At 38.6% G+C, this 249,638-nt stretch overlaps 23 protein-coding genes, 2 long non-coding RNA genes and 1 pseudogene across 48 annotated transcripts; 12 read left to right on the forward strand and 14 right to left on the reverse strand.

The window, feature by feature from the left end:
- The first annotated feature begins 4,676 nt into the window (after positions 1 to 4,676).
- Positions 4,677 to 13,681, forward strand: LOC135649894 (putative glucose-6-phosphate 1-epimerase). Its single transcript, XM_065168833.1, has 9 exons — positions 4,677 to 4,989; positions 8,908 to 8,982; positions 11,122 to 11,178; positions 11,263 to 11,423; positions 11,589 to 11,723; positions 11,946 to 12,048; positions 12,112 to 12,211; positions 12,345 to 12,574; positions 13,392 to 13,681. The coding sequence occupies exons 1-8, from the start codon at positions 4,897 to 4,899 to the stop codon at positions 12,554 to 12,556; spliced, it is 936 nt and encodes a 311-aa protein (XP_065024905.1). The 5' UTR covers positions 4,677 to 4,896; the 3' UTR covers positions 12,557 to 12,574; positions 13,392 to 13,681.
- A 1,228-nt stretch (positions 13,682 to 14,909) lies between these two features.
- Positions 14,910 to 18,440, forward strand: LOC103997880 (uncharacterized). Its single transcript, XM_009419211.3, has 4 exons — positions 14,910 to 15,076; positions 16,257 to 16,513; positions 17,408 to 17,859; positions 18,070 to 18,440. Exons 1-4 carry the CDS (start codon positions 14,955 to 14,957, stop codon positions 18,325 to 18,327), a joined length of 1,089 nt encoding a protein of 362 aa, XP_009417486.1. The 5' UTR covers positions 14,910 to 14,954; the 3' UTR covers positions 18,328 to 18,440.
- A 7,360-nt stretch (positions 18,441 to 25,800) lies between these two features.
- LOC135648733 (RING-H2 finger protein ATL43-like) lies at positions 25,801 to 27,248 on the reverse strand. Its single transcript, XM_065166647.1, has one exon. It carries the CDS (start codon positions 26,909 to 26,911, stop codon positions 26,072 to 26,074), a length of 840 nt encoding a protein of 279 aa, XP_065022719.1. The 5' UTR covers positions 26,912 to 27,248; the 3' UTR covers positions 25,801 to 26,071.
- Positions 27,249 to 30,306: 3,058 nt separating this feature from the next.
- On the forward strand, positions 30,307 to 31,539 carry LOC103997881 (probable xyloglucan endotransglucosylase/hydrolase protein 23). The gene is made up of 3 exons (XM_009419212.3): positions 30,307 to 30,632; positions 30,723 to 30,916; positions 31,011 to 31,539. The coding sequence occupies exons 1-3, from the start codon at positions 30,381 to 30,383 to the stop codon at positions 31,390 to 31,392; spliced, it is 828 nt and encodes a 275-aa protein (XP_009417487.2). The 5' UTR covers positions 30,307 to 30,380; the 3' UTR covers positions 31,393 to 31,539.
- A 5,551-nt stretch (positions 31,540 to 37,090) lies between these two features.
- Positions 37,091 to 38,440, reverse strand: LOC135650036 (AAA-ATPase At3g28580-like). Its single transcript, XM_065169103.1, has one exon. It carries the CDS (start codon positions 38,438 to 38,440, stop codon positions 37,091 to 37,093), a length of 1,350 nt encoding a protein of 449 aa, XP_065025175.1.
- Positions 38,441 to 39,652: 1,212 nt separating this feature from the next.
- LOC135650038 (AAA-ATPase At3g50940-like) lies at positions 39,653 to 41,041 on the reverse strand. The gene has a single exon (XM_065169107.1). It carries the CDS (start codon positions 41,039 to 41,041, stop codon positions 39,653 to 39,655), a length of 1,389 nt encoding a protein of 462 aa, XP_065025179.1.
- Positions 41,042 to 43,394: 2,353 nt separating this feature from the next.
- Positions 43,395 to 55,264, reverse strand: LOC135648283 (uncharacterized). The gene is made up of 2 exons (XR_010500885.1): positions 53,802 to 55,264; positions 43,395 to 47,692 (listed from the first exon to the last, which is right to left on the reverse strand). It is a non-coding gene; the product is annotated as an uncharacterized LOC135648283 (long non-coding RNA).
- A 649-nt stretch (positions 55,265 to 55,913) lies between these two features.
- Positions 55,914 to 57,039, forward strand: LOC103997884 (protein OXIDATIVE STRESS 3 LIKE 4). The gene is made up of 2 exons (XM_009419215.3): positions 55,914 to 56,438; positions 56,571 to 57,039. Exons 1-2 carry the CDS (start codon positions 56,149 to 56,151, stop codon positions 56,956 to 56,958), a joined length of 678 nt encoding a protein of 225 aa, XP_009417490.2. The 5' UTR covers positions 55,914 to 56,148; the 3' UTR covers positions 56,959 to 57,039.
- A 1,584-nt stretch (positions 57,040 to 58,623) lies between these two features.
- LOC135649382 (protein SMAX1-LIKE 4-like) lies at positions 58,624 to 62,218 on the reverse strand. The gene is made up of 2 exons (XM_065167669.1): positions 60,675 to 62,218; positions 58,624 to 60,449 (listed from the first exon to the last, which is right to left on the reverse strand). The coding sequence occupies exons 1-2, from the start codon at positions 61,910 to 61,912 to the stop codon at positions 58,700 to 58,702; spliced, it is 2,988 nt and encodes a 995-aa protein (XP_065023741.1). The 5' UTR covers positions 61,913 to 62,218; the 3' UTR covers positions 58,624 to 58,699.
- LOC135649383 (uncharacterized) lies at positions 60,053 to 63,170 on the forward strand. 2 transcript variants are annotated; one of them, XR_010501248.1, is made up of 3 exons: positions 60,053 to 60,137; positions 60,257 to 60,461; positions 60,602 to 60,734. It is a non-coding gene; the product is annotated as an uncharacterized LOC135649383 (long non-coding RNA). The 2 variants fall into 2 exon arrangements; XR_010501247.1 differs by lacking the exon at positions 60,053 to 60,137 and adding an exon at positions 62,682 to 63,170 and having other exon boundaries at positions 60,323 to 60,461; positions 60,602 to 60,775.
- A 4,863-nt stretch (positions 63,171 to 68,033) lies between these two features.
- LOC103997886 (GATA transcription factor 17) lies at positions 68,034 to 71,162 on the reverse strand. Its single transcript, XM_009419217.3, has 7 exons — positions 70,556 to 71,162; positions 70,377 to 70,463; positions 70,174 to 70,286; positions 69,563 to 69,691; positions 69,147 to 69,252; positions 68,448 to 68,519; positions 68,034 to 68,276 (listed from the first exon to the last, which is right to left on the reverse strand). The coding sequence occupies exons 1-7, from the start codon at positions 70,991 to 70,993 to the stop codon at positions 68,202 to 68,204; spliced, it is 1,020 nt and encodes a 339-aa protein (XP_009417492.2). The 5' UTR covers positions 70,994 to 71,162; the 3' UTR covers positions 68,034 to 68,201.
- A 579-nt stretch (positions 71,163 to 71,741) lies between these two features.
- LOC103998130 (B-box domain protein 30-like) lies at positions 71,742 to 72,161 on the reverse strand. The gene has a single exon (XM_009419525.3). It carries the CDS (start codon positions 72,159 to 72,161, stop codon positions 71,742 to 71,744), a length of 420 nt encoding a protein of 139 aa, XP_009417800.2.
- A 1,346-nt stretch (positions 72,162 to 73,507) lies between these two features.
- Positions 73,508 to 78,620, reverse strand: LOC135649826 (uncharacterized membrane protein At1g16860-like; annotated as a pseudogene).
- Positions 78,621 to 82,692: 4,072 nt separating this feature from the next.
- Positions 82,693 to 89,489, forward strand: LOC135648566 (uncharacterized). Its single transcript, XM_065166356.1, has 6 exons — positions 82,693 to 82,837; positions 84,577 to 84,696; positions 85,048 to 86,254; positions 87,069 to 87,108; positions 87,193 to 87,281; positions 88,853 to 89,489. Exons 3-6 carry the CDS (start codon positions 86,186 to 86,188, stop codon positions 88,982 to 88,984), a joined length of 330 nt encoding a protein of 109 aa, XP_065022428.1. The 5' UTR covers positions 82,693 to 82,837; positions 84,577 to 84,696; positions 85,048 to 86,185; the 3' UTR covers positions 88,985 to 89,489.
- A 319-nt stretch (positions 89,490 to 89,808) lies between these two features.
- LOC135583443 (subtilisin-like protease SBT2.5) lies at positions 89,809 to 98,387 on the forward strand. Of its 4 annotated transcripts, XM_065166354.1 has the most exons (13): positions 89,809 to 90,305; positions 90,552 to 90,642; positions 90,861 to 90,923; positions 91,058 to 91,272; positions 92,158 to 92,302; positions 92,414 to 92,808; positions 93,355 to 93,450; positions 93,532 to 93,604; positions 94,149 to 94,434; positions 95,243 to 95,568; positions 96,753 to 97,020; positions 97,167 to 97,448; positions 97,810 to 98,387. In XM_065166354.1, exons 4-13 carry the CDS (start codon positions 91,097 to 91,099, stop codon positions 98,214 to 98,216), a joined length of 2,454 nt encoding a protein of 817 aa, XP_065022426.1. In that variant the 5' UTR covers positions 89,809 to 90,305; positions 90,552 to 90,642; positions 90,861 to 90,923; positions 91,058 to 91,096; the 3' UTR covers positions 98,217 to 98,387. The 4 variants fall into 4 exon arrangements, with proteins under 4 accessions (XP_065022426.1, XP_065022424.1, XP_065022425.1 ...); XM_065166352.1 differs by lacking the exon at positions 90,861 to 90,923; XM_065166353.1 differs by lacking the exon at positions 90,552 to 90,642 and having other exon boundaries at positions 90,702 to 90,923.
- LOC103997890 (oxysterol-binding protein-related protein 4C) lies at positions 96,650 to 104,123 on the reverse strand. 2 transcript variants are annotated; one of them, XM_009419223.3, is made up of 8 exons: positions 103,971 to 104,123; positions 102,852 to 103,019; positions 101,279 to 101,524; positions 100,797 to 100,893; positions 100,251 to 100,545; positions 100,048 to 100,150; positions 98,995 to 99,280; positions 96,650 to 97,053 (listed from the first exon to the last, which is right to left on the reverse strand). In XM_009419223.3, the coding sequence occupies exons 1-7, from the start codon at positions 103,971 to 103,973 to the stop codon at positions 99,026 to 99,028; spliced, it is 1,167 nt and encodes a 388-aa protein (XP_009417498.2). In that variant the 5' UTR covers positions 103,974 to 104,123; the 3' UTR covers positions 96,650 to 97,053; positions 98,995 to 99,025. The 2 variants fall into 2 exon arrangements, with proteins under 2 accessions (XP_009417498.2, XP_009417500.2); XM_009419225.3 differs by lacking the exon at positions 103,971 to 104,123 and adding an exon at positions 103,098 to 103,940.
- Positions 104,124 to 106,343: 2,220 nt separating this feature from the next.
- Positions 106,344 to 116,940, reverse strand: LOC135648466 (uncharacterized). The gene is made up of 15 exons (XM_065166195.1): positions 116,667 to 116,940; positions 116,014 to 116,141; positions 115,861 to 115,932; positions 115,676 to 115,789; positions 112,420 to 112,488; positions 112,294 to 112,350; positions 109,810 to 109,863; positions 109,665 to 109,727; positions 109,514 to 109,576; positions 108,551 to 108,715; positions 108,272 to 108,427; positions 107,148 to 107,228; positions 107,000 to 107,061; positions 106,777 to 106,897; positions 106,344 to 106,619 (listed from the first exon to the last, which is right to left on the reverse strand). Exons 1-14 carry the CDS (start codon positions 116,830 to 116,832, stop codon positions 106,816 to 106,818), a joined length of 1,332 nt encoding a protein of 443 aa, XP_065022267.1. The 5' UTR covers positions 116,833 to 116,940; the 3' UTR covers positions 106,344 to 106,619; positions 106,777 to 106,815.
- A 3,609-nt stretch (positions 116,941 to 120,549) lies between these two features.
- LOC135648352 (UDP-sugar pyrophosphorylase-like) lies at positions 120,550 to 134,655 on the reverse strand. Its single transcript, XM_065165978.1, has 17 exons — positions 134,466 to 134,655; positions 133,003 to 133,107; positions 131,346 to 131,462; positions 130,198 to 130,338; positions 129,152 to 129,251; positions 128,201 to 128,328; positions 128,040 to 128,111; positions 127,874 to 127,938; positions 127,684 to 127,744; positions 127,463 to 127,580; positions 126,951 to 127,075; positions 125,338 to 125,414; positions 124,247 to 124,352; positions 123,041 to 123,100; positions 121,646 to 121,726; positions 121,144 to 121,383; positions 120,550 to 120,959 (listed from the first exon to the last, which is right to left on the reverse strand). The coding sequence occupies exons 1-17, from the start codon at positions 134,577 to 134,579 to the stop codon at positions 120,792 to 120,794; spliced, it is 1,878 nt and encodes a 625-aa protein (XP_065022050.1). The 5' UTR covers positions 134,580 to 134,655; the 3' UTR covers positions 120,550 to 120,791.
- Positions 134,656 to 139,407: 4,752 nt separating this feature from the next.
- Positions 139,408 to 151,884, forward strand: LOC135650037 (uncharacterized). 3 transcript variants are annotated; one of them, XM_065169104.1, is made up of 8 exons: positions 139,441 to 139,547; positions 144,185 to 144,268; positions 145,801 to 146,001; positions 147,800 to 148,177; positions 148,260 to 149,127; positions 149,385 to 149,792; positions 150,525 to 150,718; positions 151,335 to 151,884. In XM_065169104.1, the coding sequence occupies exons 5-8, from the start codon at positions 148,677 to 148,679 to the stop codon at positions 151,578 to 151,580; spliced, it is 1,299 nt and encodes a 432-aa protein (XP_065025176.1). In that variant the 5' UTR covers positions 139,441 to 139,547; positions 144,185 to 144,268; positions 145,801 to 146,001; positions 147,800 to 148,177; positions 148,260 to 148,676; the 3' UTR covers positions 151,581 to 151,884. The 3 variants fall into 3 exon arrangements, with proteins under 3 accessions (XP_065025177.1, XP_065025176.1, XP_065025178.1); XM_065169106.1 differs by having other exon boundaries at positions 145,801 to 145,937; XM_065169105.1 differs by lacking the exon at positions 144,185 to 144,268 and having other exon boundaries at positions 139,408 to 139,547.
- A 1,738-nt stretch (positions 151,885 to 153,622) lies between these two features.
- Positions 153,623 to 155,940, reverse strand: LOC135648668 (large ribosomal subunit protein P3-like). The gene is made up of 2 exons (XM_065166549.1): positions 155,669 to 155,940; positions 153,623 to 153,916 (listed from the first exon to the last, which is right to left on the reverse strand). The coding sequence occupies exons 1-2, from the start codon at positions 155,864 to 155,866 to the stop codon at positions 153,746 to 153,748; spliced, it is 369 nt and encodes a 122-aa protein (XP_065022621.1). The 5' UTR covers positions 155,867 to 155,940; the 3' UTR covers positions 153,623 to 153,745.
- A 3,228-nt stretch (positions 155,941 to 159,168) lies between these two features.
- Positions 159,169 to 160,361, forward strand: LOC135649404 (auxin-induced protein 6B-like). Its single transcript, XM_065167711.1, has one exon. The coding sequence runs from the start codon at positions 159,505 to 159,507 to the stop codon at positions 159,991 to 159,993; it is 489 nt and encodes a 162-aa protein (XP_065023783.1). The 5' UTR covers positions 159,169 to 159,504; the 3' UTR covers positions 159,994 to 160,361.
- Positions 160,362 to 162,999: 2,638 nt separating this feature from the next.
- Positions 163,000 to 174,318, forward strand: LOC135648342 (isoamylase SU1, chloroplastic-like). 4 transcript variants are annotated; one of them, XM_065165960.1, is made up of 18 exons: positions 163,000 to 163,519; positions 164,160 to 164,342; positions 164,511 to 164,603; positions 166,746 to 166,898; positions 168,062 to 168,153; positions 168,699 to 168,840; positions 168,916 to 169,023; positions 169,172 to 169,257; positions 170,067 to 170,138; positions 170,211 to 170,337; positions 170,594 to 170,680; positions 171,596 to 171,688; positions 172,422 to 172,580; positions 172,901 to 172,984; positions 173,450 to 173,530; positions 173,620 to 173,702; positions 173,802 to 173,919; positions 174,011 to 174,165. In XM_065165960.1, the coding sequence occupies exons 1-18, from the start codon at positions 163,151 to 163,153 to the stop codon at positions 174,026 to 174,028; spliced, it is 2,148 nt and encodes a 715-aa protein (XP_065022032.1). In that variant the 5' UTR covers positions 163,000 to 163,150; the 3' UTR covers positions 174,029 to 174,165. The 4 variants fall into 4 exon arrangements, with proteins under 4 accessions (XP_065022032.1, XP_065022030.1, XP_065022031.1 ...); XM_065165958.1 differs by having other exon boundaries at positions 163,001 to 163,519; positions 174,016 to 174,318; XM_065165961.1 differs by having other exon boundaries at positions 163,378 to 163,519; positions 164,165 to 164,342; positions 174,016 to 174,318.
- Positions 174,319 to 175,138: 820 nt separating this feature from the next.
- Positions 175,139 to 178,927, reverse strand: LOC103997898 (uncharacterized). 2 transcript variants are annotated; one of them, XM_065167514.1, is made up of 4 exons: positions 177,877 to 178,927; positions 175,959 to 176,087; positions 175,718 to 175,822; positions 175,139 to 175,569 (listed from the first exon to the last, which is right to left on the reverse strand). In XM_065167514.1, exons 1-3 carry the CDS (start codon positions 178,090 to 178,092, stop codon positions 175,739 to 175,741), a joined length of 429 nt encoding a protein of 142 aa, XP_065023586.1. In that variant the 5' UTR covers positions 178,093 to 178,927; the 3' UTR covers positions 175,139 to 175,569; positions 175,718 to 175,738. The 2 variants fall into 2 exon arrangements, with proteins under 2 accessions (XP_065023586.1, XP_065023585.1); XM_065167513.1 differs by having other exon boundaries at positions 175,139 to 175,822; positions 177,877 to 178,922.
- A 664-nt stretch (positions 178,928 to 179,591) lies between these two features.
- Positions 179,592 to 221,199, reverse strand: LOC135583461 (nuclear pore complex protein NUP160-like). 4 transcript variants are annotated; one of them, XM_065168845.1, is made up of 28 exons: positions 220,903 to 221,199; positions 216,334 to 216,466; positions 215,993 to 216,248; positions 215,752 to 215,812; positions 214,263 to 214,420; positions 210,754 to 210,839; positions 209,598 to 209,702; positions 208,586 to 208,683; positions 205,137 to 205,257; positions 203,352 to 203,534; positions 203,071 to 203,263; positions 202,417 to 202,982; positions 201,404 to 201,566; positions 190,711 to 190,982; positions 190,403 to 190,590; positions 185,191 to 185,261; positions 184,782 to 185,113; positions 183,192 to 183,260; positions 182,783 to 183,101; positions 182,559 to 182,690; positions 182,301 to 182,406; positions 182,148 to 182,219; positions 181,889 to 182,024; positions 180,938 to 181,045; positions 180,695 to 180,832; positions 180,388 to 180,561; positions 180,231 to 180,313; positions 179,592 to 180,050 (listed from the first exon to the last, which is right to left on the reverse strand). In XM_065168845.1, exons 1-27 carry the CDS (start codon positions 221,124 to 221,126, stop codon positions 180,245 to 180,247), a joined length of 4,533 nt encoding a protein of 1,510 aa, XP_065024917.1. In that variant the 5' UTR covers positions 221,127 to 221,199; the 3' UTR covers positions 179,592 to 180,050; positions 180,231 to 180,244. The 4 variants fall into 4 exon arrangements, 3 of the variants coding, with proteins under 3 accessions (XP_065024917.1, XP_065024918.1, XP_065024916.1); XM_065168846.1 differs by having other exon boundaries at positions 179,593 to 179,888; XM_065168844.1 differs by lacking the exon at positions 179,592 to 180,050 and having other exon boundaries at positions 180,061 to 180,313.
- A 1,665-nt stretch (positions 221,200 to 222,864) lies between these two features.
- On the forward strand, positions 222,865 to 230,253 carry LOC135648413 (methyl-CpG-binding domain-containing protein 2-like). 10 transcript variants are annotated; one of them, XM_065166093.1, is made up of 7 exons: positions 222,866 to 223,188; positions 225,299 to 225,410; positions 226,221 to 226,329; positions 226,397 to 226,966; positions 228,627 to 228,680; positions 228,844 to 229,013; positions 229,856 to 230,253. In XM_065166093.1, the coding sequence occupies exons 4-7, from the start codon at positions 226,413 to 226,415 to the stop codon at positions 230,059 to 230,061; spliced, it is 984 nt and encodes a 327-aa protein (XP_065022165.1). In that variant the 5' UTR covers positions 222,866 to 223,188; positions 225,299 to 225,410; positions 226,221 to 226,329; positions 226,397 to 226,412; the 3' UTR covers positions 230,062 to 230,253. The 10 variants fall into 10 exon arrangements, with proteins under 10 accessions (XP_065022161.1, XP_065022165.1, XP_065022168.1 ...); XM_065166096.1 differs by having other exon boundaries at positions 226,400 to 226,966; XM_065166098.1 differs by having other exon boundaries at positions 226,221 to 226,325; positions 226,400 to 226,966.
- Positions 230,254 to 238,966: 8,713 nt separating this feature from the next.
- On the forward strand, positions 238,967 to 249,162 carry LOC103997901 (auxin response factor 19). The gene is made up of 14 exons (XM_009419239.3): positions 238,967 to 239,362; positions 239,461 to 239,573; positions 241,227 to 241,325; positions 241,427 to 241,483; positions 242,014 to 242,169; positions 242,269 to 242,353; positions 242,544 to 242,634; positions 242,916 to 243,080; positions 243,224 to 243,346; positions 244,016 to 244,091; positions 244,232 to 244,364; positions 244,768 to 246,635; positions 246,805 to 246,995; positions 248,515 to 249,162. Exons 1-14 carry the CDS (start codon positions 239,317 to 239,319, stop codon positions 248,711 to 248,713), a joined length of 3,402 nt encoding a protein of 1,133 aa, XP_009417514.2. The 5' UTR covers positions 238,967 to 239,316; the 3' UTR covers positions 248,714 to 249,162.
- Positions 249,163 to 249,638: the final 476 nt, after the last annotated feature.

The raw sequence follows: 249,638 nt of genomic DNA on the forward strand, positions 1-249,638 counted from the left end.
CAGTTCCCGATGACAGAAGAGAAGGAAGAAGAACCAGCAGAGGAGGAGTCACCCGATTCCTCCACTTGGAGCTGCTTCCGAGCAGCAGCGCGTGTAAGCATTTCTTGGGTCCATCCAATGTGCTCGTTTCTTCTTCTTCTTCTTCTTCTTCGTCTTCGTCTTCTTCTTCTTTTTCGTCTCTGCAGTGCATCCTATGCTGAGTGTCAATTCAACTTCATCCACTGTGGTCTCCTCGTCGATGCTCGTTGCTCCCTTTGAACTGCACTCTTCGGCTGGCTGTTCGAGATCGAATCCCTTGACATGCGCTCTGCCTTCTGCGTTCGATCGAGCTGCACACCGCTGCAAATTATAGCTGGTGTTGGAGGTGGAAGAGGCACTGCTCCAGATTCTGCTCCCGGTTTCCGTGAACTCGTTGTTTCGCAGCTCAGCCATCCGCAGCTTCTGATCTTTGTACAGGCGATGGAGTTCGTACACCTGCAGGCATCCAATCTAAATGAGTACTCTTGAGATCGTTTGCAGTGAACAGGGAGTGCTTCTACCTGTTGCTTGAAGATTTCTTCATGCTTCAACATCGTATTCCTGACAGCATCTCTGCTGTCGCATTCAGCGAGTCTCTCCATCTACCACTTCACCAAGCACACATTGTTGCCTTCGGTGGTCTGTTGTCGGAGACTACGATGGAGTTCTGCCGCTGCAAGGTGGTGAAGAGGCTATTGATCTGATGCAGCTTTGTGCCCATTCCTGTGGAATCAAGAGCATATAGACAAAAAGGTTTGCAGTAAAGAGATGAACCTGAAAACATCAGTCCATTAGGCTGACATATAATAAAGTTCTTAGAACTTGTAATTCCATTACCATCGCCTTTTGGTGATGTTGGATAAACAACTGCATCAAGTCGATCGATCGATCGATCGAGAGAGAGACAGAGAGAGAGATTGCTATCCGGAGACCAATTTGACAGATTTATATATCTCATGAAGGAATCATGAGATCTTATAACAAGGAGTCATTGATGAGCCAAATCCTCTGTTCTTATCTTGTTTCTGGCTCATCATCTTTCCAAAATCTTGCCTTGGCATCTCCATGCTGATGTTTCAAGATTAAAGAAAAGATGATCCTGTTCTTGGAAATTAGGCTTACAACCTCCCTCCAGAGAGACTAAAAAGAGAAGATCATACAACAGAAGCTTATAAATAGCACACAGATGTGAGCAATCCAGGGAAAACCATTGAACTGTTCTCACGAGACCTGATGTGATTCAAAGGAAGGTAAAAAGAAAACGAAAGATGACGACGAGTGCATGTCAACTTTCCTCAGAGAATTCAAGAGAACTAAATTATGCAGAATGGCAAGAAGAACATTGGTGTCAAGACTCATCAAGCTGAAAGTGGAGGTGCAAACACAGGTCAGAGGATGGATGCCGAGCGATTTCCAGTGAAAAGTTAGTCATTCGTTGTGCATCCATACTGCCTTGTAAGATTTCAAGCATAAATGTAAGCGGAGAACACTTGGAAGACAGATTTCACCTGCAAGCTGCAATTCCACTACCCGATGAAGCCTTCAGCCATCTCTCCTATCACCTCCTCTACTCATTCCGATGACGATGCCATCACCGTGGCAGTTGCTTGCAAGATGGGAGCTCAGCAGGTTGTGGTGGACGGGGAAGAAGAGAGGAAGAAGGTGAAAAGCCTACTCTGCGACCGAGCACTGTTTTGTGTCATATCCACAAGGCAGGAGGATCTAAAGGAGTTGGCAATCAGAACAACATTATAAAATGATCCCAATCTCACTTGTCTACGCAAGCATGTGTAGGAAAGATTCAGAGATGCTAAGGTGGGCTTATCCTTCTCTCTCTCTGAACCAAATGCAATCATTTCATGTTCTTATTCCTGTCCTTTTAGAAGTCTTGAGATACCCATGTTTGCTCCCATTTCATTCACACAGCTAAGTCGCGTGATCATCCACTAAGATAGGTGCACTTCTTTAATCGATCCCAGCGATTGGATTCCTTTTGCTGGATTGACATGGAAGCCCTCCTGCACAGTAAAACTTGGCTTTTACCAAAGAAAGGCTTCAACTTTCGACACCGTTAAATGGATGCCAATAAAAGAGGTGTAGGAGAGCAAAGATGAAGAAGAAGAAGAAGAAGTGGAGCAACACTTCCTTCCACTTTCCTCCGAAAGCCGACAGAACACAACACATCTGTCATCCAAGTCTCTCGACTCTTAAAGAAACCCAAAGCCTCTCGTGTTCTCACGAGGCAGAATCTAAATGGGTGGTGGAGAGCTGGTGCTCTGACTCCAGAACAAAGAATCAAGCTGTGCATCTTAAGATATCTTACCCTGTCGTTGGTGGACTGTACGCTTCCTTTTATTCAGGAAGGAGACGATTCAAGCAGCAGATCTACCAACATATTTTACTGCAGAACGAAGCTAAATTGAATGATCCCTGATTCCTCCATGATCAGTGCATCTGTGGAACCAACAGAAGCTCTAACATGTTCCCCTGATGGGATAAGACAAGGCATGTGGGCATGATACAGCATCGCACTCTGGTACTTGGTCTGCATTGATATCAAATGCTTTGCTTTGTCCACTAGCAGTAGCAACATTTCACAGGGACTCAAGTGTTGAATCTGAGACTTCAATCAAGCACTGAGCTCATGGTCCCATATAGGGCATGCGCCAAAGGTGAATGATGATTCAAGAAGAGCATCCGAGCATCACACATTCTTTGTCCTCTCTGCCATTTCCTACGCCCTCCACATCTACATGGTTCTTATCAAGTCATTGGAAAGGACCTGTAAAGCAACAATAAATATGTAGTTCATAAGTGAAAGAAAAAGGAAGAAAAATTCTATAGTTGTATGTTTGGGATAAGTATGATCTGCTTTATATAAAGTAATGTGCATGACAATGCTTTTCCACAGTCAATTCCATCCATACAACGAATCCCATTCTATGTTAGGTAGATGGATAATGAGCTTTTTTTTTATAGAATGTTGAGGAGGAGAACAACACCTCAGCTCTAAAATTCAAAGATCAACAATCAAATATAAGATAAAAATAATCTTATTGATTTCTGTAAACAAAAATCAAATCCTTCAACTCGTGAGAATAATCAAATATAAGGAATAAAATTGTCTTTCGAGTCAATCCAAAAATTGTATTGCAAAAAATGTTTTTTTTTTTTCTCTCTGTATTTTCATTTTAGTAAGATCTTGAGATACAGAAGATCATCTCTCTTAAAAATCATTTTCGTACATGAATTTTTTGTCATTCAAATAATCTTGTTCCTCAGATGATTTTGTTGCTATTTGGGTTTCATAGATCTTTTCCCGAGAATCTGTCTTCTCAACCAAATCTTGTCCTTGTTGTTCAGCAGAGATTCTAATATGATCAGGTAAAGCTGTGAAAATGAGCACAGCAATGTTGAGCTCTTGATGAGCAATCTGATGTCTACTAACAGTACATCCCAATTGCAGTGGGACAGTTTGAAGCCAACAGCTGCTGGCATTGGCAACAAGCTGAGTACAGACTGCTAGGAAGCTTTTCCACAAGCCAATCCATGGTGATGTAATTGACTCACCACCCACCAACATTATCACACCAACTATTCCCTGTGTTCATGCAGCAAAAGCTGGGAGAGCTGCCTGATGATGTTCTCTGTCCATCCACATCCCACACATGGATGACAAGCAACAAAAGGACTCATCCTCATGTCATTGATGGAGAAGACAAGCAGTTTCCCTTCTTGTTCTCTTCGAAAAACTCCGAGATCTCTCTGTTTTCTTTGCTCCCATTGGCAGGAACACTGCATCCTAGAACTCCTACAGTTAAACATAGGCATGCCTTACGGATCAAACAAAATATTTGGATGAGGTAAAAGTCTTATCCACCCAAAGATTTATCCAAGAATCACTGTTCATCAATCCTCAATGTGGAGAGGCTATTGTCCAAGTTAGGTGCTTGTCATGATAGTGACTGGGAATACAGATAAAAGATGAGGGATGGCTATAGAAGCAATCGACCAAAGCACAAAATAGACCATATTATATTTCGAGGGGCTTTTCAAGGAAGACGATAATAAAGATGAAAAGGTTGAAGAGATAGAGATGGAGATATGAAAGGGTACTTGCACAGCTAAGATTGAAGACCTTTGTCCGACGGGCTGAGCCGCAATTGCTGGGTCAACGAGCTAAGCCGCAATGGATGATCCAACGGGCTAAGCTAATGAGCTGGGCCGCGCTGACTAGACCAATCTAGCTCGATTCGCTGTGCGCGCCCGATTCCGTGGGTCGCACCAGACCGGCCCTCTCGATTTGGACCACGACTACAGTAACAACCAGAGAGAACCCGACTCACTCCACGAAGAAATATAATAATTGCTCAAAATCAATTTATTTATTTATTTATTGCCCTTTCCACAAATTCCACACGCTTTGTACGTGGGTCCCGCTGGGCCCGGTAATCTGGTATGGGTTCCGGGGCCGTAGTATTCGAGGCAAAACCACCACATCGATCTCCCCGAGGCGCCCGTGTACATCACATGCGAGCCAGCGGCACCGCCCCCCAAGCGTGCCCCGAAGCACATGGGCGGTCGGCGTTAGTCCCGCATAACACTCATCGTGTGAGTCGTTTAAGATAAAGTTATCGGTGCCTCACCGTAACGGCCCCGCTGCAAGAAGAGGAGGCACATCTCACCTGACCCACGCTCTCTCTCCTGCCTATAAATTCTCAACCCGATCATTCCCCACCTCTCTTGCTGATACCGAAGAAGCCATCGCCAGTATCGCTTCCTCGAGGGTTTGGAGGAGGAGGACGATACAGGAAGGAAGCACGCGGGAGATCGATCGAAGGAGAAGGCGTTAGGGTTTCGGGTTATGGGATTTGGCCGATGTCGGGCGAGAAGCCACCGGTAGAGTTCTGCAAAGGCGTGAATGGCCTCGAGAAGGTCGTGCTCAGGGAGGTCCGCGGGAGCTCGGCCGAGGTCCGATTCATCTCCCTCTTCTTTTTTGGTAGTCGCTCTTTTTTTGGTTCGTGTTGCTGTTGAAATTTGCGAGACGAATTCGATTCGAGATCGTTTCCGGTGGGTTCTTTGTGCGCTGGTTGGATCCGATTCGATAGTGCTGGATCTGATGCCTTTTTTGCCGTTTGTGAACTTTTCTTTGGTCAATTGATTTGATTGGAATGATCTGGATCTCTAAGGACTTGGTCAATTCCTGCCGATCTCCGGAAACTAGTTTTGGATAACGCAGTTGCTTGAGAAGTCGGACACACTGCCCGTGTTTTATGTGCACGTAGACATTTACATGCAAGCTCCGTTGGTGATCCGGTGATACTAGTAATTTTGCGGGGTTTTGCAGCTGTCTTGTTTAGCGGATTAGATCATCCAATTTATAAATATTAACTAGAGGTGTAATTATATTGTAATGGTGGTGGTGATGCATTTCATGTTTGGTTCTTCTCTTCAGAAACACCTCGTGAAATCTTATTTCTCGAAAGCAATTTTTAGTTCTCTTGTAGACAATCTTGACATGATTCATCATCTATCTTTCCAAAGCGTTGCAAGAAGATTATATACAGAGATACTTTCTGATAATACTGTCTTCTTTTTCAAATTTGCTTGTCTTGGTAAGTTAGAAGGATAATGTTGCCTAAGGTGGTTTGTCATCTGGAAGCAGGCGAAAACTGTCCTCTCTATAAAATATAGTGCAGGAAGTCCATCTGGGATATGTCAGGAAACTAGATTTTGAGATTTGCTGAGTGAATTATGCACCACAGATAGGAGGCTTTTCCATGAGGATACAATTTACCTTAAATTCTTTTCTAGGAACTAATTGTAGTGCATGCACAGTTCTGAGAAATACTAGAAGGGGCCATATGATTTACAATTTTAGGCCATTGCGGTAGTCTGCTAGTAAAATATTTGTGGATCAAATTTGTCTGTGCCTATCACCCTCTCATGCAATTGTGATGTTCAGGTAACTTCTTTCTACACTGAGTGAAGTTGTTCTGATTTTGTCTGAATAGTTGTTTAATGAGATGTGGTACTTGCTGTTGGATGATGTTCATGAGACCTTAAAATTTCTTAGGCTGTTTATTTTTGCCAAAGTCTGCCACAAGCATCATTGGTTTTGCTACCGTTAAATCACCAACTCTCTTTATATTAATTGGTAACTGCAATTTTTTTTTGCATTTTTAGCTTTGGTGGATCTGCTCCTTGACCTCATAGAGGTATCTCAAGTATTTCTGGAACATGATGAATGCATTTCTATCTTTAGCTCTATAATCATCATCATTTTGATGTTGGAAGTGAAACTGGAGTTCTTCCATTTATATCTTCTCCCACGTCTGATGTTGGACTAAATTAGAGAATTAAAATCTTTCCTACTTAATGGCTTGACATCTTTGTCAAGGACAAATCTAATATAAAATCAAATCCTAATATGAGCAAGTGAGGCCTAGACTAGCGATGACTTCACGTTATGATGTGTCTTCTAGTTTTGTCCACTGATTATTGGATAGCCCATTTCTACTCGAGCTCCTTATGATGCTTTCTGCTACCATAAAAATTGTTATGCCCCAAGTATATCACAAATGTCAAAACTCAAGAAATAACAAAATCCAAACGACATCATCACACAATTAATATATAAATTATTACATTAATTTCAAACATATACTATTGAGATGTTCAATATTACTCAATAGTAGTTCTGTAAGCTAACAAAATATATATAATTCTAAATTGCAGAGGTACTTGAATTGAGCGCACTTGTGATGTTCCTGTGTTGTTGCCCTCTTATGCCTCTCAAAAAATTTTGCAACAACTCTTAGCATAATTGAAATGTTGTTGAGAGGTGGTGTTACAAAATTTTTCAGACACACGAGATATAAGCATACAATAGCGGGAGGAACAACATAATCTCATTCAGTGCTACGTTGTTACAAAATCTTTTAGAGACTTGGGAAATTAGTGTACAATAGTAGGAGGAACATCATCTCTGAGCAGGTAGTCCATGATTATATTTATTTTGTTAGCTTCCAAATTGCCAATCCATTGAATAATGTTGAACATTTGAATTAAATAAGTTCGAAGACAATGTAATAAATTTTATATTAATTGCATTGATGACACCATATGGGTGTTGTTATTCCCCGAGTTGTGGCATTTGTATAATACTTGGGGTGTAACAACCCAAAATGTCATTGTTTGAGTCATGAAAACAAAGAGTAAGAATGCTTATGTTGACCTTTCTCCAAACCCTGCATTAGTGAAAACCTTGTGCACTCGGCTAGCCTGTCTGAAATTGACCTACACTGCCTTTATAATTTTCAAGTACTCTTGGTACAAATTTTTTTTTGCCTGCTCATTTGTTTACAAGATAGAGATTGGTACAACGTTTCTAGCCTAATTACTTGTTGTGTAAGATAGAGACTAGAAAGCTAATCTTTGGTTCTTAGTGCATATTAATTTAAATAAATATTGTCTTTCATGTGATTATATGAAATCAAGTGGTACACCCAGGTCTGCTTACCAGGACAGGGGTGGACCAGTATGCATCCCCCTGTGCAATGGCCTATAGCATAGTTTGATTCCTTGCTTCAATTGACAGTAGTACAAAATCAATTTAGTAAGGTATATATCATGCACCTATTTCAGAGATATGTATACAAAAACAGAAATACAGGTTTTGCAGATTAGTGGTAAATTATAATGAACTGGTCTTTTTGGTACATGATCATGAAGTCTTCCTTGCTTGCGACCCTTGCTAATGTATCACTAGTTTCATAGGGATGCAACTTATGATGTCATGAGAACTTTATTTGAGGCAACCTCGTCTGTCCTTCCATCTTCCTTTTGATCATGTTTGGCCACTTGTCCTTTTTATTGTGAATAAGTTCTCTCCATCCATGCTATGTTCCTTTCTACTTTCGATAGAAATAGGCATAATTTACTACTACTAGTCCTGATCCCATGTTCTGCTAGTTAGACAATTTTTCATCATTGTTTTATGCATTGTTCTGAATCTGTTACATATTAGTGGGTTTCTGCAGTTTAATGACCTTCAGTTTTTTCCTCTCTTTGATAACTTGGTCGATCCAACACTAGCTGCTTGGCAGTCTTTGACGTCCTCACATTTGACTCATAAAAATAATGCTAATTTATTAGCAATGGGATTTCTTGAATGGGACAGTTGGACAAATAAATCATCAAACTCTATTCAGTTGATGTTGATTGCAGCAAGTCTATATTATTTATGTTTTGCCAGATATATTTTGTTCTACCACAGCTAGAGTTGCATTTTGATTTTTTTTTTTCCCAAAAAAGTCACACAAAACACTTTGTAATGACTTTATTTGTTGTGTTGTGCCAAATAAAGACAAGAAAAAGGGTGGAGAATAAGTCTCTGTGAGATTTTATTCTTCTAGTGTTTGTCCTGGTAAAGTTGGATGGTTGTTCCTCAATTTTCTCATTCACAACATGTAGGAGGAAGTGGCAAAAGGACTTGGAAGGTGTAGGTTGGCTAGTGCTGTTTATCCAGTCTTGATCCTTGATCCATGCATGACCATCATTTAATCCGTGTACTCATGGTGGTCATCTGTCATATGACCAAATTTCTCCATGCTTATTTCCTTGTCACGTGGCCATCCTATAGTCTTTGGAACTTGCTCCTCTCTACTTCTTCTACTTCTTCTTAGCAGACAACTGGAATAAGTTACTTGGGAAACATCTGGTTCACTAACATGCACCGGATGAGCCTTTTCACTAACAGTAGTGGTTGATACATTGTAACTTCCAAGGGAGGAATACGGTGGTTATTGTTTGCTTTACATAGCAAATTAATAGTGATATTAGTTTTTTATTATCGTTATGCAATTTACATCATCCTGTTTCTTGCAGGTGTATTTGTATGGTGGTCATGTGACTTCTTGGAAAAATGACCATGGGGAGGAGTTGCTCTTTCTCAGCACTAAGGTATCGGAACTATATTTTCAGTGTTTGATAGGAGTTTAGTCATAAAGTTGGTTAGACCTCTCAGTTGAGCAATGGTAAACTTATATATAAGCATATTTATGCCTAGAATATGGTTAAATAATTACCTTCCAACCTGTGAACTAGGAGCTGGAAAAATAACCTATTCTGCAAGCTTTCATTTGCTTATGGTGCTTTCACATGATGGACTAGTGTATCTAATGGGATTCCAGGTTGTTAAATAATAGAGCAATAAGGCTAGATCCTCGAACATCCATTTGCTTTTTATAATACTAAAGAAAAAAATAAAGAAAAGGATGCTAAGCAATAACAAAAGAACATACCAGCAATCTAGAGTATATTAATTTAGATCATTAAAAAATATTTCCTTATTTTTGATTTAACAAATGAGATGAGGTATATATCAAGTTTAAACCTCTTTTCTTGTAATGAATGCACCTTGCAGGATTGCCTCCAAATTTATAGGAATTCTCATTCAAAGGTCTTGCTTGGTCTTGTTGGATCAGACCAAACAAGATGTTATGCAAACTAGCACAACCTTAATCCATCCGCTTCATAGCAATCTTAATGGACCTTACTAGTTGTGTCACATTGTTCAACTCATGAAGTTAACTCTCATGTCCCAAAAGCTAACTGAATTTCATTTGACCATCCCAATACTAACCTGAATTCTTGGTTCTGCTTACATTGAAACAAATATTTAAATGCCACCAGAACAAGTTCATTTCTTGTGGCTTCTACATTTACAAGCACTTGGAAGTCATTGTCTTGGAAGCTACTGTTTGTCAATCTTCACTTTATGAAACTATAGTCCTATAAATTTTTACCACTTGCATCCAGCGAAACAGGCTCATGGAATTCGATTGCAGCAGCTAATCTGTTTGGTTACCAGGTGCTAGATTGAAGTGTCTCAATAAGTTTTACGCAGTTTGTGTAAATTTCACCTATTTTAGGAAGTAATTGTTTTCCTAACTTTAGTGTTGTACAATTGGGGCCATGTTGAAATTTATATGAACTTATTTTAAGCTCTTAGATAGTTAATAATTATCTCGGAACATGTTAAGTAGCCATCCTCTTGCTCACTTTTCTTTTTTGTTTTCGTTGATACCACAAAGAGGCTGTAGGCATTGGTTGTTTGTGATTGAAAAATGAGTCAAGGGTTTACTTACAATAATTGTTCTGATCTCAGTGCCCATTTGAGGCTGATCTAGCGTTTGCATCCATGACCTTTGTAACAAGGTATACATATGTAAAGTGAACTACTCAATTTACTTAGACCTAGGGATGTCGTTGAAGGATCTTAATTCTCTTTGGAAACAGGATCTTCAATTGTAGCTTGAATTACAAGTTTCTAAAATGATTTTCAGATATTTGGAAAAAAAGTTATTCATGGTTTTGTTCATTGCTTAAGGATTTTGCTCTGTTCAGAGCTCAATGATGGAAAAAGATTTGCGACATTATGGTTTGTTGTTCTGTTGATTGCTGGCTGCTCAGTCAACATCAGGTTTTGACAGAACTTGTCTTGAATCTGTAATATCCAGCATCATATTCTAATAAATCTGGGACCTTATTTCATACGTAAATTCTGTTTCAAGTCCATAACAACTAGCTCACTTTTTTCTGTTCTATATATTTGAAACTCATTTGGCAGTGTTTGATACTATGCCAGATCACTGTTTGATTGCAAAACATGGATGAAAATTCTGACTTTTTCTCATCATCCGTTATGTAAGTCATATGTCACTTATATAAGACTTGTGAATAGAACTTCGAGAACATCATGATAATCACTAAAGCATGATGGTAGGATCTATCTATTACAATTTCTAGATATGAGGATGATTATATTTAGTTAGTCTGGCTCGGGTTCCTTGTCTTCTTTTACTTGCTATAGCTAGTTGCTTGTTCACTGTCAATCTTTCTCATCTTGTTTCTACTTTCTACAATTAATGATTTGTGATCAAGGTGCATCAATTACTTTCGTAAATCCTTTTTTCTTAATTCAAAAGTGGTCACTGAGTTTTATTATCTACTTTATCATTTTAACATGTGTAACTGATGTGTTTTCATCTTCTTCATGATCACATGGGCTATCATATTTGTTTTTTGTTTTTCTTCTAGGCCATTTTCAAGCCTCCAAAAGCTATACGCGGAGGCATTCCGATATGCTTTCCTCAAGTATGACGTTCTTTTGACTATAGTTATTATATCTTTTTATTTTTGGATCTATTACATTTCTCACTCAATGTAATAAATATGCAGTTTGGGAGCCATGGAAATCTTGAACAGCATGGCTTTGCAAGGAATAGGCTTTGGAGTATCGATTCTGATCCTCCTCCTTTTCCTACAGTTAGCTCCAATAAAGCTTTCATTGATTTGATCTTTAAACCTAGTGAAGATGATCTTAAGTTATGGCCTCATAGGTAAAATAAGTATTGTCACCAATTATTTATTCTATTTGAGCTGTAATGATGTATAGCAAGGTCTTTTGTTTATTTATATTTTTATCATTGCAATAAATCTTTAGTAAACTTTTAAGCTTGGATGACTCCTGAAAACTTTGATGCTCATATCTTCTTTTTGTGCAGTTATGAATTCCGTTTAAGGATTACACTAGGGCCTGGAGGAGATCTAATGCTGACGTCACGCATTAGAAATACTGATGGAAAACCATTCTCCTTCACATTTGCCTACCACACTTATTTTTCTGTTTCTGATATCAGGTAATATAACTCACTGGTATCTGCTTAGCTTTAAATGTTCTTGTGCTATGCTGCTGATATTTTAGTGACATTTTCTCTGATATCGAGAACATCTGAAATGTCTTGTGAATTTTATTGGTTGATGAAATATATCATTTTTAAATAATGGAGGATGCAATTTTTTATAATTTTGTGCTGTTACCAAAAATTTTTTTGTGCTTCAACATCAAACGAATATTTCAGTGAAGTTCGAGTTGAAGGGCTGGAGACGCTTGATTACCTTGACAACCTAAAAGCCAAGGAACGTTTCACAGAACAAGGAGATGCAATTACTTTTGAGTCTGAAGTAAGTACATGAGATGATCATTTGTTGATTCATAACCTTGATGCTAAATTATCTTTATGACAGGTGGACAAGATCTATTTGGGGACACCGAGCAAAATAGCAATTCTAGATCATGAAAAAAAACGAACCTTTGTCTTGCGGAAAGATGGGCTTCCAGATGCAGGCAAGTTCACATTGTCCTTTGCTGTCTCTTTATTGTAGCTTTCTTTGATGGTGTTTTAATAAAAGAAGCTAACCTTTTGGATCCTAAGACCTGACTATTTTACTAACATACTATTGTTTTTTTTTTTGGTCAGTGGTATGGAATCCTTGGGAGAAGAAGGCCAAATCCATGGCGGATTTTGGCGATGATGAATACAAGCATATGCTATGTGTGGAGGCTGCAGCTATTGAGAAGCCCATCACTCTGAAACCTGGCGAGGAATGGAAGGGAAGGCTGGAGCTATCTACTGTTCCTTCCAGTTACCGCAGTGGGCAGCTGGATCCTCAAAGGGTGCTTCAAGGATGAAAACCATTATGCTTTATGGTAAGCTTTTCAATCTGTAGCTTTTATCATTTATCATGCACAAAGAGGTATAAGCATGGACACTGATGGTAGTGTATACAGGATCTGGGTAATTCAGTTTTGAGGTGCTAGGAGTACTATAGAGTATAGACGATCATCACTTAATGTGATAGGACCTTACTCATAGTTGTTTGATTGAATCTTAATTTGTTTTAAGGATTAGTGCAAAGATTGTAGACATTTGTGGCATCTATGGTTAGAACACAGAAGCTTACTACTGTAACTTGCAACTATAGTATATCATCTATTTGAGTTGATTCACAAAGATACCCCCTCGACTGAGCTCAATGGAAGTGAAATAGCCATGCATTCTACACCTAGTGGCTGGGAACTTATGGCTTGTTTTTGTTGACGTCTAGTGCTACTTTAGTTGTGCCACACAACTAATTATAGCATGGATTGTGTAAGAACAAGTTTTCATTTAATCTTGTTTGTCTGCTTTTTATGCGTTCTCCTATGGGTCATTTGTTATAACTGAGATATCAAACTCTCTTAATCAGACCTTGTTTATATCATTTATCAACAATAATTATGTTGAAATTATTGTTTTAAGTAATATTTTTTAGTTTTAGCTTGATAGCATCCCATATCTTGTAGGATATTCTTTCTCGTGAGGTTTATGTATTCCTGTAATTTTCGTATATTTGGTATGCTATTATAATCATTACCTTTGTAAAATGTTTTTATAACCTAGTTTGTCTTTGCTAGTTCTCCCTCATAATAAACAATAGATCTGGTCTACATGCTCGCTGACATGGTGCATCTTTGTAATTATCAGATTTGCAGGCACACTTCTTTGTTGGATGCTTGGCATCAAGTTAAAGCTCTGTCAAGCTCTGTCCTGTCCGTTGGCGGTAAGTTAAAATCTTTGTTCATCTCTTTTTTTTTTTGTTTTTTTTTTCCACCTGTCTTTTGTATGTAAGGTGGGCTCAAGCAGACCTGTGAAAGGGGAATGCTGGATATGTTTCAAAACATACAACGGGGATTGTAGAATGCTCAATAAGTCTGACTTGTGCTTTGCTTCTGTATACTGTCATAAAATCAAAATTTTTGAGTCTGTGATAAGAAGGCCTTTGGCACCCTCTGAGTTGCTGATTGATGCAGTTTCATCAATCTTGTTGGCTTAGAGTTTAGATATACTTGGCTATTATATATTTAGCAAGTGTCCGTATCTAACATGGATACAAATATTTCTTGATATGTTCAATAAAAGAGTTGTTGACACTAACCGAAATGTCACCAGGAAGTAGAGGAGGGATATATAATATGATAATATCAAATTTGGAAGTGGTTCATATGCAGTTTTCAAATCTAAAGCTCATTTGTTAATCAATCTCTACATCTTAACTTGGATCATGGGATTGATGGAATACAAATATTGAAGCATGCATCTTGCCCTCCTTTTCGCGACGGTGGAAACAATGGTCGACTAAAGACCAGGATAGCCGGTAACAGAGGAGGCTGTAGGTGGAAAAAAAGCCTAGATGAGGGAAAGCCCTCAAGTTAAAACTAGTTGTAATTAATCTTGTAATCGTGACACCTAAACTCTCCACCTAAGCTACATTCACCACTCTGAAATGTACATTAATCTTTTTACTCCTCATCAAAACACGGACATATTCAAAGTCGTTTTATTATAGTAATATCGTCGTGATGCCACAATCTAATGGAAGTCATGACGTGGACCAACATCTCCTTTTTCTTTCTTAGATGCCAAGCATCATCTCCCTACTTTATTGGTCAAGCCGTCAGGGGTTGGGTAGCAAATTTGAAGCTTCCGATTAATTCTCCATCCTCCATCTCTACATCCTCGTATCCCAACCCTCCGTTAATGCGACAAGTCAAGAAGTTCTAGATGATTGCGATGGGAGGACTGGGCACTTTCAAATGGGAGAATCTCGATTAATAATCAAATCCTTTCCGTTTGAAAATCCACCAACTTTCTTCTATTTATTCTTCGATTGCTCGAGTAAAATTCAAGACCCAAGGTTCGGAACACGCGGTGGGGCCTCCTGTCTTAGAAGCCGCCAAGGCATGACTCCGGCCGTCTGATTCGTGCAACGGCTTGCAGAACAAGGCACTTCTCCTCTCGTCCTCCCGAATCATCTCCATCGTAATACATCCTACGCGGTCATACTTTTAGACGATCAAGATCTGTTCCCGTCACAATCAACGGTGGATCAAGACGGTTTCATATATGTTTACATGCAAACAACCGCATATACTAATCCACTCTGTAGCGGGCGCCAACCCCTAACGGCAATGAATATATTCATATAAATAGAAGCGGGAGGCAGCGTTGAGGCTCCAACTCGACGACTCGGAAGGCAGGCAGCCAGCCATGGGAGGAGTCGCAGGCGATGGGAGCTCCAGGAGCAGGGTCGTTGTGGTCGGTGGAGGAGTCGCCGGGGCGTTCCTCGCGAAGCCTTTGCAGTTTGTCGCCGACGTTGTCGTCATCGACTCGTATGTTTCTCTCCCTCTTTGTCTTCTCTCCACCCTGCGCCTTCTTTTCCCTGGTTGTTCGGTTAGATTTCGTCTTGGCGACGAGCTATCCTACTTGTGGAGATCACTCTTTTTGATGGTGTATATATCCCACCTTATCTCCCTTTTTCTGGATTGGAACGATTTTGATGTAAATTTTACTGGGAAGGGGGGTTTTCGGTTGAGCGGTGTGCTCTTTGTGGGGTATAGATTCAACAAGTAGATGGTGTCCTAAAATCCTGCTTAGCGTTCAAGTGAATGTGGGATGACGCTATTGAAATTTGTATCCTCACAATTGCAAATGTTAGGGTTTTTATGTATTTCAGGGACATAACCGATGACTCTTTTGTTAGCGTGCTTGTAATTGTTCGTTCATCACCATAAAACAATACAAGAAATAAACACGACGATATTGGAATTTGATATGCATGCAAGTAAATTCTGTTTAGTACTTTAGGAAATTATTTCCTTACAATTGCAAATTTTAGGGTTCTTGGGTATTGTAGGGACTTGAGCAATGATTCCTTTGGTTGCACGCCTTTAGTTGTTTGATCATAATCGACTAACCAAATAGGACCAAAAAAATGTCTTGACCTTCTCATGTGAAATTTGCTAGGCATACAAGTGAATTTTCATTGATACTTATTTTAGGTGGCTTATGTAATGACTCCTATAGTTGAATGCCTGTAATTGTTTAATCATCATCGCCTAACCAAACAAGACCCCAAAAAAGGCCATGACATCCTCATGTTATGAAGAATCTTATGCATAAAAGATTTAGGTGACATTCTGATACAACAACATCAAAACTGTAAGTTTCAACTATTTGGGTCAGCTACATGGATCTTTTGTCGTAATTGAGATATGCAAAAATCTATATGTTTAGTTAAATTTAGAATACTTAAATTTCTATTTACAGTTTCTAACAAAGTCTTTTTAGGTCTTTTTCTATATCTCATCGTACCACTAATATTAATCATTTCATCTCTTCTAACCACCGCATTCATAGGTCTCTTCACGAATAAAAATGTTTCTTTTCAATCATCCAAAATATGTGTATCGATGCATCTCTCATATTTGGATGCTGCTTGTTCCAATCATCCAATAAATTCTCTAGCTGTTTGTGCTTTCCTTATATGTTTCCTTTGACCTATGATATCAGGAAGGAATATTTTGAGATGCCCTGGACAGAATTAAGATCAATGGTGGAGCCTTCATTTTCTGGCAGAACACTGATTAAACACACTGATTACCTTAGTAATGCAAGAATTATAACATCTTCAGCAGTCGGTATCACTGAAGACCAGGTGTTGACAGCAGATGGAGATTCAATTACTTTTGATTATCTTGTAATTGCCACTGGTCATGCATACTCAACTCCTAAAAGCAGAGATCGCCGGCTTGAACAGTTTGAACAAGGTAAGCATTCAGCATTCTTTCCTTGTCTGCAGTGTGAAGTTTCAGGACAAAATTGGAACTATCTTTATGTTTCAGTGTCATGTTTCTTCGTGCTGATAGATAACTGAAATTTTCCTTATCATGTTTTATCTGATTCAAACATTTGAAGTAGCTAAACATTGGCTTTACCAATATTTGGTCATCCTGAGTAAAAGCAATTAGCAAAGTTCTTTGTTAAAGCCAGAACAACCAGTTGATATTGCCATTTGATTATTTATTAGATACATATAGCTTAATAGATATATACTTATCATCTCAGCTTTATGTCTGTTTATTTACCTTAGATCTGCATCTTTAGCCAACAGGTTTGGTTATGGATACTGATGGAATCAATTATCTTGCACTGCTCATAGAGACATACACTATGCTTAATTGCTTCTGTTGACCTCGAAAGATCCACACTGGTAACATTTTGACACTTCAGTTGTACTTGCAAGATCTAAGTCCTGGGTAATTAGCACATGATCTGCAACTTTTAGATGTTCACAAATTTGTAGTTTCCTCTCTGGCTTCAGAAGTCATGTCAGAACGGATTATGTGTGTCAATTCGTTTCCATTTCAGTGTCTTCTTTGCATAAAAAGGCAGTTGAGTACAACATAGGTTTCAGGTTTTCAACTATTTTGATGATCATTTCCCTACTTGAGATCTGCACACACTGTTCTGTTTGAGTTAGAAAAACAATACATGTTAATTATCTGCGATACATTCTCTTGCAAAGAGTTAGAAGTATACATGTGTTTATCCTGGACTTCTTTCCTGTATCTAGATCCGATGAGATAATGACATATTTAGTATTATATAGCAATCGTGTCGTGTTGCACTCTATTGATGGCTACCTTTTGTTTTATATTCAGACAGCCAGAAGATAAAATCTTCCCAGTCTATTTTAATCGTTGGAGGGGGTCCAACTGGTGTTGAACTTGCTGGAGAGATTGCAGTTGACTATCCAGAGAAGAAGGTGACCATAGTCCACAAAGGGTCAAGGCTGCTGGAATTCCTAGGGCCCAAAGCTTCTAAAAAGGCATTGCATTGGCTGACATCGAAGAAAGTAGATGTGCTCTTAGGGCAGTCAGTTGACTTGAACTCCATTTCAGAAGCTGATGGAGCATACATGACTTCAGCCGGAGAAAAGATTGCAGCTGATTGCCATTTTGTCTGTATTGGCAAGCCACTGGGATCATCATGGCTTCAGAATTCTGTTCTCAAGGATTGCTTGAACGAGAAAGGCAGGTTGATGGTTGATGAGTGCTTCAGGGTCAGAGGTCGAAGCAACATCTTTGCCATTGGAGACATCACCGATGTTCCTGTAAGTCGTAGTCTTCTTAGAATGAACTCACTCTCAATTATATTGACAAGAAAGATGAATTAGTGAAGAAGAAATGCCTCAGTAGATGTAGATTATAATATTTCGATTTAGTTCCAGGCTAATTCAGTTAACGGATTATTTATCTCATCGAGACAGCGCATGATAAAAACCTTCTCTCTTTGGTAATGTATGTGTGGTTTTCATTTGCAGGAGATCAAAGAAGGATACATTGCTCAAAAACATTCTGCGGTGGTGTCGAAGAACTTGCAGCTGCTGATGAAGGGAGGGAAGGAGAGCAAGCTGGTGAAGTACAAGGCCGCTTCTGCCACGACCATTGTGTCTCTGGGTCGAAAAGAAGGCGTGGGGCAGTTCCCGTTCGGCACGGTGATCGGGTGCCTGCCGGGGCGGATCAAGTCCAAGGACCTGTTTGTGGAAAAGACTAGGAAGAATCTGGGTCTCGACTCCTGATGTGTTTGCGTTGCCTCCTTGTTGTGTTATGCATGTTTGTTGGGGTTTCTGCCGGTGTCAGAATTATTTATATATATAGATCATGTTGATGAGCTCATAAGAGCTGTTTAATAGTTTGGCTGTGGGCTTTCAGAACACATTTGCACCTGATATCCATTCCCGTCCTCCAGAGGGGCTTCATTCAATGAAGATGCAGCTCACATGCAAACAGGATGTAAATTTTAGTCTTGATGTGAAATCTGTTCTGAGATGTATCACGGTGTTGTCCTCCTTTTAGGATGAATCCAAAAGATCATCTTTCTCATCAGTGTAGTAAGAGATAGTGTTATCCTCCTTTTAGGGTGAATCTAAAAGACCATCTCTCTCACCATTGAAGTGAGAGATCATGAATACTATTTGTCCTCCTTTTAGGATGAATCCAAAAGATCATCTCTCTCAACAGTGTAGTAAGAGATCATGAATAGTGTTATCATCCTTTTAGGATGAATCCAAAAGACCATCTCTCTCACCAAATTTGATGCCCTCGCACGATCGAGATTGAACCAAACCGTATCGATTTTTGAGTCACGACATAAAAGGACTATAACACTCTGTGTATATAATGTAAAAAAAATTATTCAATATGAATAAGTTAGATTTTATTTTGTATGTAAGCGCTTGAATCAAATCTATGTTCAATGTCTTAACCTATCATAGGTTGAGTGTCAGGAAGACAATGAAACTTGATAGATGACCTTGTAAAATAGATGCTTGAGGATATTGCCCTATAGACATAGCTGGTGAGTTTGTTTATAACATACTAGTAACCATTGGTGATGAAAATTAACTAATGGAATAATTATGTGGAATGATCGATCATTATTAAACCATGAAGTCATACACTAAGTCAAATGTTATAATTATGAGGTAACGATTCACGATGATGAAGACTATCACTCATTGTGTAAGGGCAAGTAGACCTCCATGCCAATATCAAGTCATCATCCCCATATGATAGTGATCTAGCAAACGTGCCACGTTGACAAGATATTCAACTAATAACATGTCGTTGGGTTACCTATATGTTGAATCCCCTTATACATACTACTCATTGTATTTCAACGTAAACAGGTCCAAATATGATACCTTATTCAATGGGTTATTTAACTATGTCATTTGTTGCATATCTAGATTTATTAGTTTTGGATCATTCAAAAGATGCTTGATAGTCAACTTTGACTATGTCATATTGAGCAACTCTTTATGGTTAGATTAAATCATATTATTATCATTGAGTACTTTATGGCCAAATTCAATAATATTACTGTTCAACAATGCTTTGTGGTCAAACTTAACTAGGTTGAACTTGATCATGTTATCATCGGAGAATGCTTAGTAGCTAATTTGATCGCATAATTATCGAGCGATGCTTTGTGATCAAATTCGATGACATCATCATCATAGCCTACTTTATGGCTGAATTCGATCACCCTATTGTATTGTCGAAGAATGCTTCTTGATCGAATTCAATCCTCTCATTGTTGATAGCTACTTCATAGCTAAATTTAATTGTATCATTGTCAGAAGACACTATATAGCAAGATTAGATCGTATAATCATCAAGCGATACTCTACTAGATTTGATTACATCGTTGTTGAAGGATACTTCATGGTCGGGTTTGACACATCATCTAGTGATGTTTCATGCTTCAAAAATTATTTTGAGTGAACCCATATAGTTTTGGCCCTTTGGGATAAGATCCCTTATGATTTTGCCCTATAGAGATGGACCTCGAAAAACACCTCTAAGGATAGATAATTCTAATGTTTCTAAGTCCTTAATTTCCTGCTCTCAAGTGCTTATAGGAAAGTCAAGATCACTTGATCCCTACTTGAAATGCCATTTAATCGATCCTTATTTATCTTTATTGGTCCATGCGATGGTTTATAAGAAATTATTCAATTTAGATGGACCCCACAATCACCTCTAAATATTTTGATTTTCTACTGAAAGCATATTCTCATATGACTTTGATGCTCATTTTATTTCTCTTACTATTCAATCAATCAATCGATGTGACTATTTTCCTTGATATTCAACCGATATGAAACTAAACATTTTTATTCATTAAAAAAATCTTCATCATTATGTATGTTGATAGCTCTTTTATGTATTGGATTAATCCTTTTATAGTGATAAATTATCTTAAAACCAATTATGTCAACTGGTCACGAGCCTCTTCTCCGGTCGCAGGCGATCTAACACGAAGCACCTGCGTATCCACCGCCATCTGTTGTTACACCACTCACATCTAACTACGACAGCAAGGTGGACAAAACCCCACGTAGCCATATCCTTGGCCGTCCGATCTCGTTCCCTACGAGCGACGTATCACCGCCGTCCGAGACGCCCCGTCCGCCATCACGAGGACTCGAGAAGCTCCCGTAGTCCACCCAGCATACATGCGAGTCCCGTGACTCGAGTTACAATGACCGCGTCGCCACCCATGGCTCACGTGACACCGCATCTCTGCGCCCCACTCTCTATCTGGTGCTTCGCGGGCCGCCCACTTAACGGGAATGTCCGTGGCATCCGTCCGTAAATAAGGGTATATCCAAGAGTGCCATCGTCGATTTAGGTTTCGAGGCGGATCCCGCTCTCCCGCTTCCACAGCCACCGCACCGCCGTCCGCATGGCCGCGAAGCCCAGCCACCGTCTCAGCGTCCGCTCCTCCTCCGCCAACCGCCTCGCCACGCCGGTCTCCCCGCAGCTGGGCACCCGGCCCACCCCCGCGATCCCCGACGCACATCTGGAGGCGTCTAACTCCTCGTCGACAACGGCGGCAGCAGACGACAGGGCGCGAACCGCCTTGGACGCTGAGAACCGTCCGCTCTCCGTGATGATCATCTCCCTCCGCAGGAAAAGCATATCCGTCGGTCGGAGGTCTCTCCATCGGTCCACGCGCACGTCGGCGTCCGAAACCACGATGCGATGGCTGTGCCGCCGCTCGAATGCCTTGTTGATGTTGATAGGAAAAGAGGATAGAGATATCAAATAGAGGAAGAGTACGACAAGCTTCGATCTTCTATATTTCTCTCAAAAAATATTTTTATAATTTTAGAAACTCTATTACTCTCACGACGCATATGAGATTTATATAGTTTCCAAAAGATACATTATATTAATTATATTCAAGATGAATCATTCTCTTTCAAGAAACTCTTTCAAGAACCAATAACCAATTTGACTTATCCTTCTATAGATTTTTAATCTATTTTTTCTTCTTGATGTAATGATTCTCCCACTTGATGCAATGAACCTTTTTATGATACTTGAACAAGTTTAATTCTAACATTCTCCCCTCTTAAACTTGTTTCATCCAGCATGCCAAGTTTTCTTCGAAGTTGTTGAAATATTTTAGATTTAAGAGGTTTTGTGAGTATATCAGCCACTTGTTCACTTGTCTTGACATGATATATCTCCACTTCTTTATTTTTGATATGATCTCTTATGAAATGAAATCTTGTATCGATATGCTTCGAGCTTTTATGATAGACTGTATTCTTGGCTAAGGCAATAGCTGATTTGTTATCAACATAAATCTTGGTTGACTTTTCCTGTGACATATGAAGTTCTTGGAGTAATCTTCTTAGCCATATTGCATGACAAACACTAGAAAAAGCTGCTATATATTCTACTTCACAACTTGATAGAGCAACAATTCGTTGCTTTATTTAAGACCAAGTGAATGTAGCTTCACCAAAATAAAATACAAATCCAATTGTACTCTTCCGATCATCGTAGCTTCCGGCCCGATCACTGTCACTATATCCAATGAGCTCCAACTTTTTAGATGATGAATAGAACATTCCATACTCAATTGTTCCTTTGATATATCGCAAAATTCTTTTAGCAACATTTAAATGAAATGTCTTTGGAACTTCCATAAATTTATTTATTAAACCAACTCCAAATAGTATATCAAGTCGAGTGTATGTCAAATATCTTAAACATCCAACTAGACTTTTATAATATGTTGGATTAATGTATTTACCTTCACCTTCCTTGGTCAACTTGGTGCCATATTCAATAGGTGTATATGTAGGATGACAATCTTCCATAGAAAACTTCTTTAAAACCTCCTTTGCATAATTTTCTTGTGAGATAAAAATTCCTTCATTATCTTGTATAACTTCGATACCAAGAAAATAAGTCATTAAGCCCAAGTTGGTCATCTCAAACTCTTTTTTCATAGAATGCTTAAAATCTATAATTATGGAGCTACTATTGCCTGTAAATATTAAATCATCTACGTATAGGCATACAAACAAGATATCTCCATTAGAGTTAGATTTTGTATAGAGAGCATGTTCATGTGGACATTTAGAAAAACCATTTTGAATAAAATAAGTATCTATTCGAGAATTCCATGCTCGTGGGGCTTGTTTAAGCCTATAAAGAGCTCTCTTTAACTTATATACTTTGTCCTCTTGTTCTTGAATAATAAAACCAGGGGGTTGTTGAATATATACCTCTCTTCAAAAACTCCATTAAGAAATGCTGATTTGATATCCATTTATAAAATCTTCCATTTCATTTGAGCTGCTAGAGAGATAAGTAATCTTACTGTCTCCAATCGAGCAACTGGCACAAATACTTCTTCATAATCAATCCCATATTGTTGTTTATATCCCTTTGCAACCAATCTGGCCTTGTATTTCTCCACCTCTCCTTTTGCATTTCTTTTTGTTTTGAAGATCCACTTAACACCGATAGCTTGGTGGTCTTCTGGAAGTGTAGTAAGCTCCTATGTATTATTTTTGTTAATGGCATGAATCTCTTCATTCATAGCTTGTCGCCATTTTTCATCTCTATAAGCTTCTTCAAAGGTTAATGGATCATATCCTGCAAAAAGACAAAATAAAGAAAGTTCATCATTGTTAGTATCAATCCTTCGAGTCACATTATATAGGTCCTGAATCGGTCTTGTCCTTCTTATAATTGGACTTCTTGAATCATGTGACCTAGCTGATCTAGGTGATGATTCTGGCAAAGCCACTTCGGTGCTTGCTTGTATTGTATCATCTTCTTCTAAAGCTATAGCTTTCTTATGCTGCTCATCACTTTTCCAGTTTCAAATCTGTTGTTCATCAAATTCAACATCTTTTGACATCACAATTTTATTTGCGATAAGATTGTAGAGTTTGTAACCACTGGAATTCTCTAGATAACCTAGCAAAATGCATTTTTGACTTTTATCCTCCAATTTTGTTCTCTTCTCTTCTGGTATCTTGGCAAATGCAACACTTCCAAAAATCCTCAAATGATCAACTCTTGGTTTTTGCAAGGTCCATTATTCTTCTTGTGTAACATTACCAATTCGCTTTATCGGAAACCTGTTAAGCAAATAAACTGCACAAGCAACAGCATCACCCCAAAATTTTTTCGGAATTTTTCTTTCCTTTAACATACATCGGACCATATTAAGGATAGTTCTATTTTTTCTTTCTGAGACATCATTTTGTTGAGGTGTGTATGGCATGGTGAATTGATGTAGAATTCCATTATTTCTATAAAAACTTTCAAATTCATTTGATATATATTCACCACCCCTATCTGTTCTTAAACATTTAATCTTACAACAACTTTGTCTTTCAACCAAATTCTTAAATTCTTTGAATTTGTTTAAAACTTCTTTCTTTTCTTTTAACATATAAACCCAAGTTTTTCCACTATGATCATCAGTGAAGGTAAGAAAATACCTACTTCCTCCAAGTGATACTGGATTGATAGGGTCACAAACATCTGAGTGTACCGGATCAAGTCGATTTCATGCTCTTTTTGTCCTTCTCACTTTGAAAGACTTTCTTTCTTGCTTACCCATGACATATACTTCACACAATTTTGCTAGGCGATCAATTTTTGACATTCCTGTCACCATATTATACTTCTCTAGAAATTTCAAAGCCTCAAAATTTAAGTGAGCATATCTAAGATGCCAAAGTGTAGAGATATCCTCAATATCAGCTTTAAAACAATTTAATTGATCAAAAATACTTAAATGCAGAGGAAACATTCTATTCTGTGTCGTTTTCACATGTGATATCAGTGTTTTATTCTTATCACGAATTGAGAGAGCCATATCTTTCATCTCAATTTCATAACCTTTTTCAAGTAATTGTCCTAAGCTTAAAATATTATTTTTCATATCAGGAGCATAATAAACATCTGAAATGCATACTTCCTTGCCATTATTAAGTTCAAGAAGAATTTTACCTTTGCCTCTTACTAGTCTTTGAGACAAATCGTCAAATGTAATGTTCCCGGAATAACTTGTACCTATTTTTGAAAATAGCTCTTTGATGCCACACATGTGATTTGAAGCTCTTGTATCTAGATACCATGTCATAGATTGATCCTCTTTCAAATTATCATAACTCATTAATAAAACTCTTTTCTTCCTCAACAAAATTTGCCTTATCACCTTGATTGTTAGGATTATAATAACATTTATAAGAATAATGTCCATACCTTTTGCAAACATAACATTGTATTTCAGACCTTTTAGAGTTTCTGCCACGTCCACGGCCTCGGCCACGTCCTCGACCATAACCTCGGCCTCTTTGGCTAGAATTTTCTCCACCACCTTCAATGTTTGGAGATTCTTGATTGGTCTGATTTCTGCCTCCTCTTCCTCTTTGTCCTCGTCCTCTTCCTCTTTGAGAGTTTGATTCTCGTTTATTTTGAAGAGTAAGTTTCATTTGTAATGCTTGCTCTATAGTTTTGTCTTCTCCTCTTTTTGTAATCCTTTGTTCATGAACTTGAAGGGAACCCATAAGTTCTTCTAAAGATATTTTTTCCAAATCTTTAGATTCTTCGATCGCAACAGCAATAAAATCAAATTTCGGATCTAGAGATCTCAATATTTTTTCTATTACTCTCTGATCATTTACTTGTTCACCATTTCGTCTCATTTGATGAACAATAGAAATGATTTTTGAGAAGTAATCAGAAATGGTTTCAGAAGTACCTTGTTGTAATTTCTCAAACTCGGCTCGTAAAACTTGTAGACGAAGTTTCTTTACCTTATCAACACCACCGAATGCTCTTTGAAGCATTTCCCAAGCCTCCTTTGAAGTATTTGCTAGAGCGATGATCTCGAACATTGTATCATCAAGCCCTTAGTAGATTGTGAACAAAGCCTTTTTCTCATTCTTTCTTATTTCTTTGAGTTGTTTTCTTCCTTCTGCATTCATTGCTCCTTCTTCTTCTGGACTTGGTTCAACAAATCCATCTTCTACCAACTCCCATATATCTTGGGAGCCTAGAAGAACCTTCATTTGGATGCACCATATGTCATAATTTTCTTTTGTCAATCTGGGGATCTGGAGTTGGATGACACTTGAGGAAGAAGTCATAGCTTAACCTATGCTCTGATACCAAATGTTGATGTTGATAGGAAGAGAGGATAGAGATATCAAATAGAGGAAGAGTATGATAAGCTTCAATCTTCTATATTTCTCTCAAAAAATATTTTTACAATTTCAGAAACTCTATTAGACCTAACATATGGGATTTATATAGTTCCCAAAGATACATTATATTAATTGTATTCAAGATGAATCATTCTCTTTCAAGAAACTCTTTCAAGAACCAATAACCAATTTGATTTATTCTTCTATAGACTTTTAATCCATTTTTTCTTCTTGATGTAATGATTCTCCCACTTGATGCAATGAACCTTTTTATGACACTTAAACAAGTTTAATTCCAACATGCCTCGCTGTCCTTCGCCGCCTCCGCCCGGAGGAGCGCGTCCCTCCGAACCGTCGGGGCATGGGCGGCGGTGGCGCAGCCGGGGCAATCCACCGAGCGCCTCCGTCTCGGTTCGGCTGGGTGCATCACGATCTCGAGCGGCTCGCTCGTCCTCTCCCCGGCCCAGGAGTGCCGCCCGGAGATCCTGCGCCCGAATGGGTTCGGCACGGCCGTGGCGGTCGCATCACTGCGCCCCTTGACCTCGGCCTTCTCCCCGCCGCCGTGCGGCTCCGGTTCCTGTAGAGGAAAGAGGAGGACGTCCTCTGGGTCCACGCGGACGCGGCAGAGCGGGCAGGTGGAGTGGGCGTCGAGCCATGTGTCGACGCACTCGACGTGGAAGCTGTGGCGGCACTTGGGCAGCAAACGGAGCACCTCTGCGGGCTCGAACCGGCTCAAGCACACCGCGCACTCCAGGCCCTCCTTCTGCCCCTGCAGCGATCCGAACCGGAAGACTGGGAGCGACTCCACCACCGCGTGATCCACCCCGGAATGCCGCCTCTCAGATGCGGAGGTCAGGGGCCCCCCGGTGGCGCCGCGTCCCGTGCCATAGGAGGCGGTGCTATGCTTGCAATGCCGGGCGTAGAGGAGGAGGAGGAAGGTAAGGCAAAAGATGATAGTAAGGACTCCGACGATGATAGCGATGCCAGGACGGAGCGGGACAGCGAAGGAGGAAGGCCGGGCAGAGGGCAAGGGGCTAGGGGCGGCGCCGGCGTCATCACCCGCTGCCTCGAGGAGGAGACGAGGTTGTAGGTGGGAGACGAGTGCCAATTGGCGGTGGTGGAGCGTCATGATCTCCCTCGGCTTCGAGGGGAGGCGCGGACGGATGGAATTATATCTAGCAAGGCCGGTGACGGGACTGACTCCGTGGATGAGGAGAGAGCACGAGGAACAAAGGACGACAAAGGCATCAGCTACTCAATCTCATAACTGAGTGGGTCCCGTCTTGCTTTCGTATACCGATGGTGAGAGTATGGGACCGGCGCGTCGCCACTTGAAGCGCTCGCGGCAGGGCGGGCTGGTGTAGCACTGGGAAACCGGTGAGCGCACCGCTGATGTCGGGAATCTGCCATCTGGGAGGGGAGCAGGACTTGGCCCGTGTTTCGAGCACGGAAACGGCGTTGAAGGGTTCGGGTCTATGATGGGATAACTGCTTTTGTCCTTAGACCCGCGTCTCTCCGATCCGGTTCATACTTCGACCCGGTCCATTCATCAATCAGATTGGACAATTAAATCCAGTTTTGTGAAATGTGGATGGAAGTGAAGGAAAGAAAAATGAATCATGACTTGATCCGAGCTGAGGGTTCATTTCATTCATCTGTGCACAGGATGATGAACGGAAACAGTGGCAAGGAATCCCATACGTCCCGGGTGATTGCTGCCTCTGTCAACGCCACAGCATGCTACGTGCAAAAGTGCAAGGTGTTAAGATCAAGCCAAATCAAAGTAAGATGGGAAATCGACAGATCATTAGATCAACTCGGGTCGGTTCTGGAGTTGGCAGAGCATGGAGAGAGACAAAGTAAGAACCGACGGGGCCACCTTTTCCAATATGATAGAATTAATTAATCCCAGAAAGACAAGGCATAAACAATCTGAATACTGTAGATGTCATAAGTTCTCTTCAATCAGAGAGAGGGATACACAGCTTTCTAAGGACGGACTGAGGCTGATGATAAAGGAACAAAATTGTCACTGTATCGCGTGTCACCACGACGGCAATCCTGCGAAGGAAAATAATTATCAAGTCTCGGATGCGCCTCCCATGCGAGTAAGTAGGTCGTACGCGTGAGGCGTTATCCGTGGGTGCAGCGTTGTGCCGACGTAAATAGCGCATCATAGTTCCCGAAGCATTTAATTCGTACATGTACAAACATATACGTTTAGTTTTCAATCATCGAGTGAAGTGATGCGTCACGTCCGCGGTGAGACCAAACAGCAGAACTCTTTATTGTTGCAGTGTTTTGCATTTATACACCTTAACAAGTTGATTGATTGAAAGTACCAGGATAAGGTCGTACTGGCTGCAAGAGTTATTTCAACTACTAACTTTTGGACATCTCATGGCGGTGACTTGTCGTGTTCGGCTGCGCCTTACGTGACGGGAACACAGCATACATGGGTTTACATTTAAGTGTCCCATGATTCGGACTTGATGATGGTAAGGAAACAACTGTGGACAAGAATTCCGTAGGTGGTCCGCAGCTGATGTGGATGTTGGGCCACTCAAAGCCTAGCCCTCGCTTATGTCATGATTAGGGCTGGCCCACTCTCGACTAGTTCCCTGGGCTACGTGGGATCTCGAAGACCTGGATAAATTGTGTCATCCACACAGACACGTGGGAGTATACGCTGGTGGAGTATCTTGGATGTGGGAAGACGGAGCAGGAAATCGAAAAAACACCTAGGAAAAATAAGGTTTTGATCAATATATTATCAACAATTCTCCTAGTGGGGGATTAAGAGCTCACTGGATCCATTGCCCTCCATGGATCTTTTGGCTTAACTCTCTTTCAATACCGAAGCCCGCCCTTTGTTTCTTGAACTCCTAACGCTAGACTCCGGTACTCTCTTATTGTCCTTGTTGACTTACTGAATTGAATCTAGCATAATATGGATCTTATTAAACAAACTGTGGAACTCACTAATGCATAACCTCTCTCTGGCGTCGGCAAACTCACCATTTGAATTGCGAGTTAAGTCGCGTACGAGAGAAGGGCTACACGTAACAGTTGACTACTTTCTATATTAGGGGATAGCTATCAAGTGTTCCTGGGCACCTGAAAACTAAAATCCCGCATCTAGAGGTGCTTGGTGGATCAGTTAAAGGTGATATAGGTTCTAAAGAATTGGATCTTATACATAAAAATAAAAAACAAACAGTTTAAGGTCGATCTTTGTGAAGAAACCTATAATAACACAAGATGATCACCTTATCACGAAGCTCAAAATTAAACTTGAGTTCTATTTCTTTGGCAAAAAAATCATCATTTGGAAACTTTTTTTTTTTTATATACCTTATATATATTTTCCATTAATGCCTCAATAATTACTCTATATATACCTTCTTTTGCCAGTAGTGACTCATATATATAACTGTAATTATCTTCAATCATTTTCTTTTTTCCCTACCCTTGTTACATCTTCTTTCCTAGTTTATGCTTTCTTTATTGTTGTTTTTTCTTGTTCTCCCACTCTCTCTCATCCCTGTTCTTTTCATAATAATTCTGCTATCTCATCATCACATATCTTTCCTCTCGTTAATTCACAGTACATACTATTGTCCTTCAACGCAAAAAGGTTTAACTTTTATCTTATAATCATCAAGCTTCTCCAATTCATTCTATGAAGATGAGGAACTGTACAACAGTTTCTTTGTTATAATTTTTTTAACATATTTTAATATATACAATAATTTATACTTCTAAAATCCGACGGTTTGACTGACTTAGTTGCTTGATGGTTGACCAGATAACTTTTTTCGATAGGAAATGACAATTACGGTCATTGGATACGTGGCAACGTACTAACATTTCCTCTATATGGAGGCAATTCTTTTCTCGCGAGGGATCCGGGCTCGTCGCTTCCCAGTCACAGACAACGACACTACGACAACGCGTGCTTGTCAAAGTCCATCTCTGAGGACAATCTAAGAACAGCTGTAAAGCCCACCCACACCGTCACGTGGAGAGACCTTCCATTGGCTCACCCTGTAACCCGCCACGAAGTTTTCCCCCACCCATCTAACCGTCAACCTTTCGCCTCACCCGGCCGTTTGTGATTATAGAAACGAACGAATGGGGGGGCCCGCATGCTTTCACGTCGAACGTGGACAGGCGGGCGACGTATTAATGGGGCATCGGTGTAATGCAAATAAAAAAAAAAGAGTTGCGTGAGGATCGCGTCGTACCTGGTGAGGCCACCTGGTCGGTGGCAATCAGTCGGAGGAGGAGCCGCCCGATTTGGTGCACTATCATCACAAGCTGGCCGACCAAACTCGAAAGGAAAGCCGGTCGGCGCCTTCCTCCGAGGCCGCTCCACCTCTGAAAACAACAGTATGATAGCCGCGTTCGCCACCCCGTGTCTCCAGCACAACGCCAACCCATAGATTGTTAATTAGAAGATAGAACCGCCCCCAAAAGCTTCTGCCATCTCCTCTCCTATATAACGCCCCCAACCCCATCCCATCTTCCTCACTCTCATCACATCTTCCATTACCGACCTCGTCTTCTCCTCCATATCTCCTCTGCCGTCACGCGCCATGGCATTAAGGTTTTTGTTGCTGGTTTGCTCCATGGTGGCCATTGCCTCGGCTGGCTTCCACCAGAACTTTGACATCACCTGGGGCGAGGGCCATGCCAAGTTCCTCGACAATGGCCAGCTCCTCACGCTCTCCCTCGACAAGGCCTCGGGCGCCGGCTTCCAGTCCAAGGATGAGTACCTCTTCGGCAAGATCGACATGCAGATCAAGCTCGTCCCCGGGAACTCCGCCGGCACTGTCACCGCCTACTACGTGAGTTCGCTGTGCATTTGATTCTCTCATCTCTTCGTGGCTGTAGTTGTGGGAAGCTGATGTCTTGAGCTATATGGTTCGTCCTTGCAGCTATCTTCCGAAGGACCGGCTCATGATGAGATCGACTTCGAGTTTCTGGGGAACCTCAGCGGAGACCCTTACACTCTGCACACCAATGTGTTCGCACAGGGGAAGGGGAACAGGGAGATGCAGTTCAAGCTCTGGTTTGATCCCACCAAGCAGTTCCACACCTACTCCATCCTCTGGAACCCAGGGCACATCATGTAAGTAGTCGAGTTGTATGCGCGTAAGTATGAACTTAACCACAAGCGGGGTAGAAATCGTAGCTTACCATGGTTTTGTCTGTGATGGTTTCAGCTTCATGGTCGATGGAACTCCTATCAGAGACTTCAAGAACCTGGAATCGAGGGGCGTTGCCTTCCCCAAGAACCAACCCATGAGGATCTACTCCAGCCTCTGGAACGCCGATGATTGGGCCACCAGAGGCGGGCTCGTCAAGACCGACTGGACGAAGGCACCCTTCGTTGCCTCTTACAGAAACTTCAACGCCGACGCATGTGTTCCGGCTTCCGGTAGGTCACGCTGCGACTCCGCCAATAGTGGCTGGTGGAACCAAGAGCTGGATTCCGCGAGCCATGCGAGGATGAGATGGGTGCAGAAGAACTACATGATCTACAACTACTGCAACGACGTCAAGCGGTTTCCTCAGGGCCTGCCTCCGGAGTGCTCCATAGCTTGAAGAGGATACCAGAAACACGACCAGATCCATTCTTTCGTTCATTTTGTCTGCATCCATCAGTTGTTTGTTAATAGTCAAGATACTCGATGTAAATTGATACCACTATGAGATTTAAGGTAAATTATAACACAAACGTTTTACTTTGTATCGATTTAGTTTTTGTTCCTATTTGCGTGAAAACAGTCATCATCAAGCAGCAAACAACACAGTGCAAGAACATAATTTGAAATCTAGCTAAGAGAAGATAATTACTCATGCAAATAGCTGAAGAATTTGGCATCTAACCATGCCTAAGCCTTAATTCTTAGGATGACGATTTGAAGCCTGGTTATCCTGTCCATAGGTTTTATTGATTGGTTTTGACATTATCATGCAACTGGTGAAACTTAAATATGATGCCTAAGAATAACCAAATTTTGAATTCTTTAGTAAATTAGTCCACAAATAGCTGCACCAAATCATCGCAGAATGCTATAGTTAGCGTAGAAAATCCTTTAAGTCGTCATTTCTTCTTCGTGCAGAGAAAGCAAGCTTGAGAGTGTCTCTAGTGTAACGCCCACTAAGAAATTGTGTATACAGCATACCTGAACTGGAGAAGATGTCTTGCACTGTCAATCAAAGTAAACTAAAGCCCACATGAAACCACTCGATGTCTGTGCTATGCTATATAGAAGAGTCGCTACCTGAAGAATCCCTCAGTAAAGCAGCAGGGAAATGCACCAACAAAAGTTGGCCCTAAAAGAGCTCCTTCTCCCAGACAGCGTTTCTATTGTTTCAAAAAGTTGTGGATTCAGGAAAACAGCAAGTGAAAGACATTGATGAACTTGATAGATAGAGTACATAATATACTCATAAAAAACCAGCAAAACTATAATATTAGTCCCGAGTACAAAGATAAAAGGGAACTCTAAACAATTGCCTATCCATCCTGTTTATTCACCAATCTAGTATATTAGAAATAAGAGACATTGCATTTATTTAAACACATATTCATCGAAGTTATGAAATAGTAAATATCTTTCACGCAAACTTCTGCAGTGGTTTTTTTACTACTCCGAAATGTGTAGATGAGTCAAACTTTTGATATTTATCCATGTAAGCATGCTCAACATTAGTTTTATTAAATTTAGGTAATCAATATAAACTCACCAATATTTGGTGACTAAGGAATTGCAAAGACAGCCGCCCATCCAGCTGATGAAATCCGCAAGATACAGCCATGTAAATTAATGATCTTGCTGTTTCTTCTCTGTCCTGTTATTCTGAAAAAAAGAAATCACTGGTTGCATGAAAGTGAAGCTTAGTAGAACATCTAAAAACATGTGATAACTAAAACATGATGATTATTAATCAGTTACCTAAAGCTAAGTGCATAGGGCAAAGGGATAACCGGATATAACTACCACAAAACGAAGAGTTTATGATACTTGTAATAATACATAAACTTAAAATCAAAGTTCACATAGGAAGTTTACAACCATGTAAAAAAAGAGAAATTACACAATTAAATCAATTCAGAGGCTATGATACACAAAAAATCCTTTCTGACTGTGTATGCATTAACCAAAAGGCAATAGGACAAATGCATTTGCCCTTAGTAACAAGTTGAGAAAATACTTTAGTGTACTTCTTTTAATAAACATGCTGCTAACTGGACCTAAAAGAAGACATCTCGTATATAACTCGTTTCTTCGATAACGCAAATCTCTATCACTTGATTACAAAGTTATAAGTTCTCTTAAAGTTACGGTAAAGTACAAGCTGAAGTCATGCCAACTTATGCTCACAAGCTTTCTGAAACACCAATTTATATCAATGCCCATGAATATTAATTGAACTTGGAAACATACATACATATTATCCCACTTATTCTTCTCTGTTGGCAATCAATTTACTAACCATCTGGCTCATTGTAAGAGAAGATTTGTTTGCCTTAGCAGAAGATTGATGCCCTCGGATAATTCTCATTATGACTAAATCATTGATTTAAAAGCATCAAAATTACATGAAAACTGAAAAAAAAAATAGAGAGGGTATGTTAGTTATAGATTTTTTGGTTGATAACTAAACATGACATGGGAAGCTAAAGTTTCTATAGGTGAAGAGAAGAACTAATATGATAAATTTTAGTTTTTTCCTTCACTAATGTAATGAGTTGTCTCCCGAAAGGACACTATTCCTGTCACCTGAAAAAATATGGATAACAATAAAGTTTATTTTGGAAGAAAGCATCTACAGCTTATAAAACTTGTTACCTTAATTATTGGAGCTATGTTAACTCTTTCCATGGCTATTATGGTCCTGAAGTTAAAGACAATATGAGCAGCATAAATCATACCACAAGATAGTTGCAACATTGCCATGGTGATTAAAAGTGAAATACTAGATGACAATTATAAATATTGTAAGGACCAAAATAGTTGCAATCCACACCAGAACATTCATGTGCAAATAAGCAGTTGATGAGACCAGTTAGAGTATCGGTTTTGATCTACACACTTTTGGTGGTCGGTTTGGGAAGAAAACTAATTCTGACTCCTTCCTAATATATATAATTTATCATGGGATTTACACGGTGAATAAGTACATACTGTTGTTTTCTGAATTATTGTAAAAGCTATGAGAAAGAACGGTTTCCTGATTCTGACTCAGATAAATTCATTGCCAGGGATTTTGAGAACCCTGAAAAGGTAGATCTCGATTCAGCATACATCAAATTAGACAGTCGCTTCCTCATTAGAGTGCTGAAATTGGTGTGTCCGCTACTAAAGGTACAGAAGATCATCTTCCGTCTCCAAGTACGCTTATGGGTTTTTTCTATCTATTGCATCATGAATCTTAAGTTAAAATGGAAAACCATTACATCTAATACCATATTCACCCTCTCACGCGAATCACAAACGGAGACCTCCTCCTAAGGCAGTGATCGGTGAGCATATACAATCGATTTGTGCTTCTTCACACTAATGATGCACTTCTAAGCCCACCCAACACTACAGTAGAACCCATCATCGTGTACATTGGTGGGATATGCCGACGAGCGACAGTGGCGGCAACAGAGACAAGGAAATCGGGATACTACAACAGTTACCCAACGACGATCTGATTGACCATCGCTAGATTCCAAGTATTCATCACGCATATTGCACAAGGAAATCGAGATCAAGAAACCTGAGGAAGGGGGGCCTCCATTCAGGCGGCGATGGGCGAGAAGGGCTGCTGCCATGAGCGAATCTTACCCTGGGGATGGAATTGGGTTCCAGCAGCGGAAGAGGGATCGGAAGCAGGGCATAAGTGGAATGAGGGAATCGGCGAAAAAGCTAGGGTTTGTGGGGTGGAGAGAAGACGAAGCGATGGAGGGAAACTCTCGGAGGACGCGTTCGAACTGATGACGGTGCGATGCGGTCAGTATGAATGGCGGGCCGAGAAGTCCGTTCACCGCCGGTGAGATTTAGCTTAGGATTCAGTATTGTAAACGTAACGCCGAGTTGCGCATTACGTTCACCGACAGTATAGTTACCACCGTTGGGAATAATATAGTTGTTGCCGAAAGCAGGTACACTCAGGAAGAGAAACAACGATTGCAGAACTCGAAAGCATCCTCTCCTGCAGTGGCTTTGTCCCTCCTTACACGAACAAGCTCAAGGGCTCTCTTTGCTCCTCCTCTGTCTCCTCTTCAACTCCCTGCTGGCCTCCCCCCACAAGCAAAACCCTATGCTTCTCAGCCTTATTCATAGCCCTTGTCGCCTGCAAGTTGGAATTTAATGTCCCCAGGCTTTTGTTGTGATGAAGAGAATGGAACGGGAATGGAATCGATACAATAACCCTTTTGTTGTCGGGTCCCTGTTGTTCTATTCGCCTCCTTCAATTCTCTGCACGCAAGCAAAAGAATTGAAGATCCATTAATGTGGTTTGGTGGAGTTACTGATCGAGGGATGTAAAGCTACGCATCATATATACAAGTGTAAGTCCGAGGAACGGCAGTAAATGCCTTCTTTGACTCCTCCTGGTTCCCCGTTCCTCCTCTCCGCTCCTGTCTCCCGGCCCTCATGCGGCATCCCTCTATCTGCCTCAGGTGTCTACCGCTGCAAGGGCTAAGCGCGATGAGGAAGATACGGGCTCAGGCTGCCTTGGTTACGTGCTTAATTCTAGTCGTCGCCGGCATCTGTTCGCACGGTTTCGCTGGTGAGGTCGAGGGGAAGCGCCGTCACGCAACGGAAGCCGAGAAGAGGCTGGAAAACGAGTCCGCTGTGGGTGTTGCTACCGTCGCCCTCCATCGGTGCAGATCGAAGAAGACTGAACTCTGTGGCTATCTAGTTCGAGCAAAGCAGAAGGTTGACGACGACAAGAGGGCTGTTCCTACTGGCCCAAATCCCTTACACAATAGATGAGGAGGAAGATGAGGGAGAAGAATAAGTACTCCTCTTCCGCTTGTTTTTCTTCCAAGTACAGAGAGGAAACAGTGATAGTTTCTTCTCTTTCTTTCGGTAGTTCATTGCATATGAGGGTTTAAAGCTCAAAAACCTTGTGCTTCATGATGTTTCAAGTGTTGTGATGAAGGTTTACTCTCATGAAGTTCTTGGAGATTATTAATGATGTTTGTCTAGGAAGACAGTCAGTGGACTCATAATGATGGCTGATACAATCCACTTTCACTAAAGAAGAAAATTAATGGTTAATACCACTTATGATCTATAGTTTCTCTCCTACCTTTGAACTTATTACGCATGTTGAAGCTAAAGATGGCTTCTGATTTAACATTAGGGGTTTGTGTTTGTCTTCTTCTTTCCCTCTCGTGAGAGGACTGCAATTTGCTTGAGGTGGAGGAAAAGCTGCTAACTTAAGAGAGAGAGAGAGAGAGAGAGAGGCTTTGGTATCCGTGCTAGGGGCGTGAGAAGGTGGAGGAGAAGCTGTTTATATGGGACGTGACTTGTAGAATTGTTGGCAGGGACGAGAAACGGGAGAGGAGCAAATGATTCCACCGTCATTGTGTGATTGACTTCGATGTTCATATATGGCAATATGATTATATAGTTCGCGGCGAGCCACGTCGTCTTCTTCTTCGAGTGGTTGCTTTGCGTTGCACTCCTCTGCAGGCGGGGAGGGTCATTCGCGACGGAAGCGGTGACTGGAATCGTGCGCGATTTCAGCCGCACTCTATGGTATGCAATATAATTAAACTAAAAAAATATTTAATTGTATTTTATATTTTTATAAAGAATAAACACTGAAGGAATTAATTTTTTATAATATTTTAAAAAATATATTATGGATTTATAAGTAAATACACACATAGTATACATTGAATGTGTAAAGTACGACAAGCGGAAAAGATATATACTTATGTATTACTACTTATACTCCATGCAATTTAGTATACAAAAAATAGTAGATATACATACTATATATTATTATAATAGAGTACCCGACAGGTGGCAACATCTATCCCGCTCGAACTCCAATCATAATCACTATTGAATGGGATTTTATTTGACCAATATAATTCAAGGAATTAAAGAAAAATCATAATCCTCAACTTATTTTTTGCTTGTCTTTTCTTCTCGTCGACAAGAAAAATACTTACAGGATGATATAAAGTAAGCACATTAAGAATAATATCACTATCGAAATATAGTTTGGGTAAAGGCAATCAAAGAATATTCTCTAGAAAGAACAAAAGTATGATGGTGATGAGAAATCATTCTCTACTCATCTGGCCATCATCGTCGGGAGAAACCGCCTCCTTTAGTGGCCGCCGCCGCCGCCGCAGCAACTCGTCCACCACCTTCTGCATCGCTGCATCAGCGCCCGTGCCATCTCCATCGCAACCCATGAACAGCTCGGCGATCTCTGCAGGTGTCATGTTGACCTCCTTCAGCAGTGCCTCCACGTCCGCCATCAGCTCGTGCTCCTCCCCCACCTCTAGATAGTTCCGTGCTAGCACTCGGAATGCTTCCGGCTGGCAATAGGATAGGTGGATTTGTCGGTCCATCCGGCCCGGTCGGAGCAGGGCAGGGTCGAGCCGCTCCGGGTGGTTGGTGGTGAAGATCATGAGCCGCTCTCCCACGGATGACGACCATAGGCCGTCCACGAAGTTCAGAACACCGGAGAGGCTTATCGCCTCTTTCGCAGTACTGAATTCTTTCTTCTCCTTCCGGTCGCTGAGGTCGAGGGCGCAATCGATGTCCTCGATGACAATGATAGACCTGGGGGTGGTGGATGCTAGGAGGCTACGGAGTTGGGAATTGGAGCTGACGGCAGTGAGCTCGAGGTCGAAGATGTCAAACTCGAGGAAGTTGGCAATGGCGGCCACAAGGCTAGTCTTGCCCGTCCCCGGCGGGCCATAGAGGAGGTAACCTCGCTTCCAAGATCGCCCGACACGAGCGTAGTAGTCTGCGCGACCGACGAAGCGGAGGAGGTCGCTGCGAATGTCATCACGGAGGGTCGGGTGGATGGCGAGGGTGTCCAAGTTGGAAGGGTGGGCGAAGGGCACGTAGGACCAGAGGTTGCAGTAGTTGGTTCCGAACTTGGCACTGTTAGTATAGAGGCGACGCTCGCGGGTCCTCAGGCGGATGGTCTTCACCTCCTTGAGGATATGGGGGATGTAGAAGGAGTCGACAACATGGCGATCCTGCTTAGGGAAAGATAGCTCGAGGAAGCATTCTTCATGTTCGCCGGAGCGTACGATTTTGGAGGTCCACTCGAGGGTGACGCCGCGGAATGTGTCATGGGTGGTGTGGCAGGTGGGGAGGAAGGCAGCGGGGTGGGAGGAGTCGCGACGCATGGAGAGGTGGAAGGTAGGGGCGTCGGCGATGCAGTGGTGACCGAGGTAGGTTTGGGCTGCACTGTAGAGCTCGTTGGACATGTCATCCTCGAACTTGTAGATGAGGATCGTGATGGTGTTCTGAGGCTTAGCTTGGATCAGGAGGCGATCGAGGAGGGAGTAGAGATAGCGGCGGAGCACATCAGGAAGGAAAGTGTCGATCGCCGTCCGTAGGAATAACACCGTTGCAAAGAGCGACGTCAGGGAACTCCAATCCCATGCCATCTCTCCGTGTCTATATTGTGTGCTTTATCGAGTGTCTATTTATCGTATCGACGTGACTATTAGAATTTGATTAGGACTGACCCAATAACGTTGCTATCCTGTCGAACATATCAATTGAAAGGAGGCCATTTTTATAGCATTCAATGCTTTCAATATATATATATATATATATATATATATATATATATATATATATATATATATATATATATATATATATATATATAATTTTGGACAGATATTATTTTTGTAATGATATTTTTGTCAATTGAAAAAGAGGCTCTGTTTTTATAATTGTATGAAAAGATGGAATGGCTATAAATATTATATTTCCTTGCAGAGAATTGTATTCTAATCTTAATGGGCTAAAAATTCCTTAGATCTTTGAAAATAGGGTTTGAGGTATCTTTGTGTAACGAAAGCTTATTGTAGTTTATTTACTGATATCTTTGCCTGTGGTAAAGAGTGACAACTCTTAAGGAATTTAATTCATACATGGGTGCAAATATATTTTTGCTAAAAAAAATTAGCTTCAATTGTAAAGGGAGGGTCTTGAATTTAATTCATGCATGGTAAACAAAAAAGATTTTTTTTTTCTTTTTTTCCTTTTACAACATCAGTTGCGAGCCCACGCATTTACGCGACGTATTGAAGATTAGATTCTCATATTTAATTTCTGTTTTTGTAAATCTAATTTATCATTCAAGATTAGATCGATACTTCATGACGTGAAGTCACTACTAAGATACGTCTCACATGCACTATATTAAAGATTGATTTTCAATTATGTTATACTGATAAGAACGTCAATATAAATAGTGATGATTATAACACTTCAAATTATTCTCGTATTTATGATCTTAATTAAACTTATAAGAGTTTGATATGTATATTATTAAATATTTAATTTTAAATATTTTCAACTTATGGTTTAAACTTAATTATCTCATTAGATTCAGTATACAAAATTTATTTTAACATCAACCAATATCCTTCTCTAGCATTCTAATTATTGTTTTTTATTGATTTAAAATGGGAACCATGTTGTTCTTTGTCTTTTTATTCTAACAATATATATATATATATATATATATATATATATTTATATATTTATATATTTATATATATATATAGCTTAGGATTTGAAAAAAGCAATTAAAATATCTTTACTAAATTAATGAAAAGAAAATATGGTATCAAAACGGTTCCCTTTCATAGATGACAGGATGATGAGAAACCTTTTCCTCTACTCTCATCTCCTGCACCCAAAGCAGAGGTATCGCCATCGTCAAAGGACGCCGCCTCCTGCAGTCGCTGCTGCCTCTGCCGCAACTCGCCCACCACCTTTTGCATTGCGGTGTCCGCGCCTGCGTCATCTCCGTCGCACCCCAGGAACACCTCGGCAATCTCCGCGGGTGTCATATTGACCTCCCCTAGCAGTGCTTCTGCCTCCGCCATCAGCTCGTGCTCCTCCACCTCCAGGTAGTTCCGTGCTAGCACTCGGAATGCTGCCGGGCAACAATAGGATAAGTGGATGTGTCGGTCCATCCGGCCCGGTCGGAGCAGGGCCGGGTCAAGCCGCTCAGGATGATTGGTGGTAAAGATCATGAGTCGCTCCCCTTCGGACGACGTCCATAGGCCATCCACGAAGTCTAGCACACAGGAGAGGTTTGTCGTCTCCTCCGCACCATCATATTGTGTCTCTTCCTTTCGGTCGCTGAGGTCGAGGGAGCAATCGATGTCCTCGACAACGATGACAGACCGGGGGGTGGTGGATTCTAGGAGACGACGGAGTTCGAAACTGGAGTCGACAGCAGTAAGCTCGATGTCGAAAACGTCAAACTCGAGGAAGTTGGCGATGGCGGCCACAAGGCTTGTCTTGCCCGTCCCTGGCGGGCCATAGAGGAGGTAGCTTCGCTTCCAAGGTCGCCCGACACGAGCGTAGTAGTCCTGGCGACCGACGAAGCCGAGGAGGTCGGCGCGGATGTCATCACGGAGGGTTGGGTCGATGGCGAGGGTGTCCAAGTTGGAAGGGTGGGCGAAGGGCATAGAGGACCAGAAGCCGCCATCATCGTTTTCGAGGGCATTAGTGTAGAGGCGGCGCTCGCGGGTCATGAGAAGGATGCTCTCCGACTCCTCGAGGATGTGGGGGATGTAGACGGAGCTAACAACATGGCGATGCTGTCGAGGGAAAGAAAGCTTCAGGTGGCGTTGTCTGTTCGAGGACTTCGTAGGGGAGCGTCCGATGTCGGAGCTCCATCGGAGGGGGATGCCGCGGAATGTGTCGTCGGTGATGTGGTAGTCAGGGAGAAAGGCGATGGGGCGTGAGGAGCTACTACCCATGAAGAGGCAAACGGCGGCGGCATCAGCGACACAGTGGTGGCCGAGGTAGATCTGGGCAGCATAGTAGAGATCGTCGACAGTGCTGCCGTCATACTTATGGATGATGATGGTGGTTTCAGGGTCGAGTCTCGTCAGGAGGCGACGGAAGAGGGAGCGGACGCAGCGGCGGAGCTCCTCAGGGAAGAAATCTCGGATCGCTGTCCTTAGGAATAACAGCGTCCCAAGCAGCGAACTTACGGAACTCCAATCCCATGCCATATCTCTGTACGTCCATCCGGTGACATTTATATTTTATAGATGAGACAAATTATAATTCGATTAGGACTTGCGGTGCATATTATTATCGATTAGGACACATCAGATTTTTTGATGCCTACCAATGTAATGTCTCGTGCGTAGTTGCATCATATGTAACTTTGCTCCAATATCATAATCATATGGTTCAAATATCTTTTGGCTTTCTTGTTTAGGACGAATGCATCGTATATGCAAAGGATAACATTTTAGGACACAAGTAAAATGAAGATAGGGTTTATCTTTTTTTTCTCAAAAAAATTAAATTTAAATGTCAATAGGGCTAAAAAGACCTCTTTTCCTAAACAAGAGGCATGAATTTAGTCACTTTAGTGATTGATTTGATCATGCCCATAGTGCTTGACTAGGGTAATCTTGGTTTAGTTTGGGATTAGTTTAGGTAATCTGTTTGAAAAAAATGTATTTTATATTATGATTATTAATACTTAGATTAACTTAGCGGTAAAGTCAGGTTTGATCCATTCGAATTGATGTAATGATGTGAAAGATATTAATATTAGACATAGGGTATGATCGGAGGAATCGATAGATTTAAATTAAAGAAAAAAATAGAGTCAAAATTAAGATGTGAAATTAATTGGTCAAAACTGAAAATGTTGCAAAACAAAAATATAGGATCCAAAAAAGAAAAAAAAAAATGGTGGAAACCCCTAAGAAGATTTTGGTTACAATTTTGATTTGGCTTGACTATACTTACAGCCGCAATAGAAAGCACTAAATTGTCTGACAAAGATGAATCATCTCATGCATTGGTAATCTGTGGTAGGAAGGTTAGCTAATGTTCTATCATCGATTGTGATGAACTAACTAAGAGCTGAGACGGAGAGCTTGCTTGGTATCCAAGATATGTATCAGTGAGATGAGAGCATCCACCATGTGTACAGCCTATGCCACATACATGCATTCCAGCTTTTAATCGATATATATGTGGTCAAACAATAACATCAACAAAATGGTTAGTCTCTCTGGGCAAGACTGTAATCTAGAACAGTATTCAAAAGTATCATATTTAAAACTGGAATGCATGTATGTGGCATAGGTTGTACACATGGTGGATGCTATCATATTTAAAACTTATTCATTGTCTTTGGTAGTAGTATCACGTGGATGGTAGATCACCTTGAACTGTTTATCGTGAATCATTCAGAACTTACGAAATTTATGAATTTGTATTATCGACGTAAACGTATAATACGACTTAGACAAAACCAACTAAGTCCGTGACAATATATGTTCATACAATCTTAAATGATTTTCTCTCATTTTATCCCATACCAAAACGATACTTAATTATTCACGAATAAATTTTTTTTTTTTCCTTCTGGCTAATGTATCATGTTCATATTATCAATTTTGTCTTCATCTTATCCTCCATAAATACGATATTTAGTTGATTATAAATAAAAAAATATATTTTTTCATCCTTTCTAATAAATTCACATATCCAACTCAACATAAATATATATATATATATATATATATTAATTTTTTATATATTTAGTGTATGTAGTGTCATCATTTATGTAGTGTCATTCTATTCTAACTCTGAATAATCATGTATGTAGTGTCATCATTTTAATCATTCTATTCTAACTCTGAATAATATCTTCATCTTAAATAATTAATCATATATATATATATATATATATATATATATATATATATATATATATATATATATATATATATATATATATATATATATATATATATATATATTGGTCTATCCAATTTGATCTAACCATGTGATCATCGTCCTCTCCAAGCCATTATATTAACACTCTATCACATACACTGGCTTGGGTCTCGTTTGCACCCACTCTGCCTCCTGGGGCTGATGCCTGCCATCGTTGATCGATCCCTGTGCAGTAATCATCTGGAGAAACATTGCGGAGTAGATATGGCAAACAGTGCAAGGAAACAACAGCAGCTTGTGGAATCATTGACCCATGTAAAGTAATCTTCAGAAGCAACACTACAGAGAATGAGGAACATATTTCAGATTCCTGGACATCTTCCCCCCTTCATTTGACACCAGAATAAGTTCCATCCACAACATTGAGGAATCTCTTCCTCCTTGTAGAACTCAATCTTCAACTTGTAGAACTCATGTCAACATGTTCGTACAATCATTAACGAGGTGAAAATCCCATGAGCAATAATTCATAGGTTTTAATTTCACGAAGGAGAGATTGCAAAGCCATGACACAGATCTTACAATCCTAATGACTCAACTCACAAAATTGTCACAACACAGACAATGATAGGCTATAAACCAATTGGAAACAAGAATCCATGAGAAGAACACTGTTTAGTATTTATGTATGCAGAAAGATGTGGAGGACAATTTCCTCTGTTACATGAATACATCAACCTATTCTAACCCATGCATGGAGAAGATGGGAAAAGAAGGCAAGAAATTACAGGAGGCCATGAAGAAGCAACAGATCAAACTACACGAATTCTCTTCTTGGGAGGGAGAGAAAGGAAGACCGAGGTAAGATCGCGAGGCACGGCGCAGAATTCCCTCGAGGGAGCCACCGGCGCTCTCCTTGCCGGCTTCGGCTTCTTCGGAGCCGGCGGGCACACGAGGAGGGGCTTAAGAACGTGCTCCTCCGACTTGGGCGTGACACAATCATCGTCGTCGGTGCTGGTGACCTCGGGGCGGCGGCGGCCTTCGGCCGGCTTGTCCCGGATCGGCGCTGTCTTGATGGGTGGAACCAGAGGCAATTCACCCATTACGACCACCTCGGCGCCCATGGGCACTGAAGACGAAGATGTTACAGAGACCGCGAGAGAGACAGACGGGTAGCTTGGGAAAGGGCGGAGGTGAAGAAGAAGAAGAAGAAGAAGAGGAACAAATTTGGAGGGAGAGGGAAGGCCGAAGAGTTATATAGTCACAGAAGAAGAAGGCGAAGGGGTAGAGAGGCATCCGATTGCGTGCGAATAAGAAACGCAAGGGCACATCCGTCATTCGACATGGGGAAGATGCATTCAAGTGCACTAATTGCAGCATTCAATTACACGAAGCGATTCGATATAGTAATGACGATTTAGAGCGGCCCTGAAGGATTTAATGGTGCCGAACAACCTAAAGGCCCTTCAATTTAAGCAAAACCACACGAGTGCCACTCCCCCCCGGTGGAACGTTTCAACGGCTCCGCGTTCCACATCGCCCGGCAGGCAAAAGCTGCTCCACCCACGTGGCGTTTGGTGGCTCGCTGGGGTTTGAGCTTCCTTGCGTCAGACTAACCGACACCCTTTTCTTTACCGAATCAAAAGGTTTGATGCCATGTTCATCACGTGGAAGCCATGTGATGACGAGAGTGGACCGATCCCGACCACCATGACGCTATCAAAGCATCCGATGCGATGATGAAATATGATAGACCGGTGGCATGTTCGTGGCCTAATTTGCGGAATGATGAGGTGGAACAAGTCAGGCAGTAGCTGGACCAACTCGTTCATCCAACCTTCCAAGCATGCCTCATTCTTGCTTGGGCATTCATGTAACTAAAAAGCTGTGCTACAATGGAGACATGGGGAAATCCACGGAAGCTCATCATCAAGTTTGGTAGAACCAGCCACGAACAGTTTGCCCGTGTACTTGCTAACCAGCAGTCTATATTGTTAGCTGTTAATTGGAATCTGAGAGAACTGAGGCATGGCTTGTGTGTTCGAGACAAAGAAAAAAAGATGGGCAAAGAGCTGGAGACAGCCAAAGCCATTTGAGTAAAAAGGAGGGGTCGATGCGAGCACAGGAATGATTGGAGCACGCTGCAAGTTCCTGAGAGCAGCCTTGTGGTGGTGTCGAGGGTTGTTCAAATCTGTGCTGGACAAGAAAGAGGCAAAGCAGATCTTTTGGAGTTTCTTTCACTTCATTGCCATGTGAAAAGCTCTCACCAAACGAAACCAACAACTCGAGGATATCTCACGGTATGAGAGGTGTGTTGAGGAAAGCAACTCAGGCCATGTCCACCCACCTCTCTCTCTCTCTCTCTCTCTCTCTCCGTGTCTCCACACCTAAGAGAAAAAGACCATCGAAATAACCATAAGGAAAAGTCTCTTTGTACTCTATTTCTCAGTTTTTGACCTCACCTCTCTTTCTCTCTACCCCCTCAAAAGAAAAGACCTCAGCATATTCTTTAATCCATCTCAGATTCTGTCCCACCTCTCTCTCTCTCTCTCTCTCTCAAGAAAAGACTACAGTAAATTATAAGAAAGAAGGTGGCTTCCTTTGTATTCTATATATGGGGACAGGTGAGAGGGTCTTCAGAGAGCAAACCAAAGGTGCAGAGTAGTGAATGAATCCTCCTTGCGTGTTCTGGCCGTCAACAGGCACATGGAATGGAGTAAAGAATGGAGAGTACCCACCACTCACAAGCAACTTCCTTCAGCTGCACACTTAACAATTGGAGTCACAGATCCCTATCCCCTATCCCTTTCCCAAGCCACTATGGACATTTATTCCCAGGTACTCTTTGTATATTATGTCTCAGCCTTCAAAGCTGTGACAGTGTACAGATTCAGGTTACCAATGGCAGATATAGTGTTGAGTTTTTGATAACTCAGCTTTCAACAAGAAGAGGTTGTTGATGATTCTGCTAACCAAGTACAGCTTCTATACCTAGAGTTTAACCTCTAGGGATCAGTTTAAGTGTGCATGCTGTTGTTTTGAGGTGTTTTTACACAGCAAACTTTATGGATTGTAACCACTTTTTCTAATCACCAAGTATAACACTTCAAGTAGCTCTAGTGTGTCTAAGCTCTAACCTATGTAGTAAGATGTGCAATTCTAGACCCTGAGGACAAATGCAATTCTCTAGTAGAACATATAGATTGAGGAATCTAGATAAGCCTATATGGAAGAGAGTTTTTTTATGTATATAGGAAACAAGAGAATTAAAGGATTCATGCAATCTACAGAGAAAAATAACAGGAGACATGTAAGATTTTCATATAACAAAATATATTACCACAGAGAGAGATAGTGGTGCATGAAGAACACTGAGGGTTTGAGAAGCAAGATGAAAAAGGAAACCATCTCTTTCAAACTAAATATCAAATGTAGTCACTAAGTAGGCAACTAAATACCAAGCAGATATAGATACATGAAAAAGATGATCAATTTGCTTATTAGCTTCTCAGTAAGGTGAGAAACATGGGTGTTATATTTGTAATGATTGTCCTTTTGGTTCTTAAAATAGATGAATTGATTTTCTGTTTGAATACTTAATGCTCGACATAAAAAATATGAAGAGTTATTATTGTTTGCAACACTTGCCTCTTATTCATAAAATTTAAGTATCTAACATTTTTTATTGAGAGGAATTGAAATTCTGCTGCTCGTTTATTTGAATTTGTATTGATTTCGTCAGGACAAGAACATAAGAACATGTGGGCCAAGTCATCCAAAAATACACAAAAGATGTTCCTTGATGATGAATCATAGCTCACACTTGTTATGAGATCTATCTTCAGTGTCGAAGCTTATATGCCAAAAGGTTTTAGGGTCCTTTTCATTAATGACAGAGCTCCTAGATGTTCTTACCTACTGAGTCACTCTGAAACATTAAAGCAACAAAGGTGCATGACACCAAGAAACTAGAGAAGTTTGATGGGCCTATGATGTGCAACATGTTTATTTGGAAGATTGGGTAATTTAGAAGGTTTTCAGATCCCAATGAGATCTAAATCTATTGCTTTGTCCTTAGGCTTTCTCATGTGCAAGTGCTAAAAGTAGTTCTGAATAAGAAATGATAAGGAGAGAATGCTACCCATGCACCCGATCCATATTGTAAGGAAATTCTCATGAGCATTGGATGCTTTCCAATGCTGCCATGGTGTTCATAGCTTGATGGGCATTTACAAACTCAGATCACTGATGTAGTTTCACTCTCAATACACTGATCTGAGACTGTTGGCCTCTTCCTTACTGACATTGAAATAATTCTTAGGCTAGCTATTCTCATCTAGTGAACATCAAAATGCTTTCTGCATAGCTGCATACGATGATTCTTTTCTGGACTAAGACAGTGTCCAGCAACTGAAGTTTCAGTCAGACAAAGAACTAATATCACTTCCAGTAGTAGGACTGTTTTTACCCTAACAGATAAGCTGTAGTTGATAAATGCCAAATAAGTTCTTAAAGTCATCAGCAAAACCTAAGTGTATAAAACAAGATCTACAATGCTTTGCTATTCAAATTATTAGTATGGTTTAAGCTGTTTGTATGTTCAACAAGATGAAGAACCAAACGAAGTAGTAATATTCCAGGATCTGATTGACTATTTTATTCTGGTCCAGATGCAATGGCATGTCATTAATTAGAGGAAAAAAACACACATTTAGGACTTGGGTGCTCATATGATTTTTATGGTGAAACGGTGAGTTGTCAAGCATTGTGTGCCAAGCATGTCAATTAATCATATTGACATGCAGGGGGACAAACATGCGTTGAGTAGGATTCCAATGTCTTTATTTCTCAAAGAAAATGGATCAGTGGTGCTAATATAACCTTCTTACCTCCTCCGATCCTCCCAATCAAGCATTGGATTCCAAATCCCTCCTCCATTTAAAGCATATAATCCATTCCTATCAAAGAACAAACAAGAACAGTTCTTTTAATTTTAAGCCTTGCACAAAAGTCCATAAATAACACAATTTTAAGAGTTTTTCAAGTCATGTAATTTGTAAATGACTAGATGCATGTATTCTAATTTAAGATGAAAAGGAAAATTGTTATCTTTTAATATATATGGCTATGCTCTTATGTAGGTCACAATCCAATTAAGCCATATTTCTAATAGGCTGAGTGGCTGGGGAAATCTAAACCCTACGAGGATTGGAATCTCCTCATAACATCTTAGCCCTTTAGGGATCTCATGCATCCCATTACAGTTATTCAGGCCCACTGTGTACCCATTAAACACAAACATATAATAGATTTCCAAAGGATAAAAATGAAGGGAAGTTTTTTTTTTCCAATATATATTTATATTTTCGCAGGTGACATTGACACCATACAAGTGATATTCTTAATTTGTTAATATGGGGTTAATAAGGAAAATCACACTTGAAAAAAGAGACAAATCAACAAAGTCATTGTGCCAGAGGAAGAAAATATGGACTTGCTCTTCTTAAACATCTAACCAAATATTTTTAATTCCATATACCCAGTGACATGTTTGACAATTGATAAAATATCAGGATTTCCAATTCTCAGATCTTATTCATTCCTTCATCCTATTCTCCTACCACAATTATACATGGACATGGATCCCAACTACCTGATTTAATAAGAGATGCACACTGCAAAAATATCCCATGAGAAATTGATGAATGAATGAATGAACGAAACACTAAGACTTGAGAGATTGTGCATTTCTTATAATAGAGAGAGAGTTTATGAAAACTAGCAATATTAGCAAGGAGCACTAGAATACATCTAGGTAAGTAAACAGGTTGGATTCAAACTAAATATAACTAACATTGGCAATCTACATGATCTAAATATGGATTTGAATCCTGTAATTTTCGATTTAAGTCCCACATTGGACCCAATAATCGATTTCTATATTATTACAGATAGAATTAAGATTCATAATCAAGTTTGATAATGTTTTTTTTTTTTCCAAGGGTAAGAGATGAAAGCGGGATTTAAGTCTAACACCTTACAATGATCTAAAAAAGTCCAATTAATGTAGTTAATCTAGCTAACACATTCAAAAAATATATCAGACGAGATTTCGGACCCTCATATGGCAATAAGTAGTATACCACTAAAACTATATATATTATGAGATTGTGAACCTCGATCTTTGATAGATGAGTTTGGTACACCATCATCAAAATAAACTAATGTTTAAGGTGCAAGTGTGATAATGTTAACTAAAAAGTATGATACAAATATGATAATAATTTTTAGTTATATTTTGAGGTGCTTGTGTCCAAGTCTATCGACCACACTTATCGTAGGTTAATGGTTCCCTATAACAAGCCAACCCGGTCCCAACTAGGGTTCACCTTACCAATTCGAGTCGATGTACCGGTTAGTCGATCGTATAGTACGTACCACCCCATACCGATGTACCATGTGTCGCCATAGCGGGGCTTATCAACGACATAGGAAAATGATAAAAATTAACTCCAAAAAATCCTAAAAGATAGAAAAGAAATTAGATTATAAGTTTTAAGTTAGAAATAAATATAAATTTAGTATAAATTTAGCAAAAATAATCTAATTTATGAAATAATAGTGGCATATATCTTTTCGGGCTTCGAGGAACAACTTTGTGGTATGTTCTAGACTATCCTTCCATTGATATTGAATTATCTGTAAAGAAATGATTTAAATTATTAGATTATGAGTTAAACAACTAAACTTTAAGATTCAAATTAATCAAGTAATCCATCAATGGATACACCTGTTTCTACTACCAAAAAAATGATGAGACTCAAATGGGCAATGGATCAAGATCCTCGATCCTACGTATTTATATCAATTTAATATGTTTATTGGACCCAATCCTAAAATTAATCCCATAATATAGTATACTAATACACCGTATATCATTAGTGCATCAATGTGGTGATGGTCGTAGTTTGATCATCATGAACTGCACGTGTCCGAGACGACTCTTGCGATAAGTACGATTGTAGCACGTATTGGTGCGGAGGTTGGAGAATGTTGGAACTACTTTCGCCACTAATATGCTACTTTATATCAAAAGATTGATCACTATACTACTAGGAGAAAAATGACCAACTATCACCATACTGCTATTGGTCGTAAGATTCTCCCTAATACAAAGATTACGAATACGATGAGCTTCGCTCTGTATCTATGTCGTGTAGGCTCTATTGCATTTGTTCTAAATCATGCACTATCTTCGTTTTCTCCTTCTATGTATAAACTTGACCAGTACCTCGTCGAGCTCAATAATCTAAATCTTGGGTGGCATGCTTAAAATACTACTTTTCGGTCCATACACCACCGTCAAACTATATAGACAAGACCATTGACTCCCCAATGTTGCCGCCATTGTCGATTGAGACATTATTGTCTACATCATTGTTATCTCTGGACCGAGTGGGTTGCTGAATGCGATTAAGAAGGTGTCTCATCGTCCGACTTGATTCTTTCCGACAATGCGATTGATGTTACTGTCTTCCCCTTTGCCTTTGTCTTTGCATGCTAGGCGAATAACTGTGACGGTCGGGTGTAGGACGTGGAAGATCTCCCACTTCCTCAAGCAAAGGATCCTCTTGGTTCTCTACTGCTTCGACTCACTCTAACATCGATTATAAATTTTCATTGTAGTATTGGAGGTCGATGAGATCAATTTCTGGTTCCTTGTCCAACTCGACACATCGCAACCTTAGCCGCTTGTTGTAGTAGACATATATCAGTTTCTTCAACCTTCTATACGATAGTCTGTTACGGATATTCGTATGAATCAATGTGAGTGTTGACTAATTACGTTCGCAAACACTTGTCGTTGTCTATGAAAGTACACGGACAATAACCTTCCTTAAATTTAGTGCGTCTCCTCCAAATTGTAACCACCACTCGACTGCAAAAAGATATAAATAGGATTTTATTAGCATAAAAAATAATTAATATCGAATATAATTTATAATCAACATGTGTGTAATTTTCTTTTACCGTGATCCATATTGTAATGATACGATACAACTATATCGTCAGATAATGAACCGATTGTTTCTTAGAATAATCGACCCTCCATAATAGCATCGATTACATCGATAGTGTTTGACAAGAGTCAATATATAAATTTCTTAATGTCGATAATAAATCTGATCACATTCTAAGACTATATCGAAATTGAATGACAGAATTTAGATAATACGCTTCAAGAAAAATAATTTCATTAGTAAGAATTTTTTTAATATTAAAATTTTATGAATTAAATTACATTGAATATGAATTTACTTGCATTATGGATGTCTTAGTTCATATGAACTTTGGTCCTACGATCGACGATCTGTAAATATTGTTCGATCTGAAAATCATTTGTGAATGTTTTCTTGACCTCATCTTTTGTTGTAATCAACATATGTCTAAAATAAGGCATTTGGTGACGCTTGTCCATATCGACCTTATGAAGAACAACATAAAGTGATTATACTCTTGTTATAATTTCATCCATGGCATCCCAAAATCTAAAAGAAAGAAAAGTCTTTTTTACTTTTTTTTTCTATCGTTTGATCTCGAATACCTAAAATCGGACCATTTCTTCGAGGTAATCATTGCCTTGAGACCTGCCTCTTATATTTATGCAATGAGCTGCACAGAGAATCCAAAACAATATTTTCCTTTTTTCCATCAATTGTAAACTAACCTTCTTTAAATTGGCTCTATTGTCGGTGACTATCTGGACAATGTATTGTGATCTAATCTCCTCTACTATGGTGTCCATTATGTTTTTAATGTAGTTTGCATTTTGAATCTTATTTGAAGCATTGACTGACTTATGAAAAACCACATGTCCATTGCAATACATAAAAAAATTCATGATACTTATTTTTGTTGATCTTGTCCAATTATCATATATCAATGTCTATATTATGTTTTTAATATAGTTTGCATTTTGAATCTTATCAGAAGCATTGACTAGCTTATGAAAAACCACCACATGTCTATTGCAATATATAAAAAAATTCATGATACTCATTTTTGTTGATCTTGTCCAACTGTCACATATTAATGTCACCCCATATTTATCCTACTATCTCTTGAAGGATTTAATCCAATAATTTATTTTTATTACCTTCTTATCTAAATACATGCTGTGGATCTCCTTCGGTGTTGTTGGTTGGATCTCCATACCAGCCTTTTGGATGAAGGAGACTCTACTTTGATAATATTGACTTTGGGTTATGTTTGTCAAAATCCTATAGAAGTTGAACCATTTAGCTATTGCCTTCTCAGTATCTCGCTTTTTTTTTTTTTGTATATACATCATCATTCAGTGTCTGCTTCGTTGTTTATAGAGAATAGGCCTACAGATCAATATCAATAATATATGGTATTGATCTCTTACCAAGTCCTCTAATAAAACAATGGATTCCACCTTATCTCATGCTACGAATTCGACTCAAGTGAGGAGGTTGCCTCATCCTGGTTGACCTATGGAATCCCTATGGCACAGATCTACTGCCACCACCATGCTTCCATTGTGAGTTAGGTCATCAATGCCTCATTATTTTTTCGTATATGTATTGATGTTTTAGTGATGAAATCATCATTAAATTCACTAATCATATCATTAACATAGCCAATTATTCCCTAATTATTTTTTTTATCATTATAAACATGTTAAATATTCTAATAAGCATTAAAGATATTTAATTGACCTAATATGAGTCAAATTTTAATTAAATAAATATTAAATACACTAATCACAACATTAATATAATTAATTAATCCTTGATTAATCCTCTTTCACCTTATAAATATATCAAACACCCTAATTTGTGTTAAAGATATTGAATTGATGCAATATGTATTAAATTTTAATTAAATCATCATTAAAATCATTAGTTATAACATTAAAAAATTTAATTAAAACCTAATTAAACCTATTATACCATTATAAACATGTAAATCGCCAATACAAAGATTTGATCCATTGAGTGTAAAAAATCAACATTAGACACATTAATCATAATATTGAAGATCTTAATTACTCCCTAATTAACATAATTATACTATCATAAAGACCTCAAACATCCTATTAGACATTGAGAATAGAATAGACTTAATCTCATAAATCATCAAAAAAGAAAATAATATATACCTTTGATTAGAGAATTCTTCCTCTAACTTAGGTATTAATCCTCCCTAACTAGTCTTCCAAGCTTGATCCGAATCATAAATCGTAGCTTTGTTAAGTTTTAAGAGAGTACAAATATGAGAAAAAGAGAAAGAAGGGAGTTAGAAAGAGATTAAGAGAGTAGGAGAGTTTGAAAGAGTGAAAGAGGGGAAGGAAAGATTTAAAAACCCTTTCGATATGACTGTTAGTATTGGTCAAACATGATATGTTAATTGGCCTTATAAATCGAGGTGTCATAATTTCGCCCGCTCAGGACTCGACGTACTCGTCAAACCCTAGGATGGTGCCTGTGAGGCATAACCTAGTGGTAGCTCCACATATTAAATGTCAAGTCAAAATACATAAGCTAAGATTAATAATAGTATGTCATCTGACTCTTATAAGTCAATCTTAATCTTATCAATTTTCGATGTGGGATTAATCGAGATATTACAAATGGATATCTCATATCAGGCCATACAGGTTCATTTAACATATACCACTCGGCATTTGATGGTTCGCATACCAATCTCCTGTCACACCAATATATATCGGGTGATATATAACAACACGACAAACCTTAATCGTAACTACTCATCAATTTCATTTCCATACACACGAATCTACCCAATCCCCCCTTGCAATAGTCCTATCCTGGTCAAAATCATTGTGTTAATCAAAGGAAAAAGTCTTAATTCCAGTGGATACTGATCCATCTAGAGATATCTACTCCCACCGTTTGTGTTTTCTTGATAAATTTAATCCAAGAACAGTATATGAGAGGGATGAGATTAATTAATGCCTCGTGATTCGGAAACTTAAATATTGGTATTTAAATAAGATAAGGCGAGGGATCAGAAACCTACCTTTTGACTAAGAGGTCCGGCTGCACGACTTGGTGGCAGAAGGCGCGCACGTATCTGGGCGATACCATCACGAGGGATGAGATGTAATCACTACCGTCTGATGGAAAAGTTGCGGTTCGATTTGCATTCCTAGTCCCGCTTCGCCCACCACTCTCCATTTCTTCCGGGCTTTGAGCTTTTGGTTCTTGGAAACTAAGTGCGATAATGGCCGTTGATCTGGTGAGGGCACGAAGATGGACGAGCAGATGGCGTTCCAGAGGGAGGCGGCGATGGCGGAGTTCCGCTCCTTGGAGCGACTCGTCTCGCCGCAGCTCGACTGCCGCGACATCACCGAGCTCACCGTCTCCAAGTTCAAGAAGATCACCCCCATGTTCCACCGCACCGGCCACGCCCGATTCCACCGCGGTCCAGACCCGGCCTCTACGTCGAGGCCGGCGCCGCAGCCCATGGGCCTCGCCCCGTCCAAGCCGCCTGCGCGGAGCCTGACCCTGGACTTCACAAAGCCGATCGCCTGAAGAGGGTGATACGATACGCGCGCCAGAAACAAGCTGGAAGATGATCTATATCCCATCCGATGGGTACTCGTGGCGCAAGTACGGGCGTAAGCCCATCAAGGGCTCCGCCTACCCAAGTTAAGCACCTCCCTCCTTCTCTTCCGCCGCCTCTTCCCTACCGTCTGACCCAGATCGTGCAGCTAAACCCCCTCTCTTCCTCCTCCATCACAGGCGGTACGCTAATGGCCGCCGCGGCACCACTGCGCCGCCCGTGCCCGCCGATGCCACCGTCGCGGCCGTCCGATGCACGAGATCACCACATCACGCCCGTCCGTTCTCTCCTCTCTCTTTGTGTGAGACGGCGCCGCGGAGAAACGGGGGTGGGGGCGTTACGACGGAACCGAAACCTGGGGCTACCATTCCCGCGCTGGATTTCACGAGCGGTTTCAAGTCCGCGGGCGTGATCTCTACGCAGCAATTCATGCTTGATGACGGATCCTCGTCGATCCGAAACCCGATACCATCTTTATCTCAATTATAATATCAATTTCTAAGCAGTCTCCGTGAAACCTATAAAATATTTCAACACCAATCTGTTCCCCCATGAGATGTCAACCTTCACACACACCTCTTGTGAAGCTATAGATGCCGCCTGACTACTGCTTTTAGATTCTTATCCGAGACTTCTTTGTCACGGTATGAATTTGGAGACATTCATTGTCAAGAATTTATTTTCTTATGCTTATCATCGATGCCTTATTTTTCCCAAAAAGAATTTATCATGTGCCGACTTCAGACTCGTTCATCACCTCTGACTCTGTATAGTTTCTGAGAAGCTGCTACATCTGAAAGCTATCTTGTCCTTCTTCTTCTTCTTCTGGGATTCTGATGTCCCCCACCTACCCGCGTGAACTTGTGCTCATCCACCGGTCTTCGCTTCTCCACCACCAATCTCTCTCCCTCTTCTTGGCAACGACTTATCTTGTACAGTGCTTGCAGGCCCTCAGGTGGGCCTTCCTCCACCGACTTCTCACGTAGTGTATGGCCATGACGAAGGAGACTCCGCATGCACCTCCTCCGCCTGCCGCCGCAGTCGAGACCGATCCCCTCAGCAGCGATCCATGATCCTCTTCCACACGGTTCCATGTTAGTGTTAATACTTCAGCTTGACAGACAATCTGTCTGCCAGCAGCTAGAAGTCTGGGACAACACGTTTTGTCAAGCAACGTGAACTGTTTCACTCTTCCTCGGTTGCAGAAATGTGTGCCTCGGTTGACAAATGGAGACCAGTAGGAAGGGATGATCAGTGATTGGATGCTGATCATGAAAGCGAAGAGTGGCAAATAGCGTAGTTGTCGAGCGTGATCATCTTTCTCTCGATTATTTCATGTTCTTTGACCATCGGAGTCACGTACGCGGACAGTATACATTCTCCCGTCTGCATCAGAGAGGGAGAAGAAGCCGACCGGTTCGTGTTCCCGTGGGGTTTCAGGTGGCATGCCCTATTTGTTGTGTGTGGTGTCGACGGTCGTGTCTTTTGTCGTGGACGCAGGCACGTTTTGCAGTCGTGTTTGAACGTGTCAAGCCCGGTCACCTTATCTTCCGCGTCCTTACTTCCATTTCTTTATATGCTCTCTCCTCTTCTCTCTGTCGCTTCTCTTTTCATCTCTTGGGGACACCAACCACCAAAGATTTAGCACAAGGAAACGCCCAGCTGAGTTGGGATCTTGGAGTAGCTTGCTTTCTGTCTGGCTCCCTCGCCGCCGATCCGGCGATTGATGACGACAGCGTCGCCGGGGCTCAACAGAAGGCTCTAGAGAGGAGGAGGAGGAGGAAAGAACAGGAAGGAGCGGATGTCTTCCCTCTTGCTGTCCAACGTGCTGCGGTACCACCGCGGCGAGCAGCAGGAGAAAGTGGAGGAGGAAGGAAAGGCGGTGGGGAAGAGTAATGGGTTCCGTTTGGGTAGCAGAGAAGAGGCGGAGGCGTCGTCGGACAGCTCCTCCATCGGCGCCGCCTCAACTTTGTCGTCGGACAGGAACGGCTCAGACCATGGCGGCGAGGAGGACGAGGAAGAGGTGGAGAGCAAGAGAAAAGATGGGGCTTTGGGGTCCTTGGATTCCTTGGAAGACTCACTTCCCATAAAGTATCCTTCTCTCTCTCTCTCTGTATCCATGATCGAGCTGTTCTTGCTCAGATTTAGGGATGTTTCGAGTTCGATCAGAGTGAAATATGATGTCTCTCAACATGATCTAAATCTTGCTCCGAATTACTGCAGGCGAGGGTTATCCAACTTCTTCTCGGGGAAGTCCAAATCCTTCGCGAGCTTGTCAGATGTGGTCAACGCGAGCACAAACGACATCGTGAAGCCCGAAAACCCCTTCAACAAGCGCAGGAGGGTCCTGATGATGAGCAAGATGAGGCGAGCCTCCTGCAGCTCCCTCGTCTGCCCACCATTGCCACCACTCTCGGCCCCAGCTCACACTGTAGCGGAAGCAGACGAGGAGGAAGAGGAGGAAGAAGACGAAGAAAAGGAGAAACACGGTGGAAGATCACCTCCCTCCATGGGTCCCTTTCCCCGCCATGGCAACAGCAGCAGCATGAGGAGGAACAAGGCTTTCAGGTCTCCGAGATCCTTCTCCCTCTCTGATCTCCAACATGTCTAACTGTATGTAGTAAATCAAACTCGAAGAAATGGTACATGTTATTAATGGAGATTAATATATTAAATAGCTTTACATGATTTATTTTTCCTCCCATCCGAAAATAAATATTAGCATCAAATCTTTGGGGATCTTATCGTGGCCTTCTGTATAAGGCAAGTGTGGTTAATTATTAGGCGGAGGATAAGATAAGGTCTAAGAGAGCACATGCCATGGACATGTCGTGGTGTTCTTATCCTCAACCCCAAACAATGCTTCGTCCTCCTATGTGGTCATGACAACGTGTTGGGTTTAGCATTTTGTAATGATATGATCAATTCTATACCAACTAAAATGACCAAATGGATTAATTAATCTTCCGAAGCATCTTGTAATTATTTATCATAAGGTGTTTCTTTATTAAGAATATTTTTCTATATTGTGTCTCTTTCTCTTCTTTCCTTTTCTCTTCATCTTTCTATTATTTTTTAAATAAATAAATAAAAATAAGAGTGAAGGTAATCAAATAAATAAATAAATAAATAAATAAGATTGGAGGAAAAGGAGAAGAAAAAAATAACCCAATAAAACCTAAATGATTATGGGTATATTTATTTATTTATTTATTTATGAAAATATTATTTCTTAGGTAAATCAACACAGAACCATTAAATCAACACAGAATCATAATGGAATTAGGTTAATAATTTGATGGTTTTGAACTGAATCAAAATCGAAGTCCTATGGTTTGATTCTTTGCTTTTACAAATTAAAACTAAAATTGATTGATTGGATTCCAAATCGATTAAAAATTAAAAAAATATAAGAAAGATTGAATCTTGATGGAATAATTTTATTTTTTTTTAACAATTGGAACTAATAATTCAAATGAAAAATCATTTGAAATCAATTCGGTTCTGATTCTAATTTGATAGGTCTAGTATTATCTAGTAAAAATTAATTATTAGAATTTTTTTTAGGTAAATGGTCATATATATATATATTCTAAGTGATTTTTTTAAAAAAATATTCATATTTTGGGTATTTCTCAATGGATTACTCCCTTTTACTTTTTTTCCAACTTTGTTCGAAATTTGAAAAATACTTAAATTTTTTTCATCAATTTTTTTTGCTTTTTTTTACTAGTTTTAAACTAATATAATATTTTTATTTGACTTATGTATAGTTTTTATAATATTTATGATAGTTTATTCAGATATTAAAAATATTATAAATACTACCAAAAAATATTATAAGTAATATTATGTCTCTTTGATTGTCATTACTCGTAAATCATTAGAATATTATATTTTTAAACATAGAATTAGTTTGGTTAAGGCTAGGAGTTCATTTGGATCATTTATAGAATTTCATATATATTTTATGGTATCTTTATTGTGATAGTCAAAACACTATTATAAACTAAATTTTAATTTTTATTCAGGTAATGTCATTTTTTTAATTATTATAAATACCTTGTAATGTTTTTATTGCGATAGCCAAACAACTCTAACATGCAAAAACAAAATAGAAATAGTTTGGGTATTTTTTTAAATTAAGAGTACTACTTGAAAAATTAAAATTAGGGTATCCATTGAGAAACATCAAAAATATAAATATTTTCTAAAAAAATAATATTATTATTATTATATATATATATATCATTAAGGTAAAATAAAAAAGAAAAGAAAAAAAAGCTACAAAGCGGCATGTTGGTCATTCCAATATACATACAATACACCGCGAGGGAGGACAAATGCGTGCTTCATTCTACAGCTATCGTCCCCGGCAGAACCGAGCCCATGAACCCAAACTCCACCACATTTCCCTCTTTACCCTCCACACTCAGTCTCACATTCCCGCCCTTTTCGACCGTCCTCAAGGAGGCTTGGAATACCTCCCTCACCCACCTCTCAAAGAAGCTCTCCGAGAAGGAACCAGCGGCCGCCATCAGCTCCTCCACCGCCGCCCCATCGATCGACAGCTGCCCCGTCCCCTCGTCGCCGCTCCTCGCCTCGTCGAATGCCCGGCGGAGCTTCGAAGCGATATTCTCCGACGCGAGGCTCGGCCTCTCCAGGGTGAACTGAGCAGTCATTAGGTCGATCAGCTGAGGTGGAAGAGGGGTCGGCATCCCACCGTCGGTCTCGCTGGTTAGGTCGCTCGGGACGTCTTCATCCTCCTTGCTGTCGCTGCAGCACCACCCCCTGTCTTCCTCCTCCTCCTCAGCAAGTAGGTTCAGGTCAATGCCGCGATCCCTTATTCGAGGTCTCTTTGATTCGTCCTGCAACTCGGTTTCGGGCTTCCTTTTGAGATCGCTCTTGGTCGAGCGTCCTTCGGCCCGCAACATCATCTTGATCACACCGTTGGATCCCCCGCCGATGTCTTTGCAGTCGGCCGAATGTGATGTGGTCATGACAAAGATTGAATCAGCCAAGCACACTTCTTCTCCGGATGAATTCTCAAAAGCTCCCGCCTTTAGGACATCTGCGAGAGATCTGAGGAACCCGGTATCTGCTTGATCGATGTCCTCAATGAGAACCACAAACTTGGAATCCTTCTCAAAGGCTTCTCCGAGGATCTCTCCACATGAGCTGGTTTGGCTCGCCCCTTTCCTCATGTTGACGTGTATTAGCTTGTGCGAGGATCCACCAAAATGCTCGAGCATCACTCGCGCCAGTCTCCTCTTGGAAATGCCATCACTACCGCATAACAGCAGGCGAAGGGCCTTGTTTTCGCATGTTCTGCATTCGCTCAGTGCTTCCACAATCGCAGGGATGATCTCGGATTGCCAAGGCATGTTGTCTTGCAACTTCTGGGTTAATTCTCGTCGGCCTGCCATTGCTTCTTCCTGCTCGTTCGATGTCGCCGAATCTGAGACTGCAGCACTGCACAGAGACAGAGTGATTCCAACATCCTGATTTCCTGGCTTTCTGAGAGAATTCAAGCTGACTGCAGAAGGCCTTGGCTTTGGTTCATCCTTTTGCTGCCAGCTTCGCATTCCATTTCTCAGATCGACGGAGTTGAAGGGGGAACCACCATCAAGTTCTGCAGTGGCCTCAGAGAAAGACAGAGAATATGGTTGCATCATGATCTTGCTCTGGTTGCTGCTAGACCACCATGGATACGATGAAGAGCAGGTGTTGTACTTGCCAGTGGAACTCTGACTGAAGAAGGGGGGATACAAATGGCTTTGACGTTGTCTAGTGTGATGGAGACTTTGGCACAGACTGTTCCATTTCCTTTTCAATTCCAGCAAGGCATTTCCTTTACAAATGACATTGATCTTGCTCTGGTGGTGCTTGTCTGGTCTCTGTCTTTGCAGCCAGGATGGCAATTGTACTGAGCCAAAGTTGGTGTCTTTGGCCTCTGACTTGAGAACCAAAGCTTCTTTCTCGAAATGGGCGGTGCATTCATCACAACACATGAGCTTCTCACCATCCTTGGAGCTAAAAACCTCTGAACCAAGAAGTTGAAGTGGATACTCCCTGACTTTAGTAGACCTTGAGTCTGGGCCACTGCAGAACAAGGTAAAAGAAATAGAACTAGATTAGAGCTAAATGATTTGAATACCATCTGATACTTGTACATTTTTTTCTCTGCATCATTGTATTTTTGCTTAATAATTAAGGCAATGTTGATGCTCAGACCACTGCACATTCTTTGTTAGGAAACAAGAGCTGGAGCACAGGAAAGCATCGTAGCATTGAGAAAGACATGAGGCTTTGTGTTGGTGGTCTCACCTGGGAGCTTGGAGGCTCAATGCAAGCCCACCTGATGGAACCACCACAGCTTGAAGGGCCCACTGCTTCTCAAGAGATGGCTGCCTCATCTGGCACCTCAGGTATGTGCTATAGCTTGCAGTAGCCAGCAACCACACCTTGTTGTTCACGGTCCCTCCGACATGGCTGATGCTGCTCCTGAACTCACAGAGCAACCTTCCCAGCTCTGCAACCATGTGCTCCACTGGCCTAAATCCACATCCATCCTTTGTTTCCTCATCAACTGCCCATCTCAAATTCCCTGCATAAATGATGACATTCCTACCTACTTCATCTGATGCCATGGAACTAATCTTTTTCCTGAGGTCAGAGATCTCCAGGTCGACATCACTCTTCTTCATGAGCCTGAGGTGAACGTAGGAGAGGTGAAGTTTTATGATTTCAGCAGACTTGAGCTCATCGGGGACATCTCCTCTCTCCACCTTCGCCATGAGCTCAGTTACAACCCCCTCTGTCATGGCAACCGAGTCCCCCACCACTACAGTGTTGGTCCTCCGCCCTTGTTTTCTCAGCATCACCTCCATTACCGCGCTCAAATCCTCCTTTTGGGAGGACTGAGCTGGAACCGGTGGGCTTTGCTGAGAAGACAGCTTATACAATGGGCTCTTCCAGAAGCTACTTCCATGGCCGATGATATCTTTGTGTGGCTCGAGCAAGAACGGAGTGGACTGGCCCAAAACGGAGCTCTCCTCCTCCAAGTTGTTCTTAACACAGGTACTGGAGAAGCCAGCTTCCCTCATCACCCTGCTCACACTCGGGTCGTCCAAGATGGAGATGATGAGTTGCTCCAGCTCCACCTTGATGGCCAAGAGAGGCTGCTGCTGTTGCTGTTGGAGCTCAACGCAGCCCCTCCTCTGGTGGGCCTGCGCTCTCTTGAGGGCTGCAATGAGAGCATTGGAGAGGCCGGAGGAGGGCGGGGGAGGAGCGGTGGGGAGCCTGTTGAGGGCCACATTGAGGCAGAGCTCAAGCGCTCTGCAGCGGAGGGGGTGGGAGGCGGGATGGTGCGGGTGGGACCTGAGGCAAGCTCTTCTGAGGAGACTGGAGGAGGCAGAAGAAGAGGAGCTCAGAAGCGTGGCAGCGACATGCAGAGGGGTGACCTGGGCATGGCCTCTCCGCCTGGCCAAGCCGAGGGAGTGCTTGAGGACCGAGGCCGCCTCCGCGGTGAGGGCCTGTTGCAGTGTGCAAGCTCCTGTTCGCATTACTTAGCTCCCCACACCAACCCCCCCACCGCCCCAATGTTTTCTTACCTCTTCCTTGCACTTCGAACACAGCCTGCCTTCCTCTACTTCTCGGTGCCCTTGTTTTTCTTCTCTCTCACCTAAACCAACCCCAGCGTTTCTCTCTCCGTGGTTCAGTGGAAGCTAGAACTGGAGATGCAATGCTTGCTCTCTCTTTCTCTTCTTCTCCTTCTACTACTACTACTACTTTGTGGATATTAGAGTTGAGTTGCTAGCAGAAGAAGGTAGGAGAACTAAGCGGAATGAGATTTATATAGCGAAACTCTCTCTCTCTCTCTCTCTCTCTCTCTCTCTCTCTCTCTCTCTCTCTCTGGCTTTTTGCTGTTGTGATTGTGGCACTGTTGCTTTTGGATTTCCCATTCAAGGATTGCTCGCTTTCACATTCTGTACCTTTTTTGGCCTAATCCCATTCGTTTGCTTTGGTAACGTTTGTGCCAACGCAAGGCAAATATACAGGAGGCAAACACCATGATTGCTTCATGCAACACCTCAATCCACATACATCATCTCTGTCCATCATCACTAATCCAAGACCACCAAAAGAACCTATTCATATATATTTTTTGCATCATCACCATGTCTATTTCATGTTTAATCAGTGTTAATGATGCATATGCCACACACTGGAAGCTTAATGATCACAACAATGGAAATAGTTTCACGTCTCACTAATAGTTTATCTGAACTTGCATACTGCTAAACCTAATCTAAGCTATCTTTTCCTTCACAGGCATATGCTTTCAGAAAGGCAGCAACAGGAGGACCCACCACCCTTCCCTCCTTTTAACGTATAAACTCTTTTGAGTGACAGACGAAGGAATGGAAATGAGAGAAAGCAGAGAAGAGGAGGAAGAAAATGAGAAGAAAGAATGGAAGATGTGATCAAAGCAGCAGAGCATACACAACTTTTATGCAAGCATCGTCTCACTTTTTCTTTTTATCTTTGGTGCAAGCTACAGTGTGATATCTCCTCGTCTCAAAAGAAAGGAAAAGGAAGAGATCCCCTTGCAGCAATCCTCATGAATCAGTGTTAATGGTCCTTGGATTCAAGTACCCAAAAAGCACGAGTTCATGTCTGCAACTCTTGCATGGCATCAGCACAAGCCCTTCCTGTGACCTCTAAAAAGTTCATGTGATCTCCAAAGAATAACAAGTGCTTCATGTTCCCTTCTTCTGCTGCTGCTGCTGTTTTAATCATGCATCAATTCCCCAAATCATATAAGCAGCATTTATCTTTTTCATATCAAAGAAAGACAAGGATTCTTATTTTTTGGTATATAGCAAAAAAACCTGATGAACTATGGAATTACAGACTGATTCTTTGGAAATATCAAATTGTTCTTCACATTGCCATTTTGGAGGTATCAAGAAAGCCACCTTGACAATGCTACTCCCTATCTGAAACCTATATAAACAATTCGATTTTAGGAAGATATGCTAACAATTAGTAGATTCTGGCTTCAACTCACATTTTGAGGCCACTAACACTAGAGAGAGAGAGAGAGAGTTATTAGGTCTGATCTCCAAATGTCAGCTGAAACTAGTCAATGAGAAGTACCATTTCTTTCTAAGTTCCACGACCAAGCATCTTTTCTTGTCGCCGGACATCTAATATGTTCTCTCGACAAGCTTCTTCCAAGATTAACCTCATGTACTTGAACCATAGACTCATGATATTAGCTAATACGTGACATGCTTCTTCTTATGTTCGCCACTGACTCCAATTCGAACTCCGTAATGATACAAGAACAAAAGCAGAAGTACACCTGGTCGACAGTTTATTGGTGACGACATGCAGTGATCTGCTATTCAAACAGTGAATGTACCACCTCGCCTCCCCTCATTGCCAAAGCTCTTCCTCGCTCTGCATGCAGGTGTGCCAAAAGCAGGCAGGGATAAGAACGTCGAGCCATGATGGGGATCAGCTGCCGGGGAAACAACTGGCGAGCATATATGTGTGTTTAGTGCAGCAGCATTCATTAGGTTTTCCGAGGCGAAGGAAAAGTCGACGATGGTACTGCGCAGGAGATGGACGCGCGTGAAGTGATTGCAATACGCGGATACGCTTTCGATCTGCGAACGCATTCTTTTCCTCCTTCTCATGGCGTTGCCTTTTTGACCAGTCTTTTTGAGCTCAGACCGCTTTGGTATCCGTGAAAGCGCCGTCCCCCATCCCTTCTTTTCCCTCTCCCTCTCGCGATAACACGCAGAGGAAGATACGTTGCTTCATTTTGGCAGGGTATGCATGTATATCTGCTAGCACTAAATGTAACATAGATGAGCAAGCCTCTATCTATCTTTTCTGTGAGATTACCATATTCGACAAGTTCCTCATTGATCATCTCATTCTGACATCTCAGGTGATCATGCAACACATCTCGACCTCATCATTTGCCTGAAACAACGGTGTGTGTTGCTTCATCTCAGGCCTTTCACAGTGCAAGTATTGTCTCAACAAATGGAAGTACTTCTTAAACTATGTCGGATGATATCATATCATTAGATGGAAGTGTGAGTGAATGTTTTCTTGGGTGTGCCATTTCTCCCATAAAGCCAGTTAGCAAATCAAGTGGGTGTGCCGACACACGAGAAAAAGGACTCCTTTGTGGCCTCAGGAGTCGAGCATTTACGTGAAAGGGTGAAACTTTGGGAAGCTGTAACTTTTCTCGCATGTTCGGAAAGGAATAGGATTAATCGAGGCGATGACAAAAGCAATCGAATGAAACTTACAAGCATCTGCAGGCTTTAAAAAGTGCACATCTCTACTGACATCATGGAACATAAAGCAAAGCATATATCCATCCATTCCCCAACCTTTTGAACCAGTGAAATCACACAGACTCACAACTAGTTTTTCCTTTTCTAAATGAGTTTCTGATCACTCTCTCTCTTCTTCTCTTTCTGATTCAAGAGGAACATGAATGTATTATTTTTAGCTTTTCTTATATGTTTTGCTCTACGTAATTCATGCACATAAACAAAGCACAAGATGGCATGCACAAAAACGTAAAGATTCCATGGTAAAGCATAAGCTCTCATATGATTGGTACCGTGCTGATCACTGACTCGAAATCTTTGCTGGGACAGCATGAGAAAGCAAGCTGTACCTCTAAGAGAGAGAGAGAGAGGAAGAGGATGGTACACATGGATAAAGTGGAGCAAGAGAGGGGTAGTGCATGGGTTATAGCATGCCTCCAAGAAAGAACGAGAAAGAGAAAGAGAAGGCCCCAAAGGAAACATTAAAATATTGCAGCTGCCTTTCTTTTCTGTCTCGCAGCATGAGGCAGACTTGCCCCTCTCTCCCCTCTTTCTCACACAAAACAGGAACCGCTCGTTACCCTTTCTTGGCTGAAACCACCATCGGTGAGAACGTAGTAATCGATTTAGTGATTGGTATTAATGGTCACTGTGATTCCTCGATGAAGAGTCTAAAACATGCCTGTTTCTTGATGATTAGTGGCCTATGTGTGTTTGGTGAGAGGTGCATGCAGCTTGGGAGCTCAAATGGTTGATGCTGCAGCACTCGAGCTGACATGGTGGTCCACAAGGTGCATGCTGCAGCATTTGCAGAACCTTGGAAGTGATCTTGAGCTGAAATGAGAGTGATCAGGTACCAAAAAGTGGAATCAGATGAGCCTGCCGACTGTGAGAGGACGGACCATCGGGCAATGTGACCTCCTTGTAAGGAAGAGAGATTGATGCAATTGATCTCCCATGATACTGTGTACATTCATGATAAAAGATGGCTGAACGCATGATCCAGTAAGCATTCAGAAGAAGACAGAAGAGAATTTAATCGTATGATATGAAAATTATGTGTCATGGAAGAGAGGGACATAAGTCAGGATAAAGCAGAGCGCAGTCATGTCCTCTCCCTCGGAGTCTCCGCAAAGTGGGGGAGAGACGAAGGGGAATGAGAGAAGGAATGTCTTGTAGCTCTGCTCCCTTGAGAAGCACAGAGGGCGGTGTCACTGCACAGGACAAGAGAGTCGGGGTGGAGAGCGATGGGGAAAAGAGATATGGGACTGAGGTGGATGCACACTGAGATGTGCTTGGAATGGAAACAAGCAGAATGTAGCTTGATTGATGAAAGGCTTGGGAGGGGACAAATCGGCTTAGGATACTAAGAAATGTGGCAAAATGCCAAGAGGATGAAACCTCTTGGATTCTTGGGAGGGCCATTGAAGGATTGCGCGTGCTGCTGCTGCTGATTTCTCTCTCTCTCTCTCTCTCTCTCTCTCTCTCTCTCTCTCTCTCTCTCTCGAGTTGGGGCACTCCTTTTGAAGCTCAATTTCATGGATTCTCTTTGTCAGCATGAAACCCATCACTCCTATCAAGGGTTTGTGTACTCATTACGGTCTTTGGGTCCGAGTCTAAGATCATGTTGTCATGCCTTTTATCTTTGTCTTCCTTTACTCTTTCTTTTTCTTCTTGCCTTTCTTGATCGGTTCACTGGCTTTGTTCCTTTGCGCGTGGGATTAATCCAGTGGATTAGGTTTCAGTAGATCTACAAGTCGGAGAAGATTAATGTACATATTTCTAGCTTTTCCTTCGAACGAATGACGCAAGGAACTATCCCCTGCTAGCCCCGGACATAGAGTATAGGCAAAATACATCATTATAATTGTCCTAACCTGATGCCATCTTTTAAAGGATGTGCCCGTTAGTCGTCACTATTAATGATATCCCAGATTGGGTAAGGAGCACCATAATTTATCATCGACTTCACGCTACTAACCATTCATATATAAAAGCCAAGCCCCCAAGCCAAACAAGAACAAGCGGGTTTTACGTACTCATGAGTTTTACTAAACCCTCTTTATTTTTTTATGCTACTAATTTAAGTATCAGAGGGATCAAGTCGGGACATCTCCTTCGACGTTGACCCTTATGTAGGATCTCGCCACCTTGTGCAATAATATTTTGATGCTAGATGAAGAGTAAAATTTCAATGGAAAGCTCTCGTTCTAGTGCCAATCTGATAAGTCAGATTTTGTCGCCATTAGTACGATGGGCTTACGAAGAATTATCCATTTTGAACAATGAACGTATCTACAAAATTTTATCTTTTCAAAGCTCATAAGGATAAGAGTGATCTGACGGACTTATGAGCTATTGTCTTATCAATGCCCCCTCCCGTAAGACTCAAGACGCCCTCCTCAAGCATGAAAAATATGCATGAAAATACATCCAAGACGCGCAGCTAAGCATATTAATTGCGCGCCTAAGGCACCCCTCATTCAGGACAACACAAAATGTCCGAGACACAGAAGCTACCGGAGCCTCGAGTGACCTCTCGACCAAGCCACGTTCTTAGTTTTGAACGGGAGGACGACGAAGTCGTGGGGAGGACAAATGATGGGAGAGAAAAGTTCGATTGGCGATCACCCAACCCAAGTAACAGTGGTAAAAAGAAAATATTTAGCTTATACCCTAAAATATTCTCTTAGATCCGACATTTTATGAAGCATCTGTTCATTGTGAATTCTTCTTCCCACTTCGGTCCTAAAACGTTGGGAGGGACTCGACAGGGCCCCTTCCACCCGGGGGTTTGGTCTTCTTTTAGATCGATCGTTGGGTGAGCAAACAAACACAGAAGCTATCATCTTCGAGACTCCGATGCTCCACACACATGGCTCATTCATGACCAAATCGGGCTAACAGAAACATCAACCGTCAATTATCGAGCAGCATTAAAACACTTGTTCACACATCTGACGTGAATGAGTAGTAGTTGGATGCAATAGTAGTAGTCAGAATAGTTTAATTTATCATCATGTTTTAAGCTGGTAACATGTTCCTTGGGAGACTTGAAACAGATTTCTAGCACAAGGAATCGAAACTTGTCAAGAGTTTCTAAATGCAGAATCAAAAAACAAAACCACTGTGTTGCTTCTGATCGTTTGCTTAATAAGAGCAATAATCTTAAATTTCAAGAGTAAAAGATCAACTGATAAACAACCACACTCATGCCCCTTATTATTAATTGGCAATCACTCTATCAAATTCATTCTATTTTCTTTTACAGAAACAAAAGCATTGCTTGTAAAAAGATTGGATGCAAGATTTAACAGAGGGCAGATGGTAGAAAGGGCTCATAACAATGTCAAATAGTCCTTGATCATCAACACAAGATAGACAACATGAGAAGATATAATACAGGCAAATATATGGTGGTTTCTAAGATCATAAATATAAAAGTACAGATTTCCCTCCTCAAAATTATCTTTCCTTCCAACCAGGATACCCCTCATGATGATGCTGTGTCGCGGTCATTGGCAGTATTAGGAGGCTGATGCTCAGCTACAGGTGCAGAGGCTCCATTCTGGGGAGAAACAAAAAGTAGTGATGAGAATCACTACTTCGTATGAGAAACACACGATGCATCTTGCGGAGCACTGTGACGGCATTTGAAGAGACATACAGAAACAGCTAAAGTCTATTTTGACTTTTTTTAATTTCTGAAAGGAAAGCGCCTTAGCAGAAAATGACCTACCACTTCATTTCCTTCTGAAGGCCCATTGTGTGTAAGCAAAGATGGATTTTTTGACAAGTCCCTCAATGTACCCTGCAGGACCCGTGAAGCCATAGAAGATAATTAAAATAAACAAGTTAATAGATGACAAGTGACAATTCTTTGGAGTTCCATATAGATGCTCCAGTATGTTATGCATACTTCCAGAGAACATAGAGGAAAACTCAAGGATTGTGTTCTAGCCTTCAAATTAACATGGATATCAGTATTTACATGAAAAAACATCAATCCAAAATGCACAACACACCATAGTATATAATTCATCTCTCACCATGTCATTCTCACGACAGCAGAGCCAAGGCTTACGAATGTGTTGTTTCGTTCAATGCACTAGCATGGTGTGGAACTAACTGGCAGGCATTAGCTGTACAGGTACAGTATGCCACAGTCGAGCACTCACAGCGCGTTCAACAGCGTAACATGAGCCTCAAGTGCCATGCCAGCAATTTCATGGCATGACATGTTAACACTTGAATGCTGGGAAAAAATATGCAACGTGGAAAATATCTTACATGCAAAGATAGCAAGTCTACAAGGAAACCAAAAAATAAAAGTTCCTAGACAAGAATCCAACTGTATAAAAGTCAACATATAAGTACTAAAAAACATATGAAGAAATACAACGTTCTGCAGCAAATTGATCTACATAAGGAATAATACCTTGTTTGCCCACATAAGTCCACAAGCATTACATAGAGTCCTTGGTCCTTCAGGTCCGCGGCGCATCATTGGAGTAGATTTCGAGCTGATGCCACAGTGATGGCAACTGAAAGTTTTCAAGGAAATGACATTATTGAAAGCCTAAGCATCAAAATAGTGTTATGTCTATGTTAGAACCTAAGACAAGAATTCATTGTTCAGGATCATTGCAAAAGGTATCCCAACATTCTGATATATGTTAAATAACAAATCTTTTCTTTTACAAATTATCTTCCAACATGCTGATGGATACATGAATATATTACGGAGCCTATAAATCGACGGCTAAACTCAAGAGTTGCAACTTGTCCTACCAAAAGATTTTTACTTATGAATTTCTAAACAGCCACCAAAAAAAAAAAGTTAGAGAAACATACACAGCTGCTGATGGTGGTCGACCTTCGATCGAACCCCACCGCTGGATTCCCTCACAATTAGTAACAGACGAAGTTGCATCCTCAGGCTTTGATTTTGATGATGTGAACTGACCTCTATTCCGCTGCATCCTGTAAATGTGTAGATCAATAGTCATGAATAAGGCATATGTTCCAAAGTACATGTAGCAAATACAATAGTCAAAAATCCAAAATCATGAAGTTAATGTTAAAAAAAACACAAAAGTTGTGCAGTATCTATAATGCACCGGGAACCACCATTCACAGCATACAACATCTAAGAAATGATATGAACTGCACCATGCTTCCACCTCTTATTCCAAGAACTTTGCAGCCACGAACCAAACACCAAACTTTGATGGTAAGACAGCACACGTTGCATCCTTATAGTTGTCATTTATTGGCAAGAACCTTTTAGATTTCCACATTACTAAAAGTCCGACAAGAGCTACTGATAATCTATAGAACTTTTGTTGCCGAAATCCTCATCTATAATCTCAAATACAACTCAGAGAGTACACCACCTGTTAAAGTATTGAGAAAACTAATGCAAAATGATTGCAGAAAAATTTGACAGGAAATTTATCTCTTACCTGAGAGCAACTTCTTTCCGAACAGCATACCGTATCTTCTTGTCAAAATTCCGCTCTTTCCGCTTCTCTCGAAACCTCATAAGTGAAGCAACTCTGTGAGGGAAATTCAAGCGCTGTAAAGCACCAAAAGATGAAGCTGCAAAGTTAAGCACCTCCCAAATCCATCCACTATCCCATTAAAGATCCTGTAGCCTAACAAGTACCTTATTCAGTGGATTGGAAGCTGACACAATCGAAGCTGGGTTAGTTGCAATTTCACGCCCTCCCAATAACAAAAGCACGGCTTGAACCTATAGGAAAACCAAGTCTATTACCATCCAAAGAGAAGAGCACCAGACGCTGTTATTTCACGAGTAAACAGAAATAGCACGCAAAATATAACCTTTTCAGGAGAGACGGAATCGAACACGTAGACCTCTCCTTGGAACGACAGGGTGAGCTGATTGCTGGTGACCGGAGGCACGACCACCGCGTGTGGATCCCCCAAACCTCCATGATCGGGTAGTGCGTCGCCCTCCATCCCCTCCCCTTCGACAGCACCGTCGAAATCTTCATCCACACCGTCGCCACCGCCATTATTGTCCCTGTCGTTCCCGTACGTCTGCATCGCCCTGGCGTCGGCCTCCGCGATCATATGGCCCTCGGCGACGCCTGGCTGCCGGCCGAAGCCAGCCGTCCTCAATTCGGCCGTCTGGCCGGGTTTCCCACTCATTCCTCTTTCCTCTCGCCGTAAGCCGGGATCAAAAACAAGATCACCGCGAAAAGTTCCATCATCTACATGATCTTTGGGATTGGTCGGTTCCACCGGGAGCAGTAACATGGAAAACGAACAGGCTCAGATCGGATTCCATCAAAGGCCATGCATGACTAACCGAATGGAAGAACACCTGATTTCTCGTTCAATCTGAGAGAGGGGAGGGGACAAAAACCCTAAGGATTTGGGGCACGGAGATGAGAACCAAGCGAGGATTACCTGATACGGGACGTACGAAAGGGTCCTCGACGGATTTCAATCAAATCAGGGCCGTAGAATATGAAACATACGGTCGTCGAAGATTACTTGCGGTCCGATATCCACCTAAAATGGGCTTAATGGGCCAACACTTCCGGCCCAACGTTCGCATGCTATTTACGTTATATAGGCATTTGATCGATTTCAGCAAGTTAAAGCAAGTTTATAAAAATTTTATTAAATAGAAAAATAATGATTCGATGCCTAATCATTTAGCTTTATTAAAAAACAATTTTATTTAAATCAAGAAAATTAATTAATAATAATAATAATTAAAAAAGGATAAAAATAACACTATATAACCTGCAACCAAAGACACGATAAGCTACAAGTAATTAAGCAGTACAGTCAAAATGAATAATTATCGTATATTTTTTTAAACAGGCCCAAAAAAACTAGTCGAAATAAAACCAACGCGACACGCTCCACACGTGCAATGGGATGCCATCTGCACATGGTCAGATCACGTTACGTCCTCAGGCGCGCCCCGCACGTGCACTGCCACCTCGACGCGACGACACTCCGGGGCGAACGAGCGAGCCGCACCTGCTGCAGGTTACCGACGCGACCTTCGCCTTCGCGCCCACCCCCGCCCCCCGCGGCCTTCGACCCTCGAGGTGGCGGCCCCTTCCATCTCCTCCTCCGGCCCCGCCTTGGAGTCGGCGGTGGAGACGCAGGACTCCAGCGGCGACGACGCGGAGGAGGACAGCTCGGGTGCGTCGGGGCCGCAGGAGCGGCAGATCGAACGGACCGAGGGGGACGAGGCGCCAGAGATGACCCGGTCGTCGTCCAGGGACTGGCAACAGGCGCAAACGATCCGGCGGAGGTGGCGAGCGACGAGGAAGTTGGCGCTGTGGACGCTGGCGTCGCATGCCCAGCACAGGGACGCCGCGTCCGCCTCGCAGTGGACGGCGGCGCCGCCGCCGCAGAGTTCGCATGCGGCTCCCGGCTTCGCCTCTACGGCCGTAGAAGCCATCGATCCCGTAAAGGCCGGCAGCATGGCTGTGACGTGAGAGAAGAGAAGGAAGAAGTCGCACAGCAGATGGAAGAGAACGAGATTCGTGCCATATTATATTGAGAGAGAGCGCGCAAACGGGGGCGAAGATTACGGAAGGAATCCGGACAGTTTGAAACGGAACGGTAACGGAAGAAGACGACGTTTATGTAGTTAAAAGTAACTACTGCCATGAAAAGGAACAGTCCAAAGTCTAATAATGAGAAAAGATCGAACCCAAATAGTTAGGTCACTAATATTATTTATAACCTTATGATGCTTTGTGATTGCTGTGACATTCGAATGATGATGATGATTATTATTATTTTAATTGTGATGCACAGTTGGTCATCATTTGCTTGGTGGGGTTTTGTATATGCAATTAGCAAAAGTGCATATTACATTGTTTTTATTGATTACCAAGTGCCATGTTTCTTATCTCTAACTTCAGCATGAGTTAAATGAGAGTAAGCATAGAATCAGGTTTTTCAAGCTTGGATGATACTATTCTTCATCTATTTCCAATATATGATGAGCATAGATTCTTACCAAAGCAACAAAGAACAAGCAATGACAATAGAGGCTCTCAAAGTCAAAAAGTAAACAAAGAATAGAAGAAAGATGCAGGATGGAACAAGACACACACACAGATGCTTCAAGCTGTGTAACTCAGTTTTCAGAGATGCAATGAAGAAAAGAGTTACAGAGATGAACACACAGCTGACATTAGATGGATACTGCAAGGAAGATTCCATGCACAAGTTACCTGCAAATTGGCATCACTTTATGTCATGAATAATAGACTTACTTGCATCAAAATCTTGAAAGACCACCCTTCACATATGATACTTCAATATATTTGGAGCTTATCCACAGGAATGATATGTCATTGCAGAACAATGGACAATTCAGATGCCAATCTCCTTACAGAGCATGATAACTCCATGTTTAGAATCAGAAACTGTATCTTGCTCAGTGAAACAATAGAATGAACAAAGCTGTGTTACTGCAGCCCATCCTAAGCATGTTGTCATTCCTCATCCACCAAACTTTATGAACTTAACACCTGCATCACTTGTAATTAACTGTACCAAGCATTTTAATCTGCCACTTGCTCAATATCTTCATCAAGATCTTTGAATATACAGATGTGACTGCTGTCCACAATTACCAGTTTGAAATAAGAATTAAATAGTTGGTGAGCTTAGGACATTTGGCATATCATTTAAACTACTGCCAATCAGTGAAATTTACACCAGGCCGAACCCAGCATATACCTCGCGACAATTTAGCCAATTAGGTTGAGCTAGCAAACGAAAGTCAAAAGATTTAGTGAAAAATTTAAATAAATCTTCATTATATGCCCACAATTGCCTCTTTCTCTAATACATCAAAAGTTCCAGTCTTGTTGTACTAATTAGGCCATCCTTAGAAAAGCTTCCAGGACTCATATACAAATAGAGAAGGAAAGGAAAGAGAAAACTGTACACCCAAATTATGGAGCACAATTCCGCCTCAAACCCATCCAATAAACAAATCTTGGATCCGGCATGCTCCTGATTCCCATCGGCGAAATTTCTGCATCTGTTAAACTGGTACGACATCAAGCTTCGAAGTGTCTTTGCACCATAACACAATCCAATCGAGCAATCCTGTTGGCCAATTACTGCATCTCTTAAACAGGTACGACATCAAGCTTTGAAGTGTCTTCACACCTTAACACAATCCCAGTAAGACTCACTGGGAGAAAGCAATTGGTCCATTGGCAACCTGTTGAAACTGGCTCAGATGGAGGAATGATCATAATTACATTCTCATTCCTTCGGACAACTCCCATCACACTTACAGTACTGCCTTCCTTGATATACCTACAAGTAAAGAGATGGCACAGTTTCTGAGTTGAATGGTTCCTAGCTCTGAATTACTCTTTGCCCATAATAAACAACCATCAGTACGATGATAGTTGTGTTACCTTCTTACAGGTAACATTTTTTTTGCTTAGCTATTAGGAAATCTGTGATTATGAAAATATACTAGGATCCCTAGCAAAAATCACAATCAGTGATACTTCAACTTCTGTTAACATGATTAAATTTAAAGATAAAGCTACCAACTAATATAGCCATGAAGAAAAGTTACCCTTCTTTCACACGCATAATACGATCGTCGCTTGAAAGGTTCCTCTGAGCCAACCACCCAAGGAATTCAGGAGATAGGTCTTTCTTGCTTGGGTTGACATTGAACACAATGGACTCATCAACATATGAGGTCACCTTTGCACCATAACCAGTCTTTACCAATGCTCTTAACCCAGATTGAAAATCTGAAATGTAGAAGTCAACCACATGCCTCTGCCAAAAGTTAAACATCAATTTTGAGAGAGTCCCAAGAATCAAGGCATCTGTCTGTCTCCATGAGAGCAGTATTATGGTTTTGTAGCAATATCTCAGCAGTTAAACAGATTTTTAGTTCAATAAAAGATTTTTACTTCAATAAATGTTTAAGGCTAATGGAGCATGTATTGACAGTAATGACACCTATATAAAAATTTCACTTACTAGATAAACCTTTCTATCAGAATAAATGCAAAGTAGATTGAAGAGTATGATAGTACTTTGTCGCTTACCTCCATTGATCTAAGACCCCATGTAAAACGGCGATGCTGTGGATTTGCAGGCTTAGATTTCCAACCCCTGTATTCATATAGACTTGTAGATGTGTACACACATCTGGGTATCTTCTCAAAAGATGATTCAAGGGGAACATTTCCACAGGTAACGATCTGCAAATTATGTGGAGAATAAGTCACACAAAGTATAAAGATCAACATCTGGTATCAACCAACAAAAATCAAAATGGAAAAATAAAATAAATTGCGCTAGTAACAATCATATATCCAGACACAAATAAAGGAGCCACATCTTTCGGTAGTAGATTATCAATCAAGAACATATGTAAATAAAATACGTATGGTAAAGGTAGATAAGTTAATGACTAAGGTGCCACACCCATAAGGCAGCTTCTCCAGATATTATTGCATACTGGTATTTTATTGGCTGGTCCATCCTGTAACAGTGGACATTCTATTCTATAGAGAGATATCATAAAAGAGAGCAAGAATATCTTTTAATTGGAGTCTGGAAACTAAAAACCATTAATAAGTATCAGGAACATAAAGCTTGAAGCCCATATTGCCACAAGTCATGTATAAAGTATTGTTGAACAAGCATGACAACCAACCTTTTTTGTAACCGATGCTACTTGTTATCTTCAATATAACAGTAAGTTTAACTTTCTTCTTACATATAGTAGACAGTGGTTTAGAGTTTAGATAATATAGTCTAAAAGACGACTCTGCCAAATAGCACATTGGGTAGAAGAGGGTATCATCAATGCAGTCTAATTCAAATCATTGTTAGTGAATGGCTAGTCTGTGCAAAATTTTCATTTTGACCTTTCCTATGCTTAAGCATAACCGCATTCCCATCTGTTATTTGTGAAACCAAACAAATTGGAAAGCCAAAACTTTCCACGAAAATGTCATTAGCTTAATCTACAAGAATTTTAAAAGCTTAGGCGGAGGAAAGTTTTTAACGCACAAAGTAAAATATTGATCCAATTCATCTAAGTTTATATTTTGAAAGGAAAATCTAATTTATTTAAGCCTGATAGCTACATAATTTGGTCTTTAACCAAAAGGGTAACATGATTTGGTCTTTCAACAAAGATACCTACCCCAGACACCTTAACATATTGACCATCTTTTGCAGTTCTTAGCTCAGCATCAGGATAATGTGCAATGAGCCGTATCATAGCTCTTCTTCCCCAGCAAGCATTCCAAATGAAAAGTGCAACTACAACACCAAAAAGAGTACAAAAATAATCAGAAGAATGACATTATGAACAGCTCCAAGAATAAATCCAACAGCAACAAATCTTAACACAAACAGAAAAATCACAGCCCACAATAATGGTTTGGAGATGTTACTCTTAGAAGAAGATTTGTCTTCCCGAATGATAGTAGTGACAGCCTGTTTGTGTACAGTCGAAGGGATATGTATCTTAGCTGAACCAGCGAAATCCAATGGGCCAGGCACTTTTCGGGGGGTTCCAGATGAATTTAGAGGACCCGAAGAAACAGGACCAGATGTTATAAGTCCTGTCGCACGGAGAGGAAGAGGACCAGAACTTTGGCCTGCCATCAAGTTAGCCCCTCCAGATTGCTGACCAGATGACTTCTTCATAGAATCATTTTGTTTGTTAAGAGGTCCTGAATTCGATTTTAGTCTATTTGAGCTTCCAGTCCCTGTAACTCCTGTCAATGAAACTGGACCAGATGAATGGTTTGACCGATTGCCTGAGTTGGGAACTATAGGTCCTGAAAAAGAAGCAGCACGTCCAAACGTTTCGGTCTTTGCAGGAGTGCTTGTTATAGGACCAGACTTTCTTGACCTAGATTTATCCGTTGGTATGTCAAACATCTTCCCCAGTTCTCCAGATTTCTTAACATCTCCACCAGTGTATGGCATGGCTACAGAGCTCATAGATGGAGGCTTCTTCTTTGGTTGCTCAGGGCGGCCTGACACGTACAGACCATTGCTGAGTTGATGTGATGGGAATCTAGATCCCATGGAGCTTTGCTTGTAGGTTCGTTAAATCTTGCTAGATCAGATGAAACCTAAACTGCTGTTGGTCTTTATTTGGAAATACTTGAGAGCAACTCCAGTTACAGGCATAATAACAGGAACACTTTTATATCCAACAAGCCCATAATGGTGGAGTTAGGTGCAACCATATGGACACTCCTCATAATGCTCCAATGTAATTCTGTTGAACAGCATCGGATGATAATAAGCCAAAAAGAAAAATAAGCAAAATTTTCTCATGAATTCTTGTTGTTGTGGATGTAATCTGCCTTCAAGTAGACAGATCATAAAGAGAGAACTAAAATGCAGTGCAGACTTTACAAGAAAGTAGTTGTCAAACAAATTTTCTTTCACTAAACCAATTAGCAAAACAGCCTGGAACAGAATCCAGATAACCATTTAAAGTTCCCAGTTGATATATTTATCTGCATAACAAATCATTGAAACCAATGATGTTATTCTTATTGCAGAAGGCAAACTTACCTCCCCCCGGAGAAGATTAGCCAAATGAATCTTCAAAGTAGGTACACAAATTTCTAAGGATCTCTTGAATTTAACATGTTGAACCAAGAACAATAAAATAAACTTGCAAATACCAAACCTTCAAGCAGTATCCAGCATAATTTTCACTATTGGTTACAGATGCATCTAATCATCAGTAATCAACAGGCATAATGATATTATAAAAGCCAGTTCAATCAATGGAAAAACCCCTATCAGCCTTGTTTCCAGCTTATATGGGTAATAACAAGAAGCTCAAAACCTATAAGATTGTATAATGAAATATCATATCTATGTTCAACATATACATCAGCCCACGAGATGGTGGTAAATAAGCATGAGTGGGTGTCTTATAGCATTACTATGCTTGTTCTAATTTGTCATCCAGTTGCCTGTTCATTCACTAAGAGACTCAAATTGGATCTCAAATGGCAAGACAACCCACACACACATTCTATTAGCCACTGTCCAGGTTTACCATAAAGCCAAGCATTTTCATCAGCATATATCCAGAAAAAAAGGATTTCCAGATCAAGCAAGAGACATCCAACCACACTCGACCATCAAATAACACCAAAATAACTGATCACGACTCGGAAAAAACTGGTTCATTTGAATTGTTAAGTAATTACTATCCCAAACACAAAGGTTACCGACTCTCCAAGAAGACAAAGATCTCACCTTTCTCAACATTTGGATCCCAATCCAAAAAGGCAAGAAATAACCACATCCCAGTTCCCCTTCCCAACGAGCCCAGTGCTAGGCATCTTAAAGGCACACGAAGATACCAAAAAACACAAACCAAACCGAAGAAAGGTGGGATTTTTCGCGTACCTCAGGGATCCAAAGGACAGAGTTCGTGGATTATGAGCCGCCGCCGACCAAAACCGAGCCCAAAGGTGTCCTCCAGCCGCTATTGATCACCCCAATCAACAGTGTACCCGAGAGAATGAGAGAGAGAGAGGTAAGAACGAGATCTTGCCTGTCACTGCTGCATCTCACCAACCACAATAAAAGAGAAGAGAGAGAGAGAGAGCGAGAGAGAGAGAGAGAAAGAGAAGGTGGTGAGACACACATCACACCTCCCTCAGGCCCATTTTGTAATGCCCTCCTTGCTCTAAAGTGACTGAAGCATCCCCAAGGTTGCCGTGATACTACAAATCCACCATGCGAGCAAGCTTGCAGTCATTCGCCTCCGATGTGGTCGACTGATCCACCCATCTGCTACATTTCGAAGAGATGGTGCTCTGCGAATCACTCGTTGATTGCTCTGGTTGTGGTGTCTCCTTCGTATTGGTTAGCTGATGATGTGAAGGATCAACCAATCCTTTGCCTACATTTTGCCTCTCAGAATCTTTCACATTGTTTATAATAAATAGTCTCTTTTAATTGTTAAGAATATGAATATTATATATTTCTATCTCATTTAAAATAAATTAAAATTAAAATTACCAAACGAGACTTTAAACTTACCGTCTAACCAATATTTTACATATAAAATTGGTTACATCAGACTTCAAATCATTAACCAATAATTTTAAAATTTTAATATAATATTTTAAAATGTTAAATTTATATTTATAAGTTGAGATTATTGGATTAATCTATAAAATCTAAATTTTTAAATATAAATTAATATTTTAATCATAATAATTTATTATATTTGATAAGAATATTTAGTTCCATATTGAATGAGGTTCATAATATTCGAATGGGTACAATCGTACAAACATGTTCAAAATAGATAATTCTTTACGAGCATTAAAAGTCAGAACAATGATGATCAAATATTTGACTTATCAATACCTAAATAATATTTATTATTATTTTTATTTTTATATATTTTAGAGATATCATAAATGATTTAGTATGCATCCCAAATGTTTTTATGTCTAAATAAATGATTAAAGAGTGATTGAACAATTAACTCGAAATTGAGCTGCCATTTCATATGTCAAAAAATATTAATGGCACAATCATTGTATTTATATTTACATCACGTTAGTCAAGATGATAAGGAAGACTTTTGAGGAAGGATCCAAAGAGGGAATCACATGTTATTAGCATCATTAGACTTGGAGAGATAGACATTGACTTTTCTTAGAAAGATTTGAGGGCAATTTTTGGGTGCATAAAACCTCTCGCAATCTGCCGACAGGAATCAAAGCCAATTAGCATTCCACACAAGGTGGTGTTATTTGCCATTTATTACTAGGGTTCTTCGAGAGCTTTTTTGTCATTTTGATTGCCCTAATCAAATAATTAAAAATTATTTATATTTTTTATTCAAGAGATATTATATTTTTTATTCAGAGATTTAAGTATTTAAAAAATAAAAAATATTAGATGAATTTTAATATTTCGTAACGAAATATATATACCTAACCATGATTAGGTTCGAACCAAAATCGAATCGGGCTGAATCAAAATTAAATTGGCATAGCTCGATAGTTCATTGATTCCTACGTTTACAAAATCAAAATCATTAATTTTGTAAAATTTATCTATTTTAAAAAAATTTAATTAAAAAAATAAAATTTTTTGATGAATCGAACCGAAGCGATAATTCTGGTTCGATTCCAAAATTAGTCGATGCCATTTTAGTTCTATTTTTTGATTTTGAAGAATCAAACCTATTAGTTCCGAAACCGTAATCAAGCCTATTGAAATAAATCATTTAGCATAAATTAATTATTAGGAGAAAAGTTAAATCTTTGTCACAATAGTGCTTTGATTGATTAAGCTCTATTGATATAGTTCTTGAAAGAGTTGTTCTTGTATATAGAAGTATTTTTTTTTTAGATTTTTAATAAGCAAGTTTAATAAATTAATGAGAGACAAATCAAAGAAGGAACTTGTGCTAATAATTTATTAGATTGGAGAACCCTGTGCTAATAATCTATGAACTAAGTTAGAATAAATAATTCATTTAGGTGAGATATGATTAGGCATCTTTGTTCACATCATTATACTAAAGGATGTTGATTGAGTCCAATCTACAACAACAAATTTGCATACAGTTTGCACTTGCTGGCACAGCCAATTAGTAAAAGGATGTTGGCTGATGTAATCTGGTCTAATTAGTAGGTTAATACTTGGTTGGGTGCTTATATGCTGCCTTGTTACTGATGCATTATTCAGTCATGTTGCTAGCTGCATCAACCCAACTTCTCATATGGCAACCAATTATAATTATGTTACCTTAGTTTATTTGTATCCTCATCTCCTAAGCCAAACAAAACTAAAAGAAAAAAAAAATTGAATCTAATTCATAAAGACTTATTATGCAAATTGGTATATGTCTTAATTTGGTTTTTGGAGAAGTTGTAGTTTGATGTTTCTATGGGTCCTTCAAGAACTTAAGCCATGCAAAATCACCTAATATCATATAAAAGCTCTAATGATTGTTTTTTGCAAGTATAGGATGAAAAAAGCTAGTGGGTATGACACAATGAAAGATTGAGGTAAATGGAGTATGTAATGATCAGAACACTAGATGAAAGACTGTAAAAGATGCAATAAGTAGATCAAAGAAAAATGATACTTGAATATATATTGCCTCATTGTTAAACAAAAAGAAAGATGAAAGGGCATATTATATCTGTTGTATGTCCTTTTACTTTGTAAGCTGAGATCATGATAATGAGTTGGGTGCCAACTAGAGGGTGACATGGTTCTTTCAACAGCAGTTGGTGAGCTGATGATTGATGCAAGGACAGCCATTTTAATCATCAGCAATCCATTTCTTTGAGCTATCAGCTGCATTGAATTCCCCATGATCCATCAATCTCATTTTTATATTTACTCATCCAGTACTAAGAATAAAAATTGTTGTGGAGAGCTGAAATAAGTTAGATGAACTGATGATAATCCTACTCAATCACCTCCTTTTTCTCTTTATTTTTGTGAAAGCTGTTGTTTTGCTGAGCTTGATGATAACACCTCATCAGTTGTTGCTATAGACAATGAAAGAAAAAAAAACATATATAGTCATTAGAATTCAGAGATTTGTCTTCAGAAATGGGATGGAAGAACTGATTTCCAGAGTGAAAAGTGCAGATAAATCTAGACAGGAACTGATTCCTTCTATCCTGCAGCTACTTCGTTTCTCTAGCCATTTGGATCAACCAACGACTGGAATGCATGAAGAATTCTTGTTGGTAAGAAAAGTTTAGAGTTATAAAATAGTTTATCTGATCATTTTCTAAATTATAATGAATTTGCTGAGGGTATTGCCACCAGCTTATTTATTGGGAATTCCTTTATCGATTGTTGAATCCAGAAGATGACTATGCTGAAATGATACTGAGAGCAAAGCCCAAGAAAGGCTGTGGAAGAGTGCAGGAAAGATTTGGACACCTGTGGCAGCTCAATTGTGGTCTCCTTCCTGATGGGCTGCGGGGCATGGAGTTGTCACCATTTCTCTCTCCACAGAAGTTTCCTAAGCCTCACTGATATAATTAGAATACCCCTCTTTTCCTTGTGCTCATTGCTTCACTCAAGACAGTGCTGCTTTGTTTTGTTATGGGAATACAAAAGGATGCTGAAATGCTGACCAAATTCTATGAAGTAGATATTGGTCTGAGAACTATATGTATTTTCTTCTCTAGAATTAATGTTTTCTTTGAACCGATTGCTTATATTTTGTATGCGCAGTTCAACGATATTACGATGTGTTAAGAAAAAATATTATTAACGTCGTCGGCACAATATGATTTTGATCCGTATGTGAAAAGTCATTTGAAGTAGAACGCGATTTCTTCTAATTTATTACCTGATATCGAGGTCAGGATAAATTCCCAAGTTAGATTCTTTAGTATCATGTTTTTTCTCTTTATTCTTAATATAGAATTAAGAATATATTTTTATACTGACATTGAGAAGAAGAAATATTCTATAAAACTTTCATAAGAAAAATAATTTATAATCAATTCGAACTATCATTTGGATTTTTAAAAATATTCATATGAATATTACACGGAAGAATCAGTTTATAACTGAACTACCCTAAGAGGATATTCCTCTTATATAGTATTACTACCTTATAGAATATTCGGTCTTATATAGTATTGACCTGATGAATGATGACTTAATCGAGACAGGGAACAGAGATCTTGTCCACTCTATTCGACGTGGCCAGTCCGAACTCGGGGAAACCACCGAGAATATCCTGTCCGCTGTCTCTGATCGGTCGCCGCATTCCTTTGGAGCTGGGTTAAAATGGATATTGGACGGTTGTGATTGGGCGGACAGCGCGGCATTTGAATCCAACGGTGGTAAACTTACGGAGAGGAAAAATCCATCGACCCTCCCTCCCAAGTATTTAAACCCGCACAAAAGGATCGCGTTCGGTTGGTCATTCTGAGGATTGTTGTGGCTTCTCCGCCTCTTCGACTTCCTCCTCCTCTTCCTCGTCCTCCCCCCTGAGGAAACCCGGAAGGAGCGTCTGCGCTCGAGATTGTGGTGGATACCTCCTCGACATTTCGTTGATAGTATTCCTCTGTGTTCTTGGTCACCATCTTCTTCTTTCGGATAGATTAGTATCTGCTACTTATTTAGAATTCTTCTGTCCTTAAATTTATCTTATACCCGTGCCGTATCATTTGATCTTGAACTCGTGATGCTGTTGGTCGTTGCTTGGGAGGGTTTCCTGCCCATTTTGTGGACGTTCTTGGTTCTATTTTTCCTTGTTCCGTGTGCAAATATGCTAGTTCTGGGTTCTCAGGGGCGTTGCGAATTTGGAATGATCTCGGTTAGGGTTTCCGGTGTCGTGGTGCTCTTTGCTTCCAAGAAAATGGCTTAGATTCGTGCATCTTGTTAAATAATTTGTACCCAGGAGATCTGTTTGCCTGGTTATCTTCCAGATCTTGTTGTAAAAGAATTTGTATTAGAGCCTTATTTGAGCGTTACTTAGGTTAGGAATAAGTCGTGAGAAAATTTAGGCAGAATTTTTCCTTGGATGCACTTTTCCCTTTTTTTTGTGTAAATATGCTACTTCTAGGATTAGGGGTGTTGCCAATTCAGAGCGGTTTTGGTTAGAGTTTCCATTATTAGGGTTTTATTTTCCATTAAAATGATGGTCTAGATAAGTGTCCTCGTTAGATTATATGGATTGAGAATTTATGTAGGGGTTAATTTCCCTGAGTGCTCACATCAATATATCATAGTCCTAGATGTATACTCAAGAGATCTTTTTATCTGATCCTTTTCCAGTTCTTGATGTAGGAAAATTTGTTTTAGGATCTTGTTGTCTTGTTTAGGTTAATATTGACCCATGACAAAATCTAGGCTGTTTTATTCTTTTAGTGTTTTTGGGATGTATCTTCATTCTTATCTTAGTTGATATGTCATAAATTCTCACTTCATGTAGGAAATGTAGCACAAGGAAGGTGATTCAGCCGCTAATGAAGACATCCCAAACTCATAAGAGCCAGAGTTTCGAAAATATATATAGACACCAAGTTCTTTTGTGACCTGAACTTTGATGACTTAATATATTATTCTGAAAATATGGCTGAATTAGGGTTTGTTATTGTTCAGATCTGCTCAAAGTGGGATGCCAATGTTAAGCTACAAAATGATGCTGAAAATTGACTGGAAAGTTTCAAGGGAAGTAAGAAAGGAAATAAAATATTAACCAAAAATCCTAATTTAGCTTCTGTTTCCAGTTAACAATTATAGTGATCTTAATTGTTTAGCATAAATGTTTGACAATCTAAAGTCCTTTACAAGGTTGATAACATGATAATTTAATTCACACACACACACACACACACACACAATATTCGTCGTGCCGACCTGTACTAGGTGGTACGTACCAGTCTGATAGGGTATTGGCACGCAAACTGCCCTATACCGGATGGTCAATAATAGGGGACCCCGTGTCGCACGAGATGAGGTTTGTACCAGTTAGAACGGTCAAAATCTGACCATTGCTGACCTGTATCGATTGGTAACTGTCAGATTTTGACTTATTTCAATTGATGGCTGGAATTTGTTGAATTGAAACTGTCCATTTGATTGTTTGAACCAGATCTAAGGGTTTTTAAACTCTTTCTACCCCCTCATTCTCTCCTTTCACTCTCTCTAACTCATCTACTCTCTCAATCTTTTTAAATGGTCTGGAATATACCATAAATCTACTCCTTAAAGTTCGAAAAATATATGTGTTACTATTCTTTCCTAATTAGATTAATTTTGCTAAAATTATATTAAAATTATATTTATTTTGAACTTTTTTTATTTTTCAGAAAATTTTGGAGATATTTTTGGTCATTTTTCCGTGCCGTTAGTATGCCTTATCGTATCAACACATGGGACGTTGGTACAGAGCAGCTACTATACAATACTGCCAGTCCATCGGTACATTGGTATGGATCGGTAAAACGAACCTTGTATATGTGTGTGTGTTGATGATTATTGGTGATTGGTTTATTGCTATCAAGTTACACTGACATCTTGCTTAAATTATCTAGAAACATCCAAAATCTCTATGGTGCTATAAATTTGTCCTTCTGCTGATCAAATGTTTCAGAATACTTCTTGCTTCTGGACTGTGCTTGGGGTTACCATTGTATTGCATATGACCAAAAAAAAAAAAAAAATGCAGCATAAAAAGTCTAATGCACCCAGTATGTAGTTATCATGAGAATAGGTGAAATGTTGATCCAGAGTCCTCATCACAATCTCGTTAAAACATTGTCATTGCATTTACTTTACAGGAGAAGCAACAAACATGGACTTGTATCTTTGGTCACATTTTACTGAATCTGGGAAGAAATTTTTGACATGTGAAGTATGCCTTTCAGCAAGCCCCAGAACCTGTACAGATATTGTAGACAAAGAAAGCAGATTAATTGGTTCCAGCATCCTAGAATTGTCTATCTGCTCCAATATATTAATTATTAAGTAGTGATATGTGCATGAGTTTTGTGCATAAAATGGACGGTTATGTATACAAATGAAGGAAGCTGCAGAAGAATGGTGTCACACTTCTGTCAAAAGAAAATGTAACAAAAAGTACTGAAGAAGGTGTTTTTTGCCATTCTAGTACAAGCTGCAAGAATATCCTTGTCATTGCAGAAAGATGATCCTCACAGAAATAATATGAACTTCACAGGTTTTGATAGAGATGTTGGCAATGAAAATATATTCTGTGAAATTCATAATCTGCAGGGTCACAGGACTCCCTCCATCCTACAGATGGATGTTACTGCAGAAGTATTACCCAATCCAGATTCTATTCCCAATAATATAGCTATTGGAGAAAACAAAGTACATGCTGAATCTTCTGTCAGATATTTTAAAAAATATGAATCAGATTACAACTCTGGCATAAATGACAGACTTTCAACATCAAAATCTAATAATAATGACAGTTCATATACCATAAAGAATGAAGTGGACAATGGCGAAAAGTTTTCATTGGATAATGTCATTGCAGACCATTGGGTTTCCATTCAGTAAAAGAGTTGTGTGTTTCTTTTCTTAAAAGTCATTGTCTACTTTGGGGAGCATGTGCTAGTGGTTCATGTGCTTCTCTTGAGGTTCTAGATGACCACAATACCAAGTCTTATCAGTGATGCAAGTTATGTGATCGGTTGGGTAAACCATCAAAGATGCTAATTTGTGACATCTGTGAAGAAGGATTTCATGCGTCTTGTTGCAGACCTAAAAAAAGAAAATTACCAGTATATGAGTGGTATTGTCAACCTTGTTCTACAAAGAAACCAAAACCCCTTATTGATCAGAAATCTGGAAGATCATGTAATTCAGTGGATGGTTTGCCTGGGAAGAAGATAATAGCATCATGGGGAGTTTTGGATTCTATAGGATATATGTTGCAAGAAAATCAGCCATATGCAACTGGGGTCCGAATTGGTAAAGATTTTCAGGCAGAAGTTCAGAGTGGTCTGGTCTAATATATGGGTACGTTCTTCTAATGCCTTTTTTTATTATGGAAAGTTGCCTTTGTTTGAGTGACTTCAGAGTGTCTAATAATTCTTGTGGTAATTAGTGGACTACTAGGATCTTTATTATGATCTGGTTTTGTTTTATTCTTAAAATCAAGAATTATTTGTGCTTACCATATACCATGCTTTACTCACCAACCATGTTGTGCCCTCTGTGCTCATATATAAAAGTGGGCTGATTTATGGGCACATGCCTAGTAGAGCATGACACAAATAGATGGAATGTATAGTAATGCACACTTGTATACATATTTTACATGAGAACTGGCGTGATTATCTGTGCTTAGACAGAACTTTGAAAATTTCTCAGTCTAATTTCTTAGAATCATGTCATGGTTGTGTTTCAGTCTATCATTTGAAATTTATGAATGAGTAGATGGCGAATCATAAAGAGGGTTATTTATGTTGGTGAAATATAGAGTTTGTAACATAAATAGTCCCACAAATATTTTATCCCTCATGAAACAGCTTTCTACAAGCACATCAATCAATGTTAGTAACTATATTGGTATAGTATACTCTTCAATGGTATTAGCAAAGATAAATACTGGTCTATACCAACCGGTATTTATAGAGTCAAGCATGAAGCGTGAACAGAGATATGGAGTGCCTTATGTAACTGTATGGAGCCTATAGGCACAGTGGCTACTAGAAATTTTGATTGATGTGCTGTAACCTTTCTTTCTCATTTGCTTTTTATCAACATATTTGTTTCTATTGTCTCTGTTAGGACATTCGAGATGGTTAATGCATTGTTGCATAATTAATAGGTCTCATGTTCGAGTCTACATGTGAGCATCTTGTATACTGGTAATGAAAATTTCTTCTAATTTTAGGAAAAAAAAACATATTTGTTTCTATTGTGTTCCTCATGTGTGCAGTGTTTGGCCACAGAGCTGACAGCAGGTCTCCTGAGTAGCTGTTTGTACAATGAACAGATGAAGATTCCTCCCAGCAGCTGCAGCTTCAGAGATTTCCTTCAGGTCTGTTGAGTTTGCCCATCAACTGTAAGTATTATGATTAGGCTATTGAGGTTAAAGTGACCTGCAGTAGACTAGTGTTGAGAGAATATGATCGTGATATATTAAGCAAGCATAGTAACAAGGACTAGGGTGTGCCATTTGTTCTTGTGCTTTCTGGCAGATAAAATTTCACTTCATTCAGAAAGTAGATAAACACTGTGATCATAGGCATTGTTCAATAGGTTCACATGCTGACCCTGCATTCCTGGACCTGTGCCTTTCTACAAACAATACATGCAAGCATTGTCTCAGTTTTACTTGTAGAAAACTAGGGAATGTGGGAGTCAGAGAGCATGGAGAAAAAATTGTCCAATATAGAAGTAGGTCCATGCTTATCAAATGGAAGGAGAAAATGAAGAACCTTTTTTCTTCAAATAATTATAGCATCTAAGTAGCTGTTTGCCAATGAGCAACATTATATTATTACGATTGCACCTTATTAATTTATAATATTCACTTAGCTGAGCTTAGTCACTGATAGCTATCCTTTATAATGAAGGTTTGCATAATGATGATGAATCGAGTTTGGACCGAACAAAAAGAGAACTTGGTCTAGATTTGTGTTTGTTGTTTTCTCAGTTTCATTAGTCCTTACAAGTGATATGCCGGATTCATCTTGTAGGACCTGCAGATCTTGCTCTGTAACAATTTGATAGGAAACATCAAAGGCACTTCAAAATTTGGGGCTTTAAGATGAGAATGATTATGTTGTAAAAATTATGAAGGATTAATGTGTGACAATGCTTTTATTGAAACAGAAGTGTCATTCATGAAGGCGCTACAAAAAGTGTTTGTTAGACCAATATGAATGGATTGTAACGGTGTTAAATAGGAAGGAACTCCCCCATGGTTCCTTCTCAATAATGTCATTTCAACTTGATTAAATCTTTTGTTGAGTGACGGATATGTCATATTTTCAGAGAGGGTAGTAGAAGTGCGCATTGATGAACCTCATATGCCAAGACTTTTAAATTTGGCTGGATCTGGAAAATAAATTGGCATCCTAATTTGTCTTTTTTTTTTTTGGTGCTCTGCAGAGAGCGAGGTATAGGATGCAATAGGCTTTTCGACTAATATATATACGTCAATGCATTTGCCTTCCATTTGTGGCATTGATGCAAATTTATCTGATATAGTTTATCTGATACAAATCAAATACATGAGTCTTCCCTTGCATCTGTAAGCATACAAATCAAACTTGGGATCTGCAAGCATACTGATTAGTTTATTTGATGGAGAAAGTGAGTACAATATACGAGTCTTCCCTTGTATGGGCTCCTACTTGGTGTCTTGGCACATTAGATCTCAATGGAGGGAGACAAATGCCATGTAGAATGAAAGGATAACAAGTGCATGTGATATTGAAGTGTTTTTTTAGTAGAACTGCAAACCCTAGTGACATAAGAAAAACAGCTTGTTTCTTCTTTTTAAAATAGATTTACCCTAGATTTGGACATCAACATAAGAAAGATTTTTTCCATAAGTCTGCTGCAATGCCCGATATAAACATTTCTTCATGTTGTCCTGTTCAGGTACATGACCGAGTTCAAGATTCCTGCGCTGATGGATGGCTAGCAACTCTTTGCAATCATCTTTTTGAGTATGTCGAGCACAGTGGCCTCTACACTAGTGATGGTGCAATAATGCCACGAGCAAACACGTGAAGTGCTCTCAGAATGGGATAAAGGAGACAAACCTCCGTGGGTCCGCTCCGTCACATGCGCTGCAAAGAAAGCCACGCTCCCCTGTGCTTCGTACATATCATCACCCCCATTCATTGACTCACTCCACCACCACTTGCTTGGCCAAAACCTGCTCACCGCCACCATCGCCAACCCTACGTCCCACAGGAACAAGTCCTGGTTGAATTACTTCACATTAAATTTCTACCCGTTGCCTGGCTCAGAGCTTCATGTGACATGATTCTCCCGGGTATGGCTTCTTGTTTACTTTCCTATTTAAGCCAGGATGCTCCGAGTTAAAAATATTATTATATGTCGGGAAAAAGAATGCCATTTTGCATAACAACAAAAGATAGTTTTAGTATAACTGAAAGCTTTTTCTTTTTCTTTTTCTTTTTCCCTTGAGGGAGATCAAGACATGAGACTTTGAGGGAAAAAAAATATAGTAATACTTACCCAGTTTATAATATCCATAAGAAATATATAATATCTTGGGTTTTTATTTGGATAATTACCCAGTTTATTTTTATTGAATGGCAGAACTATAAATGCATCCACCAAACCACAGACCGAGTGTCGTCCGTTGTAATTTTGAACTCTCCATCATCATCGCTCCATCACCAGCAAATAACTGCTAGCAACCGACAGGGGCGTACAGACAACTCGAAAAAAGAGATAGTAGTTTTCATACCGATTGTACGGTAGCGCTGCTTATTTACCGCATTTTAATTGTTGAAAATAGTGAAAGCCCAAAATTGGTTAACCCAAGAAGCGAATCACAAAGCAGGTGATGTTTGGGGGACCGGGAGTCAAGTCGGAACGATATTTATGATCAGGGTGGCAAGCATCTTGCCCTACTTCCGCAACTTTTCCTTGTCCGTTCCGCCAATCAGACACTCCCACCTCGCTTATTGTACATGGGACCCGCTGTCCACGGCACTCGCTCACTCTAGCGTACGCTCCGCCACGCGTCATGAAATGTCACACGGCATTTATACTGCCCTTTTCCTTCAGGCTTTGTCTTGTTGTGTAATATACTAATGTCTCTCTCGCACCCACAGTGGCAAAACGGTGAATAACAGTTCCCGAGACCCTCCCCCCGCCCCCTCCGCCATTAAAAGAGCTCCGACCTCCGTCATACTCAGCTCTTTCGACCCTTCGATACATGTAGAACCCTATTCCCCTTTCACACGCTCGATCCCTCTCACCTCAGCGGTCTGCGGCAGGTCCTGTTGGTTCTTGATCACCGCGTTGTGGAGGAGCTGCTCCGATCCAAGCTTCCTGGTGGAGCGGTGGGCGTCTGGTGAGTTCTGGAGCCCTGAATCGATGCTTGGTTTGCACAGAAGAGCAGGAGGCACTTTGTCTCCCGCTCTTCCCTATTGTCGTCACTTCTTTCAAGTGCGGATCATAAGAGTTTGCCTTTTGTTCGTGACTACTAAGCTATCAAGTGGAGTGTTCGTTGATTTCTAATGCTGCTTTCTCCATCACTAGGCATCTTTTGAAACAAAAAATAAAAGAATAATCGTAGCTTTTTGGTCTTTGCATGAAGTGCGGTATACAGTCTTTTGATTGGCTTCGACCCACGCCAGTGCAATGGCAGAATGGTTCAGTTCATGGTTGTTCTAGCCTTTCTTAGTGTGGTAAGATTTAATAGTTCTATGATCATGATTTATAATCAAAATAAATATGTTCTTGACAGCTATCATAGTATCAATTTGAAGAATCTATTTGATCCTTGATGCTGGGCCTTCTCTGTTTGGATTCCTTCATAGCCTTTTGGAATAGTAGATTCTTCAAATTGTTTCCTGGACTCGTAATGCTATGTCTTATTGAATACTTCTAATTGCCATGATGGAAGGGGGTTCATATGGAAGTGACATGAATAACTGTATTGCTTTAAGGATGGCTTCTACACTTTAATGTGAGACATGATATATTTCTTTCAATCATTTTAAAATTTCAAATCAGTAATAATTTTCCCCCTTTCTTCCGGGAAGACAAAATTTCCTTAACTACTGATGACTTTTCCCTCTTCCATGTGCTTCAAACTTGCAGGTTATTGTATAGCGTCAGTCAGTCGACAAATTAGCAAAGATGAAAGGGATAGAACTTGTGAGCATGCTTTTCTTTTCACTACCACTGCTAGCTTTGGGAAGTGGGGAGGTATATATCGTGACCGTGGAAGGAGAGCCTGTCGTGAGTTACAGTGGTGGTGTTGATGGATTCTCTGCAACAGCTATAGATTTAGTGGAAGAGATGGACATCACCAGGTGGGTATTAGCTTCCATCCTTTTGACTTATATGTTGCTTCTGGCGAAAATTCAAAATTAGTAGTGATTGTTTGTGTTGGTAAAGATGATTTAGATGGAACCGTTTCTTTCTGTTATTGTGTAGTCATAGAAATAACCCCTCCACTTGCAGAGGTAAGGTTGCACATTGATCATCGTCAGACCTTGCACAAGCAGGAACTTCATGCACTGGGCCATCTTTTTGTTCCCTTATTTTAGCATTGATCTTCACTTGGAATTACTGAATATTATTTTGGTTATAACATTCTAAGATAGTAAAGCATTTGTTTCCATTATAATGATGGTGTTTGAAGCTCGGTCCATCTTGGTCGAGAAAGGCAAATGCTAGTTCTACTTTTTGAACTAGATATCATCTTGCAGTATCAGGTCATGCTTTTTGCATGCTTTACTGACTTGCTTCTCATATTTTACTTTGGTTGTCTAGAAATTTCCGTTAAAGGGGTGTTTTTTGTAGGGTGTACAATACTTAGCATTTCGTCTTCAACAGTCACTTGAATCAAGAACAAATTCTTCGTTTGGCTCCATTTCCATATGTTCGAAATGTGTACTATGGTAATTTATCAAATCATATGTTTTCTTTATATAATGCCAGGTTTCCTATGTAGTTTATCGACACCTATGGAGCTACATAAATAATTAACTGATGTAGCATTTTTGTATTGGGAAGTGGTGACTGTGAAATATCATCGTCATAATAGAGAGAGAAAAGGGGAAACAAATGTCAGTTTCAAAATTAAGACCATGTGAAATCCTTGTTATTAGGATTGTGGTGCCTTTTCATATGCTAAAGACTGCATAGTCCTTACAAAGTTGTTAAGGTCTCTTATGCTATCTTCTTCCTAGCAGTGAGTCTGTTACATCTTATGCCCTTCACCTGGAGAAAAAGCATGATGCTCTTCTTGATTCACTCTTTGAAGTTGGGACCTATAAGAAGCTCTACAGCTATCGACATCTTGTTAATGGTTTTGCAGTTCACATCTCTCCTGAACAGGTAAGACACATCAGTAGATTGATTGGAATCTGTCACATGCAGAACTGTTGAATTAGTGTTCAATTTGTTCTCCATCACCTGTTATATTTATGTGATCAATTATTTCACCAGGCTGAAGCTCTCAGCAAGGCACCTGGGGTCAAATATGTGGAGAAAGACATGAAAATAAAGAAATTCACCACACACACCCCTCAATTTCTGGGTTTACCAACAGGTGTCTGGCCAACACGTGGTGGTTTTGACAGAGCAGGAGAAGACATTGTAATTGGTTTTGTGGACTCGGGAATTTATCCAAAGCATCCTAGCTTTTCGACACACAATACTGAGCCATATGGGCCTCTTCCTCGTTACAGAGGAAAGTGTGAAGTTGATCCAGAGACTCAGAGGGATTTTTGCAATGGGAAGATTATTGGAGCACAGCATTTTGCAAAAGCAGCAATTGCGGCTGGTGCATTTAATCCAGCAATTGATTTTCCATCACCTTTGGATGGTGATGGTCATGGAAGGTGTGTACCTTAATGGATTATTTTGTGCCCGAGTACCAATTCCTTGGCGAATCCTGGGAATTTTTGAGAAATGACATAATATCTAGAACATATCATGCCAAATCAATGGATCAGCTTACCTCTTCAAGATACTGGATGTGTCTTATTTGTACTTGCTCATCTGTAGGCCATGAAAGAGAGGACATTTAGTTAACCTAAATAACTAAATTTTGCTGACTGAAAATTAAATGTAAACATGTCCCGCCTGCTTGGTCTGATGTTGTGAATTATGAAATGAAGATCCTTATAAGTCTTGTAGGTTAGTTCTGCAAATCACAATTTCTCTTCGACATTTACTTGTTTGTCAGTGAAAATAACTATTTATAATGACTGCACTAGCAATATCCATGAAATGACATTTGTTCTCACAAGAGAGTATCCTGTTAATATTTTGGTTTATGCAATCTTAAAATCTGTTGTCTTTTGATCTTTCTTGGTCCTCCATGCTTCTGTATGCTTTTATTTCTGTATCATGGTAAATTCTGATGCCTTTTATGTTGCGGCTAGCCATACAGCAGCTATTGCTGCTGGAAACAATGGAATCCGTGTCAAAATGCATGGATATGAGTTTGGAAAGGCAAGTGGCATGGCACCGCGTGCCAGGTAAAGTGTTTTGACTCATGGTGTAAACTGTTTACCGCAAATTTCAGTTTTAGGATATCATGTGTGGTTATCTGTCCTCAGGATTGCTGTGTACAAGGTTCTCTATAGGCTCTTTGGGGGATATGTATCTGATGTTGTTGCTGCTATCGAGCAGGTATGCAAGAAAAACTGATTAATTTGAGCAGTTATGTCAGAATGAATGCGATTGGTGATGGTCAGAGTTCTACTCTGCTTTTGTTGGGAACATGATAATTTGGGTCATTATTGACCACCTATAGGATTGGCGATAGATAATTTTGGAAGGCCTGAGCTGTTTGCTAATACCTGGACATCAAATTCATGGTTGCTAATTGCTCTCATTTTTTGTTTGTCCACTTTATATTTATTCATTTTCTGTATAGTCCTTATGCCACTGCACAAAATTGTCCTTGAGAACATGTAGGCATCATAAACACAGACGGCATGTACCTTATGGATGTTCTTATTAGTGGAGCATCTTAGTTGAGGAACGTGAAAAGCATCAGGTTCTCATTGCTGAAGTCAGAGCCAGTTGATAAGCCACAGGAACTTTAATAGATTAGATCACTTAATGTAATTTATCTTCAAGTTATATAATCTTTTTCAACTTCGTGGAGTTCCGTTCTTGAATCTCTGAAATACCCTTTTATGTACTTAACCTGGTGAGTGTTTTCAAACAGGCTGTTCTTGATGGCGTTGATATTCTTAATCTTTCGGTGGGGCCAAACAGTCCACCGACAACAACCAAAGCCACATTTTTGAATCCTTTTGATGCTGCACTTCTTTCTGCTGTGAGAGCTGGAGTGTTTGTTGCTCAGGCTGCCGGAAATGGGGGTCCATTCCCTAAAACCTTGGTGTCTTTCAGTCCATGGATCACTACTGTAGCTGCTGCTATTGATGACCGTAGATACAAAAATAATTTGACCCTGGGAAACGGAAAAATTTTACCTGGGCTTGGATTGTCACGTAAGTTTAAGCTATTGATATATTCTCCTGCATCTTGTATGAGGAATCATTTACAGCCTAAAGCCTCAGTATCTTGCTTCATGGAGTTTTTACAAATTTGCAAGACAATCATAATTAGAGTTGTCTTTGATAAAACATATACACATTATGACAAGAAGAAATTTTAGAAAGGATCAGTCATGTTCTATTATGGACTTGACAATGAACAAATTTTCATTTCTGTGAGTTGGTTGTCTTTGATAACCTAGTACTTGGTGGACCCAAAGGAAGTGACAAGAACATTTTATGTAATCATTAAAACTTACAAGTGAAACTCTTCATATACTTATGCCTCTAACTGTGCTGCTCCCACCAATGCTTACCTTTAAATATAGAGGGGTTGCTTTGACCCGAACCCTGGTCTTCCAGGCTGTGAAGGAGCACAACTATAACATATCTTAGTAAATTTCTCTTCCAATTAACATCAAACAACAGTTACGTATTATTTTGACCTGTCATTTGAGCACTCAAACTCTAGTTATGCTCTATAGTTGACTCGGATTACACTGTGTAATATTTTCATGCATTTCTGGTGATGAGCAGCAGAGTAGCAGAAAGGAATCAGATATATTTTTTTGCTTCCTTGGTAATTTGGTTGTATGCTTCTTTTTTGTTTGATATATCAAACATCTGACATGTAATTGTTGCAAGTTTATTCAGTTCTGTAACTTAGGTCGTTTTGTTCTGTCATTATGTGGTTTGTAAGTTACAACATGATATTGAATTTTTCAAGTTTAACATTGATGTCATTTTCATTATCCACCTGCAGCTTCAACGCATGGGAACAAGTCATTCAATCTGGTTTCCGCTAATGATGTCATGCTAGATTTGTCTTTGTTGAAATACAACCCACTAGACTGCCAAAGGCCTGAACTGTTGAACAGGAACAAGGTGGAAGGAAATATTCTTCTATGTGGATATTCTTTCAATTTTGTTTCGGGAACTGCATCAATTAAAAAGGTGTCTGAGACAGCAAAAAGTCTTGGTGCAGCAGGCTTCATTGTTGCTGTCGAGAACACCTATCCGGGTGCCAAATTTGATCCTGTACCTGTTGATACTCCTGGGATCCTCATCACGGATGCCAGAAAAACGAAGGTACCAAATATCATACAACCATTATTCGATTCTTATGTGCCATGCACTTGAAGAAACATTCAGTTTCAGGATGACTTTAAATGTGAATTTATTTACATTGTTGATTTCAGATGAATGAAAACTAGATATTCCTATAACTAACTTGTATCAAAGTCCAATATAATACTTTAAATTGTGAATCTGCAGGAATTGAATTCTTCACCTAGCTCAAGCTTGAATACCAAGAAATTTTTAGAATCTTTAGAATTAAATTTTATCATGGTTGAAAATTAATTTCATGAATCTGTGGTGCAATAGCTTCCCTTAAGTTGGTGGAGCATATATTTCTAGATAAAGCTAAATAGCCAAAAGCCACATCTAAGAAGTATGGGTCAAAGTTCTCTTTGTATTCTTTCCAGGTGAGTACATTAACTTTTTGGGATGGAAATATCTCATCTGGATTTAATTTCGATGGACACGGTCAGATTGATGGACTTTGCAAACGACTTTTCTAACACAACTATCTTGTTTGAAGCATGGCTATTTTTAATGTGTTATAAACTGAAATGAAAATCCAATCAGTGCTTTGGGAAAGTGCCCATGACCTTTATGCATCTATCATTTTTGAGCTTTTGACCTTATATTCTTGGTAGAATCGTAAGCTTTGCTTCCTCTTTCAATGGTCTTGTACCAAATCAAATGATGCCCATTTTGGGCTCCAATCTATTCAGGAGCTTACATGTACAAACATTGATTGAATACATAGTCCTTTTTATATGTAGACATATATAAGCTATATTGTCATTGCTAAATATATTAATTGGATAAATTGTTTTATTATCACCGATGATTATGTGTCTTGCTGTTAAGGATGCAGTTTGACCTTTTTATAATTTTTGCTTGCTAATACATCTGGCAAGTTACTGACTTAGCTTTAAACCAAACCACCTTGTCAAGGGAAGTTTACATATTAACCAAAATATGATTACTTTAATTGCTTTTGATCCTGTAGATTTTTGTATAACCAAAAATCTATTCACCGACGGCTTTCGTAACCTTCAATTCTATGAAGTGATGTTACACATGCAATGATGCAAATGAGTAAGCAATGCATGTTCCTACCATTTATTGAATTTGCCAGAACCAGTATTTTACAACGATTTTCTGAATTTGGTTTGATGTTAATCTTATATTATCAATCTCAGGAACTTATTGACTACTACAACTGTTCGACCACAAGAGACTGGGCGGGTCGACCAATAAGTTTCGATGCGACAGCCAGCATAGCTGATGGTTTGGCACCCATACTGCATAAATCAGCTCCTCAGGTGGCATTATTCTCCTCCCGAGGACCAGACGTAAAAGATTTCAGCTTTCAGGATGCTGATGTACTTAAGCCAGATATACTAGCTCCAGGCAATCTTATTTGGGCTGCTTGGGCGCCAAATGGAACAGATGAGGCTAACTACATAGGTAAATGTGCTTGAGTTTTATCATGTTCCTTTGCTGTCACAAAAGAAAATGCAATTAGAGGCCCAGAATATGGTAATTGAAGTTCAAAATAAAAACGAGTTAAAGGATATTTTGTAGAATTGCAAAGACTAATACAATATATGCAGGAGAAGGCTTTGCTATGGTTTCCGGAACCAGTATGGCTGCTCCACACATCGCTGGGATTGCAGCCCTCATAAAGCAAAAGAATCCACATTGGAGCCCCGGTGCTATCAAGTCGGCTCTAATGACAACAGCAACTACTTTGGATCGAGGTGGCCGGCCTATTTTAGCACAGCAATATTCTGAAACAGAAATCATGACACTGGTGCAGGCTACACCATTCGATTATGGTAGCGGTGCTGTCAATCCAAAAGCTGCTCTGGATCCAGGACTCATCCTAGATACAAGTAAGTCTCTTTGTTGAGTAGGAAATGCCAATCTTCTAGGTTATTATTACTTACATCTTGGTGATTAAAAATTATTATATTTCTACAATTAATTGTTCAGATTTAGGGTTTTCCATGACATATAGTTTTACATTTACTATGAACTACTTGTTTCATATGGCAATTATATTTTTAGTTGGGCTTTTATATGAAAAGACCCTCTAAATAAATACTAGACCGTCAAGTCGGTCTTAAATTCTTTAACAGAATAAGACCTGTTTTTGCCACACAAGTTTTATTTCTTTTGATTGTATGATTCAAGACTTTTCATTTTTAGGCATCCATGGTGTTCTTCTTAATGTTGAATTATTCATTTTTGCAGCTTATGAAGACTACATCAGGTTCTTGTGTTCAGTACCAGATGTCGATCCTAATGAGGTACGTAACATCACTAGCTCGGCTTGCAACAGCACCACAGGCCTACCAGCCGATCTAAACAGCCCATCCATCACCATCTCCCATCTGGAAGGAACTCAAACAGTGAAGAGAACAGTGACCAATGTAGCCGATACCGAAACATACGTCATCACTACTAGAATGTCACCTGAGATCGCACTCGAAGCCAGTCCTCCGGCGATGACGGTGCTGTCCGGAGCATCTCGTGAGATAACTGTGTCTCTCACGGTCAGGTCAGTGACCGGCGGATACAGCTTCGGTGAGATTCTCATGAAAGGCGATAGGGGCCACAGGGTGAGGATCCCAGTGGTGGCCATGGGCTTTGATAGCTAGGAGATACAATGTCTTCATCTTGGCGCTTGATATTATTCTTTGTAGATTATATAATAAAAAGCTAAACATCATCTGTCAGTGTGATGAAGATGAAGCAATATAAATCTTATGGTATTTTGAAGTTTCTGCTACTTACCAAAGAGCAGGACCAATCGGTAATTTAACAGTCAATTATCAAAACATACAACTTGACATTAGTATAGTAGTTCATTATTGTTATTAGTTTATCCCATAAAATTGCATGGTACAAGTAACTCTCTCTAATTCAGCGAGCAAAGATTTAGATTCACTCACAATTTGTATCATGATTTGACACAGTTGGATGTGGAGGAGTTAAAAATTCATGCGGCATTTGATGATGGATAGGGAAACAATTATCCATCTCATTGAAACTTATTGATAACCGTAAGTAGCCAGATCTTGTGGGAAGGAGGTTCACAGAGGGGTTGACCGACACAATAGGACTAACAATGCTAAGGTTTTGGTTCATCTGTTTTTGCAAGTAGAAAAAATCTTCCATGTTGATGATGGAATTAACAAAGCTGAAAAGTTTTAAGAGGCATAGAAGATAGATATCGTCGTCCAGAATAGGCTACAACTAGTGATTGCTACATGCTTCTAACTTGCAACTTGTACTTTGTTAAGCATCCATATATTCGTAAAAAGAAATCCATAAGTGTTCCACCAATTAAAGACAATCAGAATATTAGAGCATCATAAATCAATAAATAAAATATCTTTTTATTTTAACGAATACAAAGGAAGAAGACTTAAATACCTGTTTATTTTCTTTTTTTCTTTTTTATTTGTCAGGGATGAACGATAATTGGAGCAGGTGGGACCGACTGCTCCAAGGGCGAGCAATCCCACTCATTTTCCTTGGTATGGGTGACCGTGAAATGCTTGGGGACCCAAAGTTCCCCACTAGATTTCCGTTCTCGTTGCAGCTTCCTCTGCTTCTCCTCTATGATCTGCTTTGCCGCTGAAGCTTTTCCCCATTCCTTATTCAAAATGGCTTGGCTTACTTCGCTCCACACCGTAGCTGATTCGGTAGGCCACATGTTCTGTCCAAAAACACATAAGACCCCAAATGTTGGCATGTTTTGAATACTAATTGTTTGTATGATTTTTACACGCAAATGTTACTCTGCAAGGAGTAATGAAAAAAGAATTTACATTTACCGGAGGATTAGAAACATCAAGTCAAAAAGTATATAGACGTCAACCAAACTCTCTCTCTCTCTCTCTCTCTCTCTCTCATTCCAATAGGAAGTGCATTCCTCAAATCTTCTGATGAATGCTGCCAAGTTTGCACAAGTAAATCTACACAAACAAGTTCTACATACATCCTCAGAGATAACTAGATGTTGCAAAGTTTTCATGATACTGCTTGCTTGGTTTGTGGGCCCATTGCATTATATGCTGGATGGTATTGGTATTTTCCTTCTCCTTGTTACAATTAGTGATATAGATGGCAGGTATGACTCCTTGTTACAATATCTCAAACTCCTTTTACTTTGTAAGAACACCTTGAAATAAGGATTTCGATAGGGGTTCTTCCATCGTTTTCAGGATTGAAAATGTTTGGCACCGATTTTGATACCTGCACAATTACTTTACTATGGTTTCTTTTTTTCTTTAGCTCAGAATATATCTTTTTACAACTATGGGTAAGATTTAGTTCAAGATTTTGGTGCCTGAATAGTTACTTTAGTTGTTGGCATTGTTGGTATCATAGTCTGATCCATGTTTCTTTTAGGCCCTCAAGAATAATAATACCCAGACCAGACTAGAATTTAAGACTTGAAAATACAGCGAGCTGATGGGGTACCTGTGGAGCCTGCAGAATAGGAGTCTTAAGTCCTGAGATGGCTTTCTTGGCATCATACAAGATTGTGACCTCCCCGCTGTGGACATCCTTCAGTTTGACAATTCTGCAGAATAAATGATCCACCATGCTTCATTGTACACAAACTTTTGAAGTTGAAACAAAGTGCTGATTGGATCTAGGAATGAACCAAATGACCAACGTACCTGTCCCACTGGCCGTCGATCTCGTAGATAGTTTTTAGTGTCTTTGAGTGAAATATCTTTCCCCTGATAGACTTAGAGCTGCCACCAAATCCGAGGAACGCATGGCTCTTGTAATAGCAGAGATCTGCCTCAAGACCAGAATCTTTACACCTGATGCTTACATCCCCAACCCAATCAGCACCAGTTGTTGGAAGTAATTTTATCAACAAGTTTGGTGAATCCATCTCGTAGTTCTCACCAAACTTCAAGAGCCTCAGGTGCCTCTTTCCTTTGATTACAGCTTCAACACTTGCACCTTCCAGATTCAAAGATACCAGAGCATGATATGAGTTGATGGTAGCATTGATGAAAATTAAGTCAAACATAACACTGGATTCACCTTAAGTTCTGGCATCACAGATTGTGATGAAGTGGACTTAAACACAACATGATTACAGGTGTGATGTCAAATATATTAGGTTGGATTGAATCAAATAGAAGTAATATATTATACTCTGTGTATGGCGAAGATAATAAATCTAGCAACGGGAAGTTTCTGAGATATACCATGGAACCTGGGAACTGGTTTGTGGCACCATATCAGTTCTACATTATCCTTTGCATCAGTTGCATGGAGGGCAGACACTGGGGGGTGATGTGAGACCTAACAAAACATAGATGCCATAAAGGTTAAGAAAGAAATATTTGTCTGATGTCTTACAGGAGCTTCGCAGTTGTTGTGTTCTTACAAGGCTAATGACAGAATAATAATTTGGAAGCATTAAAGACTAAAGTTTGTTTTCTGAAGTTCGAGTTGAAGACACTGAAACTATGATTTCAAACATGTTTGCCACTTCAGGTGATGGATTTTGCCCATAGTTGTTTTATCTAATTATCACTAAGTTAACACAGTAGATATAATCTGCTAACAAGACTTAAAAAAATGATTTCTCAATTTAAAGTGCACACAGGTTACTAACCATCCATAGAAACAAAAATGAGGTCTTGAACAAAGGAGGAGAATAACGTTTGCAATGTCAAGTCATCACCTGCTCGAGGAGCACGTTGAGGGATCCCCTGGAGACATGATGAGTTTCTCCTAGAATGGGATTGAAAGGAGCCTGTCCAAATAATGCGGGTCTTGTAGTTGATATGCTCCATGCCACTACCGAAGCAAACCTTTCAAGGCTGCTCTTTCCTTTGGCACATTTGTTTAAGTAGTCCTCACCGAAACAGTAAACTGCTTCCCCATAGCATTGAAGTTGTGATTTTGGCATGTTGAAGAGAGAAGGTAACTGAATGTCCAGAACAAAGCACAGTTTCCAATTTTAATATTGAAATACTTAAAAGACCAATAGTTTTGGTTTTACTAAGAATAAACATTTTGAGAGGTAAGATAAGTGCAACAGTTAGCTAATTGATGATCTCACGGATGAAAACAATCAAGTATTTCAGTTAAGAGTATATGAATGAGTCATTGGTAAAACATGTTATCGATCAATATCATGAAGCATATGATAATGGTATTCTGAACTTGCTCTTAGGCAATCCTATCAAGTTTTTATAGAAACAGTGAAGCTACTGAAACCAAAGCTATTGAAATCTCATACCAACTTCAGTTGTTGGTCGAACCAGCAGCATGGACCTCTATTGTCCAGTTGTTACACAAAAAATAATACAAAACTAATTGCAATCCTGTATTGACCTATATGGTCCAGTATTATTCAAATCACTTATTTAAATTAAACAAGAGTAGAAGAACACTCCTAGTAAAACGATCATGTCTGAAATAACTTACAGATGCAGAGAGGATATCATTTATCTTCTGCCCTCTTGCTGTCACCTAGTGCACCGATACAAAGAATCTTGATAAGGAACCTAATTCTCTCTTTATCATTTGAGATTAGTATAACATGAAGAATACAACCTATGACTAATATCTATGTCCAAGCATGTGACCCTCTTGATGTGAAAATTATCACCTCGTTGACTTCTGACAAATACAAGAATAGGTATTTCATCTCCTATGGGCCGCACAGTATGGAAATGATGCTTACACAGTTCAATCAAGTTTCACCTCGTACATAAATATCCACAACAGCCATTTCATTCTCGGGTTTTCCCCACATTTAAACATTAAGGTAAAACCCACTACCACCGTCACTATCAAGTGCAGCCAACTATTTCCCTTTCCTTGACCAAAGGCCACCCAGCAATTTCCTGACCATTGAGAGGAACATGAAATAAAGTGCAAATTCAGTCATCTAACCCAAAAACTATACTAGACAAATGACTCCTAACGACTAGGATAAGGTTCAGAAATGTTGCAAAGATAATCTTGCGCAATGCATGCACACCTAACATGCCTCTTCGCCAACAAACTACTAATAAAGCTAAGATGTGTTGGACTGGATATACGTCTAATTAATGCTTTCGTTATTACTCCAAGCACCGGCGATCATCTGACGACCTATCCAATTCTTGATTCGACACTCCATCGTTATTTAATTCTGGGACAATTTGAACCATGCAATCTTCAATTGCTTCTAATATTGTCGCATCATGAACATCAAGTGAGGTCAAAGCTACAATTAATATCGAGATTGCGCAGAGAGCACTCGCCTGGAATTGAGTGAGATCGGATCCTGGCCGTACGCTCCCGAAGAAACTCAACACCCGTCGAAGAAGGTTGGGGGGGCGGTGCTCCGCAGCCAGTCCTCCATCCAGCGACAGCGGCGGCGTCAGCACCGCCGTCGTCGCCCGTGGCCCCGCTGCCGCCTCGTCCTGGATCTGCACCACCAGTTTCACCGCATCAACAAAAACGGAAAAAATCCTTCTTTTACCCAACTTTTAGTACTCAATACTTACCCGTCAGGTGATTAGAGGGCAGAGAAGGGAACCTCTAAGAAGAATTGGACCAAAAATCCCTAACATACCCGTTTCGTGATTAGCGGGTACAGAAAGAGAGTAGTCTTAATCAGAATTACGCCATTAATGGCGATCCCGCGGGAGGAGGAGACGAACGGGTGACCTGCACGAACCCACGCGTCTCCTCCCGATAGAATATGTATGTGGAACGAAACGGACAAACACGAACGTAATATACTATGGCGACGTTTGGCGAGCAGCGGCGGAGATACGTATGTCGTGAGCATTAAGTAAAGGCTCCTTTCCGTCGATCACATGATAACTGCGTGCAAGCAGCAGAAGTCACATGTCTCGTCGTTATCCCCCCAAGGAATCGTCGACGGCAGACGATTCTCTCCCGACGCTGCAGAAGCAGACGAGTTAGGTCACGAACCGACGGTGTATGCCTCCACCACTGGGATCTAAACCGGGAGCAGAGTCGGCACCGAGGCTGGCGTCGGGCGTCGGGGCGAGGGATTCCCGCGCGCGTTCCGACGAGGGTAACCAAAGTGACGGAGAACAACCCAACGGCGGTTGGGAAAGTGGTTCGGAGCAAATGGGGGGAGGGGTACGTGTCATGATGATTATCCACAGACGTCAATGTCCTCCACATTCGCCTTTCCTTCGATTCCATCGCATCGATCGGCCACGCACGCACTCAAAATATCACCAAAAGAATGCCGAATAGAACAATAGTTATCCGTAAACTTCTAAACCAAGAATCTCCGACGATCGAAAGGGGGAAAGGCTTACTTAGGGATCGTATTGGTTCGAGCAAAGGAAGACGGAAGCAGAAGCGGATGGAGGAGGAGATTGAGAAAGGAAAAGAGATACCATCTCCTGAAGCAGGTGGAAGGCACCGATCGACGCTCCGATCAGGAAGCAGACCTTGGCGAGATTTGTGGGCAGACGAGAGGGGTCTCCGCTTTCAGCATCGCGAGGGTGAGGTTGAGTGTGTCTATATATATATATATATATATATATATATATATATATATATATATATATATATAGAAAGAGAGAGCGAGAGAGAGAGAGAGAGAGCGGTCACTTGGCCTTTGTGTTGTAGTGGAGGAGGCATCGGAATTGCCGGCAAAAAGAGGATTTAATCTCCTATGGAAATCCACAAACATTACGTATATTAATAGTATAATAATTATTATCTTAAGGGTGATTTGAGAAGTCTTAGATTTGGCTTTTTTTTTCCCCTTTTATTTATATAATTTATGCAAGAATCATTACCCTTTTTATATGCTCGAAATGTCTTAGGGTACAACAAAATGAAAAAAAAGGATAAAAAATTTCATATATATATATATATATATATATATATTATTTTTTTGTAATTCAAGTGATTTAGTATTTGATTGAATTAATTATGTTGTTACCATGTATGGGTTTATCGAATCAATAATAATATTTTATTCTAGTAACTAAAAATATGATAACTAAATTTTTTCTTATCCGCAATAAATGAATATAAAAATTGTAAACTTCTTTAGGATATATGGACATAAGTTTGGACTAAGTGGAAAAACAGTAATGAAATTAATAATTTCCATCAAATTCTTGTAGAAATTATTATATAAAATATTAAAACTCGTAATAAAATTAGTAATTAAGAATTATAGAAATTTAAACTAATTAAGGTCCTATCACAATACTCTTGAAAAGAGTTACAATGTTTTCGTTTATTAATTTAAAATATTAGTGAAAACATCAAAATGAAAGGCTTTTTCTGATAAATCAGTCTAATAATAATAATAATAATAATAATAATAATAATAATAATAATAATACTAATAATAATAGAAATATAGATGGTGTGAACAGTGCACCATGAGAAACCTGGACGGGCTCACGGGATCGACCACGGCCGGCTGCTGGTTTACGCATCCAAGAAACGAGGAAGAAGTCGTGCACGAGAGGTTTAGCAAACATTCAATGGACTTATGCCATCGTCGACATTGACATGGATGTCCAACTAAGATGGGATATACATATATCTAATTTGAAGTCCATCACATCTAAAACATTGATATAGTCGTAATCTAGGTGGTTCACATATTAAAAGATCGTGGGTGGGTCCCGCCCCTGAGAAGATTTTGATAGAACATCATCATTAGATTATGAATAAAAAAATAAAAATAAAACGTCGAATCGAACCACACCACAAACGATGATGATGTCTTGATCTGAAATTAAAAAAAAAAACCGGTGGCTAAAATTTTTCGACGACATATCGGAACACAAACATCACATTCAAATTGTTGGGTTGATAAGTTTGTGTGGGCAGTGAGCATAGCACGTACCGTCACACTAATTGATTGTGCTTACCAAATTGTTGGCATATCATTATCTGTAATGCGAAAGTAAAACACACATTAATGACATATCACAGCTATGATGATTATGAACCAAGACCCTTGTGATAACGGTGGCTTAAATTCGACCACATATCGCAACACAAGTATCAAATTTTACTAGCGACTAATTAATTAAATTGTTGGGTAATAATAATAATAATAATAATAAAGTGTGACTGGTGAGCCAAATAATTTACAGTATGTTACCTCTATAATTTGACCATGCATGTATCGCACCACATCTATCACGTTATACTGACCAGCTAATTAATAAGTGATACTGTCATTTGAGAGTGGTCATTAATTGTTGGCATACGATATCTATAATGCAAAAATGTAAAAAGTAAAACATGGATGACATGTCACACCTCTAATTTTTCCACAAAAAAATTGATGACATTTCTATCACAACAAAACCCACATTATTAATCATATTGCTGAATAGTTTCCATAATAGATAAAAATGAGAAGAATATTATTTAGGATGATATGAACATGTACTAAAATAATCCAAAATTATACGACACATATAAATAAATTTTTTGATATATTTAATTTAATTAATAATATATATATATATATTTTTTAAGAACCAGTCCTCATTATCACTGGCTTTCTTCTTGTTGCCATATCATACTGAAAATGGTAGTGGCTAAATAAAAATCCAAGACATACTACAGCTATTGAACTTTTCGATTGACATTGACATCATTTACATTCTCTTTTACTAAGTCTAAAAGAGGCACAGCAAATTCTCTATTTAGCTAAAAAGAACAATGAATAATGAACTTTGGAATACCAAGAAGCACGATAAGAATAGAAAAGGATCTTAAGTATGCTATAAAACAAAGCAGATGCTCATGGCTTGCGATTATATTGATCGAGAAAGAAGAATCAATACCAATCAATCATTAAAAGAAAAACAAAAAAAGAGAAAATGCAGGTCATTAAAACATCAGGTTCTGCAAAACGAGATGAACAACCTCAAACATTTGCAATAAAAAGACACTGTGCATGAGCCTGTTCAAATATTTCCACATTGCAATTCCTTTATCTAGGTATCCCGAGCATGATTTGATAAAAAGTACACAGCCAACTTCTAATGCACCAATAACATCTGCATATCAAACAACCATGATTTATTCAGAACAAGTTCAAATGCTGAAGCATGACTTCATAGAATGAACAATCATTTCTATTGACTACTATCTTTACGAACTAAGGTTATATGCATACAAGGAGGAATATAAAAGATTCATGTGAAAAGAAGTTACCCTTGGGCATAAGTGGCTACTTGGATGGTTTCCTGCAGTCTACTTGTCAGCATGCCTTCGCTTGGGCCTGCGATGTGCATTCTTCGTCTGGCCATTTTGTGTTGACTTTCTCATTTTCGACCTGCAAACAAAAATTAATATCTGATGAACCAAAAACATACCCAAGATGTAAAATGAAGGTAGCAGTTGACAGGAATTTGGATGCTAAAGAATCCAACTTTACCAAAGGATGCATGCTAGAAGTCTGTACACAAAGAAGATGGCCAAGGCCAAAGTAGCAGAAGCCTGCCGCCATACATTGTGATATTAGTTTATTTATAAAATTATAAAAAAAATTAAAATCTGCTGAAAACGCATGAGCTTCTTCGTACCATATACCACACCAACTCTTTGGTCACAAGAGGTTCAGTCAACTCATATTTCTTCAAGTGTTCCTTGATGCTGGCTTCAACCTGTGACGAATTAAAAATAAATCACTGAAAATATCACAAAACACTCGGCATCAACCATAATATTCCATGCCTTTATATGAACAGTTTAAAATCAATACATATAAAAAAAAATCAATACATATTATTAGAGGTTAGATTCTGGATATCAGTAGCAAAGATGGTTTCACTATGTGGTCGGCAGAATAATCCAAGTCTGAACCCAGAATCAGTAAAATTAGGTCAAAGATGTGCATGGACACAGAATAGATCAAACAGAATCAACAAGGTACTTCTCGGTGCAACACTCCCATGCTAGCCAACTATTAGATCCTAGAATACCAATGCTTTTGGTGGACTCATACATCTTGTTCAGCGGGAGCTGCCACAAATGGAATGAAGGTTGTAGAACGAAAATGGCTCCTAAAATGTTCATAGCCAAGAATATGATGATGCATTCCGTAGATAAGTTAATCTAGAATTGAAAGTAAGTCCTATACCTCATCTTAAAAAATAGTTGTGAAAACATTTCGATGCAACCAAGGAAAAAAGGGCCCACGGTTGAGTATACTATCATAAGAATAATCATTCTTGAAGTGCAAGAGAACATGGGAGGTATAGGCAGAAAATTTCGATATAATGACATCACGATGGTGACTAAAATTAACTATAAGACAGCCTAGCACTTGAGGCTCCTGCAACTTCAGATCTCGAGAGACACAAGGAGCAGGAGGGAGAAAAAGAATGAAATTGAAACATCAAGGATAAGCAAATTTTGATATAAACTCCAAGAACTTGGTATGTAAAACTCCTAACCAGTTGTTCTGATCAGTTTTCATCATTCCATTTGCAACAGTTTGCTCATTAATGGCTAATCAGTTTATATGGAAGTAAACAGTTAAATGTCGCAAGGAAATGCACTTTTAAATAAAATCTATTGTTAACTTCAAGAATTGTGCACCTGTGGCCATGCTAAATTCAATGACTCATAAAGAAATAAAAACCAAACTACACCAAAAATAGCTGATTGAATTAATTTATAAGAAAAGGTGAGCATGAACACTGACCTGACGGTGGTAAGCTGCCACTGATTTATGAAGCTTTCTGTAAACACGAACTACTCGTTTAGTGTAGGGCTTCAAAGTAATTCTCACTTTTTCAACATGAGGCTTGGTGACAGTAGCAACTTGGTTGATGTAAGGTTTTGAAAGTTTCTTGGCTTCCTAATGCCATAATATATGGAAAATTTGCAGGCATAAGTGCTAAATATAAAAAGAACAATGAAACATCATAGTCAAATTCATAAAGGACTTTAAAAATCACTGTTTAGAACTGCTTAAAAATACCTGCAAGTATGGATCTGCCACTTTTTGTACTTTTTCTACATGTGGTGCTATCGTATTCTTTGATGTCTCATAAACTTCCATGGTTTTTGTGGATACTTGTTGCACATAAGGCTTGGCACTTGTGACAAGAATTACCCATCTTTCTTTAACAGCAGGAACCCATCTCTTCATAGCAAAGAAAAGAATTATTGGAATTGAACCAAACTGTATTTCAAGAACTATCTTCTTTGAAGGGATTTTCAATTCAAACATGTATGCTGGATGAATGTCCATGAAGGAACTAGTGAACCAAAATTCTGCTTCCTATTTTACTCACATGAAATCATCATGCCATTAAACCACTTGGAAGAGTAAAATAAGTCAAATAATTCCAATATAGATAGGAGAATTTCATAGCCAGGAGCAAGGTTCTAAATACCAGGCATAATACCCAGCATGACATGTCATCTACTGGTCTGACAAGAGACCAACACATGGTGCTGTTCAGAACGGGGTGTATTGAACTATACACTTCCCGTTTTGTATGCACCTATTGTAATATATATATATATATATATATATATATATATATATATAATTTTTTTAAATATGGACTGACTGTATACAACTGTCAATAGCTACTGACAGTTGTCGAAGGCTGTGAACAGCACTCTCTCTTCCTTTTCCTCCTCTCTCTCCTCTGTTGCTGTCACCTCAGCATCTGCTCTCCTCCTCCCTCCTTTTCACATTCTTTCTTTGGTCTGGATGGTACCACCCCGTAATAAGTGTCAGTATATTGATTTATACCATTGTCATACTAGTCTTGATCAGTATCCAAATTGGACCAAGATTTTAAACCTTATCCAGGACTAGGAGTATTTAGTATTTACAATCATAAAACATGTACAATATTATGGTACTAAACAGATTAAGGTAGAAAGAATATAAAACCTCAACTATTTGAAATATTGATCAGTAACTTACAGTTTTAACAATTTCCAAGTGTGGTTCAAGCCATTTCTGTGCCTGTGCTGATTTATCTGATGCCTGCAACAAATTTGAGACTTAAAAGACTTAATTTAATATCAAAGAGTATTAAATTAATAAAAAATCATGATGCATTATGATAAACAACCTTTTGGAGGACAACATCCAAAGCAGGTTTGCCATGCTCCTTCCAATGGGTTTCTACAAGATTCTGAAGCATGGAATTACAACTATATCTAAGAGAAAATTCTCATGTATATACATATGTACAAACTATCATGTAAGGGACATACCTGACAATAACTTATATGAGTTGCAAACCAAGGAGGCAACCAAGCTCCATGGATCTGGCAAACAACAAAGAGAGATTGTGACTTCTGTCAACTATGCAATCAGAAACAAAAAGTGAATTATTATTACACGTGGGTAATCACAAACATGATTCGCCTTACCGGTCCATACCGGTATACTAATCAGTTGTCGGTACGGTACATACTGAGCTGTACCTAATGTACTGACACACAATACATGGGGGCATACCGATGTACCGCCTATATCAGTCCCCTATCAAACTGATATATATCGCTCATACTGAGCAGTATATACCGCCTATTCCGAGCGGTACATCACAGCATGATAAACCTTGATCACAAATAATATAAAGAAACCAATGTACATCAAACATTAAGCAGCTTAACAACAACAAAGTGCTAAAATCTCCCCAAAAGAGAGAAAAAAAAAAAACTGTAGTTTCCAGAATATTCGATTGTGCACAAAATTGATGTGACTGCCAATCAGAGCTTCAGAAAAGGTGGTGACCATGTATCAACAAATGGGGCATCCATCCGTGGGCCTCCTTTCCTCCTCCACTCCTCTTCTTCTCTGCCTCCTCTTCGATGCCCAATCTAAATTTCATAAGATAAAACAAGACAACCATATAGCTCAGAAATGGATAATCGTCTCTTTTTACACCATTGCTTCTCTTAATTTATGAGGAATTGATTCCATGAAGGTTTTTAACTATGGCAGTATACTACTGAAACTGGGTAATACTTACTAGTTTAAGTTTAGGCCAGAACACAGACCATATTGATTCATGCAGGCTACCACGTTCAATCTGTTTTGCTATAAACTACATTGTGAAACAGTCCTAAAGTTTTAAGTCATAACAAGCCTAAAACATAAGGACAATTAAGTGCACAAGGCTCCTACCAATGGAGAGTCCAGAAAGAATCAAGGTACACAGTCTTATCCTAGAAAGTGAAGAAGTTGTTTAAATGTCTCAAATTATGATCACTCAGATGTAAAGTAGCAACCTTAAAAATGGCACAGAGCTTGCCCTCTTTGAGTCATAAAGAGTCTATGCTGCTTCTTTTGTAGTTTGAAGCTACATGTGTGATGTCACAAGTGATGAAGGAAAAAGAGGAAGAGAAGAGGAAGTGAAGACTTGCATATAGGTTCCTTCCCTAGCTTCCTTTGTTTTTTTTGTTCTTTTTTTTTCCTTAGTTACCCCGTTTTTCCCTTTTTATTTTTTATTCCCAACTGATGTTGGTCAATAGAAGCATTAGGCATACTAGTACAATCAGAGCCCAGCAGAGGATCAATTAAGAGTGCCAATATCGAGATCCAAAGTCATGAACCTTAAAAAGATTTAGAAAAAGACTAGCAAAAAGTACAATGCCGCCACATCTGTGTGAATGCTTTTTGTGGCTTATCAAACCTAATTTAATTAGATAACAGGCTCAATTTGGTTCACAAATCCTCAGCAACTCATCCTTCTCAATCATTTCTCTTATTTCAAATCGATCCCAATTGTAAAATAAAAGTTACATTTAGAAATAAAACGAATGGTGTCAAGATTGTCATATTGGCATGAAATAATAAAGTCATTGATATCTTACAATTTGAGGGAAAAATCAACTCATCAAGATCCTTTCTCTCTCACGTTTTCACAAGTTAAAACAAAATAATGATGCTAACAAGTACACTTCAAACAAAATAATGAGCAAATCTTGTGATCTAAAACCATGTGAGAGAGAGGTGCAATGATAAACTGAACATTTTGTAACGAGGGTATTCGATTACCAAAGGATCAACGCATACATAGAAATTGATAACCTTCTGCACAACTCATACTGTGGTATGCTGGATTGCACATTCTCTGTGCCTGTATATACAAGCCAAAATTTGGCCTGGCTACATGAGTTGACCCACACCAACTGGCACGTAAACCTTAATGCATATGTATCAAATGCAAAGGAAACTAGGAGCAAATTGATCCCTGGTGAGACTAAAATCATAAATTCAGGTCATAGAACATATAGGATGACACCACAAAGGACATTCCTTTTCAGTCTACCAAAGTGAATAAAGTAGTTTTACTTGACAGGAATGAAAATTCCAGGGTACTCAACATTCCACTGTTCATTTCTTTATAAAATACACATGAAATGTGGTAACTATAGTTCCTTGTTTCTTTCTTGGTATGAAACTAAGAGTGAAATCTGATCTCCCTAGTTCTCTTTCATAGACATCTGCAGAATGAACACTTCCACTGAACTAAAAAAAAATCAGATACAAGATCACTTCAAAACTGTCGTCCAACGTCTCATTTGAGATTCTCAAAATCAGCTCAGAAAATCCAACAGGATAATTCAGTCAAAAGTTGTTAAGACTGAAACTGCAAAACCTACACATCTAAAAGCTACAAACTATCAAAAACTTAGAGAAGGAAAGAGTGCAAACAAGCTAATGGAATCATTAGTTTAAAACCTCACCTTTGTCAGCTCTTCCAACTTGGCTGTCGCTTCAAGTTGTACAATTGTTAGCTCTTCCTGAAAAGCATTTAGCAAATATATGAAGATCCATATGAAATAAATTATAATCAGGTAGATATGACAAACCTTTGCTACTTGAAGTGCCCGTTCAGTTTTCCTAATTAGGTGCTTTTGCTCATCATTTGTCTTCTCGATCTACACATATAAAGGGAAGAACTTATACTAGCAGCCAATATAAACTCTAGGATTTGAGAATATCAGGTCCATTAAAATTTTCAGACTAAGAAGTATGGAAGACACAATCACTTTCTGAGATAAACAAAAAGTGGTCTTTTTTATCAATTAAAATAAGAGTCTGTGTGTGTGACTTCCTCAGGTAGAAAGCCAAAAGAAAAAGCTTGGTACATCTCGATACTAGAGTAAAATGCTCAAAATTAAATTTCAAGTCAAAATCAGTTTTCTTTTCCTTATAAGCAGCTTTCCTCTATAGAATATACGGTCACATGTATAGGACCAAACTGCCAATGAAAGCCAAGAGAATCCAATATGTCAAACCAGTAACCACATTTTTTTTATTGCTCAGGCACAGGCTTTGTGTCGTGTTGCTAACCTTATCCCCATTCTGGCCTCTGGCTTTGCAGCAAAGATTCTAGTGACATACGGTAATATAAAGATAGGTGGGTTACTTGCGTCGCAAAAAAAAATCTGGTTCCAAAAGCACGGATACACAAAACAGGACACCTGGACATAATGCATAAAAGGCACAGTTATGCCTTGATACCACTAGGAAACAACTTGCATGTGCCATGGCAAGTATCACAATTGAAAAAATAAAGAGAAAAAAATGATGTTTCGAGTACTAGACATGGTGACAGATTGCATATTTAGTATGTTCTTCTTAGGTTAATTGGTTATCGGGTCAGCTCAACATTCTTAATGTTTGGCAAGTAACATGATATGGTTTCTTCAAAGCTGCCAAGCGAGTAAAATACTTTACTAACTCAAGGGTCCCAGGGAAACCCCACCAAACAAGTAAATGATGTGTACTGTTTGATCCTGATTAAGCAGTGGTAAAACATGTTATCAAAAACAGGATAAGACCATACAAGCAACAAGTTTCATAACATTTGTTAAGTAACAATAAGAATTTTATGCAAATCGAGGTCTTAAATTTCGAATTGTACCACCTGTACCAAGCGATACGTACCAGTCCGCCAGCTGACCGATATGCGGACCGCTCACTACCAGGTGGTATCAATTAGCGGAAAGAACGAAGAGCATGACGGCGAGGAAGACGAGGTTGCGGCGCTCGTTGGACGAAAAAGGCTTGACAAAGAAGAGGGTTGGACATGGCGGGACACGAAGAAGCGCTCCGTCGGGCGAAACACAATAGGTGGCAGGTCCTCGCTTCGTCGAGCGGAACACTGTAGGGGGCGGGTCCTCGCTCCATCGGGCGAAATGTAGTAGGGGGCGAGGGATCATAGCCGCTGTGGATGGGGAGGTCGCGGTCGACGACGAAGGAAGGGATCCTAGCCCAAGTAGGACTGCTGCTTCCTCTTCTCGCTCTCGTTGTTATCTTGGTCTTCTTCCTCACAGTCGCTGAGGGCGGCAGCGGTGGGAGAGCGAGAGATGAGCTCGCCCTAGGCCAAATCCCCACTGGATCCGGCTATCGTGGGAGCATTACGGAGTACCTCACGGGAGATGAGTTCGAGCTGGGGAAGGAGGCGACGTGTCGCATCCTCGCCCGCCTCGCCATCACCCCCTTTTCGTCTCTCGAGATGGAAAGGGGATATTTTTATAAACAATTTTTTTAGTAATTAGTACTCAGAAACATATAAAAATACATATGTTTATGAGTAAACATACGTATATAAACATATTTTTATATACATATGTATATAAACATATGTATATAAACATATTTTTATATACATATGTATATAAACATATGTATATAAAAATACATATACTGAGCGGTATGCTTCAGTACGCCATACACCAGTACGGTACAAAATTAAAAATCTTGATGCAAATCCTACAATAAATATTAGATCAACAAACAACCATTCACACAGTTAGCTTGGCAGTCTCAAAATAGAATATTATTATTCCTCATACATAATCTGTTACTAGTTTTATCCAATTCACAACCAACTCTCTCTGTCTCTTCACCTTTCAAATTCCACCACTCAGTTGTTGAATACTTTTCAATCTTCTTTTTTTCTTTTTTCCATTTTCATTCCTATGCCTAGTGTTACTAAAGCTATTTTATCTAACCAAATGACAATAAGCAGTATGTTCTTATATGTAATCAGATTCATCTGTTCTCCTGAAGTATGGCAAGTACTATCATTAGTCATGTCAAAGTTGACAACCATGTCATCTATGTTCTTTTCTTTGTGTGCTCCACGTTTCAAGATCTTTTTTGATAGATACTTTCCAATGTGGTAGGTAAAAGTATTTTCCTTTATGTGATATCTTATTCTCGTGCATATTTCCGAGCTTCCATTTGATATAATCTGCTAATCAGATTCCAGGAGCATACATTTGAATATTACTAGTTCTCTTTTCTCCAAGGGCAAACTTAAGAACCGTGATTCCAGAGCCAACTCTTTTAATCTCAATAACAAGTACCAAATCCCAAATCTTCCTCTACAATCAATTTTTACCACATTTTAGGATTTTCAATGATGTAAATAAAGTATATATATATATATATATATATATATACATATATATATATATACATATAAATATATATACATATATATATATATTATATATATATATATATATATATATATATAGTATTCTCCATTCTCTAGATTAATTCCCTATGCACAAATTTTGCATGAAAAAAATATTATGTTAATTCTCTCTTATTGTGTCTATCATCATCTCAGACGACCCTAATTGTCCACTCTGTAAGTGTTCCCTAGATTGTAGATTACCAAGCTAGCACATTAGCACATACCCTTGAACCAATTTTACTCCCAAAACATCTGATATACAGTGACCACCCACATTAATATGTTTTACGATGAGTTGTCAGCAGCTACACTTTAGAATGAGTTAAAAAGTGTTGGTGCATGAATATTTTCAAGTACATGAAATAGTAAAACAAAGAGTTTTTTGCAGTTGTAACACAATCTAAAATTTGTAATATATACGTATATAACAGCAACATATCTTCTCCAATATCGCTTAGGCATTACAAGTGTAGTGCTTGCTTCATGTCAAATTTTCAATTGCTAACAAATGACAACACTAATTAAAATATGCTGCATTAGATAAAAATTGTAACACAAACAGCGACATGTAGATATGTACCAAGCATATGACACAAGCATAAAGTAATAGCATGAAACTTTGAAATACTTACATTTTCTAGTTTCAAAATCAGTTCTTGCACTTTTTTCTCCGCTTCACTAGCTCGAGCCTCCAAAGCACCTCTGTTATTGCTCTGTGTTTCAAGCTCATTTCTGAGATTGTCAACCTGCCCAGGGTAGGTGTGTGTCACAAGTACAGCAGTTTAAAGTGTTATACATAACTAGTCTACTGTCATACCTGCTTCTCAAGTCCAGCAGCTCGAGTATATGCTTTCCCTAATAACTCTTCAGCATCAAGAGCACCCTTTTTCTGAAAAGGCAAAAGAAGAAAATACAACATGAAGATCCGGCAATCCATATGAGAGAACACTATCATCCATATAAAGTTAACCTGGAGCGATTCTATTTGACTATTCAATGTGGAAATTGTTGCTGACTTCTCTTGGATAATCTTCTCCAGATTTTTGATGCGGTCATCTCTATTATTTAGTTCACGGGTCCTATCGGAGATACCAATCTCTAAAGTAAAGATCACCAAAACAGAAAAAAAATCATTAGTGAGAAACTAATGTGGATAAATTGTATATTGCCATTATTGTACAAATAAAACATCATAGCATGCAATAACGAATACACACAAAAATTGCTCATCTCCAGTTCCTAGATTCAAAAGGTGGCGTTATCTCTAATATATGACACCAAAAAAAGGGTAAAATTCATGATTACTATATTTCCTCCATGAGGATCAAAATTGTGGCAGCGATCGTCATATCAAACTTAATTATCACTATGCTTCCACATATTATCTAGGAGAGAAAAATTAGTGTTTTGATGCAGCAGTCATCATATCAAACCTGATTATCACCATGCTACCACATATTATCTAGGAGAGAAAGTTCGTGTTTTGATTTATAATGATTAGCAACGTAGTCGAGAGAAAGCACAAAAGAAACGCCACCGGGATGCAAAGTTGAAACAAAGCGCGACCGAGAACCGGATCAACGGCCCTATACGGGAAAGAACCGAGATCCATTCCGGACTGACCTAAGTCCTGGATCTTTGATCTGAGCAGCTCCAATTCCCGCTTCAACGCGGAATCGGATGGCTCAGGTTCCGCGATCCCATCGCCGATCGCTGCTTCTTCCGCCCAAACTCCGGCGACAAGGAGGAAGAACACGATCGAAGCTATCACCAGCCTCGACGCCCCCATCAAGAGTTCCTTCTCTTCTCTTTCGCGACGTGGGTGAGGAAGAGAGCGGCGGGGAAGAGGAGGGAGGATGTACCGTGAGTCGGTTGGGTATTTATCAACGGTGAGCTCGTGAGGAAGGGAGATTATGATTGGAATGGAAGAGTTATTGGCTCAGATTAAATCAAATCACGTGCGTAGATCTTAAAAGGTTAACAACCCTAACCCACAACCCAAACCCATTCTTTTGTAATTGCTTTCTACGTTAAGACCTTTCATTTCATTGCAGGGAAAAGATTCAAAAATGACTATTAGAATTAATTGTTTTATAAATTATACCAAAAAAAAATTAGAATTTTTAAATAAAAAATATGCAGAGATTTTTCTCTTTTTTTCAGAGAAAAAAGAATATAAAAAGATTTTTATTTTTCATTAGAATCTGAGCCATCATGCTTTAATTTTTACAAAAACTATTTTGCAGACACCCTTTTGAATTTGTAAGATGAGATTTCATGCCCTCAATATGTTAATAACAATAATAAACCAAAATATTGCAACTAATTGAATCTATACAAGGAGGAAAGGACATAAATACCTTACAAAAGCAAAAGTAGAAGAGAGTTCATGAACACATCCTCTTTGTCATACAGCATTCTTCCTCCTGCCAAAACATACACTTCCTCTGGCACGAGCTGGCAGATCATAATTTATGATCGGTGGCGACAAGAACACGAGAACATCCCGATTCGAGTTCATGCATGAGCGCATCCCATTTGTTATGATCCATGTCCTAATATTGTCAGTCAAAGAGAGAGCTTTGTGCTTGCTGTAACAAAGACGATGATGCTTTCAGTGGTGGCCGAAGCATCATGGAGATTTGACCAGGGACTCCAACTTCATTTCTTCCTCCACATCAACATAGAACTGCTTAATATGTTTGCCGGTGTGCTCATCTTGCTTCAGAAGAATCCTGTATCTTGGATGGAAGAAGCTGGAATACTTTCTTGACCTGAAGAAAGTTTCAATTGTTTATTCCTAGCAAATTATCATTATCATTAGTTATGAACTGCAATAAAGAAGATAAAGCAACGTTAGTTGTAGCAGAAAAGGGCCCAACCTGAATCCTTGAAGGAAGACGTTTGAAGATGTCAAAAACCTGCAACCACAGATTATGATTGTTATCAATAAACTTAAGCATGCTTTGGCAATCAAAATCTACATCAAATAAATGGGAACATAAGTCCCCAACAGAGAGGGAGCATATGATGGATCCTTATGGCTGTCAATTAAGCATATGGCTTCAATCATATCTCTGTCATGGACATGTAACCATAGTTGTACGGTGAAATTTCATGTCAATTTTGGTCTATTGTGTGTGCAAGGAAAAATGGTATACATCCAAATCCAACTAAAGAGATTCGAAATGCACATAAGAACAGAAAGAAAGGACAATCACCACAAAAGGTTTGAAGACAGGTAATCAAATATCAAATACAACAGTTGCCATCAACAGAAAGAAAGAAAGAAGGCCCCTTGATCGGCAAACCAGTCAACAACCACCTCAGTAGACATGCAAACATCTTTGTCACAGAAAAGATTTTATAGTTCAAAATCCTAATATAAGAACAGAAGAAATAGCAACAAACACAATTTTATGTTAGGCCAAAAGAGAACCTGATCCAGCATCACATCTGCATGACCCAACCCAAACATCCTAAGGAAGCTAGGGAGGAGCAGTAACATGTCAAGAACTCACGGTGACATGGAAGCCATTTGAAAATTCTTGTTGATCCTCACAAACGCTAGTTGCTCCAGTAGCAGCATAAACCTTCACAACCAGATAGCATCCCAGTGCTCGCAACATCTTTTCAATTTTCTGTGCTCCTTTTCTAGTTGGAGAAAGAACCAAAACCTGACACTCATGGAAACTATACACAAGCCATTGTAAAATTCCAGAACATAAAGCTACAGTCATTCCAGGCCCTGCCTGTGCTTGCTGAATAACATCAAGTCCCTTACAGAAGGAAACAATTCCTCTTTGTTGAATTGCAGAAGGATTCTTAAAGCCACTGGTAGTAAACAAAGAAACATGACATATCAGTGTCCTAAGCTATGCACAGCACGAGATAATATTAGAAAAAGGCAAAATTAAAGAATCAAATATGCCTCTAAGAAGATCTTTATTGAAGTCCCATAGCTTCAAAACTCTCATGAACCTCATAATAAGAACTGAAGGTCTTGCCCATGTACCGCTAACCTATATCCCCATATCAAGTCAAACCAAGATATAACCATGACAAAACGAATAAAAAGAGATAAAAAAAACATATACTGAGCATATGCCGATTATCAAGTACATTACAGAAATACTTAAAGATGACAATTAAGAAGCAAGTAAAATACAGCTCATCTGGCTTCGCATCAAATTGATGAGCATCAAACTGTGTTCTATCAGCTGCCGTTCCCATGTCTGCAAACAAACGGCAAATGATAAACATATTTACTAAGAAGAGAATAAAATTGACAAACTCAAAAACAAATAAATAAGTGAAGAAGCTATACAACGGAAGAGGAGGAGTTTTGTTTCTTGGCCCTTGCGCTCATCAATCACAATCTAAATAAAGCCTCAAAAGCTAGGTATTAGTGCAAGGTTTCCAAAAAGATAAAAGTGAAGATTTGAAAGGAAAAGAAAATGCAACATCGACTAGGAAGGGACTGAAGGGTCTCAAAAAGACGAAAAAGGGCCATCAATCCCCTCTAATGATAGGCTAACAAGTTAGGGCTTTGTCCCAGGTAGTCAGGAAAGGCTTCATTACAAGATTTAACATCTACTCATGAGGACAAAAGTGAAGTCAAACAAGAAAGAATTGCATAAGAAAGATTAAAGCCAGCAAAATGTAGCATTCTTGCCATGAAGAGATTGACGAATAAGAGAATATACTGATTAGATGATGAAGGGATCTTTTATTTGGCAAGCGAAGGGCATAAGCAATCGAAACGCGGAACCAAACTCGTGATGTTTTCAACCAAAAGCAGTGCATCGAGATGGAGAATAGACAAGGACATGGGGACCTGACGACCGAAGACCAAAGCGGGAAGCGGGAGAGAGCATGGCACGCAACGACATGTTCTTCCCCTAGGAAATTGAACGCCCAAACAAACGGTGGAGTGGCGTTGTGATGCGACTCGATTAACGACTCATTCGCGACTGGTAGAACGCTTCAGGACTCGTGCTATCAATCGAGCCCCTAGTCGTGCCTGGCGGCCATTCTCATTTCACTTCCAACAGTGTCTTTTCGTATCCCTCGACGTCCACATGGCGCAGTGTCTTCCAGCCCGCCTTGTTAACTTGATATATATATATATATATATATATATATATATATATATATATATATATATATATATATATATATATATATATATATATATATATATATATATATGTGGATCTCACAAAGTTTTAATTTCCAAATATGAGATTAAAATATTAAATGAAATTTCAGTAAAAATGTTAGAGAAATTTGATCTTGTTACTCATTGAAAAAGTAGAGACATTTAAATCTGTTTACCACATATCTTCAATGCTGGCTGCCACCACAAGAACCAGTATTTTAATTAGTTTCCTTCAATAAAGGTTACTTGACAATCTTGCAGAACAATACAATTGCATGACAAGGCTTACATCCATCTGTTGCATAACAGGCGATTAGCCATTGATTCACCTCAAAGAAGCTTAGAAAAGGTAAAGAGATCAAGACTTAAGATTAGATATGGAGAACAACAAAGTCGAACATAATTGTCACTGATCAGTGGGTCACAGTATTAGATTTTCTGTAGTGAAAAGTTCACCTTTTGTACTTATTTCTCAAAAATAAAAAATGGAAAAGACGACACAGAATGTGCCGATTATTCCAGCTAACAAATGAATAAATATTTGTTACATAAATATTTGGTCATGCCTAGCAAAGTCAGAACCTTGTTCATGATTTGAAGCAGAAATTTCCTGGTTCAGTATAGTTCAGCTCTAGCTGCTCAATCTTCTGAATTCTAAAGCCTCTTATTCTAGTTTTCTCGGGGATGGAGGTATCTTTGTAATCAATGTGCTCAAGAACCCATCCTTTGTTTTGAACAGAACCAGTCACTTTCACCTGCAAGAAGCAAATGAGTCTTATCTTTCAATCAACCACAAATTTTAAATAAAGTTTCTCAAAACTGATTTTTTTTTTTTTACGATAAGGATCTCAATCGATATCCGGAGTGACAGACTATATCAAATGAAGACATGAAACCCATGATAAAAGAAAAGTTCTTCGATAAGACTAGCTAAAATACCTCTGCTTCGTCGATGGCATTTACAATGAGGGTTCCATCCAAGGACAGGGAATCAAGGAATACATTTTGGCCATTGATGACAAGGGTAGATATTTGTGATACAGAGCATCCCGCTTCAACTTTTCTTTTGACATCACTAAATGTTACTGCCCATTTTGGGCTCCATGTTATACGAGGCCACACCTCCACCTCTTGTCCATTGAAGACATCAGTGATAGGATCGGACATCTGGATTCCAGCCTGACAAATATAGTAATCACTTAGAAACATGGATCTGAGATCAAATGAATCAACAGGTCAATCCCTGTTTCAGAATTTAGGTCTTCTTAGCAAACCATTCCAATGTTTTACTGTATCTCACATTTAAACAAAAACTGAATTCTAAAAAAAAATCCTATGTACACTCTAGCTTCATGCAGCATTGTGTGGTACACTACCAAGTATCATAAACGTTCTCTTTTTGTAATTAGATATATTAAAATATTTAAGAAATAAATGTAACCTTTTTGAGAATGAGGCTGTTAGCCCTATAGATAGCCATCTCTCCACTGGTTGCACTGTGATATGGATTTCCCTTTGGCACCTACAAGGGAACGATAAATACTAATCATTGTGGAAAGTCTCAAATGCAAGATAAACAGAATGCACAACATTGAAATTAACAACAAAATACTAAAAGAGTATAATTTCGCTGCTAACAAGAGAGCAGACAAGGGCATCTGATATGTGGCTCTTAAGCAATCAGAAGCCGGAAGTCTTGCATTCCCTTCCGGAAAACATCCACAATATACATAAGTATCCATAGAGAAAATAGATAATCATCAATAACAAATGCATAAGGCAGTGGAGAATTACAGGCCCAGGGAAGGATCGATAACAGAGGAACCTGATCCCAAATAACCCATTACCAATCACATTTACAGGTAACTGATAAACCCTGAATCCAAGATTTTAAATCATGCTTGAAACCAAATTATAATCAACTCTACCAATTTTTACTCCATTGTTTCAATTTTCAAATATCATATACTGACTCCACCATACTTAGTATCAAGGTTCGTAATATCGTACCGTACCAGTATTTCGACCTGGGCTCGGTACCGGTACGGTATGGTGTACCGAGCGGTACACCCAGGTGCATCGAGCACTGTAATACTGCTACAGTGCTTTACTACAGTGTACTGGTGCACTGTATTTCTACTGTAACAGTGCACTGCAACAGTACACTGTACTGCTACAGTGTGGACCGGTACCGGACGGTACGATTCGATATGGCAGACCTTGCTTAGTATAGTGACACTTTAATATTATCATACAAACATCTTATTCTTAAAATTTCTTTTACCAGCATGCAGAGGCATACTCTCTAGCTCCATATTGATCGATATGCAGCAATGAGATTAGAATATGAATAGACATTATTAAAAATCTTGCTAAAAATTTTTTCTGAAAAGATCTCCTATAGAGAGAACTGAAAATTAGAAACTTAGATTTGTTTGGATTAGGGAAATCACAGGATATACTGCACTGAATAATAAGCTTATATGTTAACACTTTCCCTCTTCAATCACCCCCAAAGTCACACTATTACCATTTTTGCAGCCGACAGAACTTTTTATTGTCAATTTCTCCTTATTGTTTGGTGAATTTCTTGGAAAAAGAGTAACAATAAACAATGTGTTTACCAATTTTCATAATAACTTAAGAGATTCGAAATGTATCAAGTTAGTTGCTCCCCATGTGAGTTAAATAAAAACTCAATTTAAGTGATTCTTCATGTACTCTCTTAGTTTGATTAACCAAGCCATTCAGCAACACTGTGAAGAAGTATGAACAAACTAGTATTATTTGCAGTATCTGCAACCGAAAAAAAGAAAGCAATACAAAAATATTTTACCTTAGCAGCATCTTCAGGGTTATTCTTCACTGGGGAATAAGCAAACCATGTATCCATCACCTATGACATTAGAAGACCATTGCTACAATAAGTTATTTTCAGTAAGTTCAATGAACTCAGATTGTAAAAATTTTATCATTTTCATGTATCCGTCAGAAGCACAAGAACTAACATTTAGTATCCACTAAAAGTTTTAGTTCCAATGCTACTTAAACGAAAAGAAATAGCCAACTTGGGAACCAAAAAGAGATTGAATAATTATTCAAGCCTAAGCTACTACCTCAATTTTCAGAGATCTGTTTACAATATAAGGCAAACCAAAATATGTGTCTTTTCCAATCAATTATGCATACCTCCAATCAAAAGAGCTCCATAAAAGATTTCAAATCTGCCATATGGCAGTGTACTAGCAACAAGCTGAAACGATACCTGCTAACCAGCTACCAGCATAATCAACACTAACCCTATGCCAGCCTTACACCAGAGATACCTTCAGGAAAAGAACAGCACATATATCCAAAGGTATTTTTGGTCAACATTCAATCTTGGCCTTTTGTAATTAACACTGGGAAAATAGCAATCTATAAATAAGACCAATTGTGAGTGACCTTCAACATCACTTCATTAATTTTACTAAATTTTGAGTGATAACGAAGGCCATTATTTGGAAGGCTTAACACTACTTTAAATAAGGCCATTATAAATTTTGGTTAATTTATAGATTGCTAATCAGGTTAAATTAACATTACTTTAAAGTTTAAACTAGGCCATTCTCTTTTAATTTTCTTTGAAAGGCTTCTTCACTTCTTGAACTGAAGAAGCATCAGTAAAGGAAGTAATTCCTAATGATTCAGTATCAGAGCAAGTATGATGATATATGCACCAACAATTTCCACAATCAATCTTCAATAGGATCCAAGATGGTTCGGAATGTGGCTCCTAGATTCACAACCATCTTGCAAAAGATGAAAGCCATCCATTCTAAATGTAATTTTCATTTTTCAAAAAAGAAAGATGGAAACAAGGTGCAAACCATGTTTTATGAGCTCAAAGCAGAAATTGTGATAAATTCTAAGGAATTTAACAACAGTATCAAAAGATTGGAAGCAAAATATTATATCAATTCGGTGAACCCCAGCCTTCACCATATTTGGTTCATGAGTAAATGTTCAAAAATCTTCAAAATGTAAAGTAATATTCACTTACTGTGAAACCAACCCTTGCTGATGGAGATAAAGTTTTTGGATAATCTTGCATCATGCACTCCAATCTAGTTGAAGATTTAAAGGATGTCTTTGTGGAATCCTTGTATCTGAAAAACAAGCAAACTACAATTAATTATTAACATGTTTTATAAATGAAAAAAGAAATCCACTGAAAGACATGTCAGATGCATGCTGTACAGTCATTATGTCTTAGTTTAGCCATATTGGTATATTAATTAGGTTTTGATTTTTAATATATGGTGTCTTTTCATACCTTTCCATTATTTCTATTTTTTATTGGAGATAAATAAACATGTTTTGAAAATCCGAATAGTAACAATTTAGTTATCTCCCTATCTGTTAACATAGAGCATGACATCATGTAACTGGGTGACAAGTTTAGTCTATGTTCAGCAGGAAGAATTTCAAGGGTACCAAATTTTATACAAATGATGTGATTGTCAGTTGTTAGGATGACAGGCATTAGCAGTTCTCCTAAAAGAATCCCCTCTATGAAGTTGGCCAAGGAAGCTTATAGCCCAAATGAAGTATACAGCAGAATATGTCAGCCATGTTAAATATGTTTATACTGCTATAATTAGAAAATAGATTTATTAAATTAGGAAAGGTGATATCTATAAATATGATTCCGCTTGCCCAGAAATAAATGGTTTGTTATTCTACATTTAGCACACATTGACATGCCGAATCAACACAGTGCTCGGAAGGTGTATCACTAGCCACTAGGTGTCAGCACTCAGCAAACCACGTACTACCAAAAAGAGTTTCCTTGCTTTACATGTTCCTGCTAAGTTAGATTTTGTAAGTTTCAGCTTTGATGAAAAAACATGAGGTCCACAACAGAAAACTTCACATTTACAGTTAGACATGATAAGAAAGTAAGAATATCAATTTATAATCATCTTTTTCAAAAAGAAAACACAATATAGAAATGGCTAATAGATATCATATTCACCCTTAGAGGATTCTCCCATCAAGTGTAATGATGCATCAATGTTGCATTCTTTTCACTAATAGTATTCTTCACAAGATTATACCAATTTTTGGCAAAGAACAAGAAAAATTACTTACTTTGGATTAACAAATTCTGAAATAGCGCCTTGTGTTTTGCTAAGTTCCTCAAAATATGGCTCTAGTTCCAAAATCAGCTGCAGAAAAGATATCAAATAAATCCTACTATTTTCAATTTTGCATTTCAAAATAATAGCTGATTTTGATTGTTGACAAAGTGCATAGTAAGATAGCACAATGTTAAGGAATAAAATGGTGCAACCATAAGAGTAGGTATAATATGTTATTGCCATAGAAGAACTGAACGGTTAAAATGGATCAATTATTAATTATTTAATTCCTAAAACACATTGTTGCCAGAAGATGTGCTGCCTGGGTCCCTAGACTAGTGGACAGGCAATGAAATAGCCATGTGTGTTGTAAAATTATGTAGAATCTAACATCTCATGCATGGAAATATCAAATATGTTAATGCATGCAATATATACACTTTATATATCAGTTAGTTAAAGATAATATTGAATATTGATTGAATAATGACCCAAGACTTAACTGGGTCAATATCTGGACTGGCCTTAATAACTAAGCAGCAGCAAACTATAATGTCTTCTGAGTTTGTTTAACCATCAATGTTACTGCATCTCATATGAGTAATCTTATTGCTTCAAAATTCCTCCAAAATTACTTTACATGTGTATAATATTATTCGATCCAGTTGGACCTGGATGCTAATTGAACTTGAAGTGCAGAGTCAAATTGCAAAAAAAATTAACAAAAGATATTTATGTGGACTCAAAAATGAGATACAAATAAAATCAATATCTATCTGCAGTAAATTTTTCACCCATGAAATACCAATATACTTCTGACAGATATCTAATATCAGTACCAACTGAACGAAAAAACACAATCATCTGATATGAATACATGAGGAAAAATATACACAATCAAATAATTTCCTTGAATGAACTCATATCTCAACTATCATATAACTTTGGTGTTCAAGCAACCTATGCTTGTCACTTTCAGATCTATGGAATCTCACTTCTGGTCTGCATCAATCTACCAGCGTATGTTGAAAATAGTTGAGATAACTGCAACTAAAACTAGAGTCAGTATCTGGGTTTTGAAATTATAATATTGGCATAACCATATCAGATCACTGCCAACATTCATTTTAGGCAATTCTGGTTCTGAAGGGTTCAAGTGGCACAATTGAGTGTCGTTTGATGTAGCCCAAACTAATTATGATGTAATCCACTCTGTATTTTGGTTATAGAACAAGGATAAACTTGATTCCAGTGAGAGTTAATTTTTAAGTCATCAGGACTTAGAGTTCACAGAGATATAGAGGTCTCTTTTCAAGGAATTTTGTGAAAGTTACGTTGTATCCATAACTTTTCTTTATAAGGCCTAATTTAGTTAAGATTTAGGTAAACATATAGCTTGTAATTGAAGTTCTATCTAATAAACTTAATTAAAATATGCTTTTCTTCATGGACAGGAGGCCTAAAATATTTTGGTCACCATCTTCCTGCTACTTTTCCTCTCTGTTTCCCCAACCCAACAGCACTTATCTTCTACAATGCCAGTCATTACACCCTTTTTACCACCGTATGATTCCCCATCGCATCAGATAGCATTAAACATTTCATAAATGAATAGATGTGCACCTGATTTATGTTTCCAGGAAAGGGAGAAAATCCTGTATCACAATTCACATCTCCATCAGGATGTCCAGTTGCTCGAAGTAATGGGTCCAGCTGATTATATTCCACATTAATAACCATACTCCTCCCTAAAACAATATATTATTCAATTAGTAAGTATATAAGCTTTGGAGATTAGATAATAACAATATGACAACATACACATGAAATGGTGAAGTAAACTATCATAAACTTGAAACCGTTAAACTAAATGAAAGCACTATCAGCTTTACCAAGACTAAGCAAATACAAACAAAACTGAAAGTTCAATGTCAACATATGATCAGGAGCTCAGAAGCAATAACCATGGAAAAGAAATAGACACCAAAGTAACATACTATATAGCACAGTTCTAAAAATATTTAGGAAAAAACAAAAGACAATATAAGATAAATAATCTGTTTTTTTCTCAAACCAGCATGAGTAAGCTGGAGTAAGCTTTGTTTTTCCTCAGTGAACATAAGGGATTGAATTACCATCAGTGTGAGTAAGCTTTGTTATTCCTCCAATAGCTTCTTTTGCCTTCCTAGGAACAGCAAGAGAATTAACATGGTATCCCTTTGTAGCACTAACACCAAGAGAAGCTGGAATTGCCTAATCAGCAATAGCGAAGGGAACAGAAACCATCATTTTTTGAAATAGCAAGACATACAGTAAGTGAAATTCAAATTTGTGCAAGGAGTCCGCAGAAATCAACCTTAAAGAGTAATCCATTAGTATCTTGGAAGAACAGAACCCATTTTTTGCCTGCCGTCCTCCTGAGAAACAGAAAACATTTGTGTGGATGTTATGAGCATGAACAACTTCATCTTTGGTCCATAAGAGACTACCAGCAGAGTATGAGTAGAGAGAGATGCAATATTCATGTAACTGAGTGAATTACACACCATATTTCCAGAATACCACTAGAATAAAGTAGTGCATGCACATCGCCATGACCATGAGGCTTTGTCTGGTTAATCATCAAAAGTAGAGGTAATGAGGAAAAAAAACCAAGAACTAGATTTCATTCAATGAAAGAGTGAACTTCCGAGCGATGAATACAAAAATTACCTGTATTTTGTATTTGTCATTAGGATCAAATGCTAATCTTGCATCATTATCATCTAGGCATGCTACTTTTTCCTAAAATGAATGTAAATAGCACTGTCAACCATATAATCTAAGAAGCTTTGACAATATCCAATTAACCAAAAGAGCTGCTTGATAACCACCTGCTTCAGAAGTGTCACTTGTGTGGATTTCATTCCAAAGTAATTATTAGACTCCAGTAGATCTACTGTTGGTGAATGAGTGTCATCAGATGTCATTATCACCAGAGGAATCTCAGCTTTACATTGACCTACAAAAATTATCAGTACCAAGAGTAAGCTGCAGCATGCGTATAACAGTCCAGTTAGAGAATATGTGTGTGTGTGTGTGTGTGCAACGTTTACATACCAAAAGTTGTAATTACTCTCAAATTATGCAACCTTTATTGATATATTTAAAAAAATCCTATTAGTTAACTCAGTAAGAGTGACAAGTGAACACTTACAAAGATTTTAACAATGTCAAAATAGAATACTTCAAAAAAATCTTATCAAATAGAGAATAACAATCAGGTTATAAAGGATTGACTTCAGCACAAGCTCTAGTTAAAAAACATTACCATTTTGGTATTTTATCGCATCAAGGTTCCAAGGAATGAAAGATGAGAGTCAAAAGCCATATATTAGGAGATATTATTGTCTTACGATAAGCCAAGTTTCTATGTCAAAATTTTGGCAAACATGTCATGTATGTCGCCAATAGAAATAATCACTAGTTTGCTGTAAATGTTCCACAGCCATATAAGATACCTGAGGCCCAAGGGCCAATAGTGTCTGAGTAGAGTTACAAAAATAGATGCAAAAAGATAAATGAAAGCCAAAATATGAAAGAATGACCCTGTCCTGAATCATGCATGCAGAGCAGGTTCAGAAAATTCATAGTGAACAGACCACACATTCTAATATACTAAAGCAAAACCTCGATGAGACTCCTGATGGAACATATTTCAAATTTTAAACAATAATTTCCATCTTTTCTTAGAACACGAAAATGCACTTTGAATTCTAGGTCTTCTCGAACAAAATAATAATCTGCGGTGCTAATGTTTCCAAAGAACAAATACATGTGCAAACCTTGTGCTTGTCTAGAACTAGCCTCCTGCAATGCTAGAATGGATTCTATATAATGTTGAATGAAGCATCTGCCAGTAGTGGTTTCTACAGGTAGAGACAACTGCAATAGAAAATCAGGCACTCTTTAGAGATTTAAACTCGCAAAAATACAATCTTAGAAGCTCTCTTCAAAAGCAAAAATGCATACAGTATCAAGTATATTAAATCAAGGAAAACACTTACACTTTTTATAATAGCATATTAAGGAAACTGGCTAATGGCTAACCATAAATCAGATTTAGCTATTGCTGTAAAGGTCAACTTTGGGCCAACTACTAGAGAAGCTTAAATAGATATGAATGTGCAAACATTAAAACATGTCACCATAATGTGGTATAGCCCTACCTTTACTGTGACCTTGTTCTTGCCTTGATTAAAAAATCATTTTGAAAATGTCAAACAATAGCATAAAGAAGTAACTAACTAAATAGAAGTAGCCACAAATCACAAAATGGCTGATTACATGTTAATAAATTCATTATCATTCTTTCGTTCACATTAGATAATATTTCAAATTTGCCCATAGTCATCACAGTCTGAAAAGGTAGATCTCACTTGATATCTTATTCCATTTATCCTGATCTGTAACCAACAGAATTGAAAGAGCAATGAGCAAAGAATTCATATAATATGCTGGTAATGCTTGTGTGTTACACTCAATAAGTATAAATTGAATTTAGCAGCACATGTGGTCATAAAACATCTGCCAATTTTAAAATGCATCTGAGCTTGCAAATTACTGATAGGTGACAGGTGGCAGACCACCAATCACTTTATTGGCTGTGCAAGAAGAGAGACCTGTATAATTAATATAAGTATTTGGCTATGTCTACCACAAGGGAGTCCACACTCATAGATATTCATTATCATGTATTTATAAAATCATGTAGTCATGCTAATGTAGAAGATATATATTCATTAAATCTTATGACCAAATAATCAGCATTGCTAATCGGGTCATTTGAAGGCAATTAATAATCTGTTCATAAGAGGAGCATCATTCTTACTTTTATTCCCTTGTACCCAAGACGTTCCCCAAGCCCACCTGCAACAAGGACAAATGCAGCCTTTCTTGCTTCTCTAACGCCAACCTCTTCCAACATGATGAAGTTATCATCACCGAATTTTAGTACTTCCCCTGATGGAACCTACACAAACACTTCCCAAATCATTTGTCTTCCTCAAGTGAATCGGAATAAGTAGATTGATGTCTTCTAGTACTGTACCTTATAACCTTGTCATAGTAATGCTGAATAAAGTATACAGCTACTGGAAGTGCAGAAGTACTTTAACTAAGCAACAAATCTTTGGAACTTGCACAGAAATATGAAAGCATCTAATACAGTTCAAGGTGTCACATTATCTATATCTTGAAGTTTGAACATATTCAAATATCCAACTCCTTTATGGTAATTCCAATAAAACAATATCAAGCTAAAAAAAATAAGGCAAGCAGGATATTGAGAGATATTTATAAACAGGGGCAAACCAATGCACAAGGCTCCTACTAATATAGTCTGGAGAGGGTCAATGCATGATATACCTCGCCTGCAAGTAAAAAGGCCATTTCTATTACTCAAATCTTAGTTACCTAGGTCAGGAAAAAACTAATCATATCTTCATTCCAAGGTTCACAAACTAGAAGAGCATATGAAAAAGATATTTTGAAGTGATATTTCAGGGTATTAGAGAAATTACTTACTGAATGATGGGATAAAAACTAAAAATATAATTGTGTATGGGATGGTCTAAAATTTATAACGAATGGGAGATAAATGTATATGAAATACATAACAAAATCTCCATCCAACTTCCAAAATGCTGCAATTTTCCTTTGCTTATATTTATCTCTCAAATAATTTTATGTGCTATAATAAAGCCACCAAAAGCTTTTATGCTCTTAAAGTTGTTAATTTAAATTTTGACCTCAATTTGAGGAGGTACAGCATCCATGGATTGCCAGATCATTTCTGTTCTTGCATAACTTGGAAGAAGTAACAATAAAATGGAATGTTCAAGCTTTCATGGATCTTATCTATGAATGACTCGACTACACAATTATAATAATTGTGAGAAGACGGAAACGAGAAGCAACTGTGTGAAAAATGCATATATGATGAAAAAAAAAAAGAACAATAACACAAGGCTTACTCACCGTAGGAGTAAAGCCATCGTATGGATTTTTTCCAGCTTTAGAGTCGGCTAAGAGCCTCTTCGCATTTTGAATATATGACACCAAACCACCAGGATAGCTTGAATTAAGCCGGGCAACCTACAAAGAACACTAATTTCAACAAGATAAGCAGCATAGAATACAAATGAACTTTGCGTAAATGAGTTCTAATAGGAATAGTCTAAAGATTGGTTAATGACTGCCAGAGCTGCAGAACAAGCAAAGAATCAACACAATACATTGACTCCAACAGTTCACCTGGATATCTCCACCTTTAACAAATTGGAAGAGGAAGTGTTTGGATTATATGCAATTCAAATTGAAGTTGCTGTTTATAACTTTTGATATATTTTATTTTTCTATTTAAAACCACATGTACTATTCTGTTATTTTAACAATCAATAATTATTATTTATGAAATCTGTTTGATATCCAAAACAAGTATGCCAAAATTTAAAGGGGAAAGACCTTCAATTTTCAGGACTAATTTTCGCTACACAGGTTTTTGGCAGCTTAATTTAAGGAACATTTTCAATATGCAGCATTTTAAGCCACATAACATAAGGGCCACTATACTCAGTGAACCAGTAGGTTTATGGAGCCCAAATCCTGATATCAGTGTCAGAGGGAACACCGTGGACCACTCCATGTTGGCTGACACATTGAGTAAGGGGTTACCTCGTGCACCTCAAGGTGGGATTTTCTCAAAGATCCACATTAAAATCCAATAGATTAGCCTACCGAGGGAGATGATGATGCCTACATTATCTCAAAGCAAAGTGGATGATGGGTTGTTTCAGGCATTTTTAGGCTTATTGTGTCTAAATTACTAGGCATGAACCTATCAGAGTGAATTGTAGCATAGGGTGTCACTTTTTGTGATCATGTAAAGCATATTTCTCTTAAAATGGAAAGAGAGTCAACATCTTGCAGAATCAACCATGTCCCAAGCAAGTTAACAGTGGAGCAGTGACCCCACCCAAGATTTGTCCAGACAATCTAGGCAAAGTTCCACAGAAGACTGCTAAATTTGGGTTTTTTTAGGTTACTAGTAAAAGAATAATTATCAATTAAAAATTTGTCTGTTGATCAATCCTGGAAAATTAACAGAAGAATAACAATGCAAGTCTGCATTTATGTACTTTATTTCTGTGCAAGCATACCCTGCAGATGACCATGGTATGCATAAGTTCAAGCAACCCACAATTTTAACTTCAGATTGCTCTATGATTTACATGAAAGTATAATACTGAAAGAACATTTTAGACAACCTGATCAGAGGTACCATTTCACCATGGACCATCAAATATTTCTAAGAAATACAATCCTGATAATTTGTCATGAAGGGACCTATTTTCAACACACACATATCTTCTATTTTCAAGTCATTGAAATTTATATTTCTCTGTCTATAGACAACTCAAGTACAAACTAGGGACTATTGCATATTTTGAGTTGTTAAGACTAGAAATTGCTCTTTAAGCAATCAAAAACTTCAACAGATAATCGATAAAGGCATGATTATTCATGAACCACACTAACCATTTTATAAAAGAAAAGGCATTCATTAATCTTCCACATCAACTTCTGAAGAATAATGTATAAACAGAACAAATAAATACTATAATTGATAAATGACCTGATCAAAGAAACTTTTCTTCCTCCCATCATCAACACCTGGCTCCGGCCAATGATCAAAGAGGTGTTTTTGTCCCTCGTGCAACAACATCTTTGCAAGCTCAATCTAGTAAACAGTGGCAAAACAGCAGTGAACATAAGTCAGAATTCTGCAAGTTATTAGGGATATTACTATATACATGATGATCATGGCTACAGTATCAAACAAATTTTGAGATTTTTGGCAGAATTTTCCTACAATGCTATGTGTGAAATATGCTAATTGTTTTGATACATTAATTGGAGCCACTTAACAGTTGGAGGACAAATGGTCATCTTCTCTCATGGATAAATGATGATATCTTAAAATAAAAAGGGGCACGATTAAATAGATAACTTTAACTTGGATCAAATGTCTTACCAAGTCAAAAGTTAAAATCCAGAGTGATATGATACATACTACCTGAACATTGTGCAGCAAACTCAATAAAAAGCCAACTAAATTTTTAGGAAGCTTTGGTCTGGCAGAACATGTCCGCTTTTCTAAATGTAAATCATCTCCTTGGTTGTTGCAGCTCAAATAACCCATGGCATTAAGGAACTAAATCAAAATATTTTTTTAAGACAAAATTCTGAGAAATAAAAAGCAGGGCAAGGGCAACAGAAAAGGCAAGCATAGAGAATAAAGCTTCCAGCTCCTGGTACCTGACTTATCAAACACTGTAAAATGCTGTTCTTGAGCCCAAAACGAAAATTCAAAAACTATTCTCGAGTCGCACAAGAGACAGTCCAAAACCCTCCGCCATGGTAATAAACTTGAGCGATAGTTACATGTCTCCAGAAAGATAATATAAAAGCCCAATAGAATAAAATAAAGGAAAATGCTAATAATAAAATAATATTAGCATCCTCACAACCCAATCACATACTTTACAGGATTTATGTTTAAGTCGGAGCAGGTAAAATATGCGACTGACAGTTGAAGTACGAGGAAACTAGTAGGTGCATGCAATATCGGGTCTTAGCAAAGGAAACCCCAAGATATGAGAAGCAACTGCGGAGCAATAAAGCCTTGAAAGGAGAAAGCTCTCTTTCCACGAACATATGTGGATCGCTCGGGATAAGGACAGAATTAGTAGCTTTAAAAAGACGATCTCCGTCATTATCGTTAACAGTCAAAATCAATTGTGCATCCGATGAAACGACTCACACAACGACCATGCAGAAAACATATAAGCCGAGACAGAGAAATCGATCAACCAAAGACCAAAACTGACTTCTTCCAAGTAATTCCTAGTCTACTCCACGGAGAAGATAGATCACAATAAAGAGCCCTAAATCCATTCATTTCGATTCTCGAAAACCAAACTCCACATCCGGATCAGAACAATCTTGCCCTATAATAGAAGATGACAACAAAGCAAATTAAAATATAATTTCTTAGTCTCTACACGGAATCGGATGCAATTTTGAAGAGACGGAGACCTCCTCTGACGAGAGAACGCCGAGGTTCTTCCGCAGATTAGGGGCCACCGAGGCCCACCCGTCGCCGTCGCCGACGCGCACCCCCGCGAGCTTCTCGGCGACGGAGGAGGCCATCACGAACCCGAGAGCGAAGGCGAACGTGAGACGTCAGGAGACCCGAGCGAAGACGAGACGACCGAGAGAGTTAAGACCCCGCCAGGGCACATCACGGGATTTATCGTGTGCCCCAGCACGGATCCTGTCCAATTCCTCTCGAGGACCGTCCGATCCTATCGACTAATGGACGATCGAGATGGAGAATACTGCAGATGCACAGTGGAGATGCGGAATTGGAAGGAGAACAGGATTAGCAACAGTTTGCAGAGGATCCTCATCCTAGGTAAAGACGAAATATTTGGAATCTCTCTCGACAACCACCGCATATTTCAGAAGGAGTAATCTAAAAAGAAGCTTCTTCTTTTAACAAATTATAGAACATATTCCCATGTTATGAACTTTAGTGGGATACCAATGTATAATACCTTTATATCAGATTTATGCTTCCTCCACTGTCAAGTGGGTTCCACATCACATCATATAAATTTCTGTGACATTGGAGATCATTAAAAGAAAGATAATATTTGGGTGGAGAGTTGAGAATTAAGAAACAAAGAAGACTTTAATCAAAGAGTAGTCATCAAACAATATTCAAGGAACATTTTTTAGGATATTTTATATGTTCTATCATCAAAGAGTTGGTATTTAATTAATATAATTTTAAGTTGTTTAAATATTGATGTTGACTATGATTACTGAGTTTAAAATGGGTTATTGAATCTACCAAAACATAGTGTTATATAATAAACCTCATGATTCAACCTCACTTCCCACAGAGATATGTGGGCTCCACACATGGGCTTCTCATGGAGCAACTTGTGTGAGTGGGTCACATTATTCAAAAGAAAATGATTTTTTTAATGGACTTGGAATTTCGAGACTAGGAGGAATCCAATTAAGATATGAGATCTATGGGCTCATTCGGAAAATGAACTTACCTATGGGCTATACAAGTTAGGTTTGCAAGGGGGTCAACTATTCGTTTAGGAGTTCTCAGATCAAGAATAGGAATAGATATGATGAGGATAATTTTAGCTCATGAAATCTATGGGTTCATTGGCAAACTTGCATGGTTTTATAATTTATTATGATGATGATGAGGATACTTCAAGCAAGGGTTTTAATTTCATAATTTATAATAAAAAGGTCAAAATTGATCGTCGATTTGACTTGATAAAATTGATTTGGTTTAAACACCGAAAGTAAATGAGAGTGTTTGGATGAATATTTTTTTTAAAATATATAAATATTAATATTATATGTCGCTTATCTTACTTTAGTTCATGGTAGAAGATGGTTGTGTCATGTTTTTACTTATTACAAAAGACTAGACTGTATTGGTGATTTATTTGATAAAACTGATAATTAAATTAATTTACATTCTTAAGTGTTTAAACCTCATAAATATTGATTTAATTAGTTTCAAATCAAAGCATACTTCAAAATGTCACTTTATATAGTATTTATTATTCTTATAATAGTTTATTTAACGAGAGAATGTATAGATGTTAAGCTATTTTGTTGAATCTCAAATTTTAACGATGAAATTAATTGATGAGTTTATGATCTAATTTATGTTTTGAGTGATGTAGGACTAACCTCGATCAAGGAAAGACAAATCGATTGATGTAGAAAGAATCATACGTTGGGCCAGAATAAAATATGTCAGAAGATTAGATATCGAACAGGTGGAATAGTCGACGTGCTAGAAGGACTTCGTGCCATGAGTTCGATCATTGGGCCGAAGGATTGGACATTACGCCAAGGAGATCGAAAGTTGTGGGAGTCAATATGCGATTAGGCAATACATCGAATGAGAGAACGATGCCTCGAAGAATAAGACGAAGCATCGGATGAACCAATGAGATGTCGAATAACATAAGATTCACGTTTGTAATCAATTGTGTCTAGATCGAGTTAGTTTAGGTCTAATTGAGTCGGTATTAGGGCGAAACAATGCCAACTCAATTATGGGTCAATCAAGCCTGAGTTATGACTGTTTTAGGCCAAGTGGAAGGCCCATTCGGTCACCCACAAAGGGTCAGGCTGTGGCACTACCCAGATACAGTCTCCCAAGTTATGTTAGGTAGTGGTACCGCCTAGTGTCAGACTGACAAGCAATGGTACCGTCAATTTTTAGTCTAACAGACGGTGGTATCGTCCAATAATGGTAATGATACTGTCAGAACATAGGAAACTCGAGATGAGATATTTTTTAGCTTCATTTTTTAAGTCATTTGAGGTCTATAAATACCCCAGCTATTCCAACATAGATAATTATTCTTGAGAAAGAAATGTTATAGTTTCTCTTGAAGTATAGGATCACTTCTTCTTAGTATTTAGAAGTTCTTCTAAAAGGATAAGTCAGGTCTAAAAAATATATGTTGTAAATAATCTCTCTTGAACGTATCAAAAGAGAAAGAGTTATAAGGGTAATTGATCTTCGTCCATTGAAAGAAGATCGATAGTGGAAACCGGTGGCCTCGAGTGAAGAGGGATCGGGAGTGGATGTAGGTCATGACGACCGAACCACTATAAAACTCAATTTGTATTTATTTTATGTTTTTCATTCATATTGCAAACTGATTTACTTATTCACTACGCTTACGAACGCTTTTAAGTTAAACTCTTTTTCGATATTAGTTTTCATCGAACGAGAATTTTTAAACTGACATGATTTTACGAAAGCACTCGTTCACCCCCTCCTCTTAGTGTCGATTTTGGTCCTAATATTATTAGTTTTAGCTATGAACATAAAATTACATTATAAAGGGAACGTGTAGATAATTATACCAAATAAATAATAATAATTTTAAACAAATTATCATCTAGTATAAATGTTGGTATTTTTCTTTAGCATGACTTTTATAACAAAGATTATTTTCCAAAAAAAAAAAAACACTACCTTTTTCCTTTATCTTCACTTAAAGCTTTCTTTCTCACTTAAAGCCTCTTTTGGTCATCTTCTTTTTCCCTATCACACACCTTACAAAAGGACTATGCAAGGGAGGCCTCAAGTGCAAATAAATAAATACATATGGGGTAAATAAATGAGAAAATTTCTTTAACAGTGACAAAACACAAAAAAAAAGGATCAAAATCCTTAGGTGCCCCGAAGAGGTCATGTAAGTGTCACTTTTCTGATGTTCTCCTGTGAGGATGTGTGCCATTTATTGCCATGACCGATGCAACATCATATCACATACCTATCATCTTAAGTACAATTATATTAGTAATGCATGGACTTTGAATTAAAATTTCACTTGGGCTTGCAAACTTGTCAATTGGCCTACTAAATTAAAATTGATATTTCAAGCAAGCCAGATGTGTCAATAATTTTCAACTACATCAAGCTTGTTAAAATAAACTTTTATGCCACCTTATAAAGCCTTATCTGTTCATCTAAGTAGAAGTTGGATGAGGGAATCGAAATTTGACTCAAGACAAGTATATTGTAATAAAATCATTGTGACTTTTGTTTTTAGATTTAACAATTGTTAGTTGACATAATTGAGACAGATCAATAGTATTTTTCTTTATTTTTAAGTTTGTCATTTTAAGTTGACATATTTTGGGAGAGACTATTAGTGAGATCAATCGACCAATTAATTATGTTACCATCAAAACTCGTGATTAATTTTTATCAATAAAATTAATAGTAAATCAAAGATCAACATTTACATCGATAATTCTTTCGACGCTCGACAACTGTATCGTCATCAACATAGATGCAGAGCAACGAAAGGATCACTCAACTGTATCGACATCAACATAGATACAGAGCAATAAAAGAACCACTCAGTAACTATGTCGATGTCGATGCAAATATAAAACGATCCTCAACTTCGTTGTTGTTATCCTCATCTACAATACTCATTCGTGACCTTTAACGATGTGATCGTTCAGCATCATTAATTAAAATATTAAAATTATTTTTATTTTTTAATTTTATATTTTTATTAATAAAATTAATATTATTATGATAAATAAATTTAGATATTTCATTTTACCAATTATATAGGAATGCTTAATATGTCGTTAGCCATAGGTTGGGCGGAGGTTAACACGTCAGCTGCCGAAGGCAGATAACTTGCCGAGACACGACATCCGAACCGACGTTTCTAACGAATCCAGAGAAGAGCCGAGGAGACGAGCGAAAAGGCAACGTTTTCTTGTCCCCGTCGTCGCGGTGACAGCTTCATCTATGGAACCTCTCTTCTTGCCCTCCCTCTGTTCCCCATGTAACACCTTCCCGACGATCTCGTTTCCGGCCCCACAACCTTCTTCTTGGCCGGTCGGAGCTCCTCGGAACTAATTATTCCTTTCACATCAAATCCGTGTCGTTGCGTGTGAATTCGTTGAGGCATGAGAGGTGCGAAGTTTCCATCTTCGCTTCGTCTTATCGGATTGTGATGACACTGGATCGTTGGGTCGTTGAGTGGGTGTTTTTCTTTTTTGTTGGATGCTCTTGATTTGTTTAGACGGGCAATGGAGACTTGATAGGTTTTGATTTAGCGCGACGGAAGAATCGGATGCTTTTAATAGGTTTTTTGTGTCATTCTCCACTACGTGAAATTGGGGTTCTGTCAATCCGTCGGTCTTTTGCAGTTTGTCTGGAAGCTTTTGCATACATCATGATCAAGTGCATATATTTAGTTCTCCTTGTTGTTGTTGTTTGGGTTTGTCCGAGGGCCTAGTTTATGCCGGACTTCGGGTTGGGGGTGCAGTAGGGCGGTGGTTGGGGCTTTGTTGAAGCCTTATGATGGAAGGTGGTCATGCATTTGGAAAGCTTCCCGATCATCTCCTTATAGAAATTTTTGTCCGCGTACCTTTCTGTGAGTGGTCTCAGATCTCATGTGTCAACAAACACTGTGCTGAGATGTTTCGAGGGGAGAGTTTGTGGCAAACTGCTATCATCAGGACCTGGCCTTTTGCTGTTCAAAGGGCACGATGGCCTGGACCCATTCCTCGTGGTTTTGGTATAAGGTGAGTTTTCTGAAGAAACTTATGAAGTTCTAATTACGAATATATTTTCGATTTCTGATGATGAATTCTACATCTGCTTTCACGGGGCATGATGTCCGCAAGACTCCTTTCTACTGGATTTGCATAAATACCTTCGTATGAGAAGTATTAAGTAGAGAGAAATCCCCGTCGAGGAGGTATTCGGTCACTCCTCGATTTATCATTTCGTGGCCTTTCTACAGGGATTTGCCACTGAGGCCTCTGCTCCTTTCTTGTCTTTTTTGGTTTAGCCTTTCTCTTCCCAGCAATTACAGGGACTCGGCCACTATATGGCAGTTCGCCTCCTGTAGAAGTTTTAAAAATGTGGCTGGAGACTAAGTAATGACTTCGTAAAAGAACTGTAAGGGCTGGACCCTGCCGATGTACGCGTTGACAAGGACAGATGGTGTTGGATCAGCAACTAAGCGGATCACATAATCTTCTTGTATAATTCTCCAAGGATTCCTTCTCCTCTTGTCTAATGGCCAGGAGGGAGGTGGTGGGCTTCTTTGGGAGTCGGTAGCTGATAAAGTTTAGCTCGAACTCTTTAACCAACTGCCCAAAGGAGAAAATTGATTCTAGGGGTTGGGAAATTTTGACACATGAGTGAATCGGTAGTTCCAAAAAATGTCATTTGGGATGTGTTATGAAGTGTTAAATTTTCCTTCGTACATCTCGAGTGACGAGAGTCGGAAACCTTAGGGAATCGGCTCCTCGTTGATACTTTTTGTGAAAGGAGACAGTGGATATGACTCCACTTTTAGTTGCTTTCTTTGTTTTATCTCATTTTAAATATCTTCCAATTGTTGGTCCATTTTGTTAAGTTGGTCCCGGAGCTCAGTTGGGAGTTCGATTAATTGAGCAACCGATTCATTGGGAAGATCCAGCATTGGAGCTACAATGGGGATTTGAGCCGGAGGAGATTGCATCTCTTGAGGTGTCGAAGCCTGAGCTGGGCGAGACTCAGCTACAAGACTCTGAACAGGAATAGGGGGTGGAATGGGTGCAAGGAATGGTGTGAGTGAATAAGATGGGTAGTGCTTGTTGTGCAAGTTGAGTAAGTTGAGGGAGATAAGGAGCTATATATTAGACTATTTCGATCAGCATTTGCAGTTGATGGACCAGGGTGTTGAAAACTTTAGTGGGCACAACCATGATAGGTTGAGTCGGTTGTTGATGTGGAGGGGGTTGGAGGAAAGCCGAGTCTTGAAAGAGTCGGCGGAAAAGGTTTGGCTCAAGCACTTGTGGTGATGGATTTGGGCCGGCCTACACCTCTAGTTGGTTCGGGATTATTGAGCTCATAGGGTTCGATATAGGGGCATTCGGAGCCGTCGAACTAGGTCTATTTAATGGATTCGGCTCCTTGGGATTTGGCCAACTAGGACTTGCAAAGTTTCCCAGAGACATGGTTGACCCTTCTTTTAGCGCCAATCTATTAAAGTAGATTTTAGTTGTCCGACCTGAATACCCAATCAGATCCAACCTAGTTCTCCTTCGAGTCGACCTCGTGGAAAACTGTTTTGTTAGATGATAGGCGTCGAATCCTACAAAATTGTGTCGGGGGCACTCCTGACAAATGTCCTTTCGAAGTTTAAATCAGTAGCTAGTCGGATAAGTTGAACTAATCAAATTGTGTGTCTTTGTATGCCCGTAGGGGCTCCATTATGGTCATTTAGAGATGTTACGCCTGTTTATTACGTAGTTTGTGCAAAAATGGGGGGCGTGGAATTTGATTGAAACCGTTGCCACCCAGCAGCAAACATAGGATTGAATAATTGTTTTCACGTGACGCTCGTCAAGGATGGCCAGTTGGCCTTATCAATTGATCGATCGTTTCGGGGCTCATCGGCTATGTATAGTTGATGCGTTCTCCACTTGATATAGTAAGTATTGACCACTGTGGTTGACTGGTCGACCACATACACCGACATGTCGGCCATGTTAATTCCGCCATATCAATTACCTAATAATGGTATTCTTTGTTTTGCTTTTTTTTTTTCCTTTATTTTGTTGTCTGCTTTTCAGTTTTGTGCACCAATGATTGAAATCAGAATTGTCAGACAGCAATTTTCTATGACAATTGTATCTTACATTGGCAAAAATATGTCTAGCTTTGTTACATCAAATTCTGTTGTATTTGTTTCTATTGTAACTATTCAAACCTACAAGTCATGGTTATCCATGCTTCTACCAAAAACACATGAATTATGATTGTTGCTTATTGACCTTCTTCAAGGCATACTTTCTTATGTTTTAATCTAGTTAAATATCAATTTCAAATGATTACATGGCATCTGGTAACAAATAACCTTGAAAACTGAATACCTTGTTGGTGAAAACATAAGTTGCATGGTTTAGATACCAGGTAGCAAGGCGGGAAAGGTATAGTCATCGAAAATGAATTATATTTTAGGGACTAGAAATCCTTGTAGAAGTTTCAAAGCCTTGATTACAAGACCTCTGTGACTGCAAGTGAGGCTACTGCAGAGAAGTACTATAGCAGAGCTAAACTCAAGGTCTCTTGAAAGTTACTAGATTTACTAATTAGCAGAAATTACATATGCTAGGCCTTTGTCTTTAAAAGTTGAAACTATCTCTAAGGGTTGTAACTATCTCATCTTGTACTTAAATTGACATTCTATAGTGCCAATTGTGAATCTTGTGTACTTATTGCTCATGGCTGAAGTCTTGGTCACCGTGGAATTGCAAGTGGCAATTAGATATATTAATGCAGAACACAGTAAATTCTATCATATATCATACTGGAAGATACTATTTTGTTTGACTGCTGATGCTACATGTACCTAAAGGATGAAAATCGAAAAATGAAATGCAGTCTCAGTCAAATTTAGTGTTAGACACTTTGCTGTCTTCTCATGCATGTTTCTTGACATGGCACAATATGCTCTTATCAATGCAAGTTGCACCATTCAGTTCCATAGCGAAGCATGATCTCTCATCAAGCATGTTATAGTTCTTATGCCCATCTAAAGTTTCATTACTCTGTTTCTAGCTCTTAAAGGTTCAACTTTTCAATGTAAATTGTTGAAAATGACTTTGACAATTAGTCATATTTGGTGGTAATTAATGCTTATGCATAGTAGAGGGGGAGAATAAAAAATTTAGTTTTGTATTAACTTCTGAAATTCTTCCTTTGGTACGTTTGACTTAGGTTTTTCAGTAAAAGTATGAGATGTTTGTTCTCTTTTGATCACTTAAGACGCATCATCATTTTAGTAAATGACTATGTTGGTAGGAGAGGGCGGGCCTTGGTAGTTAGTAGTTGGTACAATGGTAAGGTTGTTCCTTGGTAACCTGGGACTAGGAGACCAGGGTTTGATTCACAGAAACAACCTCTTTAAAATATTTAAAGGTAAGGCTGCATATTTGAGTATTGACTCTCCTTAGATCCCATATTGCTGGGAACCTTGTGCATCGGATATACTCTTTTATTATGTTGGCAAGAGCCCAGGCTGAGTATCAAAGGAAGAATACCCATTATGTCATTTATGCCTATTCTTGACAAAGGTGAATTTTAGTGTCTTTTGAAGCAATTTTTGGATGCACAAGTATCAAAAACTATATATATATATATATATATATATATATATATATATATATACACACACTCAGGAAACTAAATACCAAATATAAAACACTGTGGACGAGTCACCATAAACTAGAAAAAGAAGTTTGAGGAAACAACACATGTTAAAATCTCCATGCACTTGAGACAGTGATTTGAATAATTAAATTAGCTTCATAGCTTCATCAAATATGAGCGAGTTTGGATCTAGGTTTTATCTGCTTATTAAAATATGATGTCTTATGTTTCATTTGATGTAACCGCCAATGGGTTCAATTTATGATAGTCACGAACATTTTGATCTTTTCTAACCTTACCAAATGAGTGAACAGATTCTACATGGTTGCTCTCTTTCTAAACTTTGGCAGATAAATAATTGTTTTCTTCTGATTCTTTTGACCCAAAGGGAAAAAAGGACCCAAAGCGATTTATTCCTGAACTGTAAATTTGTGACTGTAATTCCTCTAAGATAGTCTATGCCAGGCCTATGAGAATGCTTTGCAAGGACCTATTCAAGGACAACAACATTTGAAGCTATTTCCTATTTTGTATATCTTTACTAAAGACATGATGGTGGATACAAAAAATCCTTCTTTTAGTATCATGAAGAATAGCTACCAATCCTTACATAAATGGACTAAAGGTTGTTGCCATTTTGTGGAATTAGGTAGTGCAAATCTAAAGTTTGAGTCAGAAAGAAGAAATCATTGATCAGAAATTGACAGCATAAAAAAGAACTATCACATTTATAATTGAAATATTGTCAATCAATAAGTGAAAATTGATAAGCTTGATATATGGTCATTTAGATGTCGTTGCTACTCGATTATGTTTTTCTGTATGTGTCTTCTTGCTTGTAGGTGTAATTATTTGGAGTTTTTCCCTCATAGATTACAAGAATCAGAAATTAATTTTGTGTTTATTCAACAAGCATTTGCTAGCTACCGGTTTGTTTTATGCATCAGGAGATATGCTGCATTATATGTCAGTGAACACTTTTTTCCATCAAATGGTGAAACTGATGAACTTTTAGGTAACACTTATTTGTATCTGAAAGAGCAGCTGGAGCTTTGGTTAATGCCTCCTCCATCTAGCATACTTCATGGAACCATAATTGGTGGGTTTTTTTATCTACAGTGTTTTTTACTTGACACAACCTTTTTATTTACTGGTTGTTTTGGCTTAGAGTAACTTGAATAACCTGACAACCGCAGGATGATTTGGTAAGGTAACATTCTTCTCATGTGGCTTCTGATAGAACCATGACTTTCAATTCCTTACTCAGAGATGGGATGATCGTATCTGATTGAATATAATTTTGTAAACTTTCTTTCTGGATTTATTTTCTAGTTTGATAAAGTTTTTTTTGTTTTGTTTTTGGTGTTAGACGAGAAAACAGGATCATATTGCTGAACTTGCCCTGGTCACACTTTTGTCACCAGCTACGGTCAATTTTGATCCTTCAATAATGTAGAGTATACCTTTTCGTTGTCATCTCACTTTGTTACTTGTACAACATTGCTGGACCCTAGGATGGAATGCACCTACAACATGACTTTAGGATCTTGATCACGCATTGCAACCATTGAAATGAACATGATATGTAAGCCTTAACTAGATAAGATAGAACAGAAACATGTATTTCCTGAACAACTGTGGGTAGTTTCAACTTTTCAGCCAAGGATACCGTGAGAGAAAACGATATAATTTTGTTTGGGCATCTCCAAAATAGAGCTACGCATGTGCCATTTTGGCAATGCGCAAACTTATATTAGTGGTAAAGGAAGATGGAAGTTTTTATTATACTCAGTGAGAAAGGATTTGATGAGTTTTAATTGGACCAGTCATATTGACCTCAATAGAACTCAATGAAAAGATTCATGTAGCTAACCTCAACCAGTTGAATTTTATAGCTTGTTGTTATTGTATGAATCACATCTGCAATAAGGAGTACAAGAAAAGACTAGGAGACTTCCGATTTCCCATGGTTGTACAGTTGTCAGTTCATGGTCCTAAGTTATGAGCAAACCATCCATACATCAAAATTATTTGTCAATTATCCATATGCAAAGATTGTAACCATCACAAATATGTTAATTGGATATCTCTTCTCTGAAAATGAAGCACTTGGTTGATGAACGAATGTTTCACGATACTCATGAGCCATTAAGATACTAAGACTGTTGAGGTTTGCCAAATTCTATGGTACACATCTTTACCATATAAGTTTTACCTGTAAGTCATTTCTACACAGAGGGACTTGTTGTTTCTGAGATTTCACGGATATGTAACTTTCACCATAGGAGTATTCCAACTTCCAAGTACTCCAAAACCACAATGGGAGTATTAGGCATTTTTATTTCTAGAATTACCACTTTACCCTCGCTGTGAAAATTGAGTGTAAACAGAGTTCTTAGATGCTGCTTCAAGAAATTCTAAAATAAACTTTCTATTCTAAAACTACCTTCAATGTGTATATGGACATTAAAGCAGTACATGAATTGCAGAACATTGAGTTTCTTTTTTGGATTCTTTTCTTACATCATCCTAATGAATATAATTATATAATGCCTTAAATTTTTTGATCCGAATTCACAGCAAATTATATGATTCTGTAGCTAATAACAGAGCTCTTTTTTCTCCTATCAGATCAGTTTATTGCCTGTGGTAGGTCAAGAGACGAGGCCCATGAGCTAGCCTCAGAGATTTGGCTAGCAGTCATCAACAATCTTGAAGAAAATAAGCACACGTTTATGCTGTTAAAACGCTTTGCACAAGAAGGAGATGTGAGCACCTTTATCTCTTCCTCTTTTGCAGGTCATAAAATGTTGGTATTCCCATGGCTTGCAGGTAGAGACAACTAGTATTTTTATCATAAAATAACACTATTTATCTTCAGATTCTAATATTAAAGTTTCTTGGCAACAAATACTTAGTCTATGGGTTATCTTTTCTTGGACATCAAGGTGCTTTAAAAACATTGTTCTGTGTATCATGATACATTTTACCTAACCTGATTTCATGTGATTCATAGAACAAATGACACCTCCTTTATTAGATTCAGTGATTCTGCCAGTTGTCAAATTGGATGTGACAAAAGAAGATTCACATTCGGCACCTCTTCCTGTATTGAATTTAGAGCGCGTGGGTTCGAAACTAGTTAAAGAACTGTTCAACGCTGGTATTAGCATTGCTTTGTCATCTTGGATAATAAACTAAATAGTCTTCAGACCATGGTCTACAGTACCGACCCGTACCGCCCGGTACGGGCGGTATGTACCGGTCTGATAGATTGTCGGTACGCGGACCGTCTGTTATCGGTCCGAGTGCACTGTAGCACTGTAGCAGTGCAATGTAGCACTGTACTCGGCACACCTGGGTGTACCGCTTGGTATACCGTACCGTACTGGTACCGAACCCAGATCGAAACACCGATACGGTACGGTATTGCGAACCTTGCTTCAGACTATGTTCCTCGGTTTAGTGATACTGCTTTATTTGTTTAACAATGAAAGCTGCAATTGCAATATGCAGATGGTGTCTTCAGCTATAATACTAAGATGGTGTTGAGTAGTAAAGTTATCTTGTTAGAAATTTGATAAATCAGGTGTTTAAAAGATCATCCATACAGCTTTTATAAAGCTTCAAGATTTGCCTGTTTTCTCCTATCAAAATCAGGCAAATCTTGAAGCTTTATCATTAATTTTCTTTCGTCTTCCATACAGCTTGTTCTTCCGTTTCCCTACTCAAGATCTTATAAGGTGTTGTGGAGGGTGTTCGAGAAGCTGTTCGTGATTGTTTGAGCCGTGCCGATTTCTATGATGTGTTGGCCTGCGCCAAGTCCATGTTGCAGCCAATCCCATCCACTTGGCTGGGATACTAGCTCTGTATGTATTTGTTAGTTGAGTGACTGCTCCTGTAATTGTTCTTAGATGGTTCCAGTAATTGTCTTAGATTGTGCCAATACCCCTTAGCTCTAGACCAACTCTGACAACAAGTATATGTTCCTTTGGATAACTTGATTGTTTGCAGATTCATACATCACAATTACATGCACAACTTTTTCCAGCTGAGTGATTAAGCTTAGATTTCTTAGTGCTGTGCCCTAATTGGTTTATAGTGATTGCAGTTGCCTCCTGGTTCCCTCTATCAGAATAAATATAAATATGTTTGCTGTCTCTCAGTCAATATTAGAACAGGGGAATTATGTCTCCCATGAATAGGATTGGAGTTGCTTTTAGGAGTGAAGAGACCTGGCATAGTGGGTTTTTGAGATGTTGGAGAAGAGGGAATGGGAGTTTTTGAGTTGTTAATCTGTCATCCAGGGACTGTCTGATTCTTAATTGATTTGATTTCATTTAAATATCAATCAGGTTAAAAAATTGAGTTCAAAGTTTTCTTCATCTTGATCTACTACTTTTTATCTAAAATAAATTTTGTTATACAGTATCAAAGTCATTCTCACCAAAAGAAAAAGAAAATGAAGGAAAAGGAGAAAAATAACAAGATTACACTTCAAATATTTCTCTTCCTATAATGAGGGAAATGGGCGTCGGTCCAAAACACATGAATGATCATAGCCCATCACTTTACTATGAAGGTCATTTAGGTCTGGTCCAACTCTGATCGGCTGTCTCGCGTCGTGCAGGGTTCGCAAGTGTTGCGGTTCCAGAGTCGTCGAACCCGAAGCCATCTCCTCCAAGGAAATCTGGATTCTGCTCGAGACCGTACAGCGAATCCCAGATCATAAACACTTCCGATCACGCGGTCAACATCCCTGCAGGAGGTCATTTAGGTCAGGCCCCGACTCCGGTCGGCTGTTGAGCGTTGGACAGCGTGCACACATGTTGCGGTCGCCCGAGTCTCCGAGCCGGAGCAGACCTCTGGCGAATTAAGCTGGATCCTGCTCGGTATCAGACAGCGAGTCCCGGATTACGTACCCACTAAATCATCCAGCGGTCAACCTTGCTCCTGGAGGTGGTCCCCACTGATACCGAGGGTGGCACCGTCGGCAGATAAAACAAAAGTTCGAGGGCGTTTCAGTATTTTGACTTAATACTTACCCTTTTTTCCCACCCCTCTCTGACACGGTCCTCTCCACTCCGCAGGCACACTCGGCGTACGGCCCCTCGCCAACTCCGACGCCCTCGTCCCCTCCCCACGCCTCCATTTCTAGGGTTCTCCTGACCTCCGCCTCGTTGCCCCGGTTGCGGACCCCAATGTGGCGGCGCCGCCACCTCCCCAGCCGGATCTTGATCTCGTAGGCCGTACGAGAGAGTGGATCTCGAGTCCCCTGTTTTGTGAGCCGCGGTTCGGGTTCTGGGGTCTTGGGGGACTTCTCCTCGCTCTCTCTGAGAGAATCCTTGCTTTTGGAGCTTCTTTTAGGCGGAAGAAATCCAGAAGGACGATTCCGACTTAACTGTCGAGGTGTGACATTGAAGTCGTTCGGGCAAAAAGGGAGGGATCTGCTTGGAATCTAGCTTTGAAAGCAAGTTGGGATTATTCCGCTTTCTTGAGAGGGTTTAATGGACTTCCTCAAGGTAAGAAAGTTTCGTGGCATTGCCAAGTTGAAGGGGAGGAAAGATCCGGATCAGGAGCGGGGTCAGTTGCTCTCCGAGCCAGAGGAGCCGAAAGATGAGAGTTTGGATACAATGTCGAAGCCACCTGCTGCCGATCCTGCTGCGGACGGGGGGGAGGATGAGGATGATGACGATTTCATCACGAATGAGGTGAAGAGGCGGCTGAAGGAGCTGAGGAAGAACAGTTTCATGGTGCTTATACCAGAAGAAGGGAATCCGGAAGAGGAGGAGGAGGACGAGGAGGAGGAGGAGGAAGAGGAGAGTAGCTCGAGCGGATGGAGGGAATCAGAAGTAGGGGATGGGTATCCATGGTGCGGGTTCGACACAATGTATGACGAGTACTGTGAGCGGATGCTGTTCTTTGATAAGCTGATCGCCCGCCACCTTAAAGAAGCTGGTATGGTCTCAATAGTTCTTTGATCACAGCAATGATGTTCTCCAGGAAATTTGTTTCTTGAACTCAGTTATACAAGTAAACAGCTTTATCCGTCGAATGACTTCATATTTGCTTTTCATCTATGCATCAACTTGTTTGTTCCTAAACTCGGTAGCTGCTTAAGTTGTTCTAGTGGCATATACTTTTGATTCTAAATTGTAATTGGTGTGAGATATTTCTTCAGATTCTGTAAGCTGATGAGATGCATGATTTGTCAGGATCTAAGGGGACTCTAGGGCGTTCACCAAGAAGTTTGTCGAAGAAGTTATCCATGGGTCTTCGTAACCTTTCATTCAAGAAGCAAGATGAACATCAAGAGGACTCTGAAAACCTGCAGCAACCACAGGAAGAGAACCCATCCCTGAATCTTGAAGCTGCTTATGTTGCTCAAGTTTGTTTGAGTTGGGAGGCACTTCATTGCCAGTACATGCAACTGAGCCAGAAGGCTTCACGTCAGCCTGGAAATGATGCCTCCTACAGATATGCTGCTCAAGCAATTCAGCACTTCCAGGTTCTGTTGCAGAGATTTATTGAGAATGAGCCATTTGAACAAGGATCCAGGATGGAGATATATGCCCGTGCTCGGCTTTTACTACCTAAGTTGCTTCAGGTCCCAAATCTTCTAGGTAAGTTATAATATTCAGAGGATCATAAATAAATCAAACTCCTCTTCAACTGTTGTTGTTCAATCAAAATTCAAATGGGTCAGTTGATCCACAGTTGACTGAAAGCCTACCTGAGTTGGTAAATCCCAAACTAATTCTGTGAATTTAAGGAATCTCTGCTTTATACTTGATGATATCTTGCTAAAGAAGTATCAATTGGGTCTATATTTGATAGAAATTAACTAATTGCAGAAGAAGAAAAAAAATCAAAGTTGAATTACACTGACACAAGAGTATCTTTTCCTCTTCTGATCACTTGTTATTACTGCATAAGGAAAAAGTCTCATGGATGGATTAGTCTTGGTCGATTTACTCTTGGAAATGAAAAAATGATATAATCTGATAAATTGTTGTCGATTGTGATTTACATTTATTAGGAACCAATGACCAAATGGCCCTGTAACTTGAAAGCAGTGAGCCTAGCCATGTAATGTCAAGTGCTTAAACCAAAATTATTAGTCTACTACTTGGCCTTCGGTTGGCAAAAAAATGGTATATTTGTAATCTTTCCAAGTTGGCTCATGTGTTTCTCTATGTTTCTTCAGGTTAGTACCATATTTAAACTCGATAGAGATCTGGACTGTAATAGTGTGATTTTCTGCTGTATATAATCTTCTAATCAGAGTAAGGAATATTGTACAGGGACACTTTGATTCTGTTATTCTGTTTAATTATTTGCTTTCCCCATTTCAGGTATGGATCAGAAAGAACACGTGGAGGATGATTCAGAGGAACCAATTCTCGCCACTGACCTCATTAAGATAGTAGAGGGTCCAATCTTAACGTTCCGCCTTTTTCTGAAGATGGACAAGAAAAAATCAGGTGGCTTCTTTCGGGCTCACAGTCCTCGGAGCTCCCTTCAGCAAGTGCAGGCATCACTTGAAAAGGTATGTCACCCGTTGATTTCTCACACAAGTTTCATCAGTACATGTCCTCTTATTATTTTGTATTCCAGTAAAAATAATACACTTGGGATGTTTTCCAGGCCAAGAATTACCAATGCTGCTTTTCCATATATTGGTTGCTTGAGCTTAAATGGTAGAAATATGATTTTATCACACTGTTTTCCGAGTCATTTTGTATGCCTGTCATTTGGTGATCCTCAAAGCAGTTCCTCCTAGATTCCCTGCTTTGATTCAACAAAATGAATTTGTGAACACGTTCTGTTTTTGTCACGTCTAATGAATTATATAATTATGAGACCAAGTCAATGCCTTCTGCATTCAATTTATATTAAGATGTGTGACGGCGTGCCAGATGATTTGGAAATGGACAAGAATGATGATCCTGATTTTCTTGTGTGGCCATCATCAGCAACCTTAAGATCTAACTGTTCATTTTTTCTATAACAAATTTGGCCTTTAGCCTTTAGGATGGTTAATCATTACAAGCGTATAACGATGTGAGTAATTAGTTGGTTACCACAGCTTTGAACCTACAGCATTATATAGTTTACACCGAAAACACTATATGAATCCAGCGTTCAATGATTTTGAACTGCAGAAGGAGATCAAGGTAAAGGAACTATTCAAGAAGAAGCAAGGATGGAAGAAGAAAACCTGGCCAGCAACCATGGAGGAAGTGGACTTGCTTTTTGCTCTCATCGACATCAAAGTCATATCAAGGGTTCTGAGGGTGGCACAACTCACCAAAGAGCAGTTGTTATGGTGTGAAGAAAAAATGAGCAAGCTTGATCTGTCAGATAACAAGCTCTGCAGAGTCGGCTCCCCGCTCCTCTTCCCGTGCTGATGGTGCACTACACCTTTTCTCCTCTGCTTCAATTGGAATTAACAGACACTACATCTGCAATCTGATGCGTCGAATATATGGGTAAAAGCATCTATAAATAATCTTGTCCATCTCTCTAAGGTTCCTCTTGGATCATTACCCTCTTGCAGACTATGCAAGAGGTAAACTGCTCTCAAGCATTTTGGCTGGATCCTGATGTTACTAAAGCCACAGTATTTGAATGATCAGAGCATTATTCTCTCTAAAGCATGAAATTGATAAGTGATCTGAGTTGGGTTGCATGAAATCTACGTGGATTCTCTTGCTGTAATTGATGTTTTTTTTGGGAGCTTTTGGTTCTGCTAGACACCGAGAATATTAGAGAATTTAACCTTTGTTCCTCTTCTACGTTTTTGATTCTGATTCTTTCTTAGGTGTCCTAACGTTGCTGTTGATCCACAGAGGTCTCATGTCATCTGTCCCTCCCACTGCATGCTGTGGAATCTTTGCACCTCGTCTTACTGTGTTTCCAAGTGTTGTTTGGAATTTGGATCACCGGCAAGCAGTCACTTGTACTTTAGTATTCACGGCAAATCAACAACTTGCAGTTTTGTAGTCTGTGGATCCAACCCAAATGTGCATTATAAAATCTACAATGTAAGGAGTAGTAATGCAGAACTTGCATTGCTTGCTCTCCTTAATCGACCGACCAAGACAAAAACATCACATCAGGAATCTTCTGGTGGAAAACAGCAGAAACTATATACAAGTCTAATCGTGATCACTGATGCATGCAACTTTATCTATGTAGAAAAAGTATTTTTTTGGTGAATCAAATCATGACCATTAAGAAGATTAAATTATATTAATAGCAAGCTCCAAAAATCCCCATGACAACAAAAAAAAATAGTAGAAGAGGCCGCTGAACAAGCACAGATGTCTGCAAAGCATTCGGAATTACTGCGTTCCCAATCTTGAATCCAAACTCCTCGTGAACAATCGAGCCACTGTCATTAACTTTTAAAGTTTGTTTTTGCCTGAACCTTCGCATCAGCCAATAGAAAATGAGAAGGGGTAAGTGACGAGCAAACGTAACACAAATCGTCCCGGTTCTTATGCCGAAGCATGAAAGAAACATCAAGGATGATCGAGTAAGTAAAATAGAACACGAACAACTTATCGTTGATAAGACAATTTCATAAGCTTTGAACAATTCGCGATAAGAGATGTCAGACCAACTCGTCATTTGTAAAATCTCAACACACAGTTGCAAATTTGCTGTTGATATTTTTAAATTAAAAAACATAGAAAATATTTTTAACGTATAAAAATAAGTTTGTTTACTTATTGGCCAAATGAAATTGCAAACTTTTTCCTAACTTTTTCTTTCTCTAAATTTAGAAGCTCACTGGTCATAGCCCTTTTTTTTTTTACTATTGCCGATCACTAAAAAAAATTAATATATATATATATATATATATATATATATATATATCATTTTACTATTTATAACCCTAATATTATTAATTTTATTTCTTCTTCACAATCACGTAACTTATTAGTTGTAGTTATCGTCGATTGACGACGATAACTACAACTAATAAAAAGAAAGATTAGGTATATACATACATTTACAAATTTAAAAATATAAAATAAAATTATAAATAATAATATCCTATATTTATCATATATTTTCTTGACTTTCTTAGTCAAATTAAGTAAAAAATTATTGCCTAGTCAGCAACGATGATTCCATACATGAAAAAAAACCCTACCTCAGCGGAAAGGATCAGATTAAGCTAAGCATTCCATATTGATCCAAAAAATCCAAATATATATAGATAGCCTTTGATGCAGGACGTGAGCTTAACTTAGAAGAAATCCTGAGTTGGGAGGGGCCCTTTGGGATGGTTTGGCTTGAGAGTAAGTTCTCCCAAAGACCTGACTTACAGATCCAATTGGCAGCTCACTTGGGCCAAATCCTTCCGACAAGACAACAGTAATCCACATACCATTCAGTATAGTCCATGGAAATAGTCATGTCCCACACATGAACCTGGTCGTGCAAACCTTGAATATATAGAGATATGCTTAACAGTTAATGAGATTTGGGATCACCCTATGCTCATTAGCTTTGTTCATAGCGACCATCCACAAGCTCATGATATGCTCCTTACATGGCCAAACTAATCAAAGAGGGAGAAACCCATATCGTCGTCGCTCTCCTCTTTCTCTTCTTTCTTCTCCTCAGCGGGAGGTGCCTCGGGAGCAGCAGCACCGCCACCAGCTGCAGCACCAACTGAGGGGGCACCACCTCCGATGAACGCCCCACCGCCACCACCTCCGCCTATTATTACCTGTATCAGGTAAAACATGACTTCTTTAATATCAGGCCATCGCCACAGTACACCGATATGGTAAAAAAGACCCACCCACTGACAACTAGCATTCAAGAAATATTAGCGTTACTCTCCAATGAGCCAAACATGAAGATAAACAAAGGTGTGTATCCACACCGACATCAAGCTTTAATGTTGCTAACATGATTAGCATACACTGATACACATACAAGAACAAGGTACGATAAAAAGATTAACCAGGTTGCAAGACATTAATAATGCATTGAATGATATTACTACTTTAGAAATATATTATTGCCACATTTCTTACTTTGAGACCTGCGACCGATAGTTGGATACCACAGTCCATGACATGAAGCATATGTAGGAATGCAGTAACAAGCTACTAAAATTAGCAAAACAACATTCAAAAATTAGCAAAGAGAAGACCCAAGAGTAGTCGCTATGTTTTCCATTACAACATAAAATGATCCACAAAACACTGAATGAACGATGTGCAAAAAACATAGATATTTGGACAAAGAATGCTAAACCAACTTCTAGACCTTTCAGACAATGTTCCATTAAGAAGGTTGTGGTATGGACAACATCTGAAGCAATTTGAAGTGCTAAGACAGAAGGATACATGTAATATCATCAATGATAATAGAATCATAATTTTTACAAAAATAATTAAAACTACCAATTGGAGTCTCATACATGATTATGCAGATCAAATATGCACCTATTATATATTTCACATATTCAGTAACACCACACATTAACTGCATCCATGTATGCAATTGCATAATGTTGCTTTCAGGAGCCATCAATTCGAGGCATCTCCTGCATCAGCATTACATGGAGCAAACTTCCCACATGAAAAAAACTACATCAAACATCAACTCTCTTTAACTTTGACAAAATCTCAAAACTGTGAAAGAAGTATAAAACCAAGAAAAAGACACATTTACTACACCATTACATGACAGAAGAACTGATCAACTTTATGCTCCTAATGATAATCTCCATCCCGTTATCAAAATGGCTAATAGCACATAAAGCAAAAAATTGATGAATTATTGGAAATCAAATGACACCAATTAATGGAAATTTAAAACAAATATCTACATCAAACAACACCGAGTTAGACAAAATAAATAAGGCATCTCACTACTTAGGAAGACAGACCAAGTGGCATCGAGTCCATTACTAGTTGGAATGCCTGTACCGAAGGAGACTAAGTAAATTTACTCCTACAGCCGACCACCAGATCCACACTCTTGACTACCAAGAAATACAATCGAAGTAATAGCTCATGAAGAGCATCGCTAAGAAAATCTCCAACCACAAAACATGGATCCTTGCGTCCCAACTCCGTCGTAGCTTACCACCTTGGCGCATAGATGCAAGCACAAGCACACCTTAACTATAAGACAACATGTCTATTTAGAACCACAATCAAATCAGCCAAAGGAAGTCATTTGAAGATCGAATCTGAGTTCTTTGCTGATACTGTTGATGGTTTTCTTGACTGGTATGGTTGATTGTAGTTTGATTATAACTAACCATCAAGACAATATTTACCATCTACTAGTAGCAATTAATATAGGATTCATGCTTATTCTGATCTATATTATAACGACTGTATGTTTACTAATAATTACAAAGAAAAAGGAGACAGAAAGCCATTACGGTGAAACTCCGACGAAGTCAGGAGGCCAAAGATAAGTCCAAATCAACAGCAAGATTTAGCGGAGGATCTCAAACCTGGAACACAGCAGATGTAGGGGAGACCATGGAGAAGGAGGATTGAACCCCGCCGGACGAGTCGACGGCCAGCGCGGCTTGCACGAGCTGCCGCTGGAGGGCGAAGGTCGAAGCGGCCGAGCCCTCGAGGTCACCGGAGAGCTGCTTCGCGCTCCACTCCCCACCGGAGCTACGGCACACGAAGGTGAACACGCCCATTCCTCTCCTGCAACTGCTGCTTCTCCCTCGCGCGCCGCCACCCAAAACCCTAACCCTAACCACGTCGCTGAGCTCTCGTTTTCGCTTTTATAGTGCGGAATTAATTACTGATGGACGAAAAAGCCCATCTACCTATGGCCAATCACCCGATATACCACGTGCGACGCACGTGCAAGTAGATTTAATGCAGTTTCATAGTATTAATTAAAATCATCTAAGTCGTAATATTATTGGTGCGTAAAGGGTCAGCTTAGTTATAAACTTACTCAAGTTCTAAAAAATCTATAAAAAATAATAAAAATATCTCGTAAAGATGATATTTTTATGAGGAATTCAACAAACATTTGATGTGCAAGGAAGAAAATAATAAAAATTTAAAATTTAAAAAATAAATCGTAAGTTCATAAATAATTATTCACCCGTTATCGGGTGCATTAAGAGTTGATTAAATTCATAAATTCATATATAAAGATCTAGATTGACTCATAAATAAAAGCATATTAGTAAGATGAGGTTATATATTTTGAGTGCAACTTGAAAGTTTTGAGTTGTTAATTGTGTAGTTTGTAGAATAAAATTGATGCAAATAAGGGTCCAAATGTCAGGAGAAAACTTATTATATTATTATGACATTTTGCATGTGCTTAAAATATGATCATTTATAGTTGGCTTTAGATGTCAATTTACAAATGATTTTGTATTCTTTGCTTATAATATTTTTGTCTGTACTTTTATGTTGTAAATACTGTTGTTTCTTATAATAATGACAAGTATGATCAATTTTTCATAGAATTTGTCTTAAAAAAGCAACTGCATATGATTTCTTTAGTCAACACAAATATTATCTTGTCAAATTGGCCACCAAAAATGTTGAGAATGTCTATGATTCTCATTGCTCGACCACCGAATTAGATTTCTTAATTTATAAATTATTTTCTCATCAATTTTCTTATAAAAATAAGTTATTTTATATTGTGAATTTAGTGAGATTTATCTCTTCTCAAAAAATACAAGAAACCTATATTTTTCACAACAAATATACAAAACTAAATTATAAATGTTCTCTGAAACAATAAATCTGTAAATGCAACACTTACAAGTGCGAAAGGATATGTAGATGTCAATACCAAGCAACCCTCTTGGTCAAGAAGAATAAGGAGATTTTCTTGTACGAGGAAGATTTAACTCATAGGCAATGCTCTTGTTATCATGTAAACTAGTTTATGTTAGCATAAAATCTATAATTATGTTATCTGTAATGCAAAAAAAATAAATTAAGTCATGATTAAAATAAAATAAAATTAGATCTAACAATATTATGATGAGTACTTTTTATTATTATTCAGAAGAATAAACCTTATCTGATCTATAGACTCATCAGATCCGAGATATCAATCAGAAAGGAGAACTAACGTTACTTTTCCTAGATTAGGGAGATTGAGAAAAATATAAATATCTCAACTGTATTTAGATGCGTTTATTTAACTCCCAGAAGTTTTGTGTATTTATAAGCGAGAGTAGAGAATCTATGATAAGAAATCTTATTATAATATGATATTCTTTTCTACCGGATAATAATCATAATAAGAATCTAATCATATTTATAATATATCTTATTTAATTAAATAAAACTATATAATCTAACAATTCATGCTTGATATAATTCTTCCATAAAATTTTAGAGCTTGGGAATGATAGGATAGAATACCTTATTCTATTAGGGTTTAGGCAGTCTAGCAACGAAGTACTACAACATCATTCTTCAAGCTGATGGCTTGGATTCAGCATCAAGAATTGGAGCAGCAGTCTTGAGATGCACCCAAGCCTAAAGATCCCAAGCGATGTGCTGCTTGCTTCCCCATCACATCACAGCAACTCCTCCTCCAACATCCACAAAACACTGAACCTGTCTCGAACATGGGGAAGATTACGAGTTAAGAGTATGCCCCCCAAATCCTTTTACTCCATTCGATTAGCTTTTGGGGGGGACGGAGATCGTGTCCCCATAAACTCCATGCTATCACATGCTTTACCAGTGAACGAGTGATATCTACTGCTGCACATACGCATTGCACCACAGCCGAGAGGACCTTCAAATCGACGTAGCAAGCGGACACCATCATGTGAGTCAAATCCTCGGAGATACAGCCGGCTAAAGTCCTCCTCCTTGTTTCCCACTCGAGCAGTACCCCCCAAGCGCTAAAGTTAACGTGTGTATTCTTAGTTTATTGTGGTTCTCCCAAATCAATGCGCTAATCCTGCCAAGCACATGCACGAGATCTCTGTCATTTATGCCACCAACCTTACCTTCTCTTAATCTATCCCAACCTTCATCCCACCATAAATCGTTGCCAATCCAAGCCAAAATCTCCGAACCGGGTTTATTGTCCGGCTCGATCGATTTCGAGCCGCTCCATCCGCGTCAGAATCTGCCAGATAAATGTTCCCGAACCGGGTTCAGTAGTCGGTCCGATCCGCCCCGGGCGGCTCGATTTCGAGCACCGCCCGCGACGGCTGAAGCGCCGTCCGCTGCGGAATCTGCCAGTAAGACGACTCCGATACGGCTGTTATCCACGAAACTGCCCTAACATTCTCGTGAAGTAGGGTGTAATAGTAATTGACTCGAAAGCGGAGGGTAATTTATAAGCTGTCAGGTGTGAGCTCACACCCCGAGGTCCCAACGGCCACAACTTGCTACTACCGGTCATTTCGGCGGACTAATTTTCTCGAGCAATTAAATCGATTGACTATTATTTAGTGGCTATTTGCAATACAAAAATAAGATCGGAATAAACAACACGAAAAGGGGTACGATGGTATACGGCAGTCGTCCCTCCGAGCGGTCCAAATCCGCCAAAACCAATGACAAAATCTCAAGTTGGGCGAACTGTGTACGGACCGGTCTCGTCCTCCAATAAAGCTAAAATTGATGTATACGGTAATAATTATGATTATTTTCATGAGTCGATCGAAGATGGTGGATGCTTCCTTGCGAGGGCTTTGATTTGTCAACCTCACGGGAACGTTCATGAGGAATTATATCGATGAAATTACAGTAAAGTTGATTATAGAGTATACGCATGCATGTACAAAATGTGCACCATGAAATAATACCAAGGTAGGAATGCATGACGGAGATCAATTAGGACCTCCGAAGCGTGCAGCTTCTACCTTTAATGTGTCTCAATAAACGAGCAAACTGACAGCCTGATCTCAAAGATTCAGATCTTAGCTTTTTCCAGTTGAATAACAGCAAATCTAGATTTAAATCATGCAGTAAATCCTCACAAAATCTACATGGGTCGTCCAGTATATTCCTCTCATCTTTTTTGGAACCTCCCTTCACCTTCTCTCTCTCTCGTTTTTAATGGAGAGACTGCACTAGGTTGTAGCCTCGAGGCTCCTCTTTTCCTATAAAGTACAGCCAACCTCCCATCTCATCCTTTACAGTGTTCTCTTCCTTTGTCCTCCTTCTTCTCCTTTAGCTTATTGTATTTTCTTCCTTTCTCCTTCTTCTCCTCCTCCTCCTGTAGCTTTTCCTGTGCTTTCTTGGTTTCTCTTCTGTCTCCTTTGGTTTCCCTGCGGTCTCTCCGTTCATGTACTATTGAGTGAGTGCAGCATATTTTGGGAGAGAGAGAATGAGGACAGCCATGAAGAAAGTGGAGAAGATCCGGCAGATCGTGCAGCTGAAGCAGGTGATGCGGCGGTGGAGGGCACTGAGTCTTCGGCGCCACGGCGGGGAGGCTAACAAGGCGGAGGGCGAGGCAGGGTCGGGGAGGCCCGTCCGGTCTGGGTTCCTGGCGGTGTACGTGGGGCCGGAGCGTCGGCGGTTCGTGATCCCGACCCGGTTCCTCAACCTGCCGGTGTTCGCCGCCCTGCTGCAGCGGGCGGAGGAGGAGTACGGGTTCCCCCCCGCCGGCGGTCTGGCCCTCCCCTGCGACCCGGCCTTCTTCAGGTGGGTGCTCGACGCGCTCGACCGGGACGAGCCCCGGCTCGGCTCCCTCACCCTCGAGGACTTCTACACCCTCTTCGCTGACCTCGGCGCCGCCGCCGCCGCTTCCCCATGCCGCGAGCCCGTCGCTTACAACGGCTTCTCCCCTCTCCTCCCCAAGACCAAGGCTCGATAACACGCAGGCCTTTCTCTCGATCTTCTTCCTTCCCCTTGAAGTTTTTGTACAGGTGAAGTGGCAGTAGATGAGAAGTAAGTGGCGTTCGCTAAGATTTCATCCATGGATCCTAAAAATGTGGGACTCATACGCGATGTGAGTCTTCCCTCTCTCTATCTCTCTCTCTCTCTCTCACACACATAAAAGAGAACTGAATCCAACTCCAGTCTTTTTAGCCTTGATCATGGAGTTGTATGAGGTTTCTGGGGGAGGTCATAACCTGGAATCTAAATCCACGATGATCCTGTTGCTGATGTTGAGACATGACATGATCTGTACTGAGAATTCAATGCAATTCGAAGCTGAAACTGCTGTTGTCTTTCATGCAATTCAGATGCACATTTCTTCCTCACTTGTTATGCGTTTGCTATGAATATTTTGAGATCCATGTATTCTCTCTTGTGCACGAATGTGAGGTGGTCGATGCTTCGTCCAGAAAATTACAAGGAATTGCACTGAGAATGAGAAGGGACAATACATGTTAACCTTTTTATCACCATTATTTCATCTAACAACTTGAAATATCCCTCTGAAATTTGTATCCAACGAAAATATATACATCATTTTGACAGGTAATCTCGAAGATATATATCATTTTGACCACTTATTTTATTCTTTTGATCATTAAGAATCTTCATATCATATAACGAAACTTGCAGTGGTGGGTCAGGATCACCTCCAATCATTGCGCTGATTAATACTTTGATCACATCACTCATATTCAAGATGATCAAAGTGATGAAGATAAGGCATCCATTCATCCATCCATATTAAGTTGTCTTTGCTTGCGTTCTCTTGTGATGCAGCACGATGTCTTCGTCCATCGGACCGCCGTGATCAGACCAAGCAAGCATTAATGTGTGAACATGGTTCCTTGTTTTCAGCAATGATGTGATATCTGAAGACCTCAGCCATGACTTTTATGAGTTGCAGCATTCCTCGTCAACTTCGTTGGTGATGTTGCTTGTTGCTTGCTCTTTGCTTGATTGACTATGCCGAGCTTGCTACAGTTGTAGGGAAGATCGATGATGGCAAATGAACACGAACATGGTGGAGGCTTGCCCCACCTCGTCTGCGCCCACAAGGGGAAGGTTGTGATGGGCACCAATCACTACAGGTATCAGCATCTTCTTGAGAGTGATGCATCTTTTCCAGCTCACCGTGGTGATGGCTCTCTGCATTCTACCATAATATATAAATATATTGTACATAAAGCCATTTTTGAATTTTGCATATAGTACTCATGCTTGTCTCAAAAGTAAATATTAATTCTCAATGAATGTTTGGTGTTTGTTGATAGATAGCTTTTCAGATGTTTGTCATCAGTGATAATTCCAAAAGGATGTAGTCATTTGATTGGTTGTCTTCCCTACTTTCCACTTGTTTTGATCATATCATATGCAATTTTTTTTATTCTAAAAAAAAAAAACTCAGTGCACACCAATGCAAAGTATGATTAATGTACCTAAATTTAGAATTTTTTAGATAAACACATATACAAATATATACATAGGACACACATATGATATATAACTTACATGGATTGAATTCTCATGAAAAGTATAAGGGTGATATCACATCTTTTGATGAATGAAATATAGATCTCTTATATTAATTATCCTACAAACTCATAACCCATAATTTTTTAAAAGGGTTACTCCATGCACCTAAATATTTTGTATGACATTTATTTTAAATATAAAGATGATGGATAGCTTAGTCCACACATACCTTTCTTTCATTTTTCTTGGTAAAGTGAAAGGAGACTTGAATTATTTGGAATGATCTTCATGGGATAAGATCATTATCCTCAACAGAATCTGAACTTGGGATTGCAGTGGGAAAAAAAAAAAGGTTCTGTCATCCTTTGTGGCTCCACAAAGCTTTTGAAGATGAAGAAATTGGTGGAGGTCTTCTTCTTCCCCTTTCCTTTACCCTTTCAGCAAAACAAGGAAAACAGATGCAGAATTCAAATGGATGTTTACCAGAAAAGCTGAGCCCTGCTCCTCCTCCATGTTCAGCACAAACACCAATGTGCATTGAGACTGGTTGCAACTTGAGCACACATCTCCACCCTCACTGAGCTGTGAATAATGTTGTGTTTCTTCCTTCTTTCTCTCCCTCTGACCTGTGTGTTTATTCAGCTTCCTCAGTAACAACAGTGAAAAAGCTGCCAATGCCTTGAGATTCTCAGGACACTTTACATGGATAACGAAAAATATTGAAGACAGCAGACCTGCTCTCTGGACTGAACAATAGTTTTGGGAATAGAGTACAGTAGCATTTGTTGTCACTGTCCTTGTTGTCCAATCCAACTTGAAAGAAGGAGAGAGATGCAAGTTCCTATAATCTTGTTTTTAGAATGGTGAATCATTCATTGTGCCTCAAAAAGATAGAAAAGACTCGAGTGTGCAACTTAACCACAAACATATAAGATAGGAAGATCTAATTGACTATATAAACAAATATATATATGAGTAACTTTTTTGTAACTTCAACATATACTACTAGTCTTTTAGTTTTCGAAACTTAAACAAATGATTACAATTTAATAGGGACTTCCAAAAGTGGGCATGGGTGGGCCATATCTGGGTCGATCGATAAGATGGGCCCACACCGTGAACGGTTCTGATTGCATGAGGCGTCACGTTGCGCACGCTGCTTCCGTTCCGGCCTACAAGCGAAAAACGCCGAGACGGGTGGGGCGCAGAACAGACGCCGTGTAGATTACCTGTACGATAACATTCAGGAAACACGACTTTCCCCGGAAGCCCAACTCGCTTGGTGAGCCCTCGAAACCGATGGGCCCAAGCGTGGGGGAATACAAATCCTGAACTGTGAGCGCGCTTTTTCAGGTGATCCGAGCTCGTGGCGATAAAGCGGAAAGCACCGTCTTCGGTCCGCAACGGCCACGTGAAATGCGCTGCCGGCCAACAATTTCCCTGTAAATACCCAACTGTGCCCCCGTGAAACCGACTGCATAATATACTCACCGCACTCCGCTCGCGGAATCCCTGATAGCCGAAACCTAAGCGCGTCCTCTCGGCCTCGATTCCTACCCCATTGCCTCCTCTCCGTCGAATCTCTGCGCACGTCGATTCCTTCGCTGCTAGGGCGGATGGACATGTCCAGGACCACTTCAAGGTTCAGTTTCGCGTCCAATTGCGGTCTCTTTCCGGTGAAATGCGGGAATCTCCGTAGGTATGCGAGAGGAGGGGGTGACCTCGTCGGCAATTCGGTCACCTTGAGGGCTTCTGGGGGTTCAAGAAGGGTGGAGTCTTTGGTCAGCAATGCGAGTGCTCGTGGGGGTGACGAGGTGGAGACCGTGGTCATCGAGAGGCCGGGCCTTGCTCCATTCCAAGTGCTCGCCGGGAGCCCCGCGCCACTTGGTGCCACGGCTTGCGATGGCGGTGTCAATTTCGCAATTTACTCCAGCGGCGCCACGGCCGCGGCGCTGTGCCTTTTCACGCTCTCTGATCTGACAGCTGTAAGCTCTTCTGCTTTACATTGATGGGGCTTGTTCCTTGCAGAGGTTGAATTGACTTACTGGTTATGCGTACATATTGATCCAAAAGTTTTCATTTTCATTTTATTTCTTTCTAATTATTTGGTCCACTGCTTTTGGGTTCTTTTTTCGTCCAAATGAAGGTAATTTAGACAGCAGCATTCTCAGCTTAAATTGTTTATAATTTTTTCATCCATAGGGGAGAGTGACTCGAGTATCATTGATGGTGTAGCATTCGTGGTAATATAGATAGTTTTCAGCTACATTGTTGCTAACTAAATTGGTCAATTATGTAAATAAGCAGGTGAAATGGTATCTGCAGTTTCAATTTAGGTTGATGCACCATTCAGAGATTTTCCATTTAAAGGAAAAATTCTAACTTTTCAATATCTCTACCTTCTTCCTGGACCATCCTAATTTATAACATGAGTCGCATTTTCTATCATCTACAAACCAACATTTAGTAGCTTAAGAAAGAAGATGGATATATATTCTTTTTTATTTGTTTTATTTGGTTAGACATATACATTAGAAAGAATGTGATGATTGTTTTATTTCTTTTTTAGAATTATTGTGAATTTTTGCTTTATATGATATGACTTTCTCCCCTCTTTCTTTGCAGAACAGAGTGACAGAGGAGGTTGTCCTTGATCCTTTGATCAACAGGACTGGGAATGTTTGGCATGTTTTTCTTCAAGGGGAACTTGATGATATGGTGTATGGGTACAAGTTTGATGGGAAGCTTTCTCCTCAGGAAGGACACTACTTTGATTATTCCCGAATCTTGTTGGATCCATATGCTAAGGTTTGTTTTGTTTGTAATAACTAGCTACGCACTCTGTTTCATTCCTATATTATGCTTTTAGAGAAAAAAATTCCCTTGAAAAAAATTCCTATATTATGCTTTTTGATGTTCTGCTCGTCTCAATAATTGTCAAAAGGTGTCTCATTGTTGATTCCTTTTTTTTTTTAGGCAGTAATAAGCAGAGGAGAATATGGTGTCCTAGGACCTGGAGGTGAATGTTGGCCCCAGATGGCAGGCATGATACCAGTTTCTAATGAGGAAGTATGTATGCATATATATAAAATATACAACATATAATTTATTAAAGAAGTTTCTGTACCTTCCATCCTTTTTTTTACTTTTACAGCGCTTGATTCTTGTCTATCGCTGCTTCTTTATCATCTGAATTCCAATAACTTAAACATGATAAATTCATGGACATCAGCTTACTTTGGAAGATAAATAGCTCGTCCTTGCGTTACTGATTTCAAAACAGAAGGAACTTTTGTATTTGCTTAAAGGATATCTCTTACGTAATATCGTTGTTGCCGTTTTAGTTAGTCTTTATAAGCTAGGGCTTTTCTGCATAAATTTCTGTAATTATTAAGTATAGTGCTGTTTTTTATTTTTTCACTATAAAGAACATGCCTGTATGATAAGACTGGCACATGACCAACAACTTTCTTCACAACGAGAACTATAAGGCTGATTGGTGTATTGGATGATGTCTAACATAGTAACTTAATGGGTCAAGTGGACTTCAAAAAGTCATATGCTCATCTCTGAATCAGCCTGGATATCTTAATAATATTGCTGATCAAGGAATTTTATGTAATGAATTAGGCATAAGCCGAAGAAGATTGAGCCATTCCCTGTCCAGATGTGGTGGACTCTTTGTAACTTATTGGTCAGCCAGAAGATATTGAAGAAGGCACATGACCAGCTGTATGAATCAGCCTGGACGTTGTTAGAATGCAACTGATCAGAGACTTGTCTGTATCTCATTAGTCACAAGCAGTAGCAGCTTTAGCCATTCCATGTCCATGTCTGGTCAATTGTTTGAATCCTATTCAGGTGCTTTATGTTTTAGTCTTGATTGTCAGCTGACTCTGTTAAAGATTTATTCTTTATGTTTATATATGTTTCTTTATTCTAGTACAGTTCCAAAAAAATCTTAGTTTGATATATATTCCATATTTTCATGGGTGTAAGACTTGTCTGGAACTAAAAACCCAAGACTGCCAGCTCTCCCACTTGACCCCCAAAAGCAATGTAGCTAGAAATATTTTTAAAAAATTGTTATGTAAAAGTGGGATTTAGACTTGGCTTACCAATCAGATAAACCTTCTACCAACTTTCTTTCTAATGTTTGCTTGCTTTATGAAGTTGATCTACTTGTATATATACATATATTTAGCATATGCAATATATGGCATCTGGGCTGGCCTAGGTTATAAAGGTGCCAGTCTATGCTTGGCCAAAATTTTGGCCAGGCCTTGTTACTCTTGCTCAAGCTTGGTCCTATCTAGGTTTTTTCTTGTCCAAGCTTGTTTATTTTTGGGCCAAGCTATTACGCTTAGGTGAGTAGCCAGGACATGAACAAGTGTCCAGAAAATAACACGTTCTAAACTAGCAAGAGCAATGTGAGCTAACGACTAACCAACATAATATGGTTATGATACTCAAAAGCTACAATGCTAACCTATATAATCTACCTGTATTTATATTTTTTCTTTAAATTGAAATTAGGTCCATGACTTCCATAATGGATTAACTGATTCCAATACCAGTCGATGGCTGCAACAGTGTGGTATCAGGATTGTACAACGTATCGAGTATTGATGCAGGTTGGTGCTGATCAGTGCCAGATATACTGACAAAGAGAGTGAAAAAGAGTGAGAGAATGGGGAGGAGGAGGTGAGGTGGCACAATGTGGATATGCAAAGAGGTGTAACAATGACAGCAGCAGGGAAGAAGCAGCAAAATGACATGGAGGAGAAGAAGTAGAGCTATGGAAGAAGAAAAAGAAATGGAAAAAAGAAAGGTTGGGAACAGGTAGCGAGCGCCAAGCGGTAGGCTCACGCTCACCATCCAATATAGTTGAACACCAGTAGGCTTATCGGACGGTAAGCTTGGTTTTGGATCAGATTAGGTGACTGGTACTGGTAAGCTGAATTTCAGATCAGACTGGGCATAGTTGTCTAATATTCTTTATCAGACAGGTAAAACCATATGATTGAGATTTAAATTTCCATTATTTCAATTTTCTGAATATGTTTTATTTCTCGAGCTTACATTTTCATGAATATTCTTAATGTTAATGTGCTTTGGTCTATTACATTATGCATCTAAGTTGATAAAAAGAATTCTTTTATTTTCTTAGTTTTGACCTTTGTCTGCTAAATCTGTCTTTTCTATTTTCAGTTCGATTGGGAGGGAGATTTACCTCTGCAGTACCTTCAAAAGGACCTTATAATTTATGAGATGCATGTGCGCGGCTTTACAAAGCATGACTCTAGTGAGACCGATTCACCTGGAACCTATATTAGCGCAATAAAAAAATTGGACCATTTGAAGGTATATATTATGGTTAATGTTTAGGTTTATATATTTATGTAAAGCTGGTCTATGCCTTTGTTGTTCTTGTGTCACATATTATGAGTGTTACTTTTTTGTCATTAATTTAATATGCAAATGGATACATACATATAAACTAGTTCTAATAATACACATAAGTTTTTATCAATTTTATACCTTGAAGTTTCAGAGATGATCATAACTTGGCAGGTGTTGATTTAGACAACCTAATTGACATGTTATGCCATATAAGATTTTTCATAGTAGAACATGGTGAGGCTTAAATGCTTAGCAACAGAATTGGGTCAAATTATTAAAACAAGAAACTGAAGAACTTAAACAGACTGAAAGTATTCTACATTAGGAAAGCATGTGATAGATTTTTCTTGAAAATCTTGGATTAAATGAGAATAATAGCATACATCACTTTTATCTTATCTTGTTTATCTTTTTTTTTTCCCAAGCTCATCATGTTGGTCCTTGAGCTTCTATTTTCAGTATTATAATCTTAGCATTTCTTTTCTCCCACTTCCAGGGTATAACTACTAAATAAATCCCTCCTATTTTAAACAGTATAGTGGATTCAGCAGTCAGCATTAATATGTGAGAAAAACATCGTGACATTCCTGCATTTCTATGAAAGAGGACAAAGTTGGATACACTTAGAAATGGATGTTATACACTAAGAAATGTTATAAACATTCATGGATACACTAAATTTTCAGTGGTAATTTTGTACCATATTTGCCTTCATTAACAGTAATTATTAACTGATGGAACCAGTACTTATGTAAGTTCTACACATCTGGGGGGTAAACTTTTTGGTGTCTTTAAGCTTCTGAATTTTATATTTAAGCATGACAATTGTAGGAAATTAGTGGTTTCCCTACTATTTAAAATGGAGTATAAATTAAAACCTGCAAAAATATCTCCATCTACAATGCACAACACGTGTGTATTTGCCAAAAAAGAGTGTTTATTTGAAGGATTTTCTTAAAATATGAAAAGTAGGCTGTGTATCATTATATGGTTTACAGGATTGATGCCGAAACCGACACTGTTGAGTGTTGACCACTTCATCATATTGTTTGAAGTACATTATCATACAGATTATATCTTACAACTAGTTGCTGAACTTTGGCTGATCGTTGAAAACTCTACAGGAATTGGGAATCAACTGTATAGAGTTAATGCCATGTCATGAGTTCAACGAGCTGGAGTACTTCAGCTACAATTCTGTTCTTGGCGAGAATAAGTATGTAAGCTTGACTGCCGTAAGTTATAAATAATTTATTATTTAAGCAAACAGTGTGGTACAATTAGATGTGCTCTTAAATGCATCCACCTTGGAGAATATATTTTATCTGCATGCAGAAAAAAGTGGATTAGTGCCTTTGCATATATTATCCTACTTTCTCGATAAAAATTGTCTTCTTCAGTAGGGCCATGACTAAGAATTCTTATACTGAGCTTGAGTAACACTTGATACATTCAAAATAAAAACTGGCCTTGTAAATGTGTTTTCTTTAACCTTCCATTTGGTAATTCTCAATTTGCAGCTCCTTGATTAATTTGTTTGATCATTTAAATTAAACATTCCTAATCTGGTATCGTCGTCCAAAGAGTCTCATTGTTAGAGCTTTTTCAAGTGGGTGAAACTTTGCATTTTAAGATTTCATGTTTGCCAGTTTTTCTTCAAGTTATTTGTCTAAATAACTTAAATGTTTTTCTTCAATGCTATATTTCCCATGTAGATCTTGGGAATTCTCATTGTTTGAAAATGTTTATTTATTATCTCAGGCTGAACTTCTGGGGTTACTCTACTGTCAACTACTTTTCACCCATGATAAGATATTCATCAGCTGGTTTGGCTAACTGTGGCCGTGATGCAATAAATGAATTTAAGACTCTCATTAGAGAAGCTCATAAGCGAGGAATTGAAGTAATCAGCACGTTGACACACATATTACTTAGTATTGTATAGCATCCAACATTTTTCTGATACAATTTGCTTCAGGTACTTTTGGACGTTGTTTTCAATCATACAGCTGAAGGGAATGAGAATGGTCCTATGATTTCATTTAGGGGCATTGATAACAGCACATATTATATGCTTGCACCAAAGGTTTGCTTCCACAATGACATTATTTATTTCCTTCTTACCAGAACTCTGTGAAACAGAAATATGAGAAAAATTCTCTAGAAGAATTAACATTTGTGCTGATTAAAGATCAACCAGATTTTCACTACTTAGATGCCTTATTTTTTGACAGGGTGAGTTTTACAACTATTCAGGTTGTGGCAACACCTTCAACTGTAATCATCCGGTGGTTCGTCAATTTATAGTTGACTGTTTAAGGTAGACAGACAGGTTTATCCTTTTCAAACTTTGCAACTTAATTATGTGCTTATCTGTAATACACAATTGGACAGGATGAATGATTCTTAAAGTTATGAAATTTCTGATATAGTGTATCAGTTGCTTATGTATTTTTATTGCATTCTCCTAAAATCTGCTTGCTCTAGTTGATGTCAATTGGCTCAATTCCATTAATGACCCATTATATAAGTCCCTGAAATTTTCCTCTTCATCTACTCTTTGATCTTCTAGCTTCTTATCATTCCTTGTTCTCCACTGTTTCACATTGTTAAATTCTCCTTTGAGGAGGTCTTACTAACTGTTATTCTCTTTTGCTATGTAATCCGTTTGCTTACATTTTCCTGTGCATAGTTGATGTATTGTTTTTCCTTTTAAGGAGATAATTTCAGTATATTATTAACAATATAACCCCTTTGATGTTCAGCATATTACATATAAAGACCATTTAGAAATTATAGAGGTTGTGATCACTAGAAAACTTTCATGATAGTAAGTCCTCATAATTCTGCAAATTTTGTAGGTGAACCAAAAGTTGAAGTTGCAGACATGAGAATGGATTTTCATTAGAATCTTACCTATTAAAAATTACAACTTTCTGAAATGCAATTTCTGGAATGCTGTTCCTGTGGATAATTTAGTTTGTAGATACATCTGATAAAATCAGAGAACATAGATTAGGGAGTAGAAGTCCTTTCTTTTTTTACCATCTCTAACAGGATTAAAAATATTTATCATTCTTTTATTCCACCTGTCACTGCACCTTGATATTGATTATCTTTCTGTTGTAGATATTGGGTTACAGAAATGCATGTTGATGGATTTCGCTTTGATCTTGCATCTATTATGACCAGGAGTTGCAGGTTGACCTCTTTGCACTGCTTAACTCTATCCTGTTTTACATAGCATCTCATGTTTCAAATTGTTTCATGAAGCCTATGGGATCCTGTGAATGTATATGGAAATCCCATAGAAGGTGATATGGTGACAACTGGAACTCCTGTTGGTGGTCCTCCACTTATTGAAATGATCAGCAATGATCCAATTCTTTGCAAAGTCAAGGTAATTGGCTGATTGGTTACTTAATAATAGTATTTGTTTGTTTTTTATGGGCACTAAGCATACATGCTAAACCTAGATCTACTAACTTGTTTGTGATGGTCACAATGACCTTTTCTCTCTATCACATTCCAGAGTAATTTTATTATTGATCGTGCACTTTATCTTATTAGATTGATGATCATTTACATTCAATTAAGCCACTTTATTTCCCGTCTTTTGAGGCTATTCAAATTTATTTCAAAATTTTGTCAAATAGTTGATTGCTGAAGCATGGGATGCTGGAGGCCTTTACCAAGTTGGTAGCTTTCCACACTCGGGTATTTGGTCTGAGTGGAATGGACAGGTTTGTTGGAACTTTATCTTCTTTTCTATAGTTCAATGTTTCATCAAGAGCTTCTGAAGGTGTGAAGATTTTTACATTACCAAATAGCGCATTTGGGAACAATGGTCTTGTCTATACTAAGATATTTTATACCATGACAGAAAGCTAAGTTCCAGAGTAACTACTTTGACAGAACAAGAAGAAAGAAAAACTAGTCTTCATTTTGAACAAAGTTCCAATGGAGTACTCTGTAACCTTAAGACTGAGAAATATTGGTATAATGATAAGTGGAACTTAATTCCACTGCAATCTATTTAAAAATGCTTAACCTACCTGAAAGCAAACATATCATTCAAACATTAATCATTCTTTTGAGTTAAATAGTTATGTTCTTCTCTTCAAATAGGAAGAAAAGGCATAATACCCTTATAAGTTTCTTTATTAGCTTATACAAGGCCACAAATAGTTACATAGGTATTAGAATTTGCTTCAGAGTGCATGTCCATTAGACCCTCTCGTTAGCATGCAGTCATTATATTTCAAGAATATTAAGAGATATAGATGCTTGAGAATGGTTTAGGATTGATTTTTCCCAAAACAAAGGCTGGAGCCAATGTTGACTTCTTCTCAACAATAAGCAAGTTACACTGAAACTAGAAGATAGCAAACACTAAAGGACATTTTATTTGAATATATTTGGCCTCACAGGCATGCTGAACATCAACATGGTAAAACTTGACTCGCAGGGCTATTACCCGGCTATTGTCTCTCCAATATCAACCGGTGTCTGTCAGAAAGTTAGAGATACTGCAAAAGAGTTGGCACATATGAGATGCATTCCTAGGCACACTTAATTGCTATGGCCTTACAGTAACCCTTGTTTGTTGTAACTGGTTTGCATTAGTGCTAACATCTACTTCTGATGCAATTTCTCAGTATCGTGACATAGTGAGGCAATTCATCAAGGGTACCGATGGATTTGCTGGAGCTTTTGCGCAGTGTCTTTGTGGTAGCCCAAATCTATACCAGGTAATTGTATGACTTTTACATGCATAACCTTTCCTTCTCTGACTTATCAACCTTTTTTCTAATTTAATTTGTAGAAAACACAAAGGGAAGATAAACTAACCTGGAAGCTACAGAACATTATTTCAGTAAATTCATGAACTATTGCAACTTTCATCAAGCTCCTTAAGTAGCATGTATTACATTTTGTTAGTTAAATTGCAGCGAATGTGAATTAAATTTGTTTGTTAAATTTCTTACTCTAGGATTCTTATTCTTTGACCTTCTGTATTTCCTGGCTTAGTCCGATAACTAGCATGTACTACATTTTGTCAAAACCGTGATTTATGTACACATTAATTTTCAAGCCAGAAAAGAATTACCAATATATGCACAGTAAGAATGCTAATTCAAGAATTCAGAAAGCGGGTCAAAATAATCTGTAGATGATTCCAGGCAAGTATAGGATACAATTAAGTAAACTTCCTGCCACTGATCCCATCCAATTTTGGTAAGATGCTGAAGTTATTTAAGTTTCAACTAAGTCACTCATTATACACCTTATTTGTTAAGAACATTCCATTTTGTGGTCTATAGAAGGTATCTATTACCATGGTTCTCTAGTCTGCAGAATTATATTTACGTCCTTCAGGAAATTTATTTCTATATGATCATTGGATTCTGTGTTTTTCATAGTGTCCAGTCACAAGTAGTTTTTCTAATTTGACTCGTATTGCTCACTGATATTCTGGATCAGGATGGAGGAAGAAAACCGCGGCATAGCATCAACTTCATCTGTGCACATGATGGATTTACTTTAGCTGATCTGGTGACATACAATAACAAGTCCAACTTGTCAAATGGTGAAGATAACAGAGATGGGGAGAATCATAATCTTAGCTGGAACTGTGGAGAGGTAAATTTATATGAGCATTTTAATTCAGTATCCTTTGTATCATTCCAGCAAATTTCATTTTCCTGTATTGCTGGATCTTTTGATAGTTGAATTCCTTTTTTTGTTTTCATTTGCGTCTTACATATGACTGCTACTCCCTTTTGATATGAGGAGTGAAAGTTCTGCACATTAGATTTCAAGTGAATTAGGAGAAAAGTTTACAGTATTTCCAATTTAATTAATGAAGATTGAGAGTATAATATTGTATATACTTACTTGCTGCCCTACCTCTATGGTCTACCACATATTACTTTCCAGAATATTAATTTTCCACTCTGCAGGAGGGGGAGTTTGCAAGCATAACCGTAAGAAGATTAAGAAAAAGACAAATACGGAATTTTTTCCTTTGCCTCATGGTTTCCCAAGTAAGTATTAGTCTTAATAGTTTAGATACTATTGGATTTCTCGAGATATGAAGTTACCATCTGTAGTGTTAAAAGGCATCGATTATTGAACTTATTCTTGCTTTGTTGAGCACAAGAACTGTCTCTCTGAAAGCCGTAGATCTAGGAATTTGTTATTGATTTAATTACATGCATATATTTTTTTAGGTGGATAAAAAATATATAAAATGTCAAGATAGTGGAACGGGATTTAGTGATCAAATGCTATCCACCTGCAGATATTTGGTCTGCAGTTGAATTCAGTAGTTTTGTAGCTTTTCGTCTCCCACACACTTAACATCTCAGGTTTATTCATCTGCTATCAAATTATTCATCCATCCATCTCAACAATCCTGGTTACTTTAGTGTACGTCACAAGTTCAAGCATCCAACAACTGTTTTACCAATGCTACCCTACTTACGTTCGAAATCTTTTTATTGCTGCAGGGAGTGCCAATGATTTACATGGGCGATGAATATGGCCATACAAAAGGAGGAAACAACAACACATACTGCCATGATAATTACGTGAGCATCTATCGTCATTCTCTTGCACTTTGTTGTTGTTAATCTTCACATCTGTTATCAGTTTGATGCATGAACTTCATGTGCCACAGTTCAACTATTTCCGTTGGGATAGGAAGGAGGAATCCTCATCTGATTTCTACCGTTTCTGTCGACTCATGACCAAGTTCCGCTAGTGAGTGCACCATCCTGACAACCCTTCTCCAACTCTTGACGAAAGCATCCATCCAACATGGGCCATTAAACATGTGTTTTGTTGAACCACAAATTGCAGCGAATGTGAATCCCTTGGCCTGGATGAATTCCCAACAGCGGAGCGACTCCAATGGCACGGCCACCAGCCCAAGACTCCCGACTGGTCCGAAACCAGCAGATTTGTCGCATTTACCATGGTATATAATTCAATCCTGTACACTTTTCCAAGAACCAACTAACCTGTGATGACTCCGAAAACTGACATTTTTTGCTGTTGCTTGACGAAAGAGCAGAGTGATTCATTGAAGGGAGAGATCTATGTGGCCTTCAACACAAGCCATCTGCCAGTGACAGTCACACTACCAGAACGCTTGGGCTATCGATGGGAGCCGCTGGTGGACACGAGTAAGCCTGTGCCCTATGACTTCCTCTCCGATGATGTCCCGGACAGAGCCACGGCCGTCAAACTGTACTCCCATTTCCTGGACGCCAACCTGTACCCCATGCTTAGCTACTCCTCTGTTATATTAATACTCCAACCCGATGCTTGAACATTTCATTATGGCAGTTCAAAGTTACAATTACTAGTTTTATTATATTATTATTGTGATTATTGAAGGAAATGATGTTTAGTCGCTCATCTCAGCAGCGGTAATGACCAATACATCCAACTAAACTTGGAGAAGAGGGCTGCAGTATCCCATTCTTTCCTACTGCTAAAAGAGCCAAAAAGAGAACATCCTCTCGAAGCTTCATATAAAGTGGTTATGCTGGCAATGGGACTTCAACCATCAATCATTTAAATTATGTATAGAATGATTCAGTTATTGGAATGTCATTATAGATCAGAAAGAAAAATTGTGACTAAATGTAGTTAGCATTAGCTAACTTGTGTCGAAAAGATTATTTTTTATAAAAAATGTTGTTAATAATTTTTTGTAATTATAATGATTTTTTAAGGAATGTTAATGTGATTAAAGTTTTAATTAGTTATTAAATAATAGTTATTAAGAATTATAATGAATTCTTGTAACCCATCGTAGCGTTAAGTCATAGACTTTTGGCATAAAATAATAAGTTTACATTTGACAATCACAATCAAGCATGTCTCTCGATAATGATGTGATAAAACTCGATCATAAAACAATTCTCCAGATAAAATATTTTCAGGTGATCTAATTGGGCCATAAAGTATTTTCGGGTAACAAGCCAATCGAACTCATCATAAAATATTCCTCACATGTCTCCCGATAAAAAAGTATTTTTGGGTAACAAGGCAATCAAACTCGATCATAAAATATTCCTAATCGAATTTAACCATAATGAGTCCATTAATAATGACTTCGTTGGATCACAATACAGCCTACTATTAAGTTAGTATCCCTTGATGACAGCATAGTTAAATCCAACCACTGATTCAGATCACAAAACAAACAAATTTGGCCATAACTACAATTGACTTAGTGAAAGTCAACCAAGTACATACCAACCGACGTGAAGTCAGTGCATCCATACATACAATAGATGACGTGATCAAATAGTCCGCCAAATAAGACGTCGTGTCTCAAACCAATCTATGTAAAAATCCGATGGGGGTAAATGATATGGGGGCTTCGGCATGTATGTAGGTAATTTGATATCATATCATATCCATCCGTGTACCTTACCTGATCGGCATGATGACCAAGTAATGATCCTATAGGGATGATGACTCATCAATGATGATGACACTGATAGAGTGGTTTATTCGATAAGAATGATAGCTAGCTGCCCGCCCCTTACATTTTAAGCAATGTTAGAACCGCCTCCTCCTGATTTCAACATGAGTAGTCTTGCAGTACGATCGCCTTCATTTTAAGCAAGAAGGATTATAGATTAAGAAATGCCTCATGGATATTGATGAAAGCACATCAATCTACTCCTGCTATATCTGGTTTCCATGTTGAAAGGGAAACCAATCTCAGGAAAGAAAAAAAAAAGAAAAGAATATATAACTGGAGTCGAGTTATATTAGACTTAGGCAGTCAGCTCGCCATCAGAATAATCTGGGAAGGTGATACACTTGAAGACTTTGCATTTTGAGCACAAAACATAACCAACCTGCAAGAAGACAAAAGGTCATAGGTCCTCCGTTTACTTGTGTATTCAATTTGAACTTTCGGATTGATTCAAGTATCATGATGTTTAATTCGCAATTATCAAGATACTACTTAAACAAATGCTTTCAAGAACTTACAGCTTTGCATGTTGGGCAACGGCGGTAGATTCGATTGTTTTCAGCCTTCACATTGTTCTTCTTGCCTTTACAGAAGTCACAAAGCAGCCATCCTCTGCCATTGCAGGGTTCACACAGAATTCTGAATTCCTAATTCATAGTTTAATAGCCAGTATTATACGATGACCAAGATGATACACTTGTAAGGTGAAAATTTGGGTTATGGAGATATTTGTGGTCTTACTGAACAACCATAGAAAAAACAAAAGGATAAGGAACAGAAACTCAAAAGAAAAGAAAGGATGTGGAAAAAAAAAAAATGCATGATGACATTATAGCCTTCTCTCTGAAGTATGATGTAAGCAAGGATCATTGAATTGCTAATCCAAGATGCTATTCTCTATGATGAAGAAATATCTTGAACAAGGACAATAAAAAGAATTCCCAAGAACGTTTTTTCCTATACACAATCTTTCACCCCATCTCACTACAAGTCATCTTGAAACGCATGGTCTAAAATGTTCGTCTTGTTAAAGGAATTACAGTAAAGGAGTTGTCTTGTTAAAGGAATTATAGTAAAGGAGTTTTAAGTAACCAAATTGTTCTGATCCACGTGGAAGGTTCACATTGATACAAGGCAAGATTTACGTATTTGCATGAAAAGAATGTTTACTCCATAAGCAGTGTACTACATGCTTAACCTTTCTAACTCAAATGTGTTCCTTTTGACTTTGTGAGCCTTTAAACATAACCTATCTATGTATCATGAAGCTTCCTGCTTCTCTCATCGTTCAGCTTTGTTAATTGACTTCATATTGTTGCCTCCAAACAAATGCAAGCTTAGGTTTAAGCTCGGTATTGCTTTAATCTTCCATTCCTTTCTACTGAGTCTAGGTTTAGTTCTTCCATAAATCTCGCATTTTTGCAGATTTTAAAAGTCAAGTGAACATATCATTTGGGTCAATTTTGAGTTGTAATAGTTACCTAAGAAACAGGGAACAATTTAACAGAACTAGAACCCAACTAGCAGTTGTAACTGCAGAATAAATAATGGTCAAGGACTACCTATACCATCTCAATCCATCAGGCTTAACTTCCACAGAGTAAAAATCTCCATGGACTAATAAACCTAAAGGAAGAACTCTGGAAAAAGTCATGGATTGTTTTCGTCCAAAGAGCTCACAGATGATTAAGTATGGTTTGGGTTGCTTGTAGCAATTCAAAGTCAGTGGTCAAAGAAGAGATAGAGAAAGACCTAAAGACAACTTTATAATGGAAAATATTTGATGGCTCTTAATATGACTAGTAGCCATCAACATATATACATATATGTATATATATATGTATATATACATATATATATATATACATATACATATAACATATATATATACATATATATATGTATATATACATATACATATATATATGTATATATACATATACATATATATATGTATATATACATATACATATATATATGTATATATATATATATATATGTATATATATATTTATATATGTATATATATATATATAACCAACATTGTGGCAAGTTCTTGGTATGCTAAAAGAACCAAAACTCAACTCCAACAACATCTTGTCATGCTTTCAGCTACAACCCAATCTTGTGAAGTTGTCAAATGAATATAGATATTTAACACAGGATACATACCTAAAGAACTGCTATAGGAAATATGGAGGAGAAGAAAAACAAAGAAAGAGGAACAATAATAAAATGGCAGGAACATGAACGTATGGTATGTAATTGCCAAATGAATTTGTTGCACTCTTTTCCAATTTATAATCCATAAACAGAACATATATTGCATTCCATACTCCTAATTTTCTCAATAACAAAGTTAAAAACCATCAATTTGATCAATTAGAAACAGCCACTGCCAGCCTGTGTACAAATTCATGGAGAAAAAGAACTGACCTCTTCCTCCTCCTCCTCTGTCATATGTTCTTGTTCGGTTTTGGGGTTTTGCTCCAAGGGGGTGCAATTCACGGGAAGTAAGCATAGCTTCTTCATCTTCCCCTTCTTCCATGCAACAGCTACTGCTACAGCTGCCGATACTGAACCGACCGAAGAGGAACACTTGTGCAACCAATGGTGGAGAGTCATTGACTTGCTCGATATACATACTGCCATTGCTTCCTCTGTCTTTCTTCCCGTGGATGATGTTGTGGAGAGGAAAGGAGAGAAGACCGGAGAGGGAATAAGAGATCAGATGGGCCCCCACCAACAACAGCGATTCATCCACTAGAATCCTGGTACCTCAACTCAATCTGGAGCGGTCCATCGAACGGTCCAGATCGACGAACTCTGCCGATGGGAAGCTCCCGTGAGCGGTAAGTCCAGATCCCCCGCTGCCATCGCCGCCTTCCGCCACGACGACCCCCTTTTCTTGCTTTTGGTCTCGCCGCTTCTTTTCTCCGACGCGATTCCTATCCCACGCCGTCATCTTCGTCGACAACTTCCCGGTGGACCCGCGAAGCCTGGTCTTCGCTTCGCCTTCGCCGTCTGGCAATTCCGAGGGAGCGCCACGCTGGGGTCTCACGGCCTGGTCCTGCAGCGACGACGCTGCACCTACGCCGTGTAACCGGACAGCTACGCCAGGGAGAGCACCGTTAACCCGGTGGTGGCGGGCGGGCGAGGGCTCAATTCCGGTGACAAAGGCAACCCGGGTTATGGTGGGGATCAAACGGGTGCGACCGAGCAAAAGGCCACCGGAAGAATGGAGGGGATCGCATCACGCTCGGCGAAATGCCGCTGAGGCACATTATGAATGGAAACCGGTTGTGCGTGAAGGGTGGGAAGTCGGTGCGCTCTCCAAAAGCGTGTTATTGATGAATCTGGTAATCTTAAACGGATATATTCCTTATTCCCCTTCCTCTTGTGGTTGTTGGAATTGGTTAATGAAATCAAAGCGTTTGGCAATCTTGATGACCGGAACTGCAAATTAGTGAGAGGAAGAGAAGGCAGTGTAATCGAATTCTCTGCATATGGCCACAACTCCACCAATCAAAGACCTCGAAATACTACTGTTACATCATATATGGCAGAGTTCTGGCAATCGAAAAGTTACTTATATATATTATTGAATCTTAAAAAACTCTTCTTTTTTGGATTTTCTTGATAAGCGCCACCCATTTTCAGAATTTCTAAATAATATTTTTTTTTTATCTAATACCTTAAATAATGCAACCATCTACTTACATTTTTCCTCTCTTTTTTTTTTCTTATGAACTGATCCATATGATGAACTAGTCTAAATATTCTTATATTACATTATACTATTTTTAACAATGTAAAAAAAAACACTATACCATAGGAAAAAATATTATTAATATATTTTTATACAGTATTAAATATTCTGATATTATTAATATACTGCATTATAATATTTTTCCTGATGTTATTGAAAACACTACACAATATAAAAATACTATAACAAATACTGCAATCATCTGCCCCATTTTTTATCTTTCTTTTTTCTTATGAACCGATGAACTAGTCTAACTATAATATTTTTTATATTATATTATAATACTTTTAACAATATAAAAAACACTATACTAAGTAAAATGCCTATTATAATACTTCTATACCGTATTATAATAATTTTTTAATATCATTAAAAAAAAACACTATTATAATGTTAATGTACTGCATTACAATGTTCGTTATTGAAAACACCATGATGCAATGTCAAAATACTATAATCATTGTACTGTATAAAAATAATATACCTAAACCGATTCATCCTATACGATCTCTTCCAAAGATGAAACCTGTATATATAATATACAAGCGGCCAGGGGCCATGCTGCCCCCAGATGATCATATCCATCAAGCCATCACTTGTAATATGAGATCGGCAGGATTAACGCAGGATCATCCAGGAGAGCACTCTCCAAGGCCATTTCCTTCAAGTCAGCCGCCACCTCTCAAGAAAGAAGAGAAGCCATTAATTATATATACAACAAAGGCAAGAAACACTTCCTCTCACACTTTGGCAGAAGACTAGTTAAACCAAATTCAAAACACTCGGCAGCTGCAGCACCGACGAGGCCTGAGCCATGATATCGTGGTTTGTTCTTCCATATCTTGTTGCCATTGAAAATAAAGAAATATCATTAAGCATGTATAAGCTTTTCTTCTTTTTCAAAGGACAGTGGGACTCATCATATCAATATTACAACAGAGAATTTGCTACAGCAATGAGAACCAAGTCTCAACCAGAAATTCCATACAGCAATGAGAACCAAGTATATGTAGATACGTACCATGAACATGACACCTAGCTTCCGGGATTCTGCATTTTGCTTGCAGCAGCTGCGGCCAAAGCATCATCTGAATCCAATTGTACCTGTCCACCAAAGCAGGATGCATCAGATTTCAGATCGAGAAACGAAGCCAAGCCTAAGCTCCAGGTTGTCCTACCTGTTTTAGGAGTTTCATCAGAGCTTCCTGCAGCAATTTTTTTAGTTTATCACAGTGATCAACCATATGGCCAGAACTCCGCATCTCCTCTAGCTGACACCACAACCGTTCAATTGCTATGTATGGGAACCATGTCGCCGACATCTTTTTCCGATTGATTATATCAGCCGGTCTCTGAAAACCAATTGAAATTACAGTACATGTGCATAATTCAAGTAAACCACACACATCACATTGACAAGGTGGACTGATAATTCAAGGTAAAAATTGTACAAATTTCAAGGTATTGACAACAATGAAAAGTTACCAGAGATGAAAAAGAGTCTAGGTTTTCGAGTAACAAATTTGTAGCTTCAGCATGCCGGCCATAGTCCACATAGAGTCTGAACAAGGTGGCAGAGTCTGGTTCCTGGCCTGTCATGCCCCAAGATACCTTTCGTCCACCCTGATACATTCAGAAAAGTAGTCATAACAAGTGTATCCTAACTTCAAGACACCATACATGACAGAGAAGTGGAAAGAGCAACCAAGTGGCAAACATAAGTATTACCTTGAACATGTGAACCAACCAAAGAGGCAGCTCAATTTGAGGATCAGTATATAGCAATGTTTCAGCAACAGTAACTGGCAATCTTGGGTCCAATTTTCTGTACTTTTCCTGTTATTGCATAGAACCAATAAATTATAAGAAACTCATAAATGCGTACATTTTACTATATACATCCATATATTTATGCGCGAACATATGAATATCATTCTTGTTTCTTAGCTGGTTATATGGATCATTTCTTGCCATTTAGCTTCATTAACAGACAACATCTAGATGATCCCTAAGACCATCGAGTTCCTTGCATGATTTTGAAATAAATAAGCTTCGGCACCTGCACAAGCCGAAATTGACTTATCATCTTTACTGACGCAAACAGTGGTCATCAACCCATATCCAAACACTATATAGTCTTTCAAATTTTCCCCAAATTTTGGTATCTTTAACTGAACCAAATATGTTTTAGCTTCTCTTTTATCTCATAGAATCATCCATGTAAACAAGCAGCTCTCATCATCTTCTTGTAGGTGGTCCAGACAAAATGTTCTGTATAGGTTGTCTTGCTGGCTGTGACCTGATATAATTCGAGATCATAACATCATGTAACGCATGTAAAGGTAAAAGTCAGATGAGGCAAAAAGTTTAGCCATGGAATACTAGATTTTGTTAAGTCCAAATAAACAATCTTACACTTGAATACTATCTAATACTGAAGTTGGTATAGAAAACAATTAAATCCTATGATTAGAGAGGACTGGCTTATAACAGCAAGACAAATGAATTAATTATGATATGAGAGTGCATGTAATGCATAGAGCCTTCTGTATACTAACATAATTTCTTCAGCTTTGGTTAGGACTTCATTTTGGTTCGAACTTCATTTGGTTCCAATATTCATTGTTAACTATAAAAAGGTTCAAGAAGGATAGTCCCTGGTGCATTTTAGTCACATACAAGATAGAGTTCAAGTGTTTCCCACTGGTCATTTCCCTTGAACTTAGAAAAAACTGGGCTAGCAGTTTTCTTGCTGTCAGCAGGCGTTTCTTCCTCAGAATACGTCAATAGAAGATTATTTGTTTTCACATTGCTCCTGCAATAAACAAGTGCAAGACTTTAGAAATGTCTGTTCCCATTTGTTATTGCGAAGAAACAGCACTTCTATTCACATACTAAGATAAGAGAGAAAGGAGTGAGGTGCCCGCTTTTGACTTACCCCATGAATGCAGAACCAACTCTATTTGGACAGCATTTCTGTGAGAGAGCAACAAAAGCTTGCTCTAATTCCCTGTTACACATGTAGCTTTAGTTCAACAATTCTCAGAGAACTACAACTAGTTGGTAATAAGGACAAAAGATGAAACTATACCGTTTAAGTCCTGAACCCTTCCAAAAGTTGACAACTATGGTAAATGCCATGTCATATAAATTTTCTTCAATCAAAACATCCACAACATTTGAAAGCTTCTGTATTCCTGTAAGAGAAAAAGGAAGTCATAAATATTGTCAGGTATGACAGAAGTTGGATTTTCCACCAAGTCTATTAATGAAATGTAAAACTTGCTGGTGAAGTTGAACTACAACTGATATACTGAAAAGTTTGCCGACAAATAGCAGTATCTGCTACCTGGAAACTTCATTTTATTATTCACAAGAGAAAGCATATGATGTGCTGAAGTTATAATGTACTCCTTCTCCAGCATATCAATGTCAATCGAATAGTTGATTGCTGAAGACTCAGGGGCAAGACCACCAGCAACTGAAAGAAAAGAAGCTTCACATCATCCTTCATGTCATTTCCAAAGTGATGTGGACAATGAAATCGAACTGATATAATAGAACAGAAGTTACAGTTTTCTGCTGACACATTTCGAGGCTTTTTATTTGGTGAACCTTGATAATTGCTTAAGTCATTCCCATACTGAGATTCAATCCAAGCATAAGCATGATCAACCTGTTGCAGAGCATTAATTGCAGCGGACAAGGCATGTAACCTCTCTTGCAATACCGAAGAATCTTGGTGGTTTCCATTCGAGTTAGCTTCTTTCTTCAGCCTCACAGAATATTGAAACATATAACTAGCTGCCTTTCTCCAATTATTTCGATTAGCTTCAAAAGCATATAGTAGTTTGTAGGGATTTGGCTTTGCAAAAATATCTGAGCGCTCAGCCTGCAAAGTTTAATATATATTTCCAGGTCATTTGTGCGTAGTGAGTGAAAAAATAGACAAAAGTAAGCCCTGACAAAGACAAGGTTCAACCTTCCATACAAGCTCCTGTTCCACTTTTTCTATTAATCCCACAAACGGTAGTCCACCATCACATAGAACCTGTAAAAAAATAGAAACCATGCAATTTTAAAACAGAAGAAAAAGAATACCTAGTAATAGATATTTTAAGAGAATAAAGACTTGAACAGAATACAGAAACATAAAGGCATCAGATTGATATTATGGCCTATTTAACTTCAATCACAACAACGTGACCATATTCATTCAACACAGCTTAATGATTAAGCATAATATCAGAGGGAACACATTAAACACAAAAATTTTAGTTAAGGAGTTTCAAGATGGTAGATTCAACATGAGAAAGGCCGATGTCTTATGAAAAGGAAAAGTTATCACTACCCTAAGAAGTTCAGTACCAAGTAAAAATTGAATTTAGATTTTAGACAACCATGAATTTCATTGAGCAAATGAGAAGAAATGAAATCCCATACATCTGGTATGCGCACAGGCCACAACCATACTCCTTATATGGCCCATAAGACAATTGTAAGAGAGATCCTTAAAAAGGAATTTGATTTAATTACCCAGTGCGCTTTGCCGATTCAATCATACAAACCAGCAGAAATAAATTGACTAGTAGTAAATACTAAAACTTGGAGATCATTGAGAAGAAGATAGTCAGAAAGTGAAAGTAATATCAATGATCTAAAACGTCTATATAACTGCATCATGCAGGCGGTGCGATCTCAAAACATAGTCTGATTGCATACGTGGCCACAAGGTCTGCATACATGTGTATGTGGCCATATATACAACCACATACTGCCATGTGGCAGCACATGTACTTCAGTTTAAGCATGCACCATCATATGTGGTTTATTCTTCCTCCTCAGTAGTGTTATTTTTATTATCATGTTATTTTAGTAGTATAACCATCAATACAATATCTTAAACACAAGAAACTTTGTATTTATCTTATAAGTTATCACTTAAAATCATTCCCTATGTTACGGCTTATACTTGATTATATATTTAATATTTCAATATCTACATATAAGCTGTGTGGCACCTTGGCTGCTTGGATGCAACAACCACTATTAACATGGCAAAGAGATGTTCATTCATCAGCATGTATAACTTTTCACAATTCTTACAATTGATTTCTTTTGTCTGGAGGTCAAACTGTTGACAAAGAGATCCAAGGTAATTTCTAGACAATTCTAAGTAGAGCTTTTGAAAATATTTATGATTTTTTACATGGATCAGAAGGATTTGGCTATCAAACTCTCAAAGGAGGAACAACTGGATCGTATCTACATTCGTTTTACTATGCTTTCCACACTCACAGATTACCATTTTGGTAGAATCATTAAATGTCTAATAGGCCCTAGCTACAGTTGCATTATTAATCCTATAGGCAAGCTAATATACAAGTTACCTTAAATCATATACAAGTCACTGATTAATCAACTAGTGGACAATTATTTTACAAGAAAAGATATTTCATCAAATAAATAAGTTCTCATAATTATAAATTGGACTAAGGATGGTAAAAGTAAAATATTAGCAGTCAGCAAAAGAACACAAAGTTAGCATAAGAACATAAAGAGTTAAAAGAACCTTTGCTGCACGATTTTCGCAAAGAACTATAACAAAACGCCGAAAGCATATGTATTTGCTTTCCTCATCTGGATTTGAAATTATTGCACAATAGGCATCATGGTAATGCTTCAGGTCTAAAGTGAATTTGAAGACATTTGCCCATAATCGGCCACGAATTGTGGTTTCATTTTCAGTAAGGTCATTATCACTACTATTCAGGACTTCATCAACTTGTTCAAGAGCAGCCAGAGCAAACTGGCAAGCACCTTCACTCACACCATATTGCTCAAAAATTTGCATTGCCCATTGATAGTAATGAAGTCTCCATATTGCTGCTGATGCACATTCCTCTACAAAAGAAAGAAGTATTTAAACTAAATGAATTACAAATATTATGTATCAACATACTTATAAAATACAAGTTTACCAGGATGTTGGAAGCCAGTCTCAAACCGGAGGTTTTGCAGATATTTTGGTGCTTCCCGCCCAGATGCAGCTCTATGTCATGATACAAACAATCAATTACATATTCATGGAACTAAGAAATCACATTATACAGCATTTTAGCTTAAATCAAGATTTGACATACATGAAATGAGATACCATGGCAGCAGTGTGCAAGAAAAGCATGGCTTTAATGAAAGAGAGGAATTCAAATTGCTATGAGGAATACATGAAGCTCCAAAAGTTACAACCAACAAAAAGAATCAATAACTTATAACATCTAAAATACTTTAACAAAACAATATGGCAAAAAAAAAAACATCTCTAAAGGAACCTGAAGAGGACACCATAACTTCACTCAGCACACATTTATCTAATGCACTGCTGCATAATATAATTCTGTATAAATTAAAGAAAAGATTAGACACCTCAGAGATTGTGAAAGCACTCCATTAAAAAAATGCTATGCAATACCTCCACATGCTTGCCCTCCCTTACGCTCTACTTGTGTCTTTTTCCTTAGATGCATAGTTTGACCATAATGGTTGCATTATCGAAACCAAACTAAACGACAATGGTTGGGTCCAAGAAACCTAGTTCATTATAATTAAATTGCTATATCTAATTTACTAGTTTTTGTAAGTTTAAAAGATGAAGAAGCCATAATGCCCCAAAAATTTTTAAGATGAGTATTTATAACATATTATCAATTTATCCATAGACAAGAATTTTCTGTTTGTTTTTAAATTCAAGAAAAACTAAACAAGAAAACAGATCAATTTTTGTACACTAGAACTAAAAATTTAAAAAGGCCACCCATTGTCTAATAGAGTTTTGGCCTGGTTATTTTTGGAGATCTAAAACGTAAGATATCATGGCCAACGGCTCTACTATAGGCACTAGATAGAATGGATTAAATGCTTCAGCTGCAAGCATTCAGATATTCATGCATGTTTAGTTGCAACAAGTTAAATGATTTTGTTCATCTCCAAGAATTTGATGATGGACCACAAAGTTTGCAACATAAGTCTTCCACAAACAGATTTTTGTGAAATTGCAGCTCTTCATGTGTATTTCTTTGAGCTTTTCAAACTATCTATTACTGGATTAACCTTCAATCATCTTGCAGTTTTAAAATATATTAATCGTTATCCCATCGTTTAAACAAAACTAAATTAGGAATCTGACCCTCACTGTCCATGTCATTGAACATATATCTCAGCTATTGCTTTCAATAAATGTGCAGCTTCAATCTTCTTGCTGTCAACCGTAGGAAAGACTGATCTACATTTTTTTATTTTTGGATCTCTTACCATACTCTTAGAAGAAAAAAATGCTTGCATCAACATTTTCTTCTAGCAGATCATCAACTATAAACTTTGAGATCTAAATCTTTAGGTGCAGCATTTTCTGTTTGTTTATTTGTTGGGTACATGTATCATCACCTTGAATCATCCTCCATTGGTATAGCACAGTATATTATCTATGAAGCAAGACATGAACATAAGATGGACATTCTTACATGGCTAACATTAGAAAATATATTAGACTGAGTACGAAAAATAATTATTATGGAGCTTAAATGGGTATATATATACCAGTAGCAGTAGCAGTAGCAGTACCTATACTGAGTTCTTCTTGGCCCAACACAAACCAATTAGTGCAGCTAGTATATCTCGGTACACAGAAAATATCATATACTTAGTGTTGTCAGTGCACTGTATATACCAGCATTGTATAGTCAATATACCATAGCTTATATACATTGTCAACATATGTAGATATGCACATATTTTAATATGTTTTTAAAATATTGGGATGTGTGTACTGTCACTATCCAATATTTCATACTGAGTGTGCATAGTTCACAGCAAATGATTAAAAGCTCATCAAGTTTTATGGAGAAATGATTAGAACACTCAATCTCTGTCTTTCAGCCACCACTCTAAAACTTGACATTTGGAGACTATGGATTTAATAAGCCTTGATACCAAAGCTCCGATATAGCAACCATATCCAAGGTTATAGCAATCCATGAAACCGAAGCTTAACAAGATTCCCACAAACTACAGCTCCTAAGATATGAAATCTTTATCCTGCTTGAAATAATGTATATGGGATTAGTGGATTTCACAAATGAGTGAGGTCATGGAAAACCAAAAGAGAGAAATGAAGATAGAAGGAGTGAATGGGCACTGAGATGTTGCCGAAGTGGCCAGGACCTTCCTAAGTTTTGTTGATCGTATCTAAAAATCTAACATGATCCATCTCTTGATAACTTGTATGGCCCTCAGCCTCTCTGAACATAGTGAAACATATAACTACTTTTCTCTTATTTCAGTAACTACAACAGTTGTCAAATAGACTTGGCACTCCAAGGCAATGAACCAAATATATAGCCTCTGCAGTAGACAATGTAACAAACTTCACAAAATGTCCATCATATTTTGGATAAACATATATTGTGATAGTTGCAACTTGTTTTTGAGAAACCAAGATTTAGATATACCTTGACATTTAACGAGTAACATTAAAATATTCAAGAATATACATGAACAATTTAAGATATTACATGTCGGAAAGGAAATTAAACTAAAAAAATTATACATACAAATATATACATATGAAAATTATCTCAATAAAACCATCTTAGAAAATGTTCTGCACATGTTAATATATTTGCATATAAACATGTATCGTGCAAATCGATAGATATGACTGTATAAGCCTACATAAAATGGTCTACGGAACATAGCCTAGACTTCCTAAGCCTTTTTTTGACAGCCCAAGAGCTAGCCAAGGCACCTGGGCACAGATGACAACAATGTCAACTTCAATGGCTACCATTACATTAATCCATTTTGGATACTGGAGATTACAGAAGGCAATGATCACTGCTAGAAAACTAATGTTTAAATAATTAGTACATGGTATGTAGAAGTTTTCATTTGAAAGTCCATTGCAGTGTAACTCCTATCCCTATTTAAATATACCTTAGACATAACAGTGACGAATCCAATTCATATGTAAATTGTCGAGTAATTTCTTGCTATACAAGTATTTGGAACCTTTCCATATACATGTGCTATTTGGTATAGAGAAAACAAATCCTATAAGCAATCGAATGAAAGATAAATTAAAGTTTACCTTATGCCTATTTCCTGTTCATATTATGGTATGGACTGACCTCATCATGATTTATTATTTGCATATATGGCCATCTTGAGATGTCCTTGACCCCTTACTATTAGCAACTTATATTATACTATATTATATTATACACACACACACACATGTATGTTGATATAATCATGAAGACAATTTTTTCCCAAGGTCTTAAGACTCATGGTATATCACCCATACCATCAGAATAAAGTAGAGATAAACTCTACACTGAAGCAATTAAGATGAACTTCAAAAAACAAAGTTTTGATTAAGAAGACAAGTATAAATACAGAAGTCTAGTTTTAGCCATAAAAATAGAAGTGCCAAAGTATGGTTGAAGTAGGTAGAACATAATTTCACAGAAACAAGAAAGGTTATACATATCTTGAGTTATTCAACAACATCAGATATGATATTGCTCTTAGATTTCTTTTTTATCCTCTTGAGATGGGGAGAGAGATCAAAACTGAAAGCAATTACCTCTAAATTTTAAGACACTACTGTCACATTCTATGGATCAGGATCTTGGGTCTTTAAGAGGAAAATTAACATACGGAATAAAGCAAGACGAAAGTTCCACTAGGCAAATAACAGTGACAAAACAAAAGGATATGATTCATACGTAAAATTTTAGGTGACAACACTTAAAAATAAATGAGAGAATTGGACGTGATCAAAAGAAAATATAAACTAATGCATCAGTCTGGCAAAGTGAATTAGTTTACATTAGAGGTTCCAAGAAAGATGAAGGAAGACCAAAAAGCAAAAGAAAAGGTGTAAAGCACTTTGGTTATCTAATGACAATGCCCATGATAAAGTTCAATTAGGGGGTTGGAGGGATATCTGTGTCATGAAACCAAAAAAATCGGGAACAAGAAATAACAAATCTGGGGTTTCCGAATATGAACCCAAAGCCAAATCCAGCCAGACCCCCTGCCACAACAAAGGCTCCTTAATAAAATAACTGTAGTAGCAGTAAGAAGCTGCAGTTCCATGAGATGCACACTCAACTATAAGCTCCTGAACAGGGTTTGCCGTGCCGACCTATACCGCTCGGTGCGGGCAGTAAGCACCGGTCCGATAGGATATCGGTATGCAGACCGCCCTCTACCGAGTGGTATCATCACACAACCCCTTATCGAGTGATACCTGGGTCTGTATTGAGCGGTAACGATCAAAATCCGACCGTTACCGATCAAAGGCTGAGATTGCCCTATTTCAAGGCTTAGAAAAAGGTTTTTAAACCATTTCCAACCCCTTCTTTTAACTCATTTCACTCTCGCAATCTCTTCAACTCTCTCAAACTCTTTTTACTCATATCTTTCTTTCTCATTCTCACTTTTTCACTCTCCTAAACTCAACAAAGCTACGATTTATGGATTAGATCAAATTTAGGAGGCTAAATTATGAGGCAAAAATACTCTAATCAAGAGGTATGTATTCTCTTTCTAGATTTTTAGATTTAAAGGATGATCCGGAACGTACCACAAAGCTATTTCTTTCCTAATTTATATTATTTTTGCTAAAATTATACTAAATTTATATTTATTTCAAGCTTTAAAAACCTAATCTTACTTTTTTTTTTCTTTCTATTTTTCAAGTATTTTTGGAGCTACTTTTGATAATTTTGGGTGTACCATCGATATGCCTTTACGTACCATCGGTCCACCTCAGTACGTATCATACAGATGCCTGGTCGATATATCAATACGGACCGAAATTGCAAACATGGCTCCTGAATGAATTTCATCATTTGAAGAAAGTTATCCATAACTGTCTTCACTTAGAACATAGAAAAGCAGGAGAAGGAAAACCTACTTCCATGCTGCTAATATACTAACATGTTAACATAAATCATTCTTTTTAGTTTTATTGGCACATGAAGGAAGCCAAACCACCTTCCCATCAACCAATTTTCAGCTTTATGAATCTCCTATTTAATAATTCTTATCTAGGTATCTCAATGGAAACCATTTCACTAATGTAAGACAAGGCTAATTAGACAATAAAAGTATATATGAGCTGAGTACCTGAAGAAACAGCGCACAGCTTCATGTAATTTTTGCTCCTTCAGAACTCCTTGTAGTTCACTTTGTGCACGGACAAGAAGACAAAATCCTAGAAGATGAAGATGTGCACACCATTCGCCATCTGTAGTTTGAGCACTTATTGATACCTTTTTACTTCTTGAATAACCATCAACAATAATAAATAGGCTCTAGAGGAGGGTAAGCAAAGGAAAGAAGAGAGATTAGTAAATGAAGAACTTCATAACAGATAACTAATTAGAAAACATATAACTGCAGTTTAAATTAGTAACAGATAAGCAAGGAAATACCTCAGCAGCCTCATATTGTCCATGATGGAGAAGAAGTGATGCTAGCTCAATTGTGGGGCTGGGGGACAAATTAGACTCCGCAACGGTGAGGCTGCATGCAATTAAACTACAGTGCTTCTGCACCAAATGATTTAATTTGCTTGGGTTAGGTAAAGATGTTGAGCAAAGAAACTCCAAGCCTTCAAATGCGGTGGGGAACTCAAACAGACAAGCCAATGTAAAATCAGATGAGCCCAACTTTCCATCCCAAGAATTTCTACCGGTTCTGTTGCCTATGCCAATGACATAAAGTGATAGTTATTGTGAAGTAATCATACAAAATTAAATCAAAAACAAAATCATTAACACTATAGACTTAGAAAATAAATAGCACAGAAGCATATTTAGGGATGCTTACAAAGCCAGATGGTAACAAATTAGAACTTTAGAAGCAGAACATATGATGTCACTATCTTCAGCAAGTACAACAGTTTGAGGAACATCTTATCAAAAATTACCCTTTCCCGGCATGCCGATTGTTCTTCAACCAACAAATAGCATGCAATATGCAGGAATACCTTACTGGATGTGCCCTCTCATGCCGGTTGGTATCCAGCAATAATATAAATTTTATAATAATTGTACCATATTGTATCTCTATCATTCCACTGACAAACATGAAACACAGAGCCTCAGTTCAGCATTAATAAAATGAACCTAAAACCTCATTCAATCTTGCTTGTTCATTGTTTGGATCTGGCCATTTTACGGACTGATTCCGTAATTCCTAATTAAAGATGTGTCTGGGGCTCTTTTAACTAGCAATGTGAAAGTGAACAGGTCAAACAGAGAAACCAAACCAACAAATTGAGTATGGCATTTTCTAGGTTAAACTCAATATATTGATTCAGCTCAATTGGAAAAACTAAACTCAAATATTGTCGGTTTCATTTTATTTGGCATGTCCAAGACCTGTGAGAATCAAACCTAACTTTAAGCGTGTAATGTTATAGATCTTGACAGTAACCATACCAACTTTGACCATTGCATGTTTTACTATAAAAACATTACTGTACAGATCTCAAGGCTCCAAATTACACCTGGACTGGTATGTACCAGATGGTATTTACTGGTCAGGACGTGAAATGTGGACTGCCCATTTTCAGGCGATCCGGTCCAGTTCATGGCAACCCATCTTGACAGTAACCATACTGACTTTGACCATTGCATGTTTTAGTTTAAAAACATTACTGTACATATCTCAAGGTTCCAAATTACAACCTGGACTGGTATGTACCAGATGGTATTTACTGGTCGGAGTGTGAACTGAGACATGGACTGCCCCTTTTCAGGTGATCCGGTCTGGTTCATGGCAACCCCTCTCTCTCCACTGACACGACACCTGCCACCACTAGCCTGCCCCTCTTCTTCTCCTGCTCCCCCTTTTTGGCATCATGTTACACACCGACATACTGTGTGTTAGAATGTCAATACATACTGGACCTATATCAGTTTGACCAGGACCGATATGGGTCCAGTGTCCCAGATTTAGAACCATGACATCTCACACATATCCCTACAAAAAAAAAGTTTAGTATGCTATAACTTGACCAGCAAATTAGCCAATTCCATATTCCCATTTTCCTAAAACAAATTCCCATCTCCCTCAAGCCAATGCCACTGACATCCCAGCAGTCCCCATCTTATCATAGTTGACCTTGTAATCATTGTCATCAATGTTGTCATTGTCCAAATCCTCATTGTCAAAGCCCCATGAGGCGTATCCCATGCTATTGAGAACTACTTTGCGACTGCATGCCCTCTTTTCATCAGTGTCAGAGATTGGTCATCCTCCACTAAGTGCTGACAAAAAAAACATGGTACGCTTTCCTCTCCTTGTACTCTACCTTGCCGAATATTGCTTTTCTTCTAAATAAAGTTGTTGAGACGTTCAGTTGTTCTGTGAGGTCAAATTTATTAAAAATCCAAATGAATAGGTTATGTTCCGTTCAGTGTGGTCCGGATATAATGATAACAAAACCAATCATGTTTAACTCAGTTTTGGTTGACTAGTCCAATTGAACCAAACTAAAACTGAACCAGTGTGCCTCTACTTTCATCATTGAAATCTAATTGTCATGAACGGAGCCCAAAATATTTGGATCTTATCTGCATCCATCCGATCCAATGGGGATAGCCACATGGTTGGTGGCAACAATGTCTTGCGGGAATAGCACATCTCAATCCCACATCACCTACATGATATCCTGGTAATCCATGAACTCGTGTGATATGTGTATTGGCCTAACCTTATTCATTCAAGTGGGGAAGAATGATACTCACTCTCAGTATTTTATTAGGTAATGGGCTAAGATTAAAGATAATATATGTCTAAATGAGTTACTATTCACTCCAAAGAGCACACTACTTTCAAGGGGCTTGACCCACATGGTTTTCGTGATACACTAAAGCACCAAACGGAAAACATACTAACTCATTGTTAAATTGCTACTAGCCTCGATAGTGCTCTAAGTAAAAGGAGGTGAAGTGGCAGATTCGTACAGACAAGTCAGAGAGGGAGGATCTGGCACAAAGATGGCCCTTTGTCTCTTGTGATTCTTTGTGATGGCACTTGTAAGGCTCCAAAAGGAGAGGATGCCACTGAACGTGAGAACAGGAGACAATATAGTCATCTTGGTATCTGTTCATTTTCCTTTTTTCTTGCCAACTCTCCTTTCTTTTTCATTTTTTATGACAATCGGGCACCAACATGTGAGCATATTCCCTTTTGGTGCCAGAGAGACCCGTTAAGCATCTGGAACATACTGCCAAGGATTCTTGTACCATCCGAAACGGTATGGTTTTGGCGATACAAACCAATCCAGGCATGAACTGATATGCGGACTACCTCGTTTCAGGTGGTCTGTATTAAAATAATAAAAAAAAATCAAAAAGTGGTGGGCCCCAATCCATTTCAGCGTTAATAAAAAAATATTAGGGCTCTTCTCACGTACAAAGCCTTGGCACTGCCTGTTCGCCGCTGCGATGCTGTAGCTGCAGCGGCACTACCTCTTCAACGCTTCACCGCTGCAGCGATGCTACCTATTCGTTGATTTGCCACTGCAATGCTGCAGTGGTGCTGCCTCTTCATTGCTTTGCGGCTGCCATGCTGCAGCGGCATTACCTCTTCGCCACTGCAATGCTGCAGCGGCGCTGCCTTGCCGCTTCACAGTTGCAATGCTGCAGCGGAACCGACTCTTCGCCGCTGTGATGCTACTGCTTCCCTTCGACGCTGCCGCTGATGTCTCTACTTCCCAGGTATCGCTGCACTTCTTCTCCTCCTTTTCTTTCTTCTCCTTCCTCTTCTGTTCCTCCACCGGACCTTCCTCTTCAACCTCTTTTTCTTCCTCGTCAAAACATCGGTACGCATAGACACACCAAGTGTTGGTACATTGGTACAGAGTGGCACAGCCAGTTTGTCACGGCCTTAGCTGGAATTGCCTAAGGCGTGAGGCACCCTTGCGGCCAAGACGCGAACTTAGCTTGAGTTGCCTAAGTCGCGCTTCGCCCTTGCGATATTGCTCCGCAAAGATCAGCCCACTTGCAACCTCTCGCGGGTCCCGAAGGACCTGTAAAAGAGAAAGTTGATTAGTTCGAAAGAACGAGCGACGGACAAGTCCCGACGTCTTGCGAAAAGAGGGGAAGCTTTACGAGCAATTCAGCGAGCACCTTGCGTGCACAAGAGAAAAGAGGGAGAGGGGGAAAACAAGGGCTTTAGAAGGATGAACGAACAACTGCAAGCCCACAAACAGCTGCTCACCGAGTCCCGGGCGCGACAACAAGTTCCCGTCAAGGCAACGTGCGAACTTGCGAATGAGTGTTCAACGCCCGGTACTATACCGAAGCCCCATCCAACCCTGTGCCACCCGGGGGGTTCAAAGGGGCTGAGATGGCTGACGGTTTGGTGAGCGGAGGCAGATTCCAGAAATCAGCCCGCTGTCACGACCTTAGCTGGTTTTGCCTAAGGCGTGCGGCACCCTCGCGCGTCCGTCCGCAAAGGTCAGCCTCCCCGAAGTCTCCCATTGTCCCTTAGGACCAACAAAAGAGAGAACGGGTTAAAGAGAACGCCTCAATCGGGATCCACAAGCAAACATGTCCGAAAAACACTTCATAGACAATGCAAATTACAAACAGACTTTACAAGCTCTGAACAGTGGCACAACAAAGGGTAAAATGATCCATTACAGACCGAAAAGCTCTCGCACGTGTCCACATGACACAACCTTTATTTACAAGCCTAAAGAGGCCACCAACCCAACTAACATGGGACTATTTAGCCTTCGGCCGCCCCTCTACCTGCTGTACAAGGCATGAACATGCCAAAAGACAACGGACATACATAAGCATTACATCCAACATCTTGTTTAGAAGTTTGTCCGTTACATTCTCCCCCACTTATCCCTTCGACGTCCTCGTCGAAGCCTTTGTGAACACTGCAACTCTTCGCCTTTGCTGAGTCTTCAATCTTCCGCTCCAGCTGCAATGCGCCTCCTGGCTCCCAGCTGCTCTCCGCTGCTGTTTTTGAGTAGTCGAACCTTTGATCCGCCATGCTACTTCAACTCACCAATGACTCTGACTCTGGTGTGGGGTTGGCTGAGTTGTGTTGATCCTTGTCGATTCTTGCGGATCCACCAAATGAAGGAAAAGACCATCCTTACTGCGCCAGTCTCTTAAAAATTCAACATGCTGCTTGAACTGGGTGGATGCTTGTTGGAGCTTTAACGAGCATCGTCTCGCAAACTTCTGAAGTTTTGGGTCCTTCCTCCATAAAATCTGCTCATTGACTCTTCTTTCAGTTAGTTGTCACATCCAAGTAGGTTCGCATCACTTCCGCTTTCGATTGGCATTTCGTTGGGAAATGAAGCGGACAATCTACTCTCAGTAGCACTGATCACCGTTGGTGAGGATTTGACAACTATTGCCTTCCATTATCTTCGAAGGGTCTTTGAACTTGTGCAGAGCTCCTCTGCTGGATAGATATGAGAACTGGGGTACTCGGTTTCGCCCATTCTCTTAAGAGTTGAGAAGGCAAAGGTTACTTTGACTTCGCCCGCCTCCTCGAGGTTGTACTTCATGCATCGAGCTGGTTACTGGTCTTCGCCTGCTCTTTGCTCACACTTCTGAAGCACTTGAAGTGTTTGCACTCCTTGCGTTGAGTTAGCTACTGTGATTCACCTTCTCAATGCCATCGAACTTCTGGAATGCGGGAAGTTTTCACCCCAACTTGGAGTAATTCTCTGATAGATGAGGCCGCCTCTGGGATTGTACCGTCTTCTCCATCAACCCTGCCGCCTACTCCACTGAGTAGCAAAGGTACAGCACCGCGTACTGCCTGCTTCGTTCCTTGGTCGTGCACTCTTGCATGACCCGAAGTCCTTCACTTACGGCTATCTTGATGAGAAACTTGTTGACACTGGTCTTACGAAGTTTCTTGGCCTCTGTCCTTTAGCCTTGTCTCAGTACTTGGAGATTGCCTCTGCATGCTCCACCTCCTCGGCCCCTTTCACGACCAAGCGCTCTCCCTCCATGAGAGCAAGGGATCAATGACTTGCACGGAAGTCCCGCCTCTGCGATACCATGGCGCTGCCATGCCCATGGCCCTACTATCCGTCGCCTCGCCTCTGTATCCCTTTTCTTCACAATCAGTAGAGATGTCTCCGTGGCACTCCTCTGAGTCCACCTCCATTCTAACTGATGCTTGATTTTGGGTAGCTAAGTCCCTCTGGACTCGTCGTCGCTTCCTCGCCCCTTTCGACCCCCTGCTTCAACACCTCTGTGTTCTCCAAGCAGTCCGTTTGGTCGATGGAAAGACATACTGCAACTCCCATGCATGGCCTCTGCCATCACGTTGTAGAGTTTGCACCGATTCTGTTCTCCTTAGCTTCCTTGGTAGCAACGTTCGCTTACTCGACCTTGTCCTCTAACTTGTCGGGCTCCCTTAAGCGAATATGAGCTCTGGAGAAGTCCAACTCTCCAGCTGCTTCGATCATACCTCTGCATGATCAAGTCCCTCCCATGGAACTCACTGGTACTTGCATTCGAACTTTTCCCTTGGTGGAACCCAGCCCCCATATGCTGATGACCAAGGTTTTCATCCGATGCAAAATTCGGTGCACGCCCGGAAGACCCGCCTCTGCGGTACCATGGCCTTCACTCCTTGAATCCATAGCCCTTCTTGCCGTCGTGTTGTTCACTAAAGCGGAGCTCCCAGTAGCTCCCGATCATACCTCCATATGATCTCATCCCTCACGGGACAGATTGTGTGCATCGCATTGCCACGAACTGTTCCACCACGATCCGCTGCACCATGTCGCCTCCTGGTGACATCTCCATTGCATTCTGATCCTTGTGGAATAAACTCGAATTGTGAACCCTCCATGTGTGGCCTCTGCCAATACATCGCAGGGTCCCTTCCACCTTCGATTTTGTTCGCTCCTCTGGCAATCGACCTTCATCCACCCACTCCTGGGTCACACCTAGATGAAGCACCGCTCTAGGACAGTCCGTCGCCTAGTAGCTCTCGAAGTCCACCGACTTCACTGTAATCTGTGCACCATTGTCTGGATCCTGGGCCTCTGCCCCTACCAGCACAATCTCCGCTGCGCACTGCTTCCTTCATAGCAACTCAAATGGCAACACTGTGGCATATTCTTCAAGAGTACCCGCCTATGCGTCCTCTTGCCCCGTGCTAAGGCCCTTCTGAACCCAACTTCGCCTCTGCAAATTGAGTCGCCTTAGTTCCTCCATCAAATGCTTCTTCGAGTTAAGGTGCATGTGCCACGAAGCTCCCTTCGTCTTTGGCACCATGTAAGATGAGTCCGCTCCGTCAGAAAGGACCCATGGAACAACATGATCCTACTCTTGCCTCGGCAAGAGTTCATGTCCTTGACCTCTGTCTAAGGAAAGCACTGTGCCTCTGCTCCATGTTCCAACTTCTATGCTGGCTCCCTTCATGCGGCTTGGGTACTTCGCCAAGTTACACCCAAGTTGCTCCGCTCCTCGTTTTTGCATTGAGTCGATGGTGGCCCTCGCGTCCACCATTCCACGGTTCAGCCCTCCCTTGAGTCCGATCTCCACATCGACTCCAAGTGTACCTTCATAAGTTGCTTTAGGTCGCTCCCCCACTTGATCTCGCAATGCATCCACCAATGCATTCTCTCGAGCGAGATCATGCGGCAACTCCTCACCGCTTGCTCAGTCCACCGAGCTTCGTGGAGTTGTTGTTTGTTGAGGTACTCCTCCTCAACATGTGAGGTCCGTCTCACATGATTCTCCCTCTGGAGAGCCGGGACTTATCCCTCCTGGATAACTACCCCGTTGGAGCAACATCTCTCTTCGTTTCGGAGACCACCATCCCCTTGAACTACTCCGATCTGCTGAACAAACTGTGCCCTGTTCTGCCTCCTGCAAATGCACTTGCTAGATTGCGACTTCATGTCAATACAGCCCCCGCTGCACCCCTCAAGGCCTAGCAACATGCTGAACTCGTTGCACACTTCAGCCTCCGACGGACGTATCCTTCACATGCCGAAGAGAAAGTTTCAATGCTCCATGGCGCCGAGTTTCGGTCGCCTTGGGATGGCCACGAACATTCCATCGTCCGCATACAAGCCCATGCATGAGTACCAAATTCTTCGAGTTAGCAATTCCCCTCACCTCTGTGAGCTTTGCATAACTCTTTTGGTCGTTGAGCAACTCATTCCACCTTGCATGGTCTCATTTTTGCCAAGCGCCTCGCTTGCCTAGAGCACCATCAAGTATAGTTGTCAACGTTGAGCCGTAGCTCAAACTCAGCCATCCCAACCTTTGTGCGCTCCGCATTCTTCCAAGCTTGCCTGTTCTCGTGGTGCCTCTTGCGTGAAGGGTTGGTCATTCCTCAGAATGCCAATGTTAGGTGTCCGCTCCTCTGAGCGACTCTTTTCCCTACATCTCCATGCCCGTTTTCCCTCAAACGGTCGTGCGTGCTGACTGCCCTCAACGCAGCCCCGCTAGGTCCCCCACATTTGCATGTCAAGTGTTTCTATGAGTGCTTGTCCTGCTCTGATACCATAATGTCACGACCTTAGCTGGTTTTGCCTAAGGCGTGCGGCACCCTCGCGCGTCCGTCCGCAAAGGTCAGCCTCCCCGAAGCCTCCCATTGTCCCTTAGGACCAACAAAAGAGAGAACGGGTTAAAGAGAACGCCTCAATCGGGATCCACAAGCAAACATGTCCGAAAAACACTTCATAGACAATGCAAATTACAAACAGACTTTACAAGTTCTGAACAGTGGCACAACAAAGGGTAAAATGGTCCATTACAGACCGAAAAGCTCTCGCACGTGTCCACATGACACAACCTTTATTTACAAGCCTAAAGAGGCCACCAACCCAACTAACATGGGACTATTTAGCCTTCGGCCGCCCCTCTACCTGCTGTACAAGGCATGAACATGCCAAAAGACAACGGACAGACATAAGCATTACATCCAACATCTTGTTTAGAAGTTTGTCCGTTACACCGCGGCACACGAAAACGGAGCTGTTTTTGGTTGTTTTGCTCGGTTCGGTGAGCGGTCGCTTTGTAACGCTGCAGCTTGTTCGAACTTACATTTTTACAAGCAAAATGACTCAAAACCAAGGCAAAACAGGCTGCCAAGTAACTGTACATGTAGATGAGAGCGACGAATGGTTCGTTGAACAGAGTTGTTGCGAGTGCGCGACGACCGTTCGTGACAAGTTGGCACACTGACTCGGACTGATAAGTCAAACTTTGCATACTACCTTTGTTTAGGATGCACAAGCCCATCCACATTATGCAGACCCATACTTATGGTAACAACCAAGAAAAATGATGCCCACCCTTGCATAAACGAGAGTCTTTTCATCACTTTTTTCTTTCTCCGGTTTTCATGAGTGGCAATCCACATAAGAATTACACAATACACCCACTTCCGAAGTGTCTGGTGCTTTTTTGGGGTAGGCCAACAGCCACCGAAGTGTTAAGATGGGAGACAAGATCATTCAGGCAATGAAGGCTTAATATTCTTATTAATTAATCACTTAAGAAGATATATCTTAAACAATTAAAAGATCAGGTTAATCTTGAATCGTTCTACTTGACAAGGATCGTCATTTTGTCCGCACATGTACAAAAGAACAAACCAGTTTGAGCATGAATTGTACGTGGACCACCCTCGTTTTAGGCGGCATCCTCCGACCCATTTAACATTGAATGCTCACCATAGTATCAACTAGTATATCACCAGTACCAAGTTAGTTTTTTGTGTACCATCTGAAATGAGTTGGTCCACATACCAATCAACTGACAAACCGATACATACCACCTCATATGGTACCATTTTGAGCAGTACATCAAACATTGGCAAGAATCATCATTTCGGTTACTAGACCCATTTTGATGACCTGGTCGAACTAATACTTACCAAAAAGTATCAGTGTACCAATAAATGATACATCGGTACATACTAATGCTTCAGAGAGGAAGAAAAAGGAGAAGAGGAAGGGGCGATGGTGGGGAAGAGGAGGACGAAGAAGAGGAAACGATGGAGGAAAAGGAATAAAACGAAGGGGAAGGAGGAAGAGAAAGGAAGAAGAGGGAGGGAGGCAGAGGGAGGGGAGGTAGTGGTGGAAGAGGAGAGAGGAGAAGAGGATGAGTAAACAAGTCTCGATCATATCGACCGATATACCACCTATACCAAGCCAGTCTCGAACCGCTACAAAACCATAACGAGTCAAATTGGTCGTTGGGGCCTCTTTTAGGGATTTCGATCCCCTCTCTGCCCCCTCTTTCACTCACTTTCACCCTCGCTCTCTTTCTCATTCTTTCTCACACTCTCACGTATGATTAAAGTTAATAATCAATGGTGGAAATCAAGTTTTAGGGATTTCGATCCCCTCTCTGCCCCCTCTTTCACTCACTTTCACCCTCGCTCTCTTTCTCATTCTTTCTCACACTCTCACGTATGATTAAAGTTAATATTCAACGGTGGTAATCAAGTTTGAGATTAGTGACTTAAGTTCCTAATCAAAAAGATGAATTCAATTTTGCCTCCTTATAACCTAGATTTTCTATTCATTTATGTCTTAGATACACTTTATCATTATCTAGATATAATTCATATACCAATAAATTAGGAGATAAATCCTAAAAAAGGTTTTTTTTTTATTCTTAATCATTTTTTGGCTATTTTTTAAAAGAATGATATGTATTGATGTACCGACACATGGTACGCCGACACCGATCAATAGTTCGGTACATAGAGGCCCACACAATGAAAGAAACACCTGACACGATATAGTGTTCCTTGATATAACCCTATGCTAATTTTTAAAAATGAGCTTTCAGATAGCAAGATACCATGAATTATAGGTGTGCATCAATTAGGAAAAGCAGGTACATGATGATTTTCTTCTTCAAAATAAGCAAGTAGGTTTCACAAAGTACACCACCAATTAATAAGAATTACCTCTAATCATCCAGGATACTTTTAGTTCTTTTGGTTGATTTATCAAGCAGATTTTGATAATTTAGTTGTGCATTTACATACCAAATTTCACGTCAAAGAATTACTAGATGCATGCATCTTGAGTTATAAAATCTAGTTGGGGAATCACCTAAATAATTATTGGGTGCATAAGGAGCACAAAATTACCTATATGCAGTAAAGAAAGGCGAGAACTAAAATCCTCTATAGTTGGCCGAGTAGTTGGTGTAGTTCCCATAAAATGGATAATAAGCCACTTTGTAATTACTTCATAGATTGTTGGAATTAATCTGACCTTTATGCGAACTATGTCCGTCTGCAACAGATTTACCTGCACAAAAAAGGTTAGCAAATATCATTAAGGTAACTAATACAAAATATACTTCTGTGAGTTTCCACCATCCAAGTCATGTGAAAAACTCACTTCATTGTGCATCTCTCTATAGAATACCATCTAAAGAAGCACAACATAGCCACGTTGAACAACAGAGTCATTGTTAACCGATAAGGTGTGAGTTTTATAGCTCAAAACAATGAAGCATGTTACACGATACATGCATGATTCCTTATGATGGAAGGCAATGCACCCATGAAACTATAATGGATGTGAAAGCATAGTAGGTCTACCAAATTACCAGTATCTAATTATATAGGTTGGACATGTACGTACCAACCAATACGTACCACTCAGACCAATATAACAGCATCAATATGTATAGCTCGATACCGGTATAATACTATTCATTTTAAACCCTTATCATTATTATATCAATGGGACTGAGCAGTATAGGTAGATATATTGTCCAGTACGCTGGTACCACTCTAGTAAGTTGCCGACCAATTGACTGATATTTAAATCCTTGTCATCCATCAATGTTAAAGACTTTCCAAGTCTTCAGGAGCTTCATAGATACTGAGCTTTTGGGAATATAGAACAAATCGATTTTGCTTTGGCCTAAACTTCTACAATCTTGCCTAATATCATGCTAGAGATTAAAAATGAAGTCAACAGCCCTTTGCAGTGTTTAAGACGAGCATGATCAAAGTCAATAGCAAGCGAATAAGCATGAACATAATAGTATATTTTCATAGTCATCATGCCGCGTATGATGATGACATAACAACAAATTTCAACTTTTGATTAATTAATTAATAAAATAATTCAGAATGAACAGTTATACCTGCCCACTGATGTTCACCAGATAGCCAAGCAGTAGCAGCAAATCAAAAGCTGCCTCAAACATCATTCTTGCAACTTGTGAAGTGGCCTGGACCAATAAGATAGAGTTGATATTGCACATGCATTTGGAATCAATTTCTTGGACACTTCTATGTGGGTTCAGATATGTCAGGAACTTCTCTATGGTGTCTAAAACTACTAGCCAATTAGTAGCTTTAGAGCACAATAAATTAAGGGACACCAATATATCAACAGCAAACTTCCTCTGGCTTCTGTGAGCTGTTTGTTTCTTCTCCCAGGCAGCATCAACTCCAATTTGTTGTATAAGAGATATCACCGAAGGACAGTATCCAGCTTCCAGTATCTTTAATAACTGAGACATAATATCTTCTGATGAGATACTAGGATTAATGAGAGATTCATAATATAATGCACTAGCAGCTGGGCCCAACTGGTGGCTTATATGACTCATGCATCTAAGCACTTCAAATAGCACTTCAGGATCAATGCCATTATCTTGCAAACTCATCCCAGAGCTTTTCATGTAATTAAATTCATCAGAAAAGCCTGAAAGACGATAGCCAAACAAAATAAGTCATAGCAGAATTTCTAACAAATCCAATAAACAGAAGCTACCAAATGCATTATAACCAACCATAAATAAGTTGTTCAATCCCTTCCAAAGAACGAAATAAAGAAACTGAGTTTTTCCTGATTAAACCAACTACATTCTGTGAAGAATCAACAAAGAACCCATATGGTGTACTGTTCTGACACCAGTGGCGTAGGAAGTGAGTGCAGAAAGACCTCCAGTAACAAACAGTTGTCGTTGAATTTGTGGCAGCCCCCTGAGGCAAAAAGGTAGGGGAGAGTAATTGATTAGAAAAAAGTATTGCAGCATGAATAACTTATCTTAGAAAAGTATTACAGCATCACCTCGCCTTCTATTATTGCAAATATCTCCTTTTTCAACCCATCCATTGTAAGAGATTGAAACTCATAATCAGATATGTATTTCTTGTGCTCCAATAAAGTGGCACGCAGAGCAGTAGATTGATAAACACCAGGTTGGAGCAATCTCCGCAAATACAAGGATGAGACCAAATAGGCAGCTTGATCCTGGAGAAAAAAAGTAAGGCTCTCAAGATTGCAGAAGAGTAAATCTCTGAAATAAATATGAAAATAGACACGAAAAAATCATGTATGAAGAAAATAAAATTAAGGCAATAATCCAAGAGAAGTACTAAAACAAGAACCATAGAGAACCATATCAGGAGTAAGAAGCAACTCTTTATGTGAATGACCTATGAATTTACAATATGCAACCAACAAAGCAATTTCAATGTCATCATCATCATATTCAAATAGACACAAAAGAAGATTGAGAAGGTTGGGTGTATAAGATGATACAATGATTCAGAGGTTTATTTGTAAAGAGAAAAACGTGAGAGAAATTGGCCCATTGTTCTAACTGGTTTTAAATTTCCTAGAAGAATCTGTAAGGCCAGTGTCATGTTCTCCATATCCCACTTTTGCACTACTATATGCCACTCAGTATCAAGCTCCACAAGCTTCAACATAAGATCTGGGCTATCTTGACAATTACACCCTTTTCCAGCCATCACTGGATTATCAAAAGGCATATGCTTACCAATCTCCCCAAAGGATGTGATATGCAGAAATATAAAATAGATGCCATTACTAAGGAAATAAAAAAAGTACATGTATTGTTACACTAGTGATAAATCTTTAAATTTAGTTACTATGTGCTAGCAATATGCATTATGCAATATTCAAATAAGAGTATTAAGTGGAGGGTGACACTTTTGTTCATTAAACAGTGATTTGAGTAATAACACAAGTCAATTTCTAAGAAATTAATGCTATAATGATAACAGCCAAGTACTAGATTGTATGCCGCTATTATTTGCCAAAAGAAAAATTGCCAACCTCATTAGGCCATCAAGGATAAATCTAAAAAGTTACAAACTACAAAATCCCAGAATGGTTGGGCTTTCATAAGTGTTTCAAAATGAGGCAGAAAAAGACAACTTCATGCTTCCATGACAAGCAATTTCAGCACCTATAAGTACACATGGTATACAGTTGGAGATCAGTAAAATTGCATAAACTGATAAATGGGCGAGACTCAGAGCATCTAAAGGTTACTTTTTAGTTAAGTGGGGTACCATCATATTATGTTAACTACATCTACATTGTATTTGATAAACATACGAGCAATAAGCGAACAAAAATCACAGTGGAAAAGAAAAAGATGAAAGATTTTTTGGGAAGTTACAACTGACTTCCTAAGAATCTAAAAATTAACTGTTTTTGGTCAACTTCCACATTGTATTAAGAAGTTCAGATAACTGTTCGAATAAATGGGCAGTCAGAAAGTCCCATTAAATCTTTAATCAGCCTAGTTGTATTTAATGCTGCAATCTATTACTCTTCCATCTAAATTTCTGTTGGCCATGAGCTTGGTGCCAAGTTTAAGAGGATTGGTGTCAAGCTATCGCTTCCCATAAAAGTACAAGTAGTCTTCCATGGAACCTACTTGAATTACAAGTTCCCTTTAGCTGAATCAAATTACTGAGAAAAGGCTTAGACGACGATGATAAAAATTCAAATTAACATACAGAATTGAGCTACTCATATAAATAATGAAAGGAAAGTGCCACCAATCAGGAGTAAGTTGGACATAGAAGAATTGAATACCTTCACTGAAGAAAATATGGAATGGTCAGTCCACATCAAATCATCTAAAGCATGTTCAGAACTTTGAAATAGCTGGTCAGCTACAAAGTCCTCTTGCAAACCATATGCAACTGTATGTTTCCTGTAGCCAAATGAGTTTCAATGAAAATGCTCAATAAAATTTTGTATGCCAAGGATAAATGGTAGTACTACTAAGCATGGTTTGCCTTATCGGTCCGTACCAGTATACCAACCAGATGTCGGTATGATACGTACCAAGTTGTACCAAGTCATACCAAGCGTACTAACACATGGTATATGGGGACAGACCGATATACCACTTGTATCAGTCCCTTGTCAAACCAGTACTTATTGTCCATACCGAGCAGTACGTTATGGTACGACGAACCTTGCAATTAAATTACAAATAAAAAAAAACTGAAAGAGACTAAGCAAGGATATAAAGATAGTGAGCAACAATCACAAAAAAAACATATCCCAAATAACTACCTCAGTGAGAACTAATGGTGACTGACAAGATGACAATTGTACAACCCCACACATGATACTCTATTACAAGTCCCAAATGCCCCCTCTAAGAGAAAAGGGTTTCACAGACTAGAAGTTGTTCTATCTAATGTGGTGCCTAAGAGAGTTTTATCAATATCTTTTATGTTATTTCATTTGGTGCCTGCAGATGCTTCTTGTGGGTCCTTGTGCTCATGAATGTTGTCATTGTTGATGTTCAATAATTAGAGAAAAGTTTATAGACTTGGTCATTTTTTTCATAGTGTTATTCCAGTTCTTTAGGGTTCATAAAAGAATCATGATGATGATGTCATTAGAGACTTATCATCAAAGGGTGAAGTTATGCACTCAATTTAAATACTGCATCATCCCAAAAGGCAGGGACTTCAAAGCATGCCTATGACAATAGTGAATATATGCATATCTAGACAAATTAGAAAATGAATAGGATAAACATATAGCCAGGGAAAAAACCTATATCATGACATTGCAACATTCAGCTTGTTCCATCCCATGCCAAGCAGCACAATTGACTTTAACAAAAGCAAAATGCAAGCATAGGAGTAATTATATGAAACCATTGTTAAGACCTTTTTTGTCTAATATCCGAATGATCATTTCTTTTTGCTATTTAAGAAAAACAATTAAGAAATATGGAAATGATGAAGATACTGGTGGTTTATAATCAGCAAACTTTATAGCCAAATAAAGCATTTTTACATAACAAAATATCAAAAAAATTTCTGTCATGATGATGAAGCATCCTATTTCGAATCATTTGCTAATTGGCACCATGCCTAGGGGCCCCAGTCTCACACTAGGCTTGTCTCATGAATGGACAATATATTACACCACCACCAAAAGGAAAAGATGTCAAAGACAATTTTTCACTCAGAGTCATATCCTTAATTATAATTCTTCCCCTTTTTCCACAGATGTCAAAGTACAAAAAAAGAAAATTATACAGACATTTTAATTTCTTAAATCAAGAACTAATCAAACAATCTTCCAGCCACAATTTTGTGGACTTATGAGATTTTCAGAAAAGAAAATTCTTATCCCGCAAGCCCTCTTCGCCATAAGTTCCAAACTTGTTGCTCCCTCCTCGGTATATGAGTTGGTTAAATTCATTTTATTGCATTTATAAATGCTAATTTAGCTATCCTACATGATTGGAGGAACTAGTCTCCCTCAAATAAGATGAACTCTTATTAATATAGGCAAATCCTCACAAGAGATCTTTTCCCACCATTACAAGGCGTTGACGTTAGTTAGGTTAATTTTAAAATTGATTTTTCTTATTTTTTTATAAATTTGTATATAACCCTTCAACAAAAAAGACCACCCTTTTTGACATATGCCTCACCATGAACTTCTTTGACAATGGCTCACAAGAACTCATAATACCAAAAATAAATATCAAAGTTTAACGTACCGAAGCGTATCGCACAGTACAGGCAGTATGTATCGGTCCGACAGAGGACTGGTATGAGCAGTATATCGGTACACTCCAATATACCATCTGTCGATATGCTTGATATAGTTCGATACGTACCATACCAACAGCTGGTCGATACATCAGTATGGACTGGTAATGCAAAACATGATAAATATCAAGGATTAAAATATCGTATCGTACCGGAGTTTCGACATTCGCTCGGTACGGTACGATACTATATACCGAGCGATATATCGTTCGGTATATATATATATATACCGGGCGGTCCGTATACCGATCTACTGACGGACCGGTATGTACCGCCCGTACCAAGCAATATTATTCAAAATTGAAGACCTTGATAAATATACAAAATAAATATAACTAATTTGCTTTATATCAAATCTAATACATAATATACATAAGAAAGATTTGTTTCGTAGAGTTCTTCTCATCATCCACTAAATGGCATTAAGAGACAAGATTGACATAATTGATGTAGTCAAATATCATGATATAATCCTGATTAATTTATTAGACATCTTGATTATGGAGATCCTTAGGTTCTATTAACGAAATATATACCAACAGTCCACATAGCAAAGGATGCTGTTTGGTGTGGCAAGAATGAAGCATAACAGAGGTAGAATGTTTTGTAATTTGCTTGTTATGACAGTTATGTACAAGGCTACACATAAATGGGCATTTTGAAATCGTCTGCAAGATTAAACATTGTACAGGACATGCAACAATGTACAGTACAAAGCATTCACCCCTTGCCATTCATAAGTGAAAACCTTACTTTTAGGTTTACTCTTTACTCAGTTGATTAATCATACAATGAATCAAGGATTAAAATCTCAATTTCATATAAATATCAGTTGGTGGCAAAACCAATGCAATACCTGAACAGTACAATGTAGAGAGAGTTGATAAACCAATACAAGTGAAAAGAGGACACAGAGGTGGAGGCAAAGAAAGACAGCAGCAACAGAGGAGCAGTACTCTGTGGTGAAGGAAAGCAGCAGCACGGACGTGCAGCAGAGGAGTGAAAACAGTGGGTCGGAGGCTGCAGTGCATTGAAGAGATATGGAGGAGAAGCAAAAGCAGCCAAAGAAGAAGAGAAGAAGAGGAAGATATTATTTTAAAAGGAAGGTACATAATTGCTCGGTACAGCTTGGTACTGGTCAGCTTACAATGTGGTAAGTCAGCTTACCTGGTTGTAAGATCAATTCGAGATTGTACAGGACAAAATTGCCCAGTTTGCATAACAATCAGCCATTATACCAGTAAAAGACAATTTGTACCTACCAGTATGGTCAATTTATTAAAAACAGGAACTAGCAGAGACTGTAACAACACAGAGAGTACCATGATACATCACTATTTATGCAAACAAGGAGCAATTAAGTGTCGAAAGTCATAGAGGTACTTCATACATTCAGTAAGAGTCACAATGATAAATGGAAAGTACAGAAAGGAACAGAAACAGAATTATACTTACATATTAAAATCAGTCTGAGACAGATCATATAGCATCGACCCATCTCCTTTCAATATCCAAATCTTGTCATATTCGAATTTCAAATCAATGAGCTTTCCCTGAGAAGTATGGAGCAACATCCTCATTATATTGACAATAAAAAAAAGGAATGGAATCTAAAATATTTATATCAAAAGAATAAAAGAAATATCTCTAAACACAAAATTTACAGATTAGAAGCATCTGTCCTGAATGAAATGACCAAACAAAAGTGTGAGTCATCATAATTTAAACCAACTAGAAGAAATTATTTGTGATCTTGTGCCAGTTGATAGGAGATTTGATGCTCAAAGCAAACAAAACAAAGGTAACATTAACACTGTTCTAGCAGGACTGTCAAAAGAACAGGAGGAACTGAACTTCAAATGTGAGAAACAGTAGCAAAAGGCAACAGCAAGATCGTCCATTTAAAGCAACTTCAAGTTTTTTAGGAGCATTGGCCCATCTAAATCTTGTTTTGACACCACATGGGCGACTTACTTTACTTCAGAAGAGACATCAAACACTCATGTATGGAAGACATGCTTGTGATATCCAGAGTACTGAAATAAGTTTGTACTGTACAAGAGAACTTTCAAACAACAAGACAACAGATAAAAAACAACAAGTCTCGATAGTTACATCTATAGATGGCCAATTACATTTAAATAAGTGCCAAGAATCAACTTCAAATTTTCATAAAGGTAAAAGAAACTACCGGTATCAATCATGAAAGGAACTATGTAATACTCCCATTTTCAAACCTGGCTGTATTGCATATACAACAATTAGACAATAAAATTGTTTTTCAATTTAATCCATAATGATAGAGATCACTTCTATTGAGATTAGGGATGAAAACAGGCGACTCCACTGTCACTAGTCATAGATGCAGCATTAATAACATCCATTAAGCTGACATCAGATGCAACATTGTAGACCATAAATAGAATCAAATTGCATACAGGAAACCTTGAAAAAGGTACATATATACCTCATCTAAATGGATGCTCTGTGATGAGGGTTGTGGTGATAAAAGAAGCTTGTCTCCAGTACCAAGACCAAAATGGTACACAGCAACCATCTCAATATCTGATAACTTCACAATGCACAGGACATCAGTAATTATATGCAGTAAATTTGTTATAAACTTGCATCAAGAAGACATGAATATGAAGTGCATATTCCAACATTGTGGCAGCATATGGGCATGCCAACATAATGCTGGGCTGGATATAACACCCACACCAGCTGCATGTACCTTGTGTCAACCAAAATGCACCATACAAGATAATCTTGTCTGCAACAAGAAGTCTTATTAATTATGATGCTAAGAAACTCATATAGGAGTACATAAATGTCAAGTTGTTAATATAGTAAAAACTCCACAAAGCAAAAGAAACAAATGCTCCACAAGAAACCATAATGATACAGCAAAACAAAAGGAAACTATTTTACATCTTTCTTTAAAAACTGTTTTTCACAGTACTACATAAAGCTCAGTCAAGTATATTTAAATACCTCTAAGAGAAAGTATGTATTTTGATGTCTGTGGATTAAATCCACATGACTCAGATATAGATCAACAAATCTCTATTACTATACATATCAATTTTAACAAACTGCTTTGTCGATATAAAAAGACATAATCTGATTATTTTTGCTTCTCAGGTTCACTTAAATTTTTTTCGATGATAGCATGCCATATTATCTATTGGCTTTGTAACGTTGCTTTATCTTTGTCATCAAAATAAAGGTAATAAATATTTTGTACTTATCCATTAGGTCTCAATAGGCATTAGCAACTTCACCGGTAAAAGAATGATCCAATTCGGTTTATTTTTCTATTTTAGAACAATAACCATATCCCTTAAATTATGAAAGGCATGAAATGTTAAATAATAAAGAATGGCAAGTTTCTTTTTGGATTTCCTATCCAATCTAATTTTCTAAATGATGTCGTGCATAGCATGTGCTAAGCGCAAAATACTAGTAAAAACAAAATCAAAAGAAGTCACAACACTCAACTGTTAGGAGACACAAGAAGCAAGACCATTTATTGTAAAAAAAAAAACCATATATTTTTATCAGCATTTACATAAGGATGACAAGGACAGGTGAAAAAATGAATATATTGCTCAAGGACATACCGGAACACCATCATGCAGAATTGCCAAATAAATTAGATTTGCATCATAGTTAGCTTCGTTGACCCACAACCTGGATGGTTTAGTTCCTGATTATGACAAAATAAGGACTTGTAGTAATCATGTCTAAAGATTGACTGATCAAGTTAACTTGATAACTCAGACAAATAAAAAAGCCCTTTCTGGTAAATTAGTCAGAAAATAAGGAAAATATCTTTAGAATAAAATAAAAGAAGTGAAATAATCAACATTATAACTTATCAAAGACAACAATGAGTCTTTCATTATTATAGTCAGACTTACCAAAGAATGCAAGGAAATAGCAGGCATAAATTATATAATAAGCATAACCAGAACCCTGACATTATTATAATATTTACCCAAGCAAGCAACAACACTCATTGAGGTCAAGACTCAAGAGTTACTGAGTGATCAAATTTGAAAAAGTAAATATAGTTTCATAAGGTAGCTAACAAGCTGAGTCAACCAGTGCTATAGTAACTGAAAGAAGTCAACAGAGATGACAAACATTGCTATTTCAAGAAGATAATAAAAAAAGTCCATAGTTCATAGAATCAACCGTGATCCAAATACAAGTATTAAGCATGGGTGAAGCCATGAATGGGAGTTAAAAAAAGACTCGCATGGAGATTCGGACCAAACGAAAAATGTAAGGTTAGGGATGATAAGCAAATTTCGAGTGGCATCCAGTATGTGACATTTCACGACTTAATATGAAAGTATAATTTGATATATATTCCATCTTGAAAAATTTCAAGACAAGCATATCAGAAAATACTTTCTAATAAAAATCTGTGGTAGCAGTCAACTTCATGGACTTTAACATAAGACATGACAATTGACATCAAGAAACTAATTCTAAACAAATTTGAATTGAAAGTCAACTTCTTGTTAGTTATGAATATACTATAAAACATCAACATAAAATAAACAAGATTCTTTTAATTACCCATCAAAACCAAAGATCCAACTTCATCTATCAGTTGGTATCACATCTTAAAGAGGAAATGATATCGAACTAGGCAATACAATGATAAACAACGGCACTACTACTTTTGTAATCAGCTGATTCTACCAAAAACTTTAATCAGCTTTAATATCTTCAAGATCATATTTATATTGTCCCATAGATTTTTTACAATACTTGAGAATCAGGTGCCCGGACAAAGATGATCCTTACAAATTCCATTATGCTTCAGGTATATGTTGTTATTTTAACTTTCACGCAAACATCCCTAATTAACCCTTACTCAACAAGGCATCTAATTACCAACTGCACCTGCTTATTCCTTTTTTCGGGCCCATAAAACCTTGCATAAAACTCCATGTGATGGGATCAGAAGTAAATCAATAAAGCACAACAGAATCTTGTTACCACTGGCGATCAACAATAAGCTTTTTTTCTAACTTGGACCTAATCAGTAATATCTTGTTGACCTCTATAGGCCATTAGAATTGCTAAATCAGTATTTAAATCCTTTGTTGTCTATATTAATTATTAGTAGCTACTAAATTCACTAAATCAAGATGAAATCCTCTCTCACTAAATCAATGAGATATGTGCATCTGATCAATCCTTCTTAGACTTGAATGCTACCCAAACATAGTCTTTGTTCACCTCTTCCGACATCTAGCATTCAGCCAGCACAGCAACTTGCATCATTTATCCAAATTCCAAAGTATATATATTCTCCACCTTTTGCACTCCTATATCAGATTTTTTTATTAGAGGTGTGCAAAAAATAACTCGCTGCATTTTCTAACTTCCATTCATATAGGGATAAACAAATAGTTTTATCTTACTGGTCCCTCTAGACTTTCCTTTACAACTGGAACGGAAAAGGATGCTATAATCTGATAAACCATAACCTTGTTTCTTCAATTTCAAGAGATGGTGAACCTAGCTGAGCCGACCATGCTTCAGCCCCTTATCCACCCCTCATCCCTAAACACAAATATTTACACCTGATGACACTCCAATAAAAAAATTACTTATGGTATTAGGCCTTTCAATTTCACAGTGGAAGAATATGACCAGAATTAACCACAAAAAAATTAGAATAAGATAAAACTTAACATGTAACAGAACCGTAAAATCTCAATAGAGGACATGACAACAGTCAAAGTATATCATGAGTATCTCTAAATCAATAAAAGTGACCACCTAATCATATTATTTATAGATAATATCTCACAAATATCTGAACATCATATGGCCCCAAATCTCATCGTTGTCTGATTGTCACAAAATACCACACTAGAGCACCACTTTGCATTAGTTGCAGAGGCCTAACTTTCATCCTCCAAAATAATGAAATCTTTAATACTGTATAAGCATTAAAAGAATCTACTTTGCAAAATATTTTATTTTTACTGCGCTAATTTTAGAGAACAAGACCATTACTTCACACCTAATAACTTTAAGCAATGATTTGAATACCGTACTAGACAATACGTGCTGGTCCGCCAGTAGACCAGCACGCGGACCACCCAATACCGGGCGGTATCAGGTATTTGGCTCCATATCGAGCGATACGGGGCTGTGATGGGCGGTAATGGTCGAAATTTCGACCATTACCGACCTGTACCAAACGGTAACGATCGAAGCCGACCGTTACCGAATCGTAACAGTCTTCTAATGGTCAATTTGGCCATTGGAGGCCTCAAGAGTTTTTAAACCCTTTCCTCCTCCCATTTCAATTCATTTCACTCTCACTCTCTCTCAAACTCATTTTTTCTCACATTCTCTCTCTTATTCTCATATTTTCACTCTCCTAAACTCAACAAAGCAACGAATTGTGGATTGAATCAAATTTAGAAGGATTAAGAGGAAGGACTTTTGGTGGTAGAATCAGATATATCTACATATGTGATTACTTAATTTATTTGAATCTTAAAGTTAAGTTATATACAAAATAATATAACAATTCAAATAATTTTTCTATAGATAATTCAATATTAACAAAAGGACGATTCAGAACGGATCAAAATTGTGAACCTTGCACAAGACTATTCCTCAAAGCCAGAAAAAGATATGTGACACCTTACCATGGTTTGTAATATCGTACTGTACTGCTTGATACAGACAATACATCGGTACACCTTAGTGTACCGTGTGTCGGTATACTTGGTACAGCTCAGTACGTACTGTACCGACAGGTGATCAGTACACCGGTAAGGTATAGTATTCATAACCTTGATTCTTACCTAATTTAGATTAGTTTTGTTAAAACTATACTAAATGTATATTTATTTCTAACTTAAAAACCCTATCCTAACTTTTTTTCTCTTTTTCAGGTATTTTCAGAGGGTTTTATGTCTATTTTAGGCGTACCGCTCGATACACCCTAGCGTACGACTTGGTATGTCGTACCATATTATACCGAGCAAAGCTCGGTACATCAGTATGGTACGATATTTAAAACCTTGACTTTAAGGACCTACAGAAAATAGAACAAATATTCAATATGACAAGGAACTACAGAAATTACCTTCAAGCTCATGTGAGCTAGTATTGTAACTGACAACCCTGTTGTGACTAACAAGATCCCAAACACGCAAGAGACCATCGGCATGAATTACAAATAAACACTTTCTTTTGCAAACATCAGATATCACCATGTCTTGCACAGCCCCAATAGCCTTTTGCCTATAAAATGGTGTGGAATTTCAGCATCAATCTCTTCCATAAAAGAGAGAAAGAATTTTAAGTATGTACTTAAGAACCAAATCAGTATAACTAAAAACATCATAAAACAACATTCAGATAATACTAACTCAACATTCAAGACAGGTAATTTTTGTCCTGAACCAATTATATAGAAAGGACAAACAATCAACCAATATTGTCATCAGATATAGTACAGCAGTTATTGCATAGTAAAAAAACCAAAAATTAAATGATCATTTAATAGCACATGTTCAAGAAAAAAGGATATATATATATATATATATATATATTTATTTATTTATTTATTTATTTATTTATACTAATTAAAATTGTAAACATGATAAGTCAAGTCAAGTATCTTAATCTTCATAAAATGAACCCAACAAAGAAACTGCAAAAACAATTATTAGAAATACTTAATTGATAACTTCCTTCCAGAGGACAAAATTTTGCCATAGCACTGGGAAAGATGTGTAATCCTGAATCGTGATCAGCTTTATGTCATCCAAGCATAGTTCTTAATTTCGTCCTGACTGCTACTTGTGGGCCACTTATTGGTTTGGGCATTAACCAGGACGCGGACCATGGATTTCAATTTCATCTAGTTTGGTTCATATCAACTATTTAACATGAACCGAGATGCGGACCACCCCATTTCAGGCGGTTCAGTCTGGTTTTTTCTTTTCGTTTCAATTCTATAGATGTGAGGTCTGGATTTTTTTTTTTTACTTTGAAAAGGATTGAACTGTCCAGTTTTCTTTTAAAAGAACCAGACCATGAAACTTATTCCCACATAATATGCCATTATATGGGCTCTGCCAGCAGCTCAATATAAAATTTTTGAATCATAAACACAAAGATGACTCTTTTCGCTTCGTGGAACTGCAAAATCCAGAAAATATAATTGACTGTGTTGCCAGAGTTTAGCCATAAGAATCCTACCTAAGTGCCTATTTAATGATAGTTATTTTAAAGAAAAACCACAAAATCCTTGTTTACCAATGTGGTTGGAGATTCCATAATTTCTTTCAACTTGAGGTTAACTTCAAATGCCTATAAATAATTGTGGTAACACCTTAAGATTTGTAAGACAATCATAATTCTGAAGGGGACCAAAAGAAACTTGTTCACCAGCAAAAGTGACTCTCTTACTCTTATTTCACTGTTTATTAAAAGTAACAGTCATGTACATGATCCAGAATTACAAGCAAATGAACCCTCACCCTGTCACCAAGCCCATAGATCAGATGAAACAAAATGAACAAGTATTTATTTGATATGTTTACAAAATAATGTTTATTGAGAAATACCTTGACATGAGATTCCACAATCGACCAATTCCAACATCATCACGAAGCTCAGTGGCAAAACCTGTTATCATCAACAAACTAAAAGTTCTATGGATATGCAAAGATCCAAAAAAAAATTCTATTCAAAATCACAAGCATACAAGTAGCAAAAGACAAGCAAGAACAAAAAGAGCTAAGAGCTTAGCAAAGCTAATCAAAGTATGTACAACAATCGGATAAACAACAAAAATTTGAACTGAACCTGGTGAACTAGGATCCAGTATTCCAAGTTGGAAACAGCTAACTACACCATCCTGTCGTCCAGTTACTAAGCATCCTGCTGCTGCTGTCATTGCTGTGATTTGAGTAGGAGGTGCAACATTGAATTCTACATACTCCCTTTGAGGAAAGGATGAACCAGAAATATAAGAAAATGGGCTTCTCAAACTGAGAAGATAAGCAACCCCAGATACAGTCAATACATAGAGCAAGTATGCATTCCCTGAACCACTATTAATCTGCAAAGTCATCATAAGCCACATCATGAAACATGAGATAAAAACTAGTCATGTTGCATGCTTTCACAACTATAAATAAACTAACCACATTCTTGCACAGAAATGCAGATGGACAGAGTGCATCCTGGAATACCAGATGCAATCCAGTTTGAGGAAATTCCTTGGAGGCAATGACTTCAACAACCTCAAGAATATTGGGAGAATCCTTGTGAAGCCTCCTGGAATAAAGGTCGAAGGCAGTTGTTAAATCTAAAACACAATGAAGAACATTCTTGGAAATGTTCGTATATGATTTGAAGATAAGATGAAGTATGGAAACCAGGTATTGTCATTAAATAAAGACATTTGCTTAATTTTACAGTTAACATTAAAGACGAGAATGAGAAATAAAGGATAGAGGAGAACTGTATGAAGGCAACTAATAATATCCTGATTCGTCATAGATATTTATCATAAGATCCTTATGGAACCAAATGAATAAAATTCTGCTAAATTTAAAGCTAAAACACAAAGTAATAGATGGGAAAGGTACTGGCATAGATTTTCATGTTTCAGATGCTTGTCAAGAAAGAACCTTCTCATCACCTGTCACCAACAGTGTGAGTTAAAAAATTTAGAATACGTAATAAGCAAGACGCATAAAGCGATAATTAAGACACTGGCAATCTAAGACAACTGGACAACAAGCAGATCATAATCGTATAAAAGCTAGCACTACTTGGCCAGGAAGGAAGTAAAAATGTGAAGAACATATACATATTCACAAATATATACTTCATTGAAGAACAAAGATCTTATAGAATTGACTGCAAGTTGATAAACTTCTATGTAATGGGACCAAGTAGGACATGTTTAAGATAAGACATGCAATCTGAACATACAGCTGGAAGTAATACAAGGAAATAATTTTGAAATTTTGGGTCATCATAGCAAGGGACAATTAATATATACTTTTTGAAGAATCGACTTGTTATTGTATGTCATGCTCTTCAAATGGGAACATTGACAAGTTCATACAGTATTTTAAAATGTTTTACAGATATAAAACAAGAAACATCAAATGGTAAAAACTTGTAACAGGAGATGACTTATATGGCAACATCTGAAAAGAAAATAGATCTGTGTTTACGTGGAAACCACAATAGAGCAAGAAACAAAATAAAAGATATTATTATAATTTATAAATATTATTATATCTTCTTATCTCACGAACGCTAGCACATATTCTAAAAGAAATAAGAACACACAATCACCTAGAATAGTGGACAAATTTGTAATTGAATTTATCACAGCAATAGCATAGACAGACTCCATGGAAAGATTGTAAAGTTGAATGGAAGAAAGCATGACTTAACAACATAGATGGGGTGTGGGATATGTGGGTAACCATACAGACTGAAGATGTGAAAAGTAGGCAGCAACATTAGAACTAAACAGTGGAACTATATGGCATCAATACCAACGGGAGTTTAGTAAAGGAGAGTTTGGGGAAGTTCAAGAGTAGCGGCAGGAGGAAGACTCGTAGTGGCTTGAGGAAGCCCAAAAGGCAATTACTTAAAAGAGATATGTAACAAACTTATTAAAGAAAGTCAATATCAATATGAGATAAATTAGGCCAACAAAAAAAAAACCTAAAAAGGAAAATCTTGATGCAAAACATATTGCATATGATAGTTTCTGGAACAAGCTTGAACAAGGTAAGAGATATATACAAGATAGAGAAACACACACAAGCTTGCAAGAAGGAAAATGTAAATTAAAAGGTAAATATCAAATGACTTTTATAAAAGGCAGTGAGATAATGAAAAATTAAAAAATCTTTTCTACAAGTTATTTATTTTGTATTGTTAGCAACCCTGATTCTGGAGTCACAAAATAATGAGACAAAGAAGAAAATTTAGATAAGACTATGAGGTCTGATATTATCCCAATTGATGTACAAATGTGTTTAAGAGATTCAAAGTTAACTAACCAATTTACTAAACAAATTCTTAGCAACAAAGAACATGTAGGATAAATACAGAGAAAATGCATTTTTAGTAACAGCATAAAATAACAAAGGAGATAGTTATTAAAATTATCATAAAATCAAGCATAAGTCAATTTAAAACTTTGATGGACATAAAACAAAAAATTTATGGAAGTTACTTCACTTTTGTGCAAAGAAGAACCACTAAGAAGAACTTTTTTCTATGGTAAAATCAAGGATTACAATACCGAATGATATCGCCCGTACTGGGCAGTACCATTGATCTAGCTCTGTATTGGACGATACGGGGCTGTATCGGGCGGTAATGGTTGATATTTCGACCGTTACCGCCCGAAACTGGTCGGTAACGGTCGATTTCAACCGTCGCCGCCCGCTACCGGGCAGTATCAGCCAGGCTGCAGCCTAGGAAGTAGAAGCGTCGAGGGAAAAGAGGAAGAAGGCACTCGAAAAAGAGGAAGAAGAAGACGGAGAATCGGGAGAACCTCGACGCTTCCCGATCCGACACCACCTCCCTCGACGATCCCGATCCAAGAGGTAACGAAGAGGCGACGGCTCGGCTTCTTCTTCGTCGTGTTCTTCGCCGACGACCGGAGACACCGGCCTTCACCGCGTTCTTCGTCGAAGACCGAAGACGCTTGCGACCTTCGACATCTTCACCTAACGCCGCAAATAAGGAGAAGACAACATCTAACACCACAAGGAGAAGAAAAGGAGGCGACATCGCCGAGGCAGCATATGCCTCCTTTTTTTCTATATATTGATTTTTATATTTTTTATATTATATATATACGTATCGAGCGGTACACCTTAGCATACCGCTCGGTATGCCCGTACCATATCGTATCGAGCAAAACTCGAAACGCCGATACTATATAAAATTACAAACCTGGGGTAAAATACATAGAAAAGAAGAAATAATATCACATTTTTCACTGAACTTGGGGAAAAAAAGCCTATTATTAGGTTCTTAAGAATAAAATGTGATGAATTTAAGAAAGGAAGTTGACTTCATTTGATATACCGGTAAGAGCACATACACATTTAAAAGGGTAGTTACTAGCATCTGAACAATAAGATTAAACATGTGAATTTGTTGTTAGTGTAAGGTTAAAAAAAAGTCAAATAAGAAATTAATGTATTCAAAACAAACTAAGAATAGAAATCAGAAGAAATGTTTAAGATGATTTACTTTAACATACCAATTGTACAGAAGAGGCAAAAGGTACAAAAAGAAGTAGAAGAATAATGCAAAAGACTAGGTTCAAAATGATAAAGAGATACTAATAACTGATTATAATACAATATCATGCAATCAACAGATATTACTTAAACAAAAGATACATGTAGAAGACCCCAAAAACTATGGTGGTTGATTATTAGTTTTGCAAATATGAACTACAAAATAACAACCATATGTACCTATCTACTTGAGGTAGCTACAAAGAAGACTTGTCATTAGCTCTTTGAAGTAAACATAGTCTACTAATTTGAGGATCATTTTGTCATTCTCAATGCATCCCACATTATTCATTTTTGGTCAACATTCCCACAGCAGTTCTAAATAAACTGAATCATCCTACACCAGTGATACAATGCTCTATTCTGGATATCACAAAAAGTTAAACAATATTAAATAGCTTGCCATTCAGTTCCAAATTGTCGCTATATGTGATATTCAATAAGCACAACCATTTATTATAGTTACCAGAATCTTTATCATCTACCTCAATAGTTTTGCCTTAAGCATACTAATTCTCTGAGAAGTCAATTAATTGTTTAATGACACTCAATATTTCAATTTTATAAAGCAGAATTTGTCTGATATTGACTTATTCAATCTATCTTTACAAGAAGATCACATGATGACAACACACAAGAAGAACAATGCCATTTTAACAACCATCTTCTTTTTTACCAGTAATATCATCTTTAGTCAACCTTTGATGCAATATGGAGTGATGGCTTAATATGAGTTCAAGCTAAGAAATATGCAAGATAGCAACTCCAGAGAACAAATATATAATTATCAAACTCAACATGAATAAGAGATCCCAACTGAAAAGTGATGGCAATAAGATACAAGACCAAGCGAAATAACGCAAAGGAAGTCGATGGCTTTCTTAGACCCTTTTTTTTTTTTACTTCTAAAAGTTCTCCTATGTCTTTAGTTCACTTAATTGTACCACTCATGCATGTAAAGTAATGCTAATTATATATATTCAATCTGCTGTTCATGCCACAGTAAAGAAGGACAAGTTAGTGAAATATGATGATGGCTTGTCATTCCATAAGCTTTGTTTTTTCTGAATTTAGTCACAACAATCCCCATGTGTGTGATTTGAGAGGAAGAAGGTGATGTTCGCCACTAACCTTCTCGTTACCAATTGAACATCTAAAGGTGGTAAGTTCATTTAGGTTCAGATATTGAACCAGACTTAACGAAGAACAAGTACAACAAGGTTTAAAGAGAACAAACCTACTAATTTGTGTTAATGCTAACGAAGTATACATATCCCTTCATTCGATCCTCCTTATATTCATTACTTCAAATTTTAGAAGAAAAAAAAAATACATGCCAAGTACGATGTCCAAAAGGTAATGACTAAAAATAAATGGAGTAGGCGGAAGAGGAAGTCGAGAGAAGGAAATGGGAAGAAGGGTTACCAGATGAGATAAGACTTAGTATCGACACCTTCTATCACGTGACATCCGGCTGCGTCCCTGGGGGCGAAGGCGGCGCCACTGTTGGCCAGAGGAGACGGCTGGGGAGCCGAGGCGGCCGCGAATGAGAAGGACGACGAGGGGACGGTGACCTCGATCCATTCCGCCTTATCGCTCCCAAGGATGGGAACTTCCACGCCGGCGAGGGATCGAGCGACGGCCGCCATGGCCGAGCGCCAGGATACTAGGGGGTGAGAAGGGTTTTGAGGGGGCTTTCCGGGGCAGGGAAGGAATGTTGTTGGGGGAGAGAGTGGTCGCAACGTCGTTGATTCGACATTTAAAGGTGGACCGATTTGTGCCCGAACCGGGTTCGATGGTTCCTCCGCGCTGACCCAGTCAAATTATTGTAGCCGTTAAACGGCTTTTAAACATAAGCAAACATATTCGCATGTCCTAAAATAAATATATATGTATACAAGAAAAATACATGGATCCTGAATTTTCAAAAAAAACATATAAATAAATATTTTATTCATAAAGTAAAAAAATTTCTATAGTGTTCGTTAAATATCTACTTCCCACGTTATTCAAGTGAAAAATTATCTTGTGATGAAAGAAAATATTATTAGCATATTGATCAAACCGATATGGTCCGGACCTATTTCCGTATGATTATCCAAGGTGAAAATATCGAACCTTTGTAAAATCTTTAAATGAATATTTTATCTCTCAAAAGTTAGACATAAAAATATATCTTTAACTTTATATAAGAAGCACTAAAAATCAAAAATATTGATCAATAAAAATTAATATTGGGATTAACTTGAGTATCAAAAAGATTAATTCTAGAAGTTTTTTTTTTTTTTACTTCGGTCTTTGTATAGGTAACTTCCTCGAGAGGAACTACTTTCTACCTCAGATGATTCTGTACATATGGATCAATGTCACGTCAAACCGATGAGAACGTCAATGAAAATTTTAAACTTTTACTTATTTGACAATCTATATTATAATTAAAAAAAGTAAATAATAGTAACAATCTTGTATTATTGGAACTTGAATGACACGATAAATTAATCTTTCGATAAATATGAGCGATAATAAGTTCCGATAAATACGAGCGATAATAGTAAGATAACAAATTAATCTTACGATAAATACGAGCGATAAATTAATAAAAACAATGTAAGTTAATTCTCATTTTTGCAACATAATTTGTCATCGTCAGCTCATACTCTAAAAAATAAACAATGACTAAACATATTACTTTCTTAAAAAAATTTGTCATGTGTCTTTGATATAAAAAATTGAAGTATTTTGCATCAATTATTTAAGATATTATTCAATCCGAATACTAAAAAATTGATATAATCATATAGTACTTTTACATTAACATATATATCTATATATATATATATATATGTAATAGTTAATATTTCAATCATATGAGGAGAGGAGAAATAGGGTGAGATATTAAAAAAAGTATTACTATTAGTTTAACTAAAGATATTGTTTTTAGAATTTAATTACCACAGAAGATTTATGCAACTGACCTTTAAAAAATTGAGATATTAGGAGTTATTGTTGTGGTAAAAGACACAAATAGATTCGACATATGCCACAATATATTTCAATCACTAATAAAACTATTTTATGCATTATATAATAGAGATAAAACGATCTGATCATGTCAAAAGACACATCACAGATCGGACGATGTCGGATGAAATCAAATCCGTCGATACCCGCACTCGACTCCCACCCGATTGTTTGGTCGCTGTTTATAAGCGCGGAGGGCATGCCAGGTGGGACCCACACTTTTGCCCATCCGTGTCACCAGTCACGAGACGGGTAGATGAGGGTAATCATGAGATGCGTCTTTGTTCAGCCAGGTTTCTACCGTTGGGATCCAAACAACGCTGCATGGGAGAGAACACGAAACATCCAGAAGAATAACAAAGGATCGAGTTGTCCCCGGAACCCGAAGCCTCCGACCCGGTACGCGACCCCTTCGCCTCCAATTCTCGGACCGCGAGCGAGATCGCGACGCGGGGATATATTGCTACCTTCATCCTTTCACCTCGAATCCCTGGGTCACCCGGATCTCAGCCCGGTTTCTCAGCTCCCTTTCTCCATAGATTCATTCGCCGCCGCTCGCTGATTCGAAATCGGCGCCGGGGATTGCTTCCGAGGGACATCAGCTGAGGTGCCTTTGCAATATACGGTTTCGTGCTCATTCTTGCATTCTAAAGATGGACTTTTTATGCAAGATCAGCAGATATGGCTCCGGTTAGTTTCCTTTTTGGAAGCAAGCCCCATTTATTGGAATTTTCCTGCTGGATCTAACAGGGAGCTGAAAGCTTATCTAAATCGTATGGTTTGGTATTTCAATTTTTGTCCTTTGTAGCTGAAACTGACGCTTCCTTAACATATGGGAAAGTTAGAAGTGAGTATTTTGTACCGAAATTTTTTTGTTCTGAGCCACGCTCAGCGGTTTGCTGCAAATAAAATTTGCCTGTTTTTGTGGAACTTATAACATTTCCTTAGTCGTCTATTAGTTTTCTAAGGGTTGGTAATATCTCTGAGAAACCTGAAAATGATGCTTGGAGTATATTTATATAGTTGTGACTTTGGTGTGAATTCGGCCAATTCATGCCATTCCTATTACAAGATATCAAAAGATCAAGTCAGTATCATGGGATAGGAGGATAATTAGAGATATTCTGTTCTTCGACATCCACCACAACTTATGGTGTTCTAATCTGTCAGACGCAGTCAAACTAGTGTTGACATTGCCAAAAGCTCAGTAGTCAATTCGTGTCCTAGTTTTTGAGTGAAAAAAAAGGTGATAATGTTTCTTCCTCATTGAGCATTTTGTAAGGATTGACGTAGGCTCCAGGTACAATAGAACTATGTAGACGAAATTCCACAGCTCTGCTAATAGACTGACCAAGATTCTATATGATATTTGCCAAGGTTTCTGTGCTACGTAAGACTCTTGGTTGACTTGGAAGATAATAATTTATCAACCAGTCTTTATTTGATTAATTAGAAAATGTTATAGTAGCAGGCCTTTTGTCTGTGGATCCTCTGGATATGCAGCTTGCCTTTCTTAGATGTAGTGGATTGCTTTTATGGGTGGTTAGCTAAGGTTTCTAAATTATATGTATAAATACCTGAAGATTTTTAGATCTAAAGCTGGATTTTGTTATGTATAGCAAGATTTGATGTTTTCTTTATTTGGTTTCTAATTAAAAAACAACACTAAATTTGTGGAGTACTTTTGCTGGATCTAATTGGATTTAGTTAAGATTTGAATTGATATGGAAGTTGTACCTATGTTGTCAATCATTTTTTTTAATTTCTTCTGATTTTTGCCTTTGTCAGATATAACTGATTCTTGCTTAACATATAGGGAAGCATAATCCTTCCTGCAGTAATTTTTAAGTGTTGTAGTTTTCTTTGAATAAGTTTAATTTGTTTTACATGAATTTCCAACATAGCTTTTATTTTTTCATTGAACTTCTGTGAGGATTGTTGATGTGTCTAGTAAACCTGGAATGATGCTTCATAAAGTACTCATGGTAGCTGAGACTTTGATATGAATTCAGTGAGCTCATGCCATTCTTACCACAAAAGATAAACAAATCATCTGGATATTATGAAATAAAGGTTAACTAGAAATCTTCTGCATTTCTTACATGCACCAGAATTAATAGTATCGTAATCCGTTGGACTAACTCAAAGTAGTGCTGACATTGGCAAGAGTTCAACAATCAGTGTGGTATGGATCTTGAGTAAAATAAATAATTATTTTTCTTCTCCATGAGCCTATGTAAGGCTTGAAGTAGGCTTTAATTATTTGAATATTTTATAAAATGTAATTCAATCATGCTGCCAACAGACTGTTGAGATTGTTCTGGTGTGGAATGGATGCTAAGGTCCAATGACACTTCAGCTTGATAGAGCAAATAATAGGCTAACAAGTCTGATTTTATTGATCAGAAAGTCATGCTATGCTAACTTTTCTTTATACTAGCACACCTTTTTTGTGGAGTAGCATCTTGGCTTTCCTGGGGAATTATTGACAAAGACAAAATTAAATTCATAGGGTAGATATGAATCTTCAGAAGCCATTATAAAAAAAAAGGTATTATTACTTTGGCAAACAAAATAATCTTGGGAGACTAATAAATCAGAGAACTTCCTCACTTGTCTGTTGCAACTGGAAACAAGTTCCCTCTGTAAGAGTTTCTACCTATGTAAAAGCTTGGAAAAACATCTTCGAACTCAAACTCCCATAACCTTTAGTTGTCTTTGACCAGTCCACTTTGTTGATCTTCTTTCTCTTGTTGTGATATCCTACAGCTTAGATTTTTCTGATTTTTGTTCTTTTCAGCTCCTTGCACTAAGGTTTTTAATGTTGCGTCGGAGAGCCTCGTAGCTTCTATATAGGGATCAAGCTGGGTGGTGGTTTCTCCCTCTACTTATGTATTTTAATAAGTATGCTGGTGAGCTTAATTTTACTTGGAAAGGAAGGTTTTAGATCAATTCTTAAGTCTATGGTATGAAGTTTTGCTGCCATGTTTCTGATTATTTTATGTGATTTGCGGCAGTGAACTATAATTCTTTATAAATGAATTGGAACGTATTCATATTTTAGATTAGTGTTAGTGTCATCCTATACAAATATTTTACTGTATTAGGGGAATGGCAAAAACAGGAAATTAGTGGACTTGTTTACAGGATAACTAGGTTCACATCTTGTAGCTTGCTCAGATGAAGAACATGAATATGAGTAGTCCAATACTGTCATTGGAGCTTTATTATCATACGAAGAGTTCCATTTTTTAGCTCTAGAAATATTACTTCATACATGTTGATTTCTTTTGAATCTCCATGCATCAGCTATCAACTCATAATTTTCTCAAAGAGAAAACAATTGAGGATGCTGCGGAGAAAAAAAAATTCAATGGATGGTAAAAACCACAGTATAGCTCATGGTGGTTGAGTGAAACGAAGAAAGTTAATGATTCAGGAACAAGGCTGGGAATCATACCCGGTCATACTCTTATATTAATAAAAATGTTAATAAATAAATGTAGAATGTTTCAATATCTTGTTGCAGAAGTGTTGTTCCAAGTTCCAACAATGTCTCGATTAATTGGTTGACACCACACAAGGCATAATACATTTACTTTGACATATTCGTATACCTTAATTATTTCTTTATACTATTCTATGTAATGTCTGTGTTGAAAGCATGTGTTTTTGGGAAATTATTAAATTATATAAAGTTTGTGCTTCCTTATATTTTCCAGAACCATTCTCCATCAAGCAATTGCCAAAGTAAGCTTACACCAAATTCTGGACCTCGCGATTCATAGGAGCCATAATCGTGCAAAATTCTCATTTTTTGACCAAGTGTTGGTATGCTTCCAATTCCATAGGCTTATTTATTATGTCGCAGTGATCTTTAAGTAAGATTTATTTGCAGCAGGTTATTGAGTCAAATGCAGACATATCTGGAAGATGCTCCTGTTGGTCATGGGTCCCCAAAGACTTCAAAAAATATTCGTAAAAGGTCATTTGATGTTGCTGATGGTAATGCAAATGACGTGAACAATCATTCTACTGCAAGTCCTTCAAATCATTTGGTGCTTTATGACCCTGGTACAAGTGGTACCGGTCAGGATGCTCATGCAGTTAATGATCTCATGGATAATCATACTTCAACATCTAGAAACTTCCTAGCACCAATTTCTTCTGGCCGTACTTTTCCATCCATTGGGACATTTACAGTCCAATGTGATTTATGTTTCAAATGGAGGATCATTCCAACAAAAGAGAAATATGAACAAATACGTGAACACATATTAGAAGAGCCTTTTATATGTGAACATGCTCGTGAGTGGCGTCTTGATATTTCATGTGAAGATCCTGAAGACATATCGCAGGATGGCAGTAGACTCTGGGCAATTGATAAACCTAACATCGCCAAACCACCTCCTGGCTGGGAAAGATTGCTTAGGATCAGAGGCGAAGGAGGCACAAAATTTGCAGATGTGTATGTCTTTGATTTCTCTGGTTGTCCCTTCTTTTATTCTCCGCAAGTAGACTGCTCAGGATGGAAATTTTGACTATTTATTTTATACCACAACATTTGTGCCTTTGTGGAACTCCATGACGTATGTTCTGAATAGATAGCCATATGATAGAGATATAAAATAGTGTTAAGACCAGGACTGGTTGATTTGAATAATTAAGGAAAATGAGGTAGTAGGGAGTGGTTCCTTTTTAAGATGCATCCCGTCCAGAATGCTTGTCTGATTAGGGATCTTGATGTTTAGTTTATAGGGTGCATATTCCTTTGTCAATGACTTCATCTTGCCTAGGGCTAGCTTAACATGTCTTAATTCCTTTTGGAAGTCACAAAAGGATTATCACAAAAGGAATTCTCTCTCAATACTTGACTGATCATGTGCATATTGTTTTCTAATTCATCTTTTGAAAATAACTAAGCAACTAGAAATTCAATTTTGGACAATATATCAATTTAGATGGAATTATGTTGAAAAAAGTTTGATAAGGAGTCATCACATAAAGTTTTGCTTTTTTTCCTAAGGTAGCATTTGATATGGGTGTTAAAACTCCTTGTAACTTGGTAAAAGTGGTTATAACCATATCTCTAATTTGTGGCTAGGGGGTATTCAGTGCTGTTTATATTAGTGGGTCACATGTGATTTCTCTTTCCTTCCTTGGTGTGTATATGCTATAAATAGCGATGAGCTCTATCAAGAAGTATGTGTATAGTAGTGGTTGAAGTTGCTGAGAGTTTGAGAGGCTGGTAACAAGTGTTTTCTGCAAACTTGTAATTTTTTCCCTATGGTGAAGATATGCAGCAGATCCATGGACGTAGCCCAAATTGGGTGAACCACGTAAATCTTTCTGTGTCTTCATTTGTGTTTTATTCCTTTTTTTCCTTTTTTGAATTTGGTACCAGGAGATTTGTTTTCTTCTAACACAGAGGATTAAACTGGGTAGAGGTTTAACCCACCAAGCAAGATCGAGTTGTGATGGTTTAAAACATAAAATAAACAATATGAACAGTTAACTTTTGGGTGAACAAAATAAATTTAGAGTTAAAATAAAGAAAATGAATTTTATGCTGTTTATTCTTTCATATGATCAACAAGATCTAGAAAAACCATGTTGACTTATCAAGGAAGTTCCAAAGTAACATGATGGACTACAACGAACCTCTGTGTTTGATTTGAAACTTTGCAATAGTATTTATTGAGTGATATATGAACTTGAATATTGAGTTAAATGTTACACCATTCAGACCCTTTTGTCACGTCTAAACTTTTAATCATAAATTGAGACCAGAAAAGCATTTACTTGAATTATTTTGGAAAAAATCTCATAATTTTTTAGCAAGAATTTCATAATCAGATTGGCTCTTGGCATCAAATCTTCCCAAGTATAGTTAATATTTAGAGAGAAGTCTTCAACCTAATTTTGGTGTTAACTTACTTAGATCTCTTTCTTATAACCTTTTGTTTGGTATTTTCATGGTTTCCTTTTTTGTTTTTTATTTATATCTGACATTTTAAAACCAAATTGGCTCACACAGTCTTGATTTTCTGCTTTGGAGTGGCATCCATTCATGCATTTTTACAGCTTTAAAGTGCTCCCAGCATTGATGCCAAACTTTCTTTTTTCAGGTATTATGCTGCACCATCTGGGAAAAGACTGCGGTCAATGGTCGAGATTCAAAGGTATAGTCCATGTTCTTCCTCACAAAATACATGATATTTTGAAAGACTTGCATTTACCACTTAGTATGGTTGTTTATAATTATTGTTGTGCTATCTGATAAAAGAAGTGCAACATGTTGGTTATTTTAGTCATATTATGTTGTTTTGTCGATGAACCTTGCAGGTATTTGCTTGAACACCCAGAGCACGGACAAGGGGTAACTCTCTCCCAGTTTTCATTTCAGTCCCCTAGGCCTCTACAAGAGAACTATGTCAGAAAACGTCCTGCACGTTTGACAAATTCTTGTAATGACCCTGATACAGTACTGCCAAGGCCAACTGAACCTGAAGAGGGTGAGTGAAAATAGCAAAAGTAAATTCCAGAATTTCTTTGGAAGTTACCTGCTGTGATAACTGAATATGTAAATTCTCTATTGTGGCATTTTCATATTATTTAGTTGACTAGTTCTTGAGTTGCTCCAAGAGAAGCCATGAGATCTGCTGGAAGAGAGAATTGCCTTTGACCAGCTCAATGTGACACTGATTTGCTTCAAGTTGCATATATAAAGCAGATGATAGATTCTACATATGCAGAACAAGGAGGTTCCGTATGACTTAATCAGTCTCTTGTGACTTCTTTAGTGTATCGACTCAAAAAAAGAAAAGAAAAGAATACCATTGATTTTGGGCCTCAAGTTTGAATGTTTTTTTGACTATTCACTGATGGCTGAAAAAATATCAGTGTAGAAATCATATCAATGGCATTATAGGAAATTGATATAAATGTACAAAGGTGTTTTAGCAAAACCTAAACTGAACTGCTCATGCAGTGTGACTAGCAGTATGCATATCTTAATGAAATGAAAGAAATGTTTGTTATAGTTTTTAGCTAATTTCATCATGTCTGCATTTCTTGTTTTTTCGTATTAAGATATTCGCTAAGCTTTTCGGACAACTAATTTCTCCTGAGTCTTTTAGTCATTGGGTTGTACTAGAACATGTCTGATTATTCCCTATTTCTCTGATTATTTTGCAAATGATTAAAAACAGGAGCTGGTTATTTCTTGTGTTCTATGCAAAATCTTGCTGGCTTGAGTTTTTCTTTTTCACTTATTTTCTGATTTCTTGAGATTGCCGTAACCAATATTAGATGGTAGGTTGTCATCATACTTTACATTATCTGGTCCATGCTGCAGTGAATCCCTTATCTTGGGCAGCTCCTCCTACACATAAAGAGCTTTTAACTGGTGGACCAGCTTCATCAAGTCCTCGACAAAACGAAGACCCAACACTGACGGCAGCTACACCTTCATCAGAACAAATGTGTGGTAGTTCTGTTAATGATCAACCCAAGATGAAGCTAGAAGATGGTGACCATTCCAGGAATCCTTTTGAGGTGTGATGCTTTATTCTGATGTTGTTGCTATTTTGGTTTCTTCTTAACTTTAATGTCATGGAGAATGAAGGATTGTACAATACATGACAATGTTTTAACAGGGAGGTGTATTTTCTTAAACTTTAATATGGGAAGCACAAAATTGATGGAACAGGAACACCAACATCAACATATATGAAGATATTATGATTAAGTCAATCACCTTTTCTTTTTAATTCTACCTGCATCATGTCAGTCTCTGAAGATTATCTTGGTGATAAATGGTTACAGAATACATGAATTCCATGGACTCTTCCAATATGTAGATGAGGATATGGTGTGATGGCTCTTTTTCACCATAAGCTCCATGGGACCACTTTGCAGCCAAAATTGGTTTAAACTTGGTTTAGGATGTGCACCCATAGCACAAACTTTTCATGTAATGTGATTAAACTGGGCCAAAAATTGTAATTGTAATTTCTCCCACTTGCAGCTCCCACTAAAATAGATTCACCACAAGCAACTCAGAAATATTGGCTGTGTTGTTTAAGTGGAGATCTTATTTTGGTGTCATGTCTTGAGGCTTCCCAATACTCTCATCCTTTGAAGTTTTCTTTTCCTCACCACTCAAAGCTACAATGAGAAGTTTGTGGAATGAAGCCACTAAGTGTGACTTCAGCCCAAAGCCAAATCTTTACTAGATTCTAATCCATTGAAATGATAGCACAGAAGAAGAGAATGGAAGCTCTTTTTGTTGCCATCATCCACCAGCACACCCACTTTTCAGCTCCAGTTTCTTGAATTCAGATGATATCCACCATATTTGAGGTAGCAAAGGAATTCAGGGATTTGAATGTACTACTTCCTCCAATCATGATGCAGCACATATGTCTTCCTACTGATGTTTACCTAATCTGAGTCATCCCACACCATTAGCTACCACTAGAAACAGTCAGGCATCATGCATCTTATCCAAGGTGCAATGTGTTCACTTGCATTCATTTCTTTTTTGATACCTCAAGTTATCTTTGATCACAAGTGAGAGAAAATGTTCTACTATCAAAAAAAAGGGATGCTGATAGTGACTCTTTTATGCTCTCAAGCAAGTGAAGAATAACAGAGTGAAGTCCACAATTCAGAATTGCTTTGCTAATTTTATATAAAAATATATTCTGCAATACTCATTGATCATTATGTAAAAATTACAGAGGAGAGCCAAAGAAAGATTTAGAGAATCATTCGGTCAATAGAAGAAAGAAATTCCTGAATTGTTTAACAGTTTGAAAAATGTTCTTGCTAGTTTGGTTGCCTTCCTCTACTCATTTACCAGAAACCTTGTAATAATATGATGGATAGCAAAGCATGCAGTACATTAGAAACTGGATGATGAGTGTCATGCTTGCTTGCTAAAATTCTAATATAAAGTTAGCGATGAGATATATATATAAAGTTAACGAACCATATGATCCAAAATACCTATTTTAAAGTTAATAATAGTCTATCAAATCTCACGCCGAAGGGTTTTATATCCTCGTCAAAAACCAGCATAATTTAAAATATATCATGATGTATCTTGAGTCTCATTAATATATAGTTTATTTTTGCTATGATCTCTCACGATATCCACTACTAAGTCTACTCTCGCACCATTTATCATAATCTAACTTGATGAATGACTGATCCGTTAATAATTAATATAAAACTATGTTAATCAAACATCAACGTACTTCAATATGTGTTGTGATGTGCTTGAATCTGATTCACATCTTTTTCTTACTTTGTCCGCTCATACGTAAATCTTTCTTCTTTTACGCATACCTCTCATAGTAGTCAATATGTATTTGTTTTGATTCTATTTATCATAATCCAACTTGATTGAGTAATTGACTATTAATAATAGATCTAAAACCAAGTTAAATGGTTGTATCGTATATTAAACTTTTATAAGCCAATTCATCTTAAAATGAGGTGTTAAGCTATCATCATCATCCTCATAGTCATGATAAATTTCTATAATTCAAATAATGATGACTCAAATCACTAACAAAAATACCAGAGAAAAAAATTATTTTCTAATTAATATAATTCAGTTGGTCCCCCTGGTGTGGTGCAGTGATCACTGTGGGATCAATCAATCAATCAATCAATCAATCAGGTGGGACAGATCTTGCTCTATCTTCTTGCTGCTTAAGGCCTGTTCATGCATGAAATGTCCTCGTCATCAAGTATGGAGGAGATGGACTTTTGAGCAAACCTTGAGGTGATGTGGTGTTAATGTAGTCTGAATCAGATGAGCTGGATCTCTTAGAGCAAGGTGGGGGGATGCATGAGAGCCGGTCATGCTTAGATCTCTGGATTTAATGCGTTTTGGATTTGTCTGTGTGCATGTCATTTCAGATCCTCGAATTAAATCGAGAGCACAGGCCAATTTTTTCTAGCTACTCATATGAGATAGAGGATTCCATGGGGGATGTGCTAGCAAAATCAATTCTGTCCATATGTTCTGGTTCTTGATCAAACTCAAACATCAGTGCAGTGTCTGCATTTGCAGTAGCAAAAGCTTATTTTCCTAAAAGAAAATAATGAACACAGCTCGTAAGAAGGAAGAAGTGTTTCTTGGACTTGTTAGAGTACAGATTATAAGAAGATGAAAGAAGTAGAATCACCAAGAAACCTACATTTACTGGTTCTTCCGAAAAGAAGATCTCAATCTTTCTATTTTATCTTAATTGCTATGATGCAATGCATAGATTGATGATCCTTCCCAAACCTGCAGTTCTTCAGGTGCAAATTGCTAACAATTCTTTATTAATTTTCTGACATTTATTGAAATGCATTTATGCAGGTTATGGGAGCTCTGTTACTCCTTAAGAGCAAGCTATACACATGGAGATTTATTGAGCATGGGAGTATTTGTCTGAATCTGAAGGCAGTAGGCCTCAATGATTCCTTCAGTAAGGCATGAGTTCAATGGACTCCATCTTTTCTCTGAGGTCAGATGCATTTGCTGAGGAATCCTCCATGCTATGTCAAGAATCACCCAAGGTTGATGCATTGGAGCTCTGGGTTAAAACAGTAAGTTTGTGAAGTCCATCACTGGGTTTAAACTTCTCTTACAAATGCACCATGAACTCCTTCAGCTCCAATCATCCTGCAGAACCTTCAAGCAATCATCAAAGCTTGATCCCTGCATTTGCAATGAATGTTATGATCAGGCTCACCACAACCACCTCAATCATGTTCAATTTTAACACCCACCAACTGCAGAAAAATCAAATCATCAATTTGCACAGGTCCAAAGGTCCACATAGAAGAAGACCTTTATCATATAGACCTGTCATCATCAAACAAGAATGATAGAGAAAGAAGGTTAGGCAGCAATTATGGGACTGTTTGGACTCAAAAATACAATTGGGTTGGTTGGTCTCCTTCAATGTGTAGAAAGTTACTTTTAACTCCACAAAGGACTCCTTCAGAACTTTATGAGACCATAGCACAAGGATGGTCCAAGGATGATGATCATGAAATGGAATTTTTCTCATATTTCCTAAGATCTATGATCATGTAGGCCACTCAAATGAGCCCCGCTGATCTCATTGCTTGTGCTCTTTAATCCTTCAGATCTGACTGTGCCTGTCTCTGAGTTTGTAACTTAAATAAAAGTCATGCATATTCAAGTCATGTTAACTAATACAAGCTCAAGAGTTTACCACCAAATAATAAACCTAAAAGCTCACACCTTTTGATGGCTAAGAACAGAACAAAGGGATCAGAGGGAGGTCCAAAAGGACCGACTGAGACATCACTGTGAGATACCATGCAGCACATCTCTGACCAACTTTGGTACATAATCTGAAGAGGAGGTGTCCCAACATTTCCTCTTTGATTTCACTAGACAAGGTCTAGAGTTCATCCTCTCTGCAGTGATCAACTTCTTTCCTGTTCCAGCGTTTGCTGTACCACATGAAAACTTGGTAACAATTAGGTCTCATTTCAGGAGACCTTCTACATTGAAGTGTCCCCCTGAGGGGCACCCGAAGGATAAAAGACCTGCCTCTAGAACAGAAACTGCCATCATAGAGAAATTATATGTATATATATGTATATATATATATATATGTATATATATATATATATATATATTAGAGAGAGAGAGAGAATGCTGCTGTTTAACAACATATATATTTAAAGAAAAGAAACCAACATTATATATGTTGTTGGAATCCATGTTTTTTCTTCTCCTTGTATTTGCCAACAACCACTGTAATTGTGTCTCCTTTTAGTATTTTCTCCTATTAAGCACTCATATCAAGTAGCCCTTGAAACTGAAGGTTTGTGTTATCAGTAAGTACTTATTTGCTTCCATGCATTATTGATGAGTAGATGAATAAGTTATAAAAGTATTTTTCTTATTTTAAAGTATCTGATCTAATTGATCCAAAACTAAACTTTATATTAGCATTTATCTTCTGCAATATATAATGGACCCAACATTTAAGTCAAGTTCAGTAGATCAACCTAAAATGGGCAGAAAACCCTATTTTATCTCTGTAGTTTGATCAAATTGCCTGAGACCAAGGAATTAGGTGAGACCACAGTTACACCAGTTTGCTCAATATATAAACTTCTATCAACAGATAAACAAATATTGAACTTCTTTTTCTTTTTCATGTTAAACAGGACAGCTATGACCAGAATCCTGATCACTTTAGTCATAAATTTTCAACAATGATATATACAGATGTATCATCTTTCTATGCTCTAAATATTGTTAGAAAAATTAAGACTGAGTATTTCCTAAAAAGTGAAAAATTTATTTATCAAAATATTACTTAGTTGAAAAAGCCCAAAGATTTGATACAAGTAACTAGGCTTCATAAGTTTTGCAGAAAATAAAGTTCAAACAATAGGATAATTTTAAAAGCTGTGATATTTTTACATTATATATACACATATGTATGCACAAACATATTGACTAGTTAAACAAAAAAAATCTTGGTGTATAGATTCTGAACATGAGAGCATGGTAGGGAATGATTCACATATGGCTACAGATGGCTGTGGCTGTTGAACCACAGCAGAAAGGCTCTTATTGCAACATTTACAAACCAGATAATTGAATTGCATAGGATAGGGATGGACTGAAACTATGCCTTGTGGTATGTTTTTAGCCACTCAAACCACATCAAATTCCCAGATCTTAAAAGCTAAAGTTGATTCCACATTACCTTTATCTCTTGAAAATTTTAGAAAAAATTACATGATAATCTCATTTACTTTCAATTCATTTCAGTATATTTGAAAAGCTGAAAGGAAAAGTCTTCTATTTCTACTTCTTTTCAAATTGCATCCAAATTTATGTTCCTTTTTACCCCACAACTTGTAGTTAAAATTGAAATGAATTTTCATTCAACTTTTTAAAGAATTTAGAAGAGAGGGACACTAAGACAGTAAGACTCATCTTGCAAGAGTAATCTCACTTCTTGTCCTTTAACTTCAGGCAGAATATTACTGTCTACTGAAAGCTAGACCAGGCTGACCAGCGGCCAAAAGATGTCTGCCCTTTGAGCCTTTTGAAGGTGGCCAGTTCAATCACCATCCAATCAATCATATCTTCCTCCCCACCCTACCCTCTCTGTTTATACACTAAAAAAGTTGCAGGATTCTGTGAACCACCAATGCAAGCAGCAGCTGATGGTAATGGTGGCCCAGGGGCAAGCATTGTCTAGGGTCAAACTCACATTGAATCTGCTTGTGGTGTTGCAGCTGTGCAAAGAGTAAGTCATAATTTTCTAGCATCTAATGTTGGTTGTGGCTTCCTTTCTTCTGCACCAAAACCATGTTCTTGACAGAATGGACCCCTTAAAATATCAGAATGAATTATTTAAGTGGCACATAAAAAAAGCCCAATGGAAATGTGGGAGGCTTGTGGAGTAGAATCAAACTACAGATCTGATGAGCAAATGGAGTAGACCTGACTGCAGAAACAGAGAATATGTGGTAGCTGGGGCAGGCTGGTGCAGAAGAAGAAGCCAGTGATTGGTCTAATAAGTATCCAACCATGTAGATTGACTCACTGCAGCCACCTCCTATCTTATGACTGCAATTGATCATTGAGCTCCATGTGACATGTTCCGTCCTCCTGTACTTGCAAAGACACTTCAATTTTGTGGCTGTAAACCCATTCAGATCCATTTTATTAGCTAAAGCATCCCATCAAATAAGCATCAGTTGAAAGATGGCCACTGATGGTGGACATTAGATGTTAGCAAAGTCATGTTCAGAGGATGTGAAGCATTTATCTAGCAACTATTGTCCTTGCTGAGGATTAGCAGTGGTGTTAGAGGTATTTGTGTGAGGTGAAAAGGAAATTAAAATATATTGTGTTTGGGATGAACATGAATCTATAATCTATCAAGTGTTGTGGTTGAGAGGTGGTTCACATTGTTCCAGCATCAAACTAGCTGTAAACTCTCTATGATTAAGATTCCTTAAAGATCCTGAAAGGGATATGGCCTCTCTATACAAATCATCAACTATCATGCACAAGAATCAATTACTTCAAATGTTAATGCTTTAGAGAGGGTGCTCATGTGGAAGCTTCCTGATGAAGTTCCAAAAAGTTCATGCCATCAACCCTCCTAATTAAGATATCTGTACTTTTCTATTCAAAATCATATAAAAAATTGTCATATATGGACCTAATCAGGAATCAAAATTTTGCAGCTTAGCTTTGTTAATGACATCTCATTTCAATTTTTAGGCTGATCAAGCCTATTATTTTTTGCTTTTGCATGTTTCTAGAAGGAAGGATACACAAAATTCCATACACCTAATGATATTATGCTCAATTGCAATTTAAAGATCACAGTGGATCCATAAGTTTCAAGTGTTATCAACTGCAGATTTATTGATGATACGATCATTAATCAATCGAAGAGGTCTTTTCTCATCTCTGTTTAATGCATTCACTCTTTGTTCTCCACTCACTGTATAAGAAACAAACAGTCATATGTCCTTTAGTAAATGCTATTATTAAAACCATACTGCACATCATGTTTCTTTCAAAGACTATAGTTTTATTGATAGAAAAATTAAGATGATATTGAAGCGAAGAATCTACGTTCATTCTCATTGAGATAATACACTAAGAAGAATATATATAGCTCCGATCAATTCCAATCAGTGTTAAAATCATAGATTATACGAGAAAAAACCATATTAGAATGACATCGACTGCTGCTTGAAATTTAATGCCAAGGTCACCACCATCGCCACCAGAGAACAAGCTGCAATCAATGTGGAAGCATCCATCTCCCCGTACTTCTGCTTCTGCAAACTCGTTTCTTCTTCCTGCACAACATCAGGATCACAAACACACAGTGCCTGGTCGTCGTAGCTCAGCCAAGCTTGTCTTCACCTTCAGGACATACTCATCTTTGTTTCGTCACTGTGCTTCCTCCTCCCCGTGCTTGAGATGAGGCACAGACAACCTCTGTTCGCTGGAGACGTTCATGAACCCCACGGCCATGGCGACGACCACGGCCATGCTCGCAGTCAAGGGAACACTTCACACGGCGCTTCTCGCATCCGCCGCAGCGCACAGCAGCACAAAGCCAAAACGAGAGCAGGGCCTCTTTTGGCTTCTCCCTCCTGGTATGCCCAATCCGGTCCAGTCAACCAAACCCAGGCAAGCCAGCCGAACCGGTTCCACGGAAGGACCGACCAAGGTGGGTCCCCTCCGGGCCCATGAGGTACCATCCCGGGAAACGAGACGGCGCGGGCCCACCGTACCGCGCCCCGCCAGATTAAACCGAGTAATTAAAGATTAAACTATTATTAATCCTTCCGAATAAAAAGATTAAACCGAGTAATCGCTGTACCTCCAGTACCATTGACAGAAGCGGTGGGTCCCACGAACATTTCCTCCAATCACTTCTGGGCAGGTTTTCTGGGTAGATCGACGAATAAAAAAGTATTTTTTTCACGGTGGGGCGGCGCTCCCGTCGCTGTCGCACGAGGAGGAAAGCACGCGCCGAACTGTACTCGCCACCTCACCGAGGGACCTAATGGATTAATCCCGCTAAGCTAATGGGCTAAATCGAGGACTTAACCCCTTAAACCACAGCGTAGGCGTAGATTATTGCACGCGGCACGTGACGTCGGCGCGGGGAGGGTTCCATTCATTCCTCGCGCAAGATCACCCTCGTCCTTCGATGTATTTACGCTCTCGCCAAAGAAGGCGTCCCCCTTCGCGACTCGGGAAAGCTGACGAGAAAGCAATCATCAGCTACGATTTAGGCAAAGAGTCGAAGCGTTGTAGCCACTTGTTATGGGCTAATATGTTGCGTGCGACGTATGTTTACATGCCATAACAGGAGATGCCATATTGAAGCCTCAATGATTTGGATTATTAGTGGAGGTGTTCGATCTTAGCAAGTAAACTCGCTTGCTAATGCAGTACCTATTCCTACCTGCAACAACACCGTTATTACTAATGTTACAAACCATGGTGTAGTAGTAGTAATAACCGGAGCTCACAAGCTTTCCCCAAATTAGAAGCCCACTCCGCGCTCGACACGTGTCTCCCGTGCACGAATCCCCGGCCGATGGACGTTGATCGCAGACGAGGGATCTCTTCGGCAAGCACAATTGCTTATCCCACCCGTTCGTTCGGGCTCGATCTTACCTTTCTCCTAATTGGATTATTTAGCGGGTCCCCTACAACGAGCGGTTTTTTTTGTCGTTAAGCCCTTTCCACAAGACAAAATTAGGCCGCGCGACCTCCAGCTCGATCGCCGTTTACTTTCCGCGCGATGTGACCGCAGCCGGCCGCGGTTGGAACTGTTATCCGGGGGGTTAAAGCCGAACAGAGGACGAATACGGGGGCTAAACTGCTTATTATCCGCTGGTAGAAGAAGAAATGGGAGAGGGGACGAGTGGACCGAGAACGAGTACTCTTATTTTATTTCGCTTACTCTCTCCTACGCTGCCGCTGCTGTTGCTGCTTCTTCTTCTTCTTCTTCGTCTTCTTTTGGTCCCTCGCTTGTCGGGAGACGAACCTCCTCAAAGGGTCGAAACCCTCGTTCCCCGCAACCCGCGCAGGGGACCCCGCGACCCGGTTGGCTCACCACCGGACAGATTCGTCGGAATCCGCGGCCCCTGCCTTCGAACCGGTGGAGCTCCGGTGCGGCCAGACCCGCCCCCGTTCTGGTGCCCATGGAGGTGGCCTGCGGTTGAGTTTCGTAGACGGCGGTGGCGGTGCTCGAGGGAATTAGGAAGATGAAGGCGGATGCCAGTGGAGCTGCGGCTCCGAGCCCTTGCGAAGGTGAGTTTGGCTTCGAGCTCGTTTTCTAGATGCTTTGTCTGTGGCCGCAGGCCGAGGTGGGGGGTTGACGCTTGTGGTGTTGGTGGTGGTGGTGTCAGGGGAGAGGAAAACGATAAACCCGGAGCTGTGGTACGCCTGCGCGGGGCCGCTCGTGACGGTGCCGCCGGTGGGGAGCCTCGTCGTCTACTTCCCCCAAGGGCACAGCGAGCAGGTAAAGATGTGACTGTGGCCTTTTCTAGCGTGTGCTCTGCGGGAGTGTTGCTATTGCTTCCTCCTCGGTTCCTATGTAGCCCCGATCATGCGGGTTTGGAAAGGACCTCCTCTTTGAATGGCCGGAAGCTTTCATAAAGCTTGTTAGCGAAACCATCTTTTTTGCCCTTTTTCTTCTTTCTGGCCTGTAAATTATGCTGCCTTCTTTTGGTTCTTTTTCCTGAACGATATATGTTGGCATACCATTCTTCACGTTACGAACGGATTTGGCGAGTTTCTTAATATCCTATGGGCTTAATGGCTTCTATATGAAGTGTACAGGGTTTCTTTATTCTCAATATTTGGGAGATCTGCAGATACCAGGAATTTTGATTATGGTACTTGATTAAGAAATTTGAGAAAAAAGCACTTGATTAAATGAACACGGTTTTCAAATGGGAATGACTGCAATTGATTCTTATTAGTTTACGTTTTCTTGATTAGTAAAAGTTTTTTTATTTATTTATTTCCTTCATTTGCTGTTATTTTAAGACCCGATCGTTCCACTTTTGCTTTCAGTTTACTGAATAATATGCTTGGTAAGGGGTGAAATCAAACATGATGGGTTGATATTTGCAATATCTTTTCAATTGTGGCAATAATTGTGATTTCTTTCTTATAGTATTCCATAACCCTTCCTTTTTTTGCATCATATTTGTAGCTTAAAACATAAGCAATGTCTGAGCTTGAGGAAGAGGAAAAGAGATTTGGGGACATTATGCCTTTGGATGGAACATAGTTGGAACAGTTTCTATCTTATAATTATCTCGTTGTAGCTTGCATGCGAAATTAGATTAGAAACAGATCACAATATCATTCTCAGATCAGGGACAAGTTCGACCATGATGATTGATGACTCTTGTTTCATACATATATACTGTTTCCAAATTGTGAAGGAACATCTCAGGTCAATATTATTGTGAATCACTTTATACTGTACATGTGTCATCTCTGTAAATGGTTTATGGTGGTACGGAACCTGCCAACGAATGTGGTGCTTTCTTGTGAGTTCTAGAGGGTGGTGACAGGGCAGTTTTATATGCTGGAAAACCATGTACCTGTTGTTGGCCTATGTCAAACAAAAAATATTTTTTTTCAGTTATCTCAAGCTATAGAATTAATTTCTAAATTCTTGTTCATGGTATTCTCTTCTCTAGTTTTTTCTTCAGTGAGCTACTCTCTACATGATCGATAATGTTTGATTGTATGAACAGATCTTAGAAATCACAACTTGACTATTTTGCTAGTGAAGTTCCTAAACTGGCCTGGAGATCTGATAGTTCTACTCGCATAGATGGTTGAACCGAATTTTGTTTCGGAAATTTCTTTTATTTTTTTATTCGATTTTAGGTTGTGTTCTTTGTTTAAAAGCCGGTTTAAATTTGATGTTGATTGGGTTTGACATTTACAATGAGCATTGGACCTGCTGTATTTCATTTTATCAATATTGGGCTTTTCTGGCTAAAATATAGGTTATGCTTATAAATGCAATTGGTTAAGCTAAAACAGTATGGATAAATAATAGAAGAGCATGTAGTTCATATGAAAGAAATCACTGAAGAATATACGAGGGGCTTTCAGGTTGTGAGGATAAAACTTGTATTTGTTCTTTCAGGTTGCAGCTTCTATGCAAAAGGATATCAATGCTCATATTCCAAATTATCCAAATCTTCCCTCAAAGTTGATATGCCTTCTTCACAACGTTACTCTGCATGTATGCCACCATTCATTAATGTTTATTCCTTTTGTACATGCAAATTATGATTGCATTTTCAGTTACCTTATACTTTCAAGGTTGGCTTTGTAATGCTTTAGGCAGATCCAGAGACAGATGAAGTTTATGCTCAAATGACTCTTCAGCCAGTCAACTCAGTGAGTCATCTTGTCTTATTTATCCAATAGATGCTTCAACCATGCCTTCTACTTCTAGCTAAAGAGGGGTAAAAAGATGTGGGCACTAAGTTCATATTTTGACTTAGAGTTGCTCAGCGATTAAGTTATTTCATCTGCTTGGTACTCATCCATCAGCAAACAAACATTGACCAAAACTAGAAAGAACAAGATTGATTGCTTTACAGAAAAATTATTGCAACCTTTACACTGATTCTAAGTCCCCAAGAGTAGAGTTTTCTTGCATGGGAGCTTCCTGTCTATTGATATTGACAAAAAGCATCATGGTGAAGAAAAGCCTTGGTCTAGAAATGTGGCCTTTGGTTTTAGCCTTGATGATTGTGTGGCTAATGAACTTAATGTATTATGATAGAGAGGATAATTCTTTTTCTTTCGAGGAAGATACTAATAACAGTTGTTGTTGTCTCATACTTTAACATATTAATCCTTCCTGTATGCAGTAATTTGAAGCATTTCATCAATATGTACCTCACTTATTTACCTCAATGCAGTATGACAAGGAGGCATTGCAGGCATCAGAGCTTGCACTAAAACAAACCAGGCCACAAACGGAATTCTTTTGTAAGACACTTACTGCAAGTGATACAAGCACTCATGGAGGATTCTCCGTGCCCCGTCGTGCTGCAGAGAAAATTTTTCCTTCTCTTGTATGTAATTTCTGTATGCATGTGTGGCTTTTGTATGTAATACAGGCTTATGGTAGTTCTTTGATGATCCATGTTGCAAACCTTGTTATTCTTGTGTAGGATTTTTCAATGCAGCCACCTGCTCAAGAATTACAGGCCAGAGATTTGCATGATAATCTATGGACTTTCCGTCATATTTATCGAGGTTAGGCAGAAAAAAACCTAATTGCTGAACATATGCTCTACAAGCTGTGTTAGAAGTTATTCTTCTTGATACTCAGAAAACCTAGTTGTAAATGCTAAGATGTAGTGACTTGCTGAACATATGCACTAAATTTGGATTTCTTGTTGAGCTTGGTATTCTTGAAAGGTCATGTTCTTTCTCTGAAATCTAGGCCAACCGAAGAGGCACTTGCTCACAACTGGTTGGAGCTTATTTGTGAGCGGAAAGCGGTTGTTTGCCGGTGATTCCGTGTTATTTATTAGGTAATGACATTCTAATCTCTATACAGTGCACCAATACCCTTATCATGTTTTCTTGTTTCCAGATTGTCATTTGTCATGACCCTAAAAGGCAAACGATCGGAACACATTTTTGTTTGTTTAAATTGGACTTTTTATTATTATTTCTTTCATATTTGTCCACAAAAATAATACCAAGTGCCCCTTTTTTTCTTTCTGTTTTTACAGCTGATGGTAGAGGGTTAGCAAATTGATCTAAATCATTGTCAGCTCATATGTTTCTCCTTCATCGTCCTTATCTGCAGGGATCAAAAACAACAGCTTCTTTTAGGCATTAGGCGTGCTAACAGGCAACCTACTAACCTATCATCATCAGTCCTGTCAACTGATAGTATGCATATAGGCATTCTTGCTGCTGCAGCCCATGCTGCTGCCAACCACAGCCCATTCACGGTGTTTTACAACCCAAGGTATGTTCTTTCTATTCCTAGTTTTGTTCAAGATACATAAGTTCTATCTGAAATTTGACCATCTACAATTTTGGAGCAATCAGTTGTTAATTCTCGTGTATATCTGTTATATATTACAATAGGAACTTCTTGTTGTTCTGCAGGGCTAGCCCTTCAGAGTTTGTTATCCCTTTTGCAAAATACCAGAAGGCAGTTTATAGCAACCAAGTATCCCTGGGTATGCGCTTCCGAATGATGTTCGAAACTGAAGAATTAGGAACAAGACGGTAAGAAACTCAATTTACTGGATTAGCCGCATCAAATTCTGATCTGATGTAAACCAATGCCTTTCTCTAGCAAGGGTGTTGAAGAGGCCAGACAGGGTGAGAAAGGTCATTCGCTGGCTAAACAATGTTTAGTCATTTAAGTGAATGGCGCTGAGGATGCTCCAGAAGCATCATTTAAATCCTTTTAACAATAACAAAATAAAAATCAGACTTGTCCAGTAATCAGGAAATGCTGATGAGGAAGTGACAGACAATGGTATTGCTAGAGAGAAAGAAGATTCAGATGGAAGAAGAGCATAAAAGAAAAAACAAGTGGAAAGGAAAGAAAAGAGCAAACCAAGAAAAATGTATCAATAAGAAAAGATGAATGAAGAAGAGGATCATGAAAATGGAGGAGCACAGGGTTGCTGGTGTAAATGGAGATGACTGTGAAATGCCCTAGCCCAATGAGTTATTGAAGGGGAGTGCTTAATTTGGTGTCTCCTACTTAAGCACCTATTCAGTTAGGCAAACACTTCTAGTTTTGCATATTCATTGAAGTACTAGACTGAAGTTTCCTGTTTCTTTATCGGCAACCACTTTCTCATTTAATGTAAACACTTGAAATTTATAATTCTATCGGAAAGTTCTTATCCAATCAAAAAGGTAAACTTGCTCTAAATTCTGCAGGTACATGGGTACGATTACAGGTATTAGCGATCTAGATCCAGTAAGATGGAAAAACTCACAATGGCGCAATTTGCAGGTTGGCCTTTAATGTCAGTGATCTGCATGCTTTGGTTTTTCGGTCCACAGTCTTAGGCTGTCAGGCTAGTTAAAGTTTTGGACTGTTTACCATTTTCTTACAATTTATTTCCTATTAATAGTATTATGCATGCTCGACAGGTTGGGTGGGATGAGTCTGCAGCTGGGGAGAGGCGCAACAGGGTCTCTATATGGGAGATTGAACCTGTAGTAGCTCCTTTCTTCATTTGTCCTCCATTTTTTGGAAAGCGACCCAGACAACCAGGAATGCCAGGTACATTTTGATGCATGATATGTGAACAACAAGATCTCTGTATAAATGGCTTTAGATGATTGTGGCACATTCTTGTCTTAAGCTACTTTTCTAAAAGATCTGAAACAATCTGCTGCATGTCCTTAATAATCTTTTTCAACAAAAAACAATGAAGTCCTTGGCATGGAGAAGAAGAATGGCTAAAACTGTATTATAAGAAACAAACTATCATGATTTGGCAGTGGATGGCAAAGAACCAGCTGTCACTGAAGCAGGACCCCAGGGCTCTAGATAGCGGAGAGGACCTTGGTAATAACTGTAGATGAATCTTGATCACAGAATTTGGAACTAGGACATTGAGCTAGGTTTCTGTAGCTTTAATTGTGAGATTTTTAGTATGCTGAATTGGCAGTTGATGTTGCAGATGATGAATCATCTGAAATGGAAAATCTTTTCAAGAGAGCGATGCCTTGGCTTGGAGAGGAGATCTGCATAAAGGATTCTCAAACTCAGAGCACAATAATGCCGGGTTTAAGTTTAGTTCAATGGATGAACATGCAACAAAATCCCTCTCTTGGTAACCAAACCCTGCAGACAGAATACTTGCGCTCCCTTGCTGGTCCTGTTATGCAAAATCTTGGCCCACCTGATCTTTCTAGGCAGTTGGGCATGCAAGCTCAAATGTTGCACCAGCATAATGTACAATTCAATGCCAGTAGGCTGCCTCAACAAGGCCAACAGGTAGATGAACTTGCTAAGGTATCGATTCCACTGAACCAAGTGGGTGCTTTTAGTAGACCCCCACAACAAGTACAAGATTTAGCTATGCAGCAGAAGCAACAATTGGTCAACCAAGCTTTACCATTAAACCAGACACACAACAACATCATACAGCCACAAGTTCTGGTCCAGACTCAAGTGCAGCCACAGCTGCAGCAACAGCCAATTATCCAGAACAATCAGCTATTACAAACTGCTCTCCAACAGAGTCAGCAACAACATCCGCAGCAACTGCTGCAGCCACATCAAAATCAACAGCAGCTACAGCAGCAGCAGCAGCAGCAGCACCAGCAACTTCAGCAACAATACCAGCAAGCACAAAGTAGGATGCCAGTTAAACTCCCTGTCCAAGTGAATCAACAGTTATCTGACCAACAGATTCAGTTGCAGTTGCTACAGAAACTCCAGCAGGAACAACAGCAGCAAGCATTATTTTCACAGCCAAGAGTGCAACAGCCTCAAATTCACCAAATTCAGGAATTCCAGAGAACTATCCCAGATGTACAGCAGCAGTTGTGTAACTCTAATTCACTAGTTCAGCAACCACTGATCCCTCAACAATGTGCAAAAACTACTTCACAGGCTGTGAGGCTGCCACAGATCTTGCAGAACCAGTCACAGCAAAAGCCTCAGCAGCAGCAAATTCCATCAAGTGATTTTCCTGAGGCAGTCCTTTCCACCACACCAGTAACTAATCTTATCCCAGCTAGTGGCAGCTCTTTGCTAGCTGCTGGGGGGACACAGTCGGGAGTTACAGATGACATCCCATCTTGTTCCACATCGCCTTCAGCAAACAATGGATCAATTCTTCCTCATTCAATCCTGAATAGGAACGGGCACCACAATCTCATTTCAACAGAAAAGACATCTCAGTCAGTTATTACAATGCTCAACCCAAGCTCCTTTGAAGCTGCCACCGTAAATCCCAACATCTCCAAGGAGCTTCCAAAAGTTGTACATAATGTAAAGCCCTCAATCCCAATTCCCAAGGTGCAAAATCAGGGAATTGTAGCCCCTCAGACATATCTAAGCAACACAGCTCAAATGGATTACTTGGACACTACCTCCTCGGCGACTTCTGTGTGCCTATCTCACACTGATGGGTCTTTAAATCAAGCCTTACCTCTCCTTTCATTCAATCAGCCATCAATGCTTAGATATGCACCTCCAGAGAGTGATATTCCTGGCACAGATCCAAGAAATAATGTCCTTTTTGGAGTTAACATTGATGGTTCAATGGGAATACCTTTGACTGCTGATGCTTTGCTGGTTAATAACATTGATTCAGGAAAGTTTCAGAATCATATCCCTGGAGATGCAGTAGCCAATTACAGTACCTCAAAGGATGCTCAACAAGAGCTGTCATCATCCATGGTTTCACAATCATTTGGAGTTCCTGATGTGGCATTTAATTCTATGGATTCAACAATTAATGAAAATGGTTTACTAAATAGGAACTCCTGGGCCCCAGCACCGCCTCCGACAATTCAACGCATGCGCACTTACACCAAGGTTTATGGCTTCAATTTTGGAATCTATACATTTGTTTCTTTGAGCATTAACATGTGATCGTTTAATTTGTCTGCTAAATAATATGGAAACTTTATCTTCTTTCGTAATGGGACAGACGAGTTTAATTTATCTTCTTCTTTCATAATTTGATTTGCAATATTGTTTACAGGTGTACAAACGTGGAGCTGTTGGCAGATCTATGGATATCACACGATATTCAGGTTATGATGAGCTGAAACATGATCTTGCACGAATGTTCAGCATAGAGGGACAGCTGGAAGATCGGCAGAGAATCGGCTGGAAGCTGGTTTATGTAGATCACGAGAATGATGTTCTACTTGTTGGAGATGACCCATGGGAGTAAGTTATAACATTAATTTAAGCATTATATTCAGTCTTTGTTCAGTCTTTTTTTCATGGGTAGAAGAAAATTCCATTATTCTCTAGCATGATTTAGATGCCATTTTGACACAACTCAATGTCAAACATATCAGGCGTATACTGGTCTGTACCATCTGCTTTCATCGAGAAGAAAAAAAAGATCGATACCAGACCATATGGTCGGTCTGCTACCAGTCATTGGTTGGATTAATAAGTAGCATTTGGTAGTGGCACGTATTGATCTGACCAGTGGTTGAAACCACTCTTTAGGGTTGTTAAAAATTAAAGAAATGACATTAATGCACAAGTATCTGGCACTTCTGTTGTCCCTTTTGGTGGAAGCACTTTCTAAGTATAATATTTGTGTTCCCCCTTTTTTCTCCTAGACATACAAAGTGATGGCACAACCCATGTAAGTTCTACCATGTTATTAAGCATGGATATGAATATCGGTCAGTATAGTGTATATTGATGGATATATACCAATCCAACCACAGACTGGTATCTGGCCATATCGTCCAGTATTGGTTGGCATTACTTTATTATTATTTTGGATGGTATTGGACAGCATAGGTCAGTAATGCCGCTCATATACTATACCGATCCAGTAGATTGTAAAAACTGATATCCAATCAAGGTTTAAATACTCAAAAATTAAAGAAATGACATTAATGCACAAGTATCTGGCACTTCTGTTGTCCCTTTTGGTGGAAGCACTTTCTAAGTATAATATTTGTGTTCCCCCTTTTTTCTCCTAGACATACAAAGTGATGGCACAACCCATGTAAGTTCTACCATGTTATTAAGCATGGATATGAATATCGGTCAGTATAGTGTATATTGATGGATATATACCAATCCAACCACAGACTGGTATCTGGCCATATCGTCCAGTATTGGTTGGCATTACTTTATTATTATTTTGGATGGTATTGGACAGCATAGGTCAGTAATGCCGCTCATATACTATACCGATCCAGTAGATTGTAAAAACTGATATCCAATCAAGGTTTAAATACTCATATTTTTGTATCTCTCAAGGAAGAAATGATAATATTATCTAGGACTTCAGGATATTTGAAGTAAATATACATACCTGTGAGAATTTATTATCATCTAGAAAATATCCAATACTTCCTGGAATAATTGGATATCTGTGCTTTTCCCCAACTTTTATGTAATGATAATCAAAGTATATAGTGCTTTCAAGTGGACAAAAGTCCTATTAGTGATCCAAGTGTTCAACCAAATAGAATATATAATTATTTATGAATAAGACAGTGAATTTAGGTTTAAGAGTAAAGTGATGCATAAGAAAAATTAAATAATCATATGCAATTTAATCCTTAAATGTAAGCAGAAAGAAGAGCAAAAACATTATACTTATATTCTTTTGCAATTTTCTTTATATCCTTTGCTGTGATGCTGTTGATTAATTACTAAATAATCATAGGATCCAACTCAGTTCTAACAAAGCATGACTACTACAAACGTACAGGGAGTTTGTAAGCTGTGTTCGGTGCATCAAGATATTGTCCCCGCAAGAAGTCCAACAGATGAGCTTGGATGTTGACTTGGGAAACAACAGCCTCCCGAATCAGGCTTGCAGCAGTTCAGATGGTGGAAACGCCTGGAGGGGCCAGTGTGACCAGAACTCAGGCAACCCCTCTGCAGGATCATATGATCATTTTGAATGACACAGCGGGTCATGCAGCAAAACTGATTTCGACACTCTCGTTAGACAAGGTCAATTCCTTTTACTTGCCAGCCCTTTTGCCTAATCTTGTTCAAAGAGTGATGTGAAATTTAGAATTCAACTGACCATGAAAGTCCAATATGTAAAAGCAAGAGTAGCTGCACCGGGTTGGAAAAGCCACCCATCTTGTCTCTAATGGAGATGAGAGATTGTGGTAGTGAATTATCCAAATCAAGGGAATTAGCAGTCTCCATTCAGGAGCTGCAGTCTCTTATTGCCGTAGGTTTTCTACTTCGGATGAATGTTCCACACTTTATGATAGTGAAAAGCTTTCATATTTTTCTACTATGGACGTGTAGCAAGTAGCATCACAATAGACGACTGGAGAAACCAAGTGATTTACTTGGGTATGAAAAGTTAAATGGAGCATTTTGCATGTGCATTGCTGCATGTGTTTTCGGTGCGATTATAACTTACTGCCTCCTGTTGTTGTGACTTGTTGCACTTGTTCGATAGATATCTGTTTGTTAGCCTGAAGGGAGATGGGTGATTCAAAGAGAAGAAACTGATCGAATCTCAATGTTGCTGACTTGGTGCAATATTGAGATTTAATTCTGAAGCTTAAGAGTGTTTCTTTTGACAGGCTCAGGTGTAGTCTTTGTATTAGATTTGGGCTATAGGGGTAGAAAGAGTTTGCTGTCACTAAACTTATGCTCAAGTAGTTTAGATTATTGTTAAGTCTATCAAAGAGTTAATTATCCCATTGGGTCGATTGTGGTAAATGATATCAGCATAGGATGATTTTATGCTGTATTTGGACTTTAAGGATGCGACACCCCTATGGGTAGGTCAATTGAAGGTCTAAAATGACTACGATCATAACATTGGGCTTAATGATTTGTGATTCAGACTTATCATAATAGGTC

Source organism: Musa acuminata, chromosome BXJ3-9, assembly GCF_036884655.1.
Source record: "Musa acuminata AAA Group cultivar baxijiao chromosome BXJ3-9, Cavendish_Baxijiao_AAA, whole genome shotgun sequence".
Lineage (NCBI taxonomy): Eukaryota > Viridiplantae > Streptophyta > Magnoliopsida > Zingiberales > Musaceae > Musa > Musa acuminata.

Coding starts and splice junctions, on each gene's coding strand:
- LOC135649382 (XM_065167669.1), bottom strand. CDS start 61,912: ATGCGAACAGGAGCTTGCACACTGCAACAGGCCCTCACCGCGGAGGCG. Junction 60,450..60,674: donor TTGAGCCTCCAAGCTCCCAG/GTGAGACCACCA, acceptor CTTGTTCTGCAG/TGGCCCAGACTCAAGGTCTA.
- LOC103997890 (XM_009419223.3), bottom strand. Junction 100,894..101,278: donor TCAACGTGCTCCTCGAGCAG/GTGATGACTTGA, acceptor ATGTTTTGTTAG/GTCTCACATCACCCCCCAGT. Junction 99,281..100,047: donor CTATTCTGCAGGCTCCACAG/GTACCCCATCAG, acceptor GTTTTTGGACAG/AACATGTGGCCTACCGAATC.
- LOC135648566 (XM_065166356.1), top strand. CDS start 86,186: ATGCAACTGGGGTCCGAATTGGTAAAGATTTTCAGGCAGAAGTTCAGA. Junction 87,109..87,192: donor TGTGAGCATCTTGTATACTG/GTAATGAAAATT, acceptor GTTTGGCCACAG/AGCTGACAGCAGGTCTCCTG. Junction 87,282..88,852: donor GCTTCAGAGATTTCCTTCAG/GTCTGTTGAGTT, acceptor TGTCCTGTTCAG/GTACATGACCGAGTTCAAGA.
- LOC135649894 (XM_065168833.1), top strand. CDS start 4,897: ATGTCGGGCGAGAAGCCACCGGTAGAGTTCTGCAAAGGCGTGAATGGC. Junction 11,179..11,262: donor TTCCGATATGCTTTCCTCAA/GTATGACGTTCT, acceptor ATAAATATGCAG/TTTGGGAGCCATGGAAATCT. Junction 11,424..11,588: donor CTTAAGTTATGGCCTCATAG/GTAAAATAAGTA, acceptor CTTTTTGTGCAG/TTATGAATTCCGTTTAAGGA.
- LOC135650036 (XM_065169103.1), bottom strand. CDS start 38,440: ATGGCATGGGATTGGAGTTCCCTGACGTCGCTCTTTGCAACGGTGTTA.
- LOC103997901 (XM_009419239.3), top strand. CDS start 239,317: ATGAAGGCGGATGCCAGTGGAGCTGCGGCTCCGAGCCCTTGCGAAG. Junction 239,574..241,226: donor CCCAAGGGCACAGCGAGCAG/GTAAAGATGTGA, acceptor TTGTTCTTTCAG/GTTGCAGCTTCTATGCAAAA. Junction 244,092..244,231: donor CACAATGGCGCAATTTGCAG/GTTGGCCTTTAA, acceptor CATGCTCGACAG/GTTGGGTGGGATGAGTCTGC.
- LOC135649404 (XM_065167711.1), top strand. CDS start 159,505: ATGAGGACAGCCATGAAGAAAGTGGAGAAGATCCGGCAGATCGTGCAG.
- LOC135583461 (XM_065168845.1), bottom strand. CDS start 221,126: ATGGCGGCCGTCGCTCGATCCCTCGCCGGCGTGGAAGTTCCCATCCTT. Junction 183,261..184,781: donor GCGAAAATCGTGCAGCAAAG/GTTCTTTTAACT, acceptor ATTTTTTTACAG/GTTCTATGTGATGGTGGACT. Junction 182,220..182,300: donor AAGGGTTCAGGACTTAAACG/GTATAGTTTCAT, acceptor CATGTGTAACAG/GGAATTAGAGCAAGCTTTTG.
- LOC103997898 (XM_065167514.1), bottom strand. CDS start 178,092: ATGGCAGTATGTATATCGAGCAAGTCAATGACTCTCCACCATTGGTTG. Junction 176,088..177,876: donor CAGAGGAGGAGGAGGAAGAG/GTCAGTTCTTTT, acceptor ACTATGAATTAG/GAATTCAGAATTCTGTGTGA. Junction 175,823..175,958: donor GTTGCCCAACATGCAAAGCT/GTAAGTTCTTGA, acceptor GTCTTCTTGCAG/GTTGGTTATGTTTTGTGCTC.
- LOC103997880 (XM_009419211.3), top strand. CDS start 14,955: ATGGGAGGAGTCGCAGGCGATGGGAGCTCCAGGAGCAGGGTCGTTGTG. Junction 15,077..16,256: donor GACGTTGTCGTCATCGACTC/GTATGTTTCTCT, acceptor CTATGATATCAG/GAAGGAATATTTTGAGATGC. Junction 17,860..18,069: donor GAGACATCACCGATGTTCCT/GTAAGTCGTAGT, acceptor TTTCATTTGCAG/GAGATCAAAGAAGGATACAT.
- LOC135648352 (XM_065165978.1), bottom strand. CDS start 134,579: ATGGCCTCCTCCGTCGCCGAGAAGCTCGCGGGGGTGCGCGTCGGCGAC. Junction 128,112..128,200: donor AAGTGACACTTCTGAAGCAG/GTGGTTATCAAG, acceptor CATTCATTTTAG/GAAAAAGTAGCATGCCTAGA. Junction 120,960..121,143: donor ATGCCATCGACGAAGCAGAG/GTATTTTAGCTA, acceptor TGCTTCTTGCAG/GTGAAAGTGACTGGTTCTGT.
- LOC135648413 (XM_065166089.1), top strand. CDS start 223,163: ATGCAAGATCAGCAGATATGGCTCCG. Junction 226,326..226,399: donor TTCTCATTTTTTGACCAAGT/GTTGGTATGCTT, acceptor TATTTGCAGCAG/GTTATTGAGTCAAATGCAGA. Junction 229,014..229,855: donor GCCAACTGAACCTGAAGAGG/GTGAGTGAAAAT, acceptor TCCATGCTGCAG/TGAATCCCTTATCTTGGGCA.
- LOC103997884 (XM_009419215.3), top strand. CDS start 56,149: ATGTCTTCCCTCTTGCTGTCCAACGTGCTGCGGTACCACCGCGGCGAG. Junction 56,439..56,570: donor GAAGACTCACTTCCCATAAA/GTATCCTTCTCT, acceptor GAATTACTGCAG/GCGAGGGTTATCCAACTTCT.
- LOC135583443 (XM_065166354.1), top strand. CDS start 91,097: ATGAAAGGGATAGAACTTGTGAGCATGCTTTTCTTTTCACTACCACTG. Junction 93,605..94,148: donor TTGTTGCTGCTATCGAGCAG/GTATGCAAGAAA, acceptor GTTTTCAAACAG/GCTGTTCTTGATGGCGTTGA. Junction 97,021..97,166: donor AGATGAGGCTAACTACATAG/GTAAATGTGCTT, acceptor CAATATATGCAG/GAGAAGGCTTTGCTATGGTT.
- LOC135648668 (XM_065166549.1), bottom strand. CDS start 155,866: ATGGGCGTGTTCACCTTCGTGTGCCGTAGCTCCGGTGGGGAGTGGAGC. Junction 153,917..155,668: donor CTACATCTGCTGTGTTCCAG/GTTTGAGATCCT, acceptor TACCTGATACAG/GTAATAATAGGCGGAGGTGG.
- LOC103997881 (XM_009419212.3), top strand. CDS start 30,381: ATGGCATTAAGGTTTTTGTTGCTGGTTTGCTCCATGGTGGCCATTGCC. Junction 30,633..30,722: donor GCACTGTCACCGCCTACTAC/GTGAGTTCGCTG, acceptor TCGTCCTTGCAG/CTATCTTCCGAAGGACCGGC. Junction 30,917..31,010: donor TGGAACCCAGGGCACATCAT/GTAAGTAGTCGA, acceptor TGATGGTTTCAG/CTTCATGGTCGATGGAACTC.
- LOC135650038 (XM_065169107.1), bottom strand. CDS start 41,041: ATGGCATGGGATTGGAGTTCCGTAAGTTCGCTGCTTGGGACGCTGTTA.
- LOC103997886 (XM_009419217.3), bottom strand. CDS start 70,993: ATGTTACTGCTCCCGGTGGAACCGACCAATCCCAAAGATCATGTAGAT. Junction 70,464..70,555: donor ATTCCGTCTCTCCTGAAAAG/GTTATATTTTGC, acceptor GTTTTCCTATAG/GTTCAAGCCGTGCTTTTGTT. Junction 68,520..69,146: donor GACTTATGTGGGCAAACAAG/GTATTATTCCTT, acceptor CGGGTCCTGCAG/GGTACATTGAGGGACTTGTC.
- LOC135648466 (XM_065166195.1), bottom strand. CDS start 116,832: ATGGGGGCGTCGAGGCTGGTGATAGCTTCGATCGTGTTCTTCCTCCTT. Junction 112,351..112,419: donor GGGCACTTCAAGTAGCAAAG/GTTTGTCATATC, acceptor AATGCTTTTCAG/GAAGAGCTAACAATTGTACA. Junction 108,716..109,513: donor ACTTGGAAATTGTTAAAACT/GTAAGTTACTGA, acceptor TTTGCTATGAAG/AGATGGGTTCCTGCTGTTAA.
- LOC135648342 (XM_065165958.1), top strand. CDS start 163,151: ATGGACATGTCCAGGACCACTTCAAGGTTCAGTTTCGCGTCCAATTGC. Junction 169,024..169,171: donor ATTATATGCTTGCACCAAAG/GTTTGCTTCCAC, acceptor ATTTTTTGACAG/GGTGAGTTTTACAACTATTC. Junction 173,531..173,619: donor CATACTGCCATGATAATTAC/GTGAGCATCTAT, acceptor CATGTGCCACAG/TTCAACTATTTCCGTTGGGA.
- LOC135648733 (XM_065166647.1), bottom strand. CDS start 26,911: ATGACGCTCCACCACCGCCAATTGGCACTCGTCTCCCACCTACAACCT.
- LOC103998130 (XM_009419525.3), bottom strand. CDS start 72,161: ATGGCTTCTACGGCCGTAGAGGCGAAGCCGGGAGCCGCATGCGAACTC.
- LOC135650037 (XM_065169105.1), top strand. CDS start 148,677: ATGGACTTCCTCAAGGTAAGAAAGTTTCGTGGCATTGCCAAGTTGAAG. Junction 149,793..150,524: donor TCAGGTCCCAAATCTTCTAG/GTAAGTTATAAT, acceptor TCCCCATTTCAG/GTATGGATCAGAAAGAACAC. Junction 150,719..151,334: donor TGCAGGCATCACTTGAAAAG/GTATGTCACCCG, acceptor TTTGAACTGCAG/AAGGAGATCAAGGTAAAGGA.